The sequence below is a fragment of the Pantherophis guttatus genome, chromosome 8 (genome assembly GCF_059756535.1).
Source record: "Pantherophis guttatus breed Tessera chromosome 8, ASM5975653v1, whole genome shotgun sequence".
NCBI classification, from domain to species: Eukaryota; Metazoa; Chordata; class Lepidosauria; order Squamata; family Colubridae; genus Pantherophis; species Pantherophis guttatus.
The window spans coordinates 19,885,326-20,117,034 of record NC_142070.1 but is presented as its reverse complement, the minus strand read 5'-3'; the positions used below and the strand labels follow the sequence as shown (position 1 = coordinate 20,117,034).

Genomic DNA, 231,709 nt, shown 5'->3' with positions numbered 1-231,709 from the left:
GTTTTCATTGCATATTGAACTACTAAGCCATGATATCTGTAACCTCCTGGCTTCACATACGTCCATAAAAGCAAAGAAAGCAAACTATTTTGTGGCTGAAAGTGTAATATGCCCCCGGCCCGGTTGGTAACATTCTGCTCCTAATGAACAATCATTCAGCGGTGCATACAGGATGGACATTTTGAATTGTTTAGGGCTTTGTCATTATGACAGGGATGCTTTCCATACCAAAGCATGATATATTCATACCCATCATATACCCAGCATACATTCATACCCATCATATTATGAGCCAAGGTGATGCAGTCGATAGAGTGCAGTACTGCAGGCTACTTCTGCTGACTGCCTGCAGTTCAAATCTCACCAGGCTCAGGGTTGACTTAGTCTTCCATCCTTCCAAGGTGGGTAAAATGAGGACCCAGATTGTTGGGGGCAATATGCTGACTCTGTAAACAGCTTAGAGAGGGCTGTACAGCGGTATATAAGTGTAAGTGCTATTGCTATTACTCCTTTTCAGGTTATGCAATAATGAGATGTTTTCCTCTTTTTCTCTCTCCTTTGTTTTGTGTCCAGACATACTACAGCAAATTAACTAGATTATGAATGTATATATCTAAACTGTGAATGTATGGTATACATATAATGGGATCCTATATCAGAGAACTAAATGAGATGTAGTGGTCTTACTATGCTATTTCTTTTCAGGGTAGATAGTATTGTGCAAGGTGCAGAAAAGAAACAACCAAAGAATGTAAAGGCATTTCTTAAATTAGCTAAATTGGCATTCATTATATTTCTCTGCCAACTCAGTGGTGGTGAGATTCTGGCAGTGGCCCAATACATTGTTCACAGATTGCTGGATGCAGGCAACAGAACCTCGATTACTCCTAAAGCTGACATGTAAAGCTGCATATACCAATAAAAAAGAATTATCTGTAGCTCAGGGTTGAACTGTGAGGTCCTTGGTGTTCCCTTGTTTTCTTGCAGACGCTTCATTGCCATAATAGGTAACATAACACAAATTATTATTTCATTATTTATTACATTTATTTGCAGCCCATCTCGTTTCGAAGTAACTCTTTGTATCCTATAGCATAGAAATATTAAACTCATCAGAAATAAATATTCGTCTCTGAATAAAATGACATTACAATCAAAATAAAATCATAGTCACATGATAGGACAGGAAGGAGTCTGATTGAGGGGGTGGAATGGCTCTTAATTAATCAACCACCTCCAGTGTGTCATTCCTTTGTTGGGATCCCAAGCCATCTGGCAGTGTCAGGTCTTAAGGGTCTTATGTCAGACCAGTGGGAGCCAATTTCACCTCTGGGGATAAGATATTTCAAAGAGCAAGAGCAACAATGATGTTACCTAGTTTGGTAATGAAACATCTGCAAGAAAACAAGCTGAGAGAACACCAAGTACCTCAAAGCTATCTGTAGTCTTCTAAAAGGCAAGACTCCATGGGTTCAATTCCCAGTAGCTGATGTGAATCCCACAGAATAACTGCTGGCTGTCTTCATAGGATGAATCAAAACGAGAATGAAGGCAGTCATGTAGTGCTTTCTCCTGTTGTTAATATAGGTGATCTAAAAGTAGAAATTATCCATTGTCACAATCAGGTCATTGTCATTTTGAGACTAATGCCCACCACTGACCTTTGTGGGAAGGGATGTGTGTGGACCTAGTAAATTGGCCTGTTCTAAGCACTTTTGAGTTTCCAAAGGACACCTGAGAAGTTGCCTAGGAGGCAGTTCTATTGATTTTTATTGATTGGATTTAATTTGATTTGTTAAGGCTGTCCAATTCCAACCACCTCCTCCTTTTCTCATATGGCTGAAACATACCTTTCTATTTTCTATACATTTTTTAATTACAAGGAAAAGACTTTGCTGCACATTATAATTGCTATTTAATAACAACACAGACTAACCCACTTCACTGGGCACTCTTCTTATTGATTTTATTTTTATTACAATTTAATTACATGGCAACCAACTCCAGAACAAACCTGGATATTAAAAAGATAGGAAACAATAAGAAAGGAAAAATTTGCAACCAGAAAAACCACATTCTGTGTATCATAAAATGTAACGAATGGGCTCTATCACTACTTTATCCAACACCTGGAAGAATAGCCAATTTCTTTTAAAGATGATCAAGACATCAGGGTGGAAGTCATGTATCTGACTGAATTAATGGCTCTCTGTTTTCTAGGGAATTGTTTGTTCAGTGAAAAGATCTGTCACATCTTCTAAGCTTTCCTGAAGCAGAGGTTCTTGCAAACTGTCAAACATTGCTTAGGATGCACACTGTTCCTGTAGCTCATGGTTAACCCCATATTTTGTCTATAAGAGAACTCAACTTCGTTGGCACTTCCTGTTAAAAATCCAACCTCTGGAAAAGCATTTGCCTAGAACTGGCAAATGTTATCAGTTTTTGAGCTTTATTATAATCTTTCTCAGTGAAACTAATACTAGTACTCTGCTGGCCTGAGACTGAAAGGAAGGAAGGAATGAAAAGTGCAGAACGCATGTTGCTCAGAACCCCTTTCATCTGACTGTACAACAGCTTTACCTACATACATTTGATATATATAAATGCCAAATTTATAAGTGCTATTTCCCTTCATAAATGCAAAACTGAAGTATGTGAAGGCTTAAACAGACGTTTCTAGACTATTTCACCTCCACTGTTGCAGTAGATATATTAAATTCAGCTGGAATATGAAATTCCATATCTCATTCAAAAGCAATCATTTCTTCTCCTTATCTGTGGCAAATTAACATAGAGCACTTTTCTTTCAACACCACTTTTAATTGCACTCAAAAATTTGACACCTGCAAGATGCATTTTAGTGTGTTGTGTCTTCTTCAAACATAGCCTGTATGGTAACTCTATGATTTAGGGGACCATACAAACCAGAAAATTGGGTTGAGTGAACTTTGGTTAACATGACATGAATAAAAGTTTTGTGTTAGCACAGCTATAATTATGATCTGCCTTTACATTGTGAGTGCTTTTCTAGCAAAAATAGAATAAGATAAATATATAAATCAAAAAGTAATATTTTTTTTCTTTTAAATGAAAACAGTGAAAAAATAATGGTATAATAATGTCAGAATAAAGTTGTTCTCATATTGTTACTACAATATTTTCTAATATTCAATATCTTTTAGAGCTATGGTATGGAATATAGAATTGTCAGTCATCTTGAGGGATCTTCCAAAATGCTGTCAGAATTCTCTGAAACAATGTTAAGGCACAATTTTTCCTATAAATTACTTTTATTTAAGTTGGATATTTTGAAAAAAGATTGATGACTTTCAGGAAGATCTGAAAAAAAAGTACAATAGTTAATTTTGTGACAACAAAACAATGAATTATTTCCGATAGCTTCCCCTCTTAAGATTTGTTACATTATAAGTTCCATCTCTCAGTTTGGATGTAATGTTCACATGATTTAAAAATTATTCCTAGTGTAAGTGGCTTAGGAGCTATGAATAAGTGCTCTGAATTTTGTTCATAATATTGCATGCTAATTTGCTGTCAATAAGATTTGCAGATATGTATGAGGGAAATATGGAGAAGAAATGAAAACATTTAGCTGGAGGTATATCTTGGAGATTATCTGCATAAGGTATTCTATGGGAATATATGGGAACTACCGCATTGGCCTCGGGGCCAGTCACTCTCAGTCCAATTTACCTTGCAGGGTTGTTATTATGGGGAAAATAGAAGGAGGAAGGTGTGTTGAATGTGTTTGTTGTCTTTAATTGTTAGGATATAAATAAATAGGCTATCTATTGTTGGTCTCTATTTCCTTCAAAATATCTTACTCTTTCAGCTAAAAGAAACAAAATTGCAGTCCTCTTCCTATGCAAATTTATTTTGTATTGAATGAGGAAGAACAATAATATTGATGTCAGGAAAACATTTTGCAGAAGAAACTGGGAATAAATCATACTATTTGATACTGTGACAGAGAGAAAAATTGACTCAGCTGTAGACAAGCAAGCCTGGATGACTGAGGAAGTCCATGACGTAAGGAAACAGGCGAGGAAATACTACTAGCAGTCCTAAGAATCAGCTGACTTCCTCACTCTTGTGACCTGCCAGTGTTGACAGTACTGAATAACTAGAGTTAACCGTATACAGATTAAAAAGGAGTTGGACAAGAATTTGCAAGAACTAAAAAAGAAGTCCATCCCCCTTGCATGTGTATTATATAAAGGAACTGGGTCAAAACACTACAATTGGGGAAGCTTTGTGTTAGATGAAAAGACCACAAATGCGAACATTTGCAAAACTAGACTTGGTATAAGTAATAGACTGCCTATGATTTGGGCGAAGAATAGGAATGGGAATTGCTGATGGCAAATTAAGGTGAAACAACCTGAAATAATTTATTCTTCCTGATAACAAGGAAAGGCATCCAAATTTGATCCAAGCACTTGATTAACAGTTTGAATTCAAACCTCAGTAAGTGCCAGGCTCAGGCACCTGTGTGTGTAATAATAGGTGAAGAAGGATCTTGACTTGAACATTGGGTCCTATCTAACAAAATGAGGTTCAATGATGAGAAAAGTAAGTTTCTACAATTAGGCAAGAACAACTAAATACACAAGTATAGAATAGGTGGTTCCTCACTCAGTAAGTATGAGAGGGAGTCCTAGTGGACAATCACTTAAATATGAGTCAGCAGGGTGCTGCAGCTGCCAAAAAAGCCAACACAGTGCTAGGTTGCATTACAGAGGGATAGAATCAAGATCATAAGTGTTAATGCCACTTTATAATGTGTTGGTGAGACCACACTTATAATATTCTATATAGTTTTGGTTACCACGCTATAAAAAAGATGTGTGTAAGTGTGTAAAAGGATTCTGGAAAATGGAGTTTAGTAAAAAAAATAATTTATTTCACACTCACTGAGACAAATGATTTGTCAAGGGCGTCAAAGTATGAAAACAAATGATACGGGTTTTATGTTACATGTAATACAGTAAGTCATAAAGTACTTTTTTTAATTTGGGATAGATGAAAATTGATATTGCAAGGAATGTTTTATGACTTCGCTTGCATTTCATCCTCTGCCAACTATAGAGTAAATTACAAATAAGCAAACCATAGCTTAATGAAATGTGTGGACTCATCATTATGAAATGGGTGCTTGGATTTTGATGTAGATGAACGTGAATGCATACTGTACTTTAAAATGTTCCATTGGAAACTATGGAAAGCATCTTGCATACAATACAAACTTTGCAATAACTATTTAAGGATTTTTCTTGACTTTGAATCAAATTTTGCCTCTAATCCACAGTAGTGGTAATCATCTCAAACATGTTTTGGGCACTGAACATAGACCAAATACTTTTGAATCAATGTCTGAAACTAAACCCATATTACATGTGTACAGGTCATTTAGTGACTGTTCAAACTTACAATGGTACTGAAAAAAGTGACTTATGACCATTTTTCACACTTATGACATTTCCAGCATCCCCATGATCTTGCGATCAAAATTCAGAGGCTTGGCTGCTGGTTCATATTTATGACCATTACTGTGTTCAGCAGCTGCTGGTTTATATTTATGACCATTACTGTGTTCAGCAGCTGCTGGTTCATATTTATGACGATTATTGTGTCCCAAGATCCTGTGATCCCCTTTTGTGATCTTCTGACAAGCAAAGTCAATGGAGAAGGCAAATTCACTTAACAACCGGGTTACTAATTTAGCAGTGATTCGCTTAACAAATGAGGCAAGAAAAATCACAAAATGAGACAAAACTCACTTAACAAATTTTTCACTTAGCAACATAAATTCTGGGCTCAATTGTGGTTATACGTCAAGGACTACCTGTATTAAAAACTAATTATTTTTAAAGGTGATACTAATAACTTTTATGGCTCATCAAGAACATTGTAATAATGGCACAATAGTGGTTGCTACTCTGAAAAATGTCAAATTAGTATGAAAGTTTTTAAAGTTAAAATTGATTCATTAAAATATTTTTTTTAATTCTACTGGACATTTTAAGGAATGTAATTGAAAGGATAGATATCAGATTTTTTTTTTGTTGGTAATGTTAAAAAAATAGAAATTATTGATTTGTATGGTTTGGTCTTGTGAATTATTGACATCTTTGGGGAAGAGTAGTTTAATATTTTAAGAACACTTTGGATTTTTTTGTGTTAGATGGATTTTTTTCACTCCCTCCTGTGTGGACAGTCCTGGATCAAGAGAAACTTCTTGGATAAGATTTTGAAGCCTAATCTTTAGGAGGTGCAGGATTTGAGATGGGTAGCAGACTGATTAGTATCAAGAAAGTTTGTATTCTTAATAAAATATTGGTCATTAACTGATATGCTCAGGCCTATTTATCTCAGTACAGCTAAATGCCTGTGTTTTTATGTGTATACTCACTATAAAGCATCCCGAACCATAATATTCAGAAGACTTTTGCAAGTATGGGTGCATGGACTGAGAAAGAGAAGGTTTATATACAAAAATAATGGAAAGACGAATGTTTTGTTATTTGTTCAGAGTAATTCTTTTAGCTTCTGCAACAGGAAACTTCAGTCTCTTGGGAAAAGTAGCATTTCTAGAGAACATTGTGGAGATTCTCACAAAGATTTGCCATGGAGAATTTCACAAAACTCACATTTATTAGGCCTAATTGCTAAGATTATTCACTGCCACCTAGTCAGACAAGTGCATTCTGTTTGGAAAATTTTAAAAACTTTCATAATTTTCATTCATCTCTCTCTGTTCAAAATACTGTGGCTTCCTTCCCAGTCCATGTATTTCTTCTTAAAATAAATTGAACAAAGGAATGAAGAATAAAATACATCTCCTATTGTCTGTCCTATTAGTAATGGAAAATTGCTTTGCTAGTTTCAAAGAAATCCACTCTAAATTCCTTAAATTTGGTATGTCACTTGCCGTATTTTATAGTATACATTGCTTGCACCACAGAAAGTACATTTGTAGCAAGAAATGTAATTAGTAATTTCATATAGTATTCACAGGGAAGGAAAGAAATCCTTTCAGCTTGAATGCAAGAGACTCTGAGGCACCAGAGTCTGAGCCTTTCAGTTTAATCAGCAAGGTGTGCTTGGATCTTGTATAAATAATTCTTTCTGGATGGATATATATCCTTCTCAAAGGAGGCTCCCATTCAGCTAAGTCATGCAAACGTGGCTGAATGAGAAATTCTGTTTTCTAAGAAACCATACATCCTTCCTGACTCAACAAAGCTATGATTAGTAAGGAAAGAACAAGACAGAATAATGTTAAATGAGTACCAAATAATTGAAAATAATCAAGGTCATGGGGATAAAGGGATAAACTGAGATTAAAATGGTAGCACATATGATCAGAACGAAAGCACACAGCAATTATAAATGAAAATATATGATTTTATCAAAAAAAGCATAATCATTATTACAAAGCCAACCAGATCTTTGCACCACATCTGGCATTTTTATCCACCTATTGATTCCTTCCTGAGGACCTGGTATAGGCAAATTACAGTGGCATACTATCAGACATGAAGAATCAGGGCTACACCTTTACTCAAGTAACAATCAGCATTAAATTGGTCCTAGATAAGAGTCAATGGAATTCAAGGGGGGGGGGGGAAACTTGGATCAGTTGTGGCAACATAACAACTCCAGACTGATTCCTCTCTTGACTCCGCTCACAGGCTTTGTTCCTACTACATTGTACTGAGAATGAAGTTGCTGTATTTGGAAAACAATGGTGAATTGAACTAAACACTATTGAGTTAATCCAATTTTCTGAGTTTATTTTTTAAAAAGATAGCTAATGGAAGACATGATAGTGGACAAACACATAAGGATTGGAGTAACAATGATTGCTCATCTTGCTGACTTGTTTGCTATCTGTAGATCATAGGCTGATTACCTTGAACACCAGTTGCTGAGGACTAGAAATGGAGGAAGACAATTGATCTATTGCAGGATCCAATCTGGGTCGGTCACCGGGATCAGAGGTTTGCCAGATTGGATCCTGCAACATCCTGGGACACGTATATTCACCTTCGTTCGTAATTGATCTGTTGCCTGTAGCCAGGAACTGACTAGAGATAGCTGGCTGCTTTGTGGCACAGAATGTTGGATTAGACAGCCTGATTTACTGATAAATTCATTGAACTGTAGTTAAAGTGTTGGACTAGACTTAAATCTACCTTTAACCATGGAAATTCACTAGGTGATTTTGGATTCGTTGCTAAGACAACCCAATTCTCAAAGTAGTAGTTTCAGCTCAACCCAATTCACAGAGTAGCAGTTGTAGTAAAGATCATAAGAGAATATACCATCTTCAACTCTTGGAGAAATGATGGGATATGAATCTAACAAACGAACAAAAAGTATAAACTAGTCACACTTGTCAAATTTATATAAAACACTAAGCCACAAACTAGCTAGCTACATTTTGGTCACATACAGTATGTTGCAGTGGTGGGTTTCAAATTCTTTTACTACTGGTTCTGTGGGCGTGGCTTGGTGGGCGTGGCGTAGCTTGGTGGGTATGGCTTGGTGGGCGTGGCAGGGGAAGGATACTGTAAAATCTCCATTCCCACCCCACTCCAGGGGAAAGTTACTGCAAAATCCCCATTTCCTCCCGATCAGCTGGGACTTGGGAGGCAGAAAATAGATGGGGGTGGGGCCAGTCAGAATTTTTACTACTGGTTCTCCGAACTACTCAAAATTTCCGCTACCGGTTCTCCAGAACTGGTCAGAACCTGCTGAAACCCACCTCTGGTATATTGCATGAGATTGTCAGTGTCCATGCAGCTTGTGTTGGAAACATGAGCATTCTATTTCTGATCCTTTTAGAATTTTAAAAAGGTCTTAATTTGTTGATTTCACTTAAGTGCGTTAAGAGAATGCAACTAATTATAACTGATTCAATATTTTGTACTTAACAAAATCATTGGTATCTGTATGAGGTGACACATGTCTCACAATGCCATCACACACATACATACTCATGCTTTCATCGGACACACGTACACTATGATGGGAATTGTGTAGTGATGTCTACATGGGCATGCCATCATTTTGACATGATCTTGGTTTGCTGCAGATGTCCATCATCTAACCCGGGACAAGTCAGCCTCCTGCATCTCTTCCCAACCTTTCCCTCAATAATGAAAAAAGCTCTATATCTGGATTCGAGGAAAGGAAGTCAGAAAACACAAAGACCAAAGCAGCTATAAGACATGCTACTACAGCTAAAAATAAAGTGTTATTACCAAAAATGAGCAGCAGTGTCTAGTTACATTATGAGGGATGCAAGTGTGACTATGAATATTTGCATTTGTCCCTCGATAACTTACCATTTGGTTGGTGGCAAGACGATCAGAGCTGACATCAGCAGGTTTTCATATGTTTGTCTTTAGGCAATGGAAAATTGCTGGCAGGAGCAGTGTTTGCCTTTCTTACTTTCTAGGGAAAAATCAAAAGAGTTAGATCAAAGCCTATAGTGCTGACTCTTCTTGCTGAGTTTGGCACTGTTAGGAGTCTGCTTTAGTACTATTGATATAACAATGCTTGCAGGCTTTAGTAGCATAAAAGATGACAAATGCTGGAAGGTCAGGATCACTGGAACGATTCTTTCTGATTAATTCAAACGTTTAACTCTATTTTGCAAGTTGTATATTTAAGAATCTTAAAAATTTACCATAACTGGTAATTATGCACCCCAATGGTTGCAAGAAAGTTTTTGAGTTATTAATAAAGTTAAAATTTTGATATCAAGGTTCTGCAACTGTAGACTAGAAGGGTGCTGTTGTTTAAAGCAACAACAACAAAAAAAACCCCAGGTAATCCTCAATTTATGACCACAATTGTCAAGTATTTGCAAGCCATTGGCACATGTGTCATACAGACACCAGTGGAGGCAGAGAGTGTCTCCACCCCTATGTGGAAAGGAGGGGCTTACCCTGAGTATAAACCCCCCTCCAACCTTTTCTACCTTGCTCTCTCCATCTCTCTCTTTTCATGTTTGTTCCTCATGAGACTTGATCTCTGTTGTACATAGTTAATATGCTTTATCATATGAATAAATACGTTTAAGACATTTATTTATGCATCTGCCTCTGAACTCTTCTATGCTCCTGGGTGTTTCTACGATCCCAACTCCACAACAATTGAGCCCAAAATTTATGTTGCTAAGTGAGAAATTTGTTAAGTGAGTTTTGCCCCACTTTATGACTTTTCTTGCCACATTTTGTTAAGAGAATTGTTAAAATTAGTAATATGGTTGTGGAGTGAATCTGGTTTCCCCATTGAGTTGCAAAAGGTGATCACATGACCTCGGGACACTGCAACTATTATAAATGCGAGTCAGCTTTCAAGCAACTGAAATGTAAAACATGTGACCATGGGGATGGTCATAAGTGTGAAAAATAGGTCACAGTACCGTTGTAACTTTGAACAGTCACTAAGCGAACTGTTGCAAGTTGAGGACTACATGTAAGACTTATGGAGAAGAACATTGAGTAAATAGAGACCATAGACCAGGGATGTCAAACTCACGTCGTCACGGCATCATCACATGATGTATGGGGACTTTTTTCCCCTTCGCTAAAACGGGCATGGGCATGGCCAGTGTGTGACATGGCCAGCCCATTGGCCAGGAGTTTGACAGCCCTGCCATAGACCATAATAACAAAATAAGCTGATAAAGTAGACAGTCAAATTAAAGATCTAAAAACTGAAGGGCCTCTTTTCCCCAAAAGTAAAGATATAGAAATGAAACCTAGGAGCTAGAAAAATATAAAGATATGATCTGGGAGTGTGCAGAAAAAAGTGACATGTGGGACAGAAGTCCAGCTAGGCTTGATACTATGATGATAAGGAAGGAGAAAGGAAGACTGCACATCATTCAAACATAGCCATAGACAGTTGAAAAACATTGGAAACAAGTGTTTCATAGAAAGCAAATGGATGAAGTTGATTGACTCTCAATAGAATACAAACTATTAATTGGAACCAAATGTGTTGCTTAAGCTAGAAAATCCACCTCATAAAAGGCCATCCTTTTCTCAAAGGACTTCAATGTATAGTCTTTTGAAATCAATTTATTACCTGGAGATCACCTGGAAATTAGTTTCTCCAGGAAAATTATCCAAGTTAATCCTGTTCAATTAATTCTTGACTCATACATCACCTTTCTCTCAACCAATCTCCTCAGTCATAATTTCATCACTTTCTTCTCTATCTCCTGTCTTTTCCCTATTAGTCATCTGTAATATCTTATAGTACCACCCAACTATTGCTATGACAATGTAATGCCAGTCATAATTAGTGATACGCTGCCTCAACCATAGATGGCTGATTCTGTAAGACACTGTAAATATTAGCTAATGTGAAAATGGCCCAATTCTCTCTCGCTCTTGCTCTCTTTACACAAATATACTTTTTCTCCACAAATATTATGCCATCACAACACAATGGCCATTTTCACAAAGTGGTTGGGGGTTTATTTATTTATATTTTTACAAATAACTTGAGGCGGAAAACACACACGATACTCCTTCCTGCTGCTATTTTCCTGCTATTTTCCAGAACAACCACCCTGTGAAGTGGATTGGGCTGAGAGACAGTGACTGACCCAAAGTCACCCAGCTGGCTTTAAAGGCTAAAACAGGACTTGAACTCAGTCTCCCGTTTTCTAGCTTCGTGTCTTAACCAATATTCCAAACTAGCTAGATGTGGCTCAAAGTATCATGTACTGTATATTGAGCTTTCCATGTTTCAATAAATTTGTACCCACCAAACTACATGATTCCTTCAACAAACGTTGTAGAAAAACAATGCTTGAAACCATCCTCCCTTGAAGCATATAGGATGGCCCCGGGAGAAGAAATTATTTATTGATTCATTAAATCTGTAGCAGATATATCCTTCAATTCACTTTGGCAATTCCCATGCTGTAGGTTGTATCCACTTTTGCCAGTAAACATAGCAGATATGTATTTTTTTCTCCCTTCAAGACAGTTTGATATGTGCACAATAGATTATGCTGATTTATGTAAAATGCATGCAGTTATCACTGGTATTTTACAAGAAAAAAGGACAGCTTGGAATATCCTTTTGGAATTAAATAATAATTCTGCTGACATAGCAAACATCTCCAAAGCTTTATTCAGTAATAATATCTTAAAATTGTAACTGACAAGATAGTGATTTACTGAAGTGCAGTTAAGAGAAATGAATAAGTTAAGGATAATTAATTGCTGAGTTCTGGCATCCCAAGTTTAACTTGCTCTGTTGGCCAGATCCCTAGTTACATTATACATATGTTTTTAACTTATGGACAACAATGTAATGCAACATATTCTAATCTATTGATGTCACATTGCAAAGTCAAACTTATATTGATTAAGAAAAACATATGGGAAAGTATATCATTAATATTTTATTTGATTTACTATTGGATTTTTATGTTTGTTCCAACTTTATAACAATAAAACATTCAAAATAAAACTGCATTAAAATCAGCCATTAAAATTAACAGTTTGGAAAACAAAGATGCATTTTTAGTCTGTTTCCTAATTCCCAGGCATGTAGAGTTTCTACAGAAAAAATACCATAGACAGGAAATCACAGGGGAGAAGCCAATTCCTATATACTTAATAGCTGAGCTTTTGGCAACAGAGGCATCGTTTGAAGCAGGGATGAAATCCAAAATTTTTCTCTACTGGTTCTGTGGGTGTGGCTTGGTGGGCATGGCAGGGAAACGATACTGCAAAATCTCCATTCCCTCCCCTCCTGGGGGAAGGATATTGCAAAATCTCCATTCCCACCCCACTCTGGGGCCAGCCAGAGCTGTTATTTGCCAGTTCTCCGAACTACTCAAAATTTCCGCTACCGGTTCTCTAGAACCTTTTAGAACCTGCTGGATTTCACCCCTGCTTTGAAGGCATCTCACATTGATCTAAATAGATATGCAAGTATATAATGAGAAGGCTATTAGTCTCCAAACCATTTGGAGCTTTAAAAATAGTATCAGCACCTTAAATTCGGTCCATAGGCAACTGATAGCGTAATACTGTGCATCATACAGTATGATCCAATGCCTTGCACCCTTCAGCAATCCAGCTACCTCATTTTTTGCTATCTATGGCAATTTCTGAATACTTTTCAGGGATAGTCGCAATCTCAAGGAATGCTTTAAAGAACCCTATAATGAGGTCATGATGAACAGTTCATTAGATATCCACACTAGCAGTTTATTGCATTTGTCACTTGTTTCTGTGATGACACAGGTCTAATAGGGACAGCTTTTATATATTAACTGAGATGCCTGGATGATCTTACAGGTGTCTGTTGTGAATTGAGCATTAGTGACTATCAGGGAAGAGCGAAAAATTGAAAAATGCATTCCTGGTAACCTGTCAGCATGGATAGAGATGATGGTGGTCCAACAATTTTGAAAGATAATTATTTGGAGAAGTCTGATGTACTGTCTGAAAGCCACTGCATATTCTCAACTTCTACTTTTTCGCAGGAGAGGTATCCTATTATCTCACATATCACTACTTGAATTTTTGCTCTTCAGCTATCTGTACAGTTGTCGACAGTCCGACTAGTGAGCCCAAGAAAAGTAAACATTCTCGGGAATTTTATAATCCCCAAGGTAAAACTTTATTGGATACACCATTTTGGCACTGAAGAAATAAAACCAGCTCTGAGGTTTTCCTGCGCAAAGCTACACAGTTAAACATTAGTTTCCCCTCCTTCCCACCCATAGTCATCACACTGTCCAATTATGAATCAGTTTCTGGTTTGAGAATAGTTCATTTCTTTGTTGGACACCTGCAGTAGTGACCTTGATGGGTTACATGGTCTGTTCTTGGATTGTTTGCATTCCTTCTCTGCAGTTCATTGGCAAGTTGAATAGTAATAAGTGTCAAATGGTTCAGAAGCAGTTCAAACTTGACATGTGCAAAAAGTACAATTTAATTAATTTTGCTTATGTGCAGGTCACAGGAAACTAAAAGGGCCCACTGAAGAGGCTTCTTAATGACTTTTCCCATAGCTATTTGATCTATATGAGTTATAATGGTCCTTGCTTTTTTAGCTGTTCCTGACTTCTGTTGCAGCCCTCTGCCACATACACATGCTATGTATGCTATTGATTCCCAGTCTGTTTGAGTCCAGTCGATAATTTATGATGGATGCTTCCAATTAAAATAAATCACTAAAAAATACTTAAAAAGGCCAAAATCTTAGAAAATCAACAAATGACTACAAAGTGATGGTTTCAACAGACTCTGTAAATCCATCTGAAGGTGTCACCTTGCATCTTTTTTAGGTTCATCTTTTTGGATCCTTTGCTGGTTGTTAATAGCAATCTGAGCAGGTGGTACCTACTTGCAGCTTGGTAGACTTGAGAGAAGTGCAACTCTAGAGTTTCTAAGCCTTTCCTTGTTGACATTTGGCTTGCACACAATGCCAACAAGGATCTTGTTCATCTTTTGTAATGCTAGTAGTTGTTTGGCTTTATCCACACAGATCTTGACACAGATGCTGCTACCCCTAGGAGCTGACGATGGTTTAAAACAAATACTGGTTTTTTTAAATACTGAGGTCCTATTACAGTCATATGTACCATAGTGTCTGCATGTGCCAATTTGCCAATCTCTGACTCCTGTGGTGATCCTCAAAATCTTTCCATGAAGTGGAAAGATTCATACGGGGATTCCATGTATCTCATTGGAGAAGCTAAAACCTTTGGATGTTCAGCTCAGAATTCCCACAAGGTACTAAGCCAAACCCAACCAAACCATGATATGGTTTAGCACACAATAGCTGAGCTACTGTAGCTATATAATGTATGGGTTCAATTGCTGACTTTAAAATCTTATCTATATTGCATGCTTCTATATTTTTCTCTATTGGCACACAACCTCTTACCCTACTAGGCTGAGGTAATATTTAAGAGGTAAATGTAATCTCTAACGGTGACATTGAGTTTTGATGACATCAATTTGTGCAGAAAAGTCTACAAAATCTAGGAGAGTTTTAAACATAATTGTATGGCGATTCAATGCTACATATTACACATTGTATAATAGTGTATATTATAAACAACTTCAAACAAGCAGGAACAAGGCAATAGAGATAGTAGAAGTTGAATAATTCTCCCCCAGCTTCGTAGAAATGTTGGCTGTGACAAATACAATCGCAAGAGCAAACATGCAATAAAAATACCTGCCTTGAAGTTCCCCAGTCATTTTTAATTTCCCCCAATATCTGTCTTCCACACGTTATAACAGTTATTAGTTGAATTATTGCTTTTTAACAAATAAATTCTAAAGTGCTTGCATGAAGGTTTGAATTAATAACGCCTGGTATTTATCCACTTAAGAGTGCTGCAGCAACACTAAATCTTATACTGAACAATACAAGCAGCCGTTTTAAAAACCTGTTTTACTTAATTAACAGCAAGGTGCTACTCTGTTTTGTTTTCTTGATTCAGAATTGTGTCATATTACTATATTTATTTAAATACATATAGCTTTCCTTTGTAGAAAAAAAAATGCAACTAGAAATCTATCCGGTATTAAAATGACTCTAATAATGCCAGCTTTTAAAGAATCTGTAAAGATTCCATTCATTCATTTAAACTTTCCTCTGAATGCACAGGTAGTTCTCAACTTACCACAGTTCATTTATTGACCATTCAAAGTTACGACGACAATGAAAAAAAGTGAAAGTGAAAAAAGTTTTTACACTTACGACTTTTGCAGCATCCCCATGGTCAAAACTCAGGCGCTTGGCAATTGGCTCATATATATGACGGTCGCAGTGTCCAGAGGTCATGTGATCACCTTTTGTGACCTTCTGACAAAGTCAATGGGGAAACCACTCTCACCTAAAAAACGTGTCACTAATTTACCAACTGCGGTGATTCACTTAACAACCGTGGCAAGAAAAGTCGTAAAAATGGGTCAAAACTCACTTAACAAATGTTTCGCATTTGGGCTCAACTGTGATCGTAAGTTGAGGACTATCTGTATCTGGCGGTTCTGCTTATGGTTTCAATTAGAAGTAGGATTTCAGTATTTTGGATAGGAAGGGGAGTTTTAACTTTTGAGATGTTTGGTTTTAATCATAATTTTATAACACTTCATTTCTTTGATGTCGCCTACAGGTTAGAGCTACCATATTTGACTTGGAGAAAAAAAAACCTGTTACTATTAGATAAACCCTTTTTGGGATCTACTCGGGGCTAACATATATGGCAGCAAGCTGGGGAAATTAATTCAAGGTGATGAAGTGGTGGAAAGATGTTTAGAAGCTGGTATTCCAATATTCACTTAATGGGAAGACAGCAGAGAAATAGAAAAGCAGTCTGAAAACTGGTATTTCAGAGACTCTGCAGTTTTCTAATCTAAATCAACATCACTCTGAATCAGCTGTCAACGTCTAACCCTTAGCCTGGAGCTGTTGTTCAGTTATTCAAATGCTTTTGACTCTTTATGACCCAATGAATATCATCCCAAAAGGGATCTGTCAGTAATGGCTTGAGTTCTTGTAATTTATGTTTTTGCACTATCAATGATAGCACCTAGCTGCCTAGTCTTCTGGCAGCCTCTTTTTCAATTGCCTTTGTTTTTTTCCATACATCAAGTTGTTCTGCAATGACTCCAATTGTGTCTTCGCAGCAACTAAGTTTTATTTCATGTGAGTGGTCTGGTTTTGGTTCATCTAGTACTGAATGATTTGTTCTTCCTCTACTACCTTGGAGCCGAACTACTATATATGGCTAGCAAAAATCAGAATAACCACTAGAAAGCACCAAGAAACGTATCCAGTAGTAATCTGGATTTTCCCCCCAGGTTAGTTATGGTAAAACTCGAAAGAAAGTGGCCACACAAAAACTTAATGTTGTAGCAGGAATGAAATAATCTTTTTGATTTGAAAAACCCTTCCAAGTATTAGGATGAGACTTTGGAATGGAATATTCAGGCAAAATGTTCAGAAATGTGCATGTTTTATTCCACTTTGATAAATGTCTGAAGCGCAATTATGCTAATTTATAAAGTTTGACTGTCAATCAATTAGCTACCAGGTGCATATGAAGTAGATCCTTCTTAATCACTACTTGCTTTTTTAAAACCAAAATTAAGAACATTGAGAAGCAATATTTAGGGATGATATTAGAGCAAACTGTCAGTTAATATTTTGGTGATGTGTGTTTAATATTGTGGGTATGTGTTATGTTCTTTGTTCAGTGAAATATGATTGGATGACTATTTATTTTGCTGTATAATATCACACGTAATATGTACAACCCAGAAAACAATACTGGGTTGTCAATTGCTTGGCCATAAACACATCTTTATAGTAGCCGTACTATGAACAGTAGCAGAGTAGCAGAGACCTATGGATACTATAGTGATTGTCATGGTACATTATATATCACATAATAATTAAGCAAATAAAGATTCTTATGTGCATGAAAAAAATATTTGTACTAGAATTGTATCATATGCTTTTAGACCATTCTCTGGAGAAATATGAGCAGAGGTCATTATTTTTACTCTTTGCAGGATGCATCCAGCATAATCAAATTGTAAAGTTATTTTAACATTAAGCTAATTAAACTGATTCATGCACATATTGTGTGCCTTGATTAGATAGTCTGCATTCCACTTCAAACTTGCATTTGAGTCTGCATACATTAATATACTAAAGATGATATTTTCTAACTATTTATACATTATAATTGCAACCCCCCCCATTTCTGCCATGAAAGTCGCTAGGATCATCCCAGGTGATCATGCTGTATCTCAGCTTGGAGTTTGGACTTGTCATGGACTAATAATTCCTCAGCTGACCATTTAGTGAATGGCCGTTCATTCACACTATAACATTAGTGAAAAAGGGCCTGCCAATCTAAGCATTTGGTAGTATAAAAAGTCACTTCGAGATAAAGGAGGAACAAAATAGGTGTACTACAGGGGTGGGTTCTACTTACCTTTACTACTGGTTCGCAGCGGGGCCGTGCGCACACTCTTCTGCGCAAGTGCAGAACCGGTGTGAACTGGGGGCAACCCACCACTGGTATACTACCACTATTCCAATCCTGTCAGAAATAATCTACAAGTGCAAGTAATGCCATCTTTACTATATTCCGGTTTAAAACTTCACTGAAAGGAGTCCAGATAATTTGCTTCCTCCAGGACCTTCTGAAGCTGCAAGTGATTCCCCCAAGGACAATTTTTTTCCCCATATCACTGGATGAAGCAATGTTTCTTGAGGATGGAATAGATCACCCTCTCCTTGAATGCAGACAGGACTACATTCTCACTGAAGATGAATCTGCCACTGTCTACGGTAGGCCCAACTACATGTCTTTTTCCAGACTGATTAGAAAAACGTCCAACCAGGGAGAATAACATAGCTGTATGGATTAAACCAGCTAAGTTTCATCACCAAAAAAACCTGATGTAACCATGTATTTCCCTGGAGCCATGGAACATTGCTTTCTTGCATTCTCATTTCTGAATCCCTCATAGAGCACCGCAGTCTGAATGAATTTGAATAATTAGATCAAGTTTAATAGTGCTCATGCCAAAATTTCATAGCAGCTCTATATGATAAATATATAGTTGTTTCCTTGAATTTAAAGAGAAAAGATTTTCAAATTAAGTGTTCACTGGCGTCCAACATCAGGTACTAACTTAGAAAAATTACAGTAGCTCTTAGCATGAGTCAAATGCCAGCATCTTCAGAAGATATTAATATCTTCTTAAAAGGATGTTTGTAAGTAAGTAATGGCTGCATTCATTCTTCATGCTAAGCCACAGTATAGATTGCTTTTGGCTTAATGTGATATGTAAATAATTTAGCTGTATCTGTAAAACAGGCCACTACTTCTTGCTCAATAAATAATTTTTTTTCCTCTAAAAAAGAATTCTAAGTTATCATTGTGGTTGATATCTGCTATTTAAAATGCTTTGAGTACTTTGTCATGGATATTTATTGTTTGTTTGGCTATGCAATCTTTCTGTGTTTATTGCCCCAGGAGACTTCTATGAAATATGTAAAATCCATGTATTACAAGAATTATGTAATTCCTAGACCCTTTAAAAATAAAATGTTACAAGTATTAGCAAACAGCAAACAGGATTACCTTTTTTCCAAGTACCACGGTGAGGACTTCATAACTATAAAAGTTTTGTGTTGTATACCTAGAGAAGAATGATAAAGTATCTGAGATTAATTCATACTAGCTGATCTGAGCTGCAAAAATTTGGATGACCACAGGATGGCAGGAAAGAGCCAAACTCTTCTCTATTTTCTGCAATCTGTGTTTATGGATTTATGTCTTCTTTAATGGCTGTGAAAATTGGCTTCCTAAAGTTCAACATTGTGAAAAAAAAATTCACATTTTTTTTTTGTTTTTGACTGTTTTTGTCTCTGTTGTATCCTTGATATCAAATTTCTATCAATTAACTGAAAAGGAGAACTGCACAGAAAGTTCAAAGCAGTAGCCAACCTGAATGTAATAAAAAGCAGACAGCAAAAAGTGAATAGACCGTTCATTAGGAATGCCTGACAGTCAGCTTGTGAGCTGCGCAGAATTGTGTTCAAAATGGGTCGCAGTACAAATATTTTATATAAATAAATGAATCAAGTAATAAACCTGGTTTCATCATCTTTAATAAAACGTGGAAACATCCCCACGATAAGTTTTGCATTATGATAAAAAGACTTATTCAAAAAGAAGCAGAAAACTTTGTATTGAATAATAATAATAATAATAATAATAATAATAATAATAATTTTATTGTCATTGTACGTGTATACACAGTATACCCATACAACAAAATTCACTTAACACCCAAAGACCAGGTCCAACACACATAACAATCCCCAAACACACTTCCACCCACCACAATTCCCCACCCCTAAACCACACAAACATCCACACAACAGACCAAGCAATGCTGTCCCACAGCTCACTGATGGTGGCCTTTTAGTTAATTGTTGAGTGCAATTATAGCTCTGGGATAAAAACTATTCAGAAAACATGTGGTCCGAGTTTTAATTGTTCTGTATCTTCTGCCAGAAGGCAACAGTCCAAAAAGATTGTAAGCAGGATGGGAAGAGTCTCTGAGAATGTTATGCAACTTCCTCAAACAACGAGATTCGAAGATGTTGTCCAGGACTGGTAGCTGGAGACTGATGATATTCTGGGCAGTTTTAATGATTCTCTGTAGAGCTTTTTTGTCTGCTACAGAGCTGTTCCCATACCATGCAAGAATGTCGTATGTCAGGACACTCTCAATGGTGCTGCGATAGTAGGACAGAAGTAGATGCTGAGATAGATTTATCTTCCTGAGCATTGAAGTTCCTAGGCTTAATAAGATTGCAGGTAGTCCTTGATTTATGACCATAATTGGGACCAGAACTGCTGCTATGTGAGGCAGTTATTAAGCGAGCTGAGCTTCCGGTTTCCGGTGCTCCTGTGCACCGGGGGGCTGCTTTTCTAGTTTCCGGCGCTCCCCTGCACTCGGTGCTGAAAAGGTTCGCTAATACTGCCCCTATTGGTTCTTTAAAATGAGTATTTTGAATCTGTCCAAATATGATGGCTAGAGACTAATGTACTGTGAAAATACCAGTGTTAGATTATCAGGGCCCTGTTGAAGATACACAAATTTTGGAAAAGTTTGTGAGAATTATATGCAATATGTCATTTTTAATGAACAGCTATCCCTTCTTGAAAGAAAAATCTATAAGATTTAAAATTATACTAATAATAGTAAAAACCCTCTGTAATCCTTGAGACCTGTAAGAATGTGGGGAGGGGAAACCCACCTTTCCTAATTAAGACCATTTCAAAGAACAATATCTTATCAAGAAGCTTTGGAAACATAATTAAGGTTATGAACTGCCACATGAATACAAAAGACATTCTTTTTTAGTTTTTCAAATCACAATACATAATATGAATGTTATGACTTCGGTTTTGTCTGCTTGCATTTGGATAACTCTGAGTCATTTCTTTTCATGTATGAATTAGTGCTATTGTGTTTCATAATCTGTTCTCAAAGATGAAGACTTCCTAGCTTTCTTTAAAGTTGTATATCTATGTGATATAGTCTCTCTAGGCGAGCTTTCAAAATAAAGAACATTTCTTACAGAGGTTGCAAAGAACATTTTATTACTCCACTTAGGAAATAAAAGGAGAGAGAAGAGTAGATTTTTTACAGTTTTGTTGGAGCCAGAAATTCAGCTGCTCCCAGTAATAGATGTGCCAAGGCAATATCCTAGAATTGTGGGATTGGAAGAAGTCTCTAGGATCATCTAGTCCAACTCTCTGCAGTGTGCAGAAAATCCAATTAAACCATCCTCAAAAATAGCCTCTTCTTAAAAACCTCCAGAGACGGGGAACTTAGAGCTGTAGGTAGACTATTCTACTGCTGCACAGATCTTATTGTCAGGAAATTTGTCATTAAAACAAAATCTAGTTGCAACTCAACAGCCGTTATTTCTAGCCTGAATTCTGTGGAACGATACAGTAATTTGGGCGAAACATACCTACAAATAAAAATACATAGTCATTTTTTTTTTTAGCAGCGTAACTAGTATTATGAGATAAACCCAGGAGCAAAACACAGCACACAGCGCCTTTTAGATAAATAACAGTCGTTTTATCTACAGTTAAATATTTACAGACTTATACGTGGTTAAATACCTTATCATACAGCTACTGACACATGGACAGCAATGAGATACACAATGAGAGAGAACATGAGGAGAAGGCATGAGGAGAAGGAAACGCACTCTAATGGCTTCCCTTATATAGGCAGCTTCTTACCCAGCTTCTTAAAGTGGCAGTAACCCTGCTGCCTCATCCCCTTGCATCAGCTTCCGGTTGCCTCCGCTTACAACCTTCCATCAGCTTACAGCTATTAAATCTGCATACCCTGACACATACACTCTTTCCAAAAATAATTGTGATAATCTAGATGATGCAGGCCGCATATCTGCCAATGTTGTTCTTCTCACTACAGTCTGCTTTGCACGGCTGGTTTCTTTTCTTGTATCAGCCGGTGCTTCCAAAACTAGATAATGGAGGAATACCAAAAATAGAAACAGGTGGTTCTTAATTTTGGCACATTAACTTTCTATCTATGGCATGTCAAGATGAGGAAAGTAATCTAGCCACTTGGTTCACCAGAAAGGGTGTGAGAAGAACCAAAAGATTGAAGTATTTGGCTTCTGGAGGAAGAATAGATCCTCAGAGGTGGAGGCGAAGTCAAAAGGGGGACACCAATGCAACCCACTGCTTTGCAGCCACAGAAGCAGCACTATGAAATTGTTGTCACAGCACTTCTTCTGAAGCTGGAATGGATTAAATTAATTTATGGAATTAATGAACACATTATTCATTACGTCACTAAATGTCAATGGTAGCTTTTATAACATGAGTCCCGGTTCCTAGAGCAACTATCTCACCCCAATGGGACTGGCCTGCCCCACTTGTGCCAGCAGAAGGGCATCCTGTGGACCAAGGAAATCCAGCTGGCAGGGTCCAGAAGAGCCTTTTCTGCTATGCCTCCCATCCTTTGGAACACTGCAGTCCTGGAGGTAAGTTCTGCCACCATCCTCTTGACCAGGGCTGTCAAACTCCTGGCCCAAGGGCTGGATGTGTCATGTGCAAGCCATGCCCATGCCCGGTTTAGCGAGGGGAAAAAAAGTTCTGATGCGTCATGTGCCGCTGTCGTGAGTTTGACACCCCTGCTCTTGAGGTTTTAAGGACCTGCCTCTGCCTATTGGTCTGGGGCCTTAGATCGGTGTGTGCCATTCTGGAAGTGGTTAGTGGATTAAATCAAAGATCCCACATTTATCTCATTTTATAGTCCCACATTGTAGCTAATTCTCTGCTGATTTTAATATATTTATTGTACTTAATATTTTACAGTATGGTTTTATCATGTTGTAAGATGTCCAAAGTCAATGTGATGGTGAGATGTAAATTTAATAATATATATATATATTAATTTGATTTATATGCTGCCCTTCTCCGGAGACTCAGGGCGGCTTACAATGCGCTAAGCAATAGCCTTCATCCTTTTGTATATTTATACAAAGTCAGCTTATTGCCCCCACAACTGGGTCCTCAATTTACCTACCTTAGAAAGGATGGAAGGCTGAGTCAACCTTGAGCCTTGGTGAGATTCGAACCTGCAGTAATTGCAGGCAGCTGGTTAATAACAGGGTGCATTAGACCACTGTACTATCAAGGCATTTATTATTATTAATAATAATAATAAATCTCCACACCTGCAACCAGTTTGTCAGATAACCTGATAGGTTCTAAAGTTTCCAGGAATACTTACTTATCTGCACCACACCAGTGAAGAGCAACTGGTGGTAATTTTTATACCTGACAGTTAATTCTTGAATGGACAATGAAGCAAACTCAGGAAATCATCAATAACTTCTTCAATTTGTTCAACATTAAAACAGTAAAGAGAACATCATTCTCCAGCCTAATTATGGAGGCAAAATCAAGACCAGCACTAATAGAGCAATTTATGTTTGTATAGGTTTCTGATAGCTCAGATTGGAGGATAGAACTTTTAAGGTGGCCATTTTGCTGGGCCCATAGTGAAAGATATTGGGTTTAACAAGTTCAACAACATTTGAAAGGGCACGTGTTGTATCTTCCTAAGTATATGTTAAATCTGAAAGTCAAAGGAAGATATAATGAGGTGTCTACCATTGTATATAGCATGTTTTATCAATAATGCTTAGAAGGTCTGTGACTATTCCCCTCACAAAGCTTATTTTAATGGAAATGATAATTCTGAAGAAAAAAAAATTAAGTGAAGTCATTATCAAACCAATTTTCCTGATTATTCAGGGAAGGGTTTTGATTTGAAATGGAGATTATATTCATCTATTATTAATGTAACCTAGAAGTAATGTATTATAGCACTGAGTGGAGCTGAAAGGGATTGACTTCAGAGACCTGTTCATGATTGTGCATAGATTCAGCTGTACTGCAGTACTGTCCTCTAGAGAATCTACTAATTCCCTAAACTTAAATTGGATCACTTTATAGATCAAAGGCCAGTATGATCTGCTTGATGATTAGTGATAGATCAGTTTCTTCCTAAAACTTTTATTTATGCTTTCATTAGTGAGTAGAAATATACTGCTCAAAAAAATAAAGGGAACACAAGCAGAACACATCCGAGATCTGAATGAATGAAATAGCCTTATTAAATACTTTGTTCTTTACATACTGCTCAAACAACTAAAGGGAACACAAAATTACTGTATGTAACGAACAAAGTATTTAATAAGGCTATTTTATTCATTTAGATCTCGGATGTCTTCTGCTTGTGTTCCCTTTATTTTTTTGAGCAGTGTATATATTCCTGCTATTTACTTTAGTTTTAAGTGTAGTTTGCAACAACAAAAAACCTACAAAATAATACAGACCAATAGTGTATATTTGTATCAGGCAACTTCAAGAAGAGATGGATGTTTTAAGAGACAATGGCAGGAGAAGAAAAACGATCTCCAAACTATAAGAGGAAAAATTCTTTTGCTATAGCCAATAGTGTACCATTGATTCTACATGTTTGTATTTAATTTTATGGTTCACATCTGGCAGAATAGGATGTGGATCAGTGGTGAAATCCAAATTTTTTTACTTCTGGTTCTGTGGGTGTGGCTTGGTGGGCGTGGCAGGGGAAGGATACTGCAAAATCTCCATTCCCACCCCACTCTGGGGCTAGCCAGAGGTGGTATTTGCCAGTTCTCTGAACTACTCAAACTTTCCGCTACCGGTTCTCCAGAACCTGTCAGAACCTGCTGGATTTCACCCCTGACGTGGATGCCTTCTGATTTACTCATTTGTATTTTGAGTAAATTTTGGTTAAAGGCAATAATGAGAACTGGACAGAAAGCTTGTATGCTTTTCAGCTGCAGAGAAATATGCCAAATGGAAAGGCAGTCAGTGTAGGCATTTTAAATGTCAGATTCTATAGACTTTCACTGAAGAGGTGGAGGTCTTCATACATTTTTACTATGTAGACTGCCTTTTAATCGAAAGAATGAGTCACTGGAGCCTCCTACTCTTCATTCACAATTGTCAATATGATACTGTGACTTTTCACAAGTGCAGAACTTCCCTTGGAAATAGGCATTTCTTTACATTTTCAAAATCTGTCATTGATTTTACAGCAATCATGAATAAATGTTCAAAGCTTGAAGTAAAGATAAAAAAGCAGCCACCATAAGCTCAGACTATATAACTACATATGAAACTATTTCAGGTTTGAACATAATATACCCAGATATAATTTACCAGGAACATTCCTACTTTCTTGGTGGTATTGGAGAAGACTGGGAAGACCTAACTGAATCATGCCTAGATTATTACAACTATATTATAATGTATTAGTACTGTTATTTTTTGCTAGTTACTGTCCATGGATATGATATACTGTGCAGACTCGCCCTTCCTTGATGAAACTCATTTTGCAGTGAAAGGTCTATTCTGAATAAAAAGAAATAGATTCCAAGCTGAGCTCAACTGCTGGTGACTTCGTGACATATTCATATAATTTTCTTTGTAACCACAGAAACATATTTTTTTTCCCTTAGGAGGAAGTTGTTTTTTTTCAACTTCCAATCTTTATATTTGATAGTACTCTTCCATCCAAATAACTTGCAAGATCAGTCAAAATCAACCAAATGTTATAAGAATGCCAATCTGGCAGAAGAGGAGTGTCATGTCAAAAGTTGGGTGTGTGTGTTGTGTGTGTTAATAGGTATATTTACTTATTTATAGTGTTTACAGGCTGCTACGCTTCAAATGGCTTCTGGAGGTTTCCAATATCATAATACATAAACACATAGCACAATAAAACAAAACAAACACAAATATATCAGCAGTAAAATACAGTAGTCTATCTTAGCAGCGATAAGGTGTAAGTAACTGTTGCCATGTTCTCCTGTTCTAGAAAGTCTGCAGCTGGCACATCAGCCAAACTTGCATAGGCTGTCAGTGGCAATCATAGCCAACACTCTGATTGCTTCTGAATTTCAGATCTTGACTAAATACTTGGCATAATTTCCTGCCAGGTTGCTGGGAGAATCCCCAACAGCCACCGGGGTACATGAGTTACTAAGGATTGGCCATTTGAACCCTGTAGAGATAATCAGTGACAAACAGTTTCATTCAGACCAAGAAATGATTATGGCAAAGGATGATGATGAGGATGATTAGGTTTGGAGGATGCTCATTCTAAAATAACTCTTGCTGGTTTACAGTTATACCTCATATACAAGCTCTCACCTCAAAAAACTAAGCAGCCAAGGTTTTGAAGACTTTCAGAACTGCACCAAGGTGGGAGTTACATGGATCTCAGGGAATGAGGGATATCATTCCAGAAGGAAGACTCCTTAAAACATTCTTCATCTTCAGATTGTATATTAACAACTCTGAGGTGAAAACTAAGTCTTAACATATGGTTGATTGTATGAGTCAAGTTTGAAATTTCATGGGATAAGTTGATGGTTTTCATAGAGGCCATGAATTCTTACCCTTCCCAGAACAACCTTTCTGCCTAGGAAGGGCGATTGAAAACCCCCAATAGCCAGGAAAACTCCAAAATCAGCCCAGCAATAAGTTCCAGGTATTAAGGAAGGGATACTGCAATGTAATAGTGAATCTGCAATAACATTTGAGCCTCAAGTTTTGTTAGAAAGAGCAGCAAAGCACAGAAATAATGGACACCTAAAAATAATGGGTAATGATAACAGATCTATATTATAGATCTTTCAATTGGAACATCTAAAGTAGCCTTTATTGGACAGCCTCTACATATTTTGAGCATTAGAAGAAAACAAAAGTAAATTCTTCCTTTTTAAAATTTCCTGCCTTTAATTATTCAATGCTGTCCCTTGTGGTCTACGGCAGTGGTCCCCAACCCCCGGTCCGTGGACCGGTGCCGGGCCGTGGAGTACCTGGCACCAGGCCGCGCAGCGGCCGGGGGACATGAACGCTGCAGCACAAAGGCTCCTGGGCCGTGCGCAATGGGCTGTGCGCAAAAGCTCCTGGGCCGTGCCCCCACCCCTGCGCGCGCTCAGCTGGCCGCGGCGATAAAAAGGTTGGGGACCACTGGTCTATGGTACTATGAATAGGACAGTTACAACTGAACATGCTGGTCACTGATTTCAAGACACAACCATAAATTACAAACCACAACAATTTGTTCGCAATAGATTTATTATAAAATGTTAACCCAAACACCATCATAAACATTATGATTTAATACAATACCATATGTGAAACCTAGATGACTCAGATGTTATGCAAAGTTATTGCTTATTTTACTATGGTTGATAAATACCGGTAATGTTTTCTATTATAGTAAGCCAAACACCACAATAAACAATCAATAGCTAATTTCACAGAATACTCTTAAGTTAAAATCAAATAAACCATATTACTATTATGGTCGAATGAAATACTATGCCATAGTATGGTTTGATTTTGCCCTAGTATCTCATGTGATCCAGCCACTGTGGCTGGTAGACCATGGTTTAGGCAAGAGAGGTGGCAGTCACTTCTAGAATTAACTATTTTTGGCTGTTTATAATTTGTTGGGTATGTAAAATCCTTCATCAGTCTGCTTAGAATTTGAAAGCAATGACTGATTCCATGGTGACGTTCCCCATTTTATTAAAATAGCTTAATATGTTTTCTGTTTGCCTTGTAGAGCAGAAATGGACACCAGTGGATTAGCCATCTGGATCATAATGACTTTTGAAGCAGTTCATGATGATAAATGTTGAATGTCTTGTTATGCAAGCATAAAATAAGCCATGTTGTAAAATAGATTATTTAATTATGAATGCAAGCACAGAGGTAATTATGGTAAGCTAAGGTATCTTTGGGGAAATTTATTGGTTTTATTAGCAGAAATTTAGGAAAGATTAGTTGATAACCAAATACACAGAATGAATTCAAGTCATAGAACTAAAAACAACAACAACCCCAAGATTTAATTAAAAGCAGGCTCAGACTTCATTTAATTCATATTTGCGTCCATTCTTGCCACACTGTGTAATGATTTACAGTCCCCCCTCCTTTATCATTACACTATGTATTTAAAACATTTTAAATTATGGCTTCATATATTAAACTACATCACAGGCACCCTAGTATTACTGCAAAGAAACAGGGAAGAATTAATTGCTCTAAGTATTGATTGAAAACAATAGGAATAGATATCACCTACCACTGTGCTCATAATATTAAATGAAGTGATTTCCCCCCACTATATTAAAAAGTGACATCAAATAGATGGTGGATTTTTTTTTAATAGTGACCCTAAAGGCAGCTAGCTGGCAATCTTCCTACTGCTTTTATGAAGGCTAATCTTATTTTGAAGATTGCTATTTAATTACCAGTGAGAGAATCAGCATGGCATTGTGGTTAGAATGTCTGTGGGAGACCTGTTTTCAAAACTCTGCTTGACCATTAAACTCACTGGTTCAGTACCGATCCCTTCCCCAGGGTGACAATAAAATGAGTGGGAAGGAGAAAGTGAAGTATACATATAAATTAGTTTCCTGGTAGAATATAGGAAACTAAATAAAAAAAATCTAATAAATTTTCCTTTTGGTTAGAATAGCACATTTTTCATTTACAAAGACAAATACAGATGATCAAGTCATGTATTTTAATTTACTGGACACTTTTCTTGAGAGACAGTGTAAGAAAAGGTGCACCAAAGCATGCTTTTAGTTTAACATTTCACAGCTTAGTTGTGCAAATATGCTTTTAAAGTAAATGCTGAAGGTCAAAGCTGTCTATTTTTTCTCAACAGCTTAGATTTAAAGAAAAGTATCGATCTATTCCTTATGAAGTGGAGTCATAACTGAGCACTAGAAGTTCAAATTTTAGATCAAAACAAATAAATTGTAGCTATAATCCTCAAGACATTTGGCAACACATCCATTAAATTCTGAGAGATTTAGTTCTAAATAAACAAGTGTACGATTTTATTGAATTTGAAAAATAAATTTAAATTAATTACATAAAAATTTAAATGCAAAATTAAAAAAGTTAAGCTGAATTTATGGCCAAACTGCCTGCAATGCCAGTATATCTGTTTACAGAGATTATGCTCACTCAGGTATTTCTAAACCCAACATATTGTTTGAACCAGTGATGGAATTCAATTTTTTTTACTACTGATTCTGTGGGCGTGGTTTGGTGGGCGTGGCAGGGGAAGGATACTGCAAAATCTCCATTCCCACCCCACTGCAGGGGAAGGATACTGCAAAATCCCCATTCCCTCCCCACTCCTGGGGGAAGGATATTGCAAAAACTCCATTCCCACCCCACTCAGGGGCCAGCCAGAGGTGGTATTTGCTGGTTCTCCGAACTACTCAAAGTTTCCGCTACCAGTTCTCCAGAACCTGTCAGAACCTGCTGAATAACACCCCCTGGTTTGAACCTAGGAAACCAAACTATTCTGAATCAAGAGCGGGACCATTCTAACCCCAAAGTGAATTGTTAACCAAAGTACTTCTGGCTGGTGATCCAATACTGACTAGGCCTAGGGTCACTAATTCACCAAGCATGTGAGACTAAAAATGCAAACTGTCCCATTACAAACTCACCGGCAAGGCCTAGCAGTCACAGGACATGACTTCTAAAGCCTTGACTGCAGCAGCTGGGAAATGGCCAATGGCCAATGGCCATTACTCTTTTGGCACAACAATCATAGGATACAGGTAGTCCTTGATTTATGACATTTGATCCCAAAATTTATGTTTCTAAGTGAGAAATTCGTTAACTGAGTTTCCCCCCCATTTTATGACTTTTCTTACCACATTTGTTAAGTGAATCACTGCAGTTGTTAAGTCAGTAATACCACTGTTAAGTGAATCCGGCTTCCCCATTGACTCTGCCTGTCAGAAGGTTGCAAAAGGTGATCACATGACTCCAGGACACTGCAACTGTCATAAAAATATGAACCAGGTGTCAAACATCCGAATGTAAATCACCTGACCATTGGGGATGCTGCAATGATTGTAAGTGTGAAAAATAGTCATAAGTGTGAAAAATAGTCATAAGTCAGTAATGTTGTTTAGTGAATCTGGCTTCCCCATTGACTCTGCCTGTCAGAAGTTTGCAAAAAACGATCACACAACCCCAGGTCACCGCAACCATCATAAATACAAACCAGGTATCAAACATCCGAATGTAAATCACGTGACCATGGGGATGCTGCCACAGTCATAAGTGTGAAAAATAGTCATAAGTCAGTAACATGGTTGTTAAGTGAATCCAGCTTCCCCACTGACTCTACTTGTCAGAAGGTGCAAAAGGTGATCACATGACCCCAGAACACTGCAACCGTCATCAAAATACGAACCAGGTGTCAAGCATCTGAATCAGGGGTGGGTTCTACTTACCTTTACTACCGGTTCGCAACGGGGCCGCACGCGCACGCTCGCTTCTGCACATGCGCAGAAGCATTTTGATGACGGTGGGGTCGGTGGGCGGAGCCTCCCGCCGGTTTTACTACCGTTTCTATAGAACCAGTGCGAACCGGGGGCAACCCACCACTACCTATCTGAATATAAATCACCTGACCATTGGGGATGCTGCAACGGTCATAAGTATGAAAAATAGTCATAAGTGTGAAAAATAGTCATAAGTCAGTAACATGGTTGTTAAGTGAATCTGGCTTCCCCAACCTTCTGCCTATCAGAAGGTTTGGCAAAGGTGATCACACGACCCCAGGACACTGCAACTTTCCTCATACATACGAACCAGGTATCAAACATCCGAATGTAAATCACGTGACCCATCATAGGGATGCTGCCACGGTCATACGTGTGAAAAATAGTCACGAGTCGCTTTCTTTCAGCGCCGCTGTAACTTCGAACGGTCACTAAAGGATCTGTGGTAAGACGAGGACTACCCGCAAGCCTTTTACCTTGTTAGTAAGATGGTGTACGCTTCCAGCAGCATCCATGAGGTACTGCGACATGAGAGGCCGCCTATCGCCGTCGACTAATCTCCCCCCCAAAAGGGGCACGAAGGCAGGTTCCCCCCCCACTCCACCCCCCCCGGGGCGAAACTAACCGTCTCGAGGGGGCGGGGCTCGTTTTCGGGCTGTCCTGGCAGCGGCGGCGCGTGAGGCGCGCGGTAGCCATGGCGACGGCTGCGCCTGCCGCCCGCGAGCCGGCGGCATGTACGACCGGACTCCCCGCTCCTTCCCTCTGACGGTGGGCTGCACGAGCCCCCACCTAGGCCCCGGCTGCTACGACTTGCCTTCCCAGAACAGGCAGATTCGAGGTGAGCGGCGGGAAGACGGGGCAAAAAAAAGAAAACAGCAACAAAAAACCAAGCCTTGCCTTCACTCCCGCCCGAAACGTTTATCTTTTTTTTTTTTCCTCCCTCGCGCGTCTCTACGTAACATGCCAATTATGTAGTGGCCGGGAAAGGTGGGTGGAATGGATGGCTGAGGAGAGAGAGAGGGCTTTGCTACCATTAACCTGGCTCTGGGAGCTTTACAAGCCAGCAACGCGACATCGGTTCCCAAACTACAGTAGCCATCCACTAAAACGGGTCTCCAACCTTGGCCGCTTTAAGACTTGTGGACTTCAGCTCCCAGAATTCCTCGCCCAGCAAAGCTGGCTGAGGAATTCTGGGAGCTAAAGTCCACAAGTCTTAAAGCGGCCAAGGTTGGAGACCCCTGCACTAAACTTTAACTTTCAGACTGTGCGAACAAAGGGGTTCCTGGGAGTTGTAGTTCCAATATACCTGGAGCTTTAGGCTGGAGAGTAATTTCCACTATACCTGCCATGAATTTAGAGCAGTGTTTCTCAAACTTGGCAGTTTTAAAATGTTGGATTTCAACTCCCAAAATTCCCTGGCTGGGATATACAGGGATAACTTTTATAAAAAAAGTTTTTTGTAGGATACAAAAGGATATACAAAAAACTTTTCTGTTGTTAAGTGAGACATTTGTGAAGCTGAGGTGCCTTGGGCCCAGTCTTGCGATACAATCTGGAATGAGTTTGAACCGTTGTGCCTTGAGGAAGGAGGCAAGGGTTCTTTGTGCTGTCAGGTTGACAGTCTGTTATTTAAACTGGTATCCTCTGGGATCGTGAAAGTGGTCATGGAAGCTGACCTTTGGTTGGGTCCTTACTATAGTAGTGGCTTCCTTAAGGGAGAGGATGATTCAACCTGTCTTGAAGAAAGTCATGTAGGGCTTTATAGATCATAATCACTAGCTTGAATTATACCTGGGACATTGGAACCCAGTGCGGTTCACAAAGTAGCAGTGTTACACGGACATAATAAGATTCTGTTTTATGGAGGACAGAAAAGCCGTAAGCACTCAATCTTGTCAGGGTTGAACTGGAACCTGTTCTTCCCCATCCAGACATTTACAGTGTCCAGATACTGAGAAGGACCCTTGATAACTTCCAGGGTGGATTTGATTTAAATCGAGTTGATTTAAATCACAATTTAAATCATGATTTAAATCACTAGTAAAAAGGCTTGATTTAAATCAACTTGATTTAAATCATAATTTTTAAAGAGCAACTGTCATCTCTGCTACTCCTTTGACCCACTGTTGACTCACCGATAGTCCCAGTGTTGCAGAATATACAGCCTCATGCTACATAACTAAGCTCCATTTCATGCTGAATAAACTAAATTATGTATCTTAAACAGAAAACCATCTTACGATAGATTTTTACCCCAAAAGTTTTTTATTAAAATAAATTCGATAAAAATCAAAAAAATCCGATTTAAATCAAAAAAATCCGATTTAAATCAAAAAAATCCGATTTAAATCAAAAAAATCCGATTTAAATAAAAAAAAATCTGATTTTTTTGATTTTTTAAAAAAAATCATTGATTTTTATCCACCCTGATAACTTCACTTGGACAGCCTGTATGGAGATGGATACCTGAGTATCTTTTGTGTGTGTGTGTGTGTAAGTGTATGTATGTACGTACGTGTGTGTGTGTGTGTGTGTATAGGTCTTTGGTTATTCGGGTTTTCTCCCGCATAAAATTGGAAGTGTCTTGGCGACGTTTCGACGAAGTCTCATTCGTCATCTTCAGGCTGGTGTTTTCGGCTTCATGCTTCTAGGAGCAATGTGTGTGATTGCAGCTGTTTCTTCCTTTTAACTGCCAGTGGGGGTGTGAACTGATTGGGTGGGAGCTTGGTTGTGTTCTGATTGGGTGGAGGTTTGTTCTGATTGGATGGGGGGTTGGCTGTGCTCTGATTGGATGGGGGTGTGTTCTGTTTGGGTGGGGGCTTGGTTGTGCTCGGGTTAGTCTGAGTTACAGAGGGATTTGAGCTGGTGAGCTGCGTTGCTGTTGTTTGGCTTCGTGGTCGTGGTCGTGCCACATCTTCATGGTGGGTGTCAGTTTGCTTCATGTATGGATTGGAGGGGTTGAAAGTGGCTAATGTAGCAGCTGTGGTCTGGCTTCTGGTTTGTGGTCGTGCCTCAGCATCGGTGTGGGTTTGAGTTTGCTTTTTGCGTGGATTGTGGTGGTGACACCCTGTGTGGTTTTCGTGAGTGTGGGTCTGGTGTCATTCTTTGTGTTAGGGACTCGTTTGTCAATAAGGGCGGGTTTCCAAATGGCTGGTAGGCGGGAAGTATCATCTCGTTTATTCATGCTGTGTGGGCGTTTTTCTATCTCGATGGCTTCTCTGATTATTCTGTTGTTAAAGTGTTCAGTTTTGGCAATCGTTCTGGTCTTTTTAAAGTCAATTTCATGTCCTGTGGCTTTAAGGTGTTGGACCAGGGAAGAAGTTGGTTCCTCTTTTCTGACTGAGTTCTTGTGTTCTTCAATGCGTGCACTTATTCTTCTGTTGGTTTGTCCTATGTATGTGGTGGGGCAGGCGGTGCATGGGATTTCATATACTCCTTGATTTTCTAACTCAATTTTGTCTTTGGGGTGGATATTTTTCGGTTTGTGCAGAATGCTGACTTGATGTTGTGTTTGTGGAGGATCTTGCTGATTCTGTCTGTGGTGCCTTTTATGTATGGGAGGAGGGCTTTGCTGTTTTCTTGTTCTCTGTCTTGGATTTTAGTGGGGGTTTCTTTTTGGATTAGGTTGGTAATCTTATTTCTTTGGAATCCATTGGATGTTAGTACATTAGTGAGAGTGTGTAGTTCGGTTTTTAGGTGTTGTTCGTCAGCTAAGTGTTTTGTTCTGGAGATGAGTGTCTTGGCTGGACACTCTGGGTGCTCCTCAAGGGGAGCCCCATGTAGAGAGCATTGCAGTAGTCCAGGCGGGAAGTGACGAGGGCATGAGTGACCGTATTTAATGAGTCCCGATCCAGCAACTGGTGAATCAGGCGAACCTGATAAAATGCCCTCCTGGCCACAGCCATCAAATGCCCTTCTAAAGACAGCTGTGAGTCCAGGAGGACACCCAAGTTGTGTACCCTCTCCGTGGGGGCCAACGACTCGCCCCCAATAGTCAGTGATGGCACCAACTTACTATATCGGGATGTCGGAAACCACAGCCACTTGGTCTTGGATGGGTTGAGTCTATTTCTCCCCATCCAGATCCGTACAGCCTCCAGGCACCGGGACATCACTTCAAGGGCATCGTTGGGGTGGTCCGGGGTGGAGATGTACAGCTGAATGTCCTCAGTGTACTGATGGTACTTCACCCCGAAACCACAGATGATCTCACCCAGAGGTTTCACATAAATGTTGAACAGAAGGGGCAAGAGGACCGACCCTTGTGGCACCCCACATACAAGGGGCCTCGGGGTTGACCTCTGCCCCCCTGCCAACACAGACTGCGACCGGTCGGAGAGAAAGGAGGAGAACCATCGCAACACGGTGTCCCCCAGCCCAAACTCTTCCAGCCAGTGCAGCATGATACCATGATTGATGGTATCAAAAGCCGCTGAAAGGTCTAATAGGACCAGGACACAGGAACAACCCCTGTCCCGAGCCCTCCAGAGATCATCAACCAATGCGACCAATGCTGTTTCTGTGCTGTACCCAGGCCTGAAGCCCAACTGGAATGGATCCAGATAAGCCGATTCATCCAGGTTCTGAGGGAGCTGTCACACTCTCAACAACCTTCGCAACAAAGCGAAGGTTGGAGACTGGACGATAATTAGCCAACACTGCCGGGTCCAGGGAAGGCTTCTTGAGGAGAGGTCTCACTGTCTCTTTCAAGGTGGCGGGAAAGACACCCTCACTCAAAGAAGCATTTATAATCCCCTGGAGCCAGCGTCGCGTAACCTCCCAGGAGGCCAGCACCAACCAGGAGGGACACAGTCCAATAAACATGTGGCCGCACTCAGTCTACCCAGTATCCTGTCCACGTCTTCGGGAGTCACAGAATCAAACTCTTCCCAGATAATATTCTCAAGACCTGCCTCCATCATCCCCCCTGAATCTACCCAGTCAGAGTCCAGGTGTTCCCAAATCTGAGCGATTTTGTCATACAGATAGTGTGGAAAGTCCTCGGCTCTACCCTCCAAGGGGTCCTCCCACGCTTCCTGGTGGAGCAGGGAGTGGGTCACCCTAAACAGGGCAGCCGGGCGATTATCTGATGACGCAATAAGAGTGGAAAAATAATTACATTTTGCCGCTTTTATCGCCACCAGGTAGGTCTTAATATAAGACCTTACCAGTGTTCGGTTGGATTCAGAGCGATTGGCTGTCCAACTGCTCTCCAGGCATCTTTTCCAGCACTTCATCTCCCTCAACTCCTTGGTGAACCAAGGAGCCAGGTGTGACTGGCGCCGGGTCAGGAGCCGCAAAGGCACGACCCAGTCCAAAGCTCCAGCGACCGCCCTATCCCAGGCGGCCGCTAGGACTTCAATCGAGCTGTGAGCCAGAGCCTCAGGAAATGGCCCAAGCTCCGTCTGGAACCTATCTGGGTCCATCAGGAGCCTGGGGTGGAACCACCTCATCGGTTCCGCCTCCCTGCGGCGCGGTGTGGCAGTTCGAAGGTCAAAGCAAAGGAGGGAGTGATCTGACCATGACAAGGGCTCCATCACTATATCCCCTATCTCAAGATCACTCAACCACTGACCAGAGACAAAAACCAAGTCCAGCGTGTTTCCCCCCATGTGAGTAGGGCCATGAACTAACTGGGTCAGGTCCATGGCCGTCATGGAAGCCATGAACTCCCGAGCCGTCTCAGACGCCTCACCGACGGATGGCAGGTTAAAATCCCCCATGACCATAAGCCTGGGGGTATCAACCGTCACCGCGGCTATAACGTTGAGCAGCTCGGGCAGGGCCGCCGCCACATGGCACGGAGCCAGGTACGTAACCAGCAAGCCCATCTGCGCCCCATGACCCCACTTCACAAGGAGGGACTCACATCCAGCCGTCTGAGGAACAGTGGCCTCCCTCGGACCAAGTCCCCCTTTAATAATAACTGCCACCCCCTCCCCTCCCCTGTGACCTCGGCTGATGAAATGTGCGAAAACCGGGTGGGCACATTTCAATGAGGGGGACTCCCTCTCCTGGCCCAACCAGGTCTCCGTAATACCCGCCAGGTCCGCTCCCCCCTCCTGAACTAGATCACAAATGAGGGGGTCTTTATTTACCATGGACCTGGCGTTGCATAGCATCAGCCGAAGGCCTAGGGCCTGAGTGTCTGCACAACCTGGGGAACAAGAGGAGCATTGGGTGCCGGAGCGCACCACCGCTCGAAGATAGCGAGCGTGCGCTCCCATAACATGATATGGGCCCCTGCTCCCGCCATATCTGCCCCTCCCACCCACAGTACTGATATAATGTCCATCAACAGCACAAGGTCTAACCCCCTCCTTGACCCCGAGTCCCGCACCTCCCATACCGCGCTCTTCAGCCGGACCAGGCCTCCTCCCCCACGGGTTCTCCCCCAGACCCACACAACCCACCCCCCTCCCAGAACCCTTTAAAATCCTATCTAAAAACTTCCCCCCAAAACCCCACAACCCCCTCTTCGCAACATGCCACCTCTCGGGATTCCAAAATCCGTCATCAAGGTAGGCCGTCAATAATGAGGAGGGCCAAACCTGCGAGAGGGGGGAGTCTCGCAGTGCAAGAAGTTCAGCAGCCGTAAACATCACAAAAAACAGAGGTGGAGAGTAAACTGGTCAGGGCTTCATCAGATAGTCGAATAGTACTGGGTCAAGAGTAGATCTTCGTTGAGGTGTGTGAGGAAGTTGTCCAGTTTTTCTTTACTGTGTGGCCAGATTATGAAGGTGTCGTCTAAGTATCTGAACCAGAGTTTGGGTTTGTGATCAGATTTTTCTAGAGCTTGGGTTTCAAAGTGTTCCATGTAGAGATTTGCAATGACAGGTGAGAGGGGTGATCCCATGGGTGCTCCTCCTTCCTATTTGTTTGTATTTTTGTCCGTTATAGATGAAGTATGTGTTGGATAGGCAGTGGTTGGTCAGATCTAGGATATGTATGTATGTATGTATGTATGTATGTATGTATGTATGTATCTCCTAGATCTGACCAACCACTGCCTATCCAACACATACTTCATCTATATATTTATTTATTTATTTATTTATATATACATATATATATATATATATATATTTAAAATCTCGGGTGTTTTCCCGTGTCATATTATATATATATATATATATATATATATATATATATATATATATATATATATATATATATATATATATATTTATGTAAGTTTTCACGGGTATGTATGTGTGTATAGTTAATATTTCGGGTTTCTTCCCGTGTAATTGTGGATATATCCCTAAAAGGGTAGAAGCGACGTTTCGGCAGAATCCCATCTGCCATCATCAGGCTTATGCCAGTAGTCATTTTGCACTAACTTAGTTAACTTAGTTAACTTAGTGCAAAATGACTACTGGCATAAGCCTGATGATGGCAGATGGGATTCTGCCGAAACGTCGCTTCTACCCTTTTAGGGATATATCCACAATTACACGGGAAGAAACCCGAAATATTAACTATACACACACACACACACACACACACACACACACACACACACACACATATATATATATATATATATATAATGAAGGTGTGGCTAACTGATGAGGCCTCATAAGTCCGAAATAGATCTATCTTAGTCTCCTTAGTCTCCCAATGGGCAACAGGGAGCTTGCTGGCTGCTGGAAAAAAAGCCTAGAAACTAGTGAATTGGGATTTCACTGAACTAGGGCTGCATAAAAATCTTGGTTTACGTAGGAAGAACCTGGCTACAGAGAAATACATACATACATACATACATACATACATACATACATACATATTGTTCCTTTTTCGTAGGTCTATATGTGCATTACTGTTCTAGCCAGGGTTTTTCCTATGTAAATCAAGATGTTTATATAGCCATAGTTAAGTGACATCCCAAATCACTATTTTCTAGGCTTTATCAGACATTTAAGCAGCATTATGCTGTCTGTTGTAAGACTTAAGGGAGACTAAAATAGATCTATTTCTGGCTTATTTGCCTTCATCAGTTAGCCACACCCTCATTTTATGACTCCTTCCTGTAACGGTCAAATATTTATTTTGTTCTTTTTTCTATGTAGGTCTATATGTGCATTACTGTTCTAGCCAGGGTTTTTCCTACATAAATCAAGATATATATATATATATATATATATATATATATATATATATATATATATGTGTGTGTGTGTGTGTGTGTGTGTGTGTGTGTGTGTGTGTGTGTGTGTGATATTTTTGCAATCAGGGTTTTTTCCTATGTTGAAAAGATGTTAAATGGCCATGGTGGGATCTTTTCAACATAGGAAAAAACCCTGATTGCAAAAATATCACACATTTATACCTATGAATTAAAAGGAATAAATATTTGACCTCTACAGGGAGGAGTCATAAAATATGGGTGTGTCTGGCTGAAGAGGTCCAAGAAGGCCGAAATAGTGCTATCCCAGTCTCCCATAAGTCTCAGAAGAAACAACATAAAATGTCTGACAGGCCTGAAAGCGATGATTAGAGATTTCATCCCACCATGGCCATTTAACATCTTTTCAACATAGGAAAAAACCCTGATTGCAAAAATATCACACATTTATACCTATGAATTAAAAGGTGTATATATATATACACCTATATATATATATATATATATACATACACACACACACACACACACTTAATATAAATAATAATATTTTTCTCCCTGTAGTTTTCCCTTTAGAATTAGCGCTCTAAAAGATCCTCAGCTCTTTATCCTCAGTAACATCTTAGGTAGCATAAGATTACCATCCAGCCTGAGGGACCCCCATCCATCATTATATCATCAATTTGTTCATTTGGTTTTCTTAATAAAATGCAGCTGTGGTTTGATGCTGCTTTCCCCTACCCTGTATGAAATGATTTTTTATGTTGTCACTAAAATAACATTCTGCTTCCATTATCTTCCTATATTTCTGCTGCTCAGAAAGAACCTCTGGGATGACCTTCACACCTTGGGAGATCCTTCTGACATTACATACTCTTGGCATACATGGGCAAAACATTCTTCGCTCATCCCTCCCAGGAGCACCCCCTTACCACAAGGAGGCAGCATAGCAGAACTTGCAGGGGGGAGGTGTCCTTTATATTAATATTATTTACAGCTGAATAAAAAGCAGAAAAATTCTTAAAAATGCATATATGACTTATTTTCTCTTCAGGCGGCTATGCTCCATTTCTTTCCCTGGCAAGCCGTGGGCTTGAAGTTATTTCTCAAAATGATGAGGATGATATGCCGGGGCCAGGAACCTATGAGATTCATAAAATACAGGTAGAGCCATATCAATAAACCTGATATACAAGATGTAAGATACCAAGGAATAGTAAATGGATTTATGATATAGATTAAAACTTATATTTTTCAAAAATATTTTTAATCCAGGTTTTCTATTTCTGTTCTAAATTAGTGATTTGTTTGGAGTGGCAGTTCTAAACCCAAACAATTAGTTGAGTTTTAAGATTATTTTATTTCCTACTTTTAATTTCTCACTCCTTTCTAAAACGATTGCCAAATTATTCTAAAGTATTTTCTCTTATTACTAGGTGACTGGACTAGATGATGGATATTAGAATTTGTAAAAGAATAGAGTGCCAAGTACTTCAGAGGAGTTTTTAAATTAGTACATCTATTATACTCTGAATCATCTTATTTTTATACTTTTGAACTGCATTAACTTGTGGCTATAAAATCCATACTGAAAAAAAATTGAATGTTTTGTTTTAGTCGTTTTTTGTTTAAATCTTAAACTTTCCACTTAAATACCTCTGTGACAACAGTTCGATCAATTTGGCAACATATTACATTCAGTCTTATAAACTATTTACCTAAATGGAATATTATTATTTTAATTCACAACATAATAAAGGGAAGATGGGAGTTGTTTGTTTCATTTTTCATTTTTAAAAGCTTCAGTCCTAAACATTATTTAGCATTTATGAAACATGTATCAGCATAATTTTTGAAATATTCTATGAGCAAGCAATAACACAAAAGCATTCATTTTAAACCAAGGCTGAGGGAACTCAGGTTCTAGTCCTGCCTTGGGCATAGAAAGCAGCTGGGTGACTTGGGGTTAGTCACCAGAGGTTCTCTTAGCCCTTAGAACACAGGAACGATAAAGCACATCGAAAAAATGTTGCCAAATAAAACTTCATGAAATTCACTATGTACTCAACAGAAGTTACTGACAAAAACACACACACAAACCCACAAAAATAAACAGAGTGTTTATGCTCTCTTCTAAAAAAAAAGAAGTAATTGTTAATAAAGTTATTTTTACTTTTGAATTACATTATCTTGTTTTTCTTTTAAAATCTGTTATTAAATCTTGATTCATTTTGAAATGGAGACGTGAACTGTGTTGGTTGCTGTGTTTTTGCTTAATGAATATTTAGAAACAGGATATTTAAGATTTAAGTTGTATACAAAACAGATTTAAATGTGATTGCTTTTTCCAATTTAAAGAATAATATTAGTGCACAACTCCAACATCAGAATTATTTTTTCTCACTGGGTATTGAATATTCTGGTGCAACATTGTAAGTATGACTTTTTAACAGCCTGCACTAAATGCCTAGGGGTTTGCATACTAAAATGGCACTATAAAAATAACTGGACTATAAAAATTTAGGAACTCTTTATTTTAAACATCTTTGTACTCTTTATTATAAGCTTATCATTACTATGAAACTACACGTAGATAATAGAAATTCAGTTAGACAATACCAAATACAAATAACGCATATAACAATAAGTAGCAGAATTACTAAGTAATAATTAGAATTGTTAGGGGCACAATGGCTGGTGGTTAAAGACAGCCTAAATCTGAGACTGAAGCACCATCTGACAAGGTGAGCTCCCATTATTTGCCCCAGCTCCTGTCCACTTAGCAGTTCGAAAGCATGCAAATGTGAATAGATGAACAGGTACCATTTTGGTGGAAAGCATTCTGTGCCCCTTGGCATATAGTCATGCTGTCCACATGACCATGGAAATGTTTTCAGACAACACTGGCTCCCTCAGCTAAGAAATGGAGATGAACACCCCCCCCCCCCAGAATCAGAAACAGCTGGACGGAAAACCTTTGCCTTTAATTAGAATTGTAAACTGCCCAGAGTTACGTGGTTGAATTGAGTGGCTATAGATATTGAAGAAATAATAAATAAATAAAACTCAGTGCTCTAAACTAGCAACAAACCAATTCACAGGAACAAGGCTTCTGTGTTAAAAGCACTTGGGATTAAAAACAGCAGCTGCAGTATCTACTGCAAAAACATTTTGAATAACCAGAATTTTTTTATTAGCTTCAATAAAACTGACAGAGTTTTTAAATTAAATAGACTTTGTATAGAAGCTATTTCTAAAAAGATGAACGCATTGTCCTTTATCTTCCGGTTCCTATTGAACTTCAGTTAGTGAGGGAACATCGATCAGATGCTTAGATCCTGATCAGAACATATGCTATGGCATACATGAAAGAGAGAATGATTTTCTAATTCCTAGCCATTTTTGATCTTTTAGTGCTAAAAAAAAAGCTTCTTAAAATGGACCAGGCAATAAAATCCTTCATTTTTAGTCAGGCATGTAGTCAAAATAGTTAATAATTTTAACTTTTATGTAGATGGAAGATTGGTTTATGATTTATTGTATTGTGTGAATCCAATCTGTTGTATTCATTTAAAAAGTCATGGCAACAATGGGCTTGCATGATTTCTGAACAATATAATCTTCTTTCTTCTTTTATGAGTTTGATTTGTGTAAGCCACATGATAGGACCTATATTTTCATTCTTGGTAAGTTCATAGAGAGTACAGTATAACCAATGATTACTGATGCATTATGGATGATTTTCCTGGTTTTTTTTTAACTCCAGAAAACTATTAAAGGAGGCAAAAGTCCTCAAAACAAGGAAAAGCGTTTCCAGTTTATAATTAATGATACACCTGGTCCTGGAACATACTGCCAACCTCCTTCACTGAGTCCAGAAGATAGTAAGACAAAAAGACAATTGAAAATGCCTTCTGCACGGGTATGGCAACATAAAAATGAATATTGTTGGTTTTTTATATGAACAGTTGACACTGATAGTAACTTTTATGTAAATGTTTTCTGTAGTCAGGTATTTTCTGAAAAATGTCCAGTAAAACACAATACATTCTGAAAATTTCTGTTTTGTTGAAGTTGCAAATATAAGGACTTCGAAGCCTGCATTATATGGAAATGTATTATTAGTTATTCAGATACTTGTATGATTTTTGTTCTTCTCTTGCATACATATTTGAGGGCAATGGGTTGAAAAAAATTACTATTTTATTCCTGTAGTGGTTACCAATACTTCTGTTCCAACTTTTTTATATGGCTGCAGTATGGTTTCTATATGATGAGATTTTTGCTCTGACAATTTTCTTAGAGCAAAATGAACTGATTCCACTTCACTGACAATTTGCTATGCAAACATGAGCCTCTATTTCAGGGTGGTATATATATGCCTGTCACTTTCTTCTTGAAGGGTTTTCTGAGAACCTTGGACAATTTTTGGCAGAAAAATAATTTATTTCCTATAAAGACTACTTCTAAAACTAAAACACTATTTCTCTGCATTAGGGATGTGCAAGCCGGGAATCTTGTGAAGGCAAACGTTTTTGATGTAGATAGACCAAAGAAAGAATTGTTTCAAAATGCTTGAAAAAGCATTCTGGATAAAATGTTTTTCAAGGAATTTTATTTCTAGTTAATAAAATAATTGAAACTAATCACCTAGAAAATTGCAAAAACAAGGTATCTTTGTCTTGAAAATGAAATTATATTCCCTTTATATACATATATAGAGATCTATCTTATGGCCACTCTTTTTATCATAAAATGGAGCTACTTTCAGTATAATCCTTCTCCTTCATCAGCAATTTCTTGATTTCATTGGACATTGGAAAGGAGGTTCAGGGTAGAATGGAGACAGTATGGGTGGCTGAATTTTCATCAGACTCTGGATGAAGGAAATCCATCCTGACTCTTTTAGACATCTTAGTGGCCTTTGATACCACTGAATATAGTATCCTTTTAAATAGCTTGTAGGAGTCAGGGACTGGGGCCCTAGATTGCAGCAGTTTTACTTTCTTCCTTAGTGAATAGTTCTAATCGGTGACGATGAAGCAGGAAAGATCAACTCAATAGATACTCCTAGGTGGGATGCTGTAGTGTAGGGAGATTCTCTGTCATCTCTTTTTTAAAAAAAACATTTATATGAAGCTACTGAAAGAGTTCATTCAAAGTTTGGGGTTCAATATCATTAATATGCTCATGATGCTTAGATCTACACCAGTAACCTGGTGAAAATGGTGATCCATTTGAGATTTTATCCCAGTGCCTCGAGGCTGGGAGGTTTAAACTAACTCCTAGCAAGGCAGAGTTACTGTTTGTCTGGAGTTCTCTATCTGCTCTGTCTTGTTGGGTAGTTCTACCCTTGAAAGAGGAAATCTGTTATTTGTGGGTTCTTTTGGACTCATAGATGCTGATTAAAAAAAAAAAAACCATGGAAGTCATAGACAGGGGAACGTTTTCCCCAGCTTTGACTGGTATATAGTTGCAACCATACTTGGGTTGGGAGGATCTCTACAGAGGTCTTCATTCTATCTCTTGTTATGGTTTGGTTTGGTTAATTTTATTTTATTTTGTGTTTTATTCATTTTGGAACTTTCATTACTTGTATATTTTATCTTATAAGCCACCAGGAATCCTTAGGTTGTCTATATGTATGATAAACAAACAAACAGTCGGTAATTTATGAAAGATAGACCAATGGGATGCAATCAAGAGAGCCCATTTTATAGATAAATGTTTTCTGATAAAGATGGTAGTACGTTTATAACAGTATCTTAAAAGGCCTTCCACAACTGGTATGTTTTAGTAGTAAGATATCTCATCTCCAGTCTTCCAAGCTGATTTCCAAGTAATTATGCTGAATTTAGGGCAAAACTGGATATTTGTGATAATTGTGGCAATTATCAAAATAGCTCATCTGAATTTTTAGAAAATTTAAAGAAAATGCTTGATTTTGAACCTTTTGGGAGGTAATTAAATAGTGAACTCTCTGAAAATCTGGAACATAAAGTACCAAATGAAAGATATTATTGAACTGGAGAATGAGAAAAGACATTCGACATGGTCATCAAAGGTGAAGTGTCAGGCTTACTGTTCAGAAACTCAGTTACTATAGCCTTTAAAAGGAAACACAGAAGCTAAGTTCTGTAATAAGATGATTTGTTGATTTATTGTGCCACCAAGTCAGTGTTTAGTCTTGATAACTGTCTAGATTTGGCAAGATTTCAGAAGTGGTTTGCCATTACCTTCTTCCTAGAGCTGAGTAAGAGAGTGAATGGCCCATAGTCATTCAGTTGGTTTTGTACTTAAGGCAAAACTAGAACTCACAATCTCCTAACATGAAAGAAGTCAAGTTCACCTATTATGTTTCCTGTGGTTGTCTCTAAACAACTAAATTATAAAATTCCCAATTCTTGCCAGCATTGGTATTAGAACTTGTGCATTCTCTGTAGTTCTTCCATGGAATAGATAAACTATTGGTTTCAAATAAGAAAATTCCTCATATTCAAGGAACCACTCAGGTAAGAGAAGCACCAGACAAAAGGTAACTCCATCCTTTGATAGAAAGAATGGTATTAAAAGAGATTACTACCAATTGATCTCTCAAAAATCTACAAAAAAATACATTTCAAATTCATTAAGAACAGTTCTTCCCTTAAATTGGGCTGTTGAGGTTCAGAAAACCTGGATGAAATGGAATGGAAAATAAATGATATTTTTATATTATAGGACTATAGTTCAAAGCCAAACATATCCTGTTTTCTTTGTGATGAAATTCAGTTGTGTAATTTGATGTTCCTTTGTAGAATAAATTCCAATCTTGTATTATCTATAGAAGAAAAGATTTGTAGCTCAGGGTTGAACTGTGGGTGTGCTCTGTATCTGGTATGCCACGAAAGTGAGCACCAAGTATGCCACAATCTTGTATTATGATTTATGGTTAGAAGAATGTGTTGTAAACACTTGTTTGTTTCCACAGAAAATTGCAGGCTGTATCAAATATTTTCGAAAGTCAGAGGCTCCATCTATTCCTTCCCAGGGACAAGCATTTGGTTATGAAGAAGCTGAAGATGGGACACTTATAAAATTTAGCCAGCCTGTAAGAGACACTACTTTGGGACCAGCATACTATCAAGTATATGTAAGTAATTTTAAAAGATGGGGCACTGTTCTTGGCTCCATAGGATTATAAAGTGATACTCAGAGCTTCTAGAACCCAAAAGTCCTAAATTGGGGTTATCAGGAAAAACCATATGTTAAACTAGAAATAAGTGATTTTCTACATTAAAAAAAAAGCTTTCCATTTCTTAATTCTTATTATCACTTAATTCTTACTTCACTTTTCATTGGCAAACTCAGTGGCTTTGGACAATTAATCAGTTACAGTATCACCGAGTTTTAGGGCTTGCAGTGTTTAGCTTGAAGTGATCTATCCAAGGTCCTGAAAACTTTGCCTCTTTATAGTACTGTGTGGCTTCATTACTAAATCTTGGGCATTCCTTTACATTTATTTATATGTAGTCGTCAACTTAACAACCATTTGTTTAGTGACTGTTCGAATGGTAGTGACAAAAGTAACTTATGACCATTTTTCACACTTATGACTGTTGCAGCATCCCCATGGCCACGTGATCAAAATATGGACGCTTGGCAACTGGCACGTATTTATGATGGTTGCAGTATCCCGGGGTCATGTGATCTCCTTTTGCAAACTTCTGACAATGGAAATCAATGGGGAGGCCAGATTCACTTAAGAACCATGTTACTAACTAAACATCTACAGTGAATCATTTAACAACTATGATGAAAAAGATCATAAAGTGAGGCAAAACCTACCTAACAACTGTGTTACTTAGCAATTGGTTCAACTGTGGTTACAAGTCAAGATGTACTTTCATTTTAGGATTTTGTTCACAGATTGGATTCTCTCTATCTTTTAGGTTCCAATCAACTGATTCAACTTTTTTTAGCCGATGACTATCCCACTATAGCTTTATGTTACTTTATTTTAATCAGTAGTTATTAATTCAATTAATATTAATGTATTTTCTGTCCCTTTCTTGGAATGTTATTTCTGGCATACTATAGATACACATACACATTTAAGTATACACATAGTTACAGCCATGTATCACTGGCACAAATTCATAGTGGGCTGGTAGTAGAAATCTTTATTATTAATTTCAAGTAAAATTAGCAAGTATAGGTTGACAAAGTGGGGAAGATAGGAGTTTTATCTGTGAGGGTTTCTCTTTCTCTGTCTCTCTCTCTGTGTGTTTATTATTCATTCTTGCCTACACTTGACTTAAATTCTGAACCATTTTGCTAGCTATCTCTGTAGAAATACTCTCTGTATATAAATAAATGCTCAGAAGACTTGTGAAAGGCCTTGAAGTCTTGTCAGAGGCTTTGAAGCATCCATGACAAATATTCAAGCGATTGCAACTGTTCCATGGATTTGAGAAATGGATCCAGAAGTCACTTTGCTCACTGAATTATTTTCATAGAGCTAATTATTTCTATGTGCAATGAAATAGTTCAAAAAAAGTTTGTAGATATTTCATTGTATATATTTAATTGCTTTCAATATTTAATTTTTTAACCTTAGAACCTAGATAATGTAGAATATATATTTATTTACTAAATGTATATGCTTTGGTCTGATATTTTCTCAGATCTTAAATCTACATGTTTTTTTATTCAACAAAACATTTTACTCTGAAAACGCACATATTGCATATTCAGCACTTTGTGGAAGTCCTGAGGCAACCGCAAAAAATCTTTCACAAGCTACATCTTTAACAATAGAGAACAATAATGCAACCTTTGTGCTTAGCTAAAATAAATATGATGTCAGTATAATATTGCTTGTAATTCTATGAGCTGAAGGTGAAAAGTAGTGGTGTTATGTTATTCTGTTTCTGTTGCCTATTGTAAAATCAGTTCCAAGGGAGAACCTCTTAAAAGATTGTTCACCAACAGAACTTCATCAGTTGTTTCCTACAACTTAGATTTTAAGTGTCTATGGAGATTCACATTCATCCAGGTCATGGTTGTCCCAAAGGTGTTTTTTAAGAGGCAACTGGACTTTCTGTTTTTTCTTTGAGGACATTTCACTTCTCATCAGTGGTGAAATTCAAATTTTTTTACTACCAGTTCTGTGGGCATGGTGTGGTAGGCATGGTGTGGCCTGGTGGGCGTGGCTTGGTGGGTGTGGCAAGGGAGGGATACTGCAAAATCTCCATTCCCACCCCACTCCAGGGGAACGATACTGCAAAATCTCCATTCCCACCCCACTCTGGGACCAGCCAGAGTTGGTATTTGCCAGTTCTCTGAACTACTCAAAATTTCCGCTACCGGTTCTCCAGAACTTGTCAGAACCTGCTGGATTTCATCCCTGTTTCTCATCCAAGAAGCTTCTTCAGCTCTGACTGGATGATGGGGAATGGAAGGATTTACACTCCTTGCAGGCAGCTGGTCATTTGCATTCTTAGATTTTAAGCCATTCAAACCCATTCTTACTAAGCTGCAGCCCATACAAGATGGCTCTGCCCTTTCTCAGATATTGGATGGAAGGCCCATATTTGCACACAATCACCAAATCTGAAGCAGGTTCCAAAAGCCACAAGTTACAGCAGGACAATGATGCCAATATGGGAACCAGATTCTATAAAACTCAGATATCTACTTTGCCCTCATAACAGCACAATTGCAGGCCCCAACAAGTACATTCACAGGATTAGAGGCATATTCTCCAGCTCTTCCTCCAGTGTAATATGTACCATCATTTGCCAGCAATGCCCTTTTGGATTCTGCATAGGACAGATGGGACAAATTTTTCATAAAAGAATTAACGTACACAAGTTTGACATCATGATTGAAGCCAATTCTAAAGTAATATTAGGACAAGTACTCCATGGCAAATCCCAAAGTGATTTTTTAAGAAAAGAATATCACAGTACCATTGAGCAAGAAATTGTTTAACTTCCATAAATGAAAAGTTTTCAGCAACCTTTGAAAATCCCAACAGACAGAATGGTGTTTTAAGGCATTACAATTGTAACTTGCAACTACATAACCAAACTGCTACACCAGTCTAGCCCTCTGGGCATATGATGAAGTGAGTTGCAGCTCACTAAGGCTTATATCTTTTAATAACAATTATTGCTTACAAAAACTTGCCTCTTAATTATAAGTTTTCAGGCAGTACATTAGAGGGCAGCAGAGTCATTCAATGGAGCTGCATGGATTTGGGACTGTAAAGCATTTTGCTATGAAAAATTGCCTGCATTAGATATTGCAAAAGAAAAACCAAATCTTTTTGCTTTTAAAAATATTAAGGATATCTTATTAAGAATGAAATGAACTATAGATGATTCTATCGATGCATCCATGTTTTATTTTGTATTTATGATTTATTTATGTTATTGGCTTTGTTTCCAAAAAACGATTTGTTTCTTTATTATAATATTCCATAGTTATCTTTGAGTATTCTTACTGATTGGAATGTTTATGCCCAGGTTTCATCTTGCTTATTGCCACTCCTTGATTTCAGTGCAGAATGGGAAGAATTGTGTTTGCAAAATATGGAGTAGAAAAAGGTGCTATGATAAGGACGGGACTGCTATGTCTTGAAAATCTTACATGTTATAAAAATGGTGGTCTACAGAGCCTAAATAGATATTGTAGAGTTTCATGAAAAAGAAGAAGAAATAGAACAGGCACTTAGTTATCTGTAAGAAACAACTTACCTAAGTTGTTTCAAGTGAATTGTTGTTAGTTTTTTTTAAAAAAATCAGAACATAAGTTCTCCTCAAATCTGCTAGATTTTCGTTATAAACTCAGGGAGGGCAAAAGTCTAAAATCTGCTAAAGCATCTATGATTTTGTTGTTGTTGTTGATAATGAAGTCAAACACCAAGAATAACTTCTTGATTTCCATCCAAATTGCTGCATAACCACAAAAATAGACATAAGTATGGTATCCGGATTCTTTTTCTTCTTCTTCCTCCTCGTCCTCCTCTTCCTTCTTTTCCTCTTCCTTCTCCCTCTCTTATTGCAGATTTGTCAACAAGATGGTTAAAAATATAAATGGGGCAGCCATTGATTTGCACTTTAACTGTGTCTGGGTTTAATATCCGTGAAGCACAATGAATTCTACTTGGACCAGGAAGAGCCATAGTTAAATCCTTATCAACCATGGGGCTCAATAAATGAGTTTGGGCAATGGCTTTCTATCACCCCCATCGTATTTCACAAGGTTGTTTGCAACTGTTCTGGCCCAAGGAAAAAAAATATAAATAGGTCATGGAGGTGAAGTTGTTCTCATGTAGCAAATCTAGTATAGTATCATATAATATTTGATTTATTCTTTTATTGCAGACAGTGAACATCATACTGTTATGAGTATTTCAGGATTAAGAGAAAAGGATAGAATGTAAGGTGTTTTTTTTTACCATATTGGAAGACTACATGACATCCAGAATCAGTTTTGTGAGACTGGCAGTTATATAAATTTAATACCTACATAGTTAAAGAATGATTGTAGGAGACCTGCTTCAATTTTCTTTATTAACATATTCTACCCGATGCACCTTATATTTTTTATTTTGTTTTTTGAGAACTGCATACGCAGCTATGACAATGATTCGAAGTGCTTGCAGCTGGATGCTTTTAATAATAGAAGACATTTCATATTTCTAAAAGCTTCCTTTCCAAGCATTTTGAAATATGATAAATACTTATTTCCACCTGAGGCAGTATGGGATGTAATCTGAAATCTGTGTAGTCAATCTTACATATTCATGCTAGGAATGCTGACACTGATAAATTACCTAATGTTGGGAACATGCTGGGAAATACCTGGGCTGCTGCTGTAGCACTGAAAAGACAGTCCATTAGTGGCAGAATTAATTCACTCTGGGACTTTTAATTCTTCATGGAATCTATTTCCATATTTAATTACTGGAAAGTCGTGGAAAAAAGTTCTAAAGCACCTTCATCCATTTTTATTGTCAACGGGAGTGTCGATTAGCAATTCTTCAAGTTATATTGCAATGTTCACTTAAAATAATGCACCTCCTTGCTGAGTTTGCTTCAATTAAACCATATTTTATTTGCTAATGACATAGCAAGACGACAGCGACCTTGAAGTTGGGATTGTCAAGATTTCTTGGCAAAAGAGGATGATGATTTAGAGTTAAGAGGGCATCCATTTATTCTGCAGACTGTGTTTTTAAAAGGTTTTTTTTAAAAAATAAAAATTCCATTAGGGATTAGGATTTTATGTGAGTAATGCACAGGTTAGTGAGTTAAGTATCAAGTCAGTTTTATATTGTTTTTAATGCTAAGATTAACCTGGATATAGGGAAGGAAATAATTATATTCAATTTATTGAGTCTGAGAAAGAATAGCTTGTAGTCAGAGTGCCTCTTAAAATTGTTTTCAGAACTCAATTGCTAAATATGCTTTTTGTAAATGTCACAAAGAGATATTGACTGAAATGTTCTTTCATAGATACCAAATTTGGTTATTGGATTTTTAGGTTTGTAATGAAACAAAATACATATTTTCATAACTGCAGAAGGAATCATAGAATCAATCCTTTAACATCAACCCCTTTTTCAGCAAAAGCTGAAGCCACATTTCACAGCAAATAAATGCACAAAAAGCAAATAATATATAATCCATGTTTTTTAAAAAAATCTTTGATACTCTATAGTTAGCTGCTGCCAGAGAATTGCTGTTAGTCTTCTGCTATAGCAAAAAGATTCAGTTATTTTTACATTGCCAAAGCTTGCAACAAAGATGGTATATCTTGTGCAATTTACAGAACCAAATTTTTCTGTACTACTGCTACTAGTACTGCTATCATTCTATATTTTGGTTTATTCTACTATCAAAAGATAATTATGGCAATTTACCAGTAAAAGTCAAAATAATATACTCAATCATTCTTTTAATTTCTTTGGTTAGGCTGGTTTTTTTAAAAAAATACACTTCCACAATATTTTTGCAACATAAATATATCTTATTTCCAATTACCATAGGAAGAAGCAAAGTAGTACTGAGATTTACAAAGAAACAGCTATTAAACTGCTTGATGAAGCTATTGGTGAGGAAACTGTTAAGGCTGGAACCATGAAGGGGTGCCATTTAATTGATCGGCCTATTTGAAGTACAAACATAAGATGAACAATGCTTGATCTAAGTGAGTTGCAGATCATAGCTGAGAAATTCTGAATTGGTGAAATAGATTTCAGCCATTCAGAATGCGGAAGGAAATGTAACATTATTTGAAATAACTTTTTATTTTAATTTTTCAAAAAGCCTTGTGCCTCTATTGATGTTTTTTTCATTTAGACACAGTTTTGTACTTGTTATATAGTTGTACTGAATGAGTGAATTATTGAGATGTAGTTTTTCTAAATTCATAATAAAATCTTCTTATATGTAGAAAATATGATCTAGAAAGGAGCAGGTTAGTCTTACCTACGATAAGGTAGATTTTCCCCGCCTTTTTTGCTACAAGGCCATTATGTACTTCAGTAGAAAGGGGAGGATGGGGTTTAAGATTGTGTCACATATTACCTATAGAACTGCAAAAAAAGTACTGTTCACATAACCATGGAGAGCTTTCCCTGCTGTTTCTGCCAGCCTGATTATCACTCTTATCAGGTGATTTTGGCAGAATGAATTTGCTATTTGCCCATTATCATTAGCTGTTTGAAATTAATTACTTGTTCTCCAGCCAGCGATTGCCCTGCTGCTAGTTATTTGTTTTTCAATCAGCATTTTGCAACTGAATTATTTGAAAGAGGAAGTGTCCTCTCTTCACCTACATATGTGTGAACACATTGCACGCACAAAATACCAGTGCACAATACCAGTGGTGGTATTGACTTACTTCGCTACTGGTTTGCAAATGTGAGTACGCACGCTCTGTGCTCGTGCGGGACACCTCTAGGAATGCGCAGGACCTTCTGTGCATGCGCAGAGTGTCAAAAACGGGACATGATGATGTCTGGGCGGATGAGCGGAGCCTCCCGCAGCCGCCTCTACCTGCTCACCTGAACCAGATAGAACTGGCTGAATATCACCACAGCCTCACACCCTACAATAAGCATTGCCGTAGGGGAAATATGAAGCATTTTTCTCTTTAGGAAGGCAGGCACAACAAAATTTGAGGAAGCTCCAAAGAAGGTGCCTTTCCTTTCCATTGCCCTGGCTTCTAGTCTTTGCCACGATCTCATTCTGAGATTTCATGTTGCTTCAATGAGAACAAATATCCTAAAGTAGTCTTCAATGACAGCATTTTTTTTAAAAAAAGAAAAACATGTTGATTGACGTCTCTTGCTACTGTTGGCATAAATGGGTTTGGAAAATCCAGTCTGTTTGTAGACATACGAGCACTTTTGAGCGAGTTTCGTTGTTAGCAGCCCTTGCTGAAGTGGCTACATGAACATAAGACATCTCAAGCTTTGTATTCATTTGGAAATAAGTTCCTTTAAATTCAGCGGGACTTATTTTTGAACACACAATGTTAGAACTGTCTATTTGGTGACCCATACAATTAATTCTGAATCTTGTTTTCTTTTCAGATTTGAGTAAAGCAAGGCAAAAGAGAATGTCATGGTGTCATGATAATGTAATTCAGTGTAGAGTAATATGATTATTCGTATATGAGTGGACTGTAAGAGTTTTAATACATCTTGGTAATACAGGTAGTCCTTGAGTTATCACCACAATTGAAACCAAAATTTATGTTGTTAAGGGAGACATTTGTTAAATGAGCTTTGTCCCGTTTTACGTTCTTTCTTGCCACAATTGTTAAGAACAGAAGTTCTTAAGTTAGTAACATGGTTGTTAAGTGAATCTGGCTTCTCCATTGACTTTGCTTATCAGAAGGTCACAAAAGTTGATTACGTGACCCCCTGCAACACTGAAATTATCATAAATATGAGTCAGTTGCCAAACATCTAAATTTTGATCATGTAACCATGGGGATGCTGCAATGGTTGTAAGTGTGAAAAACGTCATAAGTTGCTTTTTCCAGTAACGTTGTAACTTTGATGGTTCACTAAATGAACTGTTATACATTGTGGGCTCCCTATAATTTACTGCTTATTTGGAAATTTCTTAGATTTATGAATATACCTTTTAGAAACCACTGGATGGTGCTCTAATTCCATTCCTATAACACAATTGTATTTTTGTGTTCTTTTTTCTAGTTTTGAAAGTAGTTACAAACTACTTCATATGTAGCATTGTCATGTACATAGAAAACAGTTGTCTGCTTATCTATGTTCAGATTTATTCAACTGATTCACTGATCCAAGGGAAAAACTGTTGACAGATATTTTCTGCTTTATCTATTATAAATGTATTTGTACCATATCTGTGGTTGTAATAATGATTGGTTTTATATATGCATAAATTCAATTTACTGAGAAGAAAAATATAGTAGTTGCAGGATATGAATTAATAAATATGTATTTTTGGATTTGTTCATATACATAAAATGCAAATTTTCAGTTTTTGACAATGGCAAGGATTATTCATTTCTGTCTGAATTATGCAGTATATTGATTAACTTTAATATTGCGTACAATTACTGAACTTATACTATGAAATATGTAGCTCAAACCTTGCTTATGTCTTGTGGGGAAAAATGAGAATAAACTCTGTATTCATTTTCTTTCAGAATGAAACCTATCCAACTTTGAAATATAAAGGAGTGCATTTTGGCAGTTTGAGAGAAAAGCGTCTTGAATTTAAGCCACATGAGGGCCCTGGACCTGCAGACTATGATATCATTCCGTATGTAATTCAACTGGTACTTTGAATCATATTTGCCCCTTGTAACATAGTATCATCAAATGTGTAATTCTGGGTGGGGTGGGGAGAAGACAGGGAGGACACAGTTGCCTTTTGAGGGTTGTTTGGAGGCCCTATTCCAAAACCAGGATAATGAAAAGTGAAACTAGGAGAGTGTTGAATAATTCTAATTATATAGTTCACAGACTCCTAAAATCGAAGTAATTTAGGGGAAAGAAGCTCATCAGTTCCCCAGTAATTGGTTCTGTTCTTGGACTAATCTTAATATAATTTTTTTTTCCTAAGTTCAACAAGAATGATTCTTGCTCCATTGCATTTTGTCTTGCTCTTCCCCGTGTGTGTGTGTGTGTGTGTGTGTGTGTGTGTGTGTGAGAGAGAGAGAGAGAGAGAGAGAGAGACAGAGAGAGAGAGAGAGAGAGAGAGAGAGAGACAGAGAGAGAGAGAGAGACAGAGACAGAGACAGAGACAGAGACAGAGAGACAGAGACAGAGAGACAGAGACAGAAAGACAGACAGAGACAGAACAGATCTAGATCTTTTTCTATTTCCAACGCTTTCAGATTTTTTAAAGGTTCTTTCCTATCTCCCTGCCTATTTTGTTCAAGTTAAATACACCCAGGAGTCTCTCTTCTAAGTCCTTGTTCTCAGTCTTTTAAATCATGATAGACGTATGAGTTGGAAAATCTTTTTCAGGTCTCTCGCATTTATATCTACAGCTTACAGTGGCTAGATGTAGTCTTAGGGCTTCAAGTTATGCACTTCTCATTCAACCATGCCCCTCATCAGCTTGAAGATACAGCAGCTCCCAAACTTTCTTCTCCCCTCCCTCTCTTCTTTCATGCCACGCAATTAAATGGTTCTCAATGGTTGCATCATCCCTCTCATCTCCAATTATCTTAATATTAACTATTGTTTGTTTCAAAGAAGCCAAACTTCGTTATTATCACCTACTACTATATACTGTCAATTTAGTACTCTGCTAAGTAGCATGTTCTGAGAAATGATTGAAGGCAGGAAATTTGTTACGTATTCATGTTGCCTGTAAATAATGTTAACTTGTCAGCCCATCTGTTTTTTTATGATCAGTGTTACTCACTGATAGTTATCTCCTTATGAGTCCCTAGACTAAATCTGCTTTTTCAATATGTGCATGAAACTCCTTTTAGTCAGAATTTAAAGAAAACTGAAAGATGCTTTTTCTTGATTCATTTAAGTTCTGAGGTCAATCTGCACACGAAGACAAGATATCTGAGTGTTGAAATATGCTGATTCCTCTATCATGGTCATCTTTGAGTTGTTTTTCTTATAGTCTTACTTACTTTGGCTAAGGGTAAAATAACTTTTATGGAGAATAGAAGGGAAAGGAAATGAGGATAGAGTTGATTTGAACTCCTATCTTCTTGTATGGTCCTTTTACTCCTTAAATTACAGGATTCCACAAGAAGAATGCTAAAAGTTTTTGAAATAGGAATGCATTAAAGATACAAAGCACAAACAGATTAGTAATAGTGAAACCAAATAGTTACAGTTTAAATTTCCATAGTTTTATAAGGCACTAATTATTTTAATTAATTATTTTAATTAATTAATAATTAACACTTAATTAATTATTATTTTATTAATTTGATTTTGATACATCCTGACACCAACTGGAACGGGCTTCATCTTATTTAAGTATCTAAACATCTGGTTCAAATTAATCTTTTTAAAAAGCGTGCTATAAATAAAAAAAAGAAACCTGGGAGACAGGAATCTTGCCCTGAACAATTAGTTATACTTTTTAAAAAACATTTTTCCCTGTGAAAATCTGTGGTTCTGGAAAGTAATATGACCTCAGAGTAAAGCAACTAAAAACACAAAGAAGCTTTTAAATGTTAAGAAGAATGTTAAAAAAAATACTACGGTATTTGTAAAGAGCCAGTTTGGTCCAGTGGCTAAGGCTGGAAATGGGGAGATCATGAGTTCTAATCCCGCCATGAAAGCCAGCTGGTCGATCTTGGGCCAGTCATTCTCTCTCAGCCGAATTCACCTCACAGGATTGCTGTTGTGGGAAAAATAGAAAAAAGGTATGTTGAGTTTGTTTGCCGCCTTGAATTATTTGTAAAAAATAATAAAGACAAGATATGAATACATAAACTAACCATTGCTAAATTATTGCAAGAAACATGATTTTATTCCATATAGTAGTTACACAGCTTTCTAGGCTTCCTCAGCCTCGACTGCAGTTCGATTGGTAATTTACCTGCGAGAAGAAAACTTGAAAATGAAAAATAGATCTTATTCCATTATATAAGTGGAGGCTAGGCTATTAGTGAGCAAACTGGCTTTTCATTTGTTCTTGCAAAAGCAGCTGTTTTTAATGTTCCTCTTGGGGGAAAAGGGTAAAAGCATTTTGTGCATGTTTTAGGAGCTTAGGCATTTAAAAGGCAACTCATAAATCTCCTCAAATTTTCTAAAGGGAAAGCGCAGTGCATTGTGAAAATGTCAACATCAAGAAGGAAGACAAGAAAAAATGTGTTCTCTATATTCCACGGTATCATGAAGAAATAGTATTACAGGAAGGAAAAAAGGTAACGCTAACTGAACATAGTCATTTGCAATATGTAGAAAATTATTTATGACGGGATTTGAAAGTTCCCGTTTGAAACAGCATACGTTTAAAAAAAAGGAACATGAGCTGTGGAATAAAAATAATTGGTGGGCTTTACAAAGTAGGGCTTTTAGAAGAAGATGAATTTGCATAGACTTAAGCAATCTTTGCAAAGTATGATATATTCTTGTTACATTATTGTAGCACATTGTATTGTATGACTTCTGAAAGTCGTAGGAGAATTGGAGAAACAGCAGGAGAAGTGCTGTATCATATTTCTTCCAAATAGGAAAAAGACACAGTTTTCACTCTTCTTTTTCAAATATAACCTTAGGATGGTTTTCAGTTTGGTGAGTCATTCCTACATCTTATGGAGGAGTATCCATTTTTTTGGGGGGGGTCTAATTCTTTTACGCACTCATGCTGTCCCTCTGTTCCGTCTATTTATCTGTCATGTCCATATTGCTCCAGTATATCAAAGAATAGCTTGACTTGCCAAGCAAGTACTGAGATTTAAGAGGATTATTGTGTAAGAATTACAAGATGAGTAAATAGGCTTTTCTTGTTTTGTTTATGTGGCTCATTCCCCCTTCCACCCCTTGCTACAGAGAAGCAGGTCTTCTCTGCAGCAGAGCCTACCCTCTGCAGTGAGGTTCCACCTGAAATTTAAATGGTTCCTGGCATTTTGAAAAGTCCTCAAGATATGATTCTTTATCCAGGGTTTTGGCAAAGATAATTGATGCCACTTTTCTTCTCTTTTCTTGTTCCCATCTGTTTTTGTTTTCTGTTTTCTTTTTTGTTTGTATTTCCTGAAATGCTACTTATTTTTAAATGTTTTAACAATTTATAAATTGCCCAAAGTTGTTGGAAAATGAATGGCATATAAATTATTATTATTATTATAGCAATAGCACTTTGACTTATATACCACTTCACAGGGCTTTACAGCCCTCTCTAAGTGGTTTACAGAATCATATTTCCCCCAACAGTCTGGGTCCTCAGTTTTCTGACCTCGAAAGTATGGAAGGTTGAGTCAACCTTGAGCCAGTGAGAATCGAACTGCCAAACTGTTCTCAGCCAGCAGTCAGCAGAAGTAGCCTGCAGTACTGCATTCTAACCACTGTCTTATTATAAACTCTATATATGTATAAGAGTGATGGCAAACCTTTTAGGGACAGAGTGTCCAAACTGCAACCCAAAATCCACTTATTTATCGCAAAGTGCCAACATGGCAATTTAACCTGAATAATAAGGTTTTACTACCAGCGGTGGGATTCAAATAATTTAATAACTGGTTCTTTCTAATGACTGGGTGGGTGTGGCTGGAGGGGGGGGTCATGTGACAGAGTGGGAATGGCCAACTCTACATCACTCATGTGGGTGGTGCCTGTATGAGACAGGCAGGGTTGGGGAGGGAATCCAGGGATCTCTGGTGGGCAGGGTGGGTGGGGCGGGGTGGGATGGGAGGAAAGAAAGAAAGATCCAACCTGTTTGTGTGTTCCTGAGTGCTCCTGTTTCTGTGTGGCACTATCCCCACAATGCTAGCAGCTGCTGCTGCCCCCTTCTCCCTTTCTGTTCCCACTGCTGGGCAATCCCGTGTGAAGAAGAGGGACTAGCAGGGAGGGGAGAGTGCGAGGTTGTCGCTTCTGGGATGAGGGGACCCGGCAAGCATCTGGGTCTGGCTCACCTGGTTTCTCTTTCTCTTGCAGCCAGCTTTTCCAGTCTAGCTTGATGCAGGCTTCCTCCCCAGCAGGGGTGAAATGCTCCTGGTTTGGACTGGATCACCCGATCCAGTAGCGATGGTGGCAAGTGGTTTGGAGAACTAGTAGCAAAAATGCCTGCCCCCCCCCATGCCCAGCTGAGCCACGCAATCATCAGAGGCTTTTTTTTTTTTACTTTTAAAAGCATTTTTTTTCTACCACCTCTTTGGCTGAAAAAATGCTTTTAAAAGTAAAAAAAAAAGCCTCTGATGATCATGCTGCTCAGCTGGGATTGTCAGAGGTTTTTAAATGCATTTTTTCTACAACCTCTTTGGCCGAATAATTGGCCACGACCACCCAGTCACATTACCCCCCCACACACACCAAGCCACGCCCACAGAACCAGTAGTAACAGATTTTACATTTCACCACTGCTCCCCAGGCCCCCATCTGCTTTCCCTGACAGCTGGACAAAGCTAGGCAAAAAGCCAGCCCTCACTGTCGCCCAGATTTACCGACAGCGGGCTTGGAAAGGGCAATGTGAGCTGCGCTGCTGCCTGCGTCAAGCTAGACTGGGGAAGGAGAGAGTGCGAGTGAGCCAGCTGTGCTTCTCTCCAGTCTTCGCCCAAAGTCCGTGCAACAACCAGGAGGCTGAAGTTGGAATTTCTGCCCCCCTCTGACCCGCATGTACCTTGGCAACAGGACTGTTTTTCTCCATCCCCTTTTCCTGTTTTGTCTGCTGGATTGCCGCAGGGGGACAAACCTAGCTTTGCTGCCCATTGCGGCTAGGAATCTCAAAGCCAAGAACGAACGTTTCTGATGTAGCCAGCCCAGGTGCTAGATTGGCCCCCTGAAAACTCTGTCTCTTGAGGAGCCCGGTTGAACTTTTGCACGTCACTCGCTGAGGCAGAGAGCGGGGTGGAGCTAATAGGTGTCCAAGCTAAGTGCTTGAAGAAATCCAGCTGGCCAGTGGGGAGGCGGGGCATCCCAACACTGGCAGCTCTGCAGGAAATGAAACTGCTTTTTTTTGTCAAGCCGAGCTGAGGCAGGGTCGCATTGCGGCTCTGTGTTGTAATGGGCTTCAGGAGGAGGACGGGACCCCGTCTCCCCATTTGTGAAGCATGCAAGCGAAAAAGTTTACTCAATCAATTCCAACTTTGCAAGATCTTCTTCTTTCGCGAGAAGTTGGAATTGATTGAGTGAACATGATGGAGAAACGCGATTGGAGCTAGGCTGGGCGACTGCTCTGTGCCCACAGAGAGGGCTCTGCGTGCCATGTCTGCATGTGTGCCATAGGTTCGCCATCACGGCTATATAGCATTGATACCATGGATAATAGCATAACAAAAATTTTAAGGGCTTTATTAAATTAAAATCTTGACAATTACAAGTTTATTTTATTATTTGTCCATTAAATTTTTTTCCTACTTTTTATTTGTGAGTTCAAGATATGTATATAATGTTTCCCTTTATTGTTTGTCGTCATTTCAGTTTCAGAGGCTCCTAAATTTGGGTAATAATCCCATTGCATTTGCTAATTCTTGGTGAAGACTTATTTTTATTGAAAACTGTTCTCAGTTGGATCTTTCTGAACATAATTTAAGGATGGTACAGGTAGTCCTTGATTTACAATCATTTGTTTAGTGACCATTCAGAGTTACAACAGCACTGATAAAACTATCTTATGATCGTTTTTCATACTTACAACCATTACAGCATCCCCACAGTCACATGATCAAACAGTTGCACTGACCTGGGGCCATGTGATGATGATTTGTGACCTCCTCAGCTAGCTTCTGACAAGAAGTCAATGGGGGAACCCAGATTGGCTTAACGACCGCATGGTTCACTTAACAATTGCAGTAATTCGTTTAATAACTATGTCAAAAAGGTTGTAAAATTGAGCAAAACTTACTTAGCAATTGCTCTGCTTAACAAACAAAATTGTGGCCCTAAGTCGTGGACTACTTGGTTACTGCCTTTGGTTGTACATGAGAAAGTTGTTCAATTAATTTCACTTGATGTTAACAAATAACAGTACGTATAACAAATGAGTATATAAGCATGGAACATTAGGGCACATAATTTAAAAGCTAGGCTTTTCCTTTGTACTTATTCTTCATTCCCACGTTATCTATATGTAGCATTCCCACAAAAATGTAGTTGAAGTTTGCTATTGATACAGAATGAAGCTTGAAGAAACAGTATTTTGAGAACCCAAGTACAGTAACTGTATCTATTCTTCAATTAATTATCTTCTAGCTTTTTTGGGGTATTTGCTGATTTGGCTAAGTGTCATACCACCAAATTTTCACTTGTATATTCCTATTCCTGTTGACAGAAACAAATGGAAAAGAATAATTACCTTTCATATTGTGTGCTTTGATATATGCAATCTGTTTATCTGGTAGATATTTATATATTGTGATAGCACGTTAGAGTTTTCTGGAATTCTTTCCTCTAGTATATGAGACACAGTAGATGAGAGGTACAATTATTTTGTATTTTGTAGGATAGAAGTGACCTTTGAATGACATAACATACTGTACCTCCATCTTATAATAACAACTAACTTTCTCTCTTATGCTTACAAAGTCTTGATGATTTATAGTTAATCACCATCCAGTTTGACTATTGTAATGCATGATACACAGATTTATTGGAATAGCTATAAGTAACAAAATTTTGCAAGTCTGAATGTGCTTCCCTTCCTTCCCAATTCATTTTCATCTGAATTGGGATGGGAGTTGTATTTGAGGTGTTTTCCTAAACCACTTTCTTGGTCTGGGTTCAAGCCTCACTTATGTGATTGTTGCCTTTGTAGTGGTTCCTCCTTATTTTCTTCAAGGACATCCTGTATACTCATTACAATAGACCTCCTCATATACTTGAGAGTCAAAACCCTCCATCTTCCCATGTGGACACAGAAACATGGCCTTATAGTCACACAAAAAGCCTTTCAATTGAATGTTAGAAGAAAAATCTAAGAAAGAGTGTTGTGATAGCAGAACCAATTATCAAGAAATATGATATGACTATATTGAAGCAGAGGCTGAATAGCTATTAGTCAGGGAACTTTTTTTAAGTTGGCACCCAGGACAGAATAAAGGTTGTGGGGATTGGGATTGCATTTTCTTTAAACAGTTGAGTGGAAGACAGGTTGAGCTGTATGAGTGGGCCATGATAGGCAAGGTGAAGCATGAATAAAGGTTACTGACTGTGGCTCTATGAACAACTGGAAAAAGAACAAAGCACAACTGAATAAGAAAAGGAAGCAAAAAGAGAGAAGAGAAAGAAGGGAACATTAAAACAGGAATTTGGCTGGTATAAGAGGCTCATTGCTAGCCATGGCATGTGGTGGAGATGGTGAGTGAGGAGTGATGGAAGAGGAAGAACTCCAGCATTGCTGCAGATAGTTCAGATCAGCCCTGAGATCTGCTGGGTGGTTGGGAGCAAGAGGATGGCTTCAACATTACTGAGCTGTAGAGGGCCTGGAAGCTACAAGACTTTGGCACATTTTACATACTATTTCCTTTCTAATTTTTCTCACTTCTGTGAAGCAATGTGATGTACAGTACAGTGCATGTTAAATAACAGGGATCATTTTGCAAGCAAATACCCCTACTTGCTCTGAACTCAGTTTATCTGAACGCAGGTCCCCACAAGATCTTAGAATATTTCTATCATAGATAGGAATTTGACAATTTTAATATGCTATTTAAAATTTGAGTTATGTTATATTTTAAACATAATTGTATACACTATTTTAGTTGTATCTTTTGTGTTAAAATTAATTTTTAATTTTACATTTAATATTTACATTTAACAGCTTTAACATTTTGAAAATAAATATCTGAATATCTGTGATTGGCTGACTAATGGATTACTCATTCTTAAAATATAAGCTTTCTCTAAAACTTATGAATAGCTCATCCATGTTATTTCTTATCACTCAACTATCTGTTTTTATAATGATTTTATATTAATTTAATATTTAATATTTTATCTTTTTTATTGTATTGTCCACATATGTTTGTGTGTATGTGCGCGTGTGTATTTGCTGATGCTTTATTTAAACTAAATTTGTATATCAGTGATTGCATGACCTCTGTAGAAGCCATACCCTAAATAATTAAATAAATAGTTTGTAAGAGGCAGTGCAGCAAAGTATGTCTAGGGTATAATTTTTAAATGGAAACCAAATGGAGATGAGACATGAACCTTTTTATTGTAAGTCAGTAGCTGTATGGAGATGTTTGCTGGAAGCACACGATTATTCTACTTTGATGAAATCATAATGACCAAGGAAAGGTGAGAACTACTGCCAAACAAATTACAAATGAAGAAGCTTAACAAAAAATTATCCTGAAGAATATTAATTTTCTTTTTGATGTACATGAGGATTTTTTTCCCTTATAGACCAAAACTTAAAATATTAACTCAATTTACAAATTGCAATTGAATTCATAGTTTATCAAGGAGTTCACACTATCTATAATCTAGTTTTGAGGATTGGTTGTGTATTGGATGTTCTAATCCAGGGGTGTCAAACAAATCACGTGCCGGCCACGCCCACCTCAGCTCTGTGAATGGGAAAAACATCACGAAACATCACATGACAACAATGTGACGCGGTGAGTTTGACACCTGTGTTCTAATCAATATATAATTGTATTCAATTGTTATTCAGAGCATTATATAGGAAGCTCTTTACTGCTACTACTCCTCACTCCTTTATCAAAGAATACGCTTTAAGTTCAGTAAATATACTGTGTGAAGAACCTGGGTTGTGCCTAATTATTGCATATACTGCGTAGAGAGCCAATTGGCATAGTGGTTAAGGTGTAGGCCTAAAAACCAGGAGACAGTGAGTTTTAAGCCTCCCTTAATCATGAAAGCCTTCTGGGTTTGGGCCAGTCACTGTCTCTCAGTCCAACCTATTTTAAAGGGTTGTTACTGATGAGAAAATAGGAGGCAGGGTATTGTATCATTGCTTCAGATTTGCAAACAGCAGCACATAAATATTAAATGTGCATTTAAATTTCTAGAAATATGTATTTAACTTTGTGCTATACAGAGGTTATGGCAATGTGGAGGTTGTTTATTATTTTAAAAACATTTTTACTTGGGAGCTGCCCAGAATTGTTGGGAGTTGAACAGCATACAAATTATTAAACAATAAAAACCTGTTCACTTAAGGATACACTGAAACATACAATGTGACTAAGGGTGTCTAAAATTTTGCATATAACTGTTTAGCGAATCATGCATTACATGCATAATATTGAACTGTGTTGATTAATATTTTACAAATTTTCTAGAGAATCAAATTGAAGTACTTTGGGTGGAACCTTGAAGGAGCTAGTAATGGAATTTGGAACTAATTTTAATAAATGTTACTTTTAACTTTGTTACTGAACAAATGTTTGGTGAAAGGAATGGTGGATAGGTAAAGGTATCTGGAACAGGAAACATTGCATTGCAAGTCATTTAACATTGGATTTAGTTACAAATGGCTATTTTTATGTTTGGAAAGACTTTTGATGAAGCGGTAAATTGTAAACATATTGCGCCTGAACGTTCAGCGTAGTAGAACATAGTAGAAAATCTCTCGTTTATTCTCCCACTTGTGAAAGTAAAATTATTATTATTATTTTTTGGTATGCTTCAGAATATATCCGTATAAAGATCAAACTGAGAAGGATGACAGGAAAGAGCAAGGCTGTCAGTATAGAAGAGATGTTGTAGCAAGACTGATGATAGTCCGTCGCACTCATCTTAGCTCTTCAAGCTTAACCCTTTTGTTCATCAATCAGCTTAAAGTGGCAGGTAGTGACCATTAGCAGGATTCATTAGCACCCTGCAGCACGTTTGTACAGGGTGACCCACATCTGTCTTTATTAGAAGTTTGCTAGTTGCCAGTAGTGAACAGATGGATCATTATTGTCTATGTTGCCCTTTGGGTGTACCTGGAGGACAAGCAAAGTCATCCTGAGCAGGACACACAGTATTACCACGCAAAGAGGAAGAATTTGAATAATATTATTGTAGGCACTGATGGTTACTGCTGTGGCATAGAACTCTTTCACCTTGGATGAAAAAATATCAAAAGATAGCAATTACCAATATTTGCAATTGCTTCCACAAATGTTGATAACTGTTTTTGCGAGAAATAATCTAGCAGTTAAAAGACGCTTGTTCCTGGGGAGGAAAGCTATGGCAAATCTAGATAGCATACTAAAAAGCAGAGGCATCACTCTGCCAACAAAAGTGCGTATAGTCAAGGCTATGGTTTTCGCAGTGGCAATGTATGTGAAAGTTGGACCATAAGAAAAGCTGAGCGCCAAAGAATTGAGGCTTTTGAACTATGGTGCTGGAGAAGGCTCCTCCGAGTCCCTTGTACTGCAAGGCGATCAAACCAGTCAGTCCTAGAGGAGATCAACCCTGACTGCTCTTTAGAATGCCAGATCCTGAAGATGAAACTCAGATACTTTGGCCACCTAATGTGAAGGAAGGTCTCACTGGAGAAGAGCCTAATGCTGGGAAAGATTGAGGGCAACAGAAGAACGGGATGACAGAGAATGAGGTGGCTGGATGGAGTCACTGAAGCAGTAGGTGTGAGCTTAAATGGACTCCAGAGGATGGTAGAGGACAGGAAGGCCTGGAGGAATGTTGTCCATAGGGTTGCGATGAGTTGGACATGACTTCACAACTAACAACAACAACAACAAATTTAGCAATGAGATGTTGCTTGTTTTGAATGATAAGCTTTTTTTTTTTAACCCAACAGTTGTTTTTTTTACATTTACATTGACTAAAGATGGGGCAATGGAAGGAGAAAGTTTTAGACGGAAACTGCAGATGCTGGTGAAAGGTATTGGGTAATATATGGCCTGTGCTAAAAAATGAGTAGTATTTGTCAAATACTACTCATTTTTTCATGCGGCTGTTGATAAAAATATTATTGCCAACATGATCGCCAATGTCCAATGACGGATTTGGCACAAGAAGAAGAGATTTGTCAAAAGAAATAAAAATGGAAGGGTTCTGCCCATTTTCATATGAGGAAGCGAATGTTGGACATGTTAGGAGAAACACTCGGGTAAATTGAATGGGAAGAGAGTACCTGAGAAGTGTGTCTGATTGTTAAAAGACACACGGTCCAGAATTCTGCGGTCCAGAATTATGGATGATTAGTGCATGTAGACTGAAAACAGAGTGAGTTATTCTCAGGTGATATAGAGAGAATGAATAAGAAATGAATTGCAAAAGAAATAATATGAAGGATTAGTGATCAATAGAAAAGGAGGAGGAAAACCAAGGAACGTGTAGCTGGAGGGAGCTGATGACTTTTTCAGAAAGAGAAAAGTAAGAACTTTAAAGAACCAAATGTACAGCATGGAAGCAAAATGCATGGAAACAGGCAAAAGATGTTGCATATAGCAGCCATGTGATTGTGGGATGCAATCTTAACCAGGGGTGGGTTCCACTTACCTTTATTACCGGTTCGCAGCAGTATCGCGCGCGCAGAAGCTACAGAATCTGAGGTTTGATCAGGAAAATGTGTTGATGCAATTACAGACATAACAAAATTGAGTGATCAAATTTCCACCTAAATAATTTGTGGAAAAATCTAATTAACTAATCATTGTGAGTTTGGGTGGCATTTGTGTCCTCTTGATCATGTGAATCAGCATAATACAACCTACTTATCAAATGGCAACATAATATGAATTACTTCTTTTTTAAAATTTCAAAAGAGAAAAATATTTTAAAGAAACCTTACTTCATCATCTAATGAAGTTGTAAAATTGAGTATAAAGCCTGGTTTTTTTTTTAATATACCTGTTAAGGTAGGGTGACATTTATAGCTGTTGCTGGCATTTTCAACTTTTATATCTAGTACCATCTTGTGTTATATTGTCAGCTGTGAAAGTGAGATTTGAGTAATTCGAAGCAGCAATATACAAGAAACCATAAAAACTAGTTATAATGTCAGAGTCACACATGAACAATCTGCATTTATCTAAGTCAATACTTCTTGTCTTTCCTTAGAAGTTGGATAGCAAAGAAGCTTCCTTTATGATTCTTTTCTTAAGAATCTTAATATTTCACATCCACATGAATATCATACTGGGTAACTATAAAATATAACCAGCAGCTAAACTTTACCAAGTTTTTATTTTTTGTTTATAAATATATATTATACATTTTCATGATACATAATTTTTTTTTTAAAAAAATGCTATATTCTGTCTCTTGTTTATGACTATGTATGTCTTGTTGATTTCTAAGTATGCCTTATTGGTTTTTCAGATGTGATGCTACCTTTCAGGTCTTTAATTTTGATTGTTAAGAATTCCAGGGTTCTGATTTTTCTTTTATGCAGTATTCCTACATAGCTGGATAAGAATTGGATATGCATGGTTGTGTCTGTAGGCATTGGGCTAGACCTCCCCTATCTGGTCTTACCTAATTATATGCTTTCTTAATATTACATGTAACTGATTTTTTTTTATTTAAACAAAGCTGTGAGAGGCAAAATTTAGGCATCATATTATCACATGCCTGTTCTTAATTCTACCTGCAAGTTTGCACAATTAGCCTTGAAATTTTTGGGGTTCCTCCTTGTGGATGATCCAGGGAAAGCAAAAAGCCACTCATGGCATCTATGCTCTGGAATAACCTTTTTCCAGAGATCTGAATGGTATCTTTGCTCCTGACCTTTAGGAAAGCTGTGAAAACAGCTGTTTGGAAAGGCTTTGGTGATTAACATTTGTTTATTGGGATAGAAGAAAAGAGAGAGGGGGGGAGGGAGGGAGGGAGACCGACCGACAGACAGACAGACAGATGGACAGATAGACACAGATAGATATACTGTAGATATATAATGCAGTGCTATATATATCTTCTTCTAACCCAATAAACATATGTTAGTGTCTTTATCATGTGATGTATGACTTCCTCAATCTTGGTCCTTTACCAAAAAGCCTGGGAGTTTGAGGGTTTTGAATAATATCTTGCCTGGTCCTAATACTGCACTTTTCTGAACAGATAGCTTTGATTTTGTTTCTGGGATCTGTTGGAGTCACTTGTATGGGTGTGGTATGTATATCAAATGCATATATTGAAAAAGGTTCAAGATGATGTGAAGACGCTTGGAAGAAAGAATTGATTGCAAGTTTAGTAAGCTGTTTTATGATTTATCCCCCCCCCAAGAGGTGTTAGAATTTAACTTGTTTAATCATAATGGCTGAAAATTATAGGAATTGAAATCCTGCATTTCTGGAAGAAACATTAAATTAGGCTAGGAAAATTGATGGCTGTTCTCTACCCAAATGAAGAATTCATCACACTGTCATTGTTACTGTTTTCTTATTCTCAGAATAATTCTGCTCATCTTGTAGATGCAGAATATTTTATAAACCATTTACTATATATAAGTGCCCAGTATCTCTTCTGCCTAAATTATAGTATAAACAAAGGCATATTTACAGGAAGTATTAGAACACATACACATATTTAAACATAAATGCAAGGTATAAAGATTAGTTAGTGTTTTCCATTTTTTAAAAATAGATGGCTACATTCTGAATGTCAGAGAAGAAGGTATATACTCTTTGAATAGATTAATAAAGAATACAGTTACCTGATTGTCAGAAATAATATACCTCAGAATGAATAAAACACGTACTTGTAAAGTTACAAATGCAGCAAATTAATAGGATAATAAAGGTACACGTTTAATATTTCATGATAGAAGTGATTTATTTAACAGTCACTAGTACTTGGCACATAAAAAGTAGCATTAATTGTTTAACTTGGGTAAGGTGTGGTGCTGAAATTTATTATGTCTTACAGTGTTATTTCAATTGATTAAAATATATTCCACTTATAAATGACATAAAATGTATTATGTCATAAAATGTGACCTTTATCATCTCAACTTTGGGGTTTGCCATCGAGCAGTAGTATTGTAGGGGGAAAAAAAGAGGGGAAACATATTGTGACACATGAGTTGATAATTTCCAACGACTGTTAAGCTTATTACTGTATCCCAATATTTGCCCAGTTACACAGTCTCTTATTCGATGTCCATTTGCAAGATGCAGTGTGAACCGAATAATTATGCCTTGTAACATATAATGCATGCTTTTTAAATTTAAATTTAAATTGTGAATTATGAAATAGAGTAAGTGATTTGAACAAATGTCATTTCTAGCACGATTGTTAATGTTGCTCTTATGTGACATATATCCTACAATGCTCCAAAGTGCTACTTATCTATAATCTTATCAATCTTTAAAGCAATCTGATAAGTCAGTACTTTTTTGTATTACAAATAATCTGGTTAGAGAATTGCCGTAATGAGTATACACTGAGGTTAGTTAATGGCATGCTGAGTTGAATGGGGATCTACCAGTCACCCAGTGGTGAGATTCAAATAATTTAATAACCGATTCTCTGCCCTAATGACCGGCTGGGTGGGCATGGCTGGATGATCATGCAAAATCTCCATTCCCAACTCACCCTAGAGCAGGGGTTTTGAGCCTGGAAGGCCACCTGCACCACTCTGGAAGCCAAAACGGGGCGCGGGGGCGGATTCCTGGGAGGAGTGGGGTGGATGGGGCCAGCCAGAGGTGGGATTAGCTGGTTCTCCGAACTGGGCAAAAAGTTAACCGGTTTGCCCAAACTGGTGCAAACTGGCTGAATCCCACCTTTGCTGTCAGCTACTCTGCAACTGAATTATTGGAAGATATCCTGTGAATTTGCTTCTGACCTGAACTATTTAGCAGTAATATGGGTAGACCAATTTTAATTCACTTATGCCAATTAATAGAAATACCATCTAAATGAATTCACTTCCTCAAATATACGCTTCTCTTTTTTTGATGAACAGATGAAAAATCCAGACTGATAACAGACCATTCCTTTCTCTCACTCTTTTTCTGTCTTCTATGAATTCTCTATGCATAGTAAAGTATATCTGATTATATTATTTTTGACTGTATCTTTTGGGAATGACCCATAACAATGCTGTGTCCCTTTGCTTAATAATCCAGACAAGGAGCATTTTCTGGTGCTTTTTACATTCTGCTTTTGAATGTTCAATAGTAATATCTTAGTTTATGTTAACATTAAATGTTGGATGTTAATACAAGTAAGCCTGACATGCCAGTACCCTAATTGGTCTGTTATCAATGAACTTGAGATACAGGAAATAATACAAACATATTGACAAGCCATAGAATTTTTCTTTATATTAAAGTAATTGGCCGCTACAGTGCAAGATGTTTTTCCACAAATATTCATATTTGAATTATTTTAAAATCATGGAGATAAAAGTATATAGAGAGCATAGTCATCAACTGTACTGAGAATGTAAAGCAGTGCTTTTTTTTTTTTGAGAAAAAGAAATTGAGGCAATGGCCCGGGTGACTGCTTCAATTTTTAACCTAATTAAAGTGACTTCCTTCTGGAGCAATGGAAGGTGTTCCCAGAGGCTCCTCAGCATTGCTGCATGACAATTTTTTCAAGTTACAGAAAATTTTACATGCAAACATGCTATTCTGTCTCAAAGTCTTGCCTTTTGTTCTTTCATAATTGGCTCTCTCCCTCTCTCTCCCCCCCTTCCAATCTTACATGTAGAGTTACATAAGAAACTTGTTATGTGACTTATGCTTTTGATTCTAAAAGCCACTTCATTTGGGACTTACTTATATTCCCTGAAAGTATTTTCAAAGATACGTTTTCCTTTCCACCTTAGCTTGGGATAAACTGTTAAGCCAAATATCTATTGTTACCTATTATCTTGATGATTATTATTTTGTCAAGATAAAATTCAAGTTCATCTTGACAAAATATATTTTACTGCAGGGTTCCCCAACCTTTCTGGCTTTGCGGGCTGTCTGGTGGGTGGGGGAAGATAGGGGGGATGGTTCCATGCAAGAGGCAGGCAAGCACACGTGTGTGCACACAGCTCCATTTGGATGGTTCAACTTCCGTGGCCCAGTTTGAAGGGCTCAAGGCCTGGTAGTGGGCCATGGCATGGGGGTTGCTTTACTGTATATACTTGGGTATAAGTTCATCAATAGATAATACGACCATTGAATTTTTCAAACCACCATGAAAAATGACCTACCTATAAATAAGCCAACTCTCAAAATTTTTGTATGTTTTAACTTTTACGATTGGCTTACCTCTGGGTAGCACATTTTTAAATGGTATTTGGGCTTATATGTGTACTTTACAAAAAAAAAGCATTACTGTAAACACTCATGGATAAACCCATTTGATAAGATGAATTCATTTTTTGGATGTATTTTGGCACCTAAAATTCTCAGTTTATCAGCAAGTATATGTACACCGTAGTATTTTGACATCCCAAGCTTTCTAAAACATCATTTTATATTATTGTGTGGATCATAAAGAAACTGAATCGTTAGAGTCCTAGTCAGTAAATTAATTTGTGGGAAGATTGCTTTGAAGAAAGGATTGAAAAAGCTATTTTGGCAGTGTCCTCTGACAAGTCAGGGATACATTCACAGTGAATACTCCAAGCTCTCCTTCAATTTTAGGTTTCAACTGGTTTTATTCAGCAGATTAATAGATAGTCTGTTTTGTCACACATAAGTACATCACTAACCAAACAGGATGGTTCTCAATGGCTTCTACTGAGTTTTGTATGACACAAGATGAATTCTCAATAAATTGGGGCAACAAGGATGAGATTGTTTTTCAATCCAGAGTTTCCAGCTTTCTAATAGATTATTTCTTAGAAGGGAAATACTTTCAGTGAATAAGACCTCTTTCACTTTTTTCTTTTTTAAAAGAAAAATAAGTTAATGAGTTCTGTTTTTTATTCAGATGACCTTGAATTGGATAGTGTTTTGGTTCCATTAATGGCTTTCAGAAGATGAGAAAAAAGCAGTGATACTGCAACAGTTCTGAGAGAGGTTTAAATGGGGGGAAATGATAGAACTACTGTGAAAGGTAAATAGTAATCATGGTTCATTAGTGATTACTGAGAAAGACTTCTTAAAAAGGATAAAATATTTATCTCCTGGTGGAATTTTCAGTAGGTAAGGTCCCAAGATTAATTTTATTTTGATGCTAATTTTCTTATTAATATTTATAACTTCTTAAGTACAACATTCAATCCCTTTGACAGTATACTTGTATTGGTAGTTCTTTTCTTTTTGTCAAAAATTCCCCATCCAATGAGTTTATCAACCATTCTGTCTAAAATAAAGATATATATATCAAGCAATGCTAACAAGCTCTCAATACAAGAAATATATGTGTTTGTGTGAATTCTCCAGGTAGTTTAGAAACATGCTATTATTATACAAGTGTTTAGCACAGTAATCTGAGTGCCATCCTGATATATTAATCTATTTGGAGGGTTCCTCTCAGGTTGGGCAATTGATGCATATTCCAAAGGCAATATTTTGTACCATGAATCATTCATAATCTAAATCTGAACACATTTTCCCTTATATAATTTGATTGATTGCCACAATATGCTTCAGTCTCATAGCTACATAGCATACATTTTACCATATTTAGCTGATTTCAGTCCTTTAGCATTCAATTACCTTATTTTTGCCCATATAGCATAGGTTTACCTCTTTTATTGAAGCACAGGATACATTTCAGTCTTGAGTTAAGTAAAATTTATGTGGCGATTATATAAATGAATACTGTCAGTTGAAAACTTTGTTATGTTGTGAGGTAGAAGGCATGTTTTAAACAATAACCAACTAAGCATTGGAAACTGTCCACTAAAATTCTTTTTACATCCAAAACTCTCTCATTAACTTAATACAATCTAATCTCTCAGAGCCGGTGAAAATTGAACTGGCAGTCAGCAGAATTATCTTGCAGTACTGCATTCTAACCACTGCACCACCATGGCTCTATGTTGTGGCCCGCCAGCGGCCTGCGCGGATTGTTGCTGATTCTGGCAACGAGGAGGTTGGTGTGGTGTCACGTCAGGAGCCTGTGCAGCCGGCGCTCGAGTTGGACAGCGAGGAGGCTGAAGAACATGTGGTGCCGGCGCTCGAGTTGGACAGCGAGGAGGCTGAAGAACATGTGGTGCCAGAGGCAGGGATTCAGCCAGGGCCTTCAGAACCTCCAGAGGCTCCTTTAAGTGAAGAGGATGAAGTGGAGGAGCCTCTTCTCAATGCACGAGCACGCAGAGCTGCCAAAAGGCAGGAGTGATTACTCAAGAGGAGGTCTCCTTGAGAGTAAGGCTTGGAGCTAATTGGCCACTCCCTTAGCCTATTTAAGTTTGCACACAGCTTGTAAAAAGCTGCAGGAAACAACGTGTGTTCATCCATTCGTTCGATGATCATTGAGTTTGAACTTTCTCTGCAAACCTGGTTTCTGGGCTATCAGCCAACTCTTGTAGGATTTTATCTTATCTGTGAAATTTCTGGCAGGTTGTTAAGGACATTTTATTAACAGCTGCATTTGCAAAAGACTGTGTTTTGAAGTAAACTGAGTTTTGTTTGGAGTTTTGTATGTGCTACATTCCTTGGGTTCCGTAGCTGGGGCAGAACACTCTATGGCAGCATGCCATAAATTGGTAGTTGTTACCTCTCAGTGGCTTCATATAAATGTTAAGCAGCAATGATGAGAGGGCCAACATTGTGATACCTTGAAGAGTGAGGTCATTAGAGTGACATCATCCTTCACTGGCACCAGAACTGCCTTCTAGGGTAGGAATGGAACTCTTTTGCTTCCAATTCCCAATCCTCTTAGATGGTCCAGGAAGACACTTTTAGTGGCAATGAAGGAAGATGTCAATCTAATGGCCTTTCTCTTGTGGGGTATCACAAGACTGCTCATTAACCCAGCTAGAAAATTTGTCAGTCAATCAAGATGAGTCAAGATTTTGGAGAATATGAATATTTTTCTTGGCAGAATGCTAGTTGAAATGGGCATAGTTGCAAAGCAGGAGCAACTCCTAAACATCCCTTCAAGAAGGAATTTACTACACTGAACAATGCAGCTAGCTGACAGTCTACTGACACAATATGATACTAGGAAGGAGAAGCATTGGCATTTCGTCTCCATTATTGTTATAGTGTAGACTCCAACTTGAGCTTGTATTTATACTGTTAAATTCATTATTGGCCTTTTGCCATTAACACTTCCAAGTGTAATTTCATCACCTGGAACTTTTTGATAAACTCAGTGTGTGCATTTTAATAAACCAATAATTTGTACACAGAGGTTGTTCAGGTGGAAACTTGTTGAGAATCCGGTTACCGTCAGTTTCCAGAAACTACCTATCAGATTGCTGAGCCCCAATGCACTCTAGAAGTTCTCTAGGTCCATTAGATGTCTGGGCTGGACTTACCTAATGTTTTCTTCTCAACATTTTGAGAGTTTGTCCACCTGTCTCTTTCTGTTCTATACATGCATGATGCATTAATCTGATGAGAGCTTTTATAGCAAGCCTATACTCCAAATGAGGAGCTATTTTTTTTTTTTTGGCATCCAGCAAATGCAGAAGAACTATAGCATATGATTGACTGAAGCTGATTTGGTAACTTATTTTTGACTTGACATTTGCTGATTAAGTTGTATTACAAGTGACACAAATAATAATAACTGTAGATTTTTACTTCATAAACATTAACAATTATGTTAAAAACTTCACAATGGAATGAGTAATCCTTCAGAATTAGGTCTCCTTGAAACTGTCATACATTTGGATGTTTCATCTATTTATTTATTTTTTCTGTTTTTCAGGGTGTTCCAGGTCCTGGCCAATATAATATAAAAAGTGAGTTTGGGAAGGCAGGTTGCATCACGAAAAATGAAGCTCAGCATGTTCCTTTTCTTTCTCTTTCTGAGGTAAAACGTATTATAGTTTTTTCTCATTTGCTTTTTAAATATCATTGTTGTTAGCCTGTTTGGGAAATTTGAAGAACAGTTTTATGGGATTTTGTTTGTAGAGGAATGTCTGCAGTGGTTTATTTGTGATACTTAGATAAAGGTAAAGGTTCCCCTTGCACAAGTGTTAGTCTAGGGGGTGGTGCTCATCTCCGTTTCAAAGCCGAAGAGCCAGTGCTGTCCAAAGACGTCTCCGTGGTCATGTGGCCAGCATGACTAAACGCCAAAGGCGTATGAAACGCTGTTACCTTCCCACCAAAAGGGGTCCCTATTTTTCTACTTGGATTTTTTTATGTGCTTTCAAACTGTTAGGTTGGCAGAAGCTGGGACAAGTAATGGGAACTCACCCCGTTATGCAGCACTAGGGATTCGAACCGCTGATCTGCCAACCTTTCGATCAACAAGGTCAGGATCTTAGCCACTGAGCCACTGCGTCCCTGCTTGTGATACTTACAAATACATTAAATAGAACACAATGCCAGCAGACAGACTATTTGCACTGAAGTTCTTAAAGATTCTAATTATTCACTAGATTATTTATCAGATCCATAATTATCCATCCATCTCCATAATTATCCATCCTTCCTCTCTATCTATCTCTATCTCTATCTCTATCTCTATCTCTATCTCTATCTCTATCTCTATCTCTATCTCTATCTCTATCTCTATCTCTATCATCTTATCTCTCTATCTCATGTGTCCTTTCAAAAGCTAGGAAAAGTTCCTAGGCATTGAGGCTCATCAATCTGTTAATGGTTCTAACTGCTCTTATGGTAATGTTACACAAAAAAGTAGTGTGCTTGCCAGAATTTTTAACAGTTTCTGCATGTATGACACTACGCAGAGAATGGAAATGTCAATTCAAAATGTCAAAAATTGAGAATTATATATAAATAATGGGCAGATAACAGAGGAACAAGAACACAAACAGCTTATTTCATTACATATTCAAAAACAACCCCCCTCCCCCCAAATTCTGGAATAGCAGTGGAATAGTAATGCTCTCGAGCATTACTCAGTCTAATTATATGGATTCTTCTTTAGGGTGTTGTGTTCTCTTGGATTCAGGTACAAAAGAATTTGAAAGAAGAATATTTTGTTGCTTATTCTTGGAAAGTAAATTATTTCCAAATTTGGCTTATGCATTGAACGGAGCAGGTTATAAAATATATTTGTTCGATATCATTTTGGTTTATATGGTTTATAATTAAGCTAGGATAAACAGTCAGTGAACTCTGGATATGAAATGTCATGATGAGGTGAATATAGTTCTTAGCAGTGTTAGGCCCCAGAACTTGAGCATGAAGCCATCTGAAGTCACCAAACATCTTGCCATTTTAAAATTGCCTTAATTTTGCAGAATCTTTGCTCATGCCTGTTTTAATATAATCAGAGTCATGCAGATGAGATGGGTGATATAGAAACTTGATAAATTAGATCGATCGATCGATCGATCGATAGATGATAGATGATAGATAGGCAGGCAGGCAGGCAAGCAGACAAATTTTAATCTCTTGCTGCAATGTAGATTTAATAATTATCTTTATGCATCTAGCCCTGGTAATTTAGGAGTGGCTGAAATAGCAATACCCATAGGTTCATGCTTCCATCACAATGATAAAAACAGAAGTGGTTTTGCAGGATTGAAGTGCAAGCTGTGTCCCAGTTCTCTGGTGTGTGTTCAGTGTCATAATTTAGACAGAAAAAAAAAGTGACTTATATCACAGTTGCAGTGTTGCTGCTTTCACTAGAGTCCCGCTGTCCTCCTAGCAATGCTGGTCAAAATGGCTGGTCATGTCCTACAAAACATTACATGAATTTATATAATAAATATACTTTATGATGCCTCTGAAAGCAAACTTTCTTGGTTACATAGATGAATTACTTGCAAACATGCAGCTTGCGGCATTCTACAAATAGTCCTCAGTTAACAACCACAATTGGGAATGGCAATTCTGTCGCTAAGCAAGACATCATGTGACTGCAATAGACTTACAACCTCATTTCTGACATGGTCATTAAGCAAATCAGCCATAGTTGTGAAGACATTACGTGATTATGAGTTGCAATTTTACTGCTAGCTTCTCCATTGACTCTGTTTTGCTTATACGAAAATAGACCTCTCTTTACTCAGTAACTATATAAGTGACTTGCCTGCTACTTCTATATTTATATTCTCTTGCATTTTCTTAGAGGTTTGCCCCTCTGAAATCTTCTACTCCAGCTCCTGGCACATATAATGAACCACGCTCTGCTCTTGAATGTCTGAGAAGACCGTGTAGATCAAAAAGCATCCCATTTGGCCATACCTCAGTTCGATTCACCGGTGATTCCAGATTGCAAACATCACCAGGTATATCAGTATATCTTCATCCTCTAATCTGTCAGAAGAGGAACCCTGTAGAGTTGATTGGGCTTCTGATGTCTTTCCCCCTCTTAGTTATCCTTTCGGCCTATTGCCAATGCTTGAGGTTCATAGGTCTTGTAAAGTGGTTTAGGTTTTTGAACTCTGTTGGTTCATAAATTCAAATTTGCTTTGACACTGGTAAAATATCACTTATCCAAATTTTCTTTTAAAAGGAATATGTATGAAATCCATACATACGATCCATTCAGTATGAAATATGATAAATAGGATCTCATAAGGTGAATCTTTTCAGTTATACGGTGTTTCCCTGAAAATTAGATCTTGTCTTATATATTTTTGAACCCCAAAATAAGTGCTTGGCCTTATTTTCAGGGATGTCTTATTATTTTGGGGCATGTGGAGCAAGATGGGGCTCGTTTTGCCGTCTTACCTGATTTCCAGCTCTGTCTCCCTAACCATAACCAGAGGAAATGGTGGGGACCGGCTACACATGCATTTAAAATTTTTTGGACAGGGCTTATTTTCAGGGAGGGCATATTTTCGGGGGGCCTTATTTTAGCGCATGCGCTCAAAAGCCCAATTGGGCTTATTATCAGGGGATGTCTTATTTTAGGGGAAACAGGGTACATGTGCAACCTAGCCTTATGCCTTCAGGATAGAAAAAGATGACAAGTTTCAAATTAGCAGCCCAGCTTAACAGCCACAACAACACAATAATGTTGTGTTCACTGTAATTTTAGACAATGAAGGTCCCATGCTTCTTCAGTAATCCAAACTTCCAAATCTAGATTTGCTCCCACCTATAGAATTATAGTTAAAGAAGTGACAACATAATTGCATAATTTAATTAACCAATTTTTATTCATGCTGATATTACAAAGGGATCAAAAGAAACATAGTCCTTTAGAGATTATATTTATGTTATAATGCTACTTGTGCATATTGGGAATACCTTGTGCAGTTGACTGATTTGATAGTCCTAATTTGATTTTAATATTTATTTTGCATTGGCTTTGGGGCATTATTTATTTAATCATTACCTGAATAATAATTACTAAATAATAGTTTTCTGTCTCTTCCTTCCTTCCTAGCACTTCATGGCTCTTATTAGAAGTATGCTACTACATTAGACTGTTAGGTCAAACATGACTTCCTGAATGTCAGTTAACTTTCTTGTCATTCAGTCCTTTTCTGATTTCAGAGTTGAATTTCTTACCTCTTTAGCTTGTTACTCCTCAAGGGTCAGATTTTAGTCATTAACCTCCATCTGCTTCTCTCCACATTTTAGTTTTTGTAACACATGGTGAAACGGATGCAACCACTGGGTGCATTTTCCCTTTGGGAAATTAAAAGCAAAATTGGAGGTTGTATTCTTTGCTATGGGGGTTTGCCTGTTTCAGCCGGGTTCTCTTTTTATATCTGTAAAAATGATACTATAAAATTCTTTAATGGTATCTCAATCAAAGGAAACTTTATTCTGAATATCTCCTTGTGAGGGAAATTGAGAATCGACTTGCAATCGATTTCAACTAATTGTGTGTCTTAGATAAGCAGACATTGCAAAAGCAACAGAAAAGTTATTAAAAAGGATACTGGACATTCCATACTCTATCTCCCTACTTTATCTATCTATCTATCTATCTATCTATCTATCTATCTATCTATCTATCTATCTATCTATCTATCTATCTAATTTCTATGTTGCCTATCTCATGTAAGTGATTCTGGGTGGTTCACAAATTAAAAAACAATTAAAACAGAATTAAAATATAATTAAAACCAACTTAAAATTAAAAATGTAAAGGTTGAAAAGTTAAAGAGGCTGGGAGTGGGGGTGGGGGGCATCCGCAGGATTGCATATCACTAAATTCTAAGGAGTAGATAAAAGATGAGCTTTTAACTGTAGGTGCATAGGCTTTTGGTCCCAGAATTTTAAAAGTAAATAACTTATTATTATCCAAGTGTGGAAATATTGTAGGCTACCTGAAAATATGCGACTTTATTTTACATACTTGCTGCAACTGCCAATGTCACATCTTCATACTCTTTCATCTCTGACAAGGTCACCCTTGTTGACAGTCTGAAAGAGCTATTTATCCTTGTGTTGCAGATCATGCTAGTTATCCTAAGATTGTAGAGGTCATCAACACTATGACAGTCACTCCTAAGACAAATACTATCTATTAATATTATTCTCAAGAGTGCTGTTTTTTTTAAAAAACAAAAAACCAACAAAGCAATGAGTGAGGCTTGTATAGGTAATCAACTACAGAATAGGCTAGCTGTAGATATTTGGGAAATATTTTGCTGGGAATAAGCATTCCTTCCACTGCTTTTGAGGGAGTCCAAATTCGATCAGATTCTATTTTTTTGAATTAAGTTTTCATTCTAGAAATGTTTGTCTGCAAGCAAATGTAAATGAACTTTATCATTAAAGGACAGAACGACCTTCCTTTGTTTATTTACCTTGAAAACAGCTTCTGATATATTGTCCTTTCTACATTCTTTTTCTTGCTGCTCTCCTCCTGTGTGTCTCCAGGACATACCTTTGCTTATGTCCTCTAACCCACAAGAGATTTGTCATTTATCTTTAACATACCCCCCCCCCATTTTTTTTTTTTTTTTTTGCTGAACACAACATTTATTGTAACTTTGGAAGAACTTAAGTAAGGAATTTCCTGCCCGACAAAGTTGTGTATCACGGGTTCCAAGTAGTTACAGAGTTTCTGCATCGGTATTTTTTATATTTTGATTTATAGTTTTCTTTTCATCTGTTGAAGTCAAGATGGTGTTCAAGGTCTCTGCAGATGGCTTCTCAAGCATGCCTTATCAGATCCAAGTCTGTTAAGCTTCAGCTGTTTTGTGACAGTGTAAGCTTTTTTTTCTGCCATGGTAGTAAAGCATAAGATGAGAAAGTCATCTGATCTATTCTTTTTCTAGTTTACATTGTGCATAGAATTAATATTTCGATGGTCCTTTTTGGTAGTTGGTTCACTTTTAATACTGAAGTTATATAAAGTTCTTTATGGATAGGATTCTGTGGTTCAGAGCAATCTATATAGAATGGGTTCCTAATCGATATTCAAATGAGCATTATTGTAATTTGAAATAGGTAGCATATGCTAAAATTGCTTCAAATTATAATTTAAATTACTGAAACATTTAAACATAATTTGTACATTAATGTTTACTTGAACCAATGTTATTGTACATCGTTCAGAGTCACTTTTGGTGAGATGGGCAACCATATAAATTAGATAAATAAATAAGTATTCAGAAAAAACTCTTTATCAGTATATATGATATTAATATGAAGTATATTTACTTAAGAAAAATAAAAGGGCGAAGTTATTATATTTGACAGGTTTTTAAAGGAATAAATCTATGAATTATACAATTTATTCCATGTAAATGATGGAACACTATAGTTAAAATTATGACAACAAAGAAACCTGGTTCTGTTCAATTCAAGAAAATCTTATGTCGTAAACTTGAGTGGTATTACGGTAGCTGTACCTGTGTCAGCTACTCAGAGTCATATTTGTGAGATGAGTGACTATCTATTCATTTAAATAAATTTAAATGAAATAAATAAATGAGGCTGCAGCTCATTTCTCAGCTCCTATCACTGTATTCTGATTCACAATTAGCTAATCTTAATTCCAATTAATTTAGTCTTATTCAATTATTGAAATTGAATTATATGTATAGGTTTCAGAAATAATGGTAAATGTGTATACATATCATTTTATTTTGCTTATGATTTTGGTTCAAGTGAAGCTGCTTAATTTAACTAAATTTCATTGTGCACTTGCAGGTCCTGCATTTTATAATATCCTCAATTACAGAATTGCAACACCCCACTTTAAAAATGTTCTCGCAGAGACAAGAAAGAAAGGAGCATTTGGATCTACAGTTCCTCGATTGTTATATTTAGTTAATAGGGAAGCTTTTGTTACACCTGGACCAGCTGATTATCAGGTAACATTTTTTTGTCCACCTGTCTTTGCTGTCATTTGCTCTAAATTAGAGCAAGGTAATTCTCTTCATGAAGAATCGATAGATCAACTACGATTTAACTACGATATGAAAGTCCTACATTTAAAATCTTTATACCTCTGAATGTCAGATATTATCGCCTTCTTAGTTTTCTAATTTCTAATAAGTATTATGGATTATTAGACCACCGATGTGGTCTAATATGGGCTTTGTTCACATTCCTCTACAAACAAGCAGATACACATGGGGTGATTAGTTCTTCTGAGTCCCGTGTAAGCAGATGCAAATTTATTGTTTTGCTCTCATTGCCTTCATTGGCAATGGAGGTGCAGTGGTTAGAATGCAGTATGGCAGGCTGCTAACTCTGCCTTCAGTCTCGAGTTCTATCCTGACTGCCTCAAGGTTGACTCAGCCTTTCATCTTTCTGAGGTCGGTAAAATGAGGACCCAGATTGTTGGAGGCAATATGCTAACAATGTAAACCACCCAGAGATTGCTATAAAGCACTATGGGGCAGTATATAAGTCTAAGTGGTATTGCTATTTAGGAATTAGTTTGTTATTCCCAACTAATTATTTTCAGTCTTACTCCTCCTCTGTCCCCATTACCAGAGGTGGCTTTCAGCAGATTCTGACCAGTTTTAGAGAACTGGTAGCGGAAATTTTGAGTAGTTCAGAGAACCGGTAGTAAAAATTCTGAGTGCCCCTGCCCCCATCTATTCTCTGCCTCCCGAGTCCCAGTTGATCGGGAGGAAATGGGGATTTTACAGTATCCTTCCCCTGGAGTGGGGTGGGAATGGAGTTTTTACAGTATCCTTCCCCTGCCATGCCCACCAAGCCATGCCCACCAAGCCACAACCATGCCCACCAAACCACACCCCCACAGAACTGGTAGTAAAAAATTTTGAAACCCACCACTGCCCATTACCCTTCCTTTCTCTCATCACAGATTTCTAAAGACCTACAGGTATGTAAATCCCCACTGAATTCAGTGTAACTCAGTAGTGGAATTCAAATTGTTTTACTACCGGTTCTGTGGGCGTGGCTTGGTGGGTATGGCAGGAGAAGGATACTGCAAAATCTCCATTCCCACCCCACTCCAGGGGAAGGATACTGCAAAATCTCCATTCTCATCCCACTCTGGAGCCAGCCAGAGGTGGTATTTGCCAGTTCTCCGAACTACTCAGAATTTCCACTATTGGTTCTTCAGAACCTGTCAGAACCTGCTGAATAGCACCCCTGGTATAACTTATCTTAAAATTTGTCAACAGCTTTTACACAAAGCTGGGATGTTTAGGAAAGTTTGATATGTATATAGATATATCAGAAGCTAAATAAATAATAGTGTGAAAGTTTAAGAATGAGTAAAGGTATTGTCCATAAAACCTTATGCTGCAGGGTACCCACAATTTCTATATATATAGAAAGCAGTATCTATAGTTTGAAAATTCCTAACATTTTAACCTTTGAGAATCATATCCCTCCTCAAAAATGGGGTTGTGGGTGGCATAGTTTGCCTTTCTTAAATGATATATTTTTTAATTAGCATAGAAACTCTTATCTTTCATACACATACTCTCATATTATCAAACATATTAAGGATGACTACCTCGGTGTCTATTAACATTCCCTGACAACTTAATTTAATAGAATTATAATCATGTGAAAGAGGAAATGAAATTACATATTACCAAATATATTAGTTGTAGGGACAATTTTCTTTGGAATATTTCAGATGTAAATACTTTCCCCTTAGATCCTAATCAAGCTGAAGAGCTAATATTATATTATAGATAAGTTTATAAATGGGCCTCTTGATAGCAGAGGGTAGGAAGTACTGTGAAAATAGGATCAAAAGACATAAAATATTATAAGCCTTTCTTTAAGAATTATCCAGAGCCGATGAAAAGTTACATAAATATTCTCCAAGCAGGTAAAATATGACATAAGGAATATCATATAATTATCAGAAATAATATTAAACATATTCTTTTTTTATATATATGTACATCCTTTACATTGCCTTGTGCTAAGGTATAAATGAATACTATTCAGTTTTAGTTTTATGTAGAAATCCTTCCTTTCATTTAGCCAAATGTAACTTAAATCAGAAGTAACTTACACACCTTGGTAGAAGGAAATGAATGAATGTATCACAGTGGGGACATGTCCTGAAGATGGGAGAGAACATCAGATATTTCTTTCTAAATCCTCTCATATACAATATGCTAGTTTTGATGGAATTAATCTGTATTGGGATTTTATAGGTTTTACTGAACAGTACAATATTTATACAAATGAATTTACAATAAAATCTAATTATTTGATAAACAATAAAAACTGTGCTGGATTATAAAGGCATATCTGGACTTCAAAGTATTGTCATGTATTCACATTTCAGATGAAACAAGCTGTGGAAGAATCACATAAGAAGAAAAAGGAATTATCTGTTTTTGTATCAGCAATTGAGAGAATTCCAGTAATCCACTCGGTAAGATATCTTCAGACTGAATTTCTTTCCTGAATAGTGCAGGGAATAATAAAAATATGGAGTAAGAGGTAAACTTGAAAAGAATGACTCCACTGAAGTCAATATTTATGGGAAACAGTGCTAGTGTTTAATACAGAATGAAGATAAAATGCTATTGAAATGTGAGCATATTTAAACTATACCAGTATCCTATAAAATAATGTATTTTTATGAACCTGGTAAACACTGAGTAGTTAAAATTATTGTGACATACACATCTAGCATATTTCTTCAGCTAAGAGCTGAAGTGTTAATTAGGTAAACATCTGCCTTCCCAATGGTATATAATCGAGAGACAGGTGTTTAATTGAGGCTATTTAAGATGGGTGTTAATTACACTTTGCATCTTAGTCCTCATCCTAACTTGGATTGAAAGGCAACAATTTATCTCTTGGGTATTTATTCAAACATGGAATTATAAAATGTAACTGATTACAGGTAGTCCTCAACTTACGACCACAGTTGAGCACAAAATATCCAGTGCTGAGCAAGACAGTTATTAAGTGAGTTGTGCCCGATTTTACAACCTTTCTTGCCACGGTTGTTAAGCAAATCAGTGCAGTTGTTAAGTTAGTAACATGTTTGTTAAATGAATCTGGCTTCCCCATTGACTTTGCTTGTCAGAAGGTTACAAAAGATGATCGCATGACCCAGAACATTGCAACTGTCGTAAGTACATGCCAGTTGCCAAATGTCTGTATTTTGATCATGTGATCATCAGGATGCTGCAAGTGTGAAAAATGGTCGTAAGTCACTGTTTTTCAGTGCTGTTATAAGTTCGAACAGTAAATGAATGGTTCCAAGCCAAGATGTATGTGTAGGAACAATGGTCAAATAATATAGGAACAAAAAAACACATGCTAATGGTCTCTTTATTTATGGAGATAGAGTTCTAGGATGGATAACATTACATTCTTTAAGGTAGCACATCAAAACTTGGTAATTCCTGTACTGATAAATTTGTCAGCTGTTCAAATATTATTATTATTTTTTGCTGTCTGTGTGTCTTGCAAGTTTTAAGGATGTGTATTTGAAAAGTCAGCCATAAAACATGAATCTGTGAGGCCCCAAGCCAAGAATGATACATGGCAATTCTTCAGTGCTAATTTTTTTTATTGCTTCATACCTATAGATAAAATATTGCAAGACTTAAAACTCCATTATCTGCATCTACAATATACTATGTAAATTATTAGGGAGGGGCTGTCTTCACCTTCTTTCTCTCACACATAATTTCTGAGCTGAGTTGCCTCTTCTCTGCAATCACCCCGTTCTTCCTGGGGATTCACTTCCTCACTACATTCCATTACAGAATCTTTTGACAAATCTGCTAATTCAACAAGAATAATAATGTTGGGTTTTTTTATTACCGTAAGGGGTTTCACTAAAGCAAGGCTACTTTTTATAACAGGTAGTCCACCATTCCATATAGTTTCTTCTGGAGTGCAGAATTTCCGACCTTCCCCTGGTTTTCGCATTCTGCTATCAGATTGCATTTTCTAAAAAACTTGTAGACTAATATAGTGTTGTAGACCCTAACCCTTCATTTCCTTATCATGGGACACAACCCAGTCTCTTTCCTTTCAAAGCACAGATTAAAAATTATTTTCCTTTCAGTTCATAGTATCTGATTCATATTAATCACAAAATTAAATATGATTTAATCTATGTATGGATTTTCAAGATATTCTTCAAATACTATGCTTTGTTTTTTTGAAGCACATGGAAAAATAAATTCTTAAGATATATACATATATCTCTATATCCATATCTATCTATATTTACATCTATATATATTTATATCCATATCATCTATATATCATATATCTTTAAAAAACTCAGGATTATTTTAAAATTATATTATGAATGATTGCCTACTACTAGAACTTTGTATCTAATGAACAAATCTTCTATTTTATTTTTGTAGAATTTTTTCAGATAATGCATTAAAGTAAAAATAAGATACAAATGAATAAGAAGGAGATTTATAATGAAAACTAAGTACTAGTTTTCGTCATTCTCCATTTCCTATTCTTTCATTTTTTTCATTATTTAAAGCTGTCTTAAGTAGTTTATATGTTAAAACAATATATTTTAGGTACCATAATATACTGTAGTGTGCACTAAAACAATATAACATGTATGTTGTAATCTTAACAGTATTTTCATAGACAGTTCTGGACATGGTTTTCAGGTACTTGATTAAAAATTAAATACTAAAGCATATCAGAATACTGAAAATCAGTAGAGCCAGTATTTCTTTTTGAAGAAAGGACATATAAACTTAAATTCCATTTCCGTGTGCTCAGGTCATATTGTTGAAAAATAATATCCTTGCATTTACATTCATTAACAATATATATTAGTATCTGGCCTCATGCGATAAGTTATAACTTATGATGTTTTAATTGACTATAATGAACATTGACGTGATGGTGCATATAATAACATGCCAAAAAAGTAATATGTTGCACCTGGCGTCCTATAGTTGTTTAATTAAAAACATAATTTAAAGCTTTTTTTAAAAAAACCTAATGCATAAAAACCATTAAAAACCCTGAATACAATGGAAATAGAAGCAAACTGTATGTGCTGTCCCAAAATTAATTAGAGAAAATTGCTATAAAAAATTATTAAGATGGCAGAATAGAGTGCAAGTCCAGGAATAATTATAAGGGCAGGAAATTTATTTATCTATAATTTTGATGTATATTTACATTATTAATATTCATAGTACAGTGTTTAAGCACCCTATTTGGATTAGGGAAGTTATGTTCTTGCAAATGGCTTGAGGAGGGAATAGCCTTTTTTCCTGTGATCCTCTAAAGAATAGAACTTCATTATTGCTGTTAATAGCAAAAAGATCCTAGGATTCCTCAGACCATACAAGAATACCTTATTAATAAAGGCAAGGTGAGGAACAGGACTGTTGTAGCCCAGTGGTTCTCAACCTTTTCTTCACCAAATGGACCCCCTTTAAATACCGATTGTGGCCATGGACCATAGCCCTGGTCCCCCAAGACTTAACTCAAGATTTAAATAATAACATTTCTTCAAGCCTTCACAGATCCCTTGTGATGACATTGTAGACCCCCCAGGGTTCCACAGACCACAAGTTGAGAACCACTGTTGTAGTCAATTCCTTTAATTTTACAATTACCTTAGTTCCACGTCCTAATTGGAATTGTGTACTTTATCGATTATTTATATGTACCTATTTTTGATGAGTCAACAACAACCTTATGATCCATGAGGGTACTTTTTATCTGTTTTATCTGTTTTATCAGTTCTGCCAATGCAAACAAAAGTATGATTGTATTACTTTTAGTGGGTAACATAATGGAATTCTGTTCCTTCCCCAGGGTTGTGTGTCTTGCATATTTATCTGTATTGGTTGTTCTCAATATTCTAAAGTATTTCTATAATAAATCAAAATAGTGGAGCAGGATGGTTGAAGATTGGTATGATATTTGGATTCAAGAGCAAACTTGAATTTACGTATATCTCAGGGATTATTGTTTTATCTGCAATATTTTCTCCCTTTTGTTCCCTGAATAAAAGATTATATGCAGTTTGCTGAATGATCTACCATTCACGTCCATTCACAATTGTCATGGATTGAGCAGCTATTTACACAATTGGAAATGAGGAAATAATTTATATTGAGAACATGGAACAGTATCTATATGCATATTTTTAAATCTTGTACAATATAGGAAGCTTCCACATTAACTAAATACACTCCACTGCACAACATTTCCCCCCAAATAGGTATCACAATTTCTTAATACGCACGATAGCATGATAACATGATAATAAGTTATTTAAACAACATTTAGACCCACTTTAATGAGAGTAATGTTATCTCTGCATACCTTTGGTGAATGTGGGGATTGTATGAAAAAGTTTGTTGTGGGTTCCAGTAGTTAGTCTAGATAGCTAGAATTATTAATAAAATGTTTCTAGATAATTTTCATGAAAATCAAAGTTTTGCTAATCCATAGAATGTGGTTTACAGATTTGTTGAATCTAATCAAGAACATTTTTATCAATCAAAATGTATTTATGGTCCAAGACCAAACATGCTAAAATTAGTATTTTTGCAAATGATATCCTTAATTGAATATCTTATTATTATTTATTTAAGATATAATCATGACTAGATGATCAAAAATCTGGGCGTTTGGTCTTTCACAATAGCTTACAATGTTAACTGCTCAAATAATGAAACATGATTGTAAATCCAATTGTATTCAGTAGTGGTATTTTTATGTAACATACATGTTACAATTTTTTACATACACAACATGTGAAAACATACACATGTTGTGCATGAAAACAACCAGCATTTATCACTCACATATTGGTTTGTAATCCTTTCATAATATATATTTTACTGTAAATTAATAGAAGTAAGATTTATTTATATCAAACAAAACATAATAAGTTGCAAATTTCCTCTGAAGATTTTGAACCTCAGTACATTAAGAAAATGTCTTTTCCTAAAGGCAAATATACATATGAAGATCAGTGAAGTAGTTGTTATAAGTACATTTATTGATAGATGTGAACTGTTCAGTAATACTAATCTCTCTCATAACTGTATCTCTTCCTTCTTCAAATCTAGGCTTGGATGTCTTTTGAAGTTTTATAAAAAAAATGAACGAATACATACTATTTTTATATTATAATGAGCTAATTAATTTTGGGCTGACTTTTAATTGTCACATTTAAGCAGCTTGGGATTTATCTGCAACCATATTAATTATCCATTCTTTCTGTTTGAGCAAACCACTCATCGTATATTTTCCCACTCATTTTTGTATTTCAATCACATCCATTTAAAAACCATTTACTTTTAATCCCAATTCTTCCATTTTACCACACCTACTTCTTAAGTTATCTTTTCTGCTTCATGTAACTTATTCTGACATGCCCAACTTTTACATAACAGTGGGTGGAAGTATACTCCTATACCTCGCTATTTTAAACACAACTTCCTACTGTAGGTCTTCAATATATTAATTTTCTAATTAGAAATACTTTGCTACTGTTTCAAGCCGCTTCTTCCATACCCTCATTTGTTCTTTTTGCCTTATACAGTTCTTAATTATAGAATGATTGAAACATTTTAAAACAAGAAAACAATGCCATTGTCATTACCAGGTGGGCCCATAGATATTGACTTCCACCACCTATCATATTTGTGGACAATTAAGGCTTTCACATGACACTTGTAGGAAAATAGAAAAGGTGATTACTCCATTGCCAACCTTAATCACATCTAAGTTACAGAGAGCATTCTTATTATTAAGGACAGTGCTGATCAGTTCTGGCACACTATTCTGTCTGTCACAAGAATAACCAAAGGCCATCTTTATGCAAACTAGAATTTTTAATTGAAGAGATTCTCTTGCAAGCCAATATACTGTTGACTTCATCCCATCAGCTAGCAGATCATACAGCATACTGATACACTCAAGATAATTCAACTAGGACAGTCAGCAGAAACTAGCAGACCTCATCCATCAGCACCAACTAGCAGTCAGAAGATAAAAACTTCTCACAACACATGGATAGATGCAACCACAGTTTCAACTAGAAAACACCTTAAACCAGGGGTGTCAAACTGGCGGCCCGGGGGCTGGATGCGTCACGTGCAAGCCACGCCTACCCCGCTCAGCGAAGGGAAAAATGTCGCAAAACGTCATATGATGGCAATATGACACCCCGAGTTTGACAGCTGTGCCTTAGACCAAGCTAAACCTATAAACACTACAAAATTCTGGAAGTTTAGCACTCAGACAGATCAGCCATCAGTAGACACATAGAAATACACATAACTGAAAAAAGATAACAAAAAGCTAAGAAAGTAACAAAAATATTAGAATGCATCCCCTCCATAAACCAACACTCAGATAAACAGGATTAACACCAGACAAACAATTAAGACAAAAACAATACCCTAATTAAGGAACTACGAAGGAGAAAATCACAGTCCCATTAACCCTAACAGGGCAAGCTACTGTATATGAACAAGGAGTAAATCCCACATTTGCTAGCACTGATGATATTATCTAGCTGGATAATGAAACATCTACAAGCAAAGAATTAAGCTCAGAAAGCACCAAGGAGCTGAAAGTTCAGCTAATCAGCTACATGTTAATTTAACTATATGATTTAGAAAAATTCTAATTGTAATAGATGTTCTAAAAAAGAGCCTATGTACTTCTTCATTTGCTGTACTAATGAAGGAAAATATATGTTTCTGTCTCTATCTCTATGCTAATTCTGGTTATTTTTCAAATTTCAAAGACATTATATAAATTTACTTATTTTGTCAACTTTATTTTAAAGCATGAAGTGAAGCCCCTTGGAGCTATTATTCTTGGAATACACTTCTTATCTTAGAAATCTGTCAGTTTTTGCTTTCAGTCAATTAGCTATCTTGTACGTATTGCCTTGAATTGATATATTTTTTTGCCTATCAAAGAAAGCACTAAAGAGTACTCAGAAAGTCCCTGTATACTCACCTATGACTTCTATAATAGACAATGATTGGATGAAGGTAGTTCAATTTTTTTTATGACTCAGTTTAATTTCATTCACTTTCAATTATTTCTGAAAGTATAACAGTCTTATGCGTTGTTCCCTTTAAGAATGTTTCAACTTTTGATCTAAATGTCAATATGAAAACAGGAATCATCAATTTTGATCTTTATGCAAAAAAATTTAGCAACATTTACACTGTGGAATTGACATGTGCCTCTAGCAACCAGCTGCTTAAGCTTTGTGCATCTTGCTATTTAGAAAGTCAATTTATTTTTGTAAAACTTATGCACTTATATAAACGAATTTGAGACTGCGGCAAAATGAGACACACTAATCAATTCAAACTCAGCAGTTGGCAGCTATTAATTGCCATTTACACACATTTAAATGCAAGACTTGTGATTGCTTTGATTCATAAAATGTTGAAGATGCTTTTTAATGTGAAAAGAAATCCTGCATTCATTTGGAATTAATGAATGATGTTCATTACTTTTTAAAAACGTGAAGTCAAATTTCTGAAGTATTCAGCAGACCAAGCAGGTCTGCTTATAAATATGAGATAGTAGCCGTGTAGTATGTAATTTGTAATGGATTTATTTGACTGCAGAAATGGGATGATTATTGAAACAGCTTCTATTAATGAGATATTAATGGATTATTTTCTAGAAGGGCATTTTTAAAAAGCATGTAGCTGCTTAATATATTTGCACTGAGAACCAAGTAATATAGCATCTTTCCTACTTACTTTACTGATGGCCCAGAAGTTGGGGAAATGAAGGATGATCTAAGTAAAAAATACAGATTAGAATACAATGTTTTTATTAGCACAAAAGAGTGTAAAAGACAAGAGCAGTGCAGTGATAATGATTCACATGATAATGTCTCTGTGAGGGTTAAATTCATCATATATATTATTAGCCTAGAAATTTGTATATGGTTTATCAGAACTAAATGTGGATTTGTATATGTAAAGGAGTGTCAGTTTGGTGTTGTAGTTAAAGCACCAGACTAGAAATTAAGAGATTGGGAGTTCTAGTCCCACTTTAGGTATGAAAGCCATCAAATTGACTCAGCCACTCCCTTAGTTCAACCCCTCTTACAGGGTTGTTGTTGTGGAAAAAATAAGAGAAGTAAGGAGTATTAGGTATATTTGTTGCCTTGAGTTATTTATAAAAAACAACAAAAGTGGGATATATAAAAATAATTAAATAAAGCTCAATCAATATTTTTGCATATATCAATTAAAGTTAAATGAGATGGCAAAAAATCTGAATCCTCTTCATGCTTGTCATCCAACTCTTCCCTCTTCAGCCCATAATTCATAAATATAAAATGTTGTTATATTATTATTATATTATTATACTACTGTAATTACTATTATTAAATTTTTATGACACCCCAATAAGGTGATTTTATATATAAAATGACATTTATTTAGTTGTCCATTTTTATTTTTATATTGTCTTTTGCTTCATTTTAATTAAATATGTTTGTAAGGAAGAGACTAGAAAGAAAAGATATAAAGAAGAAGGGCTATGGCTATTGTTTTTCACATGCAATCAAGTGTATTGTCTACTGAAATCTAACTGTACCATAGCAATTACTTTGCATTGTGTTATCCATGAAACTCATATGGCTTTCAGGGATGCTGCCCTGCAGATACCCAAATGTGACATCTTATTTGTAAGGTTGGGGTCCAGTGAACAAACGGAATTACTTCTTCTATGCCAATTTCCTTGCTGTGCAACAGCATCCCTGCCTGAGTGGCTTGATTCAGTTGTTTGCTGATGGAGTTTCTTGGCCAATGTTCTTGGTTTTTGTGTGTGGAGTTGCTCAGGAGTTCATGGCTACCATTGCTATCATGGACTTCTCCCAAACTACTGAAGGTTGAACACACAGTGAGGAGTTTTATCTTGTGTGGTAGTGGTGATATAATTTGGAGTTGAGATAAGTTTCTCTTTATCTCTGGTTGTGAACAGTGTACTTGCTGATTGCTTTGGAAGTGTCTCTACTACTTCCACCTGCTGGGAAATGGGACCTATTCCTTTGCTCTGTGTCAGCTTCCTGATGAACCCTCAGCAGCCTCGATGCCATGGATCCAGGCTGTTCCTGGAGATTTGTAGTAGATGGCATGGTGCTGAATTGATGTTCTCTTTTGTCCAGGGCTAGTTCCAGTCAATATTTGGGGGGGGGGGGGAAGAGGAAAGAGATTTTCCCTTTATGTCCTTGCATTGTGGGGGCACCTCTATGTATGGGGTTCTCCTCCCTCCAATGTAACACCTATATGAGACTACTTAGTCAGTGTCTCAGTGGCTAAGGGCTCAGTGGCTAAGGTTGGCAGTTCAGCGGCTCGAATTCCTAGTGCTGCATAACAGGGTGAGCTCCTGTTACTTGTCCCAGCTTCTGCCACCCTAGCAGTTCGAAAGCACATAAAAAATGCAAGTAGAAAAATAGGGACCATCTTTGGTGGGAAGGTAACAGCGTTCCGTGTGTCTTTGGCATTTAGTCATGCTGGTCTCATGACCATGTCTTTGAACAGCACTGGCTCTTCGGCTTTGAAACAGAGATGAGCACCACCCCCTAGAGTCAGGAACAACTAGCACATATGTGCGAGCGGAACCTTTACTTTACCTTTAGTGAGATCATCCATAGGCAAAGGATAGATATCATCTGTATGTTAACAGTACTCAACTATGCATCTCAGACATGGGCCTTCCAAATGACGTCGTCAAGGTTTTTTCTCAGTGTCTGGATGATAGAGGACCAGATGAAGGAAAGCAGGTTCAGACTCAATGAGTGGTTTTGGACTGTGGGACCCTAGGTTTGGGGATTTTCCATCTTTTGTCCTGAAGGGGTTGCATTGCAATTTGGGGGTTATCTGACTTATCCTACCATAAGAGCAGTGGTAGCCATAGCTCAGAGCTCCATCTTGTGCATCAGTTTAATGTGTTCCTGGATTGTTAGACATTGTTCATAGTCACTCATACCTTATTCATCTTATGTGCAGATTACTGCACTGCATTCTTCATGGGGCTGTCCTTGGGGCAGTGGTGGGTTGCTACTGGTTCACCCTGGATTGGGCGAACCGGTAGCGGCGGCGGCGGGAGGCTCCGCCCACTTGCCCGGATGCTTCTGGCCATGCGAGTGAACCGGTACGAGTGAACCAGTAGCGATGGGTTTTGAAACCCGCCCCTGCCTTGGGAGCTTCAGAGAGTTATTTAATATAGGGTTATCAATCTTGTGTTTTTTTATAAATGCAATTCAGAAGTGATCTTTCTTTTTTATAGGTGAATTGCTCTCCCAGGAGATCTGTATTCCTATGAGAAAAAACATGCACAAAACAGCAATTATTAAGGCAAATAAATGATAAAAATTAAGGCAAGTCCTGCCCTCCTGGATAGTAAGGAAGGTGATTATTGGTTAGTTTTTCTACCAGCCATCATCTTTTCACCCCAGCATGAATGACAGAATCTTGTGCCCACATTGGGGTACAATAAACTATGATATCCAGAATTAGGCGTGGAAAGTGTGACCACTTAATAGTTTTTGTGTATTGTCATTGACTAATCTCAATTATATACTGTTTGGTTTCTATTAAAGAAAGCTTAAAAGTGGGGCTTGCTTAGAAATGCTGACAAGACTCTTAATGTCATTATTTGAAAAACATAATGATTGAGTATGACCGCTATAAATAGATGAAGCATTTTAGTCATTTGCCATTGAAAGTCATTTAATAATTCCATGCTGAGTCCCTTTCAACAAATTTAATGAAAACCAGCATGATATTCTGACAGCTTCTATTGGATTTTTCTGCCATTTTTGTATGCTCTGTGGCATGAGTGATTAATATAGCCTCTATTAAACTAGCATGAAAGGCTCTCCATCTTTCTTGTATCTCCCAAATTGACAGACCTTTTAGGCACTTTGGAATCCTCCAATTCCAAAAGGTGTATTCTTTTAATTTTTTTCCTCAATTGCCTGGGAAATGACATTGTTAAATAAGAATTTTTGAACTCCCTTCCTTACCTCTTCTAATAACAGTGCAAATTTTTGGAGACTTATCTGAGCAAGGAGTATTGAGCTGATTTTCAACTTACTGTGAAATTGTATTAATCAGGGGAGACCACTCTGAAATCCCCTTGATGAGCATGAGAGTAGCATAGCTCTACATCATGTCATAATTTATTGATCTCCTTGGATAAGTTAAGTGGCATTTTAAGATGGACTACTCCCACAATGAAATACTAGTTTTTGTTGCTGTTGTTTGCTTTTACTTCTCCATATTGTTTATTACTATAATTGATATCAAACAAGTTATGTTGTTTAATAAATCAAGTATATATAGACTTGGACAGAATGTAGGATTATTGCATGTGTTTTTATTCTTGATGTTACTTTTTGTGCCTCTCAGAATTCACACCAGGACACAACACTAAATCTTAGCTCTCAAGGTACTTAACCTCTTATTCAGCAATTGGTCTAACTTGTCAGAAGGCTCTTAGACACGACTTAACTAGATTAGAATCTTTATTGAAGAGAAGAATGAAACCATGTATACACCAAAGGATTTGACTTCTACAGTGTAAAAGAATCAGGGTTTTAGATATGTTTTGACTTAATGGATACTGGATGGTTCTCTTGATTTCTTGGGAGGCAGCTGATCTATATTTATGTAATGGCTCTCTGGAGTCCAGGGATCACTGGCTATCGCTTTGTCAGACTCAGTCTTTACATCACCTCTGAAAAACCATTTGAGAAAAGAGGGCCCATTGAGTGATATGCCAATGCAGCAGAAGAACTATAATATAATGGGAGATTGGATGCCATTGATGCAGATACTGAAGCGACTGGGTCTGTGTGTATAGGATACTATGAATCCCAAAGTATTTAGATATGAACTGATGGTTTCCTTCTCCAATTTACCACCAAAATTATTTGGCAAACTTTATTTTCACTTTTCTTGAAGTTCTGCAGCATAGCTTACCTCAGGTGGAATTTTGTGACATCATTAGATGTATGTTCTTATTAAAAAAAAACCCTTTAGCTTGCTTTAAATCCCTATTGGCGTTGCAAATGCAGTTTTTTACCTTACAGCGCTAAACATTGTAATAGGTGTTATTAGTGCTTCACAGTGAATATTATGATAGAAAGTAAACTAAAAAGTAATAAAAAACTCTGGTTTTTGTAATCTTTGCAACAGAGATGACCAATGTAAAGTAGTGATTGAGGTATTGAACTAAGACTATGGAGTCCAGGTTCAAGACCCGATTTGAATACAGCAAATCTCACTCTATCGTTTTGAAGATTCAGATGAACTTAATTCAGAATAAATTTGTTGTAGGATTAATATTGAGGAAGACTCTTATTTATACTACTCTCAGAGAGAACCATGAATATAAAAATGTCAATGTTATAGGATTCCAGAGATCATTGGTGGGCATCTTATCGATTACATATAGTCCTTAGGGTTTTTTTTGTAGCCTAAAACAGTTTGTGGGAAGGTTTGCCCACTTTTCCACAGCGTTTTGAGGATTGGCCTGTTTGAGCTGTGAGGAATAAATTGCTAAGAGCAGTGAGGAACCAGTGATCCTTATATATTGTTATAAAAGATAAAGCCACTAGTACTGGAAACCAAATTTTCAGGAGAGCAATCTCTGAGAAGAAAGCTCCCTTCCCCTCTAAATGACCCTTTAGATGATGTGTGGCCTGTTGCCTCATTTGCACTTTCAGTTTTGGCCTTCCTATGCGCATTATGCAGACCATCCATTGTGTGTCATTTCTTCTATCTCCTCAGGCCTCCTCAAAATCTCACCATGTTAAACTCGGCCCTTGTGTATTAAAATGCAGGAGTTGCTCAGATAAATATTGATGGCGGCTATATCAGTCTTTATGTCTAGTTCATCAAGTATTTTCGTTTCCCCCTGTGGTAGACAGAACTATATTGTACACCTCAGAGTATTACATTCAATAGGGATGTCCTTTGGGTGAAATAAATGCTAACTTGTCCATTAATAAGCAATTGTTCCCAAAGTTGCTTATAATGATGGATGTGTTGCACCGACCTCTGACTACTGATTTAAGGAGCATTGACTGGCATCAGGGGAAATCCCTGGTTGTTCCAGATTTCAGGCAACATAAATCAAAACAGTCAGATGTCATTAAATGCTCTCAATACCAAGAAGTTTAGCTGTAGGCAACAATGAATGGTTCTACAGAGGCCGCTATTATATATCCCAAGGAGTTGTCATCTGACAGCTTTTACTGTTTGTGCCTTGCTTTTTGATAAATTGTTGGCTCTTGATAAAAACTAATTTTCAGATATTTCATGAGAGGGTTCTTTTCCTGCAGCTGCTCCCACCAAGCTCAGTCATGCAAGCTTAGAAATAGAACATTGCTATTCAAATGCGAAGCTGTCTGTATGGTAGTGTCTTTGGGCTCTGTTATAGTTAGGAAGGGAAAATTCACAGTGACAGTTCTCTGTGCTTTTGCACAGTGCCGTATGGAACTGAAAAACAGCGTTTTGTGCCAGAAAAGGGTGTGTGTGTGTGTCGCTGATGTTTGGCAGTGGAGGAGGGAGACATTTCTATTATGGAGAACAGAGAGGTTTGGGAAGGAGGGGTTCATTTTTTTTTGACAGCAAGCATCAATATGGGTGGGGAATCTCGCTGCACTGTAGTCTTACCTGGTTTGGAATATAAATTTGTCCAATTTGTAAGGCTTGGATTATATTTATGAGTAGATCATTCTTTCTCACAGCAATTTTTATCTTCTGGGAATATAAGAAAAGAGAAACAGAGATTATTCACGAAAAGCTAAGCTTTTAGAAGTTCTCATTATTTTTGATTTATCCTGTAGTCTTTTTTCTTACAGAATTGAGGGTATCAGGATCGGTGTCGGCCACATCATTTTATGGCAGTATATACTCATATGTTATTCTGGTCCATTGATTTTGTTCTGACAAATAGTTTAAAAATGTATCCCAGAAATCTTCATGTTTTGTGGTGCAGAACTTTTGGGCAGATGTTTGATATGCATTTTTTTACACATCTTTCAGAAGTACCCCTAATTTATGTGGGCAACAAATACTAATGCACATGGTTTAAATGCAACTTTTTTTTTAGTTGTGTAGGGGCAGGGTGCCAAATATGTGGTACTTCTCCCTATTGTGAATGGGGCCACGGTTTCCTAAACTGAGCAGTTGTGTAGTTTGGAGGTTCTTCTGAATAGGATTCTCTCTTAGATCCCTGACTGAGATATTAACCAGGAACCATTTTTGTGTCCACTGTGGTTGACACAGTGACTGCATTTCTTTTTTGAAAAAAAATGTCCTTAAAACTGTAGTTTTGCACTCGTGACTTCTAGGGTTAGTTTAAAAAAAAAAAAAGCTGTTCCAGTATTACATTAACTAATTTGGAAATCACAACCATCAGCAATGAGGTTGCTCTGAAACTGTTTCTTAACCTCAACCACTTTTAAGATGTGTGGCCTCCCAACTCCCAGATTTCCCCAGCCAGCATCTTAAAGTGACTGAGGTTAAGAGGCACAGTTCTAGAAGAACGCAGCATCCCCATTCTGCCTGTGCTAAAAGGATTGCAGCGGCTGCCAATTTGCTTCTGAGTGAATTATGGGTGTGCAGTGATTTGATTTGAAGGGGAAAAAAGGTAATTCAGAACATTGAAAATAGAATGGCTTTTTAAAGTAATTTGATAAGCAGTCTTGCTTTTTCTTAGAATCCCGCAGCTGGAAATTCACCTGTCTTTCACATGTACACAAGTTTAAGTGACCTCCAATAGATTAAGGAAAAAAAGGGGCCTGGATTTATAAGAAGTCATTCTGGACTGGAGCCACTTACTTGTTTTCTTTCATTCCAGGTGGAGAAGGAAAGGAAACAAATTGTGATTTAAATAATGATTTAAAAATTCAAGACTTTCTTGACACGTAGGTTCAGTTTGTGTAACAAAGAATTCAGTATTCATATTCAGTATAATCTTTTTCTTTGCTACGATAGTAACAGAAATCACATGCCTAATTGTGCAAATGTTTGGGATTTCATTGTTCCATTCTTTGCTAATTACACCTAACTGTCACATGTTTAAACCATGCTTAATATAAATTGAATTAGAATATGTGAACCCATCATCATATTTCTCATGTTTATCTACTTCCACCTCCACTTGCCCTCCACAAATTCCCCGGAAGTTACATATATTAGAATATGAATTGAGTTTCTTTCCCCCATCAGAAATCACATTAACATTCCTTATATGCATTTGTTCATATTTTAGAAATGTACTATCCAGCTAGTCCTCACTAAGCAACCACAATTAGGACTGGCAACTTGGTCACTAAGCACTGCAGTCACTAAGCAGAAAGTCAAATGACCGCAATGGGTTTATGGCCCTTTGGTTTTTAAGTGAAGTGATGCAGATGCTAAGTGAAAAAACACGTAAGTACAATATAATTGGTCTTCCACTTTGTGGGAGATCATGTGACTGGGATATTGTTGTAAATGTGATGATTACTTGCAAAGTTATTCTTTTAGTACTGTTGTAACTTCGCATGGTTGCTGCTCAAGGCAATAAGTAAACAAAGAATTTATTTGCTCTGTTTTTCCATATTCACAGAGGTATAATATTGGAAAACATTAATTAATGTAATAATTCTCTTGCTCTTTTAAGTAGTATAGTCCATTTTACTTATTCTGTTGCATGCATAAGCCAAACTTTTCTGGCAGTGTGAAATACCATCAAATGCTAACTGTTTAGATAATCCCAACATTTCATGCACAGTATTATTTTGTTATTCCAAAAGGATATATTTACAAAGATTAAGCATCTGGGTAGGCAGAATATGCATGCTTTGTTTATCCAGTTGAAACTTCAAAAAAACAAGTGAGTTGCTTGGGATTTTAGTACCTTAAAATAATAAAGGAAGATATTAACTTGACCAAAAGGTGCAATCATTTACTATTGTTATTTTCTCTGGAAAGGATGGCCAAGATAGAATACTATGCCTGCTATAATTATATTCTGAGAGTTATCTTCATGGATTTATTTTCTTTACTAGAAGACACATTGTTAGGAAAATCAGAACAATATTTAATTTCTTTCCTAAGTGAAGATTCATTGTCCTAAAACGTTTAGACAATAATTAAATCTGAAGGCTGCCTTGAATACCAGTATCTTACAGAATGTCGTAAATTACTTTCCTAAATCTCATAAATTGGTAGTATCATTTTAGGACTTTTCTTGATTAGGAGACAAACTCTGTGTGAGCAGATCTTGTGCCTGATTTTTCTGCAAAACCTGCAAAGTGGCATTTATAGTGGCCCCACATGGTCGTAGGTAGAAAGAAAAGTTAAGATTCTGGATATAGAGAAATACTTAATGAATACACCTGTAGATTCCTGGTCACAATGTTAGAAAGCTCCAGTAAAGGAAACACCACCTTGTTGGCAATGCGTCTGAAGTCTGTTTTCCAATTCTGTTTTACTAAACCTATTTAGAAGATTTACCAGGATAGAGGGGTATTTTGAGAACTACTTACTACAGGCTTATTTTTTTTTAGGAAAATTGGTATTCAACACCTTTTTGCTTATTCCTTTATGGAACAGAGGAGAAAGTTAACGTAACAAAATATACTTAAGAATTAGCCCCTGATTAGAGAAAGATGACATGACTTTCATGGGTGCAGGAAATAATGAAGATTATGCTGTAATTTATACTGGTATTTTGAAGTAAATTCATTTATTTGGAAAGAAAAAATACAGTTATTAAGAACCTCATATATTGCTGTTTTGAAAAGATCAGAATTCCAACTAAATGTGTCTTCCACAAGAGAGTACAATTTCATTCCTTTCCTTTGCTTATTTTGGATGAACCTGGGTAAGCACGGAAAACAGTGATGGGATTCAAATAATTTAACAACCGGTTCTCTGCCCTAATGACTGTCTGGGTGGGTGTGGCCATGGTGGGCGTGGCCAGGAGTGTGACAGGCAGCACTCTGCCTCCTGCACTCCCTTGGGAGCAAAAATGGGGCATGGGGGGGCCTTGCCCCCCCCACGGCCCATTTTGGGCCTAGGAGGCCTCCCTGTACTTACCTGGGAGCCAAAATGGGACGCATGGGAACTCCTGGAAGAGGCAGGGCTGGAAGGGACGGAGCCAGCCAGCAATTTAACTACCGGTTTGCCGGAACTGGCCGGAACTGGCTGAATCCCACCACTGACTGAAAACCAACCAAATAAAGTGATAGCTAATATCCATCCAGTCCAGTTGTTGACTGAAATGGCAGAGAACTTCATTTTTCTAATAAAACAGGGATGCCTCTCCAGGGATCATAAAATAAGCTGTGTTAGCCCACTTATCAAAATAATTTCTTTCTTACTTGTTTCCCCCTTGTCTGGGGTTATTCAATATAACTATTTTGTACATTTCTGCAACTTGCAAAATAAATGTCTTCATGCCTTAGCACTTTTTTCTTTTGTAAAACCAAATAGATTGCAGCTGTTTGTTACATGTTAATTCTGAAAAGCATTCTCATTTCGTATTCCATAATAGTGCCCTGGATTTTGTTCTAAACTCTGCAATATTGTTTCATGCATATGTTTAATGTTTGAAGAAATACAAACATTCTAGAATTTGATGATATGCAACTTTGACTATTAAATATAGAAACATGTTAAAAATTTGAAAGTTTTGCAAATTTAAACACTGTTTCCATAGCTTTTGCTGTTAGAGTTACCGTGATATGTTAAGATGTAGCTTCTCAGAAATGCTTAATAATGTGATGCTTTATAAAGTACCTCAAACTTCTTCCTTCCTTCCTTCTTTTTTTCTTCTTCCTTCTTCCCTGGGGACAATTAGCCCTCCAGTTGTTAGGTGGCTATTTTGATAGTCTATGAGATGGTTTCCTACAACAATTCTCTTGCAGTTTGCCATGCAACTGAAGCCTTGTTTGGGTTCATATATTCATATATTTTGGTTTGCTGAGTTACAGTTGACTGAGTCACATGACAACCCATGGTTTATAAACCAAAATAGCTATGTTCATGAATTATGCTAAGCCAAAAGCACCTTTCCCGCCCGAAACCCACACTTATTTAGAATTAAATAGAAACATATTACATGCCGTGTCTCAATTATCCATGGGCCACTTTTCATTGTGAGAAAGTATTACAAATATTCAATTTGCAGTTGAACAGAAGGGAAGAAGTAGAGCTGAAACAAAACTACAAGATGTCATTTTAATTCAGTCCCAATCTAATCTGAAGTAGAATGATAGAGACCCTAAAACATGCTTTTTCAATATTTTGAACAATTATTTTTAAAATTGCATTTTTATTACATAAGTGATGTTGCTTGTTCAATTTTGAATAAATATCTCCAGACCTATATTAATTTTCCCTAGGTGCCATCAATAACCCAGTGAAGTTGGTACAATCACTCTTGCAGTTGGTGTATTATCAAGATAGGATGTAGCCTTTGCTGACCTGACCAGTTTCAAAAAGCTACTTCAATGAGAGTCTACTTGGAAGTACAGGACTATAGACTAGGTCATGCTGGCTGGGAGATGAAATCCTCAAATTTTAAAGTTGCCAAAGTTGGACACTCCTGGGCTAGGCTGAGGTTGAAAAATTTCAAAGAGGGAACAACTGGTGAGCTATAATTCCAAGAAAATAATAAGATGAGCCCAACTTGATTGAGATTTTCCTTCTATTTGATGCATTGGAACTTTTTGTGGGGATTTCCCTAGCTAACAAAGTCTAGGCAGTTACCATGTATACATTTTACTGTGAAAATAAATGGTATTATTTACATGTTTCCCCATGCTTAACTGAGTTTATTTTAGAGTGCAATGAAATGTGGGGACAAGATTCCATAAGGTTAAAAAGGGACCCTGTAGGACTGAGCTCTCATGCTACGTACTTTGATAAGGCAGAAAAATAACTGCTTAAATGAGGGCAAATCTAAATGCAGAATTAAAGTTTAATGGGCCCAATATGGGCTCAGATAGCCCATAGCTCAGAAAATCGAAGAAAAGAATAAATCAATAGAACAAAAAAAAGAAAAAAATGATTGGCAGATTTTTTTGATAGGCTGGGAGGAACAGCTGACAAAAACATGGGAAAAATAGAGTTTCTTCTTAGGAACATGTTTTTAATTCCTGGTGGTCATTCAGGGAAGAAAAGTGTTTTTGGAATAAAGTGTCTTAAAAAAATCACATTACCACCTATAAAACATGTTCCAAAATACAGTGTGTATGTGTGTGTGTGCATATATATATATTATATTATTAACTATAAATATTAACTACACACACACACACACACACACACACACACACACACATATATATATGAATTTGATTTATATGCTGCCCTTCTCCGGAGACTCAGGGCGGCTTACAATACGTTAAGCAATAGCCTTCATACTTTCGTATATTTATACAAAGTCAGCTTATTGCCCCCACAAACTGGGTCCTCAATTTACCTACCTTAGAAAGGATGGAAGGCTGAGTCAACCTTGAGCCTGGTGAGATTCGAACTTAAAGTAATTGCAGACAGCTGGTGTTAATCACAAATGCTTTTTTTAGTTTGCTGAGCCACCAGGCCCTATCCCATATGTAGATAGTTTTGCAGTTTTTATCTTTTCAGAAAGAAAGACTGTAAGTAAAGTCTTAATAATTCTTTCTTTCTTTCTTTCTTTCTTTCTTTCTTTCTTTCTTTCTTTCTTTCTTTCTTTCGTTTGACAAACATGTACGAGATAATAGGAATAAGTATAAACATGGATATTAATACAGGAAATGGGTACAAATAAATGGGGACAGTAGGACAGGGACGGAAGGCATGCTGGTGCACTTATGCACGCCCCTTACAGACCTCTTAGGAATTCTTAGTAAGAAACATATAGATTCTCTCTCTCTATGCTGCCTTTCTGGTATTTGTCAGGAAGAGAAGATATGCCTTGTTTTGCAGGTTATATGGTGCAGTGAATAAGCAATGTAGCTTTAGCTTTTTAAGACTGTAAAATGCATAACTGATTAGTGAGGCAAACTGGCAGTCATCATGGTTGATTTTCCAGGCATGACAATAACCTGTTAGATGAAAAGCAGCTGTTCATTTTACAATAGATATAAAATATTTAATTTTACTTTTGCTTTTTTATAAGATTTTTCTTGTATGATTGATGGTTGTATTTTTAACCATTCTGCTGTGCTTAGAACATATTGAGATAATAATTTAAACAGTTATAAACCTACTTGTTGCACAATGTTAATTGCAATATGACTACTATAAGAGTCACATTTATCAGTTGATTTGTTAAAGCAGACATATCTTTTTTCATGGAGGCTTGAAAAAAGGAACTGTTTTAAAGAACAGAAGTACTGTGCTCACACTTGTGCAAGTGAGAATCCCTTCTTTCTCATGCTTTTTGTAGCATCTTCCATCTTGTTTTCTTACTCTCCTGTGCCATTGCTCACCACAAATAAAAAGGTATCCTTAAAATTTCAAGTAAACGACAATAAAAATATTCCAGTCCTTTAAAAAATAACAGTGAAGAGAGCATTTAAAACAAAATTATGTCTTTGCATATTTTGATGGAAGGTTTAGGTGCACTTAAAAATTTCATTGGCTCCTTGCAACTGATGATAGTTAATTTAAAATTATTATTGTCATTATTAATAGTAATGTTTCTGTGATGTTGATTAATGTCCTAATAGAATGATGAAAGCCTAGATGTTTTAATTTAATTAGAAATGATTAAATCTGAAATAAACAGGTTCATCCTTGATAATAAATTAACACTTCAATTGGAATCAAGCAAGAACTGTTCAATTAAGAAATGCTGAATAAGGAAATACATTATTATTTTGCACTAAGAATATAAACATATATAATCATCTGTCTGCTTCCTAAAACTCTTAATATAAGAATTGAAAATTGTAGTGTAGAAAGAAATTAGCATAGCAGTAAGTGAATCCTAACTGCATTTAAGGCCCTTTTGCTGGAAATACAAAGCTATAGCCAGATCCATGATTTTGTGGCCAATATATAAGAATAATTTACTAAACTTAGCATATTCAAATTATTTAAATCTTCAAAGGTCATCATCTGCTTTCTAGTTTATAGAGAGTGACAATATAACTCTCTCTTTAGTGCATGGAAAGGGTACTTTCACATTTGCAAGATTCTGTTAATGTAACTTACAATATAGATAGAGCTTTATCTGTATCCCTGGCTGTGCTTCTTGTCTGGACTAATTCGTAAGGCTAACATCAGTCTTGTCAGTCTCATAGTAACCCTCCCATCCCTCCGTTTTACTCTTCTAAAAACTAGAGAGAGTTGCTTTCATTTCCCCTCCTCTTTCAGGCTCCAGTTTTATTCATCAGGCCGTTGTCTAGGCTGCAGCTCTTCCTCTGGTCTCCCAAGGTCATTCCCACTTTCCATTCTGCTAAAAACTAAATAATAAAAGGGCTTGCCGAAGTGAGTATGCTGCCCAGAGATGTTATCATGATTCATATCACTATTCAAATGGAACAGCATGGATGTGGCAGTTCCTGCACTGTATCCTTTCCTAAACTTTAATTACAATATGCCTGTTTTAAAATATCAAGTGCTTTTTTTTTTAGCATTTTCTGTTAATTGTAGCTTTTCTACACTTTTATGTAATTTGTTAATAAATTGTTAACTAACATAAAACTAACATAAAATGCCCATTTTATCTTATACTTTTTCTTAATTATAGGCTGTTCCACCTCCAGGTTCTTATGAGGTTCATAAATCATTTGAGAAATCACAGGGTAAGAGTGAATATATGGGTCCACGAACTGTGGTGGCTAGAAGAAGGCATGCATCTTTTCTCAGTGGAACGCTTAGGGAAAATGCATTAAAGATCAAGAACGAAATACCAGGTAAGTACATTACATAATTTTCAAATTGAACTGTAACTAGATACATTTTAATGATGATGTGTCATCTAAATACTTGTCTGCCTGTTTACCATCTATTATTAACTGCTTCGTAAGATGTCATATTGGCTGTCTTGCTTCTTAGCTGGTTAAAGAAATGTTAGGAAAGTTTAATTCCCCTCAGCAGAGGGTAGCACTTGGCTAAACTGACTGTATGTGGAAGCTAAAAAGGGACAAATACTGGTTAGGCCTTGATGACATTAGGCCCGGATTAGAGACCAGCCAATCAATTTTTGTTACAACCTGTGGATCTACAGTCATATCCGTAAAAAAGAAGACATGACCCGGATGCTGTTTATGGTTGTGTATGATGGTGTTCATTGATCCGAACCTATGGGACCAATGCTAGGATGATGATGAAGATGAAGATGAAGATGAAGATGACTAGTTGGGCCCTGAATGGAAGACTTTCAAGTAATGTAAGGGTTATAGCCTAGGTCAGGAAGTTAAACAACTAGTAACTCTTTATTGTTGCCAAGAAAAATGCTTGAATATATCCAAGCTATCACTGGGACTTGACCTTGACTTGAATTTTCTAGAATTCTAGAATTTTAAGAATGTTACTTAAGTAGTGGGATGTCCCTGTCTCTCCCCCCTCCCCCTTTTGCTGATTGTTCAGATGAGATCAAGGCTTTTCCAGAAATGCTTACAGCTAATTTATTAGAGTAATATTGATAAAAGACTCAAACAAGTGAATGAAAAATGAGATAATTTTAGAATATTGGTTGCATTTCTTTCTCAACAAGCTAATTTGAGATTCTGAGGCTAGTTCCTTATCTCAATCAAGACAATTTTGAGGCTCTGTGGTAAGTGACTTCTTAAGTAGTGCTTTAAATGATACGAAATGGGATTGATCTCCCTATGTTGCCAGATTATGGAATTTTTGCCCTGATTTCTGAATCCCAGTTGGTATTCATGCATGCAGTCTGCCAGTCTTAAATGAGGCCTTGTTTAAAAACTGCCTCTGTTTAGTGACTGTTTGAAGTTACATTGGCACTAAAAGTAACTTATGACCACTCCTTACATCTACAACTGTTGCATCTTTACAGTCATATGATCAAAATTCAGGCATTTTACAACTGGTAGGGATTTGTGATAATCTCAACTGGCTTCTGACAAGCAGAGCCAATGGAGAAGCCGGCAGTAAAGGTTGCAGTCACAACAGCCAATTGTGATTCACTTAATGAAAAATTGGGCAGTGATCTATCTCTGTCACAATTGCATGATCTTTCACTTAGTGATCATGACACTTAGTGATGGAATTGCCAGTCCCGATTATGGTTGCTAGGCAAAAATACCCTTATACTTGTCTGTCCTACAAAGTGACTGTTATAGTACTTTCTATATTTCAGATGACTCCTATTTCTTCTTCCTTGATTACAGATAGTCCTCGAGTTACGACTACAATTGAGCCCACAATTTCTGTGCTAAGTGAAACATTTGTTAAGTGAATTTTGCCCCATTTTATGACTTTTCTTGCCACAGTTGTTCAGAGAATCACTGCAGTTGTTAAGTTAGTAACACGGTTGTTAATTGAATCTGACTTCCCCATTGAGTTTGCTTGTCAAAAGGTCGCAAAAGGTGATCACATGACCATGGGACACTGCAGCCATCATAAATATGAGTCAGTTGCCCAGTGCCTAAATTTTGATCATATGATCATGGGTAAGCTACAATGGTTGTTAATATGAAAAATGGTCATGAGTTACTTTTTCAGTGCCATAGTAACTTTGAACGGTCACTAAATGAACTGTTGTAAGTCGAGGGCTACCTGTATTGGGTCTTTTGGTTTGCTTAAGATATTTTGAAAATATGTTTTGATAAAAACTTCAGTGTTCAAAACTTCAAAAACACATGGAAACGATCACAATTTCAACTGGGAAACGGTTAACATTTTAGTTCAAGTCAAATTATTAAATATTGTATAGCCAGCAATCCCCATTCTCCCTCCCACTGATGATGTTACCTAATTGCACAATTAGACTTAGAGTAACTTTATTGTCACTTTATATGTATACTAATCGGCATACATTAAAATGAAACTTCGTTGCATACAGCTCTCAAAAGGTCACCACCTCCAATATACACTACATAAACATGACAAAATAAATAAATAAATACAAAATTATGCATATAGCCACATATATTATATAAAACAAAGAAACAACACAGTCTAGTCCAGATGTATACATGTACATGGTGAGAAAAACGAATCTTGCGAGTTTACCAGACAACTGGCATAGGAAACAAAGTTGTTACAAAATCTGATAGTCCTGCTAGAAATACTTTGAAACCTACTCCCAGAGGGGAGCAACAGAAACAGACCGTAAAGTGGGTGTGTGGGGTCTCTAACAATGCTTTGAGCTCTAAGCACATAATGCTTATAAGCAGCATCCTGAATAACAGGGAGAGAGCTTCCTATAATCTTCTCGGCTGTCCTTACCACTCTTTGTATGGATCTTCTCCTCACCCCGCCACCCATTTTGGGCCTGGCAAACCTCCCTGAAGCCTCCTGGGACCAAAAACGGGCTGTGGGGAAGGACAACCGCCAGAACCCGGAGTGTGTCAATGAAGTGCCCCCCCGCCCGCCACCAAGAACAAGCCAGCGCAGCCCCCTGCCCCTTCTGCCAAGGGAGCACGCCCGCTTCCCGGCTGGCACGTCTCTTACCCTGGCGCCGGACAGATGTTCCTTCGGCATGGACTCCGCTCCTGCGGCAGCACTACTTGTTCTTGGTGGCTGGCAAGGGGGAGCGGCGGCTCTCTTCCAGAATCCTGGGCGCAAGCAGCAGGGTGACAACTGCTGCCCTCCCTCACCAGCCACCGAGAACAAGCAGCGATACCCCTGCTACTTTCCTGGGGCTGTGCAGCAGATTTCACCCTGCCACTTGCACCCGGGATTCTGGAGGAGAACCACTGCCCCCCCTCGCCAACCACAGAGAACAAGCAGCGATGCCCTGCTACTTTCCTGGGGTTGCGGGCCTGTGCAGTGGTTCTCACCTTGGCACCGGACTGATGTTCCTTCAGCATGGACTCTGTTCTCCTCCAGAATCCAGAATATTAATATATTAATATTAATATTAATAAAACTGTAATAAAATAAAGAATGAAAACACAAAATGGAGATTTTGACTTAAATCTATTAAAGTAAACTTCTTTGAAGGCCAGTAATAATATGGCTGATAGTTTTCAGTTGGAAAAGAATAAATCACCAGCTATTATCACAAAATCTCTCGTAATGCAAGTTGAAACACTTAAGTTTGATTTTGTTTCCTTTTCCCCTTGATTTTATTTAACTATTTAGCTTTTCTATTAACTAATACTTAATTTAATGAATCAAATTACGTACTTTTAGTTTGATTCTTAAGACCTAATTCAACGGTTGATCACTGTTGATTTGCAAGACAGTAAGATTAATAAATTTTGATTCCAAAAACCTTCACAAACTTTTCACAGGATGAACTTGTTTTGTTCATTCTATTTAGCAGTCAGTAAAACGATAAGTAAAATATAGCACTATGAATATCATCAGAATACAGAATAACAGAGTTGGAAGGGACCTTGGAGGTCTTCTAATTCAACTCTCTAATCGGGGAGGAAACCCTATATCATTAACTGATATACCTATCAAGAGTTGAGTTAATGTCCATGGGGCTTGTCTCACTATCACCGCTAAGAATACTAAGAAACTGGAATCTAGTGATAGTTTTTGTCATATGTGACAAGATGAGAAGTTCTAAATATGAAGAGACATCAAATGCAGAAATGAGAACTATAAACAAGATTTCTTTGTATATTATTCCATAGTTTTGCATATGAAAAATGATCCATTTGTTCAGCTTGTCCCCAGTAAAGGCCATGCAAATTGGAAATTATGGGAGTTAAAATACAACATAATGCAATTTATGCCTTATAGTGAGCATTTATTTACAAAACCAATAGCCTTACCTTACCCATTGAAGTACTGCTGCATCTTGGCTATGCTACTGTAGAAAAGTCTTTTTGAAGGTTAACCTTGTAACCTGCTCTAGGGAAGAAATATGCCAGATTGTTTAAGTAAATCATTGTAGAGAGCCTAATCTTTTACCCCAAGACATAAATCTACCACTTTGCATTGTTACATTAAAAAACACACACATCTTAATGCATCAGTGGCAATCACTGTTCTGAGACTGAGGTGATAGGATTCATTGTAGACACAGTTTGTCCCAACAAATAAAAGCCTTTGGTACAATGGAAAGATCTTGTGTTTCCTAAAGAATTTCTGGATCTGAGTAAGCATTTTGTTGGTATGAGACTCTTGTATATAGAAATAAAATTAAAATATAGCAATGGATCAGCAAATGTTCATTTTTATTTCAGTAAAATTACTGTCAATATAAAATATAAAGCTACTTTATGATTTTAAGTACTATCTTAAAATATTCAACATTATTATGTATAATATTTGCTTTAAATGTTGCTATAATGAAAGAATAGAGGTGTGTGTGTGTGTGTGTGAGAGAGAGAGAGGGGGGGGGAAAAGAGGAATGCTGCCAACTCTGCTTTATCAGTTAACATTGTGTGTTTAGTCTCATCTATTATTATTTTGGTTACATTGTATTTGGTAGATGATATAAGCTTTGCTTAGTGCAATTTTTATGTGATTGATGTTTAACACTTAATTAGTAATAATGTGAAACAATGTACAGCTATTCATTCATTGCGTTGATTCTAAGAGCTACTGTTTGAATCATTGCTAAAACTCATTATGTTCCATGGCACATTCACACAGGAAATTACTTGAAGTAACAAATAAATTTTATTTTCAAAATTAATTGGACAGATCATATAAAGGTAGCTGTGTCCACTTTTTCCAGTCTCTTTTAACATAACAGTTATTGTGCTGTGGAAACTAATTACATCTTCTATTTAGTTTTTGGCTTGTAACATTGTATTCCAAAATAGCTGAAAGTATTTAAAGCTTTTAAACTGTACTCTTAGGCGGCATATGTAAAAGCACAAAGTTGAAATAATAAAGTTTTGAACAGGGGTTCTGGGCTTTTACTATGATCTGTTCATTGTCTCGACTCACTTTTGAAAGGCAGTGTAAATGCTGAGGTAGATACCCGAGGTATCTACACTGTATTTTCTACAGGTGGGCCTGAAGACAAAGTTGCAGCAAACTTCTGTATTTAAGCCATCAATCCCAGCTAAATAACTAAGTAGCAATCCAGTAAAAACAATATATAAACATATGAAACATTAATAAAACAAAAATAACCATTGTCAGTAGTCAAAATCCATCCTTGGGTCCAGCTTACACCATTGTAAGAATTCTTCACCTTCACGCTGTCTCTCCAAACACAGTGACAAAGCCATGTCTTTAAGGGCCTTCTGAAAGCCTGGCATGGTCAGGGCCAATCTAAGAGGCTATTCCAAAGGATGGGTGCCAGGGTAGAAAAGGCTCTCTTCCTGAGCCCCACCAGATGACACTTTTTCCACAGATGAGACCCATAATATACCTCTCCTGTTGGTCTGGATGGGATGGGTAGATGTAACCAAGATGAAGTGGTCCTCCAAATTAACCTGATCCTGTGCCTTATAGATCTTTATAGGTCAATACCAAAACCTTGAACTGAACCTAAAAATATACTGGCAACCATTGCAGCTTGTGTCGCTCAAGTATAATGTATTCTAATGAAAGAGTGCGCATAATACCATATAACCATCAAATATTGTGCCCACATGTGCTTCATATTACTATTCCTCATAAGGAGACTACAGGACAGTGATCTTGTGTGGGTTTGAACTCTGAGAGATGAAGGGATCAGTCATCAAGCTCACAACCACAGTGGAGCCTTTTAAAAGATACTGAGTTTGCTAACCTCGGTTTCTAACCATTTTAGGAAATTGCTTATTTAACCATCTTAAAAGCTATTAGAGATATTTGGAACAACATGTTTAAAAGGCTACTTAGTGAGCCCATTTTTATTTCGGAACAAAAGAAAGTTAACTATAAGTTTAAGAACTTGGAAAAAATTGAAATAAACGGCAAAAAATTAAGTAAGATTTTGAAGTAAGAATGCAAGAATCAAGACAAATTTGGAACATTAAAACTTTTACAATAAGATTTTGAAACTTAGTATTTGGAAATTATTATATAAAATAAACAGCATTTTATAGGAAACAATTTTTGTCCACTATAAATCAAAACAGAGATTAAAGATACAAAGAAGCTTTTGTGATGAGACAAAGAATTGAGAGATCAAATGCTATGACAATATTTGAATGAATTAAAGTTTTTCAGAAGTAAAAGAAAGGAATATAAAGTTGGTTTATTTGATCAAGGTTAAAATAAGACATGTTTTTATAAAGTGTTTATAAACCCTTAATGGATTTTTTAGTGATACCAGGATTGAAAAGTTGGTATTTTACAGATTTCCTTACATATAAGGGATGCATATGGAAGAAGAGATATCTATTTATACTTAAATAGGGGTGGAGTGCTACCAAACTTGTTTAGACTTGTGAGGAAGATTGGAAATCACTTCTTTATATGTTTTTTTCTTTATCTCACTTTTTTCTTTTCTTCCTTCTTTACAATCTTCTCTTTTTACTTTCCTTTCTATCATAGTTTACTTTATATTAGTTTTATTACTGTAATTAAAATATTCATTTTAAAAAAATGGAAGTGTGACAGCAACATCCGGAAGAAGGAGTATGAGAAGCAGGAGAAGTACCAGGACCTGAAGGAGGATGTGGAAAGTTAAGGCCAAAGTGGTCCCTTTGGGACATTGACTCTTAAGCTGGGAGTTTTCTGTTCAAAAACTTGCAATGGTAGGAACAGCTAAGCTACTATGCAAATTCCCAGGCCTCTTGTAGAGGATTGAGAAAGACATACTACCCGCAAATGTCTGAAGACATTTTTTTTTTTAAAAAAGTAAGATGGAGATTTTAGATGGCTATTAAAGTAGTAATTATTAGATGCAATATAACATAAAAAGAGCCGAGGTGGCGCAGTGGTTAGAGTGCAGTACTGCAGCTACTTCAGCTGACTGCTAGTTCAGCAGATTAGCAGATCAAACCTCACTGGCTCAAGGTTGACTCAGCCTTCCATCCTTCCGAGGTGGGTAAAATGAGGACCCAGATTGTTGGGGGCAATATGCTATTTAGTATACTGTCTTTGGTGTAAGCCGCCCAGAGTCCTCGGAGAGTGGGCGGCATAGAAATATGAATAATAAACAAACAAACAAACAAACATGGAGAATTGCTGGTGTTGAATGGAGTTCAATTTGAATTGAGCAGCATTATATCATAGCTAATATGATTACAAAAAAGATGTTATCAATAACTTCATTGTGCTATTGCAAAATAATAGCTTTTACACTAGTTCTCAAAACACTACCTGGTTTTAATCTACGCTTGTAATAAGTAGTCAGTATTTTAATGTCTTGTGCCATGAAAATAACGATATTGTTGGATTTTCTCCTTGCCTAAAACTTGGACTTTAGCATCATGTCTCACCACCATAGATGGTGCTTTTTTCTAATTTCTGATCCTGCAGAGTCTGAGCCCATGAACATGCCATAGAATTGAAAGACGCAGGATGACAGACTAAACGTCTGGATTATTTTTTCATGGGAGAAATGCAATGATACATAAATTGACTTCTCTTCTTCTAAAGCAAATTTAAGCAAATAAAACTCTTTTTTTAAAGCAAACCACTGTGAGGTTTTTGCATGAAATGGATTCGCAACTATTGTTCACTAAAATGCTAATCTTGCCTGGATATGAGAGATATCATCAAATTCAGAATAAAACGTCCTATAATACATTGAACAGAGTTTTTGTTTGTTTTGGTTATGTTTCAGATAATAATTCCCTGGTTATTGGTAATAAGTATGCCTTTCTCTTTTTCACTGCATTTTGTTTGGAAATGAAATATTATCTCAAGGGACCTCTACAGTGGATCCCAGTGCTTCCTTAGACTACTGTATCATAACTCTTAAAATTGTAAGTGGAGGCTTGAAGATCTCCAGATACTTGTTAGTTGAAGTAGCATGATCTGAAGGCTCCTGAGGTATTCAAATTGATCTGTGTAGAAACAACTGCCAGAGAAAGCAATTATGGCTTGTTCCTAGCGAACGTTTGAAAATGTTGGCACAGTGCTTTATGCAGTCTTTCTTACGTTTCTTTTAGCACAGAAGAAGTTGGGAGAGATGTTTTAAAAATGTGTGCTGAATTCTCTTGAGACAGCAACAGACCGCTTAATATTTTGGACTGTAGTAGTATTAATGAAGAACTCCTGTCAACTGCCTTGTTTAAAATGCTCGTGAACCACATTTAATATGAATACAGATGCCCCTTTCTCTTTCTCTCATGAGAGAACTTCAAATGTTAATACAGTGTGGAAATAATAAGAAACAGAGAAATAGGAATATCAGATGCAGAATAGGAATATACTATATAAGAATTCTTTTTTCCTTTAATGCATATAGATTAAGTTAATAGTTGCTTTTTTCCAAGCTTTCCATACATGATACATTTTTTTAGTTTGAATAATCAGAGCAACGGAATCTCTTAAGTACAAAAAAATACGTTGTAAATTGAGATTTACAATGTTCCCCAATTTTTTCATTGTTCGTTCCTTTTTTGTGAAATTCTAGATAACCTTCAAATTCATTTTAATTACCTTACATTTAAAATTACTTTCCTATGATCATAGTTAGAGTGTTAAAGATAGGCATAAATCAGAATAGCCCTAGATCAGGGGTCTCAAACTTGCGGCCTGTGGGCCAGATGCGTCACACATTGGCCATACCCATCCCCGGTTTACCGAAGGGGGAAAAATGTTGTGATACCTCATGTGACGACAACGTGAGTTTGACACCCCTGCCCTGATCATTTCAACCTTGCACCTAGTCCAGCAGCCTCTAATCTTCTACTCTTACATCTACTGTAGAATAGTAGACTAGATGTTTTTATGATGTCTTCAGAAGACCACGATACGTCTTCTGCAATCATCACTCAGAGAGTTTCCTTAGCTATTATAGTTAGTAGTTAGATTTGACTTGTTCCCAAATTGATTAATTGACCACATGACTGCATGCATTTAATTAATGCATGCTTTAGTTCTCATAATTTTCTTCCTGAGAAGACCAAAATAATAGACAATAAATTAGAATGAAATTCAGATAGTCATAATGTGTATAAGCTGTGCTTCTAGTACACTTTTGAAATGTTTGCTGAAAACATTGGTGTTTTCATCAGAAAAGAATGAAAAGATTCTATATTTTGAAGTTTTTCTTTACTTGTTTAGTTGTCTAGGGAACTGATTTTCCTGGTAGGAGAGAATCAACACCACTAATTTTCCATTGTATGGCATTCCATGGGTTCCCTTTCATGAGCTCAATAATTTTGCATAATTGGACTAATATTTGTTCTTTCTGATGTTTTTTTGTGAACTTGGCTAAACCTTTCAAAGGAAAAATAAAGACATTTTACTTATTATTCAGCTATGTATATAAGACCGTTGAGGTGTAGGAAACCTGACAAAGAACAAATTGCAACCTAACATTTTACATACTGCAGATAGTATTAGCAAAGGCCATGGAGACAATCATATTCAGGCTCAGCTACAGAAAAAATTGAGGACTTTGCAGTTGGGTAATTACTATCACAAGAAAGATGGGCATTGAGGAAGGACTGAATTAAGTAAGAGTATTTAGAAGCAGCAAATTATAATCGTAATTACCAAAGGTGAAGGCCATTTAAGAAAATACATTGATCTATAAGAAGTATTTAATATTTAAAAGCACAGAAATGAAGTTATAATATCAAACATGTCTCTTCCCTTGTTCTCATCAAAGGATTGATAATATACTTGTTCTGATTCTGAGTAGTATGGTGAATATATGTAACTGTAGATGTCTGGGTCTTGGGATACTTGTGGTTGTTTCACATATGGCAAAGTTTCTTGCTGAAACATTGTTTCCATGGATGAAGCTTCATATGCATACCATCCTAAGTTTATGCTTATAGCTTCCAATACAGACAAGGACAGGTTGATAACTTGCTGGTGCATGGAAATATGACTGTTTAAATAATTATTTTAAATAATACAATCCTATATTCCACCATTTGCATTTATAATATTTGAAAGAGGATATAACATATATACAGAGGTTATTTATAGAATACAATCATATAAACCTTTCTGATTTTATCAAGTTATTGTCCTCATGTGTTTGGGCACATGGATATTTCCTTTATTTTTCCCAAAACACCAATCTCCTGAGGTGTTTTTGGTCAAAAGAGAAGGCCCAAAGTTGTCCAGAATTTTCATGGCTGAGTGTTAGTCCTAGCCCAACATTTTAATTAATACAGTATTTTGGGTGTCAAGGAAGAGTTCTAAGGCAATTATAAAGTCACATAGTGCAATATATGGTGCTCATATTTAGAGTTTTAGGCCAGTCAAACTTGCTTTGGTTAACGTGATACTATCCTGCAAAAATCTCAATAGATATTCAAGGAAGGTTAGAACTCATGCTGTTGAGAGTCTTTTTTGGTATCCCTTAGATTTGCTTTTCCTAAAGTTTTTTTTTTTTTGGTAGTTCTGCAACATCTGTGTTTCCTTGTGTGTGCTGAAATATCCCCCTTTCTCAATATGTAATGCTGTATGTAATGGCAACATGTCTCTAATAATTCAATATCAGAGTCTGCTACTATAGCATGAATGTTATTTTGGTAAAATAACCAGCCTTTTTGTGGAATTTAGGTCGTGTTTGTCTTTAAATTATGGAGTAATAGTTTTGTCCTGCTGCTGTTATACAATTTTACCTATCAAAATACAGTACATGCTATATCAATTTCAGTTTTTCTTTGAAGTTCTTTGTTTGAAACATTTATTGTCACAGATAGTCCTTTTCTATGACCATTGGCAATCGGTTGTTTTTATGCAGCCTGATTTAAATAATAATTTTTTTCAAAGTTATCTTACAAATGAGATCAGAATACACTTGCACTACTGGTTCAAATAAACACCGGTGGAAGGTGTAGTTGTATTAATAATTAGTAGATTTTAGAATTCTCTATACCAGAGAAAAGCAGGGGGCATTCTGTGTTGGAATTTTAAATGAAACATCAAAGCTAGTAAAACAAAGAACCCAAGAATACTTCTGGAAACATAAAGATCCACTATTCAATTGGACTTTTCACAATATGAACTTAATAAAACCAATTGAAAAAGAGAAGAAATTTTGCTATGAAATCTTACAGTTTTAGAATTTTATACATTGTAATAAGTTTCTGCCCTTTCAAAATTTGAATATAATATTATAATTTTACAGCAATGTAGAGCTTCTGATTTTTTTTAATCTATACAAAAAGATCTTATGAATTCTTAGAGTAATATATTGTCTTCTTGTCATATATGACCCACAGCAGTGGTGGGTTGCTCCCGGTTCTGTCCGGTTCTTGAGAACCGATAGTAAAAGCGGTGGGAGGCTCCGCCCACCCACCCAGACGTCATAAGGTACGATTTGCACATGCACAGAAACATGTGCGTGCTCCCATTGCGAACCGGTAGTAAAGGTTAGTAGAACCCATCCCTGTGCAAAGAACTCTGCTTTTTAATGTGGTATATTGGAATGGTCAATTGCTCATGACAGAAAATGTTAACTTTGGGATATTGGAAATAGCTAGTTTTTGTCCTAATTTCCACATATTTTCTACTCAATGATTTTATTCCTCCAAAGTTGTACTTCCTTTGATGATCAAAACAGAATTTGCATTTTTGTGACTGAGGTATTCTGAACTAGAACACATGGATCTGAAAGATTAACAATGCAATTTTCTATTATACATAAATTATTTTATTATTACGATCTCACCTTTTAAATATATAATTCAAGGCGGTGAATGGTGTTTAAGACTTTCATTCTAGTTTAGAATGCATATGCTGATTTCACACAATACTATGTTTTGAAAGAGATTTCATTAATGTTTTCCATTGATAACTTATTCCTCCTTTTATGCATCTTCCCTCATACTAATAATGATAGGTTATTTGCATATAAATAGACTTCAGTATTTGCTGAAGCAAAGATCTAATATGTTTTTCTGTTCTATGGCCATTGTTAAATAAGTGGAGATATTGCAATGATCAGCAGTATACATTGTAGTAATTTTGTTGGTCAAATTGTTTGGAGTTCATCAAAGGTCTTTGAGAGTTTTGAACACCACGGAGGGTTTAAATCTCAATTAAAGGAATAGAACCGTGAAAATATCTCTTTTGGTTCCTATGGAGATGTTTTTATACTAATCTTGATAAGAAAAAAATCTTGAAACTTTAATATGAGCTATTGAAAATGTTGATTATGACTCTCAGGGAATCTGTTCTTAATTAGTTTTTTTTGCTCTTTTCCTTCCTGTGTTGCTTTGCCTTCTAGTATCATGTTAGGATTTTCAGAATTTAAATGTCAACAATACTGTGAGAATATTCATTAATAAATGTAGAGAAATACATCCACAAGGTCTTCTTGTCACAATTTGTTCAGTGGAAAAATCAATCTTAAGAGATCGTGAAATAATTAGTATGAAGCTTATAATCAAAACAGGATTTTAACTTTTTTTTTTCTGAATTGAACCTCAGCCATTCCAATTTTGTATGAGGAAAAAGTGTTTCAGAGTTGACAGATCTATAAAACAATAAGTTGATCTGGTTCCTCTTTTGTGCAAATTTCCTCCCTCCCTTTCTGATGAGCATGCATTTGCATTTTCACTCACAAAATTGTGCATGAATGAATGATGAGAGGGAAACTTTGATGCTGTTTCTTATTTAGGAATTTGTTTTATGTTTCAAATATACAGCTTTGGAGCAAACAGAGTGACGACAAACTCTCTTGATGAATTCCAAGTCTCATTCCCTTTCTGCAAATGATAGATAATGGTGCAGCTGAACAATAATTTCATAGACTATTAAAAGTTATTACTATAATATAAAATAATAATTATCACCTCATTGGTATGTATGAACATATGTGTACATTCTTCTGACCAGTAGATGTCACTCATTGTAAAGTGAATGAAGTTTCAGCTTTCATGGGAAATATTAACAATTACTACATGAATGAAATCACTTGAATGAAAGTTTTTGAAAACTGTGGCATTTCTCTTGGATTTTGTATTTATGTTCATACATACAGTACAATATGTACTATTTTATAGAGTTTTTATTTAATTACTTACTAGATATATTTTTATACCTTCTATCACAAAGAATCTGGGAAATTTTCAAGGACAGTATAAGCCGCAGAACATAAATACCATTTTACCCATCAGTAAAAATGAACATTCTACTAACCTAAAACAAATAGCCTCAAATAAATTCCAACGAAGATGAAAGTCAGCACGTGTGCTTGCTTTCTAGAGTAGAATTTTTTGTACAACTTTACATAAAACAAGGCCGATGGTCAGAAGAACCTTAGCGGTAAGGGGCTATCATTGAGGAAGTCTGCCACGAGACCTACAATGCTTTAACTTCATGGTTGGGGAGCCAAACCATCACTTCTTGAGATGATAACTGAAGATAGGTGGGTTTTAGATAAAGAAGACAGTCCTGAGAGTAAGTGATGCTGAGCCATACAGGATTTTATCATGGTTGTAAGTCATGAGAGTCATAAAGCGGGTCACCATTTAGACCCAATTTTACAAACTTTTCCGATTTAAGTGATTGTTAAGTGAACCTGGTGGCCATTAAACAAACTTGGCTGTCTTTAAGCAAGTGAATTGTTCACTATGGGGTGGTCTTTGCCAGAAACTTGAAGTAAACGCTGGTTTCTAGGAAAACTGTCATAAATCATGATTATATGATGGCCAGGGTGCTGCAAATGGCTGTAAATGTGGCTGATTGCGGAGCACCCAAAATATGGTCATGTGGCCATGGGGGTGTGTGATATTGGAACTTTGGGTCATAGGTAGCTTTTGGGAGTGTCCATTGTAACATTGAACAGTCACTGAGTGACCATTCAAGGACTACCTGTACCATCAGTTTGTGTTAGAACTAGAACTTCAATGTCAACCAATACAGTGTTTGTAGCACTGTTGCTAAAGCAGCCCATCCCAAAAGGAGCCAGTATGCTGTATTGAACCAGCTACAGTTTTCAGATCTTCGAGCGGAAATGTAGATTCCTGACTTAGACGTTCTTGAATTACTTTCGAAGGCAGTTTCTTCAAACATATAAAATATTTTCGCAAAATATTGTCTTTTGCTTTCTAGAGAAATCACTATGGAAGAGGTATGGCATTATGAAATATTGGACTTGAAGAAGGCTTGTTACCACTACAGTTTAGGAATGGGTTTTCAGTTGTTTACACGAGCCTTTAAAGATGGTGTTTACGTCTGTTTATTTTTTAAAAAAATCATTTATATTATATTTTTGTAAGCTACTATTTGGACTGAGTATCATACATTTATATTTCTTCTTAAATATTGCATAACTAGAAATCTATGAGCAGTGCTGGATGACCATGGCTATGTCACAAACTAGACTACCATTCTATAAAAATAGAAGCTGTGCTGTAGAATAATATCTGAGATTGTTTTCCTCTATGAAACCTGTGTCTCAACAAAGAAGAATCGGCATGTAATTTATGAAAAATATGGGAGTCTTCAAGGTGCTCAGTATTACAATGGTCATTCATTAATAATAATGGTATGGGGAATGATCTAGGACTACTCAATAAGTAAATAAATAAATGGCTGTATTTATTTTTATCATGCTGATTGTACCCAATAAAGAGTAACTCCAAACTTCTATGAAATTTCTGAAAATGGTATTAAAATGGTATTCTAGTAAAATTAAAATGATCAGTTTTACTGAAAGAGTTGATAACAATAACATATTTTTTATCATATCTCCAAGCACTATTGTTCTTTCTGGAACTGTATTGAAAATTGGCTGAACATGAATATAGAAACAGAAATGTTTATTTTTTTTATGCCACTAGATGTCCATATTTAATAAGAATTGTATTTCCACTCTTGTGTTAACCAAAACTACAATCAGCTATCATTTTGAGTAGTCCTTACAGAAACATAATTATATGCTTTATCTCACAACCAAAGTTACAGGATAAAAAGTGCAAATAATGGGGAATACTGTAGGTAAAAATGTTGTATTATTGGACTTGGATTATAAACAACAATAATTATAGGAACAGTAACATTGAAGGAAAAAGTAGGGGCATGTTCTAGGAACAAGGAGTCATAAATTAGGGTCAAAACCATTCTCAGGTATGAGATCATGAAACAATAATACAGAATAAAGAATAATCTAGGAGGCAAAAATACCTTGTTGCTTGAACAAAACTGAGCTAAAAAAATGAGCAACTTAATTCTGTTTTGTCTAACATGAGGGTCTCCAACCCCTGTCTGTGGACTGGTACCAGTCTGTGGCATGCCAAAAACTGGGCTGTGCAAACAAGCAAAGCCCCATCCATGGGATGCAGGCAGCACATGAAACCATGTCTCCTCTGATCTGTGGAAAAAATCTCCATGGAACCAGTCCCTGATGCCCAAAGGGTTGGAGACCACTGGTCTAACAAGTCTAATCAGCTTTTTCAACATTTGAAGTTACTTCCCAGAAGAGCTGTGTATTGTATTATTTTACCCTATATGACCAAGCACACTTAGATCTAGCAGCAAAGTCAGTTATAAATTAACTGAATTCTCAAGGTTAAATCCTGCACTACATTTGCTTCCATATATCCTAATTAATGAAGACTGCACCCAAGTAATGTTGCTTGCTCAGCAGAGATATATCTTGTTTATGTCTCATGTTTATCCCTGGTTTACTGTATGAAGCTAAGTGCTGACAACCAATGATCTCCGTTTGTTTTGATAAACAGAGGCAACACCTAGAAAATGCTTTTAAAAATGAGGTAGCAGTTTCAGCACATTAAAAGCAAGCACCCTGACAAATAAATTGTGCAGAGGGTGACAAAGATGACACAGGTGGGTGTTGCCTTCAAAGTAACTTTGAATATATTATACTACTTTTCAATGTCATGATTTTCTCTTGGATACAGTTCTTAAAGCTCTGGAAATATTAATCGATCGGGACATTCAACTCATTTAAGTGTAGTTCAGATACTATGCTTCCAAACATATACTAGTAGCGAACATCTCTCTTTGATTTTTTAATTTGTTTTTGAGGCACACACTCTAAAATACCCCCCAAAATAATAGTATTGTAACATTGATGTATTTTAATTCTCCTACATGGCTGTTTGAAGTCATGTTATCTATTTGTTAGTCAACTCATTTGTTATTATTTGCTGAACTAGTGTCAGCCCTTCAACATAGGTTAGATCAGGGGGTTACAACATTACTTTATTATTGTAGGGTAATGTAATCTTGAAAACCTTCCAGAGTTTCCTTCTCCCCCATCATATACCAAATACAATCAAGTTGAGTTTAAGTTCCTTTCTCATGCCTTCATCTTTCCTAGGACTGAATTGCTGTTTCTCTATTGGTTCATTGATTGCTTTCCCAAGGTCATCTCTACATTATATTCAAAATTATAATTGATAGGAAATTAGGCATTAAAAATGAAAATCAAATAGCGTATGTGTGTATATGTATATGTATATGTATACGTATGCCACCTTCTGCCGCATAGCTCCCAGCGACTGGTAAGATCCCACAGAGTTGGTCTCCTTCGGGTCCCGTCACCTAAACAATGCCGACTGGCGGGCCCGCCGGGGAGGGCCTTCTCTGTGTCTGCCCCAGCTCTCTGGAACCAGTTACCTCCTGAGGTCCGGACCATCCCCACCCTATTGGCCTTCCGAAAAGCGGTGAAGACCTGGCTTTTGTGATCTGGCGAGATCCGGCCATGAATGGCGTGAATGAGTTTTTAATGTTTTTAATGATTTTAATTTTTAAATTTTTTTTTTATAATGATTTTTAAAATGTATTGTGAGCCGCCCTGAGTCTTCGGAGAGGGGCGGCATATAAATTGAATTAATTAAATTAAATTAAATTAAATTAAATTAAATTAAATACACACAAATAAAACATCTAAATATGCATCTAATTATTCAATAATATGAATTTACAAGATTTATAGAAGAAGTTAATATTTTGATTTTGACTATCATATTATTAAGAAGTAGGCACCAAGGTACTTCAAATCCATCCTGCATTATGTTTCCTTTTATGTCAGTTTATTTCTTCCAAAAACTGGTAGACAAATGATAGTTTAACCTGGACACTCATAAAACATCCCACTCAAGTAAGCTTTAGATTTGCTTTAAGCTTAAGCAACCACATTATTCATTGGAGGTAATGTAGGTGAAACCTTTTTGCTCTTAGTAAATAAAGATTTTCTGACCTAATCAATTTTGGAAACTAGGATGCCTTCCCATATGGCGGTCAAATCTGTTATTATGGAATAAGGCCCATTTAAGTTTGGTCTGTGGAAGAAAGATCTGCTTTCTATTGCCATTATTGAAGAACGATGCTGTGTCACAGCCTATTAACATATGAGAAACTTAACATGTTCTTCTCTATGAATTTTGAAAGCCTTATGGGAGTTGAGTATAATGGATAGCTCCATTTTCTAGCTGCTACAGTGACAGTACATAATTCAATTGGTTTTGTGGTCAGGAAGTGCAACAGTAGGAGCCTTACATCTGTATCTGTGGAGATGACTACAATTTATTCATAACTTCAGCTCACAAGCATGGATGATCAATCTTTTGTCAAGCTATGAGAAAGAAAAAGGACAGAAATCCTTAGTTTCTGATTGGTGTGAGGAAAAAGCCAACAATGAGTTAACTTCTCTTATCAACCAGCAAGAGATAATTAGGTGAAAAATTTCAAATTAGAAATTTTTGGCCTATTCCTTTGGATGATGATGATGATGCTGTTTGCCTCTTTTGGCTCTGTAACTTCACCCTTAGTTTTCATTCCACTTTTAAATTCTTTATTCTACCTTTTATCTGCTATTCAACATATTCTGCTGCTCTAAAATTTATTAATTGATTCTTTCCTCCCCATTCTTCTGCTCCCCATGATTCCTTTTTTCCTATTCTGATTTTTTTTCAAGCACATTCATTTATAACACGTGGTAGCCTTTGAATAACAGACTCCATTTAGTATAAATAATGATACTATATTGTCATTGATTTAAAATACTCCTATTTCTGCCTTCTGCAGAGTGTGAAGGCAGTGAACAAAATTAATAATAGATTATAAGAGGTTACAATTGCAGTCATAATACCTTAAAACATTAGTAAAGTTTTGTGACATTCATAGGTGCTATTCAGAAAGCATTACATTTCCTGTTCACATTTTTAAGCATTGTGCATTGTATGTCTGCCATATAGGAAAACCCTCATATGTACGAATATACCTTTCTTTAGTATTCTTTTATAAGTGTATTCTTAAGTTCTGTAACAGACTTGAATTGGCTATCTCTATTGATTAAACAGCCTGGGTTCAAGACCCAAAGGCCATGCAATGGGGTAAGTTCCTGTTACTTGCCCCAACTCCTGCCCACCTAGCAGTTGGAAAGCATGCAAATGTGAGTAGATAAACAGATACCACTTTGGTGGGAAGGTAACAGCATTCCTTGCACCTTGGCATTTAGTCATGCTGGCCACATGACCACATAAATGTCTTCAGACAACACTGGCTCCCTTGACTAAGAAACGGGGATGAGCCCCACCACCTAGAGTCGGATACAACTGGACAAAAGAAACCTTTACTTTTCCATTTATTTTATTGGCTAAACTATGCATCTTGTGTGAAATAGTTTTATTTTTCCATCTTTAATTCAGTATGACTGATTCCTGCAAATGTTCATACACGAATTTGGGTATATGCTAAATATACTTCGCTTTTCACAATCGTGGATGTATCCTCCTCAATTGTATCCACAGATCATTTAGACCAGCGCCTGCCAACCCCCGGTCTGTGAACCGGTACTGGTCCGTGGCATGCCAGCAACTTCTCCGTGCAAACAAATGAAGCCCCATCTGCGGGATGCAGGCAGCATGCGAAGCCACATCCCCTCCGGTCCACGGAAAAACCTCTCTCCACGGAACTGGTCCCTGATGCTCAAAAGGTTGGGGACCACTGATATAGACCATCATTTTTTGCATGATGCCTAACTGTAAAGGGGTTTCATGTGATTTTAACTGATTCTCTACTTCCAGAGTTCAAGCATCTCCTCAAACCCCAGCCTAACACATGCTTTGTGATGATAAGTAGTTTGAAAATGACTTCATCTAACTTTTTTTTGCTACCAGGTATCCAGTTAATCTTATAAGATATTTAACACTCACCACCAGTACACATAAAACAATGCCACTGGGACTGGCATACCGTGACTCACCTTTGTAGCATGGTTCCTTTACTCTTAAAATTTGTATTCTATCATATGCCTCTTATATGCATTTTTATCTTTGCCAAACTGGAACAGGGAAGCAAGTAAATAGAAATATGGTTTGTTCATATAAAGGGAACGAATGAATTTGAATTGCAAAATGTCAGGAACAATAATGCTGGATGATGACAAAGATGATGACGTGTCTGTTAAACAAATCTACGTGTAAATGGGTCAAGAGGAAAGGGAAGATTGAGAATTTATGCTTAAATGGAACTGATGAGATCTTCAAGAAAAGAGAGGCGAGAGGTTCAAAGAATAAAATACAGTGTGTGAAGGAGTGGATAGATGTGGTAGAAGTAAGGATGGCTTGAAAGGATATGGAGCAATATATTGATTGATGTTCAATTACATGTGATTCTATCTTCTTTTATTATCTGGTTCTTTCTATTTCGTTAGCTTATTATTGCTTATTCCCTTTCTGCCATTTTCATAATATTGCTTTCCCTGAAAGTGAGTAATGCTTCCCTCTTGTCTTTTCATGTGGGAAGCTTGAAGGAAGAAAGTCAGTGGGTTAGCTGGCAGGGAAGGTTGCAAGTTGCTTGGCTAAGTCTTTACCCCTCAGTCTCCCTGCACTTGTACTGTGCTAGCCAGTTTTGCACTCTAGTACATCCTCTCCAACCTATATTGCACCCCTGTATATCCTCCCTAACATGCAGTCTTGCACACCATCTCCGATCTGTGCTGTACTCTCACACATCCTCTCTGATCCTCACTGCACCTGTACCCCTTGGTCTCCGCCCGTGGCAGCCGCCACTACTGCATTTCTCACACATCCCTTGCTCTCTTTCCCCATTTGGCAGCAGGCAAAATTCTTGCCTTATAATGCAATATTTCATCCAATTGAAGATTATAACCAAACAGTCATGAGAGTTTTAGTACTAATAGAATAACATAATTGGAAGGCACTTTGGAGGTCTTCTAGTCCAACCCCCTGCTCAGGCAGGAAGCCCTATACCATTTTAGACAAATGGTTGTCCAGTTTTCTGCCAAAAGCCTCTACTGTTGGAGCACCCACAACTTCTGGAGGCAAGTTGTTCCACTGATTAATTGTTCGGTTGGGAAATTTCTGCTTAGTTCTCAGTTGTTTCTTTCCTTGAGTTTACTAGTTACTCCTTACTAGTTTTAAATTTAAGTTAACCTTGCCCCTGTTTATAAATGAGGACTAGTAAGAAGAAACTAGATTTTTTTTTTGTATGAGTTGATGTAGAGAAAAAGGTTCATGGCAAAGGTGAACAGTAGGGTTCTGTTCCACAACAGTGAATATAGGTGTCATCTAGCATTAAGATAGCACTCATTTTCAACGCTTCAATGATCCGAAATGTCAAAAAGCTGACTTGAAGAATAGACTGGTAGACTATGGTGTTGATCTACAATTTAGATGGTTCATGGAGGGACCCTCGAAACCCAAATGGTGGGAGGAATGTGGTCAGTAATATCTGCTGAGGTGGTTACAGCATCAGTGCAGTCTGGGAAATAGTTCTGTATTAACTCTTTGCTAGAGTGATGACCTGATACCTAAGCTGTTTTTTTAAAAAAGCTAAAAAGAAAAAGAAAATGATAGAAAGAAAGAAAATTTGCATTTTTTTTTTCTGAAGAATTTTAGACCCAGAGAGATGAATTAAGTCTTCCTGGTAACTTGTTTACATAGTCCTGCATTAATTCCCAGGAGAACATCTGTATTTGCTTTATCATAAATTTACTCATCAAAGAATAACCCTAGTTATCTTGTCATAGAAGGGGTAGTTCTCTGCTGTTTCAGATAAATTCTCTTGACTCCTAGAGGAAACCGTATGCACCTACTTTGTGGCAATAACTGGGCCACAAATCAATAAGATAAATAGTTGTCCAGTAAATATTCAATATATATTCAATATTCTTGACACATATGACACATGTGAACCTGCAGGTTAGTGTTTACACTGCAATACAAGTAATTACTCTCAGTACTGTAGGATTGCAGACAATTATCAATTTAATTAATGTATATAGGTCATGGACTTCATGAAAGTTTTGATACAAATCTTTTGTACACCTCCAGACATGTTTCAATTAACCACCATATCTACTGGCCTATGCAATATTAGTAAATCAGTACTAGTACAGTGTAATTATTACACAGTGTAATATATGATTATAGAAATAAGCTGACATGTATGTTGAGTAGAAATTACATATTTAACAGGCCATATCCAGTACAATTCATGCCATCTGGGCTAGTGCAAATTCCATATGAGGTTTAATCTTCTGCCTTAATTTTTCTTCTAATATGGAGGAAAGGGATTTGCATACGTTCAGAGAGAATGTTATAGCAGCCATTAAATTTCTGTCCTTCATCTTTAATGTTGCATAATCACTTTTCTCACCCCCACCATTATTCATATTTAGCATAAGAGCTATCTGGAGAATACCTACAAAATATCACTTGCACAAGGCCAGTGTTTTACTCTACATTAAAGGTCTCCAAGCGTTTCTTTTATGGACTTAACCTAGAGTGACTTAGAGTAAAACGTGATTTCGGAAGTGCTTTGTGGAAAGCACTGCTTTCTTGAAAACTCAGCAGCTTTAATCATATCTTCCTTGCACAGATTGTTGTGAATACTCCATTGAGTCCTATTAACCTAAATGTTTTCCTTATCCAACATTTATAGCGTACGGTTCTAGAAAACAAACTCTCTTTGTTGAATTTGCCTTCTAAATTAATGGCACAAAAAAACTTACAAGCATACTTCATCCTTTGGGGGAGACATACTTTATTGGTTTCCAAGACTTCAGTATATAAAAAAAAGTGGAACAATTACCTAAAGCAAATTGGAATATTTTCTTAATGCTTTTTTAACATTCACATTTGATGGTTGTAATATTAAAAAAATAAATTAAAGTTAACTATACATTTGGGACATATCACAGAGAGAACCTACAATATCAGATGATATGTGATACAACATACTATATATTATAGTGCGTTTTGAGCAAAATCTTTGTGCAAGTTTAACAATGACAGTTATCAATAAATATTAATTTTGCTTACTTATACCAAGATTTCAACATTTATACCCTATGAAACAGAAAAAGAGAATCACCAAAAATTCACCTTGTATTTTGAACTTTCTGAAGTGAAAAGAAATCTGAACAAAAAGAATGTTATTTTGGCAGACCAAGAATCAAAATCTCTTTTTTTTCTATTTGTTTGTTTGTTTTTACCGTTGCCTTGTTTCGGGAATTACAGATTTGTGTATATAATATAATATATATATATAATGCATTTATCATTCAATGTGCATTTGTATGTATATATTTACAAGCAAAATGTAAATAGCAATGAATCAGTCTGATAGTTATTTTGCCCTCTCTCTATAGAGGAAGTGTAACATTAACTATCATGGGGGCAGGGGTAAGATTCAGCCGGTTCGGGCCAACCGGTAGTTGTGACCTGCAGATGTCCCCCCCCCCTGGTGCTATGCCATCCTATTTAGCTGTGTTTTTAAAGCTGTGCGGATGTATGCAAGTGTGTGTGTGAGCAAAGCGCATGCGCAGAATGCCATACATGCTCACATTTTCAGTCCTGGGGCGAACCGGTTGTTAATTCATGTGCTGCCCACCTCTGCATGGGGGTAAACTGGGGGGGGGGATAGGGGCTCATGTTCGTGTTCTGGGATTTACTACCAAGCAACTGATGTCCTTAGTTTCCCTAAAACACCAATTTGATGAAGCACATTCAGGGTGATTGAGACACCCCAAGTTTTATTCAAGTGATATGTCTCATAATTTGCCATGCAGCATTAAAAAATATTTTCACCTCCTGTATTAATTATTGGGGAGGGCACATCTATCAGTTAACTGCAGCAATCATCACCTGAGGAATTGATAAATTTATGGCCATGTTCAGTGTAGTAACAGTGCAACCAGATTGGAATGCAGACAGTATATGAAAGAGATTTTACTGAATTAGAGGTAGAATCCTAAAGATGTGGCTGTAGTTTTTTCAATTTAGTTTATATGGCAATGAATTGAAATAAAATCAGAGTGGCTTATAACAAAACAAAATAAAATCAATAAAACCATTAGAATATCGGCAGATCAAAATAAATTACAATAAATACATTAATGCATTAACTGAGAATCAGTGTGGTGTAATGGTTAAGGCACCAGGCTGGAAACTGGGAGATTGAGTTCTATTTTTACAGTAATTTTATTAAAGATTATAATTGCAACAGTAAATACAAACTAAAAAACGAAGAGTAAAAGAAAGAGTAGATGGTACTGAAAAGAAAAAAATAGAGAAATAGAAAATAACAATAAGTGAGAATCAAGAAAAGAAACATAAAGAGGTGACTTCTCACCCTTTATTACAAGTATTTAGTAACTTATCACCTTCTCCTAAAATATAACAAATGATCTCTTCTTCATGTATCCCATCTCTTATCTATAAACAAATCCATAAAGCATTGTTAATTCAGTCCTTGTGTCTGCAAAAGTCCATTAACAGTGACCATAAATAACATCTATTTTAACCTCAATCAAATAAATCAACTTTACATTCCTTCCTTAATTTCCATTACTCCATTCAAATAATGTTTCAGAAGTTGCTTTATTTTTATTTTATTTTTCCATTGTCCCTTCTCACAAGATTCTTCAGTATTTTAACAAGCCTCTTTTGTAAATCCAGTGTAAGAAAATGATCCAGGTCATCTACATATGCAGAGCTGATATGAAGAACTCATATATGTGTCTACACAATATGAAGTCAAATGGGAACCATTTGAATGTTCATTTCCATATGTATATTGAAATATGTATATGGAAATATGGAAATATAATTTACTTTAATGAAGATATACTGTCATGTATTACCAAGTTATTTCTGAGATTAATATTTTTGCTTTGGGATTCCAAGAAAAGGATATTTTTGCATTCTTTATGTTGGACATTATGGGAAGGAAGGAAGCCTTAGAACTACTTGGTTTGCATAGTTCTCTATTGTAATTGAAAGTGCATTAATATAAAAGTGAACTGATAACACAGTGCAAAAGGCAGAATGTCCACAGAAGAGGCAAAGGGTATTAGAAAGGCAAAAGCAGCATTTTGGCATTATGTTGCAAGACCTGATGGAAACAGCGAGAGGCTGCATACTAAAAAAATGGATGCTTTTTAGTATTGTTAGCAAGTTTTGAATGATCACAAGAGCAGTTAGAGCAAGCAGAATCAAACTAAAGTTATGTGGTGCATTACATTTAATGTATCATGGATTTTTGATGGCAAAATCCTACTTTTATGCAAAGATGATTAACACATGAAGCAAAGCTCAAAGTGTTTTTTATTCAACAACCTTAGTTGAGGAAAAATTGGTTACCTATATTATAGCCATATAGGTAGTAACTCATGGTTAATTGTCATTAGTTGCTTCCTTTTTCACAATGTCACAATGAGATACAACTTTCTCCCAATAATTTTTCATTCCCTCTCCAGCAGCAATGTAGTGACATGGTATTCTCAGTATCTCCTGTAAATCCTACCTCACTGGTCTTTCCACCCTTAAACATGGAAGTCCATAGTCCTTTCATCTCATTACTTTACCACTCAAATCTTTCATATAACTAACGACATAAATTCAAGCCTATCCTATCTTAAATTCTTCTTTAAGATGTCACGACTAGGAATTTCCAATATATTTTAGTGATTTAAAAAAAAAAACAGAGTTAATTCTTAGCTGGCATTAATAATAAAATGTATCATATTGCATCACATGTATTACATGTATAAAACATACCTTGTCATATCTTATGTATTACATATATACCGGTATGTATAGGTGAAGTATAAATTGTTATAAAATAAACAACTGCATCAAAAGGGGAAAAAAAACAACCCTTAAATATCACCTGTTTAATTTAGATAAAAGTCCTTTGTTTTTGCAACCCTTGATTGTAGATTATATATAAACATTCTGTTTTTACCTAAAAGTACTAGCAAAATGATTGGCAATTTAATTGTACAAGATCCACGTATCTCTTGTAACAAAATTTGGACAAATGCTTCATTTTGCAAAGAATCATTTTGCAGTTCTCTTTGACTGTAGTAAAAAGATACTTGGTGAGGTTTTACCGCAAAGATATCCACTTTAAATTACCCATTGTTCATGTTCTGGGCTTGTTTGCCCTGTAGCAGTGGTTGACATTTCATAGAGATTGAACCTGTATAGGGCCAGAATATATATATAATTATAAGAATCACCTTTTCTTGATTTTCCCATTATGTACCAATCATGGGAAAGGCAAGTATTTCTTAGGTGCTTTGCTACAGTAAGAAAAAAAAAGTTTATTTACTGACCTGTAATTAGAATGTGGCATTTTTGTAAATTAATTGAAGACAGCTTTTGTATAATTTGGTACTCAACAGGTGCTGCAAGATGTGGTAATGCAAGTCTTTGATCACATATTCAGCAGTATATAATAACTGAAGCCCTCCCAGTATGACCCCCAAATAAATTTTCAAAATTTAAATATGCTAAAACAGGCTTTTATTAGGGATTATAACAATATAATTATTTGTTTATATTTAACAATACAATATATTTATTATAATTATAATTTGTTATAAACAATATTTTAAATATGAAGTCAGAATTACTTTACCACTTTTGTCATCTCCCCAATTAATGTAAACTCAAGGTCACATTTTGACCCAATTTATATACAGTAAAGGGTGCCCGAGAACCGCTAAATTTATTAATTTTTCCAGGCTTTGCATTAAACATAAAGGGGCAGGCAATAATCATTATGATGTGTATTGGGTCAATCAGTCTTTCTCAAACCAGCTCATCTCATAGGATGATTGTTGTGAAGCAGGAGTATTAGGTAGCTTTTTCAACTGTGTGTGTGTGTGTAAGAAACATCATGAACACTTACCCACTTAGGACCAAAGAATAAAAGAAATATACTAGGTTTTTTTAATTATTAAGCAGTGGCATCTTACAGGACCAAGATGTGCCTTCTTTGTTGTGGCTCCTATCTTGTGAAGCAGCATCACCTCTCCCTTAAATTGGCATGGCCCTGATCCTGTTGCCTTTTCAGAATTTTCCTTTGAATATACTTTGGGTTGTTAGGTGAGAAACAATATCCTGCCTCAAAATAATACTGTCTTGATTCTATTTGGCATGGTATGATAAGAGTAGTGAAAAACTCTGGAGGCTTTCAAAATTCTGTTATTACACTCGTTAGCAAAAGTTGCATTTCTGTAAAATACTTGCATTGTCTGTTTCTTGACCTCATTTAGCAATATGGTAACTGTATAAATTTTTGAGAGGGAGAGGGGGAGAGAGAGAAGTCAAAGCTACTATGGAGAGAATATGTAGAGGCTTAGCTTCCCTTCTGGTTTTTTTCAGCCCCACCCAATGTGGGCTCAGAGTAAAATCAAAGAAATATTTAATGCAGTCTGTAGGTGTCCTCAAAAGCCTTATTTCTGTATAGCAGTAGCAGCAGGAAGAGACGCTTAACCTGATGATGATTCTTTCTTCCATTTTTTTCTGCAACACCACTAACCAGGGAGTTCAGTAGCTTCATACAGTTCTCTGTAATTCCTCTTTGATTAGGTTAGTGGGTTTTCATTACTCTGGCCACCTCTAGTCTATAACCTAATTAAGCACATTGTGCAGAGATTAAGTCTAGGTTAAAAAAAAAAAAACATTACGGCACAATTATTACTAGTCATAGGGAGGGAGAAGATAGTTTAGGTAGGTACAATCATACCAACAGAATAAGGGAACTTTCTGTTTAATTGAGCAAAATTACTCCGGCTTAAAGAAAGCCTCTTAATGATTGTGCCATTTACTCTAAAGGATTCATGAGAAATTTGTGGAACTCAGTTGGGTTAATATGCAAATCTGTTGGATTTTGAAGCTTGAGTGTTGTGTTGCACTTTTAATCTCCAACGGGTTTCAAGGTATTTAAATTGCATATAATCCTATGCTTTTGATCTAAAATAATGTTCAGAAGTAGCTCCTGTGGAAATAGGTTCGTTCATGAATATCTGCAGCTATGATGTTGCCGAGATAATAACTTATTTGTCTTTTCCTAACCTATAAACATTTCTGACATCGGTTGAGGTTTTACTGCCTACGTCAGTGAATTGTTCAGTCTCAACTATTTTGAGCCCCACAGAGAAAAGGTGATTGTAAATATAATAAATACAAGCCGTGAGGTGTATTTTGCTAAGATCACTGCTTATTGTCACTGTGTACAGCTGTCACATGCTGACCTTTGTTACTGTGAGTTTCATCTTGCAGTTTGAGAGAAAGAAAGTCTACTTGCTCAATGAAATACTTTTTTTTTGTTGTGGTTCTCTTTCTTTTTGCACCTCAGAATTTGATAGACACCTACCACAAAAAAAGAACAATTTGTTCATACCCTGCAGATAATATTTCACAAAGGAAGAAGTTATTCTTGGCAGTGCCTGAGAATGTCTTGCAGGCATATAATGCTGTAGCATTGTTGAGACCGAGTGTGGGTCTTTGCATGGCCTGGTTTGGACAGTAGCGCCTAGACTTCCTAGGTAGTTCTGCTGGTAACTTTCCCTCAAAGAAGTCTATTGCAAATGTAGAAAACATATATCAGCCTGTTTATGGATAATTTAGGTAAAGTTTATATTTTCTAAAAAAAGAAAAAGAACCAATACACATGAGATATTACATTCTGATAATAACATAAAGGATTGCGGTAATGATGTGAACTGTTTTCATTTTATGTTACTCTGGAATGCTAACTCTCATAACTTGTTTCTTTGTCACAATCTGTATAGTTTGATGATAAACCTCATGTATGAAGAAAATATGAATTTATCTTTCTGCATTTCCTTTTTTATTTTTAGGACCAGGGACTTACAGCCCAGTAGTTGACCAGCCAACTACTGGAGCAAAATTGTCTTCTGGAATGACAGTCTGGGTTTCTCAAGAACCACGTTTTAAAGATGCAAAAGTCAGCAGTCCTGGGCCTGCTTCATATGAGGTGGGTTGACAACACAAAGTTATTTGGCAAATGGTTAAACCTGGTCATCCCTTCTAATTATGTACATAATAACCTGCAATACTGGTGTCATTTTGAGATCTAACATCAGGAAAGCAAAAGGTTGGATTTTTTTTTTCAAGACAGGAATATGGCAACCAAAGAATGTTGTATCTATTACAATGTCAAGTTTGTGCTATAACAGCAGGTCTTCCGAGGGAGTTTGCAGGCTTGGTTAGAAGCATTTGGTCCATGGAGGAAGTGTACAGTTAGTTAAAAGGCTACATATAGGGTTTTATGTTGTTCATGAGATGTTGATAAAAGACGTAGCCTAGAGATCATTATGAAAATGATATGATTGAACATGTTAAAATATGGCTTAAGTGCCTTTTGATTGAGATGAATTGGCTAGAGTAGCTGTTTTAATTTGGTGTTGCAGATATGAACGTGCCTTAACTTAAACTTTTTCCCAAAAGGTTAGATCAGCGTTAGCGAACCTTTTCGGCACTGAGTGCCGAAACGGGACTGGGCGCGCATCTGCAGGGAGGAGCGGGGGGAGAAGCACCAGAAATCAGAAGAGCAGCTCCCCGGTGCATGGGAGTGTTGGAAACCGGAAGAGCAGTTTCAGCTGAGCTTCTGGTTTCCGGCATGCGCGCCGATCACCTGGTCTTCCGGTTTCTGGCACGCATGTGTGCGCGAAGACCATGTGTGCCAAAACCCAGAAGAGCAATGTGCAACGGTTGGTGTGCCCGGAGAGATGGTTCTGCATGCCAGTTCCAGCACGCGTGCCATAAGCTCGCCATCACAGGGTTAGATGATTTCCAAAACTGTCACATAAAGGACCCTAATTTGTAGAATTTTTGATGTTATAAATGTATGGCATTTTCTGCAGAGTGAAGCTAGTCAAATATTATTCTATTTCCAAAGACATTTATTCTTTTGCAGTTAAACTGTGTAAAATGAAATATAGGTTTTGCATTCTGGAGCCCAATTTATCTTACTTAGATCTACTTGTTACATGTATAGTTTAATCTTGTATGGTATAACCTTTATTGTGAGCCACTAAAGAATTTGGTAAAGAAGTAGGATACGAATTTATGTATTGGTAAAGATTTATTAAGTAGTCAGGGAGCCTTTATCCACCAGTTGTGATCCTACCTGCGATAACACATGCCCCATCACTATTTACTTAATCACTATTTGCTTTTATCACTGCAATATGCATTGCCTTTGAAAGCTATTTGGAAATTTTAAGTAGCTCAGACCACAGTAACCTAGTTGTGTTTGGGTATCCATCATCAGGAATATAGTATATCTGTGTTTTAGACTCTGCACTTGGTTACTATTAGCTTCAAAGTGAAGTGTTGGCTTATATTTTTAAATATCTTTGGCCTCAGAGTGCTTGCAGAAATGTCTTCTCTGTTTAGCTATGTCTCCCCCCACTCCCCCCCCCCCGCAAGTTAGCACTCCTTGGAGAACCACATATGCCCCTCTCCACATTTTTGTAAGAAAAGGCATGACTACACATTGGAATGCCATTTCTCCAAAATTTGATATGTTCTGACTCAACTGGAGTTTCTACAAGCTAAAAAAGAGAGTTATTTCAGGTAGTCAGTGATGGGATCAGCTGCCTGCCATCATACTGATTAATGCCTGTTAATTCATTAATAAATACCCCCCCTCCCCACACTCAATCCATAAGAACAGATAAAAGCTGAAACTACATGGACAATGTGGAATAAAATGATTTAAAAATGCCAGAAATCAAACAAAATAGAACCCAAAAGTACAACAGTATATTGACTCCAGGGAATAAAGCCATATTTCCCCAGAAACCTAGCACAGAGAGCATTATTCTTATCTCTGGAAGATGCTATTAATTTTTCTAATCCAAAATGTTGAGATGCTAATATGGCTATAACTGGTAAATGCCTTTAAATGCTTTTCATGCATGATAGATTAAATAGTACAGAAAATATAAGCACCAAAGCCCTCCCGTATTATGTATATTTGTGGTTTTCAGCTTCTGAAATATTCTTTCTCTTGCAAAGTTTTTGTGGCTATTTGCATGTATAATTGCCCAGAAGTAGGCCAAGACTATCCTGATCAAGGAAATCTTGGAAAAATAGCACCAACTGATTCTTTTTTTCCTGGCTATGATTCCAGGCTACCAGAAATGTATTTCCATGCAACTCTTCTTCAATTATATTTTGCAAGTTTTCATTATTACAGCTGGCTCTAGGCCAGATAGGAGGTTAATGATACACTTTCAGAAGACAATGAAATGTTCCATGTATATATTTTATGTGCTTTTTTGTTCTAAAATGCTGTCAGTTTTAATCTGAAAGATAGTCAATATTCTTATTATATCAGTGCTGTTATATGGACCTTTATGAATGGAGTAATTCTCCTTAGCCATCCTGGCATGGCTATGAATGAATGTTCCTACATTTCTTTTAGACAGAGAGAAGAGAAAAGGAAAGAATGAGTGATTTATCCTATACTAGCTAAAATATAGGCATTTATTTAAATAAATTGAATAAAACATTTACTGAATTTTGTTACATTGAAATATAGGCCTAGTTCATACTGTCAATGAAAAATGTGAATAATAGTTCGTATTGCCAAATGTATTCTACCTTTCTGATCTTTTCCAATGTCACTAATATCAAGTATAGCAGAGTGTCTGTTTCACTTAATAAAGACACTTCCAGGTAAATTCATCCAGAGTCATGTTTTTAAAATTAATACACTTCAATTGCTCTGTATGAATACTATGCTGGCAATATCCCTTGAAAGGGCACTGCAGGTCATAGCAATATGCACTAACCTCCTCTTCATTTATTTTAGTCAAAAGGCCTAATGCAAAACATTATGTAAAAAACCAATTCCAGAGCTGGTCTAAAATGGAACAAATGTAATCCTTTCTTTAAATCGTCTTTAAATCAACCCACAAAAATACAACTCTGCAGATGAACGGATAAATCTATACAACAAACAAGCAAGAAGACATGCATAATAATTTTCTTTATTAGAAAACTCTGTCCAGAGTTTTTCACCAAAGACTTAACTTGTTCAGTGTAACCTTCCCTAGTTGATGTCCATATAGATACTAATGGATAAACTAGAATTCTTAGAATAACCAGCCTGCACATGGCTATCCAAGCAGTATAGACAGTATCTAAATCATATGCAAACAAACAAAACTGGTTTTCATCTTATATCTTATTTATTGCTTATTTTATACTTAGCCATATCATTTATTGCTTCTTTTATACCCAGCCATTCATCTTGAAAGTGTCGCAGATTATTAAATTAAAAACTAGAAAGGAATCCTCTTCCCTCAGAACTATATAAAGAGGTTGAAGAAATATATATGTTGATATATATGTAAATATAAATATATAAATTATATATTTATAATTATATAAATTATAAAGATATTATATAAAGATATAAATATATATGTTATATATGTTGAAGAAACGAGAGGAGTTAGAATGGGAAAATACACCAATTCTTGAAGTGTTACCAGTCGTATAATAACTAGCTGTGATTACATGGTTTGCTCAGTGAGACCGAGTCACATCATCAGTCAATAGTAGTTGTTCCCCATCGAATAATTAATCTTGATTGCCTTAGTCAGACCCCCAAGCTTTAAGTCAATATTTTATTATGTCACATGAATTGTCACATCTCTAATCGGGGGCTTTGGGATTAAAGTAATAGTTAAATATTCAATGGGCTATAAATACTAGAGATGGAAAGTAAGTGACTTACAGACGGGTATCCACATACCATTTAAAATAATAGCAATAATAATAATTACACACACACACACACACACACACCTATTAGGCTGTTTGTTTTGGGGTATGCAAGATGTAAAGCAGAGAGTAAAACATTGTAAACCTAACAAAAATTGGGTAGACATTATCATTAAGTTCACATCAGCACCATTCACTGTACCTTTCCAAATTTTTCTATTACATCCTTATGTTCACAAATCCATATTCTGCCCTCTACATTGCATGGTCTCCTTTTAATCTCCTTTCAATTTCAGCATCTTAAATCTAAGCACTTTTTGAAAAACATCCAGCAGCGTAATTTATATTTTATTTTTCCACAGATGTGCAGGTATTTACTGCAATGGTTAATTTATATACTGTACTTACAAATTAGTATCATTTAAAACAATTTCTATCTATTAGCCATTTTTACAACAGTTCTGTCATGTTGACTGTCACCTCTTAATTTTGACAATATAAAAGTTGATGTCTTTTAATATTCTGAAAGATCAACATGACTGTTCTTTAATGAACATTTTTTATGAAACATCTTTCTGCTGTTGGAAAATATATTTTTAATTAGGTCTTTGGCTTAACATAGGCTATAATATGAAAACCTGGAAAATTTAACTGAAATGAAATAATTCTGTAGAGGGATGTTTTTTCATTTGGAAAGTGTTACTACTTACAGGAAATAGTAATAGCACTTAGACTTATATACCGCTTTACAATGCTTTATAGCCCTCTCTAAGTGGTTTACAGAGTCAGCCTATTGCCCTCAACAATCTGGCTCCTCATTTTACCCACCTTGAAAGGATGGAAGGCTGAGTCAACCTTGAGCCCGGTGAGATTTGAACTGCCAAATTGCAGTCAACAGAAGTAGCCTGCAGTACTGCACTCTAACCACTGCACCACCAAGGCTTATTGTTATAGGCAATATATTTGAGCTTTTGTTTACTAATTTATCTAATATTTATTCTTAAAACTGATCCAGAAGGAACGTGGGTATTTATTATGTTACATTATATACTACCAGACATAGATCTGTTGAAAAGATAATATTTAAATGTACTTAAATGCTTGAATTGTCAGTATGGTTAGCCATAAGGAAAATTAAGGACGTAGAATTCTAAGCAATGTTCTGCTAATTTATTTATTAAACAAATTTATAAAGCCACCCAACTCACACTCAGGTGGTTTCGGGTGGCTTACAATGTTAATGTACTGTTACACTAACTTTACAGTAAAACTAATGTAACCTTCCTCATGTACATCCACACATTTTCATAGTAGAAACTTAATGTGTATTCAGATGATTTAAAAAAAAGTATCCTTTCTCTTTAATCCTCCATATATATAGTGCCTCTGTGGTGCACCAGTAGTCTTAAACCTGATTTGCTCATTTGCCTTTCATAATCTGTGTGATGGATTACTGTCTGAGAAGACAAATGAGGACAAAGAAATTGGGATTCTGTAGTTGAACGGGCCAGAGCATCTCAGCAAATTTATGTTGTGCACTAAATTGCTTGCCAGTTCTCCCATGAACTGCATACACTCCTTTCAGTATACTTCAGATCTTTGAAATGCAGTGACTTTGGTGATCAAAACATAGAGGTCCGTGAACAAATGAATCAGAATTACATCATTGAAAGACTGTAAAATATGCTTTAATGGAATGTATAGAGCTTTCTACATCATCCAAACTGCATATGCTGGTGAGATGTTAGCTTCTGATTTATTTATTTTTGTTTTTTGAGAAAGAGAATAAATTATTAATTCATTTTTCCGGGTGACTCTAATGGCATTCTTCCCCTGACCATTGTTTGCCAAAATGTTGTGGATTTTAGATTAATTGTCAATGAAGCTTTGAAAATAAACCTATCATGATGCTATAAAGACTTAAACCATGAGTTAGTGCTATGTTGATATGCTGAAAGGAAAATCAGCTGAGGCTTCAAATCTCAATTGCTGTTTGTTACAGCTACCACTCCAGCTTATTGCTCAAGTGATAATTTTATTATACAGATAAATAATTTGTCCACAGCCATGCAACATGAATCAAAGAACTATGCTTCTACAATGAGCAGCTGTGATATTGGGCAGAAACCTGTGGGTTTAGATCTACATTAGCAGTCTCTTGCCTTATAATGTACTGTAGACTGTGCTTTGCAAGTGTGATGAAGCCTGGCCTGATAACTTCCTGCAAGTGTGATGAAGCCTGGTAACTTCCTGTTCCCGTTCATGTAGGAGGCACTTCTGGGTTGAAAGAATTAGCCAGTGACATCACCTTTGCCCGGGGGATGCCAGTGGGGGCTTATTTCATGTTCCTCACAAGGAGCTGGAACAAATGATGGGAGCTCACCCTGCCACATACCAGCACATGGGTCTTGAACTTGCTAACCTCCGGCCCAGCTTTCTAACCACACGAGCCACTGTGCTTCTCTGATTGTAACTGAGACTTTTAAACATAGTTTTGATTTTCTTTCACAGCAGGAGTCAAAGAATGAAAAAAAATATGGCTTGCTAGATACTGTACTTTAAAGCAAATAGACAAAAGCTAAAATGTTACCAAATAACTATTTTCATTGTCAGAAGCAAAGGGAATTGAATTAGCAGGTAATCTTTGCAGCGTTTTGGAAAAAAAAATAGGAAGAAAGGAGATGGTTTTGATGGATTGATCGTGCCCCATCAAGTTGTTGCTGACATCTAGCAACCACATAGGTAGATTTTCTCCATGAGGAGCAGTTCCTAATCTGGTCTTTCAGGTTTTCAAATGGTACACTCTTCACACTGTAACTTGAATCCTTCCACCTTGCCGCTTGTCATCTTCTCTTTCCTTCCACTTTCTCAGTATTAGAGCCTTCTCTAGTCATCTTTGCATTATGTATCTGAACTAGATCACTTCTTATTACACAAAGACCTAATTCTGATTTATCATATTTATATTGCCACCCATCACATGACTCTGGGAAATATATAAACAAACCATAAAAAAGAAAGGAAAGGCCCACCTCCTTGTTTTATCAGATACAACTCCTTAGCAGATGGGACCCACAGTATACCTCTTTTGTCAGAACTGATGGGATTGGCAGATGTAATCAGCAAGAGGTGATCTCTCAGATAGCATGGCTCCAGACCATGAAGTTGACAATACACCAAATTGGCAACTGATGCTGCTCGTGGAGAGGTGTAGCACATGCTGCTCCAGGGGCACACATAACTGACCATGGTGCTGCATTCTGTACCAGCTGAAGCTTGTAGATACTATTCAAGGGCAGCCCCTGATAGAGACTGCTTGGGAGGTGACCAGGGCATGAGTGAGTGTGAGCAGAACATACCAATCCAGGAATAGGTCCCATTGATATATGCTGTGCAAAGGCCCTTTGAGCCACAACTACCGCCTCCTCTTTGAGCAGGAGTCCCAAATCTAAGAGAACTCCCAAGTTGTGCATCAGGTTTGTTTGGGGCAGTGCAAACCCCAGCCAGTACCAAAGATGGCATAGCCCAAGAACCTGCATGCCCCAAACCCAACTCAGTCTTGCCAGGATTCAGTTGAAACCTGTTGTTCCCTCCTATCTCCAGGCACCAGGATAAGGCATCCACAACATTGGATGGCCATGGCCATTGATGTAATATTGAGTACCATTAGCATAATGATGATACCTTCATATAGATGTTAAAAAGAAGCAGAGAGAGCACTGAACCTTGTGTGTCTGGGCCGAAGGGTTGACTAATATCAGCCCCAGAGAAACCCCAGGACAAATACAGTGTCACCCCACCCCACCTGCAGAGCCAGTCCAGAAGATACTACGGTTAGTGAAGCCATGGAAAGGCTGCTGAAAAGCCAGGCAGACCTAGAATGGATGCCCAAGCCCCATCCTGCTCCCATCAGAAATAATTTAAAAGCATAATCAATGCTATTTCTGTCCCATACCCAGCCTGAATCATGATTGAAAGGGGTCCAGATCATATGCTTTATCAGGGTTTTTTGAGGCTGTTGCACAACCAGCTTCTCTAACACCTTCCCTAAAAGGGCTGGGTAGATAATAGACAAAGTTAGTTTGATGATTCACTTTGTTTCTTGGGTGTCCACAGTACTCTCAGAATCTTCTCCAACACCATAGTTCAAAAATGTCAATATTCTATCCCCTTCTGTTTCTTCTAAGTCCAACTTTTATTTCCATAGATTGTTACAAGGAATACCATGGCTTTGATCTTGGTAAACATAGAGCCATCACAGCATTTGAATATATTATCCAAGGACTTTATGGCTGCTGGGCCAAGGAATAAGTCTGTGGCATGATTCTTGACTGCTTTTTTCTTTGCTATTGATAGTTGATCTTAGGATCAAATACCGTATTTTTCGGAGTATAAGACGCACCTACCTTTTTTGGTTGTTGTTTTTTTTAAAGGTTTTTTTTATTTTTTAGACAAACACACATACAAACATACAATGTATTTTCTTTGAACAGAGTATTTGGCTGGTTCACAAATTTAAACAGTGTTTAGTCATTTCAATTAAATTTACAATTTCTATATTTCCTTTTTGCCATATTTATTCCTCATCTATTTTTTTTAAAAAACAATATTACCCTTCATCCTCATCTCTAATCTTAATCAAATTCAATTTTTCCCTTCTATTCTATATTATACCCCTTCCCATTGTCATCTATTTTTATATCCATCCTCACATTGGTTAATTATGTAATATTACAATTGTTTAATACAAATTCAACATTTTAATATAAATCAATTAATTATATAACTATCTTTTTTGTATATTAATCAATATGAACATGAATATTCCAATTATTTCCATGCAACCTAATTTTTTACAAATCAATTAATTATATTTACCAATAATAATAAACCGAATAATTTCCTCCATATATTCCTCCAAACCACAACTTAACCATTTCTGCTTTCAACACAATATACAATTAATAGTATCTCAATTATTACAATTCCCTAGTTAAATAGAGCGTTCCCCTTATGTTACTCATTTTCACATCTTAAACTCTCCCAATAACCCAAAGTTTTGCCCATATAGAAAAATATTCCAATTATTATTCATTTCATTTTTACAATCATGATTTCCCATTTATTTCTTACTACTATTCATATTTCAATTCTAAATATGTATAACATCTTTCTCTTTCATTTCTTTTTCTTTTTTTCCTTTCCCATTTTTATTTTTGCCTTTTTTCTTTTGTGTTTTAAAATCTTGAACTCCCCTCTTTTGCCCTAAATTTCCCATTGTTTGCACCTACCTTTTTTGGTGAGGAAAAAGAAAAAGAAATCTCTGCCTCATTTTGCCATGTTGGAGCAAAGAGCCTGCTTTACTTTCAGTTTCCTTTTTCAGCATAGCTACGGGAAAAAAAATCTGCTCCAGCAAGCAGCAAGCAGCAGAGCCCTGTGCAGAACAGCTGAGAGCAAATCAGCTGAGAGTCGGGAGGCCGATCTAATCAACTTGTGCTAATTAACCTATGCTGAAGCTGAAAGGAGCTGTTTTTTCTTGCTGTTTGCTTGCAAGGAGGTAACTGCTGGAGGCACAGGCCAAAGGGTGGGAGCCAGTGGGTGGGCAGGGCTACATTCGGTGTATAAGACGCACCTAAATTTTCACCCCCTTTTAGGAGGTAAAAAGGTGCGTCTTATACTCCAAAAAATATGGTAGGTAGAAACTCTCCACAGTTAGTTATCTTTATTGCCAATTCTAAGGCTGATGTTTGTACCAGTTGCCATGAGTTTGATTTACTTTATTTTTATTTAGTCACTTTTTTCACTTTTATTACTAGAGCTTGCAGATCCTTTACATTTTTGGCCATCAGGGTACTGTCATTGGCATAGTACATGTTATTGATGTTTCCTTCTCCAGTTCTAAAACCCTGCTCATCATCTCTAAATTTGTTATTCTCAGGGGATAAGCATACCATCATTTTCTGATGTTCAGTATGAATTGCATTTTCTAGAGCATTGAAGATTATTTTTGAAGAAGAAAAGAAAGGCAGAGAAAGTAGAAGAAAATGCTATTATTTAACTTTTGGACATCCTTTAGGAATTCAAACAGAAAACCCAAACTATTCTCTCTCTCTCTGTCTCTCTCTCTCTGTTTGTATGTATCTCAAGAACAGCAAATATTTATTCTTTTAATCTGTACTACAAGTGCAGTTCTCTGAGAGATTACAGATTATATGGTGTACCTTCACGGAAAAAAGTTTTGTGAAGCATCAAATGTATGTAATTTTCTTGTCCCCTTCAAATAAAACATTTGATCAATATTATGCTTTGAAGACAAGGATGCAATTTGGTGGTTCAGTGTTCAGCAGTGTATTTCGCCAATTACAGTTTTGGTATATCAACTATATATTTTTCCTGAAAAATACAGGCTATTCTTACTGGTAACATCCAAGTTATTTGTTGTGATGGAGTATGGATAGTCTTTGAGTGTCCTTTGGGTAATTGATGTAGAACAGAATATGACATATTATTGACAGCAGCTAAATGAGCATGTTTCACCTATAAAGGAACTTGACTCTAATTTCTTTCTACAGCTGGTCATGATACTAGGAATAGCATACCTGAAATAGTAGTGCTTTAATGTGCCCATAGCCATCATTGGAGCCACTGATAAGAAGACACTTTCTATAGCTGTGAAAGAAAGTCTTATATAATTGCTTCCTAACCCAAGAAGTTCATTGGGCCCTCTGATTCTTTGTTTCAAACATTAGAGTTACCGTAATTACAAGTGTTACAATATCTGATTGTTATATTTATTTGTGCCTTGGTTAATTACTGAGGCTCATTGTTCTTATTGAATTTGAGTGGTTTACATATTCAGTGTATAAACTGAATATTAGCTGACAGGGAGATATTTGAATGACCATTACATAGAAAACAGCAGCCCTTCTCTGCTGTGTCACATGGTAGGACTAAGTCTAATGGGCCTGAGTTACATACAAATGGCTAGCTTTTGATTGTAAGAAAAAAATCACTTGATTATCAGTATGGATAAGATATTTGAATTTGCTATCAGTTCAGAAAACCTATTTGCAATGCAAATGAGTTATGTTTAATATAATGTGAATGTGGCCTTGCCATAATCTTCTATCACACAACTAATTATAAGTAGTTTGGGATATATAATATAAGTGTCTTTGAATTCTAACAGTATGCTTGTTTATTTATTTATACAATTTCTATAGCCACCCATCTCAATCAGTGACTCTGGGCAGTTTACACAATTCTAAAAATGTAAAAGCAATTAATGTGATAAATAAATGGATAAATGCTTTTGTATGGGATGACCAATGGCATTCACTAAAAGCTGACATTGAAGAAAATGTCCTCCATTATTTTACCTTTGCAGGTTCCTATATTTTTGATCATGCTACAATTTAAAACCAGTAATCATTTATAAGCTTTTATGATCAAGCTAGTTTAATAGCGACAAGCAGTTTTGAACATCTGTTAAGAAAATGGAAGAACTATATAAAAATGACAAATACCTTGTCAATTTAATAACTTTATTATTTATCTGTTTCGTTAAAACATTTTAGCTGACATTCACCTTTATTCCAAAATGCATTTGGTAGCATATGTAGAACTTTTAAAAACTTTATATACTCAAAAAACTTTCAAAGAACTACATATGAATATAGAAATTGTCAGGTCTAATGTTTATCAGTATAATGAATTCATTGAAATACTGGTCATTTAATTTCTCTCTGCTTTCTTATCATTAATGGCTCAGACTATATTTATTCCCAATCATGTTCATATATCTTCTGCTAGAATTGTAATGAAATCATTTTGTTGCAATTTAAACATGTCTGAATACTTGACAACAAAATTTAGGGGTGCTGATTGTGTAGCACTTTAATCAGCCTATCCCTGCAGTAATCTTTTCAAGGATCATACCACATGAGAAGATACTTAAGTGCCATTAATTGTAAAGTAAAACTTTGATAGAAATTTTATGCTTTAGATACAGGACTTGATTTCCTCCAAAAAATTTTGGATTCTTTGGTCATGCAAGGCCTTCTGATTTTGATGAATGACAAAAGGTACTAGAGTTTTGGAAGAAATACTATAAATTAAACCAGGTCACTTGGTTCCGAAAAAGGACTAATTGAAAATAGGAAGAAATATTTTTATAGGCTATAAATTATATAGAGTCTGATTTTCAAATGTACTATGCCTTTAGAGGACTGGAGACATACATATAAAGCATACATATCATGGTGGCAATTGGTATATAATTACAAGTTAGAAGAAGTACAGACCTTTTAAGTGTCCAGTCCTTAAAGCATTTATTTGGAAATATATTTTTGTATAATGTTTCTTTTGGATTTTTAAATCTATGGCAGTAAGACCATCTTTCTGGTGCCTTACAGATATCTAAATTTCCATGCTCATAGCCAGAGCTTAAATTGTATAGCCTAGTTTATCCTGAAGGCACCAATTATAGGAAGACTGAAGTATCTAGAAGTAATGATCAAAGTCATGGGCAAAAGTATTTGTTACAAAACTGGTCTATGAAATCTGGGCATCAAAAAGCTGTATGACTATTAGATGGCAGTTAAATTCTACAGAAAATCCCAACTTTTGCTACTAACTAGCGGTTGTCTGGAATTTTTGCAACCTTGATTTAATAGCTGTATTGCAGAAAGCTATAACAGAACTGATTCCAGGTTTTTGTAGATGGTAATTTTCCAACTTATTCCAAGGTCCAAAGAATGACTTACCTAAGTCGCCTTACCTAGGGTCACCTATGTTTATATAATAGTTCTTCTGCTTAGTCAGCATCAAAAAGAATTGTGCAGCCAAAGAAAAAAATCTCCTTCACATTTAGATTCAAAAATTCTGATAAATATAAGCAAAACTATAGAATGTTTTGGAGGATGGCACTGAATCCATCTTCCGAAGTATAGCTTATGGCTCAAATCTATGCACCACTAGGAACTTTCTATATATATAAAAGTTGTCAAGGAAGAGGGAAATACAGAGGAACAAGGGAGCGCAACAGACAATTCCAAATAAATCCATGCAATCAATATCTGCTACCTGAATTAAGTATAGGATTTCAGCACATGTTCAGCGTTGTTTGCAGAGGGGACTATCAGATTTCACACCTGTACTTGGCATTAAATTACAAATTCTCCAGATATTTACACTATTGTTCAGTACTTGGCAAAAGACGTTCAGAAATGATTCTTTCAAATTAGGATGTTTACTTCAGACAAGCCTTAAGCATGGCTGATTGCCAGCTGCAGTGCAAAGAAGTCAGAAACTTTATATTATGCTGCAGGATTTAAATTTTAGGGTGGTTTACAGATATTGGTTTCTTGATAGCACTGGTAGACTGCTGAGAAATGTTTACAAATTATAACAGCTCTCCCTAGTCTGGAAATCATTACTATGATATTAACCTTAAAAGAAATGGGAGACTTTCACAGCTCCCTGTTTAGTTGTCCCAAAGAGGCTTCCCTGCCACTCAACAGGCAACTGGACTTGTGTTTCTTCTCTCTCTTTTGAACATGGTTTACTTCTCATCTAAGAAGCTTCTTTAGTTGTAACTGACTGGTGTGGAATAGAAAGGATTATATGAATCTATATAATTTGTAAAAATTTCCACAGACATCCCTTTTCATTGTGATTAGGATGGCCCTCTTTGTTCTTTCTTTTTCTTTGGACATAATTCTCAGGTTTACAGAAAACGAAGGAGAAGTGAAAACGGGCCCAGTCAAGCAAATGCTCTTCCTTTGGATTTCTAATGACTGACTCATTTAATGACTTCGTGGTCAAACTCACTTTTCTAAAAAAAACCCTTTTCTTCAATTATCCAGCCTCTGGCTAAATTTCATCAAGTGTGTCACTATATAAAAATGCTTTTATAGCAGAACTTCTCTCTCTTTTGTTCTGTTTCTTTTAGAGATTCAAACGATTACTTCCATTTATCAAATTTCAACTTACCAGATGCTTTAGCGATTGCTGCTGTGCCAAGTGAGAAATTATGCATTGTGATACACAACAAACCATGGCACAATTTGCTAGGTTTTGCATTATATGATGAGTGAATCTAGTCAGTTTCTGTCCCTCTGTGATTAACTTTAAATCAATCTTCATTGTTCAAAATATAAGAAGTCAGTCAATCCAATTTCCTTCTCTTACAGTTATTTTATACTAATCTTTGCATGTTTCCCAGTTTCACAGTGTATGCCATGCCCATGCAATTGGCAGGCAACGTGCAGGCAGGATGGAGGCTTTTGTGAGAGGGTATGAGACTTACAAAAGTGATGGGTGGGAAAACACACATTGTGGAAGTGTGGAGTCTTTGAAGCAGAGCATTTGCATGAGGTTTGAGAAGACAATAGGAAGGCTTGGCTGAAGAGAGAGATCTTCAAATGGGCAGGGGAAGCAACAGATGAGCTGTTGAGAAGCAGGAGAGAGAGGATCTGAGCATGAGAGCTTACTAGAGGTTGAGGAGAAGATATAATCTGAGTCAGAGGGCCTATAAATAAATGCCACTGAATGTCTTGAAAAGTACCAAGGGAAGACCAGAGACTCGGTCAGGGACACCAAACATTGCCGAAATCAAGAGCAGGAATGCACAAAGCCAAGATCTGAAGTTGCTTCCAACAATGGCAGGCAGTCCCTGCACAATTTAAATTTTGTCCCTTCCAAATGTGCATAGCTCAGACTTTCCAAGCTTTCAGTTGCTAATTATGAGGCACCAGGCTTGCTTGCAGAGTCAGCATCTTACCACTTGCTCATGAAGCATTTAGTTTGAGGGGGTGCAGGATTTTCAGGCCAGGGGATTTACCTTGCTTCTTGTCACATGTATTGGCTAAAGAAGGATAATTGCTGACTGACGAGAGACCTGGGAGGGTGTCAGTGTTGGATTCAGTGAATGTAATGCATAATGCAATCTGATCCACTTGGATCTTGGAGCTGGTTCTGAGGCTATGGCATTATACCTGTTTTTCTCATATTAAACATGTCTGTGATCTTGTTTGTTTGTTTATTTGCTTGATTGGCCTATCTAATACACGATATACAAACACTCATTCAGCATGGTTCAAATTTAAGACAGTGCTAAAGGGGACTTACAACTAAGTTTCAACCATTGCAGCATCCCTGCAATTTGGTACTTGGCAACACCCACAGTTATGACAGTTACAGGATCTCATGGTCACGGAATCACCTTTTGTGACTTTTCCTGCTGACTTCTCACAAGTAAAGTCAATGGATAAGTTAGCATAATGTTGCAATTTGTTTCCAAATCCCATTGCATTTTCATCTACAGTCCTGTACAGGTAGTTCTTGACTTATGACTATAATTGAGCTTGGAATTATGGTTGTAAGTCATTGCAGTCATAAAACATCAAAAGATTAGAGCTGATTTTTGGATAGTTTTTGTAGTAGTTTAGAATTAAACTACTTCAGCTTCAACCACAAGAATACACTTATTTGTATTAATACTTATTTGTATTAATAATACAATAATTTAACTACTTAAAATAATTTGACTACTTCAGCTTCAACCACAATAATACATGAGCACACAATAGATACAAATTTAAGGCAAACCGCTCAAACTCGGTTGCTGAAAATACGACTTCGGCAACAGAGTAGTCAATGCCTGGAATGCACTACCTGACTCTGTGGTTTCATCCCCAAACCACCAAAACTTTAACCTTAGACTGTCTACTGTTGACCTCGCCCCATTCCTAAGAGGTCTGTAAAGGGGGCGTGCATAAGCGCACCAGCGTGCCTACCGTCCCTGTCCTACTGTCCCCATTTATTCGTATCCATTTCATGTATTCATAATCATGTCATGTTTATACTTATATCTGTTATCTTATACATGCTTGAGAAAACAAACAAACAAACAAACAAATTAAACTATTTAAATTTGAACCAACTCAATCATTGTTTAAGTGGAAAGCTCTGTTTAAAAACGTCCGATATTAGCTAGGCAGAATTGTATTCTCGACTTGGAATGTCTTTTTAACATTTTTATAATAAACATTTTACTAGGATTACAGTTGCACTTCCTTATCAAGCAGAATCCTATGTTACCTGTGATCTGAACAACATAATAAAACGCACTAGGTTGAGTGGAGGGAATAAAGCTACATTTTGTCTCTGTTAGAGCCATTAGCTGTAGTCAAGGTGCCTTTCAGCAGGAAGGGATGACAGATAGATAACATTCACACCATCAGAGGCATCGGGGACAGCAAGAGACAGAGTGCACTGGGATACAGGTGCTCCTTTTCCAGAGCACTGGCAAGACAAATGCACCTATTGTCATCGTTTCCCTGCCTCCCCTTAGCCATTAATATGACAGCATTGTAATTGATGGCCTGACATGGGACCTGTTCTGAGATTTCTTTTCTCTCTTTTGAAGTTACCCCATGTAGTTTTTGGAGAGCACGCAGTTGTCCAGTGTGTCAACCGATCTGTCTTCCAGTTTCAATCTATATCATCCTAGCAATGACAGAAAATCATACATACTTGTAACAAGAGAGACATTTCATTATTATTATTATTATTATTATTATTTGGGCTTGATGGTAACAGGATTAGTAGTGATGCCTTGCACGGTCTATTACACTGTAGTGTCTAAATTCAGAAAGATATTTATCAGCGTAGGAAGAAATCTCAATGTAATTTAACTCATCAATCTATCGTGACAAGATATTTTGCATTTTAATGCTCTTTGTCTTATTTAAATGCTTTCTGGATGCATATCCAAATTGGGGTGGGGTGAGAAAGAGGAAGTTCAAAAGCCCTGTCAAGATAGGTGTGGACTACCTTACTCTGTCAGTATGCATTAAACTAGTGAGATTTCCTTAAACCACAGAGCGATCTGTAAGTGAAGGTGTGATCCTGAGAAACGCCATTCTGTTTCCATTCTAGGTTTTTAAAAAATACTGGATTTGTGAGAAATTAGCAAGCAAAGTTAATGGGGAAGCCAGCAGGGAAGGTCACAAGGTCACAAGCCATGTGACGTCTCACTAAACTGTAATATTTGCTTAATAATCTTGTCAAAAAAAAAATAAGGTCATAAAAATCAGGTGCAATCATGTGATGCCTCATATAATCACTGCACCACTTAGTAACCAATTTCCCAGACCCTATTGTGGGTGCAAGCGAAGGACTACAGTATCTCTAATTTGAAATGTTAAGCATTTCTGCTTAAGCAGAGTATTTCTTGACTGGTGAGGGTGTTTTATCATGAACAATTGCATTAACATCCTCCCTCTCTTTTTGCTTGTAAATCCCATGCCATCCAAGTAAGTGTCAATATAATTGCTGCTAATAATTGCTAGTAATTAGAATAATAACCATGGGTTTGCAGTTACAGTGGTATTATTATAAATAAATAAGGGCTTTGTTTTATATTTCAGGAAAACAAAAAGTCCTATAGCAATAATATGTATGTATGTATGTATGTATGTATGTATGTATGTATGTATGTAACCTATAACTATCATTAAGTGTTGTACCTTATGATTCTTGATGAACGTATCTTTTATTTTATGTACACTGAGAGCATATGGACCAAGACAAATTCCTTGTGTGTCCAATCACACTTTTTATTGGCCAAAAGGCCAATAAAAATTCTATTTATGTGTGTGATGCGTGAGGGATAGGCAACCTTGTGGGATCAGTGTTTTGACACCATATCTTAGGCATACATATATACAAAGAATGCCACTGGAGAAATTCCATGTCACAAGGCATCCACATACCAGAAGATGCGCTCCACCATCCACTGGGACTTTATTTTGGTTCTTAGCAGTGCTGTGAATAAAAAGCACGTTAGAGATTGGTACTTTGGCAGTTGTCAATTTCCTAATTAATTTAAATAATCCTTTAAAAAAGTCAGATGGAACAGGAAGTTTGCTTGACATCATGAAGGGTATCTAGAGGCAGACTGGTGCGGCCTGCTCCTGGTTTACATAAACTGCTATACTAACTTTGCATTACAATTGTTACGTATTTAATTCCAACTTTATTTTACGTTTGAAAATTGTCTTCAAAAAGAGCCATAACACAATTTTTGTTGATTTTGGTTGGCTGGCTAGATAGTTCTCAAAGTAGTTTAGAAATGCACTCCCTGGAGTAGATGTTTGACAACTAAATATGTTTCACATGTTGACATCTGGAACCTCTAGCAACACTCGATAATAAAGCATCTATGGAAATTGACAGCAGGTGCCTGGATGGAATGCTGATTTGGATCAGATGCAAATCTTCAGTGATGAAAGGCTAATAAAGCACTTTATTCCAAAAGGTATTATGTAGTATAAATTTTAAACTCCTTCATAAAATTGTTTTGGCTCTCTCCATCTTCCATCCCAAGGTGGATATCTCTAATCATGCATAGCACTTCGGGAAAAGAAATGCTGACAGATAGCATCTCTGATTTACACTTCATTTTGTACTTTTTAATAGGTTGAAGAAATAATTCTAGATGCAAACATTTCTGTATAATCATATGAAGGTATTTAATGTATTTAAGAATAAGAATTAAAAACCGTGATTGATGAATAACAAGTCAGACACAAAAAGACTTTTTTTTTAAAAAAAAGAAACCCATTCAACATCTTTCTTACTGTATTAATTCAAGAGATACATTCTGGCTTTTCAAAAGCAGAGTGGTATATTTGTCATCTGGAAATGTTTTGACAAAATAATAATATTAATTATCTATTTTATTTATTGGTTATAGCTGAAACTGTAAGAATAGCCATAGACAGCCTGGAAGGGTTGTTTCCCAACTTCCTATGTAAAACATCAGTATCAATTATAGTATCAATTATAGTAGAACTAGAAATAAATAAATTCAATAATCAGGTGTTTTGTGCGTGCGTACAATTCACCATTGTATCAAACTATAGTCCTGACAAATCCTTGGACAAGTCCCTGCAGTTTCTGTGGTAACATTTCTGGAACTGGCTCGTGTCTACTGTCAGGCCTGGAAGCCATCTTTTGTATTAGGCCTTCAGACCTGCCTTGTTTACTACTGTGGGAAACTGGGAGGGGGGGGGGTTGTATGGCGCACGGGTGATATATAGTCATAATAACATTCTCAAGAAGTCAAGGACAACTTACCCTGCACTTGGAAGGCTGGAACTGGGAGGCATCTCCAGTTGGAACGAAGTTTGATTGGACCATGTGATGGACTTGTGGGTGTTGGGCAGGGACTTGAACTTTCCTTTGGGTGGGGAAAAACCTGGAAACTTTCAGATTCGGGTTTTCCCAGATGTGCCAATATGACATCTCTAATAAAATGGAACTTTGAGGAAACTCAAGCCTCGGAGTTTTCTTTTGTTGGGGGTATTACTTGGAACTCTGACATCTACCTTCTTCCTAGGGCTTATAGATAGGGACTGGCCCAAGGTCATCCAGCTATCTTCATATATGGCCATTGGCCCTTTTCAAAAAATTGTTTAGACCAATTATAGTTACCAATATTTTGGATAATCTGGAATAGAAGTTCTTGGTCAGAGAAACAACAGTGTTGCAGTAACTAGACAATGTGATTGGAATTAACAACAGCATTGTTTGCATTATTTATATTAGAATTGCAAAGTAGTTTGTAAAGTTCTATAGCTTTCATTTTTCTTCATTACAGTTTGTAGATAGCTACTGCTTAAGTTGCCTCTGGCAAGTAAAGATTAGCTGTAGGCTCTTGACAAACCATTCCTGGAAGATTTAAATAACCACTTGTCCAGTTCACTTGGTAAGGAAGAATGATTCCAGATGACTGAATTAAGGAAAGATTACAAAAGTTTGTAGCAGTTATACTTTTCCTTATATGAAAAAAAAGTTCACATAATAGCTATGTGTTCATTATTAACATCATTTTGAGAGGTAGTAACTTTAATCACATTATTTATAAATCTGGACTAGTCAATAATTCAGTCTGTAACCCTGAATCACTTTCATGAAAGTGGAGTTCCCATTTAATGATACAGTTCAACTATTTATATTTTTAGAGAGCCAGTTTGTTCTAATGGCTAAGGAAGTGGGATAGGAGGGAGGAAATCCAAGTTCTATTCCTGCTTTACTCAAGGAAACCTCCTGGGTGACCTTGGGCGAATCACTCTCTGTCATCCCTAGAAAGAAGCATTTCTGGATTTGTCCATGTAGTCACCAAGAGGCAAGACCCAAAGATCCTATGTATCTATGGATGCAACTGTCATAATCAGATAATTCGGTGGAACCTGCCACTCTAGATATATAATAATGTATAGTTGTTTTCTGCCTCTCAGAACTCCAATTGCCTTGTCTGAGGCTATTGCACTACTAATTTAACATATCTATAAATCACTAACATAAAAAGGCAGAGCATCATCAGCTGGATATACCTAGAATGGCAGCTGGGTCTGAGAAAGATGATTCTATGTTTTGGATCACAGAATAAAGTTATAGCAGCTGCATTCCTACGACTGTATTGACATATATTCCCCTTTCCATTGTGCCTCTTATTCTAAGCCTTGTGTTAGTTAAAAGTATATATATTTATTATTGATCCAATAAGATAGCATGTTGTGCTTCTGTATTTTGAGGTATCTGAGAAATACTGGGAAGACTTGCTACATAGGGAGAAAATTTCATTCCAATTTTGCTATTGTCTACCATGCCTGCTGTTTGCAATGTTGTAAAATGATTCTGACAAGCTTGATGTGTGCCAGAAATCAGCAGGTCCACTGTCGGGAAGATTATTATCATCCCAATATAATAAAACACATCTTGAAAAATACCTATAATATGGACTTCTTTTTTCCTGGCACCAACAAATCATTATAGATTCTTGGTTCACAGCTAAACTTAAGCAGCTACGTCATTCCAAAGAGGAAGCCTACAGAAAAGGTGATAAAATGCTGTACAATCAGGCAAGAAATGTATTAACAAGGGAGATCAGAGCAGCAAAAAGAAGCTACTCTGAAAAGCTAAAGAATCAATTCTCAACAAATGAACCAGCAAACATGTGGAAAACTCTTAAAAATATCACCGTCTACGGCAAACCTCCTTCCCAGGCTGAAGGAAATCAACAACTGGCAGATGACCTGAATGTGTTTTACTGCAGGTTTGAAAGGAAACTGCAGCCACCTAACTCCAAAACCCCCATCTCAGACACACCAACAACAGCCAAGCCTCCTACAACTGACCCCATCCCATTGGGTTCACAACCCTTAGTGATCACAGAAAAAGAACTGCAAGAACTATTTCACAGAAAAAAGCCAGGAAAAGCTCCAGGACCAGACAAGATAACTCCTTCTTGCTTAAAAGTCTGTGCTGACCAATTGGCCCCTATCTTCACCCGAATCTTCAATAAATCGCTAGAGATGTGCTACGTTCCCTCTTGCTTCAAACACTCTACTATCATCCCAGTGCCAAAGACGCCCACCATCAAGGAACTAAATGACTACAGACCAGTTGCTCTAACATCTGTAGTCATGAAAACCTTTGAAAGGCTAGTGCTGTCCCACTTGAAAACCATCATGGATCCGCTGTTAGACCCCTTGCAATTTGCATACCGAATAAATAGATCAACAGATATGCTGTTAATATGGCTCTGCGCTACATCCTACAACATCTTGAATCTCCAAAGACCTACACAAGGGTCCTCTTTGTAGACTTTAGTTCAGCATTCAATACCATCATTCCACTAATCTAAACCATCTAGAGGTACCTGAACACACCTGTAAGTGGATCAAAAGCTTCCTATTAAACAGGAAACAGCAGGTGAAGCTAAGCAGAATCACATCAGATACCTGTACAATTAGCACAGGGGCCCCCCAAGGCTGTGTGCTCTCCCCACTTCTTTCTATATACCAATAACTGCATCTCTAATGATCCATCTGTTAAACTACTGAAGTTCACAAATGACATATCAGTGATCGGTCTCATTTGAGACAATGATGAATCCACATACAGACGGGAGGTTGAACAACTAGCCTCATGGTGCAACCGGAACAACCTGGAACTAAACACACTCAAAACCATAGAAATGGTGGTAGACTTTAGGAGAAACCCTTCCATACTTCCATCTCTTACAATACTAGACAACACAGTATCAACAGTAGAGACCTTCAAATTTCTAGGTTCTACCATATTGCAAGATCTAAAATGGACACCTAACATCAAAAATGTCATCAAAAAAGCACAACAAAGAATGTTCTTTCTGCGCCAACTGAGAAAGCTCAAACTGCCCAAGGAGCTGCTGATACAGTTCTACAGAGGAATTATTAAGTCTGTCATCTGCACCTCTATAACTGTCTGGTTTGGTTCTTCAACCCAACAAGACAGAGACAGACTTCAGAGGATATTTAGAACTGCAGAAAACACAATTGCTACCAACCTGCCTTCCATTGAGGACCTGTATACTGCACGAGTCAAAAAGAGGGCTGTGAAAATATTTACAGACCCCTCACATCCTGGACATAAACTGTTTCAACTCCTAGCCTCAAAACGACGCTATAGAGCACTGCCCACCAGAACAACTAGACACAAGGACAGTTTTTCCCTGAACACCATCACTCTGCTAAACAAATAATCCCCTCAACACTATCGAACTATTTACTAAGTCTGCACTACTATTAACCTTCTCATCGTTCCTATCACCCATCTCCTTCCACTAATGACTGTATGACTGTAACTTTGTTGCTTGTATCCTTATAATTTATATTGACTGTTTCCTAATATGATTTGATTGCTTATTTGTACCCTATGACTATCATTAAGTGTTGTACCTTATGATTCTTGATGAAATAACTTTTCTTTTATATACACCAAGAGCATATGCACCAAGACAAATTCCTTGTGTGTCCAATCACACTTGGCCAATAAAATTCTATTCTATTCTATTCTGTTTATTTTAGTATTATCCACTAGCACTATTGTGCTGAAGGCTTAGCATTTTCTTTCAAAGTTCATTTTCTGGACCTTTAAAATCAGCAGGAAACACTTTACTTGAGATGAAATGTCGCATAAAAGAATTCTGCCAGGGGCATCTTTCCTTTCCCTTCCTCCAAAATAGAAGATGAGATTTCTGAAAGTTCAATCATTTAATGTTTGAGGTTCCCCCCCTCACATTAACCAGTAATACCAGTAATACCTGAATTTACTTCCTCAAACAATAGTGTTTTTGAAATAATGGCATAGGGAAGGTGTTAAAGCTGACACTTTCAGGCTTGCTCTAATGACAAGGAAATGCAAGGGATGTTAAGTTATAAATTTAATTTTGAGGAAAGGTCCATATATGGTCTGGAAAAGTCAAGAAGAGGTAATTAAACTATTGATCTACTTCAGTCACTGTTCTTTGAGTTGATTTGTTTGCTTTATGGGTCCCTAACCAGGGCTGACATGTATACTTTAGGGATCCCAGGTAAAATATACTATCCTGTTTTCCCCAAAATAAGACATCCCCTGATAATAAGTCCAATTGGGTTTTTCAGCACATGGCAATAAGGCCAAGCGCTTATTTCATGGTTCAAAAAATATAAGACGGTCTTATTTTCGGGGAAACACGGTATCTTTATTCAAATTTTCTTAAGTCATTAATTAATTAATTAATTTTTTATACAATTTTTTTTTAATTTTTCTTTTAATTTGATTTATATGCCGCCCTTCTCCGGAGACTCAGGGTGGCTTACAATGCGTTAAGCAATAGCCTTCATACTTTTGTATATTTATACATAGTCAGTTTATTGCCCCCATAATCTGGGTCCTCATTTTACCTACCTTAGAAAGGATGGAAGGCTGAGTCAACCTTTTTTTTTTTTTTTTTATTTGATTTATATGCCGCCCTTCTCCGGAGACTCAGGGCGGCTTACAATGTGCTCAGCAATAGCCTTCAACCTTTTGTATATTTATACAAAGTCAGCCTTGAGCCTGGTGAGATTTGAACTTGCAGTAATTGCAGGCAGCAGATGTAAGTGGATGTTAATAACAGTGCTTTAGTCTGCTGAGCCACCAGAGCTCCTTTCTGTAGCCACCCATCTCAGTCAATGACTTTGGGCGTCTTACAATTAAAAACATATTATATATTACAATTAAAAATACTAAGAACATTTTAAAACAATAAAAACACTAAAAACGTCCAGATTAATGTGAACAGAGTTGGAAGAGTTTAAGGGTTCTCGAGTATAATCTCTTGTCAATACAAGAAATCTGCTGCCACAGCATCCCTGTTCAGTGGTATCTACTTAAGCATCCCATCTAGAGCAGTGGCCCCCAACCTTTTGGGCACCAGGGGCCAGTTCTGTGCAGAAAGGTTTTTCTGTGGAAAAACCACAGAAGGGGGCGTAGTTTTGCATGGACCGATTGCTAACATGCCACGGACCAGTGTCGGTTTATGGACCGGGGGGTTGGGGATCCCTGATCTAGAGATGTTCATGATTTGCTGAGACTGTCTTTTCCAGTATATAAAAGCTCCTATCTCTGCCTTATGAGTTAGGAAATGTGCACGTTTATCAGTGAAGCTCATTTGGGCAATTCATTTCATTGTCTCTTCCAACATGGAATACAGTCTCCAATTTTTTTTTATTTTATATTATTTGTACATATCAATGTGTAAATGGTGTAATATCTGAATTTCATATATTTCAATAAAAATAAACATTATTACACACAATTATTACATTTCATTTTCATTTTTTCAAATTGTTTGCACATATCCTTTACTTCAGTTTTAAACCTTCTTCTTACTCTTCCATGTATCTTAATATATTGGTGTGTGTGTGTGTGTGTGTGTGTGTGTGTGTGTGTGTGTATACTATAATTCTCTTATTTCTATCTCTATTTTAACTTCCCCCCCTCCTATCACTATAATATTCGAAGACGTGATAATAACATTTCTTTTCTGTTCCCTACTGTTACCACAAATAATCACCCATTATTTAATTCACTATCATTCAAATTCTAATTTTCCAATTAAAAACTTAATTCTTCTTCATATCTCTGTTGATATTTCCCATCCTTGAAATTCTATTATTAATACACATGTTTACATTAAAATATATTCTTCCATTATCTAATCACCTGTTATTTAATTCTAACATTTCACTATTAGCCATATTTTTATACATGTTTAACTTCCACACTACATACAAAGTAATTATCCATTATATAGTTCTAATATTAATGCACATTATTGAAATATTTTCATGGAATATCTTTTGCTTTACTTTCCCTTTCTTTTTCCTTTAGCCATCTTCTCTTGCCCATAACCCAATTTTTACTCTTCTTCTTCTTCTTCTTCTTCTTCTTCTTCTTCTTCTTCTTCTTCTTCTTCTTCTTCTTCTTCTTCTTCTTCTTCTTCTTCTGGGGGGGGGGTTGCTTCCCATTTCCTTCTTTTAATTCTTTTATTTCATCTACATTTAAGTCTACATTTTGGCTACGTATTCTAGCTTTTTCTCCCCTCTCTACCTTTCCCCACTGTCTAGTTTGGAAGCTGTCCGTTCTAGCCCTTGTCTCTTTTCTCCACCTATCTTCCTGTTTCTCCCATTCCCTTCCAACATGGAATGCATTTAGGATAGCTTTAGGATAGCTTTTGTATATTTGGCCTATTTAGGATAACTTTTGTATATTTGACCTGTTTCAGTGTACCTACTTTTATTCAAATGTTTTTGCTCTTACCAGGTAAATGCAGTAAGCAAATGATTGAGACTCCAGTCTTTTGTTATTCGCATTCAACATAGGTTTTTTTCCTGTCAGTGTGGATTCCTCCTTCAGCAGGATCAGCTGTGTAAAGACCTTTTTTGAGCGTCAGATGAAATTTATTTATTTATTTATTTATTTATTTATTTATTGGTTCGCTTTATATGCCGCCCTTTTCCGGAGACTCAGGGCGGCTTACAATGCGTTAAGCAATAGCCTTCATACTTTTGTATATACCTGCTTAGTAGGGTCCCCCCCAAGCGGTATTCTTTTTTATACAAAGTCAGCTTATTGCCCCCGCAATCTGGGTCCTCATTTTACCTACCTCGAAAGGATGGAAGGCTGAGTCAACTTTGAGCCTGGTGAGATTTGAACTTGCAGTAATTGCAGGCAGCTGGTGTTACTTAACAGTGCTTTAGTCTGCTGCGCTACCAAGACTCTTGAAATGGGTGTTCCACTACACTAAAAAATCTGAGCCATTGAAAAGTCTAGAAATGCTACAGTGGATAAATGCATCTACATTATGTAATTGTGGTGAGATGAAATAAGATCAAGACTGTACATTATCCAAAAGTAGGAACCAAGCATTGAATATTGGGTTACAGATTCAGTTGTGCAATGTGACACTTCCTTGTCTCAGATACTCAATTGCTAGCAAAAGGATTTGGGTGGGTAAGTAGTAGCTTTGTTGCCCTGACATTAGAATGGTCTTTCCTTCTCCCCACAGTAGTTCTGTTTCAGGTTTCACAAAGGGATGTGAACTTGAGTTAGGAACCATAATTCCCAGGTACCAGATATGATTTTGAAAAGCTACTGTTTTGTCTAATTCTAACAGATAAAATATTTAAATCTTATATAGGCTCGGTATAAATAGTGGGCTGTAACTTTCCTGCAAGGTAAGAATACTATAAAGATGAGCATCAGACATTGACATGCTACACAGTTGTATGAGTAAGGCTGGTTTGAAAACCTATGCTCATAATTGTTTGCTTGGAGATTCCATACTTCAGATAATTCCTTGAATTATACTTTGAACTGTATGATTAAATTCATCAAAAACAATTGTCTTTGAAATGAAAAGTCCGAAAAAATAAATGTTCTAATGCTCAAATAAGAATTATTCATATATTAATATGGGTGATCCATTTAAAATAATCTGGTAATTCCATATGAAAATATTTCTCGGTTTTTATCCAACTAATGTGTGCTCTCTCTTTCTCTCTCTTCACATATACACACAAGGAGGAAGGGAGGAAGAAAGGGAGGGAGGGAAGGAGGGAGAGAGAGAGAGATGTATATTTATACACATATGCAAATAGCTCTGGATTTAATAACTGGAAAACAATGGATAGCCCTTTGGCAGGTATGCGTTTTTATATTCTCAGAACTGCTTTTGAACATGTGTCACAACAGTAATTGCCAACAGAATAACAACAAAAATTTATTGCCTGGCTTAGTGGCATAAATATGAAATACGGTGTTAATTGGGTGTTGCCTCCTGGATAGCACATTTGCAATTTTAACAGTTATACTTTATAGACTACAAGTAGGGAAGTCCATTTTTTCAGAGTTTAAAAAATTTTCAGGTTAAAAAATCATTACACATGATAACCAACATATTAAGAGAGTAAGGTTTTAATTATCTCCCTGTTGCCAGAGCTTTGACTTTGTCTAGTTGTATGCATTGTGAATGTACAAAGGGATATTTAAAAGGACATACTTTCAATTATATTATAAAGTGGATTGTCCACGTTTGATGTCTAGTGGTTAAGGCACCAAGTTAGAAAGTGGGAGACCATACATTCCTAGTGTTGTCTTAGCCATGAAAGCCAACTGGGTGACCTTGAGCCAGTCACTCTCTCTCAGCCCAACCTACCTCACAGGGTTGCTGTGGGGAAAAGAGGAGGAGGAAGGTGTGTTGAATAGGTTCGCCACCTTGAGCTATTTGTAAAAGTAATAAAGGCAGAATACAAATAAATTTGGGCACAACTTGTCTGCTTTAAGTATACTTTCATAGAATCTCAGATTCATAGAGATAGAAGAGACTCCAGAGGACATCTAATCCAACCCATTGCCCAATGCAAGATCCACTAGAGCGGGTTTCAGCAACCCGCGGCTCCAGAGCCGCATGCGGCTCTTTCGTCCCCCTGCTGTGGCTCCCTGTCGGCTGAACCCATCATTGGCTGGCCCCACCGGTCGCCCTCCCCTTCCAGTGACTTATGTCACGTGACTGGGTGAGAGTGAATGATGTCGAGTTGGCCACACCCACCCAGGTTTTGTGGCTCCCTGTGTTTTCTTTTCTGTGGGAAATGGGTCCAAATGCTCTTTGAGTGTTTAAGGTTGCAGACCCCTGCACTACAACATCTCTGAAGCATCCAGTCTCTTTGAACAAAAACTCACCACTTAGTCCGTCAGCCTGTTTCACTGACTAATAGCTCCTGACATCTAGCTTGAATGTACATCCTTGTAGTTTTAAGTTTTGATTCAAGTTCTGGGGCAAGGGATAAGTCCACATCTTCTACTATATGACAACTCTTTGGATTTTTGAAAACAAACATATTCTTCCATAGCCTGTAATCTAAACACTTAGATGCTTTAACTATTACTCATTGGGCTTATTTTTCAGTCCCTTACCATCTTGACTGTTCTCCTCTGAATTTGTTCCAATTTCTCACTACACTTTTCAATTGTGTTGCTTGGAACTAGACATCGTTCCACCACCACCAGCACCGCCACCCACTGTAGTGAGTGACTATAACAAATAATCATGACTAGTAGAACAATTGCTTCCCATGATCTGGACTCCATAATAGAATAACAGAGTTGGAAGGGACGTTGGAGGTCTTCTAGTCCAAACGCCTGCTCAAGCAGGGGACCCCATACCATTACAGACAAATGGTTGTCCGGTCTCTTCTTAAAAGCCTCCATGATGGAGTGCCCACAACTTCTGAAGGCAAGCTCTTTTGCTGGTTGATTGTTCTCACTGTCTCATTGTTCTGAATGTTCCTGTTAATGTATCCTAAGAGAACGTTTACCATTTTAGCAGCTGCATCACATTGTGTTTCATGTTTAAGTTGTAATTAACAAAGATGCCCTGATTCATCCCACATTTGCTCGTGCCAAACCAGGTTGTGCCCTTTCACATTTCTTAAACCAGTTTCAGAACTTTACATTTCTTCCTGTTAAATTTCAGTATTTCTCTAAGGATTACCAAAAAGAAAACACAATGTCGTCCTCTTTAATGTATGCTCTTGAACAGCAAATCCTATTTTCAGTGTCGTTCTTCTTAATAACAACATTTCCAATGTGTCACAGTCTCACTTGTCATTCCTGATGCTGTCTTCTGTACTGGTAGTGTAAATGTTTATTTGTTTCAGTTATGTTCCATTAAAAATGGAATCTTACATTTTAAAAATAAATGTTCTAAATGCTGTACTTTGTTATGCATTATCTTTACTTTTTAGTCAGTGATAAGTGCAGTTTCACATAAAGAATTTTTAGTAACTACTTTTCTTTGGACACTTACTGGATTGTATTACATATGGTTTATATGTACTAGGAATGTTTCAATAATATGAATGGCCCCAAACTTTAACTTTTATATAACACTTCTGTAACAGCTTCATGAATTGGTATCCATTAAAACCTTTTAAGCACTAGAAAATAATTCACGCAATGTTATATAGTCACATAGAAAATATTTTTAAGAAGTAACTTGTGTTTAGAGATGCATGATACAGGCATTTCACATAAGTGAATGATTTTACCATAAAAATGCTAACTTTTAAAAATCTGTATTTTCTTCAGACTTTCTTTTTCTATTAGTATCCATGTCATATGTTGTTCAGTCACTAAGTCATGTCTGACTCTTTGCAACCCCCCTGGACAACAGCACACCAGGCCTTTCTATCTTCCAGTGTGGCCCAGAGTTTTCCTGAATTCATGTTCATTGTGCCAATGACACTATCTAACCATCTCGTTCTCAGCTGTCCCTTCTCCTTTTGCTTTCAATCTTTCCTTATGTCAGGGTCTTTTCCAATGAGTCCTCTCTTCTCATTAGGTGGCCAAAGTATTTGAGCTTCAGCTTCAGTATTTGTCCTTCCAAAGAGGGTTGGTTTCCTTTAGGATTGACTGATTTGATCTCCTTGCAGTCCAGGTGTCTTCTCCAACACTACAATTTAAAAGCATCAGTTCATCGGCACACAGCCTTCCTTATGGTCCAACTCTCACAGCCCTGGGAAAACCATAGTTTTGACTATATCTGTGACATATACAATTTTTAATTCAATACTTAACAGAATCTGTAATTCCTAGGCAGGATATGTTCATTTATCTCCTGTATAGTAGCAATGAACTCTGTGACATCAGTGAGACAAATTACATCAGATTACTCTTTGTTGCCAAAGCAAGAAAGTTTTTCTTAATGGGCACAAAATATCTGCTGGAACTCTTGAGTTTCTGTCTCCCTTAAGATTTTTTATTTCTCTTTTAGGGGAAATATTTTGTCCTGTCTTTTTAAAATATTCCTCAAAATATTTCATTCTTCTAGGAGAGGGATGAGTGCTAACTTTCTACATTATTAAAAAGTTTGTCTTGAGAGTTTAAGTATGAGAGTTAGAAACCAAGGTTCTCTTAACTTTTGGAAAAAGAATGGGAAGTCACATTTTCTCCTTTCTGGTCTCCTTTAAACTTGCTATACTTTTCCATGAACAAAAGAAATCCTTAGCGATCTAGGATAAAAGCAAAAGCAGTGAAATAATGGGCTTTTAAATCTTGAAATAGATTTAATTTTGAAATGTAACAGTTTGATACATTTGAACATTTACCTGCACACCTTTGTATTCATCAGCCCCGGGTGAGATGAAATTGTCTACAATAAAAGACGTAGCCTGCAGTAAATAGGAAACACACTAATTTTTAAGAAGCATGCTCGTGTACTCTACAGAAACACTTAAAGTGTTTTCTTTTTTAACAAAATAGCGGGGTTTTTGCCAGCCTTTGTAACACAAAAACACTTTTAATTATACATGCATTCAAGCAGCTGCTCTAGCACAGCAGTTTTGCCAGTTTTGTGGCCACAGATGTCCTTCACAGCCAGCTGTGTTTGTTTAGTTTGAAGTTCTGTGTCATTACTTGTAATTGTGGTTATTTTAGACTTCAGCCTCAGGTTTGTTTGTTTTTTAAATAAGTTCAAGATCAAGATTTTTCTGCTTAAATGGAGAGATGTACAACATCTTTGTTACTTTCTGGGTTATTTTGCCAAATCTTCTTTGTTAAGTGTGACAGTACAGGGTAAACAAATTAACTAGAGAAAAGATCACAGATACTGCTCACAATGAATGGAGAAAAGGAAAATGCATGGCACCTGCCCTGAATGTATTTGTTTGCTATAGGAGTGAGAGGCCAGCCTGAGCACTTTAGCATAACTAGGCTCAAGCCTCTTTATAGAGCCTCAAGGCTTTTATGAGTTTTCTTTCGACTTTAATTTGACATTTACGCAAATATTTACATGTTTGTACGTGCATAACAAAAAATGTCTGTAAAAATAGTATCTAATGGTACATAATAGAGAAAAATGATGTGTTCAGTAGGACATCATTACCAGCTATTATGCTGATAATCTTGGTTGAGAACTGAAGACCGACTTTTGAAAGATTTGCGAAGTTTGGGAAATTATGATCTTTATATTTATCTTCTACTTGGAGAGAAAATGTTGGTGCTAACTCTCCTGTGCCCTGAATAAATGTGTGAATCCATATAGCTATTCATCATTACCATTTATCTCTCAAAAATTAATATGTATAGAAAGGCCTATATATTTGAACCATCCCGACAAACATTCATTAATGCTTTATCTATGATTACAAGTACAAACATATTTTTTGAATTTTGAGAAATATAAAACAATTCTGCTGATAAAAATAGATATGTACCTGGTATATATAAAAATAGATAAATACATCAGCATAAACTAATTCACAAATAAGAGAAAATTGAGATTTCAAGCTAGCTAAAAAAAGGTGGCCTGAAAAAATTTCCTCCTCTTTGTGATAAGATTTGTATGATTAAAAAATGCAGACAGCATTCTTAATAGATCTTACATAGCTGCTGTTTCTCAGAGATGCCAGTTTTTTTTCATAGTAATAAATAATAATAATAATTTCCAATTGGAAATCTAGACTGTGTGCATTGTCAGTGCTGGTAGGTTTAATTCCCAGTAGATTAAATACTCTTGTGCTAGAAGAGGCTTTTTTCCTTTATAGTCACATATTTTCAAAGATTTTCAAATTTTCCAAATCTAAATGGAAATGAGAGGTGCTTTGAAAGGGTTTTGTCACTCAAACACCAGCCATCTATTTGTCATAGATTAGGTTCTGTTTTCGGCATACAAGTGGACTACAATGTTTAATGTTTCAGTATAAATTCAATATAGAATATATTATATAGCCATTCAATGAGAGACATCACTAGGCAAGAAGTTTTTCAAAAGTTTTGTTTCCTGAAAAACTTTTAGTGATTTATTCAAACTGAACATCAATATAATGACTGTAACATGTAGGAAGCTTTAGAAATATGAAATTGACTTTTAATTATAATGTATTGTAAAGTATTTAATTGCATAATGTTTCCAGCATGCTGCATAAGTTTAATATGGCCAAAAGTATTTTGCTAAAGATTTTCATTTGTAGTCATTGTCTGATATATCTTGTTGCAATGTTCAACAATAGTCAGCCATCATTGACAGATTACAGTTGCCCTGATATTGTTTTTCCATTGTGGCAATGAACTGATGAAAACTTTCACCATGTTTGCATTTAGATTTTCAGGAAATAAGTCAAGTATGAATGAGAAAATGAATCTTCAGTGACATTTTGTGCTTCGTGGTACTATATGATAAATATCCTATATTTGTCAACCAGCTGAATGTAGTTTGGTGCTCTGTAGTTTCCAAGAAAATTCTCAATGAAATCCTTGAATGTTTTGCAGATAATTTTCTCTGGCCCCACTAACAGATCTTCGAACTGCTTGTCATTGATGTCGTATTTAATCCACAGTCCAAGAACTGATTCTATCCAAGCTCATCCTTAGATATTCTTTTCTCAACCCTTCTTTCATTTGCTCATGGAAGGGTTTCCTCACGCAGGATTTTAGAGTGACTATGTTGAAGAAAGCCCTTTTAAAAGTCCACTTGGTTTAATCTGGGAGTGGGAAGCTCCTGGTTTAGAATATGAAATGAAACTCTGGGACTCATGTAGTTGTTTGTATTCTGACCAGAATTTTTAAAAAGCGAAGTATTTCCAAATAGAGACCACTTATGTGCCTCTTGTATTTCTTTCTATATGTTCATTCTTGCTGTACTTTGTCATCTTTGGCGTATAAAACTAATAATATGTCTGTTTTCTAAAAAAAAATTATTTGGGTTTTGATAGTTTTTAAAATATTTAATTAATAAAATATCATTAAATGATCTGTAGAACTCAAGGCAGAATGCATCCCAAGTAATAGTCAATCCAGGAATTATTGAAATCCCATACTTGGTTGTTTTAATCAGAGTTGCTCTTTGTTTGAATTATCTTTGTTGCATCATCATCATCATCATTTACTTTTTACATACAGTCTTTCAGATAGTTGTGACTGGATTTGATATTTTTGGCTGACAAATTCTTCTCAAGGATCTAAGATAGACTTTGACTCCTCCTTCTCCTCCTCTTCTTCATCCTCCTCCTCTATTGGAAAATTGGAAAAAAGATTTGGATATATTCAAGTATTCTGAATCTTTATTCAAGTAAGATTTGATGTATTAAACTAGACAAAGAAGAAGCAGAATAAAAATAGTTTCTAAGCAAGTGAAGTGAGATCCTAGAGAAGTAGCTGACAGAGAAAACAAAACCATTTGAGCTGATCTTTTACTCTTTTTTAAATGATTACTTGTAAAAAAAGCATACATACATACATATGTACCCATCATCTTATTTCCTTTCAGGAAAAGTAATGTTATGCAAAACACAGGTGAGATAAGCAAAATAAATGTGTAAGATAAGAATGGAAGGAAAATTAACTAAATCTAGTTTATAGCAACAATATTCATTATACTTCCCATACGTTTCTATACTTTCAAGGGATGTATTTTATATGGTTTTAAAACACACAATTTTCTTTATCTTTATTGAACATTCCAAAGAATAAATGCAAAAAAATTCCCATCAAACTTACCACATTGGATGAGTAAAATGCAGGAGAGATCAATTAGTCCCATAAGATGACCTTGTCCCAAATTGCCTATTTTGAGCATTCATAAGTTTGTTAATATTGTCTTAGAGATGAATACTGTTTAAAATTAAAAAGTATACTCTGCAATTATTAATTAACATATTGTAATTTATTGTTAGGTCAACAACTATGAATTTATCATGAATAAATCCTAAAGCCGGAACATGAAATTAAGAGTTTTTGGATATTCCTACCATTTAGAATGTACACGTAGGAATGTGTTGACGATATACTGGCTGGAACTGAATAATTTCTTTTAAAGAGAATGAGTGTAATTTCTCTGTTCTCTCTCAGCTTTGACAGTGAAGCATGAAATAAAGGCATAATGGAAAGAGATCCTTATGTGCATCGTGATCTTAAGTAAATGCCTTTTATCTATTAGAAAAAAAAGGAAACAAGGCAATCGTCTGGCAGATTGAAAAGCTTCTTTGACATAAACATTGAATTGTATTTATGAAGCATTAAAGAAAGTCCTCTTTCCTTTTATATTTCATTTTAGAATGTGTTTGAAACAAAGCCTATTTTTTCTTGCCTTTTGGGGGGGAAACAACTTTCATCTGTTTATGATATTACTGTGATGAGTTTCCTTTCATAATCAATTACATCCAAAAAGCAAAAGGTCACAGAATCACAGAATCAAATAGCCAAAGAGATAATGAAATAGGAAAATGCCAAAATGCTTTTAAACTTACCCATGTATGAGCAAAGTGAAAACTTCAAATGATAGGATCTCTATAAAGTTCACCTAGAAATAAATATACAATTAGTGCAGCACAATGGAAATCTTTCTATTTAAAGTTATAGGCACCACAGGGCAGGATGGGACAGGGCAGGGCAGGAGTGGACAGGAGAGGAGAGGATAAGATTTGAGACCAGGGTGGATAAAAATCAATGATTTTTTTAAAAAAATCAAAAAAATCAGATTTTTTTGATTTAAATTGGATTTTTTTGACTTATCGAATTTATTTTAATAAAAAACTTTTGGGGTAAAAATCTATCGTAAGATAGTTTTCTATTTAAGATACATAAATAATTTAGTTTATTCAGCATGAAATGGAGCTTAGTTATGTAGCATGAGGCTGTATATTCTGCAACACTGGGACTATCGGTGAGTCAACAGTGGGTCAAAGGAGTAGCAGAAATGACAGTTGCTCTTTAAAAATTATGATTTAAATCGAGTTGATTTAAATCAAGCCTTTTTACTAGTGATTTAAATCATGATTTAAATTGTGATTTAAATCAACTCGATTTAAATCAAATCCACCCTGTTTGAGACTCAGGTACTTCATGGTTTGAATTGCAATTGGCAACTGGATATGTTTTGACATTGAGGACTGAATTGGACCATCTTGTTACAATCTACTTGACTCCTTAGCAACTGTGTCTGCAGTATGAGACATAATATGCTTCAATCCTTTCCATTTATCCTGTCTTGGTTCCGGCATGCAAGTGTATGGCTAACTTTTTCTACATTCTGTAATTGTCATTCTTCTCCAAGGGGTTGGACTAAGAAACATTGATTTAGCGCCAGATGATTGTAAAAATATTAGATCAGATGGGCTTTAGACAAAGCTGTAGGACATATTGGTAGAATCATGTTGGTTACATTCCATACTGTAAACAATATTGATCAAGATATTTCTGTTTATTCTTCTGGAATTCTCAACAGCTTCTGCTATCAGTAATTCACCTGGGTTGCTGGGATGAGATGAGACTGGATCTTTATGGGATGAGATTTGACCTGAATCCATGAAAAATAGTTCTATCTTCATGCAGTACTGATCTCACAAGGTAGCAATGGAAAACTCCTATTTGATGCTCCAGGCAAAGGATTCAATGTTTCTTAGCTTATATATCAAACTATTAACAGACATACTTAATTGGCCAGGGAAGATTATAGGAAACATGTCCCACTGTGCAACAGTCTTTCTTGGTATTGGTTTATTTCCAGGTACAATTCAAAATGTGGTTGTAACCTACAAAGTCTAAGTGACTTTTTATCAGTCTGTTTGAAACACATTCTTCCACGTAAATTTGCCAGATCTTTGGGAGAGACCCCAGTTTTCCTTGTTATTAGAAAAACTACTGATAAATTAGTTTTAATCTGGTAGGTATTGTTATCCCTTATTGGTGTGTGTTGGCATGTGTGTATGTTTGTGAGGCTTTAATGCTTATTATTTTACTTATATTTGTGTTTTATTGCTAGCCATCATGAGTGTCTTCTTTGCTTGATACACAAAACAATAGCGAGGGGGTACTATTCCGTCACACATCAAAATGTCTTGTAGCGGCCTTTCTGATTTTGCAGCCATCTATAACCATGCTTCCAATTTTTCATCATCAATGGTTTGAAGTGCTCTTTGATGAGAACAGATTGCTGCTGTTGCTGAATTTTTCTTTCACTGAATTCATACTAGCAGATACCTTGTTATAGTGATGGCAGCTGCTGATGTTGACCAGCTAAGCCTAATCATGACTTTTTGTTCATTGGTCAAATGTGGAACAGATTTTTTTTACACGGTAGAAAGTGAAGCACAGTCCTTTGCTAAGTAAGAATGTAGCAACATCACTTATTAATGCTATTGTTATTTTCCCCTGTCAGAATAGATCATTCATCACATTATTAAATCACTTATCTTGAGCACTCTTTCATTTCATGTTGTTTTAACAACATAGAGTATCTAACCATAGTCCTGCTTTGAAGTCATTTAATATCAGCTCTCTTATCTTTTCAAGCATTGACATTAAAAGACATTAGTAGTATAATGAGTAATTCTTAGGCTGAACCTATCCATCTTGGGACTGTTGAGGCTTACATCCTTAGACTGTTATCTTTAGAGATGAAAGTACATGGCTTTATCTGTATACAATATGGCTTATTGTATTGGTAGCAAAGAAGCTAATTTCTCTGTGCACATTTTAGAGTTCAGTACTTTTAGATCAATATAGTCAATTGACCTAAATATTCAAGACCTTGCATAATGAGGAATCTAACTATGTTTAAAATAAGTATGAAAGAAACAGCTAAACATCTCATGTTCCCAACTATGTAGGCAACCTGTTAGTTTAGGAATATGCCAGTTAGCATTCAGAAGCAACTCAATGTGTGAAAAGGTCCATTAACAGTCACACAAATACATATGCGCCTATATTGTATTTGCAATGTCAAGCTCATAGTTGGTTAAACTGTGTGTGTATGAGAAATTGGCATGTCCTCTCCTGGTTTGATTACAGAACATCCCCAGGCTTGTTATGATGCATTTATGAGGTTTTTGCAAATATAGTTTCTCACATTCAGAGCCATTCTGGATGCCGCCATTGATACAGAGTCAGTTACAAGGATAGGCATGCTGGTGCACTTATGCACACCCCTTTTATGGACCTCTCAGGAATGGGGTGAGGTCCATGGTAGACAACTTGAGGTTGAAGCTATGGGGGTTTGAGGTTGTAATAACGGAGTTGGGTAGAACATTCTAGGCGTTGACCATTCCGTTGCTGAAGTCGTATTTTGTGCAATCGAGTTTGAGCGGTTTACCTTAAGTTTGTAGTGATTGTTTGTCCTTGTATTATTGTGGTTGATGCTGAAGAAGTCATTGACATATATATATATGCAGGGCCTGTGATGGTGCATGCCATCACTTTTCCTCTGTAGTGTCCGTGTTCATGAGTCTGTGCCTGTGTCCATGTCTGTCTGTCTGTCTGTCCGTCCGTCCATCCCACTTACTCACTAATCTAATCTAATCTAATCTAATCTAATCTAATCTAATCTAATCTAATCTAATCTAATCTAATCTAATCATCTGAGAGATTGTTTAAAGAAGTAATTATTAAACCACTTAGGGAATTCTTTGGAGACAGTCTCAAAGTTCAGAAAAATATTGGTTTTTCTAAAGTTGGATGATTGAGTAAAAAGATCATAACAGTGATGGCTTCTCAACTATAGATAGTCCTGGAGAAGCAGATTACAGGTAATCCTCAAATTACAACAGTTCAGTTAGTGATCGTTCGAAGTTACAACAGCATTAAAAAAAAAGAACCATTTTTCACACTACGACCATTGAAGCATCCCCATGGTCACATGATCAAAGTCCAGATGCTTGGCAACTGACTCATATTTATGACAGTTGCATTGTCCTTGTTGGCCTCCCTGTTATTTTCAATGCCATCAACCATGCAGTATTTCTCAATTATCTAAATAATATGGAAATAGGAGGTACTATTTTCAAACAGCTATTTCCTATCTTTCAGCACATTTAATTAGTTTTTCCTTGAAATAGGTACTTCAGAAACAATCATAAGATGCCTTTTCAGGGCTCCATCCTGTTTCCAATGTTTTTCAGTCATCAGAATAAGTAGAGCTAGTGCTATTACAATGTTGCTGATATTAAAATCAATTTCTGTGTGACAACTTTAGATCATGATGTATCTCTTCTTAATATCTTCATATTAGGTATGGATCAGGGTGAAATGCTACCCGTTCAGACCGGTTCGCCCAAACTGGTAGTAATAAAAGCTACTGGTTCAGGTGAACTGGTAGTAAAAAAATGCTACCGGTTCGGATGAACTTGTATTTCCGACGATCAGCTGTGTTGCGTGATTTATATTTGCTAGAAAGCAGGAAATCCTGCTTTCTAGCTAATCTAAACTGCACTGAACAGCTGTTCCCCTCCCTCACTGTTCTACTTACCTTAGAAAAGGCTTCTTAATCTCCTTTTTCAGAGGTGCATGGTAGGGCCTGTGTGCACGTAAAGCACACACAGAGAACCGGTAGCGAAGCGAACCAATAGCAGACTTCGGAGCATTTCACCCCTGGTATGGATGCTAAATTGAAACTATTTCCAACCAAAATGGAGGAACTTAATGTCACAATTGCAGAATAGTAACAGTCTTTTCATTATTTCAATTGCTTTAATTGTTAATATTTTGGGTTCTAATTTTGACTTTTTGTATTATTGTAAAATAGGAAGATATAAAATAAAAAACTACCTGCTACCAGAATATCACCATTTTAGCATTATTATCTGCTGAACCAGTTGATAATATCTTGATATTTAGATTGTTTACTTCTAAGCTTATTGCTGATAAATTTATGGAATCTTAATATATTCTACAAAGGTGCAAAGATATAATATTGATTCCCTGTTATATTAATTTATATTAAGAGATCTCTTGCATCAAACATTTAAGCTTACACATCACTCCTATCTGACTTGGGTTGTCATTTGATAAGATTTTTGTTACAACACAAATCAGGTACTGGTACCATTTTTAAGAAATGATTCAGAACAAATTATAATAAACCTTCATATTTTTTTACATGTCGTTATGTGGAAAAAGCAGGCGCTGAAGGCTGATTTTCAGATTTACAAATAAATAAAACATTTAAAAGTAATGAATATGCTTATATAACGTTCTGTTCTATTTCTCTTTGCTTTCTTAATGTTAATGTGATACAAGGAAAGTAAACCGTCAATAGAGAGAATTACGGTTTTTCTTTTTGAAAAATTCTGACTTTGGACAGTGTCTTTTTGGGGGGGAGCAATAGGAGCAACTACAACAATTTATTCTCCGAGTATGCCTTTTTGTCTAAAAATATGATTTGTTTCTTTTGATGCATTATGGGTTGGGTGGATTCAACATTTTTTTTTCTTTTTCATTCCACCTGCCTATGTTTATATGTAGCATTTCAAAATAAGCAAATGCAAAATCAAGAAATAAATATTCAACCTTTCTCACAGTACATAGTCTCGCACTGTCAAAATGTCACAGGTTAATGGTAAAACTGAACTTCATTTATCTTATTCTGACAGCTCAACCAACCTAACACAATCTAACAACCACATCTCTCCTGAGTCAGGTGATTTTTTTCCCCCTCCCAGCCTTTGTTCTTCCGTTGAAACTACTTGGAACAAGTCAGTGATTTTAAAGAATTCAGGAGATTGTTGCCTGTTGTGTTTCTTTAATTGTTTCTTCAATGGGGGTTGAGAGGATGGAGATAGCCAGGAGAGTGGGAGATGCTAAATTATTTATGCATTGAAATGTTTCAGCATGAAGTCCTTGCTATTTTAAAACAATGGATTTTTTTTTAAAAAAACCAGGAATTGCAAGGAATACCAAGAAAAATGACAGTTATGTATTTTTAATTTCCAGATCTTTCTATTATGCTTCTTTTATTATTCATTAAAGTTAAAAGGCTACTATGTGGAGTTCCAGCTAATTTTGTCCTGCAAAGACTGATAGGATTTTTAATCAAAGCTGTCTGGGACAGGATAGTAAATGAGTTGGAAAGGAATGTAATGCAGACATTTGCTAGTATGAATGTGAATGTAAGAGAATAAGGTGTCCAATTAATGTAACCATGCCCTTTTGTTACAATTTGTGGATAATTGATAAAAGCAGGAGGTCTGATGACTGCCATACCTTTCCTCACTTTTTGGCAATTTCAGTGAGTAAAGTGCTATCCAGTTGGATACATAGCTTTTCTCCTTTGAGCAGCACCCTGTTCTTTTTCAAAAATACAATAATATATAAGAAAATCATATCCAAAGTTGTCTTGGATACTTCCAAATATCCACAATATTTCTTGGATTTCAGCATGTATGCTGAATATATAAGGAAGAGTTTACAGCATTGTCTCACTCCCTTGCACTGTCTATATCAGTAATCAATTTTACAATTACAACAAACTGTAGCCTGTAAGAATGGTGTATCTGTGAGGAAACCAATGGCAAGTCAAGCCAATATGCTAAACCTTTAGGGAAGGTAGTCATCCTGATAATGACAAAATGCAGGGCCAAGAGTGGATAACCAGCACTCATTGCCCAGAATAATGGGATTTAATTTATGAAAAGCATATTCCTGTTCAATATTAATAAAGTATTCCTACAGTACCAGTAGGGATGCTCAGTAGCTAAGATGCTGAGCTTGCTGATCAGAAGGTCGGCAGTTCAGCGGTTCAAATCCCTTGTGCCACGTAATGGGGTGAGCTCCCATTACTTGTCCCAGCTTCTGTCAACTTAGCAGTTTGAAAGCACGTAAAAAATGCAAGTAGAAAAATAGGGACCACTTTGGTGGGAAGGTAACAGCGTTCCGTGCGCCTTTGGTGTTTAGTCATGCCGGCCACATGACCACGCTGTCCGAAGACTTCGGACAGCGCTGGCTATTTGGCTTAGAAACGGAGATGAACACCGTCCTTAGAGCCGGAAACGACGCATGTGCGGGGGAACCTTTACCTTTACCTTAGAGTACCAGTAAGAACAGTTTGATAATGGAACCAGTAACTCAGAAAATGGTGTTTGAGTAGAGGCTAGATAATAAACTGTCTGGCTTACACATGAACACAGTTTCTGGGTAATTTTCATTGAGATTTTTGCATTGAACAGGCTGGACTAGATGGCCTAAATGTCTCCTTCCATCTGTATGAAAAAGATGAGTGACTTCAAGTTAGTCTTAACTTCAAGCAACTGCCTGGAAAAGTCCTTCCAGATTTCTTGGCAAGATTTTTAGAATGGTTTGCTTTTGCCTTCTTGTTAAGGCTGAAAGAAAATGAGAGGACCAAGGTCATCCAGCTGGCTTTGTGCCTGAGGCAGGGTTGGAATTCATAGTCACCTTATTTCTTGCTGGTACTTTTAACCATTACATCAAATTGGCTCTCTGCCTACCTTTACATTAGAAAATTCTTTAGAAAAATTTCAAGCTTGTTCTAAATGCCTTCCTTATTAGATCAATGATGTTTTTTGTTTGTATGAATCCCATGGCTTTATAATAGGGGGAAAAGTATAATTTTTTTTCTAAGAAATTAATTAGGGCATTGAAAAATCTTTTACCATGTTTACAGTATTTGCCTTAAAACCTAAATTTATGCCTCTGTGAACCATTACAGAATTTTGCCTATAGCTGTATTTCATTTTATATTTTCTCCTTAATCTCAGCAGGCAATATTTATGTGGTACCGTGTTTCAAAACTGCCCCCTGTCCCCAATATAAAGGTTCAGAATGATGCTGAAATTAGGAATAGACATGCTACTGAAATAAATGTAAACATAAATAAAATCAACACAGATGGCTGACTCTTATGGCTTATATAATTAATAATGAAGAATGGAAGGAATATAACAGTAGGTCTCAAGGTGATGTCATGTTTACAGTATATTTTTAAGTAATTTATGTTTGGTATAGATTGAATACATTTTCACTGCTGAATGGCAGCTAATAGAGATCTAGCATAATGGAATTTTTATGACAATAGTTCAAGTAGCTTGAAATATAATATTTCTCCAGATTGGCACAGTAATAATCAGTGCGGTCATTAATAAAACCTAAACAATTAATAAATCAACTATAAAGAAATGCTTTTACTTATTATACTTTCTGTAAAGTGTTCTATTATATTGTAGGGCTTCTGTGAAATTAATATGGCAAACAGATGAAGTTGCACTTAACAAAAAATGGTGATGCATACTAGCATGACTGAAAACTATTTTAATAGAAGAAAATATATGTAGCTCAGGGTTGGGCAAGTCCTATGGCTTTAAATGCTGCTTCTAAGGCTGCAGAGAATTCTGATTAGCAGCATCTGTGTTATAGCTGAGGCTTTTTTGGAGGATATTGGGTTTTGCAATGGATAGTGGGCAGCTGGACATCAATCCAATTGTGGTTGTGCAGTTTGTCCAATTACATTGTCATTCATTGCCATATATCAAAAACATCTCAGAAACAACCAGCATGCTATTACAAGCATATGGCATCAATATGGCACATAAACAATCTAAACTAAACCTGCCCAAATATCTAAGTAAATAAAAAAATTCAATAGCGCAAGGAAAAAAACCCCAAGAGTCATCTACAATATACAGAGTAAGAATTGTAATACTTCTAGCACTGGAAGGTCCAATTCTGAAAGAAATAACATTAACCCCACTGTAAGTGTGCATATGTAAAATCAGGCATATGGGAGAGCATATCTTCTACATCAGGGGTGTCAAATTGGCGGCCCACAGACCAGATGTGTCATGTGCAGGCCACGCTCACCCCAGCTCCGCAAAGGGAAAAAACATCACGTGATGGCAACATGATGCTGCGAATTTGACACCCATATTCTAAATGAACTGCCCCTTTTCCATCACAATTAAACAAGAGCAGAAACAACAATCCTTTAGTTAATTTAAATCAAAATAGTATCCATACCTGTATTTGAAGGTTTTGACTCATGAAATAGGTCTTCCTTAGTGTTGTAGAAATTGTTTAGCAAGTTAATTAGCGAAAAGCCTGAAACGGAAAGGCCAGTAACCTGCAATTTTATAACTCAAATTACAATAACAATTTTTGAAAAATGTGAATAAGCTATGGTTGCTTATAACTTGAGAAATAAACTTATTTATTGAACCCTTTGAAAAGTATATTATTCTTTGTTATGTGGACCTTTTTTCCTTCCCTATTCATCTATAAAAATGGTAACCATAGCAATAGCTCCTTGCTTTTCCAATTTTGACCTGCATCATGTTTTCTTGTCAATAAACACACTACATATACTGAAAGACTGTACAAGCAGTAACTTGAGAATAACCCTATAGAAAAATTTGTACTGAAAAATTCAAAGGAAACAAGATTAAAAAGCCTAACACTTTTTAAAATGTTTTTAATTGTCTGTTATTGTTTTTAATCATGGGGCCAAATTTATATATATCTTTTTAATTGTATTTTAATGTTTGTAGTTTATGTTTTTACTTGGCTGTTCACCACCCTGAGTCCTCAGGGAGAAGGGCGGTATACAAATTTAAAAATAAATAAATAAATAAATAAATAAATAAATAAATAAATAAATAAATAAATAAATAAATAAAATTTTTCAAACCATTTTTTTTCTTAGAATTCTCTGACTTGATTCAGGAATAGCTTAATGTAACAGCTTTCCTTTTAGTTAAATTTGACCTTAAAAGGTAATTTTTGAAAGATTTCCAACTCTATGAATCTATTTGGTCATAACAGTCCTTACCTCAAAAGAAAATAGTGTAATCAATACAAATTTATGTATGAATGCTGTGTTATTTTTTAATGTAATAAAGTAAAAAGATTAAAATGAAAATGTAGATCAAATTGTTTTGTTTTTTTTCTTTTGTCTCTTTAACGAAGATAGACATTACTCTCAGTCGGGTCTTCTGGGATCTTACTTCAGGTGTCTTCTATCCTTTTTCCAGATGTATTTTTATCCATTTTCATCAGTTGTCTAATATAATGTATCAGGTGTCTAGTGTAATACATCAACTCTTACTTGACCCAATATTCAGGTTGCCTGAGCATTTTTCCCCATTGAATTATGCCATACCATTCCCCCTGTCTATGCTAATTTTTTACATGACTATAGCATTTTTCTATAATAGTTAGAGAATTATTATGGTTGCAATACTTCAAAAATGACTAGTGTGCAAGCAACTCGGGGGGCCAAGTTTGCAGATTATGCTAAATTATTAAGAATGGTAGAAATCAAAAGTGATTGTGAAGAGCTTTGGAAAAATCTCTTTAAATGATGAATTGCAAATGTAATTCAGATTAAGAAAGTTTCAGGTGAGGCACACAAGGACACAAGAATAGAAACATTGTAGTCTAAGCTATCTGTAATTAACCAGAAAAATGTAAATCCCAGAACATCTGATTGTCCTCATGCAAAACTAATCAGAGGTCAGGATGCCACAATCTGGATGGAATCTGGTGAAACAGACTGGATGCAGGTCAGCAAACATGTAAAACAAAGCTGTATAGTCTCTCCTTAGTCATTCGAACTATATACTGAATATATATTGAGGGAAGATGGATTACAAGAAGACATTGGAGGAAGAAACATCAAGAACCTGTGCTATTCTGATGACAGGGTACTGGCAACTGAAAATATAAATGATATGGAAGCTCTAATAATGAAATGCAAGAAGGGCAGAGAAAAAGAAATGGAGTAAGGATTAAATATAAAGACGACCACTAATAAGCATGTACAGCAACCAGCGTCAGAATTGAGAGTGAAGGAATTAAAGCAGTGGATAACTTCTGCCTTTTAGGATCAGCTTTACTGTGAAGAAGTTAGCAGTTAAGAAATACAGTGCAGGAGTAACAATGATATTCAGGTGCTCGGATAACTATAAAGATCAGTATATCATATAGGCAATGATTTTCCCTAGGACATTCTATGGAACTGAACCAGGGATGGTATTCACTTACCTTCACTACCGGTTTGCAAATGTGAGCACGCAAGTGTGTGCACTTCTGCACATGCACAGAGTGTCAAAAAAAGGGGTGTGATGACGTCTGGGTGGGTGGGTGGAACCTCCTGCAGCCACCGCTACTGATTCGCCCGAACCAGATATACCACCACTGAATACCACCACTGAACTGAACTGAAGGAAGATGGAAAGTCTATTGACACTTTTGAACTTTGGTGCTGGAAAAGACTTCTGAGAATACCATGGATAGCCAACAGAAGAAATGGAAAAGAACAGCCCAGAGCTATCAGTCAAGGCACAAATGACTAGTGTCTGTGGAGATCCTCAGTCATCCAGGTCATGGTTGTCCCAAAGGTGCTTTTTCAAGAGGCAACTGGACTTTCTGTTTTGTTTTGTTTTTGTAGACGTTTTGCTTCTCATCCAAGAAGCTTCTTCAGCTCTTAAACTCTTTGGAAAGGTGGAAGTAAAGAGAAGGAAATGACCAGTGATTGACCAATGATCAATGTAAATGCACTTAATTACAATAACAATGTTTGTACCACGGGAAGATTTGAAGGACCATGTTAGGGACAGAGTGTCCTAAAAGAAAATTAGGTGGTCAGGAAGAGTTGGCCCTGAACAGATGGCATATTATCATAATCGTTGATTAAAGCAAAGCAATCTGCACTGGGGTCAAATTTTAGTTTTACTTGATGTAGCAGCAAACTATGAGGTAATGAATTAGAGAAGAGATATGTTTTTTTTGTATTTCTGTTCTCTTTATGGGTTTCCTTTAAGCTTTTATTTGGCCATTGTAAGAACTGAAGACTGAACTAGAAAAGTTTTGGTGTAATACAGCTGAGTCAGCATTTAACTAACATTCAACTGCCAGACTGATTAGAGTTTGTACATGATGAGAGTATCTTGTTCTTCATCTCAGTGGCAAAATTACTTTGACTGGTCCTGCCCAGTATTGATGGAATCCTAAAGTCCTTTAAAGAAGTTAGAGGTTTTGTAATAAGGGGAATGTAATAAGAAAATATTAGAATGCGTAGAAATGGATAGATTAATGTTTATTATTAAAGACAAAGAAGAAACTGAATACTATTTGATATGGGACATATTTGATCAATAGTTAGACAACAGAAACAGAAGTTAGAAAGGAAGAGATATAAAAAGAGGAAATGTTAAAGACGAGAATTGTTAAAGAAGATGATGTTAAGTATTATTGTTATTATATTATTATGTTAGTATATTATTAATATTATGGTGATAAATACCACAACAAAATGTTGTATTATGACTACTTAAATATAATTGTACCCAGACTGCTCACTGTTTGATGAAAATTGAATGTGATATAAATAAAACAACGAAAACTTTAAAAAAATAATAAAAAAATTAGAGGTTTTGCAGGTAAAATAAATTAAAAATCCATCTAGATCACTGATACAAGCTAACTTTTTAAGATGCTGTAATAATACTGACAAATATAATACCTGATTTTCCCATTTGTGTGCTTTTATAGAGATGAACTTTTCATAGGAAGATGAAATTTGAAGGTTGACAAAAGCAACCCAAATTATAATGATAAAAATAACGAGAATATAATAGGTACAAGGTAAAAAATAAGAAGACCTGCAATTATAATGTCAGTGTAGTGATAATATAGTTTCTGGGGGGAAGGCACAGGGAATTAATGTGCAGCAAATGTTTTCAATAAAGCTATTAACTTGACAAGATTGGAAGCATAGCATAGCATAAGAATTAGCAGGAATGTGGGACAAAATGATAATACTGCATGGTCAACAGTTGTAATGGTATTGGGGGGGGGGGGAACCTTGGGAGATTGACTGAAAAGAGGCTGTCTAGAGCAGGGGTCTCCAACTTGGCAACTTTAAGCCTGGCAGACTTCAACTCCCCGAATTCCCCAGCCAGGAGTTGAAGTCCTCCAGGCTTAAAGTTGCCAAGGTTGGAGACCTCTGGTCTAGAGAACAGTCATTTAAGATATGGCATAGTCCTCAGCTCGATAGTAGGTAGAGCAAGAGGCTCAGAAGGGAACGATCTTCAGACTTGAAAGACCCATATTAGTCTTAGAAGGTAAAACAGACGGAAAACACAATTAGGTGAGTTATTTCGATTTATTGTAAAGCTACATTAATAGATTCCAGCAAGTCTGAAAGTAAAGATCTCCCACCATATCCTTTACAGCCTGAGGAACTAGATAGGATCCCTTCTGAACTTTTTATTCCATCTTTTTGTATAAAAAAATGGACCAACATTTCAAATTTGTATTGAATTTATTCTATAAATTTATTAAAGACCTAAGATGGAAAAGAGATTCAACTATTCGACTTTGACCATTTGACTTCTAAACAAAACTAGCTTTTTTTAAAAAAAAATCTTCAGCTTGTACTTTTAAATCTCAGTACATCTCAGCATTGGTTCAAGTTGGATTCAATTCATTTAATTTGAACTTTGTGTTGATTGATTGACACTGACTTAATGGCATATAATCAGCTCTTAGCAACTACGTGGGTAGATTTTCCCCATGATGATCTGTTCTTAACCTGATCCTTCAGGTCTTCCAAGGATTGGGCTTTGTATATACAAACAATTATTGTATTCGGGGGAAATGGAATTGATTATTACACCTAATGTGTCTTTAGAAATACCACTGAGAAATACAGCCCATTAGTTATGAACTGCAAAGGAAAAAAAATCATTTCCTGTGGCCAGGAATTGGATGGTAGATTTAACAGTGTACCGACCAGTACGCTCCCACAGAGAGGGGCTCCTCCAGGTGCCGTCAGCCAAACAATGTCGGCTGTCGGCCCCTAGGGGGAGAGCCTTCTCTGTGGGGGCACCGACGATCTGGAATGAGCTCCCCCCAGAGATACGGAGGATTCCGGATCTGCGCACCTTCCGTCGCGAGTTGAAGACGTTTTTATTTCATCAATCTGGCCTCGCCTAAATCTTCTCCCTTTTAAGTGTAAATTTTAAATTTTTAAATTTTTAATGTATTTTAAAATATGGGTATCTTAAATTATGGGTACTAATTCAGCCAAATTTATTTAATTCATTTTATTCGATTTTAAATTTTGTATATCTATGTGTTTTATTTTATGGCTGTGCACCGCCCTGAGTCCTTCGGGAGTAGGGCGGTATAGAAATTCAATAAAATAAAATAAAATAAATAAAATAAAATAAATAAATAAAATAAATAACTATTTTTCTCATTGAGAGTAGATTGTCCCCTTTATGGTTTCATGCTTTTGTTTTTTCTTGTTTTTATAAATTTTATTAAAAGTTTTAAAATAGAACATAAACTATCACAAACTAACAAAAAGCAAAGGAAAGAAAAGAAAAGATTAAAAGAGGCAACAAAAAAGAAATTAAAAAAGAAGCTTCCAATTTCTTCTGCTGCAATATAAATACACTTACAGTATTAACTCTCAGTTCATGGTCTTATTTGGATCTCTACATCTTACATTTGACTGAAATGAAATATGTTTTTCATTATATTTACATCCTTCTGTCTTGATACGTTTTTCTCTGGTGCTGCAGAGAACAACTAAAGTACAAAAGGTTGGGAAAGTTATTGGCTATGTTGATTAAAGAAATTGGTGCAGAGCTTTACAGAAATGGCCATATTATTGCAAAGTACATAGAAGCTGACATGTTGAGATTGCAGTCTGTTTGCTTAGTTAAATTTTTATGTAGTGTACTGAATGAGAATTGTAATCTAAACAGTATAAGACATTTGGACAAATTATGCTTGGAGTATGGACAATTGTATTTTTCACTTTCTTTATGGGCTATATATTTAGATCTGTAGTTGCTGTTCTCCCAAAGGTCTCAAAGATGGTTACAATATTATACACATATATAGAAAGGCTAGTTCCTTGTTGGGTTCAAATGTATAAAAGCAAACTAAAAAGGAAATGTGGTAGGTAAGAGTAAAAGAAAAAGCAAGAGATTAAGAAGTTATGAAGGAAAATATAGCAGCTGCTTTTTCATATCACTTTCAAATAGATAATTGAGATTTTTTTTTTTTAATTTGATTTATATGCCGCCCTTCTCCGGAGACTCAGGGCGGCTTACAGTGCGCTAAGCAATAGCCTTCATCCTTTTGTATATTTATACAAAGTCAGCTTATTGCCCCCACAAACTGGGTCCTCACTGAGGACCTCACTCCTAACTGAGATTACTATTAGAGGTCCTTGGTGCTCTCTGAGCTTGCTTGTTTTCTTGCAGACGTTTCATTACCATAACTAGGTAACATCATCAGTGCTAGTAAATTACTATTAATAGGCCATATTTAAAACAGTACCTACCTTTATCTGTATAGCCAAGTGGCTGTTTTCAATCTAATTACTTTAATGATTTTGATGGTGTTGATGTTAATAATATATATCCATGAGATCATAAAATTGGAGGTAATAAATAATGATAATGGCTAAGAGGCCATGAAAGCCAATTGGGTGACTTTGGACCAGTCATTCTCTCAGTCACTTTCCCTATAACAATCAACCCATCTCATAAGGTTGTTGTTGTAGGGAAAATAGGAGAAAGAAGGTGTGTTGAATATGTTTGCTATCTTGACTTATTTGAAAAAAATAAGGGCAGGAAACAAACAAACAAACAAACTGTCATGGAATATGCTTATTCAGAATTTTCTTAAGATAACTACACATCGACACAGGAAAAGAGCAAGGTTGTTCAATGTTTGGTACATACAAATGTATGTACGTTTGGTATGTATGTTTGTATGTTTGGTACATGCAAATCCTGAGAAAGTAGCTTTCTGTGAAACATTAACAGAAATCTTATATTTCAGCTTAGCAGGAAGGTACTTATGTCTAGGTACCTATATAAGTGCAGTGCGCATATGTAGAACTGTACTACACTGAGAAAAATCTAGAGTTGAAGTCAGGAACCTACCTAATATCTGGTATATGGTATTAGGTTGCTGGCATGAACCTACCTAATACCATAAGAGTGCAGAGTGCACACATAAGAGTGCAGAGAAGAGCAACAAAGATGATTAGGGGACTGGAGGCTAAACCATATGAAGAATGGTTGCAGGAACTGGGTATGTCTAGTTCAATGAAAAGAAGGATTAGGGGAGACATGATAGCAGTGTTCCAATATCTCAGGGGCTGCCACAAAGAAGAGGGAGTCAAACTATTCTCCAAAGCACCTGAGGGCAGAACAAGAAGCAATGGGTGGAAACTAATCAAGGAGAGAAGCAACTTAGAACCAAGGAGAAATTTCCTGACAGTTAGAACAATTAATCAGTGGAACAACTTGCCTCCAGAAGTTGTGAATGCTCCAACACTGGAAGTTTTTAAGAAGATGTTGGATAACCATTTGTCTAAAGTGGTGTAGGGTTTCCTGCCTAAGCAGGGGGTTGGACTAGAAGACCTCCAAGGTCCCTTACAACTCTGTTATTCTATTCTATATGCACGTTTGGGGTTCATATTCAAAAATTATGAAGTTGCTATTCCTGTTTAGTCATTTTCTAGCTGTTTTACGGATAGCTTCATTTGAAGCATCCCCCAAATCTTCTGCTCTAGAGCACAGGTGTCAAACTCGCTACATCATGTTGCTATCACGTGACGTTTCGTGACATTTTTCCCATTCGCGGTGCGAGAGTGGGCGTGGCCTGCACGTGAGGCATCCAGCCTACAGGCTGCCACTTTGACACCCCTGCTCTAGAGTATTCAAAGTAGTTTTATGCAAGGACCCTTATAAACGAGCGCTCCATTTTTCAACTAAATCTATTTGAAGAGTCTTATGAGGAAGTTCTGACTCCCTGGCACCAGGGCATGTCACGTTCTTTCTTTGACACGCTTGTTCACTTTTTAACAGCTTAACATGATTTTTAGGTTCTTTCTCTAACAAGCATGAGATTGTCTTTGTGATGATTGCAATAAAGTGAACTTGAAAGTGTGTGATCCAGTATGGGTAGATAATCATTAAAGAATTATTTTAATTGAATTAGTGAAAGGAGCTAGAAGTAAAAGCCCTGCTTTTTAGGCAGAAATATCAACATTTAATATGCTCAAAGAAACAAGGATTCTACTTAAAAAACAATCCCTGCAATATTATGTTTCAGTTGCCTTCTGAATTTTGGGAGGACTGCTCTTTATTTTAATGTGTACCTTAAGTTTAAGAACTTGCGTTGATAATTCAACTGAAGTAGAAAGCTTTAGGGAGAAAACCAGACAATGGTATTTAGTTATATTTGAACGTTTTATAGTAGGTTGTTTGCTATAATTGCCATTAAAATTATTAAGTGATAAAAGTTAATGCATGTTTATTGATTACTAGAAATAACTACAAAACATACCTTGTTAAGTTTTATATTCTTTAATTTGTTTCTGAATAATTATCAGTGACTTTCTGCTGCTCTACAATCTAAAATAGAGGCTCGAGGTGTTTATCTATTTACACATATAAAAGCCAATTTTCAGCATTTCTTCACACACTTGAAAAGTGAGGTATATATCCGTCACTCAGATTATTTCACTCTGTCTGGATTAAAACACTGTAAATTGAATTGGGCACTCAAGAATGCAAGTTGTCAAATTTTGAAGACAAGAACCTTCTTTCCAGTATCCTGTGAAATTGTACAATTCTTTCGTGAAACAATCTAGATTTTTTTTTACAGGAATAGGCATATCCAGGTATTTTATGACATACTGATATTTGACAGCACAGCTTTATTTTAGACAGCTATATGAATGGTGAATGGCTCAAGGGAAAGAGAGAGAGAGAGACTGTGAGTGGATGGGCTTGATGAGAACCTGAAAAGTAGAAAGATGAAATGTTTAAAGAATAAAAGATAGTCTATGGATGCAGTGGTAGCACTTTGCAAAGGCAGACATGTGTATAAAGAAGTATAGCACTGAAGAAAGTTAGCACCCACCCTTCTCCTAGAAGAATGAAATATTATAGGAAATATTAAAAAGGCAGAATATTATACCTCCCTGGATGAGAAAAGGAGATACATGCTCTTGGAAAGCAGCCCCCACCTTTGTTAATAGCCCCAGAAAGACTGGGCCATCCTATCTACAAGACAAAAGGCTGGGCCAGTTTATCTACAGCACAAAAGACCTTCACCCTCAGGACATAATAGGATTATGTCCCACTACCCATCTCACCGCATAGCACTTGGGAAGATTACATCATCCAGCAAGATTCAGCCAAGTCTGGGACTCAAGACAACCTACAAAGTTATCCCTGTATGGCCCCATGGGAGTCTGACAACCAATCAGAATACATTTCTTACACAGGAACAGGAAGCTCCAAGATGGGTCCCAAGAGAGGATATAAATCTCTCTCTCTTACCCATGTGCTCATTTTTGCCCAGGACCCAAAAAACCCATGTAGTCCTGTCTACCATTAACCCATCTTTCCAAATAGCCTCCATGTTTCCAGTGTCTTTCTCCCACTTGGAACTGAACCCAGATGGACATTTCTTCCAACAGTACCTTTTCATAGATCTAGGTTAATTAATATCAGTGTGCGGGTGAGATGCTTTAAGTATTGCCAAATTAAGTATTTTGGTTTTATACTGCACATATTCCTGATAAAGGCAGGGACAAAGTTAAGGATGAGTTGTAGTATGTAATTGAAACCTGTATTTCAAAGCTGATTCCAATGGATAAACAATATGAAATAAAATTAAAATATTATAGTAAAATATTTACTGGGAAATATGACATTTCAGTTTAAATAGAACATTTTAAAAACTTAATTTTAAATTATTTAAAATGTTATAGGCACCATTTGTACTTTTCTAAGTTCATTTAAGCAATCTCAGTTCTTAATATTGTCATTTGAATACGTGCCATTATTCCATTAGGATTACATTTAAAACTGTCTATGTTCATCACTTTCCACTGACTAATTACATAATATTTTGCTGTAAAAAAAAAAAAGTCAAATTTACAAAAAGACAGAAAAGTGTTAAATCGGAAGATAATTTTGTAATAAACTAAGTTATACTATTAACATGATTGTAATTATGCTCCTGAAGCATTTCAGAAGTCAGCATCCTGCTTTTTCTGAATAAAACAGCAATTAACTTAAAAACCTTTCTTGCCCTGAAGGAATGAAAAATTACATTTCATAGTACTGTACCATGTGGATTTGAGTTTACCACTTCCATTCTCATGTGAAAAAAACACATTATATGCTTGCTGATATTGCCATAGATTGACCTTAATGGAAAAAGTTGACTTTTTCTAATACCGTATCTTGAAACTGCTCAGGTAATGTATCATATTGCAAGATGGTTTTATACCACTATTAGTTATTGAGTTTAGAATTAAGCAAGCATCTGTCTCGAAAATTGTTACTGCTAGCTGTTTGGTGAAGCTTTATATCATTCAAAGTGGTATGTTTGCACAATTCTAATGTTCTTTTATAACTTATTCATAATAGGGTTGTTGATATTTCCAAAGGCTATTTTAATTTATTCTTCATCAAATAAATGTCAGTGTTATAAAATAACCTTCCTTTCTAATCACGGTATCTTATCTTGCACTATGGGTTAGGAGACAATAGATAAACCCACCCGTCCTGTTTTTTCCTCAGCTGATAATTTTCTGTTCTGCAATGTCTTTAGATACACCAGCATGATACTACTGGATGTCCTTCTCCTGTCTCTGAAAATTTGGGGGGTTCTAGTCAAAACAGAACTGAAAGCTGTAGTTTGGAGATACTGCATGCAGCATGCTTAATTAATCAGATTGACCCAAGATATATACACCTTGAAATAGCTTCAAGCAGTCAGTGGAGAAGCTAATTGTAGGCTTAACTCCAATGTCACCGCATAAAATTAGAGCTCTGCTTTATCTTTGGCTTTGCAAAGGATTATGAAGTAGAGGACATTTTATTAATGCTCCAGTACTATTACTGCTGCAGAGAATTGCTCGATTTGGTTACAGAGTTGTGGTAGATGTTTGGAGCGTACATGATTTTCATAACTTCTTATTTACATTGTTTTGAAATGATCTTTAGCTTTTAAAAGGTAAAGCTTGTTTATGAAATTTATATTCCATCTTTCCTTTAGGAACTCAAAATGGCATACATGCCAAGTAGAGGGTATAGAAAGTTTGGATGTTTCAGTGTCAGAGTAAGCAAAGGAAGTTCGCTTAATCTGATACTGGAATGCTTTTTTTGTGAGTCATGGGAAAAAAAAACTTCTGCAAGAGGTATTTGCCCTCCTAGACTTCCATCCCGTCACGGGTCATTGTAATATTAGCAAATGAGTATGAAGCAGACAACTTCGTACAGATAAAATTCCATTTATTGCACTAACTCAAACTTTAAATAGCAAATAGTCTAGGTGTAATAAAGAGTAGCTTTTGACATTGTCATCAGAGTCTATTTCCACTGTCTGATAATATAACATACAAAAGGCAAAAACCCAAAGCAGACCAGGAAAACATAAGAGCCAAGATATAATGGTAGGCTCACAAGTTGCAGCATATAATGTCAGCCTTGAATAATTTTTTTTCTTTGCTTCATAACTGATAATAATATAACAAGTCTTTCACTATTCTAAAATTTTAAATCTAATAAAATTGGAGATAATCAACAATGCAACTTGGTCAGTTGAAATTTTCACTTTGATACAATTTTACCAACCATGGGTATAGGAAAGTAATTCTAGGAAGTGCTTCATAGCAATTGTCACCCATTAAAGAGATTAAGGTAAAGGTTCCCCCGCACATGCGTGCTAGTCGTTTCCAACTCTAGGGGGCGGTGCTCATCTCTCTTTCTACGCCGAAGAGCCAGCGCTGTCCAAAGACGTCTCTGTGGTCATGTGGCCGGCATGACTAAACACAGAAGGCGCACGGAGCACTGTTACCTTCCCACCAAAGTGGTTCTTATTTTTCTACTTGCATTTTTTACGTACTTTCGAACTGCTAGGTTGCCAGAAGCTGGGACAAGTAACGGGAGCTCACTCCGTTATGTGGCACTAGGTATTCGAACTACTGAACTACTGAGCTTCTGATCGACAAGCTCAGCATCTTAGCCACTGAGCCACCGTGTCCCATTAAAGAGATTAGATATATCTGAATGCCATTTGTCTGCGAAACTCTATTCTTTTTTACATTCATCTTGTTTGGGCTCTTGCTATAACGATTTATACAGCAAAAATGTCAGTGAAGTCACAGTTTGCTGTTTATATATTGACTTTATTCCTGCAATGGCCTGCTGGGTTGGCTGTATTGACTCAGCTGGTTGAAAACATTTGGGATTGATCCTGCTTTTCTGTTGCTTTATCTTTCTTTCAAAGGAAGCCACTTAGGGACAAGAAGACACTTCATTGTAAAAGAGAACATCATTATTGTTCTGCAATTTAAGTCTTTAAACAGTGCAGGGAAAGTAGTGATTGTGGCAAATGTGAGCCTACTATACATGGCCTGATTGTTTTTCTTGATTGCTAAATAGTTTCCTTTTGCTCCTAGTACAGCGTAATAATGCTCTGATTGAATGGGTGAACTTAAAGAGTTCTCTGAATTCCATAAATCACAAAATGCCTTCTTTAAACTGTGAGCACTTTCCCCTGCAAAGTATGGGCCAGAAAACGGCTTATAATATTATATTCAGTGGTTTTTCTGGGGTTCTTTGATGTAATTTTGTAGTAAATGGTTTTTATTTAAACCATTAAAATGAAAGTTTGGGGGAGCTGAAATTAAATAACTTTGATTATGACAAAACAGACAGGAAAACATTTTCAAGCCATAACAACAAGAAAATGCTGCCTTTTTTAATTAATTTCAAAAATCCTGTGTTAGCATCATTATCTACAAAGAAAAATCTTTTCAGTAAACTTTCTATCGGATGTTACTAACAAATCTCTTTTTACTGATGTTATTTTTATATCAGCTTTAATTCTGACTATCAACACTATTAAAGATGTGCTAAAAATAGGATTTATTTTGATCAGGCCTAATTTAAACAATGCATAGCAGTTTAAAATTGTATGTGCTGAGAAAGAGAATACTGTTACCTGGTACTTTCAGGAAGTTTCAAAAGAATTCTAGAAATGTTGTTATCAGTATAATTTTAGTGCTATTATTATTTATTAATATTGAGCAGTTTAACGCAATAACATAACCAGTCCAGTATTTGAGGTCAAAGCTCTGGAACAATTTAAGTGCTCTGCTTTTTATGATATCCATGAATATATGGCAAGTTGGATCAAGCAGATCGGATTCCTCTGTAACTTTGCAAATTTGCAAATGTCAGGGGAAAGTACAGATTTCCCTTAATACTACATTTAATCCTCTCTTCCTCCTCCTCCTCCTCCTCCTCCTCCTCCTCCTCCTCCTCCTCCTCCTCCTCCTCCTCCTCCTCCTCCTCCTCAAAATCAAATCTATTTTCAGGGTAGCCAATTTGTATTAGAATTGCTTGCTTTTCTTGGGGTCTGGATGCGGTTGAACTGAGCTCCTTGCCCTGACTTTCCCTTTCCCTCTTCCCCCCCCAACATAAACTACCTTAAGAATAGAATAGGATAGGATAGGATAGGAAAGGATAGGATAGGATAGGATAGGATAGGATAGGATAGGATAGGATAGAATTTTATTGGCCAAGTGTGATTGGACACACAAGGAATTTGTCTTGGTGCATATGCTCTCAGTGTACATAAAAGAAAAGATACGTTCGTCAAGAATCATAAGGTACAACACTTAATGATAGTCATAGGGTGCAAATTAAACTGGGAGAAGATATATTTGTTATGTCCTGTTTTGATCAACTAACCTGGCACTATACTATATTTAATTCTATATGCTTACTTCTCTTGTTTTGTTTTTGATGAGACAGGAATCAGTAACAAATGGTTTCTTCACTTAGTCATATAAACTGAGTATTCTTCCAGTTCCCACAGTTCCATATTCCCAGATGTCAGATTCGTTGTAGATTCATTGATTGCGCTGAAACCATTGTAAATTAACCACTTCCAGCTTTGGAGACATACATTATGAATGCATATCTCTATTTATATGTATTTATTGTTACACAGATCATTGCTGTTACATTGCCTTGAGTTATTTCAGAATGAAAGTTGGATGGATGGATGGATGGATCAAAATGAGAAGGCAAGAATAAATTGGATTTACTATGGATTCCTTAGAGAAATGATCCTTTACAAAGAATAAAAATGTTAAATGCTTTGCTTCTGGACTTTTGCTTAATGTAAAATGTAGGTCACATGAAATTAATTTTTGAATAACACTGCTTCAAATTCGATGAAGCCCTTCCCCCCACCCCCCAATCAAATGCAAGGTACAACACAGCCCTAAAAATTATTGTCTCTTTCCCCCTCATTTATCCATCTTTCATAATTTCAAAACATTTTGCTTTATGCCTCAGAGCTGTGCCATAGTAGTACTAAAATCTGCCATACTTGACAGCAGATGACTACGGCAAATGGTACTTTTTATATTACAATTTGTAAAAAAAGTTAAAATAGATGGGTATGCTGAAGACAAGTAGCAGGGATTGCCAATACCAGTGCTCTGTTGATATTTGGAATCAGATTAGTTTGAAGGCCTAATTCACTAAGCAAGAAATATGTTCTCGTGATTGGCATTTAATGACCAGAGAACAGGAAGTGAGGCAGTTACCTACAGCAGACTCCCATGCATGTCTGCTGTTCATTGGAACTTTTAAAATAATATATACATACAGATATGCACATACACTACACATATATTTGTGTGTCCATGTGTGTATGCCTGTATGTGTTCCATTTTTACGTAGCATAAACTTGAGAGAAAGATTAGACTGTAAATTTAGAGAAAGAAGTTCATATTGCATTTTATGTGACTTTGTTTTACAGATTTTATGTATCCCGAACTTTTATACTGGTTTTTTTTTTTTTTTTTTTACTGCAAGCGATAATCAGCCTGACATACAAAATGAGATGTCCTCCAGTTGGATGTATATCATAAGGTCAATACATGAAATTCTTAATATACTTGTATTAGTTAGCAACCAAAGAATATTCACAATCTGACTGGGGGTTTTTTTGATAACAGTTTGTAACATAGTGTAGTAAAAGCATAGATGAAATTTTAATTAGCAGTACATTGGCTTTAATTGAATTTTTGAATGTTTGAGAGTATTTCTGTAAATAATGATATGCTGTGGCTTTTTTTTTTTTTTTATGCATTGCTTTGATTCTCAAAGCCTTAGGGTGCCACATTAAATCTAAAGCAGAGTAATGAAGACAACTGAGACAATAGATGCTTGGCTTCCTATGCTCCTTTATGTTTTATGATTAAATTACAATCTATCATTCAGGATTAATGAGCTAATTCTGGGAGCCAGTTCTGCATTTAAAAGGACCATAGGGTATCATCTAGCACTGTCATTAGTTGTATTGTATTGGAATCACAAACCTTAATACTATGCCACTTTTCCAGTATAAAATAAGATGAGCTCTTGCTACTGATGATCAGCTCTGGTTATGTTATCTCTTGGGGAGAGAAGGTTGATGAGATAAGTTTGCCAATCATTGTTGGGTTCTATTATATTTCATAACTTATCCTCTTATCTATCAAAACTGCAAATGCCAGAATTCCTGTAGTATAAACAATCAGTACATGTTGTGTTAATATATGTTCTGCATGTAACAATCCTACCATATTTGGGCTGCAAAATGAAAAAAGAGAAGCATAACTTTTATGTCCACGATGATCTAGTGTCCAGGATGATCTAGTGCAGGGATGTCAAACTTGATTTCATTGAGGGCCCTCTGCCAGCAAAAACAGCTGGGGCGGGTTGTGCGTGGCCCCCCCCAGGGCCCTGTTTTCGGCCAGGACTGCCTCCTGCAGCCCTCTGCCAGCGAAAATGGAGCTCGCCCCCCCCCAACGCCGTTTTGGCTGGTAGAGGGGTGTAGGAGGTTGTCCCAGCTGAAAATGGAGCCTTGGAGGACTGTGCATGGCCCTCCTGAGCTCTGTTTTCACTGGCAGAGGCACCACGTGCCGGTCCTTCGCTGCATTTCTAGCAGGAAACATTCTGTGCTACTATGAAATATGAACGTGATGGAAGGCCGAGTCCCAGGAAAATTTATTGCTTCCTTGACAGCTGGTCTATTTAGCCTTGCCAATCATTTCCTCTCCTTTTAGTTCTGCAAATGCATGTAGTACTGTCGATTTCCTACTGTCCAAACAGCCTCTAGAAGTGTTTTGCTCAGCAGTAAGTAAGTAAACTTCTTTACCATAATGCATTTCACAAATGGAGTACATTATGGAGTTCTGTGGGAACATTTTCTTTCTGTACTGCATTTATAGATTTATTAAAATTTCTAAAGATAGTCCTCAACCTACAACCACAATTGAGCCCAAAATTTCCATTGACAACCAAGAAAGTTGTTAAATGAGTTTTGCTGCATTTTTACAGCCTTTCTTACCACTGTTGTTAAGTGAATCACTGCAGTTGTTAAGTTACTAACGTGGTTGTTAAGTAAATTTGGCTACCTCATTCACTTTGTTTGTCAGAAGGTCACAAAAAGTGATCACATGACCCTGGCAACCATGCCAGTTGCCAAGCGTCCAAATTTTGAGCACAATACCATGGGGATGCTGTAACAGTTGTAAGTGTGAAAAACACATCGTAAGTCACGTTTTTCAGTGTCATTGTAACTTCAGATGGTCACTAAACGAATGGTTGTAAGTCAAGGACTACTGTATTAAGTTTGTTCTCAGTATCACAGTCCTATAGACAACAAATGAATACTGAATTCAATAGTATTTATTCTCAGGTAAATTAATAGCAATAGCACTTAAACCTATATACTGCTTCCCATTAATGTAACAATTTACAGTATGGTTCATATTCAATATGTTCAAATACCTGTATATTTTTGTAGAGCTTATTTTTAAAGCAGGAATGATAGCATATACTTATCATTTATCCCCTCAATTTTGCATGGGCCATTTATGTTAATAAATAAATTATTAATATTAGATTCCATATATCTGTTCAGCAATATGATTTTTTTCTGGATCCTATTTAAGTACTTGGATGAATCTTTCAATGTGTACAAGAAGGATCATGGACATTTTCCCATACATTGGGGAAAAAAAATACATTTGGCCACATACATTTAACCATGTATGTGGCTAAAACTCAATTGTAGCCATTTGTTTGTGTCTAATAAACCACCTAGAGCATGAAATGTGTGCTGTTCTCTGAAAAAAAAAAAGCCTTAAAGGTATCTTACAATAACTATAATTATTAATTGCTGCCAAAGTGCTATCATTTTTATAAAACAGAGCTACAGTAAAATAAATTGGTATGCAGCAATATGACTTAAATTACCTAATTTCCAAAGGAACATTATTCTTCATACATATTCAGGGCATGTAATAAAAATTGTAACACTATGTTTCCTATGGGAATGCACCTGAAACACAAGCGGATCCTAGTTTCCACATGACACGATTAGGAAATAATTAAACTAATTATCATTGCAGATAATGCAGTTTGAAAGTGAAGAAAATCTAAAGATGAGCTTTTGATAAGAGCTCTCCTTCATGAGGTGATGTCTTCTGTGTTATTGTTGAATAAACACTGGCATAGACAAAATGCTACAATGTGATATACAGTATCTACTTTTGATTGGCAAACAAGTCAATGTATGTTTCTCTTAGATTAATTCCTTTTCTGGAACAACAATGTCATTCTTATTTTTTTGAAACTGTAATAGAGAGTAAGTGGAAATGAAAACAGAGGGAGCCAAGAAAGAGTGATTGAAGGACAATTTCCTATATTTTTTTTACATTACATTATTTATTTGTCGAGTACATATTAGATAATATATATAAGTATGAATTGAATACATAAAATGAATACAATTAAAGGGAAGATTTGGACAGGGATGGTAGGCACGCTGGTGCTCTTATGCACGCCCCTTACAGACCGCTTAGGAATGGGGTGAGGTCAACAGTAGCCAGTCTAAGGTTAAGATTTGGGGGTTTTGGAATGAAACCACAGAGTCAGGTAGTGAATTCCAGACATTGACCACTCTGTTGCTGAGGTCATATTTTCTGCTATCAAGTTTGGAGCGGTTCACTTTAAATTTGTATCTATTGTGTGCTCGTGTATTGTTGTGGTTGAAGCTGAAGTAGTCATTGACAGGTAGGACATTGTAGCAATGATTTTATGAGCTATTCTTAGGTCATACTGATGGTGGTGTAGTTCTAAATTTTCTAAGCCCAAAATTTCAAGTCTGGTATTTTGTTGTAAGGAGTGGAGGACTCTTCTTGTGAAATATTTCTGGACATGTTCAATTGTATTAATGTCCGATATGCTGTGTGGGTTCCAGACAGATGAGCTGTATTCGAGAATTGGTCTAGCAAATGTTTTGTATGCTCTGGTTAGTAGTGTAATATTACCAGAGAAGAAACTACGTAAGATTAGGTTTACAACCCTTAATGCCTTTTTGGCGATATTGTTACAGTGGGCTTTGGCACTTAGATCATTTGATATTAGTACTCCAAGGTCCTTGACAGAGTGAGGGTCATCTACTTAGCTTGTAGTTTGTGTTCTGATTCTTTTTGCCAATGTGTAAAACAGAGCATTTGTTGGCTGAGATTTGGAGTTGCCAATTTTTTTACCATTCCGACACAAAGTCAAGGTCTTTTTGAAAGGTAGCAGCATTGTTGATGGCATTAAATAGTTTTACATCATCGGCAAAGATGTCTTAGTTGAATACTAAAGTCTTCCTTTGTTTGTTGTATGGGCCTCTCTACTTTCAGAAATGAGTTGCTAGGTAAATAGCATATTCAGTCTTTCATCTTCTTTCCAGTGAAGAACTTGAGCAAGTGAATATTGCTGACAGATGAATAGGAAGAAGAGGCTCACGGGAAACCAGTATTAGGTGATTTTTATGTTAAACAATCACAGCCTAAAATAAGTATATAAGAAAAATATAGGGCTGCCATTTGTTTTGGTAGCAATGTATTTGTTTGCCAGATAACATCTATAAAATTTTTCAGATTTCAGGTTTGCATTTTATCAGTTTTAAGTTATGTCACACTGTACTTGTCCAATGAACTTTAGGATTCAATAATTCACTTGAACTGTTCTAGTAAATGCCACCTGCTCTGAAACGAAAGGATCTCAAATGATTAGCACCATGCATCAAATGCTTTCAATTTTTAAATGGTGAAATCTCTGGCAAAAAATCTCTTTAGTTTAGTTAGATCTTCACTAGGTGTACTGATGTGGGGAAAAGACCTTGGGAGACAGGACAAAGAGATGCTTCCAATGATCAAGTAAGAGACGACATATCTATCTGCAGCATAGCTCCCCACAGTTTTTCATAACCAGTAAGCTAATTCCACTATTCATGTTGATGAATTTTCATTGACTAAGAAAAGAAGTTAAATATGAATGTAAGGCAAGCAGAAAACAACTATGTCTAGAATTTCACAGGATAATTTCCATTAGTTAATCAGGCTAATAACACTATAAAAACCAGATTTGGAACCACTGTAGAAATAAAGTGATAAGTAAATTTTAGTTCTAGGGTATGTCATTTTATGTTTTAAATTACAAAATCCCCAATTATATTTAATAGAAACTACATTCCTATCAATTACTGATCTGCCAGATAATTCAGGATTGCTTGGTAAACAATTAAACCATTATTTTTTTCCCCTAATCGTGTACCTGCTTGTTTTAGATTTATATTTTACCAGTCTTCTCTGAATCTCAAGATGACCCAAGATGATCTCAAGGGTGGTAGTTCTCAATCCAGACTGCAGACTTGCTTAATTTCAAGAAACTATTTGCCCTCAGTCTACACTTTTTGAAATCATATGAAATGGAAAGATCATAAGTAAATGATAGAACATGTTTTGGAGCATAAGATTTGGGTAATATATCTTGTGACCTTGGATTGTTATTACCAATCAGAGCAGACAATTGTAGATCAGTGGGAAATGTGTTTCTGAAATCCTGGATATAGAAATGAGTTCCTGTTGGTAATTAAATTTATCTAGATATACAAATACAGTAATAATGCACTAGTACATATGCTGTTTGTACTTAGGTTCGACAAAAATGTCAATAAACTGTTATCTTCCAGGGAATGAAGTACCAGAATCAAATAAATAATTATAGCCACTGTACATATTTATTATCTTAAATCTATATGCTGTAGTCACTTTGCAGTATTGTGAAGCAGCTCTTCACATTTTGGCTCATTTCATTGTTTCCATTTACTGTATATGTTACCATTTTATTAATTGTGAAAAATATCGATTAACCTTTAATTGTGCTATAGGCATAGAAAATAGGTAAGACTACTCATGTAAAATTTGGTTATATGTGTTCTTTAAATGTCCTATCTGGTGTCAACTAAAATGCTTGGGATTACCTTTTTCCTACTAAATGGGCTAAATTGTAAGAGTGGGAACAATTAACAGTCCATTTAAACTGGCTTTGTTCCACTGATTTCAACAGCACAGTTCCTTTGTGAGCCATTTGTGATTAAATCTTTTTGTGTAATATTAAGAAATCTTCCCACTCAGACTCTTAAAAGAAAGTAATTCCATTTCAGTGCTCTCCATCGCTAGTCTGTGTCATTCTTAAAAGAGTTTGACTTTGATCGTAACAATGGCTGTGCTTTAAGGTCAAGAGCTTAGGCATCTCCATTCTTTCCACTTTCTGAGAACTGGACCTTGAGAAAGTGAAGTAAATGAAAAGCAAGTATTATATTCATATTTACAATTGAAAACCCTGAACAAAATCCAAGTCAAGAGTAGCTTTGATCTATCTTCAATAGCATGATAATCACATTTCCATCTACGTTCTATAATCAATATCAGCTGATTAGTACAGCATATTTCTTTTTCATCTATGTAAAGAAGTATATCAACTGAGTTAATATACATCCAGGACGAAGTCAGCATGGTTATCGAAATCTCTGAAGTTTTACATAAGACATGTGTCCAACAATGGCAATACTCTTTTCTTTTAAAAAATGCATTCCAAAATATGTAGTTGTTGAAGTTATGTAGTTGAGAAATGGCAATGTATTTGAAGTTCTACCAAAGTGCTGCCTTTGGATCATTTTGGTAAGAACTAACACATGACCTTGAACGAAGAATAACTCATGAATCAGTATTGCCTAAGAAAAAATCAAAGGTGATTTTTTTTTTTTTGCAAATAAAACAAGATGGTCTTCATTAAATATGAATATAAGGTCTTCTCATATATATTTTCCAATATCAGAATAAACATTTTGATCACTATTTTTTTTCCCACTGTGCTGTACACTAGAAGCCATTTTAAGGCAGTCCAGTAGAAGCCATTTTAAGACACAACGGGCTGTATCTTACCAGAACACACACACCAAGGAGTGTTAGGGGTGTCTTACCCCCACAGTATTTCTTTTCATAGAGTAAGTTATCTTTGTACCAAGTTTGGTTGAAATTGCTTGAGGCGTTTCAGAGTTATGCTGGAACATACACACATCCTTTTATATACATATATATACAGAGAGATAAGGCAACTGCCATATTTGCCATATTTCTGAGAATTTTATCTTTCCATTCTCTTTAATTTTTATTTCCTTCGAATTACTGGAGAAATGAATAGCAGTATTTTTTACTAAAATTAAACTATTTATATTTGCTTTAACTAGGTTATATTATTTTCTGAGAACTGAATAATCTGAGCCCCTAAGGGTATATGTAACCCTATATGTGGCATTTGATGAATTGAATGAATTCAAGAATCATTATCAAATAATAATATGTAATGTAACAGAAAGGAAATTTATAACAGGCATTAATAGAAAACAATCATATAGTTACCGGAATATTTTTCAACAGAATAATTCTTGATATCACTTCAGTGTAATGTTAGCATTAATATGGATGCTTAACACCATGTGTGACATAGAAAGAGTACTGAGCTGATGATCCAGACTGTGGATGCATTCAGCATGTGGTTTAGAATGTATTGAGATTGGGAATTATTGAATGTTTTAGCTAGTCGGTTTGCTGACTGTTTTGTGGATTTTGTCAAGTGCGTCCCTGGATGGTATGGATTGCTTTTGAGGAGATGAAGTTTAATAGCAGAGGAGTGTATATGTGATTAGGATGGCAAAGGATAATAAGGTGGAGTGGGCTCCCTCAGTGTCCCTCGTGGGTTGAAAAATTCTAAATTAGAGGAAAAATGGAAATCAAAGTACTGATGGAACAAAGGGAGACTAATTTTATTTTATTATTATTTTCAATTTTATCCATCCATATCCCTGTCCAGAATGACTACGGGAAAAGGAATAGATTATTTTGAAGGATTGGAAACTGAACATCAGAGTCTAGTTCTCATTTATGATGCCCTGTCCTCAAAGATTGTTGTTCTGACCTAGGCTTCCCCAAAAAGCACGAAGCAGAATCCTGATCCCTACAAAACCCCTTTTATTAAATGAATGTGAATTCCTCTCATTCACATTCAGCAAAGGCCTGGCAAACAGTCTCTCAAAGGTGAATTTATGACCACAGACCTTATCTAGCTTGGAAAGCTGCCATGTAAATATTTTCCAAACGCAGTGCTGTGCAAGGAAAGACTTGGCACAGAGTCTCTGAGATTCACGGACAGATCTTCACATTCATGAACTGAACAACTGAACGAACAAATTATTTCCTGCAAAAGCCCACTCCCCTTTCGCTCTTCTTTTATTTCCTATGGGATGGGCCATTCATCATCTATCTGTGACTTTACTCCCAACTCGACCCTGATTTCTTAGCTGTTCTTTTCTTCTGGCAGCTCTGCGCATGCGAACACTGGGAACAGGCTCCAGCTGTTCCTCTGCCTCACTGCTGTCTAGCTCTGGAGGCAGCTGATAACTGCCAGACAGCTTTGGCCCCCTCTCTGCCTCCAAAGCAGAGCCCTTATCCGAGCCTTCCCCAGTCTCCAGGACTGGCCCATGTTCCTCCCCAACCTCCTCACTGTTCGACTCTGCTGCCAGTTCCGCTGGCCGCTGGCAGGCCACAACAATTGTCTCGTTCTAGACCAGATACACACATGTACAAAGAAATTCATTTACAAATGCTTTATCCTTATCATACTATCACAAGCAATGGCAGGCAGGGTGTTTGAGAAATCACATGCAGTTTTGAGCACTCCCAAATCTCTTGAAAACTTGCCTATGAAAAGTTTCTTGTAACCAAAGTCCAAAGCAGCAGACAGAAGTATCATTGGGCATAGTCCAATGGTCTCAGTATTGTAGGCAGATCATTGTGTAGTCTGAAGTCTAAGGACACAGTTTCTACAGGCAGGAGTCAGGGCACAAATCAAGTTTCCCATAAGATGGATCATTTGTTTCCAATAAGGAAATTAGGCCATGTCTTGCGAAGTTATCTAGGCTGAGCATGAGACTATAAGCAACTCCAAGGCCTGCAAAGCCCTCAAAGTCAGGTGTGATTGGACTGGTTTTATATGGCTAGTAGAGTCTATGGGTGTAGTTAATAAGAGAGGATAAAGGTAATTTTAAAATTCAAAACATGAATATTGCAAAGCATTTAGTAACTTTGGTTGTGTGCAGGATGGGACTCAACAGGATAATCAATAATTTTAGCTTGTGCAATGAAAATAAATCTTAGAGAACTGATTGGGAGAATAATACAAAAAGCATAATGCAAAAAAACAAGTAGATGCCACTGTGCAAGGCACAAAGTATCAGGTTATACTTACCGTAGCTGGTTTGTCTTAGATAATATGGTCATTTCAAGACTGGGCCATTTTTCCTTGTGGGGAGATGCCTTGCTCCTGAGGGTTTGTTGCCTAGCTATTAATTTTGCAGTTGCATGTGTGAAGAGTTCTTTGGGAGTAGTTCCTTTTAATTAATATAAAAGTGCCAACAATTAGACTATGTCCATATTCTCTGCTCAAGGATATTATTCTTTCTCCTATCATATTAAGACTTTTGGCATTCCCCATTTTTCTTCATTCATTTCAAGGGATCGCTGAAGAACTCAGTTAATAGGTCGCATCCCAGTTTTGCTTAAATGAAAAAAAGAGGAATATGAGTAGGAATGATTCTCATTTGATTTCATAGCCACTGGCAAACCTTAATTGCTATACTTTCAAAGATTATATTTGGTTATAATTATCCTAGGTTAAATTCCAGTGGGGAACTCTGTTATAGTATGAAAAATTATACAAAATCTGCCACTCTTATTATTAGTTTCAATTTATAATGGACCTTTTCATAATAGGTAATCAGGAATCTAGCTTTGTAATTGTTAAGGAACTTACTAGACCATAAAATCTGATATTCTTCACTACATTGTGGCTTTTCAACCATATTCTACTGAAACAAGATTAGATGGGTATATATGTTATCATTTTCATGCAACTCTTCCCTTGTTCCATGATTATTTCCTTTGACAGGATTTCTTACATACCATACTGATATCAAAGATTTTTTAAAATCTTCCTGATTATGTGCTGTTGGTAACAAATGAATGCTCAAAGGATGTCTTAATATTTACATACTCCTTTGTTACCATTCTTAATTTTGCTGTCCAGTCAAAGATGTCAAATAATTACAATAATAGCATTTCAGACAAGTTATGTCAGCCTTATGCATACCATTAATGCATTAATGTGTCAAAACAACAGTGAATGACACAGCTCTAGGCAGTCTTAAAAGCTACTAATGGCTACCCCACTCCAAGGAATTGATTTGCAAGCAACCCTAAAGCTATAAAACTTTCTTACTGATATATGGTTTCACAAGCTTTGTACTTACGAGTCACCTCACTTTTGGCAAATAGCTAATAGTTGCTTTAATATGAAAGCCATCCACAGAAACAACATGCTTCATTTTGCCCTCTTAGACAATTAGTAATGAATGTCACTAGTAAAAAGATATCCCTTGTTAAATTCAAATATGCTTTTTGGTATATTGCAAGACAAAATCAGATATACAAAGATGTTAATGTGATAAGGCTTTCTGTATTTTTATTAATTAAGTTCATTTATCCAACTTGGTTAAGTTTATTGGATAACCAAGCAGAGTTAAACTATTTGTAATACTAAAACATTGAAATAACAAGATAAAGCCCAATATCAGAAAATACAGTGGTATCTTGGTACTCATTATTAATTGGTTAATTGGTTCCGGTAGATGTGACAAGTACTAAAAATGACGAGTGCCAAACATGTCACATGACTTATCATGTGATCCTTTGTTTCAGCAAGGAAGGACTTCCTGTCTGTTCCTTTTCCTATGTCAGAGATCTTCCGAGCATTCCTGTCTGTCCTCTGCAGCCATCTCCTCCTCCTTTTACGGCAACCTTCCCAACATAGCCAACTTCCTGTCCATTCTCCACAGTGGTTCCCATTTTTCTATCACAGTGTGCCGTGTGCCAAACAAATGATGAGTACCAGGACAACATTTTTATATCAAAATGCATTGAGTACCAAATTCAACAAATTTTGAAGCAGTCGAGTACTGAGGTGCCACTATAATGCTTGTAGACTTGAATGTATTAACTCTTTTCCAGATGATAAGCGGCCATCTTTGTCAGAAAGAAATCGATCAGATTGTAAATGTATATCAGATTTGAGAGCTTTGCATTATGTAATTTCACAGGATTGGCTTCCTGCTGTCACTTGATTCTCCAGGCCAGGGCTATGTAGATTCTTATTCAATTGCCTCAGTATTAATGGACTGCAATCCCTTCTGCTGATAAACCATTGGGGAAAATAGGAGACTGGAATAATTAGGTATGTTCACCACCTTGAGTTGACCTTGAGTAAAGGTGGGATAAAAATCTGATCATCATCACCATCATCATCATCATCACCATCACCATCATCATCATCCATAATTTAAATACCACACATGGAATTGTTGATTAGAACATAGGATAATAGAGTTGGAAAGGACTTTGGAGGTTTCTGATCTCACTCCCTGCTCAAGCAGGAGCCCCTCCACCATTTCAGACAAATGGTCGTCCAGTCTCTTTTTGAAAGCCTCAAGTGATGGAGCATCCCAAACTTCTGAAGATAAGCTATTCCATTGTTCTGCCGCTCTTCTGTTCTTCTGTTTTTGTTCTGTTCTTCATTGTTCTTCAGTTCTTCTGTTCAGGCCACATGTGAGCCATTACTCAACAGAGTGGGCATAGCAATTATGAATGCCCTATAAGGGAATATGAGATGGGATTAAAGAGTAGGATATAAACCTGACAGCAGTTAACTTAAATGTTTACTGTTTACTATTTTCTATGGCCTACTTGGAATTGTAATATTTGGGTGGCATATGTTCTGAACTCTAAGCTCTAGATTCACTCTGTCTGACTCTTCATAATCCTTCTGCTTCTGAAATATAGTTTCCAATTAAATTTAGACTTATTTTGGATTTCAGAGGCAGAGCCAGGATAATTTAAAAAGAAAGGGGGAAAAAACCCTACCATGTAATTCCAAGTTCAGTGTGCCATCTAAGGTGTGAATACTTTTAGTTAATACTTTCTCTGAGGCTGCTTTAATTTTCTCAGCTCCATAAACAGTAGAATTTCAAGTGCTGTACTTCATTTTCAGTTGGGTTTTGCTTTCAAAAGTGCTGAAAATATAATTGAAAAAATCAAATTAAAAGTGCTAATTGTTTCTCTGCTATTCTCTTGATGCTATATATGCTGATGGGACAGATTGCTTCTTCACTATTAAAGAAATTTGTCATTATCTGAATCTATATCCCGGAGTCGGTAACCTGTGATAAAATGACAAGCATAAAAGAAAAAGTAAATGATGGAATTAATGTAGGGTTTTTTTTTTTCATTTCAAGAATTGCTGACAATTTGTAGATACTTATCAGCTCAGTTCATTCAACCTTTAAATTGTCTCTCATGTTGTACATAGCTCACATACTGTATGATCAGTAAAATTGTACCATAGTTGTGTATAATATTTGGGAGAGAATATTATTTTATCTGCTTCTAAATACATTGACTGAGCCTATTGAAATGCATGTAATATAATAACAGTATTCCACTCTGCTCCTGAAGGTGGTCATAGACCATGGAAACACTACAGAAGCATTCAGGCAATCATTTCATTTCAGGAAACAGTTGAGGTTTATGAATTGCATTTTGAATTCATATAGTGCTTATTGCTATATTGTATGCTACAACAGAGGCATCAAGCAATCATTTAATATTCTGTGCAAATCATTCCTATTCATCATGCAGTAGGAGAGAATCTCAACTTATTTCCTGTAATTTCTCTGGCTAAACAAACCTAGGGTCTATAAAATTTCAATAGATTTAAAAATAGTGCAATGCAGTTTTTTTTTTTTAAAAAAATGCAAGGAACCATAAAGTTCTGGGTAGAAACCTGAAGGAACTGGGGGTGGGCGGTGGGGGCAAGTTATGTTTATTTATTATTCCTGTTGGAAGATATGTTGCAGAATAGTCATTGAAGAAAAAGAGCAATATTGAAAATGAACAGTCAGCTACAGAGAGGATGCCGACAGGAGCGATTTGGGTTGTTTAATCATGGGATGTGTTTCCATGATGACTCAATGGCAAAATATGGGATCCATTTTCCAGAACTGGGAAGAATTTGTTTGGAATGTACCTTGTAGACTTGATTTTGAATGAAAAATCTCTGGAAGAGATAAGCGAATTCAGAAAGGAGGACTGGGTCTGGGTCGGTGTTTCCAGGATGTGAAAACACCCAATATGGAAAGGAATAGTTCAAACTACATAACTTTCACTCCCTATCAAACACCGATTGGAATCGGAGGAAGGAGGTGAATCAGCACAAAACTGGTTCAGCCAGCACAACCCCAGATCTGAAGCCAACTCAAAAGGATACTGTGGTCAATAGTATTGAAAGTTGTCGAGGGGGTCAAGAAGAGTTGGAATGGACGCACTATCTCCATCTTGCTCCTGTTACTCTAAAAGCAAGACAAATGCCATATGTGTCCATATCTGAATCTGAAACTTGGCTGTAAAAGGTCCAGATAATCTACCGGTATCTCATCCAGGAATTTTTGTAGCTACAGTTACCTTTGTAGTTACCTTCTCAACATGCCATGAGTTTTCATGGGTAAGAGGACACTTGAAACTGGGGCTCCCCAGACCTTATCCAACACAGTTGTCAATATACTACCCTAGATATGGATGGAGAGAGTAAATAAGATGATCTTTGCAGAGATATGCAGACTCTGTTGCCAAGGCAGCAGGATGTGAAACATTTGTGAAAGACCAAAACGTCCAGATAACATTGAGAAGAGGTTCAGACAGACACGTCCCCAATTCATTGAAATATAAGAAGGAGGAGGAGGTATAGCACAGTCAGAGTTTCAAGTTTCTGTTGTCCTAGCCCTGTGATGGTGAACCTATGGCACGTGTGCCAGAGGTGTCACGCAGAGCCCTCTCTGTGGTCATGTGCGCCATCACCAGCTGCTCTTCTGGTTTCCAATGCACACATGCGCGCCAGTCAGCTGATCTTTGTGTGTGCCATGTGCTGGCCACCAGGTCTTCGGGTTTCTGGTGCTCTGGCACACGCAAAGACCAGCTGGCCAGTCCACATGCACAGTGGAAACCCGGGTTTCTGGGGTTCCGGTGCATGTGTGTTCCGGTTTGGTTGGGCACTCGGTGCCGAAAAGGTTCGCCATCACTGTCCTAAATAGTCTGTCCTATGATGAAAGAAACAAAAGGGACAAAAAGCAGCATGCAATTTCTGTTGCAGAATGTATAGATCCCTAGAATATCTGTAATCAAACTCAACATATAAAGAAAGTGGCATTTCAAGCAAGTAAAAGCCTGTGTGTCCTCCCGGCACTGACACATTGCAATAGACAAAACAGAAGGGATCAAAATATTTTAGAAATGTCAGGTTTTTACTTATATGATTGTGCAAAGATGTGTGCGCAATCCGAGTGCCATTCGTTTGTTTATTTATTGAGATAGTTATTACCCAGCCTTTTCCTCATATTCTCAATTGCTTGTAATTAAACTCTGAAGATGAACAAATATGTAAAATCTTATTTTAATTGTTTACATGACAGAAGGAGTATGAATGAGACTCCTGACTGAACCGATATATTCAGCTTCAATCTGCATTCTTCTGCAAGTCAAATTACACAGTTTGTCTTTCCAATAATAAGAAGATATCACCAACCTATGTTTGAGAGACCTTAAAAGCCTACTTCTGCAATTACCAGTATGGTTCCAAATATGAATAATAGACCTTTATCCAAGGCAGTATATTTTATTTCATAAAGCTGATGAAGCATTGGGACAAAATAATAGGTCTGTAGGGGAGGGCTGGAGATAATTTGATTTTTGAAGGCCAATTCAGTCTTATGTTCACCTCCCAAAAACCAAACCGAACCCTGTGGATATTTGTATATTAGTAGAAGAATAGATTTATGTATATGTAGGAGAATGAAGTAGAGCATGGCCAAAAGAAACATTAATATGTATGCCCTTTTTTTGCCTTCTATTTTAAATAATGCTCAATGGGGAAAAAAATTAAACAATTTTAAATTTAAATGCCAAACCATGTTATCTTTTTGCAGCTAGCAGAATTGCATAGCCGAAGGCTATACTCTCAGAAAGGCTACATCTTGCATCCTTTTGAATTTTTATGAACTGCCTTTTGATTGGCTGCAATTTAATAGGAATGTAGAATATTGTACTGACAAAAGGATCTTGGTGTCGCTGCAGAATCCATTGTATGTGTTACCATTATGCTGTAGTAAGCTTATAATTAACTAATAACCTTTATCTAAAGAGAGTTTGTGTGCATATGAAAAAGTAAATTTCAGGACCCCTACTGTTTCACGAGATGATGCTTTGTATGAACTCATTAGTTTGAGAATACTGATTCTCAAATATATTCTATTTAAAGCTCAAGGCCAATATGTTCATATTTTTTTTTGCATATCAGCATCAAACTTCCACAAAATAATGAATAAATCATACAGCATCATATAGCAAACAATTTGAATATTTGGGTGGGTGGACTGGTTTAGCTCATGAGGGGCAATTCAAGGTTTCACTGGACTTTTTAATATGCTTTTGTATAAACTGATGTGCAAAATGTTTCTGCTTTAATCAGTAATTACGTCTGATAAGTTATGACAAGTGTGAAACCCTTGTTGTTCCAAGGGCTGGTTCCAGAGGTGGTATTCAGCAGGTTCTGACCAGTTCTGGAGAACCAGTAGTGGAAATTTTGAGTAGTTCGGAGAACTGGTAAATACCACCTCTGACCCATCTATTCTCTGCCTCCCAAGTCCCAGCTGATTGGGATGGAATGGGGATTTTGCAGTAACCTTCCCCTGGAGTGGGGAGGGAATGGAGATTTTACAGTATCCTTCCCCTCCCGCGCCCAAGCCATGCCCGAAGAATCAGTAGTAAATTTGTTTGAATCCCACCACTGGCTGGTTCCCTTCAAAATAAATTTGAAAGCTACTGGACTTAAACTTGAGTCAAAAGTGAGACTTTGGAGGAGGTCTGAATCACTTGTTTATAGAGCAGGGGTTTTAGAAAAAAACTTCAAGGTCCAAATGCACTTTTAGGATTGTAGCCTGGAACTTTATATGGAAAATCTGGAAGAAAAATTCACATATGGAAAGGTATAACTGAATGCTCCTCCCTTCGAGAAAAGACTTGTAGCATGTGTCCTTTCCTGCTAATCCAATACAGTAATCTGAAAATCTCTCCCATGAGAACTATGTAGTTTCAGAGCTACATTAGAATAGGAGGAGTCCACACCAAGAATATATAGCTTCAATCAGCTTGAGTGCCATCCCAGTGTTGGCATAGCACATCAGATCCTGCTCTTCAAAAAACCACACCATCTGATAAGAGACAATGCCATTTTTGAGGCCATTTTCCTCTAGATCAGGGGTGTGAAACTCAATTTCGTTGAGGGCCGCATCAGGGTTATGCTTGACCTTGAGGGGCCAGGATGGGCATGGCTGGGGTGGACATGGCCAGCTTGACATCACTCGTGTCAGGGGCACCTGTGGTGGCCCGAGAGCTCTGCCAGTGAAAATGGGCTCCCAATCTCTGTTTTTGGCTGGGACGGCCTCCTGCAACCATCTGCCAGCAAAAACAGAGATTGGGAGCCCGTCTTCGCTGGCAGAGGCACTGTGGGCTGGTCCTTCGCTGTTTCCAGGGTGGTCCCGTGGGCCAGATCTAAACACCCCGTGGGCTGGATCTGGCCCGCAGGCTTTGAGTTTGACACCCCTGCTCTAGATGCTAGTGACACTCATTCAGTACTTTAAATATATATATATTTCTTCCCTTGGACTATCCTACGGCTTCCCTCAAACAATTGTGATCTTCTGATTATTCTTGAAGAAATTTCATAAAGGCAAATAGGTAGAAACTGCAACAGCACTATTAATGTAAGTATTAATGCTGCATCCTATGCACCCCTTCAGTCAAGTAAGCAGAACAAAAATATATTAGATCCATCCTAAAGTTGTTTTTTTGCCCCCAGAAATCAGAATTTTTATTAAGTTTCAAATTGTATTTATTGTTGGCCACCTTGAATGTAGCTAGAAATAACAAGAACAACAATAATAATGGTTACTGGAAATAACCTAATGAAATTCCTTTGCATTTTTCTCCTTATTTATAGTTTTTTGTTCCAATTTGCAATTCTAAGCCAGTTTTTCCCTTTGAATATATAGCTATAGGCCGCACTCTCTAATTTATGTAAAACACTAATTTTGAGAACCTTTGATTCATTGTTGATTTTTCTAATGCACAAATTTTTTTGTTTACTGGCTCGGTATGTTTTTGTTGTGTGCATATTTGACATGATTTTATCCCAAGTGTTACTCTTTTTTTAGAGGAGAGTAGCTGCCATTAAGTTTTACACAGATATGGACAGTTATTCAGTGCATTTCTGTCTAACATTTGGCTTATGCATAACATCAAGGCAATTGTTTTTGCACCTATGCTCTGTCCTTCCGAGAAGCATACTGTAGCTCTATACTTTCATTCTTAAAAAGTAGAACAAGCTTTTAACTTTTTTAGTGTTTAATTAACTTCCTGTATAACAGATTGGTCTTCATATTTTGATACAAAATATGCCTTGTGTGGCAAGTGTTCTGAGGCGACCGTAGGGTTCACATAGGTCACCGGGAGAGGATTGACAGGTCAGAAGGACATAATAATCATATAGTTAAAATATTTTAGTCCATTTTTGAATTTTAAAAATGGTTTTAGTTGGTATTAGATGACCATTAGATGGTCAGACTCTTAGATGTCTTTCTGTGGTTCTCCATAACCCACAAGCCATACTTTTTTCTTTTAATTTCAGTTCATTTGGCTCTTTTTGAATATGGCACTAAAGCAGAGTATATTATATTTTATATTACATCTGATTAATCAGCAACCATAGTGTGGTCTCCTGACTTTGCAGAGAGTTGCAGAAGGCCATTGGTGACATGGTGACATCTTTGGAAATTACTCTTTTTGGGGTGTGAAGGGATTAACATTGAGAATGGGAGTAGAAAGCATCTAAGGAAAGCCATCCTTACCCTTAAAACCCATCCAAGTCGCCTGAAGCCACAAAGATTTTTAATGGTCTTTTTAGTTTTTAAATAGGAATGGGGTTTTTTTGAGTGAGGGTAAGTCCTTCTGCTTTCCTTTCACCTTTAAATCTCCAAATAGATGCCAAATGGTGCTGAAATTAATCTGCTCCATTGATGATTTGGAGAGGTGTGGCATTTCAGTGGTGGGAACCTGATGGGAAACCCTTGCTCCACAAATTACTTTCATTTCCCAACCTTCAATTTATACTAAATAAATAAATAATAAGAGAGCTGAATTTTCTTGGAATACTAGAAGAAGCCAATGTGAAATCCAGTGTGACCAACACCTACACTAAACCACATGCTGGGATATGTGTGAACGTTTTCCAGTCATGTGAATAAGCAATATCAGGAATATCAGAATGGACTGAACGGCTTCCATAAAAGTTACAATCTGTGAGGCAACTTTAAACTATAAATTAAATTAAATTAATTAAATTAAATTAAATTAAATTAAATTAAATTAAATTAAATTAAATTAAATTAAAAGCCCTGGTGGCGCAGCAGACTAAAGCACTGTTATTAACATCAGCTGCCTGCAATTACTGCAAGTTCAAATCTCACCAGGCTCAAGGTTGACTCAGCCTTCCATCCTTTCTAAGGTAGGTAAAATGAGGACCCAGATTATGGGGGCAATAAACTGACTTTGTATAAAATATACAAAAGTATGAAGACTATTGCTTAATGCATTGTAAGCTGCCTTGAGTCTCCGGAGAAGGGCGGCATATAAATAAATTTAAAAAAAAAACCCTCACTGAGTTATGTGGAAGATAGTTTTGTACTGACCTTAGACCTAACAAGACTCTGATTCAGTGTGGCTTTCTGATGTTTCTCCATTCAAACAAATGGAGAAACCATGTAGTAGAGAATATCATTGTGGGTATCTTTCATTCATGTGTATTTTGGATTGTTAAACCAGGAGATGATGGGCAACCAACATTCTTTTGTCAAAAATGTATACATATTATAAAATCAGTCCTTTTATGCTTATGAGGATATACTCTGTTTACAAATATTATATCCTTGCAAGAAAAATATATATGAAGTGGTACTTTGGCTAGTCATTTTCATTAGCCTGCAGGGTTCTAATAATAGTGTGTTGAGGCAATAAAATAAAATAAAATAAAATAACTGAGTTGTTGTTATGGGTATATACCAATTAACTCCCAAGAGGTTTAGTCCCACAATAATCTTATATATTCACCAATGTTACTGTATCTTATTGTCAAACAGGTTATTAATTTAAAAATGATTCTATTTTTCCTGCATTCTAGAAGATTCTTAGAAAACGTTTATGTATAAGGTTAACTTTCTTTTACGAAAATGTTTTCCCCCAAACCTTTCTCATATTCCTCTACCATATTGATAATTTGCAAAATGTATCTATAGCACAGTGCATGTTTGTTTTTAATTTTCCACAGCTCAGTCCACTTTTAAGAGATACTGTCTTGAAGAGAACATACAATGTTACATTAAATAACCCAGTTATGATTCGAGTGAGAAGTTCCATTTTTAAATCTGCAAGAGGCAGAGAAGACCTCTTTTGTACATCTGATCAACAGAACTCAAAAAAGTGAGTATGGCAGCCTTCTGCTTCTTTGTGTCAACTCTGAAGTGAACCTGGCTGAAGCTATCTTGTGCTGCCTCATAGTTGCCATGAAGCCTGAAAAAGGGAAGGGAGGGGGAAGTAAATAGCCCAGCTAACAGTCAAAAAAAAAAAGTTTTCCTGTGGGAACCAAGGTCATTGTAACAGGTGGCTGGTGAAGGAGGGGTAGAGCCTGCTAGCTAGTATATTCATTGGAGAATGTGTCTGGTGACACCTGGGTGAGGGGAGTTTTACTCTTTTAATTAGGTGAAAACCACGGGAACCTTTAGAGTTGAGTTTCACCGGCTGTGCCAATATGATATATCCAATAAACATGTCCTTTGAGGAATCTACCTGCCTCAGAGTTCTGCTTTCAATGGGTGTGTTACTCGGAACGCTGACACTTTGTTTATTGATATAGCTAAGACCATCTCGAGACATTTTATTCTGTGAGGGAGCTTCAATATATCTGCCTCACTTCTTTCCCAATGCTCTCATTTTCTTCAACCACACAAGTGTCATCACTACAGATGGGTCTCGATGTATGTCCACAATTGAGACCAGAATTTCTGTTTTTAAGCAAGCCAGTTGTTAAGAGAGTCATGCCCAATTTTACAATTTATTTTTGCCACGGTTGTTAAATGAACCACTGCACTTGTTAAGTGAATCATGCAGTTGTTACGGTAATCCATTATTCCCATTGACCTTGCTTGTCAGAAGCTGTCTGGGAAGGTCACAAAGGGTGATCACATGGCCCTGGGATGCTACAATGTTGCAAAGCCATGCCAGTTGCTAAGCGTCCAAACTTTGATCACATGATTGTGGAGATGTTGCATGAGCTGTAAATATGAGGACCAGTCATAAGTCATTGTTTTCAGTGTCATTGTAACTTTAAACAGTCACTAACGAAATGGTGGTTACGTATAAATTGGGTTAACAAAATCAGAAATGAGGAGGCGATAAGCCGCCTGGGAAAACCAAGGGAAATCATCAAAACCATTAAAAAGCTAAAGTTAGAATATTTTGGACATGTCATGTGACAACCCAGAAAAATACGGTATACAACATTAATCCTCCAAGGAAAGATTAAAGGCAAGCGAGGTCCAGGCAGAAGAAGAACATCATGGCTTCAAAATCTAAGGGATTGGTTTGGACAAAACTCAACAGCACTTTTTCGTGCGGCTGTTGATAAAAATAGGATTGCCAACATGATCGCCAACGTCTGATGACGGATATGGCACAAGAAGAGGAAAGAAATGGTTGTAAATTGAGGTCAATCTGTGTTGTTCTATATGGATAAGGAAGGGTACTGGTTAATGATGAAGCAGAAAATGTGATACTCCAGATAGCACCCTGCTCTGCCTGGTAATGGTGTGGAGGGGTGGGTGGGGGGATAGCTTATGAAGTCCTGTGGTCACCAGGAGTCAAGATGGACTTGAAGGCATTTTTAAAAAACTTTAAATAAATGGAGGAATAGCTTTACAATGGCTTACAATGCAAGAAAATACAATTTATTAATGTGAGAGCAGCATAATAATTTTGCCCTGTAATTACTTAAGACAAAGATTCTGAGACTATTATATGGAAAAGGAAAATATAAATTTGAAGATCAGTGCTAAAAAGTATCTTCATACAGTTTTTTAAATAACTAACTGAGCTGGGCTGTTATTTGAGATATGTAAGTACAATAACAAAGAAGGAATAAAATGCTCATTCTCATCTAGAAAAGGTCACTGCGGAAAACCATGTTAAATGTGCAATCCTTTTTATTATGTCTTTTTACAGGCAAAATGAAACTTCCATATCTGATAATAAGTGATACCATTGAAACTTCTGTTGTGATTTAATATCTTGCATCAACTGCTCAAGAACAAAACACCGACTTGCATTCTGAGAAGATACTTTTTTTTTGTTTCCAAAGTCGTCTTGATAACAAATGCTACCACATTAATTTTTTCTACATTCCTGATATGTATGCTTGTGTATCTTCAAGAATTAATAAAGAAACCTAATGGCAGTATTCCCTTTTAAGTTTATTCTTCAAGTGTACACATATTGTAGTTTCGAATAGATAATTTTTAAAATTTATTAAATTTATAAGGCCACTTAACTCTATTTAGACTGGGCAGAATACCACATTAAATCATATTAAAACAAAGAAGGATGTCAGGCAGGGGTGAAAGTACTGACTTACTTTCCCTACCGGTTCACAAATGTGAGCGCACACACATCCACGCATGCGCCCAGCCTTCCGTGCATGCGCTTTGCTGGTGCGCGCGCTCGGCCTCAAAAACGTGCCTAAATAGGATGCTATAGAGCCGGGGCGGGGGAGGGCAGGAGGACGGGCCCACTCACAATTTCCGCTACCGGTTTCGGTGAACCGGTCCGAACCAGCTGAATACTACCTCTGACGTCAGGGCAATCTATCTACGACAACTGTCTTCCCATTGAGTGCCAGAGTTGATTCAGCTGATCTGGTTGGCTAGCTGGGAATCCCCTTCCTCCCTCATGGTTCTATGTGCATCCTTCCTCAAGTGGCATGTTTGATGAAAGAGGACAACCATGCCAGATAGAATAAGTGTACCAGTCTCCGGTCAAGGGTATACAATAGCTGTGGTTTTCTTCTAGGATCTCCAAACAAGTTCAAAAGAAAAGCAGGCATCCAGGAAAAATATCCCCACAAATTCAGAAAGAACAATATGACACATAAGATTCCACATCTACTCAAGGCCAAAGTATTGGGGAACAGCAGATTTTAAGGACCCTTGAACAAAGTTAGGGTGAGGAGCTGAACAAATGTTTCTGGGGGAATGTTGTTTCACAGAGCAGGCATTAGAGGTTTTCAAAACAGGAAAAATATCTGGGGAAGACTTTATTGGACTTGGATTTTCCCCTATTGGGTAGATTGACAAAAGTAGTTTCATAGCTTTAGGTATGTTCATATATTCATATATCAAATTCAATTAAATCTTGAAAGTACAAATTGGCTCATATCTCTAGGTTAGTGAATAGCCAGTCTAGAGTTACCCCATGCAAATGCATACCATTTTAAGAATGCCTAAAAGATCCAATATTCCTGTGAAAATGATTGCTCAATATAAGAAATAGGATATAGCCTTCTTGAAATCAGACACAACATTGGAGTCACCAGATGCTACATTTAGAATATAAATGAAGACATTTAATTTTGAATGCAAATTACCACTAGCCTGCATATACAATAATGTGTTCAGGTTCTTCCATTATCTATAATAGTAGAACTAATTACCATGACACTGTTTTGAAGAAAACAGTTTCTAGCACTTAACTAGGTGTTCGTAGCAATGCAGGATTCATAAGGGATCGACTCTGCAATCTGTTACTGTTGGGCCTTTCTCTCTCCTAGTTTAATGATGAATGAAACTTAACATTTAAATAGGCTGTCAACTGATACAGAAATGAAAACCATTAAAGAAAGACTTGAAACTGCGAAATCTGCATAATTTGTATTCTTGAAAGGAGACTCAAAATGAATTTTATGTAGACAATATACAGATGTAAGTGCTAGTCTTAACAAAGCACAAAAGCTAACTACCAATTAAAAAGCATACTGAATCTATCATTACTATAGTCAGCAATCAAGTGCCTTAAACTCACTGTAATCCTACTGATAACTTTTTTTATCACATACTAATAAAGAGCTACTATATCACAATCAATTACGAGTCATAATATATGTACGTTGCAGGCAAAATGTGACTGCATCTATACATTCACATGCAAATTCCATTTTAATTAATTAAAATGTGCAACTGGCAAATTACACTGACAAGTATGAAATGCTATCTTGTTTCAAAGTAACTATGTTAAGACAGAATGAAGTTTAGAAAAATACGTCAGGATGTTAAGAAGAAAATGGTTAACATATAAATTACAACAAAGAAAAACAGATACTGAAATTACAAGAGGAAGTATTATATTAACAAATAACATGTCCATGCAAAAAAAAAAACATTTCATCAATATTATTCCAGTGTGTAAAAAGTAAGTGACATTAAGTGTTTTTTATCAGGGCAACCTGGTCTATCTAAATATGGGACGGAGCATACTGCTTTTGCTTAATCTCGCCCCTGATATAGCCGACAAAGCCAGGAGAGCTTGTGGCTTAGAGGTTAATAAAGGTAAAGGTAAAGATTCCCCTTGTACATATGTGCTAGTTGTTCCTGACTCTAAGGGGCGGTACTCATCTCCGTTTCACAGCCAAAGAGCCAGCATTGTCCAAAGACGTCTCCGTGGTCATGTGGCCGGCATAACTAAATGCCAAAGGCGCACGGAACGCTGTTACCTTCCCACCAAAGGTGGTCCCTGTTTTTCTACTTACATTTTTTACGTGCTTTCGAACTGCTAGGTTGGCAGAAGCTGGGACAAGATTAAAGACTGAAAGGTGCCTGAACCAGATGGATTATCAGGTACTTATTATATATGCTTTGAGGACGAACTTTTGCAACCTTTACAAAACATGATGAACTCTATCTACAGAAAGGAAAGATGCCAGAGAATTGAAAGAGGCCAATAGATAGAGCACTAATAACCAAAGAGGGACAAGATTTGACTTTGACAAGAAACTATAGGTCAATTTCATTATTAAATAATAAATACAAGTTGTTTACAACTATTCTTACTGATACTGAAAATAATTTTGCAAGAACTTATTCATAAGGATGAATATGGGTTATCCATCTAAAGGATAAGTAAAAGGCAATATTAGAAATGTGTTGGATATTTTGGAATATTTGAAGTAACATAATGAAAAATAATCTGCATCAATTTTCTTAGATGCAGAGAAGATCTTTGATCATTTTAACTGGTCTTGTTCAAAGTTTTGGAAGATATGAACTTTGGAAAGAACTTTAAAATGGGTAACACTGATTGTTTTTTTAATGGAAATTCCCTAGTATTCTGGACTTCAGTCAAAACCTCTGCTGTTTAAAAGCAAAAATTATACCTCCAATTTGTGCCATTGAAATAGAATCTTTTTCTACTTTAATCTGTCAGTTAAAAAAAAGAATACTCTTCTCTAATCCAGGGTTCTAATAGGAATTTCTTTTAAGAACCATTACAACTGTTAGCAATCTTCAGATTTATATTAAAATGCTGCTACAGATCTTGATCCCTTGTTTTCTTATTGACAAAATGCATAATAGCACCCCTTTGGACAATTTCATGTTCTTGCAAATCTTGAATTCATTCTGTATACTTTATCAATTTCTGCCTCTCTATCTGTCTCTATCCAAAAAATTCAGGGACATCTATCTAGTCTACTACAGGTGCTCAACCGAAGCTCTGTTTCTCTTTCTTCAATCACGAAATATTCTATCCTTAAAATCCAGAAAAAGAAGGATTATTACACAAGCAAGTGGAATGTAAAGGAATAGTGACAACGTTATAATTATTTTAATTGTCAACACCATTTCTGAAATGGTAGAAGAGTTACGGTAACTACTGTGTATAATTAGTAGATAATGTTATGTTTTCCACAACTCAATTATTTAACTTTTCTAAACTAAGCACACGTCTTAAAAACTGACACAAAAACTACATTCATCACACCCTTCCCAAGGTTATAATTATGAATTACAGCAGGCAGCACATCATAGCATTTACTGTGCTGGGAAGTGTCATCTTTGAAAAAGGGGAAAAAAAACCCCAAACCCACAGACTTGCCCTTGCTTTAACAGTAAAACCAACTATTTTTTATTTCAATCACATATTTGCACAGTGAAAGTGACATTCTCAAACTCTTTCTTCTATAAAGCTTAATTTGTAAAGTCAGTGCAGCATCTAGTTTTGATGACAGGTGATAACGTCTATGTAGCACTGGCTTTTCTTCATTGCTAAAACATTTTGTTCTCTAAGGATATGAAGTGGGGAAAAAGTTCTGTTGACCTTATTTGGACTTATGTCTCAGTATATAGACCTTGAAGTCTGCTATAATATTGTTTTGAAAGCTCTAAAATCATACTTAATAAAATACTTACAGAACATACTCTGAATGTTAAAAACATAGCAAGGAAAACAACATAAGCACATACATGCACACACATTCATATATAGTCCTTATATAATAAGTGCCTCATACAGTGACTATTCACAGTTACAACAATAATGAAAAAAATACAGGTAGACCTTGACTTCCAACCACAATTGCGGCCAAAATTTATCTTGCTAAGTGAGACAGTTGTTAAGTGAGTTTTGCCCTATTTTACAGCCTTTCTTGCCACGGTTGTTAAGTGAATTGCTGCACTTTTTAAATTAGTAACATGGTTGTTAACTGTTCTGCCCCAGCTATGGACCCCAAAGAACGCAGCACACACAAACTATACAAAGCTTATTTTACTCAAATAACTTAGTGTTTATCAACCAAAAGTTGTTAATAAACTGTCATAACAGCCTACCAAATTCTAAGATAAAGTAATCACAGTCTTACTAGAGTTGGCAGAAAGCCCAGAAGCAATTTTGCAGAGAATCCAGACGCGAACGAGAGTGAACTAAAGTTGTTCTCTACAGCTTGTTGCAAGCGGTGTTCCTTCTTAAATAGGCTAAGGGAGTGGCCAATTAGCCCCAAGCCTTACTCTTGAGGAGACCTCCTCCTGAGGAGCCACTTCTGCCTTTTGACAGCTCTGCGTGCTCGTGCATTGAGAAGAGGCTCCTCCTCTTTGTCCTCTTCACTTAAAGGAGCTTCTGGAGGTTCTGACGGCCCTGGCTGAATCCCTGCCTCTGGCACCACATCTTCTCCAGCCTCTTCACTGTCCGACTCAAGCACCAGCTGCACAGGCTGCTGGCGCAGCACCACACCAGCCTCCTCATTGTCGAAATCAGCTACAATCTGCACAGGCCGCTGACGGGCCACAACATTAAGTGAATCTGGCTTCCCCATTGATTTTGCTTCTCAGAAGGTCGCCAAAGGTGATCACATGATCCTAGGAGACTACAACCATCATAAATATGAGCCAGTTGCCAAGCATCTGGATGTTGATCACATGACCATGGGGATGCTGCAAGCATGGGGATGTCCTAAGTGTGAAAAAAGAGTCATAAGTCACTTTTTTTCAGTGCCATTCTGACTTTGAACGGTCACTAAAAGACTGTTGTTAATCGAGGATTACCTTTAAATGTATGACCAATCCTCACATTTACAACTTTCATAAGTTAGCAAAGCAAAGGAGAGCTGAAGTAAGAGCACAAGCACAGTCATGATTTCACCTAGAGAATGTTTCCCTTAACTACCAAGTTGCCAGTCCCAATTATGGTTGATAAATGATGACTGCATATATTGTGCATGAATGGTTACAAGGTACCAACAGCCTGATTGCGTCATATATGAATTATTTTTCTTAACTCATGTCCTCTCACCATAGGATCTAGTAAACATGAAAACAGGATTACAGTTAATGTAACCTAAATTCATGTTGAATTGAGGAAAAAATTTAAAAAATCTAAAAAGTGTAGATAAAATCTAAAAAGTGTAGAAAATAATACATACGTTGATATTTATTGTATATGAAAAATACTGCTGACAATAGGCCTGTTGCAATTTATACTTTATCAGTTAACCAGGTTGAATAGAATTATGGCTTCTACCTCTGATTTTTCATTTTTTTAAATTTTATCTGTAATCAAATTAATTTATTACCAATTTGTTTACATTTTTATCTGTAAATGTATTAATTTACAGAAAATTTGTCTGCAATCATTTCTAACCTCATGATTCAATAGCCCTTGTTAATGCACATCTCAATTGTTAAATTAATCTAAGATTTTCCAATGTTGAACAATTATTATTTTACCTGCTAAAATTATGTAAATAATAATTACTCGTATTTTAAACTTAAGATTTGGTCCCACAAACAAATCCAATAACCCTAACTCTGGAAACCATTCTTTGTTTAGTAATGATGCTTATCTCTCCAAAAATAATTTTTATCATATGACCAACACACATGAAAGAAAGTTCCTTTTGGTAGACATCCTCTCAAGAATAACTGGAAGAATAACTATGAAATAGAAAGTGATATGCCAATCTGAGTAACATTAAGTGTCAACAATTTATAATCTTTCATTGGATTTATGGTGTTCAAAATGCTACTATTCTGCCTCCTCAAAAACTTTACCAACATTAGTACTGTTACCCGGGGTGGGCTTCAAAAATGTTAGCAACAGGTTCTATGCCCGGTTGCTGGGTGGGCGTGGCCATCATGGCCATAGCATAGTCATCCTCCTGCACCACGTGTGTGGGGGGGTGTTTTTGCCCGTCCCAGGCTCTAGAGGCTTTCCTTGCACCTCCGGGAAGGCGAAAATGGCCTCCCCATGCTCCGGAGGCCCTCTGAAGGCCAGAAACGGGCCTGCATCCACAACGGGCCGTGTGGGGACTCTTGGGAAGTGGGATTCAGGGGTTCTCCGAACTGCACAGAATCTTAGCTAGAGGTTCTCACGAACCCCTGCGAACCCCCAGCAGCCCACCCCTGCTGTTACCTCACTTTTAAATCAAAAAGTGGATTTTCTAATTGGAATAGCAGCCTATACATTTCTGAAACAGTTTCTTTTGGTTGTTTGAAATAGTAAAGTATTAAATTCTCAAAACTGGTGTAAAGGTATGTAAATGAAATTCTAATATATTTATTACTCAATAGAGAGTTACATTGATCCAGAAAAATCATGGTGGCTTGTCATCAACTTACTGCTCTATCTGTTCTTTATTTATAGGTTCCCTATTGCTGTAAAAATATTTTATTCGATGGAGGTTATATATTCTCAAAAGTTTTATTTGAGCCATACCATATTGATTAGCCTGTTCTATGGATGCTATAAAAGGAGTTTGTACATACAATTTACAATTGCCTTGTTCAGCAATTGCCTTGGCAAATGATTATTCACATTACGACAGTGATGGAAAAAGTAACTTTGTGACCAATGCCCACATTTATAACTTTGGTAGCATCTCTCTCTCTCTGTGCATGACCTGATTTTTTTCTCTGCTTCCTCCTTCAAGTATGGAGAAATTGCTTAAACAAACTTTCAAACTGCTAACTTGCAAGTTAAGAAGCTCAGCTCTGTGGCTTCCAGTGGAAAAATGGTGGTTTGAGCCATGAATAAAGAATAAATAAAATACAGACTAACAGAGTTGGAAGGGACCCTGTAGGTCATCTAGTCCATCCCCCTGCTCAAGCAGGAGACCCTGTACCATTTCTGACAAATGTCTGTTCAGTCTCTTCTTGAAAGTTTCCAGTGATGAAGCTCCCACAACTTCCAAAGGCAAGCTGTTCCATTGGTTGATTGTTCTCACTGTCAGAAAAAATTCTCCTTATTTCTAGGTTGAATCTCTCCTTGATCAGTTTCCATCCATTGTTTCTTGTCTGGCCTTCAGGTGCTTTGGAAAACAGGTTGACACCCCACCCCCACTCATCCTCTCCCTCAAATATTGGAACACTGGTATCATGTCACCCTTGGTCCTTCTCACATACCTCACACACATGAGTATATGAGCAAATATAAAAATGGCTCCCTAAACTGATTTTGGATTATATTTACTGTATAGGAGTAAAAGGCAAGATCGTTTGATAGACTTTTCCTTTCCTCTCTTCCTCACTTCATTAATTGCCTTTCATTGGTTCATTGTTGTCTTACACCACTAAACCAGTGGTTCTGCTAAATTAAAATTTGGATTCAATGTATAGGATTCAAATCCCTGTCATTCCTTAAAGTAATTATTCTCCACTCTAGAATGATCACCAAATGAGACAGGAAGAACATTTTATTTTTTTGTGGGAGTAAACTTTGCTTTGACCTTCCCTTCATTTGCTCAATTTTTGGTAGAGATTTCCTCTTCGGTTGCCCAGTGTTTGAAATTTGGTCAATCCACAGACATTTGGATCAGCATTTATGAGCATCTAATCTTTTGCTCATGGGACAGAAAGGCTGAGTGGTTGTTTCCAGGGTAATTCTTCAGCCGTTATCTTCAGCCTCCAGGATGAGTGCGCTGCTGGGTAAGCATGCGGCTAAGAGATATAAAACATATCCAATAGGAATATAGCCCCCAAATTAATTTGGACCTGATGATTTACATGGATATACAGGAGATGTAAAATTTGTGTCCATTGTAATGTGTTTTCTACTCCAAACCTGCCACCAATAAAAAAATATCAGACCTAATATGTTTTTCGAGTCATTTAGGATTTATCCCTGTTCCATTAGAATCAGGCCATTATGTTCCTTGATACAGAAAAAAAGAATAAAGGGTGCCACTGTTCATTGACTAAGTGAATTTGGGCTGAAAATTGGACTCTCTCTGCTCCTTTCACCTTATTTCAGAATATTTGAGTTTAGAAAGAAGACACTGTTTGTTGTTTCTGCTGATTTTTTGATGCTCCTGACCCTGAATCACATTGGTGAACTCTATCTACACTTCCATCATCTACGACATTCTGAGATTTCAATGATCTTAAATTTCTGGAAAATGTTACTTATGAATAATTAAGTCATCTGTGATGTCTTTTGTGTGAACAAAATGGCTCCATATTTTTTTCTTCCCCTTTTCCCTTGTCTTTCACTGCTCAATTATAAATGGTGTGTGAGAAAGACCTTGGGGGATGAGTCCCAAAGTTGCTACCTTGGGAGCAGTTAGGTAAGAGACAGTATAGCCCATTGTTCCTCAATCTTGTCAACATTAAGATGTGTGGACTTCAACTTCCAGAATTCCCCAGCCAGCATTGCCCATGTCTTCCTAGTGGTGGAGCAACAGGCTTAGAAGGGACCCTCAGAAGGTTCTTGGGCTATAAAGGTAACAATAGGAGAATTTTATTTTTAGATTTGCAAGATTCTATCAATGTACTTTTAAAAAAATAGATATAGTTTATCTGGTCATGTTTCCTGTCTGGTCTACCTGGTAAGGCTGACCTATTGTGTTGAGGCTCAAAGTATACAAACTTGCATTTAAAAGAGGAAGGGCAGTTTATGCTTTCAGTAATTATGACAACTGGACACGGAACCACTGATTGGTTCAAAATTGGGAAAGGAGTCCTGCAAGGCTGTTTACTGTCGCCATGCCTCTTTAACTTATATGCAGAGGACATCATGAGAAAGGCGGAGGTAGATGAATCAAAATTTGGAATTAAGATTGCCAGGAGAAATATCAACAACCTCAAATATGCAGATGATACCACTCTAATGGAAGAAAGGGAAGAGGAACTAAAGAGCCTCTTGATGCGGGTGAAGAAGGAGAGTGCAAAAGCTGGCTTGAAATGCAACATTAAGAAAACTAAGATCCTGGCATCTGGCCCTCTCAATTCGTGGCAAATAGATGGAGAAGAAATGGAGGTAGTGACAGATTTTATTTTTCTGGGCTCCAAGATTACCGCGGAACAGGACTGCAGCCAAGAAATTAAAAGACGCTTGCTCCTGGGGAGGAAAGCTATGGCAAATCCAGACAGCTTACTAAAAAGCAGAGACATCACCCTGCCAACAAAAGTGCGTGTAGTCAAGGCTATGGTTTTCCCAGTTGCAATGTGTGGCTGTGAAAGTTGGACCATATGAAAGGCTGAGCGCCAAAGAATGGAGGCCTTTGAACTATAGTGCTGGAGAAGACTCCTGCGAGTCCCTTGGACTGCAAGGCGATCAAACTGGTCAGTCCTAGAGGAGATCAACCCTGATTGCTCTTTAGAAGGTCAGATCCTGAAGATGAAACTCAAATACTTTGGCCACCTAATGAGAAGGAAGGACTCTGGAGAACAGCCTAATGCTGGGAAAGATTGAGGGCAAAAGAAGAATGGGATGACAGAGAACACGATGGCTGGATGGAGTCACTGAAGCAGTAGGCGTGACCTTAAATGGACACCAGAGGATGGTAGAGGACAGGAAGGCCTGGAGGAATGTTGTCCATGGGGTCGCAATGGGTCGGACACGACTTCACAACTAACAACAACAACAACAAAATTATGATAAGAAAGGTGGAACAGAAAGAGGCGAAGCTTCACTTAGCAAGGAGATTAAAAGGGGCTTCTTCATTGCTAGACTAACATTAAAGGCAGAGAAGCATGAACAAAAATAAATATGTGGTACATTCATCTCTTGGGAAGGTGATTGGAGATGGTATGCACAATTTTGTCTCTGCTTTAAATCAGGACAGTAAAGAAAGAAGGCATCACTTTTTCCTTCCACCTTGCAGCAAAGAAACCTTTTTTTCATGATGAACACTGCAAAGAAGTGGTCAAACAGTTTGACCACTGTCATTTTACCCTAGTGACAACTTGCTGGAGTGAAGGTGTAAGTTCAAAGTGTCAGCTATCCAAATCATATTACTCTTCCTCATCTAGACTTCCATTTGCTCCCTGCCCATCTCTGAACTGCATAAGGCTATCTAATGGACACTTAGACTAATTATGGCTAACCTATTATCCTAGCTTAAGCACCAATTTTATCCACCCATTAGTGACAGGAAGGATGAATTTTTATGCTTTTTGTGAGAGAAGGCATTTTGCCAGTTTTCCATTAGAACCCTTGGGATCTCATGCACTCAAACCTATTTACACATCTGGATATGAGGGACACAGTAAAGAATTTTGGCATCCAAGCAGTTTATAACAATAGTACTGAGGGTCATTTTCCATCTAAATCTCCCTGATTTCTATTCTTTTGCATATACAATATGCAAAAGATGGCATTAATTTCAAGAACTGATATATTACAAATACATAACAGATTAACAGAGTTGGAAGGGATCTTATAGGTCATCTAGTCCAGGATGAAATCCATCAGGTTCTGGAGAACCAGTAGCAGAAATTTTGAGTAGTTCGGAGAATCAGCAAATACCACCTCTGGCTGGCCCCAGAGTGGAGTGGGAATGGAGATTTTGCAATATCGTTCCCCCAGGAGTAGGGTGGGAATGGAGATTTTGCAGTATCCTTCCCCTGCCACGCCCACCAAGCCACAACACGCCCACCAAGCCACACCCACAGAACCGGTAGTAAAAAAAAATTGGATTTCACCACTGATCTAGTCCAACTCCCTGCTCAAGCAGGAGACATGTTTATGTGCAAAGTTGTAACAATGTACAGATAGTCCTTGACTTACAACAGTGGCAAGAAAGGTCGTAAAATGTGGCAAAACTCACCTAATAAATGTTTCAGTTAGCAATATAAATTTGGGGCTCAATTGTGGTCGTAAGCCGAGGACTACCTGTATTTATATCTAGTTGTGACACCCAGTAATTGAATTTTTCTGGGAAGATGATTGCTCTAGTAGGAGAGACTGTGATGGAATTTGGCAGGGATAATATATTTTAAGTTCATAGAATCTATGAAAATTCAGCATACCAGTTATAACTTCAAAAAAATAATTTAGGAAACAATCTTAAATTCCTGGGAAAGGCGATAATGCTATAGTTATTTTTTCTATAGGCAGAGACCCTTTTAATATAGCAGAGGACACATTTGTGGGCATTTGATCACTAAGCATGCCATTGTGAAAACTCAATTTTTTCCAGGTTGTTGACAAGAAAAATGACTGTTTAAGTCTATAATGTCTGTACATATTTTTGGTTTCCAGTAAAGAACTATTTATAGGTTCCATTCCATTCATTTCTTTTATGTATTGTGATTAATTTAACAACAACAGCAACAATTCCTGATAGGATCAATATTTTTATTTATTTGTTTCCATTTCTATACCGCCCTTCTCCAAATAGGACTCAGGGCGATGAACAGCCAAAGTAAAAAACAGAGCATACAAAATATTGAACACTTTCTGTTATGATCTCTATTTTTATAGAATGAAATGTGAATTTTTCAGTAATACTTACTCCTTTGTTTCCTTTCTGCCACAAACTACATTCATAATGAGTTTAATTAAGTGCAAATGAATGTTAGCCTATAATGTTACAAAAGGTTGCTATGCACCCATAAATCATAATTAAATGTTTTAGGCTAATAGTAGGAGCCATTTACAGTTAGGCTGCTTCCAACAAATGTTAATTGTTGCTTTAACTGACAAATATTCTCAATTAAAAGGCCAACAAATCTGAAACCCATTTTTAAAAACCGCTGGGGTATATACTTCTTGAACAAACAGCATGCTCTTTATTCATCAGGAGCTATTCAAAGAAGGGGAAATCCTCGATGGCAGTTTCCCTGGGTTTCAGTTGAAACCCAGGGAATAGGCTGGATTCAATGTGACACGTTGGCTGGTTACTTTGGTGAAAGGTGTTTTTTTGAATGTGCCCTGAATTGTTAAGAAAACATGACCTCTTCCAGAAGTGGTATTCAGCCGGTTCGTGCCAGTTCAGATGAACTGGTAGCTCCGACAATCAGCTGGCCCCACTCACTCACCCCTGCCCTATCCTGTCCTTTATTTCCTGCTTTCTAGCTCATCTCAATCACGTGACATAGCTGATCCCCCCCCCCTTACTGTTCTACTTACTGTTGCTGACTTGGAAGGTAAGCAGCTGAGCTTCTAAATGCTTCATTTTCAGCACAAAGCACGAGCTCACCAAACCGGTTATTAAACCGGCAGCATTCCACCACTGACCTCTTCCCAGAAAATGGTATCAACCAGATACAAAAATAATAAACAAAAGACAAAAGGATCAGACATGAAGTTTTGGATATCTGAACTTCAAGGTTTACTAATATACAAGGCAGATCCAAACATCGGACAATTAGCTAGTAGATGGTATTAAAAAGACATAATGAATTGCAACCTCTCTAAAATCTTTCGTTTTGTATGAGATGTTTTCAGCGATCATGTTCTGGTTTAATAATAAATATAGGCTTCAGGCACTCATACTCTTCAAACGTTCTTAAAAATGTTCCCAAAATTGTGTGGGTTTTCATCCTTTCAGGGAGATGATTGAAGGGCAAGATAGGCGCCTTGAAATTTATGCCTCCTAGGCTGAAAAGGCTAGGATTCTGGTAATGATATATCAACTGCCATAGTCATCTGTGAACTTTCCACTGATGTGAGAAAGCTTTAGATAAATGTGGATGGAGGTGAGGAAAATTGGAATATTTATTTATAGATCCTTTACAGACCAATTTTTGTGTTATATAATACAGTTTAATTTAATTTAATACAGTTTAATAATTTCAGTTGGGTAATACATGCTTGGGAAGGAATGCAAGGAAGTAATTGTTCTTTTATTTCCTTTACTGCATTGCTTTTTGGATGACAATAAATATTATAATAACTTTAAAGATAAGCTGTTCCTGCTTATTCCATTCTGAAACTTGCATTTTTCCAGATTTTCACCAGTTATTTGGTTGGACCAAATTTCTGGACCTATCCCCTGCTGAAAGAAAGAAAGAAAGAAAGAAAGAAAGAAAGAAAGAAAGAGAGAGAGAGAGAGGGAGGGAGGGAGGGAGGGAGGGAGGGAGGAAGGAAGGAAGGAAGGAAGGAAGGAAGGAAGGAAGGAAGGAAGGAAGGAAGGAAGAAAATTCCTCACTTTGTTACAACACCTGAATGAATAAGGGATCAGTAAACTCTTCCTTTAGAAAGTTTTGGTTGTCTAGATTGTTTACTAAAAATACCCATAGGTCAGGGGTGGGTTCTACTTACCTTTACTACCGGTTCGCAACATGGCCGCGCGCATGCGTAGAAGCTTCCTGATGATGTTGGGGTCGGTGGGTGGAGCCTCCTGCCAGTTTTACTACCGTTCTTGCGAACCGGTCCAAACCAAGGGCAACCCACCACTGTCCTATGTGTATTAGATATCGAAAAGCTGGTTGCTAGTTTTTCATTTAACATTAGCCAACTATTCCTATCGATTATTTCCTTCTCTGAATGTTTAGGGTTTTGTAATGTTGTTTTCTTAGTTTGATCAATTTAAACTAGGTCTGAGTTTAAGCAGGCCAATTTAAAAAATAAAGAAAGAAACATTTCTTATGTAAGGTACTATGAATCCTTGGGTTCTTAAATAATAAATTACAAATGTACAGATATAGAGAAGGTAACAAAAAGGGCTCACAGAGAGTTTTCATATGATGTTGCTCGCAGAAGTTTCTTCCCAATTCTATTTGCTTTTCAATCCAATTATTATCATTGGATTCCAGCTGAATGAACAAGGACTTATTTTTCAACAGTTGTTTGAAAAAACAGTAAAATGATAGGACTGAGCTTTAGCAAAGCCATTTTTTCCAGTGTAAGCATTTTGATTTTCTTGTCCTGAAATTTCAGAATTGTTCTACTTCTTTATTAAAAAGATAATTTTTCTTTTAGCTTTTGTCCAAATAATTCTGAACCACATCAGCTTGAACATGAGTAATGAGTGGATCAAGACACAATTGTTGAATGAGCCTCTTCTGTTGAGTTTATTCATATTTGTAATATATTGGATCATTCGATCATTTGTTGATTAAGCATGTCTGTGAGCCATTATTGTTACATAATAACAGTAGAAAGACTTATTCCTGACCCAGCTGTTCTTTGTTTTATCAGTACAAAAGGGACAACAATGTTCTCGAAGGAATTGAATGCATCCACACCAATCAGGGATTGAGATTAGGCTTGTATGATTTCTAAAAACTTTAGGTTCAACTCTTGAGCTCCCCAAAGAAGAGATCACAGAAATGCAATCTTATAATGTTACTGAAGAAAAAAATTATATTGAATGCATGGAAAATAATCATACTAAATGTATTTAATTTCCAGACAGATTTGGCTACTATCTCAGAGCACTTTAAAGATGAACTGATTTATTATTGTGGAATCTTTTGGGATTATAGTACACTTTACATGATACATGGATTATAGAGAAACTCTTTAATTTAGTTGATTTTTCTCTCTAACCCCTCCTATTCCATGGCGTTTGGTTTTATTCATTCCTAGTATTTAAAGGACAAGTGTGGCTTTAGACACTCACAAGCAAACACAGACACACAAAGATTTTACAACCTGATGTAAAGAATTAAGAATAATTTTAAACATGCTATTGGACTGATTGTTATCGGCATTTGTTGTCACTTTTCCACTGAAGCTTTCAAAGCATCTACCAAAGCAATCAGATGGAAACAAGATTTTAAAAGAATAATATTAAATTTGTACGCTATTTATTTCGTCAAGAGGCAATCCTAGGTGGCTTAGAGTTAATACATAGCTTCAGTGGTACTGTTCATGCACTGAATCTAATACATTAACTATAATCCTAAATCAGCAATATTAATCTTTGGAGATTAAGACTCCACCTCCACACCATGTGCCCCTTGCTCTCTTCCCTTTCATCTTTGATGATTTTAGTCAATTTTAATGTTAATATTTATTATTTTAATATTTTATTGTTTTTACCTGGTTTACTTGGTCACCTGGCGTCACCTCTTAGTGAGATGGATGGCATTGAAAATGAAACAAACAAACAAACAAACAAATAATAAGTAAATAAATAAATAAATGTATGTTCATATTCTGAAGCCTCCTTGCTTTATACAGTATGTCTAGCTGCTTTTGAAAATGCTCCAGAAATGAAAAAGAAAGAAAGAAACTTCTGGTTAAATTGGCCATGGAATACCTGAATACCATCCAATTATCATATAAGAGGAAAGGTATTTCTAGGGATGCTCTTTTTAGGTCTTTACATTATTATTGTCCCAGGTACTATGAACTGTTCTTGGTTTTTTTTTTTCCAAAGCCATATGTTCATTTACTTTCTCTTCAAACGCATGCTGTTATTGCTGCTGTTTGTAGTTTTATTTTACTTTTGTTGTGATGTGTTCTATTATAATTAGGGTTATCTTAAACTTATATTTTATATTTGTACACCACTTTGAAAACATTAGTTCTTGGCTGCTTACACATTCATTAATCGGTATTATTAAGGGAACAAGTCAGGGGTGAAATCCAGCAGGTTCTGACAGGTTCTGGAGAACCGGTAGTGGAAATTTTGAATATTTCGGATAACCGGCAAATACCACCTCTGGCTGGTCCCAGAGTGGAGTGGGAATGGAGATTTTGCAGTATCCTTCCCCCAGGAGTGGGGAGGGAATGGTGATTTTGCAGTATCCTTCCCCTGGAATGGGGTGGGAATGGAGATTTTGCAGTATCCTTCCCCGAGGAGTGGGGAGGGAATGGGGATTTTGCAGTATCCTTCCCCTGCCATGCCCACCAAGCCACACCACGCCCACAGAACTGGTAGTAAAAAAAAAATGGATTTCACCACTGGAACAAGTGCCTAATGTACTCCCTGTAAAATCCAACAATTATGAATTTAAAAGAACTTTAGATGTTTTGAGCTATTGTAACATACGGAAGTTCCTTCTCTGAGTCCATAACTGAAATAACATTATTAAATATGTCTACTATCTATCATCCTGCGTTCTGACTAACTATAGGACGATATTTGTAATTGCTAATACCAACAGGAGCCATTCTTAAAGCAGACTTATAAATACTTACAAAACAGATAATTTCAGTGCTTAAGAAGGAGAATGGCATAATATGGAGCAGAAAAAAGGGATAAAAATTCCTCAACTCCTATATTATGCAAATTCAGACCATTCAGAATTAAGCTGAAAGCAAGCTAAATACTATCATTTGGCCAAGCACTTTAGCATTTAGCTGCCTCTGTTTGAAATGGAAAACCTGCATTATTATTATTATACCGCCCTGACTGAGAAAGGTTTTATTCATGGATGCCTTACAGATGGGTCAGTGCTTTTCAAGGTATTCTTCCACTTGTGTTCAAATCTTCTTAGATTATAACTCTGTGGGCAAGTATGGATCACATCCAATACACTAATGCTAAAATCGGCCCTGCGAATGTCCTTCCCCTGTGTTTTTCCAACTTTATTTTTATACTGTTTGAAAATTTCATTTAAATTTAATTAAATTCAAATATTTAAATTAAATGTACAATTTAATAAATTATTACTATTATTTGTCATGACTTTTGAGCTTCATTTAACAGTAGTGATGGAAGAGACGGCTATTGCTACTATTGTTGTTGTCTCTGGATAATAGATAAACCAAAGGCACATTTAGAATGTTGAGTCCATACGATGGGTACACACACAAAATGGCTGACAAACTTTTGTCTATTCTCAAAATGGCCACCACCAATTTATCAGAAGGTGAACTAGCTTGTTCAACATGTTCTGTACAACCTCAAAGGCATTCCTATATATAAATGCGATTTCTTTGTAGCATGCTCACTTTATTTTTCTTTAATTAAACTGCTCTTTAAAAGTCAAATGGGAAAGGGAGCCCGGGAGGCACCGAGGAAAGTGATTGGAGCATACTGCTGCCTCCTGCAGCCTGAAAATTCTCTAGTGTAGCTGCTCATACTTCCCCACCTGAAAAAAATATTTTCATGGTGCAAACCTTTGGATGTAATGAAAGAAAGAAAGAAAGAAAGAAAGAAAGAAAGAAAGAAAGAAAGAAAGAAAAGCAGAGCCTTGGTAGTACAGTGGTTTAGTGCACCCTGTAATTAACACAGCTGCCTGCAATTTCTGCAGGTTCGAATCTCGCCAAGGCTCAAGGTCGACTCAGCCTTCCATCCTTTCAAAGGTAGGTAAAATGAGGACCCGGTTTGTGGGGGCAATAAGCTGACTTTGTATAAATATACAAAAGGATGAAGGCTATTGCTTAACGCATTGTAAGCCGCCCTGAGTCTCCGGAGAAGGGCGGCATATAAATCAAATTTAAAAAAAAGAAAGAAAAAAAAAAAGAAAGAAAAAGGATGCATACCAAGGGTAAACGTACAACAAAATTCAGATTTATCACATCCTTAGCTCATCTTATAACTAAATATGAAGAAAGACAGATTCTACCCACGATTCTCTTCCTCTTTGAGAGAAAGTTAAAAAAGTTTTAAAAATGGGACTTTGATGTTATATTATGTTGACGGCAGCAAGATTACCTTATGCACGAAAATGGAAGGACACTTTGATTCCCCCAATGGAGGGATGGCTGCAAAAGTTGATGGAGATAGCAAAGATGTCTAAATTGATTGCTTTGATTAAAGAAAAAAAAACCACAATTACTTTTGTTTCTACTTGGAAACCACTTCTGGACTTTGTGCTTGAGGTAGAAGAAAATGAAACTTCGATTTTGGGTTTTACCGATAGATAGCTTTTTGTTATAGAAATGACTAGTTTATGTCAAAGCAGAAAGTTGAGGTTTGATGGTATTATCTTATTTTACTGCAGCAAAGGAAGTCAGAAGTCAACACCTTTTCTTTCTTTCCCCCCCTTTCCCTACACTTTTCCCTTCCCTTCTCCCTGATTTGCACTCATGACTTTATGCTAAGTTACCCTTTCTCTATAGAAATGTTGAGAACTTTGGTGGCATTTTACATTTGAGACATTCCCCAAACAATCCACCCATGATTTTTTATTCATGAATTTAAAGTTAACATGCTGTTTTCAGTTTTGCTCTTTTAATACAATTGGTTTCTGCTCTGGAATAGATGTAAGTCAGAGACAATAACTTCCAACTTCTGTGTGAATTTGTATTTGTTGCTAGCTCCAATATCTGTGTAGTTCATTCATACTATAACAGACAAAAATGAATTGAAAGGACTTATTTTATGTTTTACACAGGTCATAAGTTTTCTTTCCAAATGCCAATAAAAGAGAACATTTGTAGCTCAGGGTTGAAATGATGGGCCCTTGGTGTTGTCTGAGCTTGATTTTCTTTCTTGCAAATGAGTTTTCCTGCAGACGAGCTATTGCATTGCTCGTTCCACTTATTATGTTTCTTCCATCGTGGAATCTGCTAATTTAGCCTTGAGATAAATTAAACAAACAGGAGATAAACAGGACAAACTCTTCATTAATCGAGTAGATTAGCCTGATGGTAGCATTTCTTTTCTTGTACAATTTGTGCTTTTATCTAAATTCAATACAAGTTTTAATGCATAAAGCTGGAACTGCTTATGGTTGCATGCCTATTTATATTCTTTAACCACGGTTACTTTGAGATCTTTCTTGTGAAAGCTTGAAAAGTGAGTGAGGGTTATTACCCAAGTCTTGTTCTGTTGATGTAATATGAACAGTAGGCACAGAAGAGG

At 36.7% G+C, this 231,709-nt stretch overlaps 1 protein-coding gene and 1 long non-coding RNA gene across 2 annotated transcripts; one reads left to right on the top strand and one right to left on the bottom strand.

The window, feature by feature from the left end:
* Nucleotides 1-1,943: 1,943 nt before the first annotated feature.
* On the bottom strand, nt 1,944-31,116 carry LOC117678971 (uncharacterized). Its single transcript, XR_015729270.1, has 4 exons — nt 31,041-31,116; nt 29,926-30,054; nt 9,372-9,480; nt 1,944-3,339 (listed from the first exon to the last, which is right to left on the bottom strand). It is a non-coding gene; the product is annotated as an uncharacterized LOC117678971 (long non-coding RNA).
* Nucleotides 31,117-31,227: 111 nt separating this feature from the next.
* STPG2 (sperm tail PG-rich repeat containing 2) lies at nt 31,228-212,701 on the top strand. Its single transcript, XM_087875365.1, has 14 exons — nt 31,228-31,402; nt 39,747-39,856; nt 42,459-42,614; nt 45,663-45,824; nt 54,386-54,501; nt 56,977-57,088; nt 74,571-74,675; nt 76,908-77,067; nt 80,900-81,063; nt 83,481-83,570; nt 104,906-105,071; nt 133,424-133,560; nt 210,521-210,672; nt 212,470-212,701. The coding sequence occupies exons 1-14, from the start codon at nt 31,297-31,299 to the stop codon at nt 212,501-212,503; spliced, it is 1,770 nt and encodes a 589-aa protein (XP_087731491.1). The 5' UTR covers nt 31,228-31,296; the 3' UTR covers nt 212,504-212,701.
* Nucleotides 212,702-231,709: the final 19,008 nt, after the last annotated feature.

What these genes read in the sequence shown, in the direction of transcription:
- STPG2 (XM_087875365.1), top strand. Translation starts at nt 31,297, where the DNA reads ATGTACGACCGGACTCCCCGCTCCTTCCCTCTGACGGTGGGCTGCACG. An exon ending in CCAGAACAGGCAGATTCGAG is followed by an intron (nt 31,403 to 39,746) that starts GTGAGCGGCGGG and finishes TTTTCTCTTCAG; the next exon opens with GCGGCTATGCTCCATTTCTT. An exon ending in GATCAAGAACGAAATACCAG is followed by an intron (nt 105,072 to 133,423) that starts GTAAGTACATTA and finishes TTTTATTTTTAG; the next exon opens with GACCAGGGACTTACAGCCCA.